The 243,793-nt window shown below is 42.8% G+C and overlaps 18 protein-coding genes and 1 long non-coding RNA gene across 36 annotated transcripts in view; 11 read left to right on the top strand and 8 right to left on the bottom strand.

Moving 5' to 3' along the window:
• The first annotated feature begins 1,383 nt into the window (after positions 1-1,383).
• ephb2a (eph receptor B2a) lies at positions 1,384-25,732 on the top strand. 2 transcript variants are annotated; one of them, XM_062459506.1, is made up of 16 exons: positions 1,384-1,539; positions 10,580-10,644; positions 11,168-11,852; positions 19,824-19,979; positions 20,844-21,179; positions 21,733-21,857; positions 21,990-22,152; positions 22,274-22,382; positions 22,559-22,623; positions 22,732-22,854; positions 23,038-23,285; positions 23,433-23,648; positions 23,737-23,886; positions 24,115-24,308; positions 24,492-24,647; positions 24,783-25,732. In XM_062459506.1, the coding sequence occupies exons 1-16, from the start codon at positions 1,440-1,442 to the stop codon at positions 24,889-24,891; spliced, it is 3,000 nt and encodes a 999-aa protein (XP_062315490.1). In that variant the 5' UTR covers positions 1,384-1,439; the 3' UTR covers positions 24,892-25,732. The 2 variants fall into 2 exon arrangements, with proteins under 2 accessions (XP_062315490.1, XP_062315489.1); XM_062459505.1 differs by having other exon boundaries at positions 22,729-22,854.
• Positions 25,733-31,662: 5,930 nt separating this feature from the next.
• Positions 31,663-39,173, top strand: lrrc38a (leucine rich repeat containing 38a). The gene is made up of 2 exons (XM_062459633.1): positions 31,663-32,565; positions 37,140-39,173. Exons 1-2 carry the CDS (start codon positions 31,938-31,940, stop codon positions 37,385-37,387), a joined length of 876 nt encoding a protein of 291 aa, XP_062315617.1. The 5' UTR covers positions 31,663-31,937; the 3' UTR covers positions 37,388-39,173.
• On the bottom strand, positions 37,243-43,142 carry LOC134019116 (uncharacterized). Its single transcript, XR_009929975.1, has 3 exons — positions 42,926-43,142; positions 37,762-37,891; positions 37,243-37,383 (listed from the first exon to the last, which is right to left on the bottom strand). It is a non-coding gene; the product is annotated as an uncharacterized LOC134019116 (long non-coding RNA).
• A 155-nt stretch (positions 43,143-43,297) lies between these two features.
• On the top strand, positions 43,298-75,878 carry vps13d (vacuolar protein sorting 13 homolog D). Of its 4 annotated transcripts, none has more exons than XM_062459467.1 (70): positions 43,298-43,419; positions 44,399-44,619; positions 44,813-44,890; positions 45,145-45,335; positions 45,435-45,515; positions 45,635-45,751; positions 45,843-45,947; positions 46,071-46,241; positions 46,398-46,498; positions 46,643-46,811; positions 46,933-47,034; positions 47,255-47,447; positions 47,595-47,774; positions 47,971-48,101; positions 48,262-48,322; positions 48,415-48,588; positions 48,792-48,922; positions 49,054-49,186; positions 49,285-51,564; positions 51,680-51,834; positions 51,961-53,055; positions 53,196-53,286; positions 53,392-53,518; positions 53,624-53,804; positions 54,560-54,742; positions 55,547-55,748; positions 55,940-56,156; positions 56,371-56,542; positions 56,743-56,858; positions 56,989-57,207; positions 57,310-57,584; positions 57,705-57,838; positions 57,939-58,094; positions 58,177-58,378; positions 58,505-58,579; positions 58,674-58,877; positions 58,983-59,072; positions 59,155-59,295; positions 59,488-59,613; positions 59,920-59,994; positions 60,989-61,094; positions 61,224-61,376; positions 61,457-61,592; positions 61,742-61,789; positions 61,870-62,020; positions 62,115-62,331; positions 62,467-62,714; positions 62,824-63,015; positions 63,159-63,285; positions 63,476-63,618; positions 63,738-63,868; positions 63,959-64,134; positions 64,255-64,378; positions 64,498-64,733; positions 64,840-64,942; positions 65,067-65,224; positions 65,335-65,443; positions 65,622-65,804; positions 66,001-66,105; positions 66,192-66,341; positions 66,455-66,604; positions 66,757-66,853; positions 66,941-67,089; positions 67,418-67,552; positions 67,627-67,794; positions 70,395-70,527; positions 70,967-71,162; positions 73,512-73,643; positions 73,997-74,237; positions 74,383-75,878. In XM_062459467.1, exons 2-70 carry the CDS (start codon positions 44,523-44,525, stop codon positions 74,512-74,514), a joined length of 13,260 nt encoding a protein of 4,419 aa, XP_062315451.1. In that variant the 5' UTR covers positions 43,298-43,419; positions 44,399-44,522; the 3' UTR covers positions 74,515-75,878. The 4 variants fall into 4 exon arrangements, with proteins under 4 accessions (XP_062315451.1, XP_062315450.1, XP_062315453.1 ...); XM_062459466.1 differs by having other exon boundaries at positions 47,592-47,774; XM_062459469.1 differs by lacking the exon at positions 59,920-59,994.
• A 1,450-nt stretch (positions 75,879-77,328) lies between these two features.
• dhrs3a (dehydrogenase/reductase (SDR family) member 3a) lies at positions 77,329-81,290 on the bottom strand. Its single transcript, XM_062459629.1, has 6 exons — positions 80,653-81,290; positions 79,218-79,361; positions 78,738-78,857; positions 78,368-78,606; positions 77,979-78,104; positions 77,329-77,889 (listed from the first exon to the last, which is right to left on the bottom strand). The coding sequence occupies exons 1-6, from the start codon at positions 80,845-80,847 to the stop codon at positions 77,805-77,807; spliced, it is 909 nt and encodes a 302-aa protein (XP_062315613.1). The 5' UTR covers positions 80,848-81,290; the 3' UTR covers positions 77,329-77,804.
• Positions 81,291-81,717: 427 nt separating this feature from the next.
• LOC134019024 (uncharacterized) lies at positions 81,718-85,070 on the top strand. Of its 2 annotated transcripts, XM_062459507.1 has the most exons (4): positions 81,718-81,988; positions 82,076-82,101; positions 82,200-84,811; positions 85,012-85,070. In XM_062459507.1, the coding sequence occupies exons 1-3, from the start codon at positions 81,797-81,799 to the stop codon at positions 84,808-84,810; spliced, it is 2,829 nt and encodes a 942-aa protein (XP_062315491.1). In that variant the 5' UTR covers positions 81,718-81,796; the 3' UTR covers position 84,811; positions 85,012-85,070. The 2 variants fall into 2 exon arrangements, with proteins under 2 accessions (XP_062315491.1, XP_062315492.1); XM_062459508.1 differs by lacking the exon at positions 85,012-85,070 and having other exon boundaries at positions 82,200-84,828.
• Positions 85,071-85,292: 222 nt separating this feature from the next.
• igsf21b (immunoglobin superfamily, member 21b) lies at positions 85,293-92,988 on the bottom strand. Its single transcript, XM_062459561.1, has 10 exons — positions 92,635-92,988; positions 90,275-90,387; positions 89,509-89,630; positions 89,293-89,411; positions 89,023-89,138; positions 88,428-88,932; positions 87,305-87,405; positions 86,326-86,518; positions 86,211-86,249; positions 85,293-86,109 (listed from the first exon to the last, which is right to left on the bottom strand). Exons 1-10 carry the CDS (start codon positions 92,807-92,809, stop codon positions 86,027-86,029), a joined length of 1,566 nt encoding a protein of 521 aa, XP_062315545.1. The 5' UTR covers positions 92,810-92,988; the 3' UTR covers positions 85,293-86,026.
• Positions 92,989-93,271: 283 nt separating this feature from the next.
• Positions 93,272-115,877, bottom strand: arhgef10lb (Rho guanine nucleotide exchange factor (GEF) 10-like b). 2 transcript variants are annotated; one of them, XM_062459479.1, is made up of 30 exons: positions 115,571-115,877; positions 113,250-113,315; positions 110,302-110,607; positions 110,146-110,173; positions 109,608-109,681; positions 108,704-108,772; positions 107,413-107,643; positions 107,176-107,309; positions 106,285-106,398; positions 106,003-106,111; positions 105,777-105,880; positions 105,595-105,672; positions 105,190-105,369; positions 104,917-105,033; positions 104,696-104,788; positions 104,146-104,316; positions 103,899-104,044; positions 103,764-103,802; positions 103,084-103,259; positions 101,776-101,891; positions 101,444-101,571; positions 100,414-100,514; positions 100,151-100,269; positions 96,911-96,997; positions 96,495-96,712; positions 96,093-96,250; positions 95,861-96,003; positions 95,075-95,246; positions 94,799-94,921; positions 93,272-94,698 (listed from the first exon to the last, which is right to left on the bottom strand). In XM_062459479.1, the coding sequence occupies exons 2-30, from the start codon at positions 113,284-113,286 to the stop codon at positions 94,094-94,096; spliced, it is 4,176 nt and encodes a 1,391-aa protein (XP_062315463.1). In that variant the 5' UTR covers positions 113,287-113,315; positions 115,571-115,877; the 3' UTR covers positions 93,272-94,093. The 2 variants fall into 2 exon arrangements, with proteins under 2 accessions (XP_062315463.1, XP_062315464.1); XM_062459480.1 differs by lacking the exons at positions 103,764-103,802; positions 108,704-108,772 and adding an exon at positions 109,332-109,403.
• Positions 115,878-116,438: 561 nt separating this feature from the next.
• On the top strand, positions 116,439-122,860 carry rcc2 (regulator of chromosome condensation 2). Of its 4 annotated transcripts, none has more exons than XM_062459568.1 (13): positions 116,439-116,598; positions 117,745-117,960; positions 118,138-118,231; positions 119,449-119,592; positions 119,701-119,832; positions 119,919-120,007; positions 120,094-120,208; positions 120,309-120,475; positions 120,780-120,960; positions 121,041-121,146; positions 121,272-121,344; positions 121,446-121,523; positions 121,632-122,860. In XM_062459568.1, exons 2-13 carry the CDS (start codon positions 117,757-117,759, stop codon positions 121,734-121,736), a joined length of 1,488 nt encoding a protein of 495 aa, XP_062315552.1. In that variant the 5' UTR covers positions 116,439-116,598; positions 117,745-117,756; the 3' UTR covers positions 121,737-122,860. The 4 variants fall into 4 exon arrangements, with proteins under 4 accessions (XP_062315552.1, XP_062315550.1, XP_062315553.1 ...); XM_062459566.1 differs by lacking the exon at positions 116,439-116,598 and adding an exon at positions 116,734-116,892; XM_062459569.1 differs by lacking the exon at positions 116,439-116,598 and adding an exon at positions 116,739-116,881.
• A 252-nt stretch (positions 122,861-123,112) lies between these two features.
• Positions 123,113-125,062, bottom strand: LOC134019113 (large ribosomal subunit protein eL22). The gene is made up of 4 exons (XM_062459660.1): positions 124,972-125,062; positions 124,250-124,354; positions 123,678-123,802; positions 123,113-123,296 (listed from the first exon to the last, which is right to left on the bottom strand). Exons 1-4 carry the CDS (start codon positions 124,981-124,983, stop codon positions 123,152-123,154), a joined length of 387 nt encoding a protein of 128 aa, XP_062315644.1. The 5' UTR covers positions 124,984-125,062; the 3' UTR covers positions 123,113-123,151.
• A 427-nt stretch (positions 125,063-125,489) lies between these two features.
• Positions 125,490-131,838, top strand: rnf207b (ring finger protein 207b). Of its 2 annotated transcripts, none has more exons than XM_062459538.1 (18): positions 125,490-125,605; positions 125,898-126,088; positions 126,868-127,000; positions 127,092-127,236; positions 127,380-127,461; positions 127,573-127,648; positions 128,003-128,128; positions 128,299-128,345; positions 129,051-129,123; positions 129,217-129,285; positions 129,372-129,440; positions 129,555-129,679; positions 129,823-129,955; positions 130,048-130,233; positions 130,309-130,360; positions 130,451-130,568; positions 130,743-130,847; positions 130,934-131,838. In XM_062459538.1, exons 2-18 carry the CDS (start codon positions 125,898-125,900, stop codon positions 131,091-131,093), a joined length of 1,890 nt encoding a protein of 629 aa, XP_062315522.1. In that variant the 5' UTR covers positions 125,490-125,605; the 3' UTR covers positions 131,094-131,838. The 2 variants fall into 2 exon arrangements, with proteins under 2 accessions (XP_062315522.1, XP_062315521.1); XM_062459537.1 differs by having other exon boundaries at positions 129,778-129,955; positions 130,934-131,836.
• icmt (isoprenylcysteine carboxyl methyltransferase) lies at positions 131,819-135,655 on the bottom strand. The gene is made up of 6 exons (XM_062459632.1): positions 135,410-135,655; positions 134,922-135,010; positions 134,564-134,733; positions 133,946-134,163; positions 132,113-133,683; positions 131,819-131,905 (listed from the first exon to the last, which is right to left on the bottom strand). Exons 1-5 carry the CDS (start codon positions 135,626-135,628, stop codon positions 133,501-133,503), a joined length of 879 nt encoding a protein of 292 aa, XP_062315616.1. The 5' UTR covers positions 135,629-135,655; the 3' UTR covers positions 131,819-131,905; positions 132,113-133,500.
• Positions 135,656-136,920: 1,265 nt separating this feature from the next.
• abtb1 (ankyrin repeat and BTB (POZ) domain containing 1) lies at positions 136,921-141,324 on the top strand. The gene is made up of 12 exons (XM_062459581.1): positions 136,921-137,152; positions 137,575-137,637; positions 137,790-137,845; positions 137,989-138,133; positions 138,300-138,459; positions 138,657-138,702; positions 138,812-138,928; positions 139,021-139,133; positions 139,458-139,556; positions 139,653-139,820; positions 139,949-140,149; positions 140,322-141,324. The coding sequence occupies exons 1-12, from the start codon at positions 137,097-137,099 to the stop codon at positions 140,526-140,528; spliced, it is 1,431 nt and encodes a 476-aa protein (XP_062315565.1). The 5' UTR covers positions 136,921-137,096; the 3' UTR covers positions 140,529-141,324.
• Positions 141,325-149,148: 7,824 nt separating this feature from the next.
• LOC134019044 (sodium- and chloride-dependent taurine transporter-like) lies at positions 149,149-179,092 on the top strand. Of its 2 annotated transcripts, none has more exons than XM_062459541.1 (14): positions 149,149-149,304; positions 154,219-154,448; positions 154,595-154,729; positions 156,540-156,774; positions 157,499-157,631; positions 171,775-171,909; positions 172,216-172,319; positions 172,461-172,585; positions 173,903-174,015; positions 175,207-175,344; positions 175,921-176,023; positions 176,597-176,697; positions 176,833-177,003; positions 177,334-179,092. In XM_062459541.1, the coding sequence occupies exons 2-14, from the start codon at positions 154,220-154,222 to the stop codon at positions 177,487-177,489; spliced, it is 1,878 nt and encodes a 625-aa protein (XP_062315525.1). In that variant the 5' UTR covers positions 149,149-149,304; position 154,219; the 3' UTR covers positions 177,490-179,092. The 2 variants fall into 2 exon arrangements, with proteins under 2 accessions (XP_062315525.1, XP_062315524.1); XM_062459540.1 differs by lacking the exon at positions 149,149-149,304 and adding an exon at positions 152,290-152,444.
• Positions 179,093-180,372: 1,280 nt separating this feature from the next.
• On the bottom strand, positions 180,373-209,435 carry LOC134019022 (glutamate receptor-interacting protein 2-like). 4 transcript variants are annotated; one of them, XM_062459501.1, is made up of 24 exons: positions 209,036-209,435; positions 198,600-198,680; positions 197,701-197,836; positions 196,281-196,426; positions 196,075-196,161; positions 195,901-195,976; positions 195,056-195,201; positions 193,877-194,024; positions 193,602-193,771; positions 190,974-191,102; positions 190,445-190,570; positions 189,996-190,182; positions 188,238-188,383; positions 188,063-188,143; positions 186,855-186,921; positions 186,256-186,401; positions 185,847-185,991; positions 185,445-185,575; positions 185,061-185,240; positions 184,788-184,947; positions 183,983-184,097; positions 183,498-183,698; positions 182,882-183,028; positions 180,373-182,774 (listed from the first exon to the last, which is right to left on the bottom strand). In XM_062459501.1, the coding sequence occupies exons 1-24, from the start codon at positions 209,205-209,207 to the stop codon at positions 182,583-182,585; spliced, it is 3,315 nt and encodes a 1,104-aa protein (XP_062315485.1). In that variant the 5' UTR covers positions 209,208-209,435; the 3' UTR covers positions 180,373-182,582. The 4 variants fall into 4 exon arrangements, with proteins under 4 accessions (XP_062315485.1, XP_062315484.1, XP_062315487.1 ...); XM_062459500.1 differs by having other exon boundaries at positions 190,445-190,612; positions 209,036-209,433; XM_062459503.1 differs by lacking the exon at positions 209,036-209,435 and adding an exon at positions 201,443-202,029 and having other exon boundaries at positions 190,445-190,612.
• A 579-nt stretch (positions 209,436-210,014) lies between these two features.
• Positions 210,015-212,012, bottom strand: rpl32 (ribosomal protein L32). Its single transcript, XM_062459659.1, has 4 exons — positions 211,860-212,012; positions 211,085-211,185; positions 210,736-210,917; positions 210,015-210,186 (listed from the first exon to the last, which is right to left on the bottom strand). The coding sequence occupies exons 2-4, from the start codon at positions 211,178-211,180 to the stop codon at positions 210,057-210,059; spliced, it is 408 nt and encodes a 135-aa protein (XP_062315643.1). The 5' UTR covers positions 211,181-211,185; positions 211,860-212,012; the 3' UTR covers positions 210,015-210,056.
• Positions 212,013-212,546: 534 nt separating this feature from the next.
• On the top strand, positions 212,547-216,991 carry ssuh2rs1 (ssu-2 homolog, related sequence 1). 3 transcript variants are annotated; one of them, XM_062459608.1, is made up of 13 exons: positions 212,547-212,892; positions 213,016-213,077; positions 213,688-213,786; positions 214,094-214,169; positions 214,365-214,494; positions 214,800-214,860; positions 214,999-215,087; positions 215,236-215,298; positions 215,418-215,500; positions 215,622-215,714; positions 215,784-215,889; positions 216,102-216,209; positions 216,325-216,991. In XM_062459608.1, exons 1-13 carry the CDS (start codon positions 212,870-212,872, stop codon positions 216,463-216,465), a joined length of 1,134 nt encoding a protein of 377 aa, XP_062315592.1. In that variant the 5' UTR covers positions 212,547-212,869; the 3' UTR covers positions 216,466-216,991. The 3 variants fall into 3 exon arrangements, with proteins under 3 accessions (XP_062315592.1, XP_062315591.1, XP_062315593.1); XM_062459607.1 differs by having other exon boundaries at positions 212,558-212,892; positions 214,999-215,120; XM_062459609.1 differs by lacking the exons at positions 212,547-212,892; positions 213,016-213,077 and adding an exon at positions 213,255-213,498 and having other exon boundaries at positions 214,999-215,120.
• A 418-nt stretch (positions 216,992-217,409) lies between these two features.
• On the top strand, positions 217,410-229,135 carry LOC134019014 (DDB1- and CUL4-associated factor 1-like). Of its 2 annotated transcripts, none has more exons than XM_062459478.1 (25): positions 217,410-217,598; positions 218,258-218,378; positions 218,579-218,655; positions 218,736-218,809; positions 218,944-219,057; positions 219,141-219,278; positions 219,425-220,036; positions 220,420-220,521; positions 220,647-220,805; positions 220,942-221,121; positions 221,198-221,407; positions 221,539-221,708; positions 221,867-221,994; positions 222,101-222,336; positions 222,471-223,540; positions 223,717-223,915; positions 224,045-224,127; positions 225,180-225,264; positions 225,365-225,598; positions 225,787-225,880; positions 226,387-226,491; positions 226,604-226,677; positions 226,829-226,921; positions 227,018-227,270; positions 227,649-229,135. In XM_062459478.1, exons 2-25 carry the CDS (start codon positions 218,266-218,268, stop codon positions 227,702-227,704), a joined length of 4,659 nt encoding a protein of 1,552 aa, XP_062315462.1. In that variant the 5' UTR covers positions 217,410-217,598; positions 218,258-218,265; the 3' UTR covers positions 227,705-229,135. The 2 variants fall into 2 exon arrangements, with proteins under 2 accessions (XP_062315462.1, XP_062315461.1); XM_062459477.1 differs by having other exon boundaries at positions 227,646-229,135.
• Positions 229,136-230,809: 1,674 nt separating this feature from the next.
• LOC134019011 (dedicator of cytokinesis protein 3-like) overlaps positions 230,810-243,793 on the top strand; it is a 32,196-nt gene continuing 19,212 nt past the window's right edge. Inside the window, exons 1-7 of the mRNA XM_062459472.1 lie at positions 230,810-231,216; positions 237,285-237,368; positions 237,670-237,710; positions 239,217-239,272; positions 240,649-240,745; positions 242,406-242,554; positions 243,436-243,520. Of these exons, the coding sequence (XP_062315456.1) occupies positions 231,180-231,216; positions 237,285-237,368; positions 237,670-237,710; positions 239,217-239,272; positions 240,649-240,745; positions 242,406-242,554; positions 243,436-243,520 (549 nt within the window). The 5' untranslated portion in view covers positions 230,810-231,179. The remainder of the gene's footprint in view (positions 231,217-237,284; positions 237,369-237,669; positions 237,711-239,216; positions 239,273-240,648; positions 240,746-242,405; positions 242,555-243,435; positions 243,521-243,793) is intronic.

The following is a 243,793-nucleotide window of genomic DNA, read 5'->3' as shown; positions in this document are numbered from 1 at the left end:
GAGTTACACGTTTTTCTTTTGAAGCAGCTCCATTGAATATCCATGGGTATCGTTTTAATAAGCCCAGATAACAATCACTGAAGGTGTTGTAATCCACATCTGAGGTGAACAATGGAGACTAAACGGAATGGTGGTTCAGTTTACTGTGACAAGTCCAGTTTGGGCTTTTGACAATGGGCCACTTTTTCCTTAACACCCACATGATTATCCTCATATTCTGTCTGTCTGCATAACAATGTTAAAGTACTGAAAGGTTTAATCACAGCAATATTATCATAGATTTACAGAAATAGACATGTTTCCAAAGATAAATGTAACTTTTTGTGCTTTTACTTTTGTGAATTGCAAAAACCTTTAAGTCATTAGTTTAAACATGGTGAGCATATATTGAAATAATGAAACTGTCATCATATTTACTTTATTTCAGCTTCTTTTTCTGTTCATTTTAGTAGAAATACACAGCATATCATGTAGTTTCAACTGTCTTCTCAGGGTGGCACTATTGGTCGACTGATAAGGATAACAGCAAACACACAGTGTAGATGGATGTTTGGGCTCTAAAATAAATATAATACCTACAACATTTTTGTATTTGTATTACTAGATACATTCAAAATATATTACTAACGTGGCATCAGTAAATTGTACAAACCCAGTGATGTAGATGCCACAAGCTTGTATTCTGAGCACAACGATGCAACTTGTGCAAGGACTATATTCTGTCTATATATGATAAAGTCATCTAAGTGTCAAATTGACCTCACCTACCCATTGACTGTTCCTAATTTGAATATTTTGGGAAAAACCTCACAAAATCGCTCATGCAATCTAAACATATGCACTGCTATTGTAACCATACTAGTCATAAGTCATTATAAACTCTAAGAGGAATGTAAAGATGTGACTAAATCATTTAACTATAATTACATTGTTTTTGCGGATTCTGTTTACATGGGAGGATGTAGGTGTAGGCCTGCAGTTGGCTGTTGGATGGATGATGTTTTTGTCAAATTCCTTCATGTTCATTCAAGTCAACTGTAATTTCAAGATATAGCAACTGGTTGTAGTAGATGCAATGTGCAGAGGGTAGCAGCGTGTCTAGTGAAAAGTCGTACACAATGTACAAGGTTTGAAGCCACATAGGACTAGACAATACGATGAAAGTGTGAGTTGTGACTTAACAAATAATTTTTATATAGACATGGATGTTAGGTTTCCATATTCGAACCTTATTTTCCCACACGTAGTAAAGTAAAGACAATATGACATATGGGCATACGTTATTCTCCCCTTAAGAGGCTTCCCCTTTGGTTTCGCCCAAAATTGGCTAAGATCCGTGTTCTCTCAGCATAACCGATTCATTCTATTGGTTGGGAACACTTGCGCTTCCATCCATAGATGAATTCGCTGTCAATGGCCCGCTGGTGGACGTGTTTTCTATGAATGCATTGGCTTTTTATAGTCAAATGCCAAAGATTTTAGTTGTTATGGATTTCTTATATTTTTTATGGATATTGCCAACGGTGTGGGCTGTCGAAGGTAAGATAATACGCATTTTATATGCATAATTAAAACGTGCATGAGCAACTGTCAGTGTGAAAATGCGTTCAGCAAGACCATTAATTATGCAGTAGCCTACAAATTCCTTATAGTACATGAAGCGATAACGTAAATATATTGTAACTGTTGTCATGGGACGATGGTGAATGCAGTTAGTTGATTTTTTGGCTGAATTTGTGTGGTTGTTACTGTCACATAGGCGCCGTTGATTGGATATCAATTACCTATGAAAATGCTTGCTAGCTTCGTAAAACAATAAATCAATGTTTTTATTTCCAAAAGATAAAACGGCTTCAATTACCTAACTTCAACAATTTTCAGTGTGAGCTGCCTGTGTGTGGTCCTCATCTTGTGTCTGGATTTTGCATGAACTGTGTGATATAGACAGAAAACTGATGGAAATCTTTCTAGATATCAATCCTGGTATGGAAATATATTGTCCTAGGTGAGGTTGGAACGTGCCTGATATGTACTTAACTTGATTGTATCAAATTTAAACAATACAATGGGAACATACAAGTGCAAATTGAACACTTGTCATGCACTTATCACGTATCATGGAATACTAACAATTGTAACAAAGCCATTTTGACATCACTTTAATTGCTTTCTTGTGCCTTGTGTAACATATCTTCATCATTTAGTCTTTTTTTTTTAGCAGACGCTCTTATCAATTTGATCTCTCTCTCTGTCTCTCTTTCTGTCTGTCTCTCTCTCTCTGTCACTCACTCTCTGTTTCTCTCTCACACTCTCTTTCTCTTTCTCTCTCTCTCACTCTTTCTCTCTGTCACTATTTTCACGTCTGTTTCTTTCCATCTCTCTTTTTCAGACACACACCTGTTGAGGTACAGCCCATTGTAGTGTAATTATAATACAGTAAAGTGACTACTATAATTATTATACAATTATTATACTAATATGTCTTGCCAAACATTGTATTGGCCCAATTCTTTAGACGTCAGTCATGTTAAGTATCTAACGGTTCTGTTGCCAATTTCATCCATAAAACACCACAAGACATGCTTCAACGTATTCACTATTTTACATCTTCTCTTTTACTTTTGATTTAATGAAATATGGACCAGTTGTGGGCAAACACAACTAACCCATGATCGCATTTAATGGAAATTCCACAGATCTGTTAAAAGCATGGACAGACTTTTTAGATTGAAAAGATGATTTAGTCCTGCAGTTTGTTTGGCCTGTCCTGAGGATTTTCAGGAGTTAAGAGTAAACTACTTAAGTAGAGTTTAGTTGGTGTGGAGAACCTCAAGGGATTACATTAAACTTGCACCACTATTGCGTAACTTAATTTCTGCAGTTGGATTTCCATCTAGATTTTGCCTAATATTAGGACATTTGCTCATCCTAAATAAGAATACAATTCACTACACTCATTGATCTGTAGTAGGAACTGGATGAAAGTACATCATGTGTTTAACAAAGATCTGATGGAGAACTTGTAGTAAGACAAAAAATAAGGTCTTATTATACAAGTTTTGTGATATTACTTTTCTTTTGTTACATATCTTGTGACACAATATTTCTCACAACAGTGATACATTAATTGTTATTGGGGTCACAATTACAGTATGTCTCTAGCATATGTTACTGTATAGTTCTATAGTTCTATTGTGCACTGACTATCAAATGTAATTCTATTGGGGTAAGAGCTCATTGATCAGGCAAAGTGGTTAAATTAGTTTGGCATGGTCTGCGCTTGAAACAAATAGTGCGTTTCCCCAATTGTAATCAATGACATTGTTCCAGTGACTGTTCCCATATCCTAGATAAAGTTGAATGTTAGTTATCAGCATGTGACTCTCTCTGTCTTTACTATTGGCTATGAAACCAATGAAACTTGTCACTACTATTACTGTGTGGTTTACTATTGCACATGCCCGTATGTGAGGAGACCATACCACCATACCACACCAGCAGAGTGGGACCACATTTTCTTGCATCTCATCAGTTAACCCAAATACGTGGAGTTGTGGTGCTGGTTATCACGTGATGTCTGTCTGTCAGCTCTGGGCCTCATCATGTGACGTCTGCCTGGTCTGGTTTCTGCCTCCTGTCCCCTTCCCTCCCGTCCCTCTGGATCAGGACTGAGACCTCCCCCTAGCTCAGCCGCCATGTTCCCTAGCCCTTTATGTAAGCCGGCAGACCTGACCGATTTCAGCCACGTCAGAAGCCATTGACTCAGCTCTGGCCTGCATAGTCAGGAAAATCACATCTCTTTCTCTCTCTCTCTCTCTCTCTCTCTCTCTCTCTCTCTCTCTCTCTCTCTCTCTCTCTCTCTCTCTCTCTCTCTCTCTCTCTCTCTCTCTCTCTAACTCTCTCTCTTTCTTGTTTCTTGTTCTTCTATCTCTCCTACTTTCTCTCTCTTTCACTCTGTTCTTTTTTCTTTATTCCCGCCCTTACAAACATGGCTTCTTTTTTTGATCTAAAAGAATGGCTTTAGTAAAGAGGTTGGGTATTTGGTCAGATGTGGGAAGTACTGAGGCCTGTGAATAATGGCAGATGTAAATGTTTGCCACATAATTGCAATGTCTTGTACCTGTCTCTCTGGTTCCCTCTCATTCACGGTGCACTGTGCTTGCTTTTATGTTACATTTGTTCTCTTCTTTTAGCCGTGTTCACTGGCATAGAAACAGTCCTGTGACAGTGATATCTGCTCATTTCCCAAAGCATGGCTGTGGACAGACTATCATTGGGCTTTTAGTCCTGTGGAGCTTTTGTCTGAAAGCTAATGCTAACCCGCTAACCATGGCCAAGCTAAAATAAGGTTAACACATTGCGGTTGACAAGAAAACAATGTAAAAGTAATACTGTGTTTGAGAAAAAACCTGCGGGCCTCAGTACCCTTTGCAGACAGTTTTTCTTGTTAAAATAAATATTCTTAGTCAATCCATTTCAGTGTTATTCTCTTCAATGCACAACCCCTTTCCCCTGTGGGAGCAGTGACAGGACATATCAACCATCAAAACAGCAAGTTAGATATTTCTGTGTTGCCCTATGGTGGTTTACAAAACACTAAGACACTTTGAAACAAAAAACAAAAACAAAATCTCAAACAACAAAATTAAAATGTATACTCCATCCTCAGAATCATGTGATAGATTTGTAAAAGGAAGATACATTTTGGAACTGTCTGGACATTCATGAACTAAGATATTGGATTCTGTTATAACAGACACATATGAGCATAACAGCACCATTTAAAAGGTTTTTAGCCCTTTTGCATATATATTTTACACCAGTACATGTATTATGTTCCTCATATTTAGTTGCAGGGCGTAACAATGTCTTAAATACAGACATTAATGCTCATTCAAAGACTAAGATTACAAATCCATTATAATCCAATACATTATAACTGGACATGGAGTTGATAAATAGGATCATGAGTCAAAGTCTTCTCACTGATTATTCAAGGACAAATACTATCTGTTGTGTTCATGTAGCTGGGGACACTAGACAGACAGATATAATCTGTTTATAATTTCTGTCTTTACTTTTTCTCTTCATCTCAGCACAGGATAGGCCAACTGTTGGACAAGTGGCGGGGAATGTCAGTGGCCAAATGTTCTTATAAAATAAAAAAAAGTTTTCACAGCTAGCGAGTGAGACACATGTGATATGTTGGGCTTAAAGTCCCTCACATACAAAATGACAAGTGTACTGCACAGGCACTGCTCCATATTTAATGAGTTCAATACTGTTGACATGGTGACATTTCAGAGCTTTGAGCGTCATCAGTCATGTTTTCCAACCCCTCCGTCGTGTTACAGGTCTTGTGAGTGACAGAACTGGAGCATTAAAAAATCAATGAGTACCAATTATTCTATTCATTCAAACACATTTTGTGTGAATTTTTACTTTTTTGTCACTGTTTGAGTGTGTGTGTGTGTCTGTGTGCACATATGCGATGTGTATATGGCTGTCTTGAATTGTGCGTTTGTGTGTGTATTTTGTGTTTGACCACCTGTATCAGAGTCTCATCAAATAACAACTATAGGATCTTCTGAATGTGTTTTGTGTCTATATAATGTAGGATATTTTCATTCATCAGAAAGGTTTTGGGTCAAAAGAAAAATTGGGAGTGGAATATCTTTCCAGATGGCTGAGCGGTTAAGGAATCGGGCTACTAATCAGAAGGTTGCCGGTTCGATTCCTGGCTGTGAAAAATGATGTTGTGTCCTTGGGCAAGGCACTTCACCTTACTTGCCTCCGGGGAATGTCCCTGTACTTACTGTAAGTTGCTCTGGATAGGAGCGTCTGATAAATGACTAAATATATTTCCTAATGTAAAATCAAGGCAACTTGATGGTTTATTCAGCAATGCAGCAGTTGATACAGGAAGACAGAAAAAGCTAGACACTCCCCTAAAATCTTGCACATTATATAGTCAAATATGAGGAAGTTCTCCCTACCTTCATAATGTTATTTACCCAATATTTCTCTAATTCGTTACTATTTACTCATGATTCGTCATATGTACTAGTTCCCTTATCTCTAATGTCAGCTGGACCCCATCTCTATGTTCCCTTTTCTCCCCAACCCTAGTTGACCCTAGTTCACCCCTTCTATTAAGGAGAATCAACCCTTGTCTCTGGCTTCTACTCTAAGGATCTTAATTCTGTTTTCAGGGTTCGTCTTCTAAACTAGAACGTTCCCCCCCGTTCTTCCCCATTATTCTGTGCCAACGGAATTTGTTGTTTTCAACTCATGACGCCTTTCAATGAGATTAGTCAGGGACATGATACCACCAGACAGACAATATAATTCAAACCTCGGCCTTCTCCCCTACTTCTGGACAGCCCTACATATTAGCCAATATGACCTATAATCAATCAATTTTACGCTACAACAACAATAATCATAAATCTCTTGTAAGAGTTGAAAAAGTGTGATACACAATCCAAGTATGGAGTAAGCCATTGTTGTTGTATCAGCAGAACTGCAATTTATGGTGTTTTTTTTATTTATTGTGAGAGTGAGAGGTAAGTAGTGATTCTTCAAAAATAATTATGTTTTTAAGCTATCATGATGTTAATTTGATAAGATTGCATGCACATTTGAGAGAAATAGCACCAAATCAAACAAAACATACAATAGCCAACTTCATTATTTATATAAACAAAATAATTTCATTTTGTTTTTTACATTTCTAAACACAAAACCAAATGTACAAAGTAAAAAAAAAAGAAATCTGTTTTAGTTACTTAAATAAATGTGACACGAGTCAGAGTGATAGGAACATCTAGTTAGTAGTCTACCTTTGTTTTCTTTCCCGAGTGTTACAAACTCTCAACACTTTAACTCCACACATATTAATAATCGAAAGCAAATCCACATCACTAGTGCCCTCCTCCTCCTTCCCCACAGAAGTATAGATGTTCAAGCTTCTGCCAAAAATAACATAAGGACCATTTAGGATTGTATGTCAGGGACAGATTCTGCTTTCAGAATATGTTTTTCAAATGATAATACTAACCAAATAGTTTAATTCTCTCTAATCTCAGTGTATAGTTCACACCCTCAGCTCAGAAACTGCTGGGAGCATTTCCCGCTGTTAAAAAGAGGTCTTGTGGGTGTGTACAATTAGGGATATGCTAATATAAAATGAACAATAAAGTATCTGGTCTCCCTGATACTGTAGAATGGTTGCCAGTTGCCACAGAGTGTGTTTATCTGAGACTTTGGGAAGGCTGGGAGGTCTGGGAGACTTCTCAACTTCAGCGTGTCATGGTGAATCAAAGCTATGCTGTGAATTAATTAACAAACCATGAATAATTCAACATGGCTCTAAAGCTATCCATGAGAGTTATCATAGTTCCTTTTAAGAAAACAGACAATGAGTAAAAATGCTGTTTTTAAATGCAGTCTTTGCATTTAGTTTCTGCCATTACCTGTCAAGTTTCTTGAAATGCAGCAATGATGCAACAGTATGGGGTGATACATTGTTACAGTGGTACACAACTGGGTGTTGTACATACAATAAAGTATTTTTTGATTGCTTCAACTTGTGCAGGGCAACATATGTTTCACTTTTAACATCAGAATAGTACTGCACACAACAGTCTTGTGCCACAAATATCTTAGTTATCCAAAAATACCATGCGTCTAAATGAAATACTTGCAACAGCTTCAGTATATCTGTTTTGCTGCTACAATATAAAGAGCTTTAAACACAAGGCCAAACAAACAGAAATATATCAAATGTGGGTCTTAGAGATGTTCAGCGGCACAGTGACATAAAACCAAGTGAAGCCCTACGATGTTTCCCCCTGGGTTTAATCCAGTGTGGCGTACAGAGCGTGGCGCAGCCTACAAGGATTATGTGTGCTGGACTTAGTTGCCCCACTCTTCTCCTCGTTGCCCTACTTTTCATTGAAATATGGAAAGAAAGAGAGAGAGCTCTATATATTGCAGGAATGCAGGGACAGATGGAGCAAGCGGGTTTGCGAGGGGGGAGTTGGGAGAGAGAGAGAAGGAGAAAAAGAGAAACTTTATTTTATCTCTATATGCATGAATAATTATTTTGGTTACAGAATTGATCATAGATTGCGGACGGTTGATCTATAATGGACTTGATTGTGGATTGACGGATTAGTGTTTGTTATTTTAGAAAGCACCCATGTGTAGAAAGCAATTCAACAACCCAGCTAAAAAACGCTTCCACAGAAGCACAGACGGCTGCAATTTGCAACAAAGTATGTTGACCATAAAATCATCAAATATATAGTTACAGTTTCAGATATATTTCCTAAAATTAAGGTGTTAATTGAAATGTAATTCTGTGGTAAACTGGATTTTTCAGATTGTGTCAATGACAGTATTTGCTGCTGTTGTGCTACATTACTTGTCATTTGTGTGTGCACATTTTAGCAACATGTTGTGCACGCTGTCATGCTTACACAGAAACTGAATTGTTGTGAGGAACGTCTAGTCACAGAACAGGATGACACACCAATGTACCACCCCCTCTAAGCTCACCCTGTCCCTGTTTACTTTTTAGTGCCACATTAATTTATGTTTCTCGAGTCTGTAGGTAGAATTGGATTTGTAGATCCTGAACAAAAAACATTTTTGTACAGGATTACAGTTTTGCTCATCAAAGCCATCCTGATCACAAATGTCAACATACATCCCCCAAAGTTGAATACTGTATGGCGCAACCACCATCGTTCAACCGACAGATGTTAATGAATTAAGGTTCATTGAGTCTTACTTAAGACATCATCAGATATACCTGTACTGTCTTTTGACTCTACACAAGACTCACAAAGGCACATAGACCCACATATACCCTCCTCCTTCTCCTCCTCCCTCCAAATCTAACTCCCACCCATACCCACTCCCTTCCTAACCCTCTTGGCTCAGTCCATGGGAATTGGTCGCGGGTCAGTGCACACGGCCTCTTTATTCCCGTTTAGCGGCGGCTCTGACACCTGGCTCGCCGCTCCCTCCCTGCTCCTCATTAATCGCTACTGATACTAACAGGAACTGAGCACCCGGAAAAATGTCCGATTTGGAAGCAACAGTGGTTGCTCGTGTTCAGGGTTGATTTGGGATGCCGGTGGTGTTTTGTGTAAACTTGACTAAAGAATGCCCTTGTGTTATGAGTCTAGAGTAATCACTGTTAACTTATGTTGCAAGCTTGCAGTAGGTTTGCAAAGTTTCTTGAAAAAAATACAATGAAATGCCACAGAATGCCACATTTGTTTGTTGAAAGTCAGTGTAACCCTTCAGTATGCATGATTGTCCAGTATAGTTCTTCTGTGTCCTTTTGTTTGTCTCTCATGGCTCAGCTGGTGATGATGATCAATAGGCCTGTTTTGGTAATGGACACAGACAAGAACATGAGCACATTGGCCCTTTCAGTACCTGGCTCATTCAGTTCATGGTTCATTTTGATCTGTAATTGGACCGCCTTTCTTTTGAATGAAGGCCACGACCGGTGACATGACCGGTAATAAGAAAGAGTTGTGAAAATATATGTATGGATGATTGCTCATCCTCACCAAACATGAGTCCTCCAGGTCCCAAACACTCTGGACAGTTTCTTCCAACCCAGTGTTATGTAGAAATCACATTAGTTTACTTTTTGTATCCATTCAGATATAATAAGTAAACAGTGTGTTTCTTTCGACATTTATGTGGCATTCCGTTGTTTTTGACGCATTTTGGTAACTATGGTTGTGTTGTACCAGTTTTGGTTTATCCCACTCCTTTATTCTCTGCCACCAAGTATGACCATCTTTTTAGTATGTCCCACTCAGCAGCACTGTCCAGATAGCAGCCTGTGAATAATTTAAAATGTGTCAGGATACACTAGTGGAGCAGGGCAACACTCATCTACTTGCCCTCCCTCCTCTGGTGGGACTGGCCACAGAGATTATGGGCTTTGTGTCTGTATGTGTGTTGGTGTGGGCTTGTAAGTATAGGTGTGTGGATACAGACATTGAGTGAATATGGATCAGTGACAATGTGTAGGCGTATTACAGAGAAAGAGAGAGAGAGAGAGAGAGAGAGAAGAGAAAGAGCAGATGTCGCAATCTATTGTTGAACCTACCGTAGCTGTAGTGTGTGCTACTGTGTGGTCCTCCGAGCTAATGGCAGCACACCAGCAATATAATGATCTAATATCTGTCTTTGGTAATCCCCTCTATGGCCATGAACACTGTGCAAACCCAGCACTGCTCAGGAGTATGGTCCCCCATGAGAGACATAATTGTCCCCTCTGTAAAATATGACATATAAAGGTAGTGCTTCCTTGGCACATTTTATCATCTCACTGTATTTCTCAGTCCACTCATTGGACCATATCTTACTTGTGAAAACATGCACAAGAATATTCTCCAGGATTATGAATATTTACAGAAAGATGCATATATGCTATGATTATCAAAAAAGTGATCATATTCAAATTTCAAAGTGATCACATTTTGTGTTTTACAGATATTGTATGTTTCTATTGGAATAGTCCATTAAAATCTTTGTTTTTCTGCAGAAATCCTCATGGACTCCACCACAGCCACAGCAGAGCTGGGTTGGACCATTTACCCATCACAAGGGGTGAGTACATCAAATTAATTGTTATATTTATGCTCCGTTTGAGGTAAATATAGGCAACAGGATCAAATCTAAATGCTTGTTTGGCTGTATTTAAAGTACAATCATCTGACCCATCTGTCCTCCTTGACAACCAATGGCTCAAAGGCTCCAAAAGGCCACCCTCCTGTTCTTTTCAGAGTACAAATCTCTTTGTGACTACAATATGGTAAAACAGGAATTAAATAAATATATATTTTTAGGGGAATTTATCTAGTAAAGGTAGATGGAAAGGCCTTACCACTCAGTGGTTGGAGCGGTAGGAGGAATTGTCGTGTCATGGTTCGATGAATAATTCACAAAGTCTGTGGTGTCAGAAAGATTGTCACAGAGAGAAATTATGTCAACGCTGTGAGTAGAGTGGGATTTCTTGGCGATGTTACCACTTAATGTTCTGACTGCCAGCTTTTCAAGCCAATAAGGAGAACCAAGAACATAGAAAAGCATTTAGCTTCAGGGGCTTACCTTTACCCATTCTCTCCCACAGTGGGAGGAGGTGAGCGGCTACGATGAGAACATGAACACCATCCGCACTTACCAGGTGTGCAACGTCTTCGACATCAATCAGAACAACTGGGTCAGGACCAAGTACATCCGTCGACGAGGGGCACAGCGCATCCATGTCCAGATGAAGTTCTCAGTGCGGGATTGCAGCTCCATCCCAAATGTCCCCGGCTCCTGCAAGGAGACCTTTAACCTCTACTACTACGAGTCAGACTCAGACACAGCCAACAAGGTGTCCCCGGCCTGGATGGAGAACCCCTGGATTAAGGTGGACACCATTGCGGCTGACGAGTCGTTCTCCCAGGTGGACCTGGGCGGGCGGGTGATGAAGATAAACACGGAGGTGCGGAGCTTTGGCCCTGTTTCACGGCACGGCTTCTACCTGGCCTTCCAGGACTACGGCGCCTGCATGTCGCTCATCGCTGTGCGCGTCTTCTACAGAAAGTGCCCCCGTGTGGTCCAGAACGGTGCCGTCTTCTCAGAGACGCTCTCAGGGGCAGAGAGCACCTCCCTGGTGGCGGCAAGGGGGGTGTGTGTGCCCAATGGGGAGGAGGTGGATGTGCCCATTAAGCTGTACTGTAATGGGGACGGAGAGTGGATGGTGCCTATCGGAAGATGCATGTGTAAAGCCGGGTTTGAGGCGGTGGAGAATGGCACAGTCTGCAGAGGTAAGACTCGCTGCTGACCTGGTGTTGACCATTGATGCCAAATTACATTATCAAAGGTGGGAACATCAACCAGACGTTATTAAGTTATGGGTTGCTGAAGACCTAGTAAGCAATCCTGTGGATATTTACCCTTGGGGTTTTCTTGGGGTCTAACGGTCATAGAAGCATATGGTTTAGAATGATTTGTGGGCTCACGTTTGTTGTTATTCTTGGCAAATATGCAAGTTTTACTAAACATTGTAGAGGGCTGAGAAAATCAGCAGCTGTGAGAGTTGGTATGAGGAAAGGAAACAATTGGTGTTGTGTCTAAGTTCTAAGAGACCCCAGCGATTATGAAAAGGCTTTAAAGAAGTGATTTATCTTTCATCTTTGTCAGTGTGGAGAGAAGAACCCCCCCCCCCCCCCAAAAAAAAAAACGCACACACATCAGCTGTGCCCACATGCATGCATACCCACACACATTAATGCATGCACACATGCACTCACACACACGTCAGCCAAGTTGTCAAGAACAGAGAGACTAAGTGACAAGGTGTTTTCCATTCTGTCCTGGAGGGAAGGGAGGGTTTTTGGCAGCATTTGCCCCTGTGCTGCTGACAGAATCTCAATGACCATCTGGGAGAGCTGATGGATGGAGATATCCTCAGCCCATAGGTAATATCCTTGGCCTGTGCTCTGTGTGTGTGGAATTGTGTGTGTGTGCTTGTGTGTGTGTTTGTGCACTCAGTGTGTTGTACCTTGTACATATCCCCTAAAAGTAATCCTGGGTAGTTTTTTGCCTTAATGGCAGTGATAACTGACTAATTATGATCATGTAAAGGTTCATTCCATGTAGATGGGGGTATCCTGGGTACTTTCTCTCAACAATTGTATTAGAAATGTTAAGCTCAGCTAATAAGGCCTTGTGCAACCTTTTCTAACAGTATGCACACCGTGCTGGTTCCTCTCTGAACGGACAAGCCCTGAAATAGCCCAGCTGTTCAAAAGTACTATCACAGAGCCTAAACTGCCCCCAGAATACGAAACGTGACTGCCCCTGTGTCATCGCATTTGCTTCAGTCCTTTCTGAAGTCATTATATCGGAAGACATCTTGATTATGATTTGACATGACATGCTTCTTAAGACAACTGCTGGAGCACAGTGACTTCATACCACCAGGCACCTTCTTACTCATCTAGACTGCTATATATAACCTATAAGGTACTCATATATTAATAAACTGTACTCTCTGGTTTATGTAAGGCCTGTTAAAAGCCAGAATGTCATGTATTCCGGGAAAGACCTTATTAGGGTGCATATTCAGTGTTGCTCAGTTCCAAGTCCCTTAGGCAATAATGTGGCAAAAACTCAGCCACAGCTCCACCGTTTAAGCAAGATGCTCTCATGATGCCAAGATCGCTCAACTCACTTCTCTGTGTTGTGAGAATGAGGCCCATACCAGCCCCCAAAACAGAAGAAAGGGGCCTAATTAACGCTAGGATGAGGTACCTTTAGTACAAACAATGATTCAGCAGACATATGGACATATTCAAATAGGAAATGATGAGAAGTATTGACACGCTTACATTTACATTTATTCATTTAGCAGATACTTTTATCCAAAGCTACTTCCAAGAGAGAGCTTTACAAAAGTGCATAGGTCAATGATCATAAACAACGAGATAGCCCCAAAAACATTGCAGGTATCCAAAACATGAAGCATACATTGTGAAAAGCAAATAAGTGCCAGTAGGAAGAACCATAAGAGCATGTAGTTTAACAAATTACAAATTAAACAACTTGAACCTCAAAAAGTGCAAGAGTGTACCTGTAGGAAAGCAAGCAACAATAATATAATTTACAGCAAGTACAAGTTGTTAAATCAGTTAAAAACTATCCAACAAGTGCAACATTGGATACAACAAATCTTTCTTAAGTACCGTTGTACTCCCGGAACAAGTCTTTAGCCTTTTCTTGAATGTGGGGAGACAGTCAGTGTCTCTGATGGAGGTGGGGAGATGATTCCACCATTGGGGGGCCAGACAGGAGAAGAGCTTGGGTTGGGAGCGGGCGATAGTCATAGTATTGGGTTTCTTTTAATGACTTGGAGACACTTGATTTGTCTTGTCGAATTAGCAGGTTTATGGCTTTCTTGATGTTTCACTGGCTCTATAGTTCTGGGCCAGCAAAATCAAACCCACCCAGCTAAAATACAACTGTGTTAACCTTGCTATGTTGGAAATGAATTGCTTCTTATAGGTCAGGGACTCCAAAGAAATGGTTTGGGTCAACTTTGATCTTATCCCTGACAATGTAAGGTGCTGCCAAAGTAGATGTTGTTCTCCGGGAGAGAGTGGAAAAGGCAGAAAAATGACAGAATCTGTCAGAGGGAGAGACAACTGCCTCACTTGCTGTCCTACAGTGGTTTAATCAACACAAAACAATGATGATGCTGACTACAGTATACTCTTGAAATGTATTAGACTCGAGTCTTTTTGGCAAGGTAATCTGAAAATGACTGAAAATTGACATTGAATAAAAAATGCATGTGGCGAAGTACTACTGTACTTGAGCCAGTAAACTAAAAGATTCTGAAAAACAGGTCACGATGAGATTAGACATGCATTACTGCAACATGAACAGCAACACACTATTTACCCCCCTATCACCTCAAACTGACAGATGGTCCTATGGACTACATTGTAGGGCATCATAACTGTAACTGTACAGGAACATTAACTGCAAAGCTTTTCTCAGTCAAGAACACATGGGTACCATGCTTGACGCTAGTTAACAGACCCTGGAATGATTTAAATCCAGGCTGATTTTAGTCTGTATTGTGTTATTTATAACTGACAAAAACAGGCTTAATTTGGTCAACACCTTATTTCTAACTGCAGCGATGAAGCGATGACGCGAGTTAATCCCAGCTGTCTACAAAGGTTTGAGACTCATACTATATGCAGTATAATTGTTAATTCAAGTAGAAATAATATGCTTAGAGAATTTATCTAGGATGTACGTAAGTACCTCTTTGTACACTCTTGCCTAGCATTGCTCTGCATGGATTGTCCATGCGCTATCAGCGGACAAACTGACTCAATTGTATCCCTGAGAAATGAACAGCATACTTATATGTCACCCCACTGTCCTACGAAACTGTCCATCTATCCATCTAGTTGTGAGATCTACACGGCCATATGTCCTGAAGTTCTACCAGGATTGTTTTCTGAATGTGCAATCAGACTAGAAGAAATCCTCTTTCCACCCTTTTTCCTGGTCAGATCACAAGCTCAGGGAAACAGCCGGCCCTAATCTCCACAATTCACTGTATGCTGATTTCAAAGAACAGGCTCAAAAAGGACACAGAATGAGTACAGTGTTCTGTTCTCCTGTTACACTTTTTGTAATATAATTGCTTGAGAATTAGGCAGTGCTCTGTCTTTGATGGACAATCCTGCTCTTTACCAGATACTGCACCAAACTCAGGTGTTGTTTATAATTTGACCTTTGCTATATGTCCAGTTTGTTTAAGCCTCAGGTAAGGGCAAAGTAAAATGTCACCTCATATGAATAGTATCAGGGGCGTAGCCACGTGGTGGCCAGGGGGGGCCACGGCCACCATTGGTCAAAGAATGGCCACCCTGCCGGCCCCCCCCAACCTCACAAAAAAAAAGAAAAGATTTTTATTTATTTTTTTAAACCCTCCTGAACAGAAACGGTATAAAGCTGAAATAAATGCATTAGTATTTTTTTTATGAAGTCGTCTTATATTGTCATTTGTCACTTACGCTAAAAGCCCCATATTCGCAACATGTTGGGCCACGCCGCCATCAACAGCGCAAGACACAAACCAACGTACCTGCATTCTGACAGCGCTTCAATGGAGACTAGCAGCTAACCACTTGATACCGTTAGAAAACTACTGCTCTGAGTGATGCAGTGTGTGAGTTTTAAAATAGTAGTTTTTGACAATCAAGTGCCACCCCAAATAAAAGACTGGCCAGAGCTGGCCCCCCCAGAAATAATGTCCTGGCTACGCCCCTGAATAGTATGGAACCTCATGTTGAGTCATTCTTTATTTTGTTTTTATGGGAAAATATATAAATGACTTATGTTTAATGTTAAAGTGATAAAGTGAAAAGTAAAAGGATTTAAGAATGTATTTGCTTACTTTGGAAGGATGCCATTTTGTAGACACAATGCTTAGTACATATTGCATTTTCCTATTTTGCAATGGTATATAAGAGCACATATTGTAGCATGAAAATACACTAGTTAGTTCTATTCAGTCTATCTTCCATTTATTTTTCATGGCGCCCCCGGTCTAGATTTCAGAATGGCCTTTCTGATAGGGTGGAGAGAACTGTAATCCCTGCTGATTGGTGGCTGTCCACACATTGTTGTTGGGGCTTGCCCCTCCTTTGACAGGGTGCAGGTGTCCTGTTGTCATCACCAACAGCCTCATTGATCAAAGACCCCTGGTGGGAGTTGAGTCTCAGCGTCCAGGCCCCCAGGATTCAGACAGAGAAAAAGGTCTCTGGAGCTCTTTTCAACAGTCGCTACCTGTCTGACTCCCTTTCTCTCTCACTGTCACTTTTCCATTTCTCTCTCTCTCTCTCTCTCTCTCTCTCTCTCTCTCTCTCTCTCTCTCTCTCTCTCTCTCTCTCTCTCTCTCTCTCTCCCTCCCTCCCTCCCTCTCTCTCTCTCTCTCTCTCTCTCTCTCTCTCTCTCTCTCACACACACACACACACACTGTTGCTCTGTATCTCTCTCCCTTCCTCCCAGCTCTCAGTTTTCCTTACAGCCAGATGAGAGAAGCAGAGTACTGCATCAAAAGCAGACTAAGAAGGATAATGGGGAAGATCCACATCCTCCCTCTCGTAGCTCTCTGCTCTCTCTCGACATTCAGTCCACATGAGAGCAGTGGTTATTTGCGGTTGACCTCTTCATTTTTTTGTGAGCTATGTGCACAATGCTTATGCTCTTTCACCCGACAGTTGACAATGAGCAGTGTTGATTCTGTGTGCTGATTAATTCAGCTAGCAGAGAATGCACACAAGCAGAGGTGGGAATTCTCCTTGTCACTGTCAATGATGGTGTGCTACAGTAACTGCTGACACACACAACCTGAGTGCTCTCTCTCTCTTTCCATCTCCTCTCACTCTCTATTTCTCTCTTTTTTATCTTTCTCTCTCTTCTTTTCACACTAACACCCATACACTGACTCACAAACACTTTCGTAACACTTTTGTGTCCAACACCCTGGAGGCAGAGGGACAAAAAGATTCATATATACAATATATCATGGACAGTTCACAGTACACAGGGATAAATTACTAAAGCGGCAGTAACAAGACAGATGGCAATGACAATGAATGATTTCTTCTTAGTTTATAAAATGACAGTCCAAGGGGAATGAGAATGGTCATGAAGATACAGTATGTTTGATACATTTTCCATCTGTTGTTTACTGAGCTGAAATATACTTTATGTTGTACTAATTATTTACTGAAATATGATGAAGCCCCTCAGTTGTGATATGGAAAAACATTATTGCAATTCAACATAAAGGTTTTCGTAGGTGGCAAGATATTTGAAGTTACGTAACACCCTTGTGTGGTTTAGATGGAGTTGTCATATTTTTACACCTCCTCCCCACACTGAGCTAAACCTTTTTCCTGGATATCAGTTTATGGATCCCTCGCCTCATTTCACAATCACTCAAGTTGCTGTATAATCATTGAGTTGCTTCTAAATATCCCATTACAGTAACTTGTTCTCTTTTAGAACAGAGAGAAACTGAGAAGAACTTATTTCAGGTTGAGTCAGACAAGAACTACAGTGTACCAAGGAACAGCCTTCTGAGGTTTGTGTATCAGTCTCTGGAGAATACTTCCAAGAGAATCCAAGAGAATCCAATTCCCTTCTGAATCCACACTCTCTCATGCCATAAACGAGAGTGTTGATAAGATCTGGCAGAATTAAGGTTCAGGTCTTATATGATGTATAGAAAATGTTCCCACATACAGGAAATACTAACAAAACTTATTGGGCCACCAAAATGTTCCTGTTTTCCCATACATACTGTCATTAACCTCTGTCCTACCAAAGCACCCTGCTTGAAAATGAGTTACGACAGCTTTCCTTAATGTAGACCACACACCTTTCTGCCCAACAGGCCAAGATTACTGAATATACAGTATGTGTATGTGTGTATGTGTGTGTGTGTGTGTGTGTGTGTGTGTGTGTGTGTTTGTATGTTTGTTTTCCCAATGAGTTCTGGCTCGGTCTTTGTTGACTGACAGAAAGTTTCTGAACCAGCCATTCAAACACAAGCTCAGGGAATGCCCCAGGCAACACGTTGTCAATGACAACACGTCACTATGACAGTTCCCACAGTGTAGCCTGACTGCTAATACAATGCCAGCTTCTCTGTTTGCCCATATGGACATGTCTGGCACACTCACACACATACAAAAACACAAACACACAAGCTTACACACATACACACACACACACTCTGGCAACCTCTCCATCATATCTACATTATTCATGAACGTACATTAGGATATTCTTTACTGCCTGCAGTGGGAGCCTAGTATTACAGATGGCATACATTTCTGAACACAAGACAGGCTGACCCACTTCAGTTCCAAGCGGTAATGGTACACATATAGTAGAGTTTACACACCAGTTATTGATCTGTGGTATGGATCTCCAAGCCTGACATCAGTCATTATATATTGTCAGCAGACTGGGAATTTGATCCAGGGTGATGCACCTTTATTTCTGGATATGCAGGAAAATGTATACTCCTGGATATTTACTAGACAAAAATGGACCCTATTTTATTTATTAATCCAACTGCTATTCATAACACTCCTAATGATGCTGCTGGTGGGTTTTTCTCTGGTGAGACTGAAGGCCATACATAACATGCACAGTTGTCCCCTGCTCTGTCACTGACCCATATTATTCTGCTGTCAGGTCCTTCTCTCTCCCCTCTCGCTCATCATGTCTCCTCAGCCACCAGTGGGTGTTCCTCTGATGCCTCCACCCGCAGACTCAGCCTTTTTTTTTTACCCTATTGGCTGTCCTGCCTGACTGGCATTCTTAAGTGGCCTACTGTGACTAGGATGCATAGCTAAAAACACATTTTGATTAAACTTGGGCCACTTGAAAAATAACAACATGATTAGAATATCCAAAAAATAACACTCAATGTTGTCTGCTGTGCCAAGCAAAGAGATGATTATCAAACAATCTGTACAGTATCTCCCAAAGCCTGTGGCAATTTTAACCTCAACTCATCCCTGATTTAAACACCCATTCCAAACAGGAAGGGTTAGGGTTAGAGTCAGTACAAGGTTAATATGAATATTGCTAGAACCATTGTGCTATACAGCCATACTTTGTCCTGTCAATCACAGGGAATCAGATGATATGGTCAGCTGCCCATAATAGTACCATAAGAACTTGGTAATAACTCATTGTTTTTAATCAATGTAATGGCACTGGGACTGTTGAAAATAATATACAACTTTCAAAAACAAAGAAAGGAACCAAATACTAATATATATTGTAAAGGGCACAGGGAAACTGCAATAGTAATTATTGTGTCCTGTACAACCTTTTAATCTCCCATATTCCCAGAGGTTCAAATGTACCATGAAACCCAAAACTGAACTGTGAGCCCTGGCTTCCTGTCTTGTCTTTAATGAACCATATAAAAAGAGACATCCTGAGACTAATATTTCTGTGTATTTCAAGACCAATCTTTTATAATATGTCTGGGGAATTTATGTTGGATGTATGAATTTACAGTGTATCCCTCTCCAGCATAATAGGTTCATTCATACAGTTCCCTGAACTGTTCCCCCATGTTTTTCTCTCTCACCTCCTCCCACTAACCTCCACTATTTCTCTGCCTCCTTGCTTGTTTTTCTTCTCTTTTTCTCTCTTTCTCCTCCCACCCTTCTCTACTGCAGCATGTGTGTCTGGGTTCTTCAAGCCAGCACAGGGAGACCACAAGTGTCTTCAGTGTCCCATCAACAGTCGCACCACCAACGAGGGAGCCACCAACTGTGTGTGCCGCAATGGCTACTACCGCACCGACTCCGACCCGCCCCAGATGCCCTGCACCAGTACGTACTGGATGACACTACCACCACACTACCTCCTAGATGGCATACCAACCCAGGGTTCAGGCTGAGACTTATCCTTCTGTACCACACAGGACTGATATGTAGCCATTGGAGCAGGCAAGCTGCTCAAATGTCCTCTTCCCTCTCCTTTTGATCATTTTGTAGATGAATGCATTTTTGTGCATAATGCAATGCGCATTAAGATGGAGCTGCAAATGCATATCAAAAACCTTTTCAGCCCACTCTTTTACAAACTCTCCTTTCATCATTAATTTCACATCAGAATCTGCCCACGTGATGAGGACTTCAACGTGCATGGCGCCTGAGGGCATGCCAGGAGTTTATGTTTCATCCTGGCATGAGGTGGCCGTCCTTTGTCACCACCTCTGAGGGCTAGTGGAATGCGTCCTCCATTGGTGTAACAAGTCTGAAAGGACCCTGGAGAAAAATAGCTGGAGAGATTTGCATAAGTCTGTCCCTTGTGAGGCAGTGCAGCTGTTTAGAATGTAAAAACAGAACCACAATGGGGTGTTGGCTCACACCGGGAGCTCTGTGATGAAAAAGCTGAAATGAGCATGCATGGATAGCCTTTGTGTCTCACGTCTAACTGGACTGTTGAAGCATACTGCTCTTTTCACTGCCTTTCCCATTCTTGAGGTGTTGATCTGAAGCGTAATGGCAATGAATTAAATCGATTCACATGACACTCATGAATTCAGTGTCCTATGATTAGATGCTACAGTATTTAAAATGTACTTTGATTATTTTCAATCCAATTGCCTTGTTTAAACGCATTATGACAGTGGTATCTATTCTTCCGAAATATGAATTTTCCAACCCCCACCCTGACCCTACCCTACACAGCCATACCCTCCGCACCCCAGAGCGTCATCTCCATGGTGAACGAGACTTCCTTGAGGCTGGAGTGGAGCACTCCGCGTGAGGCTGGCGGCCGGGACGACGTGGTCTATAACATCATCTGCAAGAGCTGCGGCGGCGGGCGGGGCGGGTGCACGCGCTGCGGAGACAACGTACAGTTTGGGCCTCGTCAGCTGGGACTGACCGAGACGCGCGTGCACATCAGCGACCTGCTGGCACACACGCAGTACACCTTTGAGATCCAGGCCGTCAACGGGGTGTCAGACCAGAGCCCCTACTCACCACAGTACTCCTCAGTCAACATCACCACCAACCAAGCTGGTACTGAACCAACTGTCGCCTCTCTGTGCTCAATGAGACTGTTTCTAATTATATTACTGACTCATGATTTATGACTTATTGATAAATGCTTGACTCGTTTCAAAGACCTTTCCATCTCTTCAAGATGTTGAAAGGGTTGAAATGAACGTGCTCATTGCACGGAGCCCGTATGTATTGTAGAGCTCCTGCTGTGATTCTTTTCTCTGCTGCACTACCTGTCTGTCTCAGTTAGCATCTGAGTTGAAACTAAGGAAGGAACCTCTGGTTCCCATGAGCCTCAGTTCACTCTCTGGATCTGGGACCCGTTCAAATGTCACACCAGGCAGCAATTACATGTATAATAAGAAGCGCAAATGTTGCATAAACATGTGCTCATTAGGGCCTCATTAGGACCTCATTACGAAGGCACTCTCGTGCATCTGTCTCTCCTTCTCTATCTCTCCGCTCTTGATTTCCCTCCCACTCTCCTCTCTTTGTCTTTTTTCCATCTTCATTGGTCTTTTCTCTGATTCCTTCTCTACATCACACTCTCTTTATTGTCTCCCACCCCCAGCACCATCCGCTGTGTCCATCATGCACCAGGTCAGCCGGACACCTGACAGCATCACCCTGTCCTGGTCCCAGCCTGACCAGCCCAATGGCCTCATCCTTGACTATGAGCTGCAGTACTATGAAAAGGTACCTCAACTCAAACCTAAGATTGTACTTCTGTTTGGCTCCATTTACCATTATGTTATCTCCAAATGGTACGTTATGGTATTCAAACCACTGGAGCATTCAGAGGTCCTGTACACTTTGGTGTTGTTGTAGAGTCAGGCAGAGTGGAACTCCTCTGTAGTCAGGAGTCAGACCAACACGGCCATCATCCGCAGTCTGAAGGCCGGGGCCATCTACGTGTTCCAGGTGCGGGCTCGTACCGTGGCCGGGTTTGGACGTTTCAGCGGAAAGATGTATTTTCAGACTATGACTGAAGGTATCCCACTATCGCCCATCTTCACAAAGAAGGAAAAATCAAATTTCTGATGTCAACTGAGCAATGACATATGTCAAGTAGGTTGTTTTAAGATCACTGAAGGATTTGTTTGTATTTGCAGAGGAATATAAGTCCAGCATACAGGAGAAACTGCCGCTCATCATTGGTTCAGCTGCTGCGGGTGTCGTCTTCATCATCGCTATTGTTGTGGTAGTAATCGTTTGCAATCGGTGAGCCAATCCCTTGGTCATGTAGGCCTACCACAAGAAATTCCTACTTTTACAATGCAATTCAATACCAAAAGTCTTAATATTATAGTGATTGTGTTTTCCCTACTATTATACTGCGTTTTTTGTGTAATGAAGGTCTTAACACTGTTTTTTTTCTTCTTCTTTCCTCTTAACAGAAGAACTGTGGAGAGACCAGAGTCTGAGTATACGGACAAGTTGCAGCAATACACCAGTGGGCATAGTGAGTAACTTATTGTCAGTTTTGATCATTTACCAAGCCAAGATTTTTCTGTGTATGACCCCACATCTTACTCTGTCTATATAACATCTATCTTTCCCTCTTGAGAAGTGTCCCCTGGAATGAAAATCTACATTGACCCATTTACGTATGAGGACCCCAATGAGGCAGTCAGAGAGTTTGCCAAGGAGATAGATAGCTCGTGTGTGAAGATTGAGCAAGTCATCGGTGCAGGTAAATTATATTTTGTTATGTGGCATACACTGAATAAATAAAAATACATTCAAATGTTGATGGCAGGACAAGCAGACAGGGGAGGATAATGCATTCATAGTGTGGGGGTCTGTATCTCTGGTCTGAGCTCGTATTAATCCCAGCTAACCATAAGCCTGAACAATACTCATCCGACCCCTCTAGGAGAGTTTGGGGAGGTGTGCAGTGGGAACCTTCGACTCCCTGGGAAGAGAGAGATCCTGGTGGCCATTAAGACCCTCAAAGCCGGCTATACTGAGAGACAGAGGCGAGACTTCCTTTCTGAGGCGGCAATTATGGGCCAGTTTGACCACCCCAACATAATCCACCTGGAGGGCGTGGTCACCAAGAGCAATCCTGTCATGATCATCACTGAGTTCATGGAGAACGGATCTCTGGATTCATTCCTCAGGGTAATAATAGGCCAACACTGGAGATTCCTAATTTCCATTTTTTTGGTTCGAGAAGTTAGGATCGAGAGAAAAATCGCATACAAATCTCAGTCACCAGAGGAAAAAACAACAACAATAGTGTTTCTTTCTCTTTCTAATGCATTGTAGCAAAACGATGGCCAGTTCACGGTGATCCAGCTGGTTGGAATGCTGCGTGGAATCGCCTCAGGCATGAAGTACCTGTGTGACATGAACTACGTCCATCGCGACCTGGCAGCACGCAACATCCTGGTCAACAGCAACCTGGTGTGCAAGGTGTCTGACTTTGGTTTGTCTCGTTTTCTTGAGGACGACACTTCAGACCCCACCTATACTAGCGCCCTGGTGAGTGTGTTTCCTCAGGTCAATGGTAGTCTCAGTCAACACAAGTTTGGTAGTGGATATGTAATCTCAGTTTTCTTTTTCTTGTCAGGGAGGAAAGATCCCCATCCGATGGACAGCTCCTGAAGCTATACAGTACAGGAAATTCACTTCCTCCAGTGATGGGTGGAGCTATGGAATTGTGATGTGGGAAGTGATGTCTTATGGAGAGAGGCCATACTGGGATATGAGTAATCAAGATGTAAGCATGCACTGCAAGCCAGTAACATGGATCATTTGAGCCAAATGCAAAAAACTACAAATTCTTCTTCTTTTTTCTTCTTCTCATTTGTCTTTTTCTTTGTCTCCTTTTTACACTTCTTCTCAGAGAGTGAGAGATAAAGTAAAGTAATTGTGGATCAAATTGGTGTAAAATGAAAAAGTTTGGAAATGTTGATGTTTTTATTGTGTCTGTTTCTTTTGCACACAGGTGATCAACGCCATAGAACAGGACTATCGGTTACCGCCCCCTATGGACTGCCCTAGTGCATTGCACCAGCTCATGCTGGACTGCTGGCAGAAGGATCGCAACAATCGTCCCAAATTCAGCCAGATTGTCAACACCTTGGACAAGATGATCCGTAACCCCAACAGTCTGAAGGCCATGACACCTCTCTCATCAAGGTACTGCAGACTGTAACCCCACCTCAGCCCACTCTCAGATGACCTCCTTTCCTAGTCTCTGTCAGTTCACATCCCCTTGTCTAAGATGAGAAAATGGAATGGAGGAAAGAATTAATTAACATTAAATTGACACCTATTTATGTTCAGTTTGTTTTCTCACTGGCCATTTGTGATATTCTCCAGTGTTCACCTACCTCTGCTGGACCGCAGCACGCCAGACTTTGCATCCTTCAGCACCGTGGACGAATGGCTGGATGCCATCAAGATGGGCCAGTACAAGGACAACTTTGCCAATGCAGAGTTCACAAGCTTTGACGTGGTCTCCCAAATGACCATGGAGTAAGTTGCCCTCCATACAGTAGGCATCCGTATTGCCGGCATCCTCATTGATATACAGTACACCTACTCACAAACATTGCTCGGACCATCTTGCCTGTGTCATTGCATCATGTACTGATTGTACTTTCTCTACAGGGACATTCTTAGAATTGGGGTGACGCTTGCTGGACACCAGAAGAAGATCCTGAACAGCGTTCAGTCCATGAGGGCCCAGATGAACCAGATAACCTCTATAGAGGTCTGACCTTAAATATGGGGAGGACATCAAGGCAGGACCCCTATCCCCAGGTCTCGGTCCCAGCCTGGTCTCTGTCTCAGACTGTGAGCCCCACTAACCCCCACACCTCACCCAACTCACACCCTCTGCCAGACTGGACAGTTCAGTTGGTAGCTGTGTTCAGTTACTCACTGTGCTCTATGATAGTTGGAAGAAAACCACAGCCCTCACATCCTCTGTCCAGTCTGCTCTGTTTCATGTTCAGTTAGAACTGCAGCAGTCCCTGTGTGCAGTCAACAGCGGTCCTGAGTCTACAACCGTGTCAAGTCTGACTTCAGTCTCTCTGTGTATTTTTTCTGAAGATGCAGTCTTTATTAACTAGTATGACTTCGTTTATGTATGTTGTATATTATTTATGTTGACTCCCAGGTGGAAATTAAGCAGAGAACCTGCCCTTTAAAAGGGCCTTTAATGAAAAGTGTTGGGATCCTGCCTAGTGGGACCTCCACATCATTCTCTACCATCCAGCTATGATATTATTCAGCAGACCTGACCAGTATTCTCAAATGGAGCGAACGATTTGTGGGTAGGCAATATGAACAAGTGAAAGAACTGTGTAGTTCCATGGTCTTGCACGCTGTGACATGGTCTGTAACAAGGGTTATGAGCTGGAAAAACAGAAGCTCCTCAAATGGCTCATCTTCGGACCATCCAGCCTGGCCCAGGAGAACTGACTGACCCTGTGAATAACATCCCGATTACACTGCGAAAAAGGTGTAATGAATAGTTCTGTTTCCTACACTTCCCATTTCTCTTTCTCTCTCTCTCTCTCTCTCTCTCTCTCTCTCTCTCTCTCTCTCTCTCTCTCTCTCTCTCTCTCTCTCTCTCTCGCTCTCTCTCTCTCTCTCTCTCTCTCTCTCTCTCTCTCTCTCTCTCTCTGTCTAAAAAAACAACAACTTTTTATAACCGAAGCACTCTTTCAACATTCTGAAACAACAACATGTAAATCAAATGAACCATGCATGTCATTTTTCTTGTACATATCAGATGCATTTGACGTTCTGTTTTTGTCACACCAATACTCTGCAGCAGTTGAATGCTGTTAGCTTCTTTAAACAACAAACTGTTAACATTTACATGCAATTTGTGTCATTGCGGATGTGACTGACTCAGTTGCAATGTGTTTTTAGTTTGCCATACTTTTTAGAAATGCTTTATTCTATAGTCTCTTAAATTAAAGAAACATAGTAACACATCTATACCATCTATTCCATAATTACAGTACCATGAACATTTAAGTAGTTCATGATTTAAGCATATTATTTCTCTAATTGCAGCATAGTGTCAAGTAAATACATACACATGAAAGTGATTGCCACAAAGGCATTTTAGAGTTGATCCTAAGTAGTTGCTATGTACTGTATGATAGGATTGTAAAATATTTGTTTGTATGTTTACCTTGAATGATTAAGTAAGATGTGTACTTCCTCAAAACATTTTGATTTATATTTCCCATGGTTCTCTCTACTACTGTATGTTTTGAGGATTTATGAACAGTTTTGGTCATTTTATGAAAAAAGCACCTTTATGGTTCAAAATGGCCACATTTCGGTATGAGGCCAGGTGTATTGTAATTGCCAATATGGCAGCTCACCACAAGAAGTGGGAAATTAGTCTAAAGGGAGCCTGGTTTTAGAAGACTCCACTGATATACTATTCCCACATGTATACATATTTGTTTTCTTTTTAAATATTTTGAGATAATGTTTTGGGATTTTTATACTGTACTGCTATGACAACTATTTACCTTTGACAATAGATTTGTGAATTTCCACTCAATCTAATAAAAGTCATGCACGGGGGATATTGTCAGAAAAGCAAAGAAGCACATGGTAATGAATCATCCCAGAGACAATTATGCTGATTGTTTTGCAAGTGATGACATTAGAAAAACATCTTATTTTGTTTTTTTGTTTTTTTACATGTAAACACTTTTGTATAGGAACATACAATACCTACAATATGGTATATATAGGCATACCTCTTCCTTATTGTGCCAGCACAGGTCACGACACGTTTACACATTAATACTCCATACTGTACTGTATTTGAGGTTCAGGGATCAGCATGAAAACTTTTTAAACAGTTTTTAACAAGTGTTGTTATAAGCAGCCAAAAATCTGTGGGATCCTTAAGTGCTGCAGTGCCTGCACACTTCCAATGTGTCTCAGCACTTCACCATTAGCCATTTGCCACAAGTCATTGATATTTTTCTATTGGTATAATTAAGGGTATCCATTAGAATCATATCTCCACTTCATATTACTATCATACTACCAATGTTATTGAAGTGTTGTACAACAGCATATTTAGCCACACTTTTATAAACATTCCAACCCAGACATACAGTAGTACAATATGATCTAGACACAGTACATTATGATCTGACTAGACAGCTCAATGATCAATATCTAGGTCAAGCCTCTGTTTCGATCTTACTTCCTGGCTTCCACGTGTGACTAATTCATAATTATGATAAGATACAATACTTCTATAGAGCTGTTGTTTTAAAGTGCTTCCAAATACCAGTTGTACCATTTTTTGTGTCCTCATATGAATTTTGTTCTAGACATCTTTGTCAAACTAACTACAATGTAAAGCATAGAGTGAAATCCAGTCTTGAACATACAAAAGAGTGATGGAGCCCCCTAATTTTTGACAATGCATTGCATACCTGTAGCAAATTCATTCATGTTTGCTTAATGTTTAGTAAAATATGAACATCATATGTGTGTCAATAGAAACACACTCCTTATCATGAACATATTTTGGTAAGACAAACAAAAGCATTTGACAAAGACTGACATAACACAGCATCTAAGTCTTTTAAAACGCAAAGGAGGCTGTGTGAAGGAAGTTCACACCGTTTCAAAGTTGAGTGATGGAAATACATTTTTGTTTTTGCTGCTGCTGTCATCTCAGAAGTCAGTCATCTCTGTATGGCTGTCAGTAAACAAAGTAAACCAAAATGGATGCCCCCACCAGACCTCAAGTCAACATTATTGTTCCCTCTCCATGTACAGTATTCATGCACATTTTTTGTATTTGTTTCAATGTATAAAATAACTCTTACACTGTGCACTGTACTTATATCCTTCCATATGGTGATCCCAAGTTAGAACTGCACTATTGCTGTATCTGTTTACCTTTAAACAATATTCTGTCCACACTCGCACTGTCATCCCGCTCCAGTTGTCCCTAAAACACATTGGGCCTTTCACACCTCTCCTCTCAGTCCCTGCCACTGTGATTGCAATTTGAACCTTTATCTCTGTTTCTGTATAAATGTACAAATGACTGTATCCCTGTGAATGATGTAATGATTTTAATTATTTGTAATACTGTTATTGGTCTATTTTGTAGAAAAAAAAGACAAAAAAAGAAAAAACTACAACAAACTGGGGCCTCGTAGGGACTGTCCTAAATAAACAAAAAGATTGGTTACATTCAGTCTCTGAGCCATGTAACTTTGTCAAAATGCACCTTTCATCACTGGGACATTTACCTTTGTGTCTCACCTAGGAATTGCTTTGGCTCTTACAAAGAGCTTTTCGCCAGTAGTGATGCCCTGGTAGGTATAAGAGATGCTTTTTGAGGTGGAACTCTGTCAGAATGACTCCTGATGCGGCTTGCGTATGTGTGTTTGTGTTTTTCTATATGTGCATTATTGTTTTTTTGTTGAGCTTTGTTAAAGTAACATTTATGTTACTTTGACATTAAAGTAACATTTATGTTACTTTAACAATAAATAAAGCATTTATATTTCAATGAGGTAACCAAAAACAATAGTATCTAGGCTAGATCAATAATTTCTCCTATCAATCTGACTATCAAGGAGTGTGAAGGTACAAGCTCTCTCATTTTGCAACATATTTACCTTCGCAGACGTCATCATCTCCATAACCTTCCTGTGGCTGCCTATGACTTATGGTTAAAATATGTTACCGTTACCATTTACCTAGCTATGGAAGATGTTCTCTAACTGCTGAAACTGTGGCTTCCTCTACTTAAGTTTAGCCCATCAATGAATTGATAAAATATTTTTTGAATTTCACCTAACATGAAAGTACTGTCATTATCGACACTGAACACAAGGGGGAAATAGAGACCACATCAAGGTACATGGCCATCACTGTTTGCAAATGTGACCTGAATAATGTAATGTTTTCGGAAGACATTTCAGAATTGTAAGCTTGGCTGTGGCTATGGCCACATATTTATCAAATACAGATTTGTGTAGCATGTATGTCCCTTGTCTGATAGTTCTGTGTCATTAAAAGCTTCATGACTGCAGTGACATTATTCAGTAGAAAAACTAAGATATACAGTATTCAACACTTGATACATTTATCAAAAAAGGGTGGGTTTTAGATGTAGTGTTGTACAGTTAGTCTTCATTGTCTATCAAATCTTGACATCAAAATCCTGCAATGTCCAATAGCTGTCAGAATCTTTTTCCATTAGATTAGCGACTTTTCTCATTTGTGTAAACTTTTGAAGAAAGATGTTGTTCATGCCTTATAATCTGGGTAAGGGGGCTTCCGTGTCCACCTGCTACCCTCATTTGACACATCGCCCTTTACAGCCCTCCTTCTAAATGTTGTCTGCATCCATCTGCACTTATCTTTCTTATGTGTATGTTTGTCTGGTTTTGTGTGTGTGTATGTCTGGTGTGTGTGTGTCCTAGCTGCCATATCCATGAAACACAATGGTGGGAAGAAATGGAACAGACTGGTCTGTTACCATCTGTTTTAGCTGTGAATTGTACTATGAGCCTAACCTTTTGTACTTTTCACTGGTGCAAATAGTATTTACCTTTTTGCAACATTAACACTGTAGACTCACACCACAGACATGCAGGTTGATTCAAATTGCTGTTAGCCTTGTTCCAGTTTTGCCATTGGCAAGTGTGTGTTGTTTGGAGGATACAAACATTTGTGGACCTCTCCACCTCCCCCTATATCCTCTCACTCAAGACCCCCACATCAACAAACAGAGACACACACACAAGCACACAAACGGTTCATCTCAGGTTTCCTTCCACTATAAATCCCGTTGGATAACTGAGTGTATGTGTAACCTTGCACAGTGGCATCACCCCTCCTGTCCCTGTGCTTGAATGACACCCTAACCTGGCACACCACCAGCAGGCATGCTGGGAATGCAGGACAGACTCACACCTGCTGAAGCACAATTTAGAGAGTGACAGTTGGGCCTCAGAGTTTTGGATGTTTGGGACACTATGAGGCCATTGCAAAAGTGAGGTGGCATTTTCGAAAGTGAGTTGGAGCCATTTGCAGCTTTCCTGTACCCAGTGGCTTTTCCATAGCACCCGACCACCTCCCTGCACCCTGCATCTGCCTGTTTACCCACAGTGGAAAACACCAGGCAGCAAATGACATTCATCATTTATTTACATATAAACTTCAGCTGTGGGATTTAACATTTGCCGGTTCCTCCTCTCAGTCAGTTGTGCCCACAGGGAATCCCTACACCGACCTATTAATAAAAACAATATTTTCATTTTTGTTTCAAGAAATGATATTGATATATATATATATATATATTGCTGTGTTGACTTTTAGCTTTTTGTAGTCCTTGTGTTTATAAAAAGCAAAGGGTCATGAGAATAGCCAATTCTCTGTTTTAGGAAAAACATCTTCATAAATCTTTTTCAAATAAATGAAACTTTCATTCAGCATACTCAAAAATTGCATAAATACTGACGTAAATACTAAGGTGTCAATGTGACATTATAGCTACCTAACCTCGCAAAACTGGCAACGGTTATCAAATGGCACAAATACAACATACAAAAAAATATACTTAAAAATATAAGTTAATGCATTTGCACTGTATCTAGACAAATAACATATTTTATGCACACAATCTTGTGCACATGATATTTCACCAATCATTGGAATCTGCTCCAAAGATCCCCACATTGTTTGTGTTATTCGATGTCAGTCATTCAGCCTGTTGCTCATCAGAAGAAGATAGCACAAGACAATTGAATCACCTCATCGTGGTAAGCTGTCAAGGGAGGGTTTTCTCAACATGACACTTTAAGGACATTTGTTCATGGTGGATGTTTAGAGCCTGTTGTCATGGCAACAGAACAGTGATAGGACACCCCCCCCCCACACGTCCCTATCCACCAAACATGAAATCATGCAACGAAAAGGGAAAGGGAGGGAAGAGATGCTCACGATTCCCGAGGATCACAGCCCATATGACCACACCTCCTCCCAGGATCCTCTGACATCATCATATCACATGTGGTCTGGGAATATAACGTGGGATTTGGTGAACGACACATTTCTCTGACACCCTGCAGCGTGAAAAGCACAGAGAGGCGCACAGACAACTGTCCACGCTGTCAGTATTGTTTTCCCATTGGAAACCTTGCGGGGTAGTCTTCTGGGTCACGCACACAGTCGGCCTCCCTCATTAACTGTCTAACACAGGGTTAATGAGGCACACAGGATTGACCCTGCAAGTCTACACCCCCTGCTTCCCCGCACACTACTTCTTACTGTGTCCCCCTCCCTCCCTGTGTCTCTTGTTCTCTGGTCTCTATTTACCCCTGTGTTAATCCCCCCCTCCGCCTTTCTACCCCCCCCCCCACAGACACACACACACACTCTTTCTCACTCGCATCGCTCCCTCTCTGTTTTACTCCTCCCCTTATTCTCTCAAAGCCAGCAGGCTGCTATTCTAGCCAGACTGCATGCTACATGATCTCCTGGAAAACGCCGTTCCGTGTCTCTCTCGCCGCTCGATGGCTGGCCTTTTGTAGATTACACTCCAAGAGAAAGAAAGATGCCAGCGCTAGGACATTGACTCCTCTCTTTCATCCTTACCTTCCCCTTCCCCTTCCTTGATTTCCCCTTCCCTTCATCTTACCCAACGTCCCCATCCTCACTTCTTTCTGGACCTGCTTACCAGTCTTCTTTTCCCTCTTCCCTACCTAAACAAACCCACTCTCCCTTTCAGCTCCCCTCCCCTTGACAATGTTACCATGCATTAACTGGCTTCAGCCTTTCCTTGCCTTGCTGTCCTCCACCTTGCTCACGCGGGGCCAATACTGCCCTTCCAGCTGCCTGTGTCCGGACCACCACACAGTGGACTGCACCGGCCAAAGTCTCACCCGCCTCCCGGATTCCATTCCCTTGGACGTGCGGCGCCTCTTGCTCTCCGACAACTGGATTCCCTGGATCCCCTCTGACTTCCTGGTTCTGTACAGTGACCTGGTCTACCTGGACCTAAGGAACAACTCCCTGAACAGGCTGGAGCCTGGAACACTCAGCACCTCCTCCAGACTGGTCTTCCTGGACCTGGGCAGCAACAACCTGACAGAGATCCCCTCAGGAACCTTTGGGGAGTCTCGAAACCTCATCAAACTTCGCCTGGGCAATAACCCCTACCTGACCATGGTGGGCACGGATGCCTTCGAGGGCCTGACCTCACTGAGGGAGCTGGAGCTGGAGAGAAACGGCCTTGCAGGCCTCGACGTGGGGGTCCTGGAGCGCCTGCCCTCCCTGCGGTTACTACGCCTGGAGGGCAACCCCTGGATCTGCAACTGTCACTTTGCCAAACTCTTTGTGTGGCTGACGGAGAACCAGAACAAGCTTCCAAAGGGTGAGCTAAGCTGCTTAGAGTGTGTGTTTACAATTTTTATGCCATGCTACAGTATGACATAGAAAATAACTCTTTTGTGCTAATGCCAACAACTAACTTGTTTCTGATGCAATGTCACAAAGATTGGGTCATTTGTGAGACTAAAATACGTCATGTATAACTTTCAAATGTCATAATTATAAAAACATACTGAGCAAAAACAAAACAACATTTAGATATAGTAACAACGTCATTGCTAAGGTCAAATGCAATGTGTTCTTTATAGAAATTCAGAACTTCAAAGAAGGTATCTCATACAGTTTGATGTCAGTATTTTGTACACAAAAAAAGAATCATCCCAGTGTTGTAAAATCTACCCAAATCCATCTGTCCACATTTGCTTTTGTATGAATAATGAATGAAACATATGGTTATGAATGTCCTCTGAATGTAAATGTGTTGTCCCTTACATGATATGTGCAGGTCTAATTTTTGGATTCCCGACTACTGCCTGCTAAAGTCCATCCATCCAATCTAAAACAAAGTAGTGCAAGACATAGGCTTATAATTTTGGATGTCGGATTCAAATGTTGCATGAATAAATACAAATGTCTATAGGACATATTAGAATAGATTGCAATGATTCCCAGGCAAAATCAAAGTCACAACAGGACACATATAAATACTTTTTGTTAACAAAATAACCAGGTGGCATTACACAGGAACACTTAACCTGGAAAATAAGAATTTGATGCATGTTTTTTATGTGAGTCTACACTGTGTTACTGTCGTAACACAGGAATCTGTCAGCATTGGTTACCACTTCTTACTTGGGTATGTACATTAGATGACAGAATATGTAATATGTTCTCATGGTCCAAAGCTCACTTCATATTACATCTGTGCGATGGCACAGTGGTAAGCATGGCCTGAAAATATATCATGTCTAACTCAACTGTTTAACCATGAACTCTTCCAAACAACTTTTCTGCACCTTCATACAAAGAAGGGTCTCCATACTGTATGAATGTTTTAACTGGGCTTTTCTGACTTTTTATTTTTTTGTTTGTTTTGTATCACTGAATTTTTCATTATTTTATTCATGCTACATCACATTGCCTTGTAACTAAAGCAATTAAAGCAACAGGCAACTCTAAAGCTCTAGCTCTCTGACAAGCTCCAGATTTCCCTGTGTACTCGACATCTCACGTAAGCGCTTGTCGGAAACTTCAGTAACTGTGGAACCAGAGGGGTTATAGTGACAGTTTTCATAGACACTTTATACTCAGTGCATGCTGCATACAATAGTTCCCTAATGTATGCAATCTGAGAAGGTTAAGGAAATCAGTCCTCAGTACATTGGAAACAGATCACATTTCCAACAGAACTCTTGACACTTCACGTTGAGTTAATCTGTGTGTAACAAGCCTTGGTGTACTTTAAAAACAAAATGTCAGCTGTGGTATATCATATCATGATATTTATTTGCTGTTTGCTTGGAGTGAATGGAGAGTTGTATGAGAAACATGTAGGTTATGAAGTATCAGCAAAGTCCACTTTAAGGACAAAACGAGTCTTCTTGTGCTGCATGTGTTTCAGTCCCCTGCCTTCGAGTACAATAGCATCCCTTTACTGCTATCCTCACATCATATCCACAGTATGTGTACAAGTGTACAAGTCTCCACTAAAGCTCAACGACACACAGGCAGACCTACTCTTCTAATTTCGTACCTTGGGGGACAGACTAGATACATGCTATGATAATCTTGTCATTCTATTGAGGCAGCAGACTGGAGATGGATGTTCTTGTGAGCTGCACACAGGGGAGAATATAGATATTTAATAGCGTAACAGTAATGGAGTTGATGGTTCCATTTCTAAGCATCTCAATCAATAGCTATTAATTACTGGAGAAAGAGTTTTGTCTTTCAGACCGAGAAGAATATTAAGAAGCTTTCAACCCTCTTATTAGGATTTTCTGAATGCGATATTGTGTCTAAAAGTCTTTTTGGCATTTTAAGGATTGTTTAGTGATTTAATTGATCAACTGAATGTGAATGAATGATACTGTAGCTATGTTTCCTCTCAGTTGAGAAGAAAAAACTAACTTTCTTTGTCATCCAGTAGGGGGTTAGACCTGGGTGGATTGCTACTTGCATACACTGTGAAATACTTTGGTGTGCAACATTTGTCTAACCTACAATAATGTGAATAAAATCCTGAATGCTATGGATGACTGTACTTGACCCAGGTCTGAATGAGGTTATGCGTGAAGTATCTGACGAATATTGCGGTAGGCTGGAGTACAAAATGTGAAACCACAAATGAATATTCCAGTTGAACGATCTCTCTGTGGGTGTTTCTAGATGATGGATTGACCTACTACACACAATATATGATTGTAGGAATAGAGAAAAAGAAAACTGTTTCATTAGATCTTTCTGTAATTTTACATTTACATTTAGCAGACGCTCTTATCCAGAGCGACTTACAGTAAGTACAGGGACATTCCCCCCAAGGCAAGTAGGGTGAAGTGCCTTGCCCAAGGACACAACGTCATTTTGGCACGGCCGGGAATCGAACTGGCAACCTTCTGATTACAAGCCCGCTTCCCTCACCGCTCAGCCACCTGAATCCATTTTACAATAGTGTATAAGATAAGCAAGCGTCAATCATATAAAGAGGTCACCATGTACTCCTGTCACCAGTGGTGTTGGGTCAAGGATGAACATCCAGCATGTATTATTCACTGCTACTCTACATCTGATACCGAGGACAGCATGCCAGTGACACAGTCTAGACTGTTACCTCACAGTTAAAAGACACCATGCCCTATTTGAAGTAAACACACACAAAGGGGCACTAACACAAAAAACATAGAGATTCACACCAGAGATTCACACCAAAGATTCAAAACACGGTTTGAACAGACGTACTCGAGAGCAGACATAATTTATCCAGTTTTTGAGGGAATGCCACTTAATAAATTATTCTGTTGCAACGTGTATCAGATAGAACTCCTTGCTGATTTAATTTCCCCATCCATTTTGTATTCTGGGTCCCACCACACTCAGAGAGGAGTGTGTTCGTCTGTGCGTGTGTCTGGATGAGCTTGTTGTGCATCAAGGAAGTCCACGTGACTCGAATATCACAGAGTGATGAGGTCACTAAGTCCCTTTGCATTTGGAAAACCCCTTCTGGTCTAACTGTGACTCAGTGCTACACATGCACGCGTAAATTCTTATACGCACATGCAAGCACACACGCACACAAGTGAACACACACAGAGACACACACAGATATATACAGGGTCGGAGTTGATAATAATATCTACTGACTACTGCTGGACAAAGCTACAAAACAGGCAGGCTAAAACAGCCTAAAACAGCATTTACTCTTCCTTCATGATCACAGGAGGAAAAATATGGGCTGTGGATGATTTCAGTTGGATTGAAGTATCCCAAATCTGACAGCAATGAAATAATACTCCTAAATATGATCTTCATCTTCTCACCCATGAGATTTCAGCTTTCCAATATCATATCGAACTATTCCCTTTGTCTTACTTCACTGTGTTGTTCAAGGACAAAATTGTGAGGATTCCCTTTACCATGGTTATGTAATGAGAAAAGTTTGTAATATTCTGTACAAATGGCAGAATATAATGAAAAGTGGTTTCATATGAATATATTAACAAAATAATTTAATTTTGCAGTTCAAACCTTAAACAGTCCTGTAATTTTCTCATAATGTAATATTTGACCTCCAAACAGATATTCTAACAAGTGTAAAAGTGATTATTTTGAGTGAATGCTATGCTAGCAGTGGCATCTGTCTGTAATGTACTTTTACCAGAGGGATGTTCCCCTTTGTCTATTGTCATCTGGTGTCTGGTCTGGTCACCCCTGGTTGGTTGGAGCAGATTAGGCCAACATTCTGTGAAAAGCCCCAAAGCAGATAGATAGTGAACATTTTTACAAATGTGTTTTCCTGTCACAAAAGGGGCAGACATTTTTTTGGGAGAGGATGTGAATCCTCATATTATTGTGAAATTATATAATAGGAATTATGTGTTTGACAGGTGTCCCATGATGCCTCTTTAAATCACACAACATCATCTACAAAACTGGGGAATGCAGGCACTAAAGACATGTATTTATATGTCTGTTAAAGACAACCATAAATTCCTTTGGTTATGATGCACTCAGACAACCATCTTCAATCCAGGACGTAAAAAGTTTAACACCTGACAATTCACAACAGATTTTATTCAAAACTAGCAGCTTTTCAGTCTTAAATCATTGAACATGCGGGAATGATTAGACTAATGGAACAGGTGTTAGAAAATACAACTCTAACAGCATTGGACATAAATCGTATTGGGTTGTCAAACATCAGAGAGCTAAATATATATATATATATATTAGATTTGTATGCACAACTACATTATGTTTACATTTGAAATATGTTGTCTCCTATTTCTGGTTATTACAATAACTAGGATATACCTAGCATTGATGTGATGATACTGGTACATCTATACGCATAATGGAAACGATACTAGCAAATAATGGTATGACATCCTGTTCTGTTAGGTATGGACGGAATGGAGTGCTCTCTTCCATTGGACGGACAACGGGTGTCTTTAAGCCTGCTCTCAGAGGAAAGTTTCCGGGAGTGCCGGGGTATCCTCACCCTCACAGACTACCTCATTGTCATCTTTTCCGGTATTTCAGTTTCTGTGGCAGCCATCATGGCCAGCTTCTTCCTAGCCTCCACAGTCCACTGCTTCCAGCGTCTCAGCAAGGGTGGCAAAGCAGATGAAGAAGAAGGGAATGACTGAAGGAAGGAACAATCAAATGTCTAAGGACATTGTGTAGTGTCACAAATGACAACACACTACTACTAACTAACTTCTAAGAAGGCCTGTATGGAGGAAACCTGAGAAACAGGAGAGCAAGGCCTAGAAAGAGAGGTAGGTGGGGTCAACACAGAACAGGATATTGGAATTGGCAGAAAAAGTAGCCAGAGCCAAAAGTCCCATGTGAAATCCTGTACTCCTGTACACAATGATGACAGCAACCGGCACACCATGAAGGAGAGATTGGCTGATGCCATATTACGATAAATTAGGTTAGAAAAATCTGAATGATGGTAAGGTGTTGTGATAACTGCTACATTAACTGAGTACATTTCATTTGTTGACTGCAGCCTTACTTCTCAAACCGACTCATTATATTTTGAGTTTCCACTTTGCACCTGTCCTTAATGGTATTTTCACCAGTGGTAGTCTGGGCTGTGATTCAATTATCAAATGCGATATGTCCATACCCTCCATAGACGTTACCTGGTGATACAGTATAAGCAAAAGTATGTGGGTTAGGTGGGAGGTGTGGACAGAGGAAAATAATTTTGAGGAAAGAGTTCAAATAACTGCACAGGAAATATATTTAAACTTATTATAGGGAAAATGAAAACACACACATGCACACACACACATGAACACACACACATGCAGAAACACAGTTTTGATCTCAACAAAGATAACTGGGTGACAATTGGTTGACACTTAAAAAGAGTTAATGCTTTACAGTACTGGTATTGTAAGTTGTTGAGCACTGATCTTCATGTTTACCAAAGATGTGTAAAGGTGACATAGTTATTGATCTCTGTACACTGATGGGACTGTTTGTTGAAACTTATATTGTAAAAGGATTTCACTCACATGAAAGCAACTGTGGAAGTTGATATAACTGGCTTCATTACATAGTTTTTGAAGCCCAATGTATTCTTGTTGAGAAAATGTGTAGCTTATAGGACTGTATACTGTGTAAAACTAAAGCTGCTAAAATAAGACACAGATTTGGTCTTGAGAACGCTATATTAGGAGTAGATATAACTTCTAAGTGGACCAATGCTTTTCCCTGTTTCATCTTAAATCACATATTGTTTTTTAATTAAAACATAAAATGTTCAAGAAATGCCATTAACCATTGTCCTCATTAATTTGGGGGATTTCACATAGTAACAGTAACGGCACATCTGATGTGAACATTGAGATACTGTAATTATGCTTATGCTTAACAGTAGTTAATTTAAAATACGCAACATCTTTATCGCCCCAGGATTATTAAGCCTTACAGGCCTCCTCCGTATGTCTGCCTTTAATCCCACTGAAGACTGGAATTGTTATCAGAGACGCTTACTTATGTTGTGGTCAGTTTGGTTTCTCCCCAGTGATACGAGAAGGATGATTCCAGATTGTAAAGGAGAAACTTCACCTCAGTGCTGATACTGTAGCAATGACAGAAGGTGATGTCAGATCTATTGTAGGTCAATGTGTATGTTGTTTTCATTGGTAAAGTGTACATGGTTATTAATCCATAAAAGCACTAAACCGTCATAGTGTCTGTAAAACTGTTTGAAGACATAGACTCCAAAAGGCTGTTTAAATGTTGTGTACTCAAATGTCAGTGATATTTGGGAACCCATTCATCTTGAAACATCCCCCCCCAAAACATTTAGAAGGGCTTTTTTTCAATTTACTAATACCTTATGAAGAGGTGAATCATCAACCACGTGTAAGAGGAATTGAAGGAGGATGTATGTCATACATTAAACAATTGTGCTTAGAATTTTTTTGAAATGGTTTCATTTATTTCTGATATGTTGTTAAAAAAACTAAACAACTTCCACACAGTATACTGTATTCAGATATTGACATACTATACTGTAGATGTTATATAAAAACAAAAGCAACTTGTAACTTACGTTAACTGATTATGGTGTGCCGTTGTTATGTATTAGTACTGTGACATGATTATCAATTTCACATGTGGTTTTATAATTTTAGTAGACGGTTCAACATTGTACTAAGCCTCTTCTATTAACCAGAACCAGAACTAACCATAAATGTACAATGCCCTTCATACTGAATAACTGCCTTCACAATTGAAACCTTTACTAATTTCTCAAGCCATGAATGTGCATTTGGACCTGGCAGTGCACTGTGACAGGCACTGTCGCTGTTCCCATTGGAACCCATATGTGACAAATAGAGTGCCCTTAACGCTTGATAAAGTCGGCTTCTTCGGTCGAGTAATCAGAGGTCCCACTATGCTACAGCTGGGATTCACATCACATGCAAGAGTCCAGCGAGGTGAGGATGCAAGCAGAACGTTAAAGAGGAGTATAGGCCACAGCAACACATGTTTTTAGGACTAGCTGTTATTTGTCACCGGGTAACTGGTTTGTTTACCAGGATACTGAAATAAAATATGCACTGACTACATAGTTTATATGGACATTTATGTTTTCTTTTATGAAACGTTACTGCAAATAGTGTTTACCATGCAGCATTTCTAAACAATGTGGCAGGTCGTCCAGTTTAGCTCACTGCAATATTTTGCACTATATAACAGTCTTTTTGTGTTAAAGTCTAATATATGCTATTCTCTGGATTTGTGTGGTAATACCATGAAAAAGTGCCTTGTGTGTACAACGTGATGTAATGTTTCTCTGTGGCAGAGGTGAATGTTGAAATGCTGAAAAACTGCACTATATTGCATGTTTTGAAGTGACTGGACAACTCGTGGTTGTACCCTTAGGGTGCAGACACACAAGCAGAAATCATGGAAAAGCAGATGAGTGTGATGTGGCTCAAATTAACCACAGACAGAAATGTGAATTAAGGAAGCGTGTACCATATTGCTGTCTCCTCAAACATTGTGCCAGATGAGCCTGAAAACAGGATGGAAAGAAGATGGGATGAGAGGAGGGGGAAATGAAAAGCAGAAAATAAGGATATTCCCGGATCCAGCGAATTTCTGTTGTCGCCATGGTTACATACCCTGGGGCCTTTTGGAAGCAGGCTCCATCACTGAAGAAGAGCTTTCAGATTTGCTACGTCACTGCTCTCTCTTGCTCTCATTCCCCCCTCCTTTGCAGCCTATTTCCTTCTCCTTCTCTCTCCCTCACCCTTTTTATTTCACTCCCTAAATTCCCCATTTTCTCTCAAACTCTGGCTCGCTCACATTCTACCACATTCCTCTCACAGCTCCTCTCCCTCCCTTATTACCAATCTCTCTGGGATTGCTTCAGATTACTGCCCAAAATATGATCTAATCCAGTCACAAGAAGCCCCTGAATTACAATTAGAATACCAAGATTACCTAAAACAACATCCAAACCTACTGATGCAACAACTTATTTTGAGACTTTTCTATGTCGCAACCATACCTTAAATAATCTAGTAGTCACCAGATGGTTTGACTTGTCCTTCCAGGTGTAATCACAAAGCCCTGGGTAAATTAAAACAGATATAGCGCAGAATGGCACAATCATAGGACAAACATAAACCACAATGTTGGTTTCCATGGCTGTCCTGGCAATGATAGGATCCAACCTTCTTGGATCCAAACCATGTCCCCTGTACATCTAACATTATGTGCAAACTACATTCATATAATGTTAGATGATGCTTAATGTCATAGACTGTATCTACTGTATATGTTAGATTTTACCATTGACTTCATTCAAGAGCCAGCCTCCACTGTGTTATCAAGACGTGCAACCCAAAGGAAATTCATACCCTTAGTTCACAACCTACATGATCTTCTTTCCTACACTTGATTCCTGTTTCAGTAACTGATGCTCCTCAGTGTACACTCTAGCCCACTTAAAGACTGTGATTACAACAGGTTGTGTAAAGTCTCGCTAGCGGGTGTGTTGAGAGGAAGCTGTTATCAGCTGCAAGAGATCTGGATGTCCAGGGCTTAAGGCTTCTGTCACACTGAGCTATAGTAAGTGGGTCAAATGTGCCAAACATACAACATAATACACTGAATGAAATATGTATAACACACACTGTCATGAACTCATGAAAATCATCTTATATCAAGAAATCAGGGACGACGGGATTTGTGTGTGTGTAAGAGTGACGGCAATCATTTCATATCAGAGCCAAGTTGAGGGTGAATGGGGCGTACCCATCTGCCCCTGGCCCAAGTGCCATGTCCAGCTGTGGTTGGTAGCAGATCTGGGAGCTGGAACAGATGGCCCTCTTTGCCACTGTGCACCTAACTTGGATTATGTGGGTGGGTGGCACTGGACCAGCCTACAGGGTGGGGGTGGGGTTCATGGGAGTAGTAGTGTGATGGGAGATTCACATCTGTCGGGATTATTGTTTCTGTGGGGGAGGGTATGGGACTGGGGGTGTAGGAATAGATTCATTGTATGTTACATATTCTGTAATATTAACAGTACAGAAGATTTGATGGTTGGATGTACAGTGAGTATACACCAAGTATGAGTGTAAGGGTTTACTGTGTGTCTGTGAATGTGCAATAAAGTACTCTACAGTGTGTGTGTGTGTGTGTGTGTGTGTGTGTGTGTGTGTGTGTGTGTGTGTGTGTGTGTGTGTGTGTGTGTGTCTGTGTGTTTCTGTTTGTTTGTGCAACGAAGCCCTTTGTGCATCATGGTTGGGTGTGGTCTGGACGATTAGATTTGTGGGGTGTGGATGGATTAGTGTTCTCAGTACATTTAGAAGATCTGATGAACTATTGGGATCAGGCCAGACGAGTAATTACACATGGCGCTTTGAAACACACTGTGTGATTAGAGAAGACGGTCATTAATATATGGTCTCAGAAGAGATACATGGATAGAAAAGATGGAGAGCGACAGGGAATCTAATGGAAGGTGTTAGTACTCAATGAAAAGCCTCACAACTCTATAACTGCTGCAGAATTTCAGATGGCCCACCTTCAACGTCACACGATCCTAAACATGTTTTTGTTATTTTTGTTTTGTAACTGCCTTGTATTAGATGAATTTTGTAGTTGAGGAAAGACAATGTAAAGTGGTGAAGATATTTTGACAATACATGAATTGAATATCATGTGGAATATACTACTTAATATCTATAAATACCCACAACCCCCTGCCATGTTCACTCGGTCGCCTTGCTGACTCATTAGTAAGCTACAGCCTAGGCAAACACACACCCACTCCAAATTCTACTTTGAACATACCCAAGTCTTCTTACATTGACACCATCAAACCCATCTGCTGTATTCATCATTGCATTGCCGTTTACAATAGATAGAGGTTAAGTTACTGTTAAATCTGGCAGGTTCTGTCACAACATGAGGCCAATTTACAGGTCCAAGTATGCAGTATACAATCTGACCTATCGTAGACAGGAAATATTATTGAAAAATAACTTTTAAGGCATGCCATAAATGTTAAGGTGTTTAGTGAATAAGAAGGTAGAATTTTGTTAATTTCATTGTGAGGAGTAAAATGTAGTTACACATTTTTGGACCTTGAAACTATTTAAACAAACTTTTCCCAACTACATAACCGTACAGTATATGCCTACCGTATTCCTCGTCTCTTTGCTAGTTTTCCTTCAGGAGATTTCTTGATCACTGTGGTTGTCCAAAAAACTACCAGACAAATGCGCCTCACTGCGGTGTAATCGCACAGTAGATTAATTTACAATACACCCTAATCATGCTTAACAGTTAGATGTTTATCACTGTAAATAAAAAAGAAATAAACTAAACAAAAAAGAAATATCAGCAACCTCCAGTATCTACAGCGATAACCCCAAACGTTAACTAAAGGGAGAAATGTACTATTAAAATAAATAAGTTTGGCTTCCGAACAGTAGATGTCCTCGTCTGCTCGCGAATCATGCCACAGAAATGGTTTTGTTTTTGTCACGTGACAGGAAAACACTCGTTGGAAGTTCTGAGGTACGAGGAAGTGCACGCCTCTGTTATTTTCTACGCTCGCGACACTGACATGTAACTATGGGAGAAGTATGACTGGAGAATAAATTAGCATCATGGATATCGGCACAAGTACCAAGTGAGCCAGCCTTTCTGCTGCAATTATTCGTTTTCTTTAGCTTGCTTGGCTGGAACTGTCAAATCGATTGTTGTTTGTGTGACTCTTCACTAGCAAAGTAGCTAGTCTAGGTAGTGCGTGCAATCTTCCAAGCAAGCTAACCAGCTAGCATAACAACAACCTTGTCCTCAACCCAGGATTCTTTCCTAGCAAGCTAACAAAGTGGTGTTTGTGCCAGCTGAGTTGTCACTACTTTGTCTTCACTATTGACGCTAGTTAATTCAGAAAACCTGTTCTGGTTTAGATTGCTAGTTGCTAGGTTGAACGCCATTGTCTCCCTGCCCGCGCATGCAGCAATACCTGCGTTGACATTGCAGGCTTGTACTAGTAGCAGCGCTTTGATAGGTATCTGGCTAAACTAACCTTCCTAAATTGACAGTCAGCAAACATTCACATAATAGTAATCGTTTGTTTAAAAAGAAGAGAAGCCAGAGCTAAACTAAGCCAGTTGTAGCGTTACAGATCTTGTGTTGTGTCAGATTAGAGATGAATTACATAGCAGTGAACAAGCTTGCTAACTAGCTAACCTATCGACATCAAGAAGCTGCCAAAAAGTCAAAGATAACGTTAGACATCTTGCGCTTTATGATTTGTTTTGTTAGGTAAAGCGTTTGAATAGAAGCTTCAGCTTGTAGATAGTTACAGTTAATTCGAATTTCGGCATTGGGTTTGGTCTGGTGGTGTCTAGTGTCAGGCTGAAGTTATACCAGTTAGCTGTCAGTTTTGTTGAGTGTCTGTAAAACAGTGAAGGATGCATGTGTTATACTGTAAGGTAACTAAGATTCACGTTGGAAGTGCACACAAATAATGAGGAATGTACACTGAATACAGTACAACTGGAATCCTAACCGGTTTCGCTGGATTGTTTTGGTACAGTGAGAATAAGTTACTCTTGATTTTGATTGTTGATTTTCTTGTTTGTTTTGTGTCATTTTTCTAGGCATACTTTTTAATCGTGTTGAGGCTTTCATTGGAAGACTCAAGATCCTTTCATCCAATTATCCCTCCCACACCTTCCCTGCTGAGCCCCAACGCCCCCCATTTCCCCTCCCCGAGCCCTCAGAATGTTGGAGGGACTTGTTGCCTGGGTTCTCAACACATACCTAGGAAGATATGTCAGCAACCTAAATACCGACCAGCTTTCCATCGCCTTATTGAAAGGTACTTTGCGCTTGTCAGTGTATCCTGTGTGCATTTTTGCTGAATGCATGCCAGTCTGTATGTGTGTACTGAGGACTACCTCATGCAGTCTAATGACTTAATCTGTCGATTACACCTAAACAATGGACTGTGTATGCCCTCTATGTGTAATTGTTTCTGCTTGCAGAGTTCATATTCCCTATTTTTTCCACAGGGGCGGTGGAGCTGGAAAACCTCCCCCTGAGAAAAGATGCCCTTAGAGAGTTTGATCTACCCTTTGAGGTCAAAGCTGGTGAGGAAGTGCTAATGACTCATTTTTTAACCAGATGTATCTCCAGCCTTATGACTTGTGAAGTTGGGCTACTAGCACTGTTTTAGATCTATAAAAAAAAGTTATTTCCTGTTCGGTGACCAGTATGTAAAGGTGTATTAAAAAATATCTCTAGCATGCGTTTTAAGGTTGTCATCATTACTCTGGTGTCTATTTTTGATGTATAGAATATTTCAGGTGTTTGTAAATCAAACCTCTTTCTTGTTCTCCAATAGGCTTTATTGGGAAGATCACACTCCAGATCCCCTTCTACCGACCCCACAGTGACCCCTGGGTCATCTCAATGTCCCAGCTCAATCTGATCATCGGCCCTGCACTCCCCCAGGAGTACGATGAAGAGAAGGAGCGGGAGGAGGAGAGGGAGCGCAAGAAACTATTGCTAAAAGCCCTAGAAGACAAATGGAAGGTAAGAGAAAGGGTTTTATTTATTTTGAAAGGATGATGGAATGGAATCCTGATTATTTGATAGCATGCATGCTGATTTCCTGCCTGATGTCTCTCGCAGAGTGAGTGTGAGCAAAGAGGAGAGTCGTACTGGTACTCAGTCACTGCCTCTGTGGTCACCAGGATAGTAGAAAACATTGAGGTAAACAGTCAGATGTCTTAGGATCACAACATAATTTAAAAACAATTATGGTTGGCTACCCTGTTGCGTATATAGAATCACATATTTTGCCTGTGTTTGTTTTGTTGTTGTTGTTTTAGCTGAAGATACAAGGTGTCCACTTACGATTTGAGGACAACTTCTCTAATCCAGAAAAGCCCTTTTGCTTTGGTGTTTGTATTAACAATGTGTCTGCTCAAAACTCATCCAAAGAACCGGTAAGTTACCAAGCCTAAGACATTGCCAACAGCTGAGATATTGGGCTCTGAAGCTAATGTTGAATCAATGTCAATATATTTTGGTTCCTAGACTCAGAAACTGTTACGTCAAAAGCAGCTGGAGATTGAAGAATTCAGTGTCTACTGGGACACCGAGTCTAGCATGTTGGGAGCCCTCCCTACTAGTGAAATTCAGGTAACAGATAACAACACTGTTTAGTTTGATTGATTAAAATAATTCCCATGTTATAACCAAATGCTTTGGTCTTCTTTTCTCATGACAAATAACAGTTGTTTTTATCCTTGTGGGACTTTCTAGGAGGCCATGACTAAATGCATGCAGAGCCGGGAGCACCAGTATATCTTTGAGCCTGTGTGTGCCTCAGTGCTGCTGCGGAGGAATGCCTCCAAGGAGCCTCTGAGGTCTCGCCACACGCCTCGCATCGAGGGCCAGGTCCAGCTAGAGCCTCTGTCCCTACGTCTTTCACAGGTAATACTCTAGTCTCTCCGTAAGCCCGTCTTCTTTTGACCCTGGCCTCATACCTGTCACACGTATTAGTACCTTTCCACTGCCTTTAAGCAGTCCAAGGAGCGGTCCAGCAGTCCAACTCATCCAGATATTGGTAATTTGTTTGGGTACTTTCAGGTCCAGTATCAGCAGATCATGGCCTTCCTCAAAGAGCTGGACCGCAGGGAGAGGGAGATGCTTTTTCGCAAGTGGAGACCCAAAGTTCCAGTCTCCGGAAAGTAGGTTTGATCTCTTTGTATTATATCTTTGCATAAGTCCACTATGCTTACTTGACTATATGGTTTTTGTATTTGTTTCTCTATGCCGGTGTATGTGCATTCAGGTTCGTGTTTTTTGCATTTGTGTGTGTGTGCTGTGTTTAGCTGCAGACAGTGGTGGACATTTGCAATCCATGCCAACCTGAGTGAGATCAGGGAGCTCAGGCGGAGGAGGAACTGGGACTTTGCCCTGCAGCGTGCGCGGGATGCACAAGTCTACACCAACCTCTACTTCCAGAGACTAAAGGGGGCGCCCCTTGACCCACATGAAGAGGTTAAAACCACTCATATTTATATTTCTCAAACCTTTCAGAATTCTACACATAAACAGTATAAGGCATACAATTAACATGGGTTGAATATTGAAATGTTTGGGTCGTTTCCTTTTTATCCAGTGTGAGTTGGATAGAGTGGAAGAGGAGCAGACTTTGGAGGAGTTGCAGAGTCTAAGAGGAGTAGTTCATGACTGCTTCCGCAAGCAGGAGGAGATCGCAGAGGCAAGCTAAGATTATTACACTGATAGAGCTTAACTGGAATTAACTGAACTGTCATCAAGGTCTTGGCGCCCCCATGGAGAGAAATGCCCTGCTTTTTTCAGAATATATCTAATACTTGACTGGTTTAAGGCTTTGGTTACCGGTACAAATTATGGTTCTATGTAATTACGATTTAGCATTTTCAAATTGATCTGATATACTCCTTCTTATCGCATCGCAGAATGTACGAGAACCCATCTCTGACCCCCCACCCTGCTCTCCCACTGGCTCAGTTCCTAAGAGTGGGAGCTCAGGGATGATCCAGTACCTGCAGTCATGGTTCCCTGGTTGGGGAGGTTGGTACGGAGACACGCAGGGCCCAGAGAGGGGCTCTGATGAGCTTTTACCAGGCCCCGCCACATGGGACATCCTTGGTGGGTACTGTGATCCAGAAGACTATATTTCTATTCAAGAATAGAATAAATGTATCAAACCTAACCATACCTTACTACACACTGCATAATAATAATAATAATAATGCACACAATAACAGCATGTCCTTCTATTACCCTAACCAGCAGATACAGAGGACCTATTTGATCCCCTTGAAGACTCCCAGACACTGAACACCTTCACCAGGAGGGACCACCTGTTTGCCCGGCTGGAGTTCCTGCTGGAGAAAGGTTCAGTCACACTGTTCCACCAGGACAGGAGGGCAGGCACGCTCCAGGAGAGTGGAGTCATCCAGCTGGAGTTCTCTGGTAGGCCTGCTCTGTGGTAATTTGGACAGAAATTAAATAGGCAGTGTTGACTGGCAAAACATCCTCTGTGATGCAATACACAATAGTGTGGAAATTAATTGAGCTTTGGGTTCTTTTTTGTTCTGCTTAGGCCATTCACACAGCTTTTTTATTTGCCATGCTTGTTCTGAATTGGAGTGTATTGATTCTTTCTCAGGGGTCAAAGTGGGAGTGGAATCTCTGCCTCGCTCAGAGACCTCTCTGTTCTCTGTTAAGCTGGGTGGGCTGTTCCTGAGAGACCTCACCACCCAGGGCTCTATCTTTCCTGTGCTAGTTTCCCCCAAACCGGTGAGTAACAACAGATCTGCCAAGGCTCACACAGTTGGAGCCAGTGAATAAAGCAGTTCAGTGGACATACTGTGTTACAGATGAATCAAAGATGAATGTAAAGATTTGTCATGCTGTAGCTAAATGTGCAAAAGCTAATATGGTTTAACCCCTCTTACAGAACAGAGTTGCCATAAATCAACCTTTTGGGCAGCCCTACAGTGCAGATACAAACAGCTCAGGTATAGAATATACTGTAGCAGTTTATGTAAATATATGAATAGCCCTGAGTTGAGCTCCAATCAATGTAATTGTAATTTGTGTTGCATTTTAGGCCCTGAATCATCAGCACCTCCTGTGTTTGAAATGATCTATGAGCGCAACCCTGCGAGAAGTTCTTTTGAGAGGAGACTGGATGTGAAAACCAGCCCACTCAACATAATCTATAACCCCCAAGCCATCAAGAAAGTGACTGATTTCTTCTACAAAGGAAGGGTCCATACTTCAGGTAAGATGCATCTAAAGCATTGCAACAGCACAGTGTATTGCCATCATGCATTCATATCATAAACTGGAAGCTGGTGACTGGTGTTATGTATTGTCGGGCAATGTACATGTCTGATCCTTTGGAGCAGAGCAGCTTAAGGAGAATTTAAATAGAATATAAAGAACATTTTATAACATGTCATGTTCATCCTGTGTGTTCTTCAGGCTTTGGGTACCAGTCTGAGCTGGAGCTGAAGGTAGCAGAAGCGGCCAGGAGGCAGTACAACAAGCTGAAAATGCAGACCAAGGCAGAGATCAGACAAACTATCGACCAGCTGCTGGTTGGAGAGTTCATTGTAAGATTGAATTAAATGGGAATACTCACAGAATCATTTGATTGATCTACTTTTAACTAATATCAGAAACATACAAAAAATGTCTTTAGTGCTAAATGCTAGTGCTAAAAGTATTTCATGTGTCACGATAGGAGAATAGTAAGCGCTGGACCATGAAGCTGGACATCTGTGCACCCCAAGTTATATTTCCTGATGACTTTCAATCCGAGGACCCCATGCTAGTTGTGGTTGATCTGGGCCGCATTCTTCTCACTAACTCTCAAGGTAAATTAGCTTATCATCCTCAAGGCTTGTCTGAGATAGTTTTTCTTTTTTGCATTTGCTGAAAGGTATAAACCTGTTCCCTGTTCTGCTTTCTAAAGAGGACACAAAAGCCAAGTCCAAGATCTCTCAGCCAGAGGGAGAGGAGCTGAGTGACGAAGAGTACCAGACTCCACTGGCCACACCTCCAGAGTCTCCAGCCCCTGAATTTGAGACCATGTCCAAAGACCACACTAAGAGCCATGAACTCCCCAGCTTTAAGTCCCCTGAGGGCGCTCAGGCCTTCTGCAGAAACCTGTATGAAAAGTATTCCCTATCTTTCAAAGACTTGCAGATCATGGTAGGTCGATACAAAGACAACTGGAAGCACCTCCAGGAGAGTGAAGTTGGGCCCACTCATGTGGTAGAGAAGTTCAATGTGCTGTTGCAGCTGGAGCAGAGGCTGCGTTACACCTCGGATCCCCAGCTCCCCGGGGCTGTCCTCTCAGGCACTCTACCAGACCTGAAGGTACACATCAACCTGGAGAAGATGACTGCACTCAGGAGCTGCCTAGCCCGGCTTAGCACTCCTGCAGATGGAGAGGAAATCGAGGGAAAAGGCCAGAGTGTCAAATCCCCAGACCCCTTGACACTGCGCCATGAGAAGATCTTTCAAAGAGAAGACAGCCAGTGGAAACTCCAGGGCTCAGCTAAAAACCTGACCCAGAGTGTTATGACCCTGGAGCAGCACACACGAGAAGTCCTGGTGGAGTCTCGGCTCCTCCTGGCCGAGTTCAACATTAATTACATGCAGCTGGGCGTGGAGAGCAACGGACGCTACATCTCAGTCCTTAAGGTCTTTGGCACCAATGCCCACTTTGTGAAGCGGCCTTATGATGCTGAGGTTTCTCTAACTGTTCATGGACTCTTGCTGGTGGACACGTTACAGACCTATGGCTCTGACTTTGACCTCTTGGTGGCCTCTCACAAACACCTCAGCTTTGATGTGCCCACAGGCAGCCTCCGTCAAAGCCAACCTTCCTCCCCCACCTCGCCTCAGGGAAGATCCCCTGAGCACCCATCCTTTCATCGTGGCTCATCCTCTGGGATGCTCTTTGACAAAATCTCTCCCTTCAGCTCCTTCCTCAGGGACCAGGAAGCCCTAATCAGGCTGGAGTACCAGTTTGTCAGTTCTGACTGCCCTTCCATGAACTTGGACAGCTCGCTCCAAGTAACCACCCTGCAGGTCAACAACCTGGACATCATCCTCAACCCAGAAACCATGGTGGAGCTATTGAAGTTCTTACAGCAGTCTTTCCCAAAGGAGGAATCTACCTGGACTCCATCAACTCAGCAGCCCTCTCCATTACCTTCAGGTGAGGACCAGGATGAGACCTTCCAGTCCACCTACGATCAGAACAAAGAGCTAACGGTGGAGATCCATCGGCTCAACCTACTACTCCTTCGTACCGTGGCCACAGGGACTGTCCTTGGCAGGGAAAAGAAAGGTATAAAGATAGCTACTGCCAGCATTAATGGCACCAAGGTCAATGTGTCCATGGGCAGCCGTCTGGATGTTAATGGTTCGCTAGGGTCCATGCAGCTGGTTGACCTTACTCAGGAAGGAGGGAGGAGTCAGTTTGTGGTCAGCATTGGGAATGTAGAGGAAGATTCTTCAGTTGGAGGGGTAGCCTTCTTTGCAGGTGCTGGAAGTTCCCCTTCGGAGGCCTTGAACTTTCGCCTCATGGAGAAGTCTCAAGGAGAGTGCTCTTTACAGCTTCAGATGGCATCCTTACACTACAACCATTCTGCCAAGTTCCTGAAAGAGCTCAGTCTGTCTGCCAATGAGGTGGAGGACAACTTCAGATCTATGCTGAAAACAGCTGCTACTAAAGTGTCCACAGTGCTGGCCACCAAGACTGCAGAATACAGTGGGATGGTTTCTCTTTTTGAGACGCCCTCCAGGAGATCTCGGACTCAGAGCCAAAGTGGACCTAACTGGACCTATCCCTTTGAGGATGAGGAGGATCTCACTATACAGGAGGAAGAACCCACTTTAGACTCATTCATGGTGAAACTGACCCTGAACGTCAGCATTGACTCACCTGTCGTATCCATCCCTCGTAAACCTGGTCACCCCGAACTTCTGGTTGGTCATTTAGGAAGTATAACCATACAGAACTTTGTGACTGGGCAGGAGTCTCAAGGTGAGAGGTTACAGGTGTTGGTAAAGGATATTCGACTCTACTCACTCAATACAAGTCACCTTGTTTTACGAAAGCCAACCAGAAATGACAGCAGTGCTGGCTCCAGCATGTCCCCTTCCCATAATAGCAATGCTAATCAGGAGGAGCCACAGTTTACCCGCCATGACTTCTTTGAATCTCTAAGCCGTGGAAAAGGTGAGAGTTAATTATTTGATGAATGAGTTGACTGCAGGATGAGTGACCACTTTTGTGTCCAGGTACATAGTTTGTAATAATTTAAGTCATTACTTGTTTCCATTTTCTCACACAGCCTTTCATATTCTGAAAGACACAACTATTCAGTTTACCTTGGAGAAAGTCTCTATCGATGAGGAAGATACCCAGTTCCCCTTTTTAACTACGGAGGAACCTTATCAAAGTACAGGACTACTCAGAGTTGAAGGCAAATTTGTTAACCCAGTTCAGGTATGACAATACTATATCAATGTTTTTCTGTGATTGATAATGATGTCCATTGTAACCAATTGACCCTTTCAATGTGAGTAGAATGGTATCACTTGATGATACAGTATTTTACTTTGTTTTACACAGGTGTTCCTGGCCAAGCCTGTGTACGAGCAGGTGTTACAGACCTTGGACAACCTCTCTCTCATTGAAGAACATCGAGTGACTCCCAGTCAGCCTCCCACCCCGCCACCCCCCACCCCTTCCTCCACCAAACCCCACCGCTTTCCAGACCCCCAGGGAGGACTCTTTGCCCGGGACCCACCCCACATTAGCCTCTCCTATTCCTCCTTGTCAAACTCGCTCTCAGCTCCCAAGCCCTTGCAGGCCCACAGCCCCCCATTCCAGCCACCTTCCTTCACTCAGGTGCACGCCACCTTTCGGGTGGCAGAACTTCAGGTGCAGCTCAGTGCTGACCTCACCCAGGGCTCTCAGGGACTTGTCAGCTTACGCTTCCAAGACCTGGAAGGTGACTTCACTAAGGATCACCCCCATTCCCTGTCTGTCCAGCTGACATTGCGCTCCCTGCAGATGGAGGACCTCCTGGAACAGAACCCAGAGTCCAAGTACAAACATCTGATGATATCCCGTGGTGCCCCAAAGCCCTCCACATTTAGCCCTAAGGAGTATCTGTCTCAGAGCTGCCCCTCTTCCTCCAATGCCTTGTACCCAGAAATGCCCCGCTCCCTGCCTGCTCACATGGAGGAGGCTCAGAATGTCTTCCAGCTCTACCAGAGGCATCCCAGTACCCCGTCTGCCAGCAGCCGCAAGAGCAAGAAAGACCCTGCCTGCCCCAGCACTCCTCCACCATCCCCCACAAGACAAAGCCCTTCCCCACAACCCACCCCAGACTTTGATGACTCACTGGTGCACATCAATGTGCTACTGGTGGACAGACGGCATCCAGAGTTCAAGACCCGCTATGGCAGCATTGGGCGAAGTGTGGATGTTGACTTTAACTGCCTAGACGTGCTGATCACGCTGCAGACCTGGGTGGTCATTCTGGACTTCTTTGGCATCGGCTCCACTGCCAACAACCACGCGGTCAAGGTGCCCACCATGTCCCCCCAGCCCATGCCAGGGCATCCTCTGTACCAACCTGGACCACATGACTTGGGAGACATGTACCCAGACATTGTGGAAGAGGAGGTGGAGGTGGTCAATACCAAACTCGATCTAAAGGTACTTCAGTAGTAATATCCTGCTTCTTCGGAATTTTGGGGTTTTATTTTGTATAATTGTGAATTCAAAATGGTGATTGAGCTGACCCCAGTGTCTGTCATTAAAAATCATTGAATGTTCTAACTCTGTTTCACTCTTAGGTACATTCCCTGTCTCTTGTTCTAAACAAGAAGACCAACGAACTTGCTAAAGCGAGTGTGTCCAAACTATCAGCTCACCTAGAAATGCTTGGTTAGTATCCAAAATGTTGTGTGTCTCAATATTTGCAGGAACAACAGAGGTTTGGTGAAGCCAAAAAACGTGTTTGTAATGTCAAACCAATGTCCTGTATTTTAGAGGGTGACCTGGGGTTGCAGGGGAGTCTGGGTAGCTTGTCTCTGAGTGACCTGACCCCACATGGTGACCTCTACAGGGAGCGCTTCACCACAAGAGGTGGAGAGGCTCTCGTTTTTAACATCCACAAGTATGTTACCCCGGGACCACATCAATTACTCGTATCTTTAATACATAATATTTCAGATGGGCCTGTATTTCTACCAGTCTGTTGACGCTACTGTTGTCTGTCTAGGTATGGACAGCCTGATCCCGACCTGGAGAGGGAATGTGACATCAAGGTGTCCTTACAGATGGCCTCTGTCCAGTATGTCCACACACAGCGCTTCCAGGCAGAGGTGGTGGCCTTTATCCAGCACTTCACCCAGCTGCAGGACGTCCTTGGCAGGCAGAGGGCGGCAATGGAGGGCCAGGCTGTAGGTTTGGCCCTTGGGTCATCTATTCTTCTTGTCTAGCTCTAGTGGTGGTTTTAATATTAATACTGTAACCATGCTATCTCCAACATTCAATCTTACAAAGCTTCTGAACAAAACAAGTGTCACACAAAATGGGATAGATTTAACAGTGACCTTTGCCAGTCAACACTGTGTTATATACATAATATACGTTTAAAAAATAAAAATAAAATTCTATATTTAAGTATTAAATAATTTGTTGGGGCTTTGTCCCTCTAATATGTTCTGTGCTGGGCCAGTTGGTTCCATGGGTGGCCTGGCTAGGAAACTGTCACCTTTAATCTCCCTCACACTGACTTAAGGCTTGGTGACCATCTTTATTGTGTTGTGGCTGGACACTGAAGCCCATTTCTGGGCGACCTGCCACTTAAATCCCAGCCCCATACAGGTCACTGACTAGGCGGATATCACGTTCACAACTTCAATTTGCTCTTAGTTCCAATTTCCCTTGTTGGTAATACCAACATAATTCTTTAAGAGTCCAAGCACTACAAAAATATGATTTACATGCATGTCTCCTGTCCTTTTTAACCTTTATTCAAACCATGTCAGCCTTTTCAATCTTTCTCTAGCCTTCAGGAGCAGCAGCAAAGATCAGTCTGTAGCCTAACTTCATTAGAGAGGGCTAAAAATAGACAACCCCCTCATTTCCTCGTCTGTCCACCCATATCGTCCAACCTCACCCCCTCTGCCTCCAATGTGCGCCTGCCTCACAGGTCCGTGAGCGGCCCCAGAGAGCGTCCCGTGTGCTGCTGGACATCGAGGCGGGCGCCCCTGTGCTTCTAATCCCTGAGAGCTCCCGCTCACCACGCCTCATCGTGGCCAACCTGGGCCAGCTGCGCGTGCGCAACTCCTTCCTGCCTGCAGGCACCCATGGTACCTTCTCACTCAGAGACAAGGTAGAGAAACTTACCATGGCACATGCTTTTTTCCCATCTCTGGTGAGTTCTGCTTGCATGAAGCGCAACTTTGTTTTCGTTAGAATCCCACTGCCCTGACATGACCTAACATGGTTCTATTTATGAAGCATTTTATATCAAGGAAGAATGATAACAGCATCTCTGCTTCAGTTGAGTTATTTTTATATATTATATGTCAAAGATGAAGTGCTTCATGAATATACAAGGTGTCCAGAGATTTAACTTGAGCATGAGTTGGTTATGCAAGCAGATCCATAACTAAGAAATGTGTAATCTTTGTTTGAAGTTTTGTCTGTGACAGTTTTTGCTAGACACATTAGGATGGTAATATGTTATTTATATAAAATTGATTGTTGTATTGTGTTTGTCAAGAATTTGATATTGCATGCAAATGCTTACAAGGATCCCTCCCATTACAAGGTACTCTGGCATGTATTTGATGTGAAGCTTGGTTTGGTGTGTTTATTGGATTATTTCTTGATGAACTGCAAACCCTCAATCTCCAGGCCTATATTGTTCTTCCATGCCTACTGTTTCCCTGAGCACCTGCTGAATGGCCCTACATTTTACATTTGACATCTTAGTAAAGGCTGTCCAAAGTAATTGTCAGTCAGTGATGGGGGAAACACTTCCTATATTGCTGTGATTTGTATGCTTTGTTAATACATTAAAGAAAAAATAATACAAGGAGGTTAATTGTAGAGAATTTTACTGTTTTGTGAACTTTTTTTTTTTTTTACGTCATCAAACATATCACTAACGATTTAACATTTGTGACTGAAGGACCGTGTGAGCAGCGCCCAGCCACAGAGCTCAGCAGCCAAGAGCAGTGAGGAGGAGCCTGCTGAGAAGACTAAAGCCCCCGGCCCCTCCGCCTCCTCCGGCCCCTCCGCCTCCTCCACCACATCCTCAGGGTTCACCCTGGACCGGCCCCAGCCCCCTGCTGCTGGGAGGATCCCTGAGGAGGACACGTCCCTCTACCTGGGTGAGTTTGTTACAGTGAACACTTAATCAGTGCCATCTCCACACCAGGCAGTTCAAATGACTGCAACCACCGCCTGTGCTGTCAAGAACCCTATATATCATGTTATATAACCTGATTGTTTTATATAAAAAAACAATTATATAGATATAGGGTTGAATAGATCCTAATATTCTTCCTGTGTGTAAATGCAGTGGAGGACCATGTGTGCCTGCTGGACTGTATAGCCCTGGACCTGCAGGAGATGGACATCTTTGCTGCGGAGCGTCTGCCCTGCCAGCCGTGGGACAGTGCTGGGAAGCAGCCGGACTCTGACCTGGTCTTCCCATCTTACTCTGTGCGGCGCACCGGAGACAACCTACTCAAGGAGCGCTGCCGCCTGAAGCTCAAGGTGGAGCGCAACCTAGACAAGTAAGGCTAGGTCTGCATGTACCTCTCACTTCTGGAATAACTGGACCCAACTGGAGATGGGCATCTGTGTCAAGCAGAAACCGGGCGTGCTGGAATAACTGGATCAACCTGGTTGAATTTCATTGTCGTTATGCACATTTGTCTGAAGGTACCTGAGGGGTGATCTTCACACGTAACACATTCTTTATCCTAAATATTTTCTACGTGCCACCAGGGAGCTAAGTCACGCCGTGCCAGACATGTCCATTCACGGCAGCCTGTCGTCCGTCCACTGCTCCCTGGACCTGGAGCGCTACCAGCTGATCAGAGGGCTCCTGGATAACAACCTGGGGGAACCTGTAGAGGAGTTCCTCCGCCCATACAACCTGCAGGACCCCAGCAGCTATGTGAGAACACAGCCAGTCACGCACAAGCAGCCATCCCCTCATCCGCAAAACACTGTCACATTTAAATGGTACATTAATAACAAGTGGCTGCCTTCCACTCAGGGTAGAGCGATATTGAATTGAAAGATATTGAATTCTGAATTATGATTCTATTCTAAAAAGAGTAGTTCTGAAAGAGCTTTTTTTTTGCTTGGTTGCAGACGGTGTTGAGTGGTGATGTGTACACCAGCCTGTCTCTCCTTGTTGACATGATGAATGTCAGTCTGGAGCTGTTCGACAAGCCGAACGCTAGCGCCCAGAAATGCTCACTAGCCAGGTGGGTTTTCGGCCTCTTATTTCGTGTTTGTGTTGTCGCCTGAAGACACATGCAAATGATACTATTGAGGCAGGGCTTCTCAGGCATTTTCCGTCTCCCCTTTGAAACGAATTCCTCCCTCCCTCAAAAGGTTTGACTTCATGAAATCCAAGCTGCTGTTTGAGAGTTTCTCAAACGGGTCCAAGTCTGTCAACCTGGTGTCTCACTCCCTGTTGGCATACGACACTCGCTACACTGGAGCTAACACGGGCGCGGGCACCAGGACCAAGCACAATGTCTTTGACTGCATCCTCCAGCCTTCAAAGACAGGCACCAACCGGGCATCACTGCAGCTTGAGCTGCATTACAGGTACATGTCAGTTCACTTCAGTGAAATGGAATGTTGGTAACTATGGGTGGGTTTTTCATCAGACACTTATACTGAATCCTTTTCCCCCTGTTCCTACATCAGATCCACACGGGACTCCTCCTGTTTCACCGTGGTGCTCAACAACTTGAGGGTCTTCCTCATTTTTGATTGGCTCCAGCTGGTACGTGACTTCCTGCGGATGCCCGCGGAGGATGGGGCAGGCGCCCCGCCCCGCCAGCGCTGGCCCAGCGGCAACAGCGACCCCGGTACCGCCGGGGCAGTCATGCCCAAGACGGTGAAGAGTGGGGTGGTTACCAAGAGGTCCACAGTGACGGTCACCCAGGACCGCTACCTAGAGGTCAAGGTCAACGTGACAGGTGAGAGAAGACATACTGGACCGGACTAGATACACTACATTCAAACTCATTGATACAACCAGAACACCATGAATGCTTGGATGTGAACTGAAATCTGTCTAAACGTTATCTTCCCCTCAGGCACAGAGTTTGTGGTGGTAGAGGACTCGTCTTGTCTGGACACCAGTGCCATCATTCTGAAGGGCACCACCGTTCTCACGTATAAGCCTCGTCTTCTGGACCGCCCCTTCTCTGGCAGCCTGGCCGGCATCGAGGTGACCACTTCAGTAATGTTCATGTGCAGTCAAATGTTTTTTTTTTCGAGTTTAAAGCTGTTTCTAACGTGACCTTCAATTCTCTCTCCTCCCACCCCAGGTGTTCTCCTGTTGTTTGGGCAGCGAGCAGGAGACAGCCCTGTCCATCATCGACCCTGTCAACATCCAGGTGGAGCTGTGTGGAAGCCCCACCTACCAGAGCAGCTCCGGCCTGCTGGACGCCTTCAACATGGAGGACTTCCCCCCTCTGCTGGAGGTGGGCTCTCAAACTGCTGACATTCCGAGATAGAAACAATTCTTATGGCCGAATCCCAACCTGTCTGTTTATATCCTCACAGATCCAGTTCCCTGCTCTGGACATCCGTCTGTCTTACAATGACGTCCAGCTCTTCCTGGCTATCGCCAAATCCATCCCTACCTCGGGCGCTCCCGAGCCCAGCGATGCTGCAGACGGTGCCTATGCAGGCACCTCAGTGGCCAGCCTGGAGCCCACCAGCAGCCTGAAGGACAGCTTCAGACACAAGACTGAGGCTCTGCTAGGTGGGCACTTCAGTTTGGGGATTTTGCATGTCGATGCGATTAATCTAAATCGTTTGAAGTCTTGATCTTAAAATATTTGATTGGACAAATGTAACCAGAGGAACGGGCGTTTTCCTCTGTCTTTAGAGGGCCAGCTGACACGGTTGCAGGATCTAGGCTTCAGGAAGGATGACTGCAAGAGAGCCCTTGTCCACTGCAAAGGTAAGGCAAACCTTAATGGCGTCTAATGCCAGTACAGGTGCCACTCCATAACGTACCGCCAAAAAGATTGAATGAAACCTTGCGGCACCATCAGGCCAGCTGGACCAGGCTGCCACCTGGCTGCTGGAGAATGCAGAGACCATGGCGGGTCACCCCAGGGCCAGGACAGACTCAGACTCTGCCAGCCACTCTTCCACCCCTCTCTCTGGGGTCGAGGTCAAAGCAGAGAGCGTGTGTATCTGCTTCATCGACGACTGTCTGGACTGTGACATCCCTCTGGCTGAGGTGACCTTCTCACGTGAGTCTTGTGATCCTTTTTTTGTTGTTGAACTAGCCAGTCCTTAAATCTTGTCATTTTTTGAGAGGTCAAAGGTTATGCGTCCTCTTTTTTCTGCCACGGCAGGGTTGTATGTGCTTCAGCGGATCGGCTCCACCCAGGAGGGCAACGCCAGCTTCACTCTGTCCGGAGACTACTACAACAGAGAACTCTCTGGTGAGGCAGGCCTCACGTCGCTGTGATGAAGCACGGGCCTTGTTAAAGCTGTGGGACAGTAATATTGGTGTTGTCATGTCAGGTTGGGAGCCCTTCATCGAGCCGTGGCCCTGCTTCATCAACTGGCAGCAGCAGGCCGCTGGCCGCCTTCACCCGCCACGCCTCAAGATGGCCGTCCGAGCCAAGCAGAGGCTGGACATCAACATCACCTCCGTCCTCTTGGGTACGTAGTCAGAGTCCTGCTCTAATCTGGCAGGGTTCACTAGGAATTTATGTCTGTTTGATTAGCTTCATCCGCTGCCTAAATCCACTCATTACCCCACTAATCCCTTTTGATACTGCATAGATCATACTAGGCTGTTGGTTTAATTGTCTACATATTTCCCCCTGCTGCCACTGTCTCCTGGCTCTACAGAGCAGTACAGCACCACCAAGAGTTCCTGGTTGGCAGACTACTGTAAGGAGGAAGAGCAGGCTCCGCAGAGCTCTGCAGCCCTGCCTTGGATGGGCTCCTCAGTCGACCCCCCCTGCTTCGCACAAAGTGAGTCACAACTACACACCCACACACACACACACATTCCTGAAGTAGCTAATAATACTGCATTAGCATGGAATGTGCACAATTGTGTTTTAGATTCCAAGATTTAGTAATACTGAACTTGCTTGAACTACAAACACTTTGTCAGCTGTGTTGTAAAAAAAAAAACAACCTCAACTAATATCTTGCTTTTGATAACCGGGTCCTAAGCCTCACAGAGGTCATGGTCACATGACTCCAGATCCCTAACCCTCTTGTCTGAGCCCTGCATGTCTTTCCCCTGTTATAACTGTCTCTTTCTGCTGTCAGGTGTCCCTCTTTCCCACCTTAGAACTAGGAGCACTGCCAGCTTGACCTGCCTTGAGCAGCAGATCCACACCAGAGGTACAGTTCTGTTCACAGCTCAGAGACTCAGAGACTCAGAGACTCAGAGACTCAGAGACTCAGAGACTCAGTGACTCAGAGACTCAGACACTCAGAGACTCAGAGACTCAGAGACTCGGAGACAGGCCAGCAAGCTGCCCTTCCTGACCAGCTAGACCAGTCATCCTGTTGTTTGGTGTTAGTTGCTACAATTCAGTTAAACCTCCTGTGCGATATCAATGCAGTGCCGGGTATGCTGCCCTGATGCTGGCTGCATGAGAACACACAAACACACACAGTAGAAGTGCTGCCTTGCAGGTTTGATTGAATTAGGGCTGTAGTCTTGGGAGGTCAGATTATAAGGTTACCCTTAGTGATAAGACTCCTTTTTTTATCTTTCTCTCTGTTTCTCTCATGCCCTTTCCTTTATTTCCAGTTTGTGTGATGGGTCTTTTGTTTACTCATGCCTGAATGACCTTTGAAAGAGCATGGCCTGTTTCTTCATCATTCGTGTTGTCATTGCATGAACTCTTACCTTGTAAGGAAATGCATTGTGGGAACGGTGTTGCACACATTTGACCATGTCACCAACTTGGTGAAAGGTTGTCTACATCAATGTACCTGCTGAGTAAGACATCGTTACGACAGCATTTGTGTGCATTTGTTATCATGTGTAATATGACATTATTTCTTGAGTAATTCATGTTCTGTTTTTAGGACTTCATTGATACTTGTGTTTAATCTGTTGCTGTTTTACAGTTTGGGACATTGCATTTGACATATAATAAATGTACCTTATTCATTTAAGATGGCCATCATGTGCTTGTCTATTTTATATACATATATGGATATAGACGGTATCAATATATGACTATATAATAATAGTAATCATATTACTATTTTTCTGCAACAAAAAAAAAGAAGATTAATTAAAAGAGATTCTTGTCATTAGTTTGAGTCATTGGGGGTTAATAAAAGACATGTTGTTGACTGTCCATGCTTCTGCCTCGTCCAGCGGACGTGAAGCTGTCCAAGCGCAGGCAGCCCTTCGTGCCCTACGCCCTGCGGAACCTCACAGGATGTACCATGTGGTTCGCCACGCTCACCACCACCCCCACCAGGTAACATCATCCTCACCTTACTGAAAACACATTTTTTGGAGTATATCGTGTCCTAGTTCATGAGCTGAGGAGTGTGGTGTTATTGCTCTCCCCCTGGATCACCTGTGTGTCATCTCCTCCCTGACACAGGGTGGCGCTGTCTCACAGTGGCAGTGCAGACTCCATCTCAGACGTGCACGGGCCAGGAACAGACGACACCCACAACGTCAGCCAGTGGCGAGAGGTGCTGCCAGGGGAGGAGATCCCCTTTGAGTTTGAGGCCCGCGAAAAACTCAGGCACAGGTACAGCATGGGCCAGCAGGTGTTCATGTGTCGACACAGGGGTGTGTGTCTGTGTGTCTAAGCCACTTCTGCCTCTGCAGACACACTCATGAGCTGAAGCTGCATCAGTTGCTGGTGCGTGTTGGTGGCTGGGAGCAGGTCAAACCCGTGTCTGTGGATAAAGTTGGAGTGTTCTTCCGCTATGCAGCGCCAGATCGCAACAATCCCTCTAACACTGTAAGTTTGACACACGAGTGTGCTTGGCTCACAACTCATTTCTCAAGAACAGATGTGTTGCTCGTGATGATTGGATGATGTTGGAAGATAGTTTTTATAGCATCGAAGTACTATAATAATGCTGTATTTACACTGTTCTCATTGGCTAGGTTGGAAGCCCTATCAGCAGGACCAACATCATACACCCACATGTCTATGTAAGTCATCTGAACAGTTGGTGCCACTGACAACATTCCTTTCGGTTGCTGCATGTGTGTAAATCCCCTCCCTTTTGTAGTTCTCTGCCCTGCCGCCTGTCAGAGTGGTGTTCTCCATCACCATGGAGGGCAGCGCCAGGAAAGTGATCACTGTCCGCTCTGCCCTCATGGTCAAGAACCGCCTGGAGGTGCCCATGGAGGTCCGTCTGGACAGCCCCTCCGCCCCAGACAGTGAGTTTGTCACTGAAACTCTACATTACATACTTCAGAGATTGTTCGTTTATCGGAAGAAAGTGACAAAGCCAAACCTGTCTTCCATCTCCAGAACCGGTAGTGCTGCCCCCCATCCTTCCAGGCGAGGCCCTGGCAGTGCCCCTGCACCTGACCTCCTGGAGGCTGCAGGCCCGGCCCAAAGGCCTGGGCCTCTTCTTCTGTAAGGTGCCCATCCACTGGACCAGTGTGGAGAGGCCCGGGGAAATCAACAGCAGCAAGAGAGAGTGCCATTCCGCAGACTTTGAGGACCACCTCAAACGCAGCTTCAGGTAAACACGAGCAGCGAATTGCCATGTTTTTGGGGTCCAGTACAGGAAGGGACCAGAGGTGTGTCTCAGTAATGTTCATCTGTTTACAAATACACCGTTAATTTCCGCCCTCTCCCCGTATCTGGCTGGTCCCAGGTTTTGTGTGGTGATCAAGAAAGAGAACTACCCGGACCAGCAGCCTGCTAAGACCGTGTCAGGCAGTGCCAAGCAGATCTACCGCCAGCCTGGCCACACCATCTACCTGCTGCCCACCTTGGTACTGGCCAACCTGATGCCCTGCGACCTCAACTACTACATCAAGGGCACGTCCATCAAGGGCTCTCTGAAACCTGGCAAGGAGGCCGTGCTGCATGCTGCAGACACCTCCCAGAACATGGAGCTAGGTCAGAACCAGCCTCCTCTGTAACTCGCTTCTGGAGGATACAGTAATGGGGCCCTGATGAATGATGTTTTGAAGTTTTCACCTAGACGGTGTCATTGCTGTCCTTTCAGGAGTGTTGCTGGAGAACTTTCCGGTGTGTAAGGAGCTTCTGATTCCTCCCGGCACGCAGAACTACGTGGTGCGGATGCGGCTGTACGACGCCAACAAGCGTCTGCTGTGCCTCACCATTCGCATCATCCTACGGGCACAGGGCGCTCTCAAGATCCTCATCTCCTCCCCCTACTGGCTCATCAACAAGACCGGTAAACTCATCCTCACCCGACATCAGTGTAGGGTCAACAGTTCAGTTTTAACACGTAAAATTATTGATTCGTTTAGTTTATCCATTCATTAATTAGGAGTTCTCTCATGAAAAAGACAAATCCCAATGTGTTTGCCCCCTCAGGCTTGCCGTTGATATTCCGCCAGGACAACGGGAAAACAGATGCCGCTGGCCAGTTTGAGGAGCATGAGTTGGCACGGAGCCTCAGCCCACTTCTGTTCTGTTACACTGACAAGGAGCAGCCGGCCATGTAAGACAACGGCTCATGTGGTGGTTCCAACTCTCGACCTATCCCTTACTCTCTTTAGTATGTCAAGCTTTCAGTTAGACTGAGTGGATTACATATTCATTGAGGCCTTCTAGTACTTCCAGATCTCAAGCATTTAGCTTTTCATTGCCCATTGCTCCATCAGTATATTCTTCTCTGCCTCGCCCTCCAGGTGCACGATGCGGATTGGTAAGGGCATCCATCCAGACGGGGTTCCTGGTTGGTGTCAGGGCTTTTCTCTGGACGGAGGTAGTGGAGTCAGAGCGGTGAAGGTCATCCAGCATGGGAACAGGCCAGGACTCATCTACAACATAGGTATGATGCTTTAGTGGAACTATACTACTGAAATGAAACTGAACTGCAGAGATAAAAGATAGTTAAAAACTCTAGCATCACATACTTTCATTTGTAGCTACTGTTTCTGTACACCACAGGCATCAACGTCCGCAAAGGGAAGGGCCGCTACAGAGACACCCACATCGTGACCTTTGCCCCCCGTTACCTGTTGGACAACCGCTCTACGCACAAACTGGCCTTCTCACAGAGAGAGTTTGCAAGGGGAAAGGTGAGACCAGAGGCATTACAGAGTATGACACGATTTAGTCTTAAATTGGCTCTTGGTTTGTAACTCCTGCTGGACCCTTGTGCCTGCCAGGGCACAGCCAACCCTGAGGGCTACATCTCCACCCTGCCGGGCTCCAGCGTGGTCTTCCACTGGCCCAGGAACGACTACGACCAGCTGCTGTGCGTCCGCCTCATGGACACGCCCGACTGCACCTGGTCTGGAGGGTTCGAGGTCAACAAGCCCAAGTCCTTCCATGTCAACATGAGGTAAGCCTAGAATGTGGATCAACTTAAGAAGATCACTCTTCCACACCGAAAGATATTGTCAGTTCTTAAAGATGCTCGGTCTACCAGCTGAAGTGCCTCTGTGTCTTTTCCTCCTGACAGGGACACACTGGGGAACTGTTTCTTCCTGCGGGCTGAAATCACACTGAAAGGCGCCACCTATCAGATCTCCTTCAGCGACACCGACCAACTTCCTCCCCCGTTCAGGATCGACAACATATCAGAGGTAGAAATACACTGCCTCCAAGGATCAATCCATCCTGCTGTCCATTTATGACCCAAAAATGTGGAAAGAACTGACTTCACGTGTGGATACTGTATTAAACATGACTGGTTCTTTGGCAGGTGCCCATCCAGTTCTGGCAGCATGGGGTGGTTGACATCCGTCTGCACACCGAGGTGAAGGCAGGTTCCATGTTGGACTTTGCCTGTGATGAGCCCACTCTGCCCCCCTACCTCACCCTCATTGTTAAGGGGGCAGGCTCCTCGGAGGTCACTGCCGATATGAACTTCTTCCGGGAGTACAACAAGCTCTACTACGAGAACTTCATCTACATCGCTGCTACACACACCTTCTCCCAGTACGCTTTTCCTGAACATGCTCCTCTCTTGGCCCTGACTCATTTAGCAGTATTCTGGTGCTCCGCTGAGATGTTTGGCTGAGTGTGATGTGCTGTTCTCCTGCAGAGACGCTGGGAAGAGGCCTGTGGGGAAGAAGCGCCTGGTGAGCTGTGCTGAGCTGGTGCTGGATGTGGAGCCCAAGACCCAGCGAGTCATCCTCAAGAAAAAGGTCTAACTGCTCTCTAAAATGTGCCTGGAAGTCTCCCACTGTACAAGTTATCCACTAGAAACACACAGTCGAAACCAGTTCCTTACAACGTTCTCCTTGCCAATGTTCCCGTTCTCTGCCTTAGGAGCCAGGGAAGCGGTCCCAGTTGTGGAGGATGACCGGCACAGGGATGCTGTGCCACGAAGGCTCCTCCCCTCCCCAGAGCAAGCCTGCCCAGCCCCGCCCCCTGGACTCGTCCCTGGTGCTGGACATTGCTGGACTGGCAGCCGTCACTGACAACAGGTCAGTTTGCCCGCCTCTTGACTTCACCCCGAAACAGAGCAGTAATTGTACGTATATAATAATCCACACTGTGTAAATGCTTCATGTTTTGACTCTGCTTGTCCCTCCAGCTTTGAGCCGTTGATGCTGAGGAGGCCAGACCCACGTCGCAGCACCACCCAGACATGGCACTTCAGCTCCAGCATGCTGACCTGTGGCCTCCCCCGGCTGGTGGTTCAGGTGAAGATCTTCCAGTGCCCACTCTTAACATACCCCTCTGATAATCTCATTTGCTTCTCATTTCCTCAATTTGGCGTTGTCTAAGGAAGATTTACTGCTGACTCTGATGGCATGTCTTGGCTCGATTATTGATTGCCTCTAACTGCTTTCCCATGTTTGTTCTGATACCTTCTTCAAGGCTAAGGGTGGTGTGGAGGGACTATTTGATGGGGCGGAGGTGGTCCTGGGGCCAGATTCAGCTCAGAACCAGGTCCTGATGGAGCCAGGTCCTGAGCAGCAGTTCATCAACCAGAAGATGAGACCAGGTTCTGGGGTCCTCTCTGTCCAGGTGCTGCCTGACGGACCCACACGAGTTCTGCAGGTTAGAGACTCCTCCTGCCACTGCACATCCAAACACCGTTTAGATTTCAGCTGGTGTAATATGCTTCATGCATTATAATCTACTCAATTTGATTTGAGGAGACTTGGGATTGGAGGTGACTAAATAATGCATGCTTATTTGAATACTAAATGACCTAGTTTGAGTCTGCTGACTGGGTGTGTGGTGCTGTGTCTAGATCAGTGACTTTAACCAGAGGCGGATGAACCGAACCTCCCCAAGCACTGAGGAAGACCAGAATAAAGACCCCGTTCAGAAGAAGGACCCTGAGCAGGAGCTAGAGGTTCAGCTCCTAGTCACATCAGAACACAACATGTATAACAGAACCGTGTGTGTTGGTGTACTGAGCCGTCTCCGTCTGGCCTCCAGGTGTTGGTGAACCTGGAGGAGGGCGTGGGTCTGTCCCTGGTCAACAAGCTGCCGGAGGAGCTGGTGTTCACCACTCTGTCGGGCATCGACATCCACTTCACCCGCACGGCCACCAACGAGGTCCTGGAGCTCAGCGTTCAGAACATCCAGGTGATGACCCACAAGGCTTTTATCATCGTCCATCAAGCCCTTCATAAACCCTCCTCAGCATCAAGTTAGCTTTCCACACACCGTTGTGAAAGTGGGTCCTCTCCCTCTCCCAGGTGGATAACCAGCTCCTGGGCACCACTCAGCCGGTGATGCTGTGTGTGAGCCCTGGCTCCAGTGAGAGCAGCATTGTTGATACTGGCTCCGCCCTGCAGATCAACTCAGTCAAGGTTCCTAGCAATCTCATGCTAACCGACCTCTTCAAGGTGAGGCCCTCTTGCAAATTCCATTCTTAAACCGATGGGCAAGTTAAAGTAAACGTGGTGGCGTACGAAACGAGAGGATTTGCTGTCACACTTCCTGCATTACGGTTGAGAGGAAGACGTGAGACTGAGGTAACGCCCTGGTATTTCCACAGCACCTGATGGTCACTGCCCGCCGCTTCACCGTCATCATCGAGGAGAAACTCCTGCTCAAACTGCTGAGCTTCTTCGGTTATGGACACACAGAAGCAGGTGGGTGGATGCCTGTTCCTTCCCCAGGCAGCTTCACGCATGGTTGATTTTGGAGAGGTTTCACCAAAGTGTTGTTTGTTGGCTCAGAGCTTGAGAAGCTGGACGAGAACCTGTATGAGCGGGTCAGCGAGGAGGCGGGAGCTCCTAAGCGATACTACTTTGAGAACCTGAAGATCAGCCTTCCTCAGGTCAAGCTGAGCGTGTTCACCTCACACAAGCTCCCCCCAGACCTCAAGGTAACATACCGCTGTCATAAATGGATATTAGGTACTAAAACTGAACCAGGCAGTAGGCTCTGTTGGTTTTATGTCATTGCAATGCTATAGATACTGAGATGCATAAAAACTTGTTGGACAATAACAAGGAATAGTGTTGAAAGCAACAATCATTTTTTTGTATTACTCCTTCTCTACTCATGGGGGTGCTATATACCTTTTGTCTTATATCTAGTGTGTCAGAAATGCTCAAACTGAAACGTGGATTGATTTAGCTTTTGAAGTAACAAATTGATTAGTCAGTCAGTGACAGAGAGCCAATGGAATTCTCATTATGCTTCACACTCAGGCTCTCAAAAGCACCCTGGGAATTCCACTCATCCGCTTTGAGGACGCCGTCATCAACATGTATCCCTTCACACGCGTGCACCCCTACGAGACCCAGGAAATCATCCTCAATGACATCCTCAAGCACTTCCGGGAGGTGAGGGGCCCACCCTTACATCTACCTGCTGTCTGAATGGCGGCCTCACCTAACCCCCTCCTTCCTGTGTGTAGGAGCTGATCAGCCAGGCGGCTCAGATCCTGGGCTCCGTGGACTTCCTCGGTAACCCCATGGGGCTCCTTAACGACGTCAGCGAGGGCGTGTCTGAGCTCATCAAGTATGGCAACGTGGGCGGTCTCATCCGCAACGTCACCCACGGCGTGTCCAACTCTGCAGCTAAGGTACGGTCATGGACATGCCTTCCTTTCTCTGAGGTTGACCCGCAGCTTGTTGACCATGTGTTTCTTATTCCCCCTTCTTTTCAATCGTGGGTTAGACCCCCTTGTTGGCCTTTAGTTTGATTTTCACTATTATACAAACAACTGTAAATTAGGCTTGCAATTTTATTTTGGTATTTTTTCACGAGGAATTCACACAATTTCAGTTGCAAATGTCACCGCTCTGTAGTCTTACTAAGTTGACAACTATGTATTGGTTTTAAGAGTAAGTAGTGTTGGCAATATTGTTATTTTGTACTTGTTTCCCTGTTCATCAGTCTATAGCCCAGCCCAGCCCAACCCAGTCCTCTTCTCTCTCTCTCCGGGCCCCATAGCCAGCTCCCAGCATGCTGCTGGAGAAATCCCCCAGACGCCATGACTCCCCGCCTTTTTGTAACAGCCAGATTATTGTCAGGGCTCTCTCCTTTTCTAACTCTCTCCTCTTGTTTCTTTCCTTCCCTCTCTCTGTGGCTTGTCCTCCCTCTCTCACACTTTCCCTCTCTCATGTCTCACATTGTTTCTCTCTCTTAAAGGGTCTCCCTCTTTCTTACTCTCTCGCCCTTTTTCTCTCTCCCCCTCTTCCCTCTCACTCCCCCCCCCCTCTCTCTCTCTCTCTAAGTCCCCGGTCTCTTTGTCCTCTTTTGCTGCACACAATTTACTCGCATTTGTGCTGTGGCATTGATGTCATGAGTGTGAGACAGCCAGTCGACCGGGTCACACAGCCCCAGCCCTAGCTCTTGACCGGCCAATTGCCCCCACACCCACCACTCACCCGGGCCAGGTTTCAGCTGCAAGGCCCTGCCTGCTGTTAGTGGTGACAAACAGAATCGCTTAGTTATCCAGTCTCCTGCTGCAGAACTGAGAGTGTCGTGCAATTCAGCTCTTCTTTGACGAAAATGTGGGCTTTCTTCATTTTAAGTATTCTCATTGGTTTACTATGTATAAGTGAAAGAAGACTGCTGTGCCTGTCTGTAGTCCTTATGAACTTGTCAGCCACAGGTGGATTGGATCCTTCATTTTCAGGTTATTTTATGTTTTGGGGGAAAACGTTGTTTTCCTTCATACCTACCCGCTAAGCCTGGTGAGCAGAAACAAAATACAAGCCCCTGCTGCATTGGCAGTCCCTGCCAAAACATTAAACTGACTCATAAAAATTCCATTCAACAGTATCCAATGGAAAAAAGTTATTTAAAAAATGTTTTTAAAGCAGTGAGTGTTTAATAGTGAATTAAGAACCGAATGCTAACTTCCAACAGTTCTACAAAAAGTATGGTAAGTTATTTGTATGACTTGGTTGACAGTGAATTTAATTTAGTTGGATTCCGGATTGCCTTTGTTTTTATACCCTGGTGCCGTTTGCCATTGGCACTGGTTCTTCGTCTGCATTTCAGGTTGATGTTTATTATCTTTTCACATGCCTTCTGGGAGATTCGCTCTTTTTTATGGCTTGGTCTGTTCAGCTCGTTCCCTAGTACAGGTTAAAGACCCATAGTGACAGAGAACTCCCGGAATATGACCTCCCCTTCCCAAAAAGACTATAGATGAGGCATTGACGAGAAAGATTAGTGGTAGGCTACATTTTGTTTAGCATTTTAGTTGAGAGGTAAAATGAGAATATCTGGATGTCTATAATCTCAGAGTTCCAATGATGCTTTGTTAACGTCATTCAATTACTTTGGTGTGTTTGTCTGTGTGTATCATGTTGCAGCTGGTTACTACATTTGAATCACCTTTGAATCGTTGCCTTGTTCTTGGCTGGGTTTAGTTTCACCTTCACCCGCTTCATTAGTGATACTATGGTCTCATTTTTTCACACACCCCTCACTCTCACACTGTGTGTGTGTGTGTGCGTGCTGGAAGGGGAGACATAAACTTGAAAGCATTCTCATCTCCCTCCTCCTACCCCTGGGAGAGGTCTGGTAAGTGTATTGGTTTAGTTTCACAAAGGGTGGAGTGGGGGAGTAGGAGGAGGAGAGGTTTGGTGCTGGCCTTCCGATGAACTCGCCGGGGACTTTGCTGGGCAGGGTCATCCCAAGTTCATGCCTGGCGCTGGCTCGCAGAGCGAGTTAGTGAGCGTGGCGGAGGCCCAGAGTGTGTTTACACAGAGCCTAACCTCCCAGTGCCTGTAACACAAACCCACTTCCAGAAGGCACCTGCTGAGGATTGGAGAGCAGGGGAGGAGGAGAGCGAGGGAGGAGGAAGAAGGGGGGGGGAGGAGGAAGAGGAAGGGAGGAGAAGGGGAGGAGGTAGGAGGGGGAAAGGAGTCTGGATCTTTGTTTGTTAGGGAATGAGCATTTCTCGAGCGTCTTTGACTGAGACAAATGATACCCAATCCATCATTCCAGTTAAAAGCCCACACCAGCCAAAGCTGATTGCCCTGTGTTAGGGAGCAAGTGGTCAGAGTAGTTACTACCTCCAGTATTATAGTATGACAGGATATAGACCAAAGAGACAGTAGCCTACAGTCATCTGGAATACATTCAAATGTGTTGAAGGTTCAGCAAAAACAGGGAAAACACTAAATAAGTTGTCTAACTGTAAATATCCCCTCTGGTCTCCCTCAGTTTGCTGGAACCCTGTCAGACGGGCTGGGAAAGACCATGGACAACCGGCACCAGAGTGAACGAGAGTACATCCGTTACCATGGTGCTACCAGCGGGGAACACCTGGTGGCGGGGATTCACGGCCTGGCTCACGGTAAGAACAGGATCACATCTGCACGAGTACAAGATTCTAGATTCTATACAGTGAAATTGAAATAGTGATTCCCCAAAGCCATACTGTCCCTCTGGATGTTAGATGGAATCATGTTAGGCTTTGTCATGTCTCAACGAAGATTGGATATACAGTAGATGTAAAGAGATAGGAGAACATCAGGTACTGTGGACTGTGATAGGAATATCCCGGTACATTTGCAGTATGTCATCCTATCTAAACCACCAGTCACGTCATTGAGCATATTACCACACAATGCTTATGCAAGTCGGGGATTATCATTGGTTGATCTTTAACATTGTAGTCTGCTCCACACTTAGGCAGCATTACATTATTACTCTTTAATCCTAGTCACCCCAGATTACAAATCTGTCCTTGGCTCACCAGGGATTTTACCCAGTTGTTGTATTGTTTGGTGCAGGTATCATCGGCGGTCTGACCAGTGTCATCACATCCACGGTGGAGGGGGTGAAGACTGAGGGCGGGGTCAGCGGTTTCTTCTCAGGCCTGGGCAAAGGACTGGTCGGCACGGTAACCAAACCAGTGGCGGGAGCGCTGGACTTTGCCTCAGAGACGGCACAGACGGTTCGTGACATGGCCAGCCTCAGTAACCACAGGTTCGTGTGACCCGCTACGTCCAAGCATGTCTCTCGCCCCGCCATCTCTGAAGTCTGTGACGATACTCAGGAGGACTGAGAGAGTCAGGAAGCTGTCCCACACACTCACCAACATCTTCAGTCGTGGGTTTGAAGGGCTGGTTCCAGGCTGCAGGCTGATATCTGTTGGCACTACTGATGCTAAAAGGAGAATAGCTCCCAACCCCCACCGTGATCAACACAAACCCTGTCAACACTAGGTTCAGTCTTCAGTACACATCTGTGTAGGTTTGCATCAGAACATGTGATTACGTTGGAACAGGGAAGCACGTCGGAGGGCTTGAATAAGTCGTTTCAAATATGTGCCCGTCTCCATGCGTCTTCCTTGTTGGCGTGTGTGTGGGCTTGCATTCACATGTCTGATGTGAACACTGAGAATGGGAAGGGACCTGATGAACTGTTTTCCTTTGAGAGAGGCCTTTTGAGGGAGCGAGGGGAGGGTGGGAGGAGGTTGAAGCGTGCCTGCCACAGTGTGTCCGTCAGTTCAGCCAAAGTTCACCCCCAAAGAATATTCCAGCATCATGGGGCAAAGCGGACACTCAGACCATGCAAACTTGCAGACATGCACACATACACAATCATGTTGTGTGTGTGTGTGTGTGTGTGTATATATATTAAATGCGATGTAGTGTAATGTGTGATAACTGGACTTTGTAAGCAAATTGTGTGATGAGCGAGTAAGCAAAGCTATGCCCTCTGATCATACAGATCACATCTTCAAGAGCACAGTCGGTAAACAAACAACAAGTCAAAGAGATACAGCCTGTCCATACTCCCCTGCCCTGCCCGTGAACTGGCCCTCCCTTCTTTCACCCAACCCTTCAGCCACACACACACACACACACACACACCTCCCCATCCCTGAGCTCTGGCAGAATTCCAGAGCCAGCTCAGTTACAATCCCCAAACAAAGCAGGAGTGAAGTCTTGCTCCCTCCCCTCCTCATTCCTCACACACACCACCAGCAGCTCTTGCTGGAACGCGGAGCTGCAAGAAGCCCAGGGCTGTGGTGGGTGCTGGAGGTAGATGTGGGAGCAGGCAGTGCAGGGGAACAGGGCCATGGCAGAGGCAGTATGAACTGTTTGTTTGTGCTGGGCTGCTGACAGCAGCCTGGCTCTCCTCCAGGCCCCTGAGTGTGACCCAGCAGTGAACCCTGCAGACTAAGCAGGTCTCCTGTGCTGGCCAGCCGCTCGCTCAGCGCTCCTCACATGCTGGAGTCAGTCAGCAGCCAGTGGAGCTGGACGCCCTGCTGGGAATCACACTCATGTGGATTTTTTCGACACTTATTCACCTGCGCCTCTCTGCCCCTCACCCCCATGTACTATCCCCATGTCTGACTCCCCCCCCCCCCCCCCCTCCCAGTATCCATTCAGCCATGGCCTGGCCTACCTGATGGAATTCGCACAGATATTTGGATGTGGCGGATAGTGGCGCCTGACCACCCCCTCTCACATCCAGCCACCCAGCCACAAAGTCTAGCCCTCTACAAATGCCCCATCCAACCAACACATGCCCTGTCTCATGGCTCCCAGCCTGCCCACACACTCAGTCCAGCCACCTCTGTCTGCAGCACACCTCCAGCTGCAGACAGCCTGGAACCTGTCTCTCCTGGAAGAGAAGTCCACCCCCGGCAGCAGAGAGAAGCAGATCAGAGTCTGACTCGGCCAGCACACAGACCTGTCTGTGTCAATCCAGCAGAGCCCATCAAGCCTCAATCAGAAGGCAGCTCTGCACCCACCCACGCCCCAGACCAGATTCAAGCCAGATGTGTGAATTCTAGCCGGGCAGGTCTGATGTTAGTGTGTAGGACATGAAAGAAGGGGTTCTGGAGGAATAGATAGTGGGACCTAGAATACCAAGTCAAAGAATGAGAAATGATGAATGAAATGAAGAGAAATGAAAGGGAGAGTGTCAGGCAGCTGAGAACAGAGATGGAAGAAAGAGGAAGATACAGAATACTGAAAGGGCTATGGAGCTGGTGAAGGAGAGAGAGAATGACAAATGTAGAGTTTGGAGGGGTGGACTTTCTAGTGTTTCTTTTCAGTGTTTCCTCTAGGATTTTTTTTAGCAGTGGGGGCAGGTCTGTCCGATTTCCCCCCCCCCCCCCCCCCCCAGTTAAACCACACAATATTTTTTGTTCGGTGGTTTTAAGCATACAGAAGAAGTTTTGCTTCTGTGCTTAACGTCTGGTTGAATCAGCCTGTATCGAATTAGACTGCTGTGTTCAGTGGAATTAATGTTCTAGCAGTTTTAAGCTGATGTGTGTATTTAATACGTGTCTCCTCTGTGTGTGTGTGTGTGTGTCTCCAGGCTCAGTGTCCAGCGTGTCAGGAAGCCCCGCTGCTGTAAGGGACCCCAGGGCCTGCTCCCTCGCTTCTCCCCCAGCCAGGCTGATGGCCAGGAGCAGCTCTTCCACCTCACTGACAACATCCACTCAGAGTTGTGAGTCACACCTCTCTCGCTTCACTTTCTTCTTGTACAAGTCAGCTCCCACTCCCATAAATCCAGGCATGCTGGATCCCCTGTCTCCGGCCCCGACCTCTGACCTGAGAGGTGATGATTAGTCAGCCCCAGGCAGCCTCTCTCTCCTGGCTGAACTTTCCTGCCTGTCTTGAGTGAGACTGTCAGGCCAGAGACTGAAAAGCGATTTTCCTTTCGGGCACTTTTGATCATAAAAGTTTTTTTGTTCGAAATATCGTTTTTAGCACCTATTATTTTTAGCACCTAGTAAGTGGACACAATTCTCACAGTATTGCTCAAATAATTCCTTGTCCCTTTCCTCCCACCCTCCTCAGCTTCATCGCAGTGGAGCCCATAGACTCCTACTGTGTGCTCATCTCCTCCAAGGTGGTGTACTTCTTGAAACCTGGTGACTTTGTAGACCGTGAAGCCATCTTCCTGGAGGTCAAGTACGATGACCTCTACCACTGTCTGGTCTCCAAGGACCATGGAAAGGTGTATGTGCAGCTCACCAAGAAGGCGGAGGGCACTAGCAGTGGGGTGGCCATCCCAGGCCCCTCCCACCAGAAGCCTATGGTAAGACCCCCCATCCCCCCCAATGTACCAGTGGACAGTGAGCAGACAGTATATACTGTGTCGTTGTTCTGATTATAATATGGTATGTTTCTTTGTGATTGTAGTAATCTAACAGTATGTCTTTAAGGATGGTTTTCCTCCACAGGTTCATGTAAAGAGTGAGAATCTTGCTGTGAAAATCTCTCAAGAAATCAACTATGCCAAGAGCCTTTACTACGAACAGCAGCTCATGCTGCCTCCCAACGAGGACGAAGACTGCTTGCTATTAGAGTCCTAACCAGACCTTAACTAGCCATGAAGGTGGACTTGTCAGGATATAGTTTGAGGATATCTGCACTTACTACTTGCTTTTGATACCCCTAAGGAGGGATATATTGCCCAATCCTCATCCTCAAAGCCACAAATAAAAGTTGTCCACTTCTTGTTAGGCAGACAAGTGGACACAGCAGACTCTGTAAGCAGGTGTCTGAGTGCTTTTGGTGAGGTCGCAGATTAGTTTGAGTAACTTTTGGGGTCAGGATTGAGCACCCGTGCACTTGGTAGAAGAACATAGTGTGAGGGTTTGATATCCCAAGAAGCACATTTAAATAACAATACATATGCAAACGTGTTTTAATGCATTCTGTACATTTACAAGATTATGACAGATTATTTTGTTTTACAAAGATGTTTATAAAACGATCAATATACGTTGATGTAGATATACACATCCCAAGTAGTGTTAAATATGTTTGTTAATAGACACTTATGTACATATATAGCTACATACCAATATAACACTATCCAACTATGTACATATCAGTTGTGAAGTATGAAAAAGAGAAGAAAAAATAGATACTGAGGTTGATGTGAAATGCTGTACAAAACTGCCTTTAAAAATGTCTTTATATTGTGTATAAAAGTATTTTTCCTGGTTGAAGACACTGAATTAATTGCACTGACACTGGGGTGGGCTAAGCAGACATCCCTTGTCCCCTACCCACCCCGATCACAGTAACGCGACCATGGGAGATGCCACTCTTATCTTTAGCCTTTTACAATCATGGACCTCACTCTGGAATCACTCTACTTTTTATTTAATGACTTTTTTTACCAGTGTCCTTTTTAACAAATTTGCACCAGAGAGCTACCGGATTGGTGGTTGGTATGCTTCCTTGAACCAGACCTGGTCCAATAGCTTTTGATTTCAGTCAAATACTTCTTGCTGGTTTGATTTGTTTTTGTTGTGCAATATTCCATTGCTCCATTGGTTGATCAAACCAAAGTATTTAATCAAAATCATATTTGGATCTAGGTCTGCTCTAAAGATAGGAATTTGACTGTGATGGAATGGAGCCTAATATCCCAAAGCTAGTCACATTTGGGAAACATGAGCATTTACCTTGTGAAAGAGTACAAAATTAATTATCTATTGCCTAAAATAAAGCACCACAACTGCAATACTAATTTATGTGTGTGTGCTAACTCTATCCATCTTTATCTAGCGCTATCGCTGCTGGTGTACAAACTCCTGCCTTCCTCATCAATCTTCTGGAGTGGCAGACCAGACTAGGCATGGGGTCTCCCCCCTACTGGAGGGCTACGCCTGCCCTCGTTAGTTCCCCCAGACCTCCTGCTCTGCATTCTGATGGATGAATCACTGTGTAAACAAGTCTGAGGACCCATTAATTATGATAACTTAATGTATTACCATGACCAAAGAATTGTTAGGCAAGTTTCTATAGATGGGTCATCATCTTCTGACGTTGGCGTACAATCACCACAGGATTTATTTTCTTTTAATGGGAGCTGAATTTGTAAGTGACTTTGTCAGTAAAATACATTTGACAAACCACTATAAGCCTTTATCAAAGCGTCAAATAAGATGGGATATTTGGCTGGGAAACACACCCGTATCCTGCTTCCTCTAGATTGCTTCTTGATGCAGTTGTAGCAAAGCCAGCTCAGTTTGCCAGGGGTTTTGGTAGATCTTAAATGATTAATAAGACCCAGGCTCTGATGTCAGCCACAAGCTTTGCAAGTAAAGGAAGACAATTACCAAAAGCTAGGACTTCTAAATAAATGTAATGTTATGCGACACATTTTTTAATTAAAATCTAGTTTTCTCAGAGCATAATTAGTCACCATTGGTTTTCCTTGCATGGAATGGTATGCCATGCATGGTCTATAGATGGGTTATACTCACTTTGCTTTATAAGAGAAACAGGGCAGTGGAAAAAAAAAAGCTTTGTAAAACGGTGTCACCTAGGGCTCATCTTCTGGCATTAGTTAATAAAAAAACAACTGTCAGGGGGCTAGAATCCTCACCTAGCCAGTGAACCACTTTTGAGGCATCTTCACTTAACCTTAAATCAAATACAGATCTGTTTCCATCGAGAATTAAAGGAATGCATATCATATTATGGGTATGATTCAAAGATACAGTGAAATTCAGTCTATCAAATATGGAGTACAGGTAAAAGGCTCATAAAGGTCTCATAGGCCAGAGCCAAATCAACTATTTTGATTTGGCTTTGGCTACTTGTATCACACCTGCAACAGGCCTCAGCACCTTAGAAGCTGCCCTGGGGGAGCAGCTACCAGGGTCAGTTAGTTTCTGCCCCCCATCTCCTCCACCTGATTCTCCAGTCATGGATCTGGAGCCCAAGTTGGCCACAGGGTGAAGAGTTCAGCTCTGGGGGAGTCGTCAGTCCACTACCTCCGTAAACCCAGCTGCTATTTGGCTAACCTCACTCTGAACTCACCCCCTGAGATTTGAGCTGTCTTCTCCAACACACGCACTGCCTCTTTCCCTTACTCCTATAATTACTCCTATCTTACAAAAGAGAAGATTCACAAACATTTGTTTTTTTGTTTGAAGGCTTTTACGATTCTGTGTTTGTACTCTGAATCACCTTATTACAAGGTCTGTCCCTGTCTTAAAACTACATGTATTTAGCTCCCAATTGAGATATTTCTTTGGTATGCTTTCCTATGGAGTGTTATGACAACCTTAACAAAACCAACAATGAGCTAAGTACTGGCTGGGTAACAGTGCAGGAATGTTGGCCATGAGATGACTGAAAGCCTTGGCAAGGCATGAACCAGCACACACAGACTGGGCACCCCACTAAGTTTCCACACAAAAGACAATCAGTATTACATACTGTCTTTATTTCAGTCGGTGTCAATGGTATTCATCAATTTACAAAGCTAATCCTAAACCTGGTAGAATAGCGAATATGTTTGTCACCTAGCAGCTCTGATCACCAGTTCAAGCTGTATAAGATGACACAAACCCCAAATGTTGACCTTTAGAAGAACCAGTTTCAGATACTATGATTGTGTACTTGTCAGTCAACACTGCACCAAGTGAGAATTTTTCAGTTTAAGATTTGTCATTTTCATAGTTCATTACTTCTCAGTTGCGTTAGCAATGCTCCAACTCCAATGGTGGGCTGCAGGATTGTTGCTACTAGTTTCTGAGCTGCACATGTTGGTGTGCTTACTTGAACCGCTTTTGCCTTGGCACCTTTGCATATTAAATTAGATTGCATTTAATTCAATATGACATGAGTGCAGTGATTCTTATGTCCGTCCTTTGAAGGTGTCCATACAGGTGTAGCATCCTGAGAAGCGCTGAATCTCCTCCAGAGCTACCTCAGGCAGGAAGCTGAAAGAGGAAGGAGAAGTCTAAGGTTGGAATTACACCGAAACAGAGAACACCATGACTCTAAGGAACAAACTGTATCCTGTAACAACCTCTTGAGAATGACTAGCGCCCTCATTGTCCAAGGAAGGTAGACGAATGCTGTGTTGGTCCTGACTGCCTCCACAGTCCTCTGAGCCACCAGTTCAGGATTCAGAGGGGGGAAGAGATGAGGAAACCTGTTGAATGAAACAATACTGTCAATGCCTAACAACGGCTCTAAGTCAGGCTGAGGGAACATCTTAACATATTTGTAATTTTAAAAATCATGTCTGCTATAAGGTTATGCCTGTGTTTGGGTCTTGTAATATTAAATACCAACAAACTCCTGTGGTCTTTTTTTTTTTACAGAAGGACTAGTAGGGAGTCCATAAGCACTAATGGTCATCAGAAATAACGAGATAGAGAGACAGGGATGAATAGCCTCAAGCAAAACACCCACCGTACTTTCATGCCCTGGAACATATCTGTGTTGGTGTGGAAAGGGAGTATGGTGGTGGAGGCCACCCCAGGACAGTCTAGCAGGCCCAGGGTCAGGCTCTCCATGTAGGCCAGGGAAGAGGCCTTAGATGTGCAGTAGTCTATGGCTCCTGGGATAGAGGCCAGGGACAGGATGGAGTTGATACAGACCACGTGGCCATGGCATAGTTCCAGCATACGGGGCAAGAAGGCCTTGGTAGTCTGAAGAAGTGGAGGAGAAGAGAGTGAGATTGCAGACAGAGCAAAAGCATTGTGTGAGGGACAGAGTCTGACATGACCATCTGCACATGTGATTACTGAATACAAAGTACAAATCAATATTTGCCATTTACCCAGAACTGGCCCAGTGTGTTGATGTGCTGGCTTTTCATCAGAGCATTGTCGTCACTGTCCATTAGACTCTTCCCATGAACCACTGCTGCATTGTTTACCAGAATAGTGACATCACCCACCTATATTAAGCAAGATGCATTTTATTTTGGATCAGTGAAATGTGCATTACAACTTCTTAGTCTCAAGTTGCTTGCTGCAACTCTTTTTTTATTTAGGTATTTTTGGGAATTGCTGATATGGAATCCATGATTGTAACAAAAACCTGATCCACTTCATTGTTTAGTTTTGAAGTGAAAGATAACGTTTAGAATTATTATTTTTTTTCATTATAAATGAAGCTGATAGACAGGTTAAAAAGTATATTATACTGTGATATATTATACTTACATTATGGCTCTTTAAAGAGCTCTTATGTAGTTTGGATAAGTAATTAAAAGTTAATTTGAATAAAATAATCTGGTGATATCAGGCTGTTTTACCTTCTCTCGGACCACCTTGGCCTGTTTATACACCTCCTCGCGATTGGCTACATCACACAGGAAGTAATGGCATTCAGTTCCTGTAAGTGTGATCTCCTGGCAGGTGTCTTTCAGACATTTTTCAGTGCGGCCCCAGAGGATCACCTGACAAGACAGATAAGGGACAAGGGTCAACTGTTAAGTTTATTATATTATTACACATAAGTGAGATGGGAACCGAGATATATAGACACATAGAGCAATGGTATTATTTTGTATTTGAAAGAAAGACAAATTGTGTATGTGTGAGTGTGTGTGCATGTGTGTGTAAGGAAGTCTGGCCAGTGGCCAGCCTTCCAGGGTTATTAGTGCAAAGGGGCTTCTACAGAGACTGATCCAGTGCTCTGGATTCCCATCTCTAACTGCAAATCAAAGAGCCCATTTCTGAGGGGGGATCAGATCTCAAGCCAAAACCTCCTCCTGCAGGTCATCATACGGCTCACCATGTCAGACAATCTCAAACAGATGGTTGAGATGTTAACGTAACAGAACGAGTGCACCTTTTCCTAGTTTAAATTTTACTATAGGAGCTGTGTGACATAAATCATTTCCTATCTACTGCTGTCTGAAAGCGCTAATCCTTAATTATCCCACAAAGCAGCAAGCATTTAAAGAAAAAGTAGTGATACCCACTGAGCAGTTTCCTCTGGAGAGGAGTGCTCAGATGAGATCATCGCAACAGAAAAATTAAGAATGAAGTATGAAAAAAGATGGTTGACCAGCCTCTGAACCACACTCTGACAACCGATTTTCAAGGTGTAGCCTTCACATGATGTGTGAGGAGAAAGTGAAAGAGGGAGAAAGAGAGAGACTACAGGCTACAGCATTGCACTCTGTATTTTTCTTCACAACAATAAAAATATTACAAATATTTTCAAATTTGAATAAAACATTTCCCCTTTCACTATACCCTCCAAGTGAACTTTCTTAAATGTACCCAGAGGAGCAGGAGTCAGCAGGTTAAAAAGTCACACATCATTGTAACAGCAGAGCCTCCCCGCCCAGCCTGTCAACACTCCATTGTTGAGCTTTGTCAAAGCGCAGGGACTAAGGAAACACCTGCATGCGTGCCTTACTTAGGCTACAAAGCAATGGGGAAACTAATACTCAACGCCAGGTTAAGAGTTCACTGGAAGCTCAGTGGAAGTTTCTGGTTATCTGCCACATGCCAAGTTTCTTCGGTCAGTCTTCCAGCTCACACTTTCAATACAAAACCATATAGGCTACAGTATAGGTTGCAGTATTGTTACATTTTAGTAGTTATCTTTCAAGAACATGTCTGAAATAAAATGCTATTTTGTTGCATTATATGCTAAAGTGGCAGTCAGGAATGTGACAGCTGCCTCATTGATTGCGAGTTTTGTTCACTGAATTGACGCTACCAGGCAGTGCGTACCTTTTTACAACCCTGTCCAGCAAACTCCTTAGCCAGATGCCGTCCTATGCCCCTTCCACCGCCGGTTATCAGCACCACCTCGCCCTGAAGGTCTTTCCGTCTGGTTGGTAGCAACAATCCAAAAGTGGCTTTTAATATGCAGAATATCATGTGAAATGGGAAAAAAAACGCGTGTGCAAATTGTTGTATATCCATTTAGTAGGCTAGATATATGTGGATAAATATATAAGATTCCTCCAAGAAAATGTAGTTGAGTGAACAGATATCAGAACAGCTTTGAGCTCATCCAGGTTTCTTGAGTGTTTGGGTTATCAAAACACCAACATCTCATAGATTCAGTCCTATATGCTGGGCACAACCCTTATTGCTTAAAGGACATAACAAGCAACTGGTCGTGGGCTGTGCACCCGGGGACCGCAGAAGCGCTGCACCCTCTCTGCTAGGACTCCTTTCAAAGAAATACTTCTGTGAAACTGAAGAGACGACCGTCCTTGCAGATTAATGATGAAAATGAAGAGTATATCCTTAATCGATAGGCTAATGATTATTCCTCTCTATCAACCACACACACAGTTAGACTTCACTCAGTGACTGTCTGATCACTTCGGTGCCTTCATGCATTCGACTGCAAGTGCTCCTATTTGATTCTGCATGTGGGAGTGAATGAAAGGGGGGGGGGTTTATAGTCCACTTATTTTGACAGACAGTTTAAATGTTGTTGAACAGGCAAACCCTCCGACTAAAGTAGTTAGTGCTAATGCGCTTTATTTTTCCTACATGAAAAGCGATGATGATATTGGTTAATAGGCTATTATTAACTTAATTTATAATAAATGTGTAACATGAAAGTATAGCTTATAACCCACATGTATATCCTACATTTAGTCTATGTAGCCTATTTTACTAAAACAAATAATTCCGTTAAATTAAGATTATTTGCTATTTGGTTTAACTGCAAAGCTTATTTTCTCTTTTGTGACATCACTATACCTGACAGCCACAACCGTGAGCAGCGCCAGGGTAGACTACTTGGAATACTTGCACTATGACGCAATAGTTAATTAATTGTGAATTGAGTACATAAAATAGTAAAAAAAAATAACAAACCTTAGAGTGGCGTTTACCATTCGAAATGTAGCGGAGCATGGGGCTTTTTGCCACAATGTTCTCCACTGCAAAGAAATACTTAAACGATAGAGGGAATGTGCCTCCTCGGTTTCCTTTCCTGGACCTTGATGTGGGACCTCTCCGCTATGGTGTTGTGTGTCTACTCGTCCTAATTCTGTTACAGTTGTGGTCTCTGCATCTCCACCGAAAACGTCGAAAGCAGGCAGAGGTTAGCGAAATCTTATATTTTTATAAATTCATTATATATGTAGTATATTGGAATGATAATGCCCCCTTTGTTTCCTTAACCAACCAGGATGAAGGCTATGAAGAAATTGATTTGTAAGTGTACAATTCTTTAAATGTATCGTAGTGTATGTGTGTTTGTGTCCATGTTTTAGCAAAGTCATCACTGACATAACATGGTTTTATCACAATAGGGACCTGTTGAACGATGCTACATCTCACACCGTCACCTTGTACAGTAGCTGTGTGGACTGTTTGGAAGAACTGCTAGAGATGTACTTGTTGGACCAAGAGGAGAACGAACAGGAATATTCAGATACTCTCGTTAAATGTGGCTCATTCTATAGCCGAGATGAAGGCAGCTCAAGCTGCTGCTGCACATACGTTAACCCTGATACCTGCTCTGACAATGAAAGTGATTCATGTTATTCCCAACATGTCCAGGGCCCATGTAACTGCAAGCAACACAAGTCCATCCACTTGTGTAACAACAGTGCTGGACGATGCCTTGACGTTCAAATGGACTCTAAGGAATCAAACACTGACAGTGAATCCATCATTGACACCTTTACCTCACTGCCATCCCTCAGTTCCTTAAAGTCCAGCCAAACCTCTCCTGTATCTGTAAAGTCCAGATTGAGGGAAACGGATCACATCCCACATGAGGTTTTCTATAGTAAGCAAGTCTCCACTGACAAACTGACTAATGATATGGGCATCTCCAAGGTGAACCAGCCACTCTCCCATTTGATTGACGGGGACCAGAGTATGAAGAGGAGTCTCAGGCGGACCTTCATTCGCAGGCTGTGGAGACGTGCCATACTGATGGTGCGGATCATTAACATGTTACTCCCCAATAGATTGAAACGTGAGACAAAGCAGCGAAGGCCTGATGGTGATGTCACTCTCCACACAGAAAGGCAGGCTCAGCTAGTGTCTGACAGTGCAACAGGGCCAGACCAAGTAGACAGCTTTATAATCAGTTTTCAAAGTAAACGTGTCATGTTTGAACCTAAAGTGATCCTCACAGCTCCTGAAATGACTCTCGGAAAAATTCCAAGAAATTACATTACTCATAAGTCATGGTGTCCGAAGATTCCGACACAGGAAAGGAAAGTACCTTCAAATGTCATATTCAGGTCTGTTTTGATGTGTCCCCTTCCTACTAAAGGTCTTGCCAATGAATCTGAACCCCCAAAGTCAAGGTCATTTGTAGTCTACCAGCTAGGTAAGAAGGTAGCAGATCTCCTTGAGATGACTGTCAGGCAAAATCACCTGCAGCAGCTTCTAGGAGTGTGTACTCTATACTCTGACTCTCTGGCAAAGCTGGAAGTTGAAAAGGTCTTATTGGTTTCACGGCCATCTTTTCTACTGTCTTTCCGAGGTGTAAATACACCATTCATCCCCCAGGAACACAGAGACAAACTGGAGTCTCATGTCAAACTTAAAGTCATACAGCACCGCTGGGGTCTTCCTAAGCTTGTTTCTCGCTCAGCTAGAGGCTTTATGGCGCAAGCCCCCAGGTTAAAACAAGTTGACAAGATCCACAATAGAAGAAATAGTGTAGAGAATAACTCACAAATAGATCATCTGTCTCAAGTTGCTGACCAACTGTCTGACCAACTGAATAAGAGTAAAAGCAGTGACCAAGCAACTTCAACATCCACAGAAGAAACCAAGAAAATATTTTTGCCTGAAATGACAAGAGATATGGCTATTGATTCTTTTAACGAGGGACAATCATGTAAGTTTGACAAATTGAAAGACGCAATCTGTCATGATTTGATGAAAGAGCAATGTACTACTAGTATAAAGATGAACCCTGAAACCCCTTTAAAGAGGAACTACTTGGAGATTACGTTAGCTTCCCCCAAGAGTAATGTTAAGAATGTGATAGAAGTGCTTGATTCTATCTCCAGAGTGAAACACATTCCATTCATGAAGAAGGAAACTCTTGACCTAATTGAGATTAACTTGAAACAAAAACATCTGGAAAATCTATTGGGACCACATACCCTCTTTCATAAATCCATGGATTTAATCAAACCTGAAGCATCTCTACTAGAAACTCTACAAGAAACACCATTGCCATCCTCAAAGGTACAGTTAGTCAGCTCTGAGACACATTTTCCCAGTAAAGAGATCAGAGACAAGCTAGAGTTTCACATCAAATGCAAGAAGATCCAGCAACTCGTGGGCTTGTCTCAGGTAGTCCAAAAGTCTACGAATGCAGTCTTATCTAAGGAGTGCAAGACAGACCTTAGCAAGGCTGTCCTTATGCCACAGTATGAGATCAAAGTTATGACACGTAACTTAGCGTTTCTGACTGATGCCCAGAAAGAAGCCTTAGAGAAAAATGTGAGGGAAAAGAAGGCTCACAAGTCCTGGGGTTACTCAAAACAAGTGCTGCAGTCTCTAAGAGCCTTTGAGCTGCCTAGAGGTGTCGCTAAAGACCTGAGGAAGAGATGTCAACCTTGTGCCGAACCCCAACCCTTTTCAAGGGTTTCAAAGGAGGCCCCCACTGAGATCATCAACCTTCATAACTCCAGTTCATTAGATGAATTCAACCACCCAGAAGCAAGTGATGGCAAGACCAACCAGAACAACTCAAACAGTTTCTCCAGTTTGACCACTGATTTGAATGAGAAACCAGGATGTTGGAAAGCTTCTTTTGGCCCTGTTATTCAAAGTTGCTTAGTTTCAGACTCCATCCTTGACAATAGGGCATCCCTACCTCTACCACCAGACGGATGGTTTGAAATGGCAGCTAACTATGTCCACCATCCAGGGCTGAAAGAAGAGTGAAGTGAATGGATGCCTATTCATTAGTGTGAGTTCTAATTTGAAAGTTTGTGAGTTCAAATTTGAAAGTTGTGAACATTTAGAATACTGTGCACACAACCCTCATACCTAAGTAGATGGCAGATAGATGGTAGTGTATCCGTGTCAAGGTATTTTCAGAGCAGTAATTTTGATGATTATAATGATCTAATTTCCTTTCAACAGAATCCCCACCAGCTGAGTCAAGTCTCATGTTTTGACAAAATACAGATACTCATTTGCATTCAATCCTTGTTTTTTTTCATTTCAAGAAAAGAGTCACTAGAGGGAGACAAACACATTACGGTTCACAGTAAATGTAGCACAGAATGGGGACATTCTCAGATGTTTCATGTCTTCATTGTCATCACTTACTCACTCACTATTTCTTGAAGATTATATCTAAATGTAATCATTCATACAAAAATGAAAGTGACAAATAACATTCCACAACCAAAAGATCAGTTTTATATTCACTTAATTAAATTTTTATTTAAGTTCTTAATGATCCACTATTGCAAAACAAGCAATCTGTGTCCCGATGTTCAAATAGTAGGATGGGAGAGAACATGAGCTGTGGGCCAGCCCACAACATCTCAAAGAATGGAAGAAAATAAAAATACATCTATGACACTTTAGACATAATACTACTGTTCTTATAGTCATCATGAATGTACCACAGTTTGGAATTGGAAAAGTGTTTGTGGGATATTGATTAGAAAGGGGAGGATATATTTTATACCCAGAAAACCTTTTGGTTATCAGGATATCTTAGGATGGACATGCTGTTTATATTTTGGCTTGTGAGGCTGAGTCTTTAGAAGACTTCTGTGAACCGCTAATACTGTGAGCTCATACAATAGTAGGCCAAAAGCCATATAGTTAATCCTTGAGGCAGTATGACAACAGGCTTGCTCAGAATTTTGAATGGATGTTGTACTTTTTAGTCAGACCTGCCTTATGCCGATGGGGTGGAAACATCAGCAGATAGGGATAATACTGAATTCCATATCAAGTCCTAACCACTAGCCCTTAACACTCCTAGATCTGACAAGATCCAGTAGTTACAACAAACAGGTTCCAACTATAATGCTACTTCACCTTCTATTTGGCTGGAAGGAATTCTCTGTGGTGGGCTGAGGCAAGGTGTTGGTTTGGGAATTAAGTATAGGCTGAAAGAGTATGCACATGCAGTTTTCAATCATGTCATCTCCAGTATGAGGCTCAGCAGAAGCAGCAGCATGGTCTTCAGTCCCATCATCGCCTTACAGCATGCAGCATCAGCTGTTGATCAGCACCAACAGAAAGACATATTAAAGCACATGCATTTTTGTTTATTTCATTTATCACGTCTTATTTACAAATTCTTACAGAGAAATGCTTACCAGGAAATGTCTGCTTTCCCTTCTTAAGCCTTGGATTTTCTGTTAAGACAGAGTCAACAGTCACATTTTCAAATATATTTTATGAACCAATAGGAAAATCCCAACATACACTAACCAAAGACAATGAGACGCGTGTGTGTGTCAGTTGAGCCAAGAGGATTCTGGGCCGTGCAGCGGAACATGGAGCCATTGAGCTCGGCCGGTACTCGGTCCAGCACCAGCTGCCTCCCATCATGCTGTTCTCTCCCGTCCAACAGAGGGCCACCCACCTTGGTCCAGGTAAACAGAGGCTCTGGGAACACCTCGTTCTTTAGGGTTCATGTGAAGCAGAATACAAAACATTTCTTTGTATCTGGCATCATAGCTTCAAAGCTCAAGATAACATCCCTTATAAACCCCCCTCTGTGATGCAGTGAGGTAGGTGGTAGGTATTTTCATATATACAGTTGTAAACTTGTATAAGTGAACACAAAGCTTTATATTGTGATTTTCTACAGGTGTGTAATGCTTTGTTACTTCATCTTTGCCTTCAGCGTTGACTGTTAAAGGTAGAGTTTGTATATTAAAATGCTCCCATCAGTGGTAACTAAATATAGTTCTATAGAGACATCTGGTGGATAACCATTAACACTGTTGGTTTGGTTACAGAGCGTTCGAACATTTGACGTGTTAATCCAGCAGATTCCTTAGATAAGGACTTAGGACTTAGATAAGCTTGGATAAAACAAGATCATATTTCCATCCAAGCAACTGCTTGAATACATAAACCTTTTAACATGTATAGATCCATGCTTCATACTTAACATTTACTGTAGATTGCAAAAATAAAGTGGAACATGAATATTTGAACACTAAACTAGTAAATTCAGAGTTAAATTAGTTTGATAGTCAATCATGGAAGCAAACAATTTTTAATAAAGGAAAATCCTATTGTGAAGTGTCTTCAAAAGGTTTTAAAATCATTTTCCTATGGCTCCTTGGTGGCTCACAGGCCTTACTGCAGAAAGCTTAGGTAACTGTTGTCAAAATGTTACTGGATTTAAATGGTTTATACAATTAGCAATGAATTCATAAAAGGTATGCTTTGCACTTACCCCAGATGATCCTACCTGGAATCCCTGCACTGTGATTCGGACAGTGTCTCCTACCTTGGCCCTACTGGGGCTCATTGACAGTTTAGGGCCCCTAGGGGCCGCTACAGGAAAAAAAAGAATCATGCTTGTTTTATTGTTCTTAATAATATGTATATTTGATTTGACCATAGTCTCTGTGGGCATTTTTGTTTGTTGACAACTTCTATAGTCATGTTCTATGTCTATGTCATGTATTACACTAAAAGCTTTTAGTTTCAGAATTAATGAATAAATCTCTACAATATCTCATAATCCAGTCATATTTACTGAAGTGAGGTTTATGTTATAATAGTCATGCTTGGCTTGCTTTCAGCATACTTGTGTGTAGGTGTGCCTTCTTATGGGATTACTCAGTAATAGCTATTCTGTATGCATGTGAATGTCTGGGCTGCTGTGGGAATTCTAAACCAAGTCAGACTAATAGCGTGTCAAAACACACCTCCATTACGTGACTCACCAGTCACAAGCACACATTGTCTTATGTGGACTAGGCTTAAACGAATGAGTAAACCTGAATAGTGATGAGGTCTGCAAAGGTTTAGTAATGCTTTATGTAGGCGTTTGTTCCATATTAGTGATGGTAGTGGCTCTGAGATAACTATTAGGCTGCAAACCAGGCATGTCCTGTGTCGTGGGGAGTTAAAAAGTGAAGGTGATACTTTTCTTAGGGGAAGTTGTTTAATGATGTTACTATTATGGTGCAGTCTTTGAACAATATAAAGCTTTTGAAAAGTGCAAAAAAACAAATAGATGTTATTTTACTGAATGTGGTTGTTGACTCTATATATTCTATAGGCAATGTACTGTATAATTGCCTGCTCTGCCTCTTCATATAAAAGAGTGTGTGTGATGAATGTACTGTAAGTTTGTTCTTTTGTACCAGATATTTTATTCAATGTGTGCAACTGTGGTGTCTGACTTATGGCAGTTACATAAAGTACTCTGTTTAGTGTGAGTTGAAACATTCAAAGTATGCACGAGCACAATTCGATTTTTCGAGAAATGGTGCTGTGCCAGGGCAGGAGACTAGTGATTGCCACATCCAACAGCCCAACATATAGAACATTTAATAGAGATAACTCACCCAGAGTAACCTCCGCCTGCATGGGCATGGATAGGGCTGGGTGTTTAACCTCACAGCTGAACAGAGCATCATTGTCTAGCTGGGGGTTGAGGCTCCAGGTCAGCAGGGCACGCACCTCCATGGTACCATCACTGGAGGCCCGCTGCCGGTGCTGGAAGTAGTACAGGGGGTCTGTGCTTTGGACCCAGCGTGGGAACTCCCGACTCACCACTGTTTCTGGGATTACTTCAGTGAAGGGATTAGAGTTTGAGTCAGCACCAGGAGCACTGGGTTCTTTCCCTGGTTCCCCGACCCCAGGGCTGTCCTGATCCAGGCGCTCAGGTTTACCCTCCTCCAGCAGGGAGAGGGATTTCTTAAGCTTGGTGTCATCCAGATCTCGGCTGACGATGGGCCGCGACCCCCGGAGCCCTGCCAGGCCCCTGCTCTGGCTCTGGCCACCCTCTATGGAGAACGACTGGGCTGAGGGGACCACCTCGATCAACTCCCCGTCCCGTTTGAAGTATACCTGATAGAGGAGACAAGAAACATTGAAAGTCTGTGATATACACAAAGCATATTAAGGTTAGAGACAAACTGGAGACTGTGCCTTACTCACCACAGGCGCTGGCTTCCCCCCAGTTACGATGCACACCAGAGTGAAATTCTGGGCTTCATAGCGACTAAATGGCGCTAGACTGTCTGCAGCCACTACAGAGATGGACTTGGGAGGTACTATGACGGAAAAGCACATGAAGATTTACATTAACACTCTATAATCAAGCCATTTAATTAATTTACTGACTCTTTTGTCTTCCATTGATTTAAGGACAAACAACAACACAAAAACCTGTTTCAGTCCATCAAAATAATTTCTCTTGACTCTTACCCATGACGGGGAGCATGATACTCCCAGATGCTAGGACGACCTTGTCACTGGACGCTCTGTCATAGATCCCCACGTGACACTCATAGGGCCCATCATCCTGCATCTGGACCTCTGGTAGCCTACCAGCACACACATACATTTATGGATTTAATTAAAAAAGGTTTACATTGAAATTACTTTGTTGTGCATCGTTGGGTGGCAAGTGAAACAGCTTACCGGACAGTTGACTGGTACACCAAGTCCTCTCGTTTGCGGTTATCTTCCATGTGGGAGAAGTTGGTGTTGTACATGGCATCGTAGGTGAAAATCTTCTGCTTGGCACCACCACCATCTATCACCTGCAAAGCATTACTCAGTTACTCATTATAACTTGCATAACAACTCTAGTATGTATGTTCCATAAACAATTAATGCAACCAATATTTTGTTATTCCTAAAGCCAGAGTATTAAATGTTTTGCCAAAACGTCTAGTTTTAAGATTTTGATCAGTTATGTATGGCACGTGGGCTTTTTCGAAATGATTTTATAGAGGGTGAAAACTGGATTTGAGGTGCATCACTATGAACACTCACAGTGGGGAGTGCAGTTAATGAGAGCTTGAACTGAGCCAATTTCTAAAAGCTAGAATAGAACAACCTTTCTGTGGACAGTAATATTTCTCTTCGCCTCTGAGTAAGGCTTTGATCCAAGTGACAGGGTTTTAATTGAAGTGTCAAAAAACACTGCAAACTGTCAAGAGATTTCCAGAATTAAAAAAAAAACACTAGATATGGGCTGTTAACTAACTTTTGGTAAATATTTGTTATATTATAGTCAAGAATTACACAACTCGAAGCACATTCAATTAACTGTTGGATTTTCTCAGTAGACATAATCTTGTCCATAAGATCATGAAACATGAATAAATACCCATAAAGAAATGTGACGTATCATGCTACTTCATGGACATGTGCTGTCAACATGTCAAGATAAACTTCTCACCCGAAACCACACAATCTCTCGCAGGTTGCCATCCGTCCTGAAATTGCACTTGAGTGTTACTGTGTCTCCAATGACTACGGGAGGGAGGGGCTCAATGGTGACGGTTAAATAACCTGTTTTACAAAAACAAAACACAATCAGGAAGCACTCATATTTAACACATTGTTTATTCTATGTGAAACAATCTAAAATTGTATCGGAAGAACTGTATTTCAACTAGTGAAATCCCACCAATAACTTATAACATTCGATTTTCATTTTTTCTGCTATTTAAACACTTTTTGTGCTAATGCAACAGTTGGATCTAAACATCTACACAACCAAACCATTTAAATGACCTCTACAAGGGATAGAAAATACCCAGCCTCTGCAAATCAGGGACAAAATTAAGCCTGTTTCCTCTACCTAGCTCTCCAGCTCTTAAAGCAATAATCTCTCTCATGCACAGCCATGAATACTTTCCATCAGAGCATTAATAGTAAACTATTTAAATATATACATTGTGACCGACAGAATCTAAAAATACTTCACTGAAGATAAATATATAGTATTATCTAAAGCAACAAGCTGTAGTCATGCTAATGCTTGTAGGATCATGTACCTATACATAAAGACATTTTGGCCCCGTTGGTCTTCAGGTTACTCAGTGTAATGGGCTAGGAAAGATCCCAGTACATGGTCCTCTGGGAGACAGTAGGCCTGCACCACCTCCGCAACATTGGCTTCTACATCCTGACGTCACCCACCAGATTATTTTTTCTCCATGTTTTCCCCTAATCCTCCCAGCTTTTCATCCACAGACCCAGAGATTCACAACTGCCTTCTGCTCCTCTTAATACATAGGGGGACAGAGCTACAGTACATTGGCTTGAGCGATTGGGAGAGGAAGAAGACATAGTGCTACTCCTTGATGCCCTAACTGAAAAAAATGATGCACGGTTGTACAAGCAAAATACATTTCAAATAAGAATGCTGGTGAATGTATTCAAGAACTATATCACCTGTGTCCTTGTGCCTTATAACATACAGTTGCAATTCTTAGAAAAGTACATATGTATCAGTATGGTGTCATTCCATTCAGATATTTCTTCCTTTAGATAAGTCTGAGCCATTGCTGTTTTTGAATTGTGGGCTTTGACTCACAGACAACAACATAATGCCTGCTTAACCCTCAAACCAAAGATAAGGATACCCAGATCAACGCCAACCAGTGGCTTGAAAGGAGTAGTCCTTCATTATGGTCACTTATGAAGATACGAAGCCTGTCAACACCAGAGATGGTCTCCATTGTAAAACTAGGGGCTTGCCTCATTTTAATGCTCCACTTTGATCACAAAGCTTGACAGGCTCCACTATTCAGGGCAGGCATATTGAGGGACAACTCTCAGACAGAGCTGTATCTAGCAGATGATTGACAGTGAAAGCCTCTATGTAGCCAAAGTAATGTCATCATAACTATTGCTCTGCCTCAATGAATAGAAGTATAGCTGGATTGTACTGTCGATGTGTGACAGAGGCATTCTCAAGGCTTGTGATTCTTGTGAGCATGGACTGAGCATGGACTGAACATGGAAAGTATAAGATTAGGCTGATCATTTCCATCTCTTTCTGTGTCTCTGTCTTCTCTCTCAGTCTCAGTCACACACACACACACGCACACACGTTATACCTATTACTCTCCTGTGATTGGATTGACATATTTTAATGATCATGATCCATCTTTAGGCTCTATATGTTGATGATAATTGCTTCATATAATTTTCTGAATGTTTGTTTTTTTTCCAGTCCAATGGCCTTGGGACAGCAGAATTTAATCATTTTAGTGTTCAGATTACTTTTGCTAAATGGGTCAGAGCCAAACAAAAGAGTTTATCCCCCCAGAATAATCAATCAGCAACCTGGGTTGGATAACTAGGACATCACAGCCCGGAGCACCCAATACCAACATTAATTTTCGATTATATCAAACATGTTTTCCATTAAGAAGCCTTAGATATTAAAATTGTATTTATACGGATTACTGTGGTGGAGAAAGGAGAATGAGAGGATACAAAATCTAGTCTTTCAATCAATTTCTGTCAAAGAAACGTGCTCTACAACACAATGTTAAATGTAAAGATCTGCCGTCTTTTAAGCTGAGTCAACCGCCTCTGCAATCAATTCAAGTTCTAGAAATATGTAAACTAGCCTAGTTCCAAAATAGATCAATAGCCTTTTCCACCAAAGTACACAATTCAAAAGGCCTATCATGATAGAAAAAATAATGTTCACAAGTTCATGCAATAAACTTTTAGCCATGCTGGGAAATTAAATCCATCAAACATACTAAGCTTTCACTTAAACAACAAAATATGACTTACCGACGGCTAAATTTAAGAAATCGGCACACACAAGAAAGCACAGAGAAAAAGCACCACTCATCTTCCGTTGTTTCTTGGTCAAGTTGACTCCATCTGCTACCAGACACCGACGATTTGTCATCCACCTTGCCCGTGGCATAGGTTCGGACTCGAATCCGCATTCCGAAAGCTTCATGCTATATTGGACCGGCCATGTATTTTGAGCTTTCTGATAGATAGATTTCTCTCTCCCATTATTGCATCTAGGAAAACATCGTGTTAGGATTAAACATGGCAACAGATTTGCTTGAAAAAAATATCCTCCTCTTCCTCCCTCAGTCTCCCTTCCTCTCACACCCTGTCTCTCATGCGCTCACTCTCACACTCTCTTGCCCTCACTCTCATTCTGTCTTCGCTCACACAAGAATGTTCACGTCTTAACCTCAACGCAGCATTAACTTTTATACAATTACTTTTTTCAGTTTCTTAATATCTACATGTACCCAAATCATTGTGTGTGCTGACTGGACAAGATGACACCTTTGCATCTTCTAATATAATTTGAAAGTAACAGCATTCTAAGCTATACACACAAAAGAATATGTAAAAGATTTGACAAAGCCTGAGCATTTGTCTTTTCCCATCAAGAAACAAAGAGGTCTATGATGCATTTTATTTTAAAAAGTAAAGTGACACAGTGTCAAATGTACCATCAAACAATTGAACTCTGCAGAGCATGGCTCTATCATTCACAATTTAAAACATTGGCTTTACTTCACATCATAAGGAATAACTGAAAATAAGTTATTTACGGTACCCACAAAACAATAATAGATTTAATTAGTTTTTGGATGCATTGTAAACTTCAGGGTGTACAGTATGACAGATTTGTAGAATTCAGTTTTTCATACATGATACATTACTTTATATGATACATAACTATACAACTATACAGGATAGCCATTAGATCCGTTAAATATACTCCAATAGTGTCTCAACATCATCTGTTTCAAGACAGACGAGACATTTATGAGTGACAACGCAGAAACTGTATTTGTCAAACCCCTCCAGGAGCCAAAAACGGAAAATTCCAATCTGACAGTCACTTCTCAGCCACATCTCCCTGTATCCACGCAATAGATATACAGGGTCATCTTGTTTGAGTCTCTTCAAATCTCATCTGATGGTACCCATCCCCCTCCCCTCGGTGCAGATGTGCTCTGCCATACTGATGCATCATCTGGCTAAAACTGTGCATGTTAAAAGCTCTCAGATGGTCCAATGGGTGGCCTGAGGGACTGAAACATGGCAGACACAGAAGCTGTAGTTACAGGAGTTCACTACTACACTCTGTAACTCCTTAGACACAACTGACCAGCATGGAAATGGACGAAAGTTCCATCCTGGAACACATTTCTTATTGGTTCCTCTCATGCTATGTGCACCTGACGAGGGGGAGGAGATAAACTGCCTTTCTTCTTCATTGGTTAACTACTAATGGGAGTTGCCAAACCATGAGTGTACTTTCCCTTGTGTTACCCCCACTGGCTGTGGTGGATCCTTCGCCCAGACTACGGAAACCTCTTCCTCCCGAGAAGATTGCCACTGAGGTGACCTTCTCCCTCCGCCCCTGTCCTTCCCTGACCCCTCCCACTGGCCTCCCCCGCACCCACACGTCAGGGTCCTCGCTCAGCTCGTAGATTGAGCCATCCTCCGGGCTGTGCTCTGGAGAGTCCAGGACGGGCTCATGGGGACCCTGGTCAGGCTGGGCCGTCAGCAACTTTCCTGGGAGCTGGGAGGTGGAGCGGAGTTGGTACTGGAGCAGCACTCCCCTGGGCTTGGCCTCTCTCCTGGTGGAGCCATCCTGCTGCTGAGACAGGGAGTCCTGGGATAAGTCTTTTTGCTCCGAAGACACGTCCCCTCCTCCTCCGCTTCTCGCTTCGTTTCCTTCTCCAACGCCATTAGTCTGGTCATTTCCTTCATAGACAGAGTCTCGCTTGAGCATGTCAGGTGACAGGGTGCTGGAGGTGGCGACCAGGAAGTCTACTGGGCCACAGTGAGCATTCAGGGAGGTCATCCCTTTACCTGAGGGGACAAAGCATTTTTTGTTATTGTTCATTAGATTCAGTATGCAGTTTATAGATATAGGATTACGCCATGCTCCATGTGAGATTCTTAGTCTGACCTGTAATTTTGGGGATGCCCTCCAGCTTTGGCACAGGCAGGGTGATGATGATGCCCTGCGCAGTGCCCACCCAGAGAAGCCCCTGGCAGATGAGAAGGCTGGTGACCTGGACAGCACCCTGACCTAGAAGACACAGTTAAACTAAATTAGCTCTGAACGTGTGTTGAAGAGACTTAATGTCAAAACATACAAATGCATTGCTATTGAAAGAGCAAGTGGGTCATTCCTGGGGGTTGTCAGCCCTCTTTGACCTTAGCCTAGTTTTAGAACACTTGCCTGGAGTTAGGTGAGAGATGCGTGTGGAGATGTTGATCTCCTGCAGGTGCTCCAGTGTCTCAGTATGGAACAGACGAATGGAGGATCCCTGGGTGAAGGCCATCCATACACCACCGCCAGCCTGTATCATGTGACTCACACTGGCAGTGAGCTCTGGATGCACCTCAAACCTCTGTCAAGGAGAGGATGAGAGCGAGAGGGAAAGAGAGGGGGAATTCAATCTTAATGCCATCAGCATTTTTCTTATTGTACCAGAAGGAAACATCCATTGTCCTAGATGTGTGGATGCAATCTAATAATTTCTCTCTGCACTAGACAGAACCAGATTGCAAACAAGCAGAATCCCAGATAGCTGATCCAGTTCCTGAGAGTCTGGAGATGAAGAGAAGAGAGAGGATGTCCCCCCTCAGGCTATAAAGAGGGGTTGGCTCACCTGTCAGTCATGATCAAAAGAGAGAACTCTGAAGAAGCTCAGGGGCCTGTGCCGTGAGGACACCTCACTTACACCTGATGCTGCACATAACCCCCACTCAGTCTGAACAACAACCACCTTCACCAGGGACATGAACAAGGAGGGCCATGCATCATACTCCGTAATCCTTCTAGTTTGGATGCAGTGCAGCAGCTTCACTAGACTACACCATACTGTTCGCTTGGAGGATGTATTTTCCCACACATCTTTATTGTGTTTTTCTGCTCTCCCTCTGTGTCCTTCCCTACAGTCTACTCTCTCTCCTTTCTATACCTGGCAGGGGATTTAGCAAGTAGTCCAGAGAGCTGACCAACCTGGGTAGTGAGGCTGGCACCCTGGATGACAGTAACCTGGTTGGCACAGCTTGCCCACACTGAGTCCTGCAGGGTCAGAAGAGTACGAACAGGGGCAAGGCCAACAGTAATCAGCCTGTACAACTCAGGGTCCCAAAGACTCTCTGGGAAAACAGAAAAAGGATCCATGTTTAGTGTTTGAGTCTACAAATGTTACCCATAATTTGACCTTAATGTTGGGGACGTGTCTCACCTCCACTCTTTTGTTTGTAAACCAAAACCTTTCCATTGGCCAGCCCAGCGAACAGAAAGGATGCTGAGTGTTTCAGGCACAGGACTGGACAGCCCTCAGAGTTTGCAAGGGTTAGCAGGCATTGGGCAGCTGTGTCCACACTACTATATACCAGGATGCTGGGAAATGGAGTCCATAAGACAGATAGTAATGACTGTACAGCTCATAAAATACAAAACATGTCACTATACCAACAGAATGTGAAAATATTATATCACAGAGGAAGGTTTGGATAAAAAAAATTCTGGAAGAGGCACATAGAAAAAGGCACAATCGAAGCGTGATGATGGTGAATGAATTCCTGAGCATGATTTGTATTCTGAAGACTAGCTTCATCACGCTGTGCTTGTGCAGATGACTCACTTTCCATCCTGCAGACCCACACAGATGGTGTTGCCATTCCTGGCTGTGTTCTCAGCTGCCTTTCCCTGCTCCCCTTCCTCTGGAAGACTGGGCTCTGCCACATACTCCAGACACATGACTGGCGCCCCCAGCTGGATGGATTTCACAGTGCGAGGTGTAGACCGGTTTAAGGAGAAGATCTCTATTTGGCCTTCATTGGAGTTACCTCCACTGGACACCTGCATACCAATATACCCAGGATGTAAGGAGTCAACCAATGTTCGGATAAAGCCATCACATCTGGTCTGAAAGAAGGTCTAAATGTAATTAGTCCTTTTATCTAGTATTCCCTCATCAAGGTTATAGGACTGCTACATCTATAGGAATTGTTGTAGTGTTGGGGGATGTCAAGCAGTTAGAGGCAGTAGAATACGTACCCAGAGGTATCCTTGGGGCAATGATGTGCTAGCAGCAGAGAAGCCAAGCAGGGCAAACTGGACAGGATTGTGAAGGGCAGTGGTCAGCTGCACACAACAAAAAAGAAGTAATAGTTTACACTTAGAACTCCTCGTCACTAATGTTGTTGGCTCTGGCCAACATAGGCTAACTATCATCCAGTTTTCCAGGGCAAGTCAAATACCATATTCCTTAGAGCATGAAGAAACTGTGTTTGACATTCAGATTTTGGCTTCAACAGACAGGGCTGGATAGAACAACATTCATTGTTTTGTCACACCATGCAGAATGGTTGGCTGATCACTGGAATTCTATCTGGTTGTGATTATAAACGTTTGATCAAGCTTGACTGAGTGAGGACTTTGGTGTCAGAGAAATAGAGATCATATTCTTCACACTGCAGAAATGTTAGTTTGAGAGCATTCTATGATGTTGGTTAAAATAAATAATCAAACTGTTCAGTCCCAAAACTGTTTAAGTGGTGAATTTATCTCTGATATCTATTGCTTGCATTATTTATGTGACATGTATATCATTTATGTTTGTACAATACTATTGTTTTTGTGTACAACAGAACTAAAATTCAACATTCAAAAAATACATGAAGAACATGAACTAAATAATCTTCTTGCAGAAGTGATGCTTATTTTATCTTTGTATACGTCCAGACCAAACACCCCAGAGTGGTGTGTGGCCTCCAGATAACTGTCACCTGCAGATTCATTTCCATACAAATAAACAGAACGTATTGTTTTGCCAGATTGGGGTCCTTTGAATTGGAAATGCCATGTGCCACATTTCAGCAACGAAGGGATCTGAAATTCAAATTATTAAGATGAAGGGACATGGCTAAAAATATATATATTAACGCTTTATAGATACAGTAAACAGTAAATAAATCCTTGTCCATATAAACAGTAGATATTAGATTTATGAATTATGCGTTCTACATTCTCATAAAAAGTAAAAGAAAATGGCACAGCTTTGAGTTTTCATCACCTCAAATGAAGATTACCATCCAGTATTTTCTTCACAGCTGTGGATTATCATCAGGACAAAATGGTTTAAGCAAGATAAAAAAAACTTTGATCTAATGCATACATCAAGAGTTTGAAAGTGGAGGAATGAAAGGAGATTAACCTTTAAAGGAAGTGTGATGAGTGGATTGTGAATGGGAACAAAGCTGACAATTCTGTTTTATATTCTGAAAGATAAACACTTGGGGGATGATTGGGGTTGGTTGACAGCTGACAAACCTGCAATTTCAGACTACCCATGTTGTTAACCTTACTTTGCTTTTTTGTGTAGTTGAATGTGTGTGCGTGTGCACACAGACACCGCTCACACACACAAAAAATACCTTGTATAATCCATTTTAATGAGCAAGCTTCTTTTGCCTATCCCCAGGTTCCAGCAGTGCAGTTACTTTATACTCTAACATTCTGTCTATTCTTAATCCTGCCAGGCAAACTGTGTTTTGGCCCAGCATGATAGTGTTCTGGAGGGAACATAACTTCTTCAGGGAACTTATTCTTTTATTTCCTCACTAACATTTTACTAAAAGACAACTTTGTTTTTGCATTTTTACACACACACACACACACACACACACACACACACACACACACACACACACACACACACAGACACACATCTTCAAATGAATGGTTAGGTGACAGGGTATTTTTGTAGGTAAAAGGGAATAGTTCAGGTTGGATCTAAGGCCTTGCATCATTGAAACTCACAGTGAAATGGGTCTCCATTGTTGCAATGTATCAAAACTGATGAAAGGTGTCAACACAAGAGATCAAGACACGAGGCATCCATGGCTTGTTCATCACTACCATACAAAATCAACCAAAATGACCTCACATCCAATCACAAAGACATTTGGCACAGGAACTAACATTGTAAATACCCTGCTACTGGCAAAGAAAATGTATACACATCTGTTGGATGATTTTCAAGACTGACATCCCTTCAAATATTTAGCATTCAGCATACTCTTTTCTTCCCTGCAGTCTACAGATAATTCAGTAACTCCAGATTGCTATCACATGACGTGACATAAAAGACATGCCAACTCGGATGAACCCATTTCTGTCAATCACTCAGCAAGTCACTTACTGACATCAATAGACAGCAATTGCAGAATTACATTTTCTGGCTGTTATCTGATTTGTCTTTATCCAAGTTAAGATACCTATTTTCTCCAATAAAAAGCATAATTTGAGTAATAGTTGTGGTGGCTTGCCTTAGTTGGGGGCTCTATCATGGAATAGCAGGAGAGGAAGTCTCATTTGTTATATTCAAAACGATTGCATTACATAAAATACATTACAGTCTCTAAATGGTCCAAAATAGAAGACACTTTTTTTTACTCTAGAACCCAGGGAGCTTTACATACATTCTGGAAGCCTGACAGGAAAGTTTACTTGGTGAATGAAGTAGGTCTTGTGAGTAATATACTGTAGTAGGATACACTGGTTTTCTATTCTTGGCTACCTCTTGTCTCATCTAAAAACATACAACCTGTACGGTTTATAATTAATTTCCTTTCCAATTTCTATGATAAATACTGGTTCAACTCAAATCCAGATCACGGAAACTTTTATTAGCTTGGGATAACCAGACACCCAGACACATGTACTACACACATGCACACACTGTTTATTCACACCACAAGACAGACAGTGCTCCCTTCAGGTGAGCCAGAACTGCTGCTAGTCATGTGACTGTAGGATTTAATTTCCTTTATCAAACAGCGTCCTCAATCTCATCTGGCAGTTATGCCCACCCCTGAGCCTCACTCCTTCGAATCACAGGACAGACTGCCATTGAAATAACTTGGGTTAGAGTCAACTTCTAATCATAGCACACAACACACAAAAGATCCACAGTGACTTTGTTGACTGCCAATTCAATCTTGTTCTTATCCTCCTGTGGATTTAATCAAAGCCTGAGCATCCAGTGTATCCTTTGTCCCTATTCCGAAGTAAATCCAGAACCGAATAAGCCACCCCAAAGAAAACCTTTCACGTGACACATTACAATCTCATTCCTGTTGTCTCTGTTCGACCATAGTGGAGGCTTTCACACATCATTGAGGCATATTCACATCAAAAACATATAAAATACAGTTTTTACATTACACTTTTTAGTCTTTTCCTACTATGCATGCCATAATTCCACTCATGCCTACCATAGTAGTTGCTACTCACTTTTTGGTTATCCTTGGCAGAGAAAATAGGCATCCGGTAGGCAAGCAGCGGGCACCAGAGTGGAGGTTTGGTCTTCCCATCATCCTCTGTACAGACCCAGCCTGGTGTGTTCTCCTCCCCTGTGGACACAGACACATGGTCACCTTCTCTGAAATTTCTCATCTCAGAAAGATGCCTTTCAAGAAGCTGTCTTATGACGCTCTGGTTTGTAATGATCTCTTCATCAACACAACACAACAGTGAAATGTAGACTGATTTCTCACTCTGGGCTATCTTGGATAGGTGCAGTCGGTTCACCCAAGATATTTTGCTGAGGGGGCTGGGGGTATTGAAGACCACCATGAAACTGACCGGACGTCCAGATCTGAAGATCAAAACACACATTAATATATAGGCATGCATTTACACAAACACACACATACTCAGTGAGCAAAAAAAACACATGTGCAGTGTAAGCTAATTCCAGAGTACCCAGCATGTTATTTTCAACAGCGGGTAAGAGAGAGATATAAGACTTCTGCAATAACGTGAGGAGGATGGAGCCACTGGAAAGTCTCTTCAATTATGTAGTTCAATTTAAAATTCTGCCAATATTAGTATTTCTTTACGACATTCCCTGCAGCTTTAAAAACCAAACTAAGAGTGGTTCACAAGATAGGAAGGAGTGGGTGGGAATGTTAAGAAGAGATATATGTGGGTAAACTAGCCCCTGCCATGCCCAAGCCTCTGCCCTGACCAGGCTTGATGACTTGTCACCACGTCTACACATTAGCATGCTAATACTTGCATGCCTCAGAGCTTTGTTGACACTAAACTTTAATTGCTTGAGTAAATACCCAGCAGGGGAGAAATGCAACTGATAACTTTGTTATGTCTTCAATACACAATTTTGCTATTAGATTTGTTGGCTATGGATCTGTTATGCAGAGTTAGTCTAAAGGGCACTGTGATTACAATATAAGCCATGTTGAGGTAGACCACAGCCCAATGAATCCCATCCCCAGGTTGGCGACAAAGGGAACCAGGCCCTGCCACCCACTCCTTCCAAGCTGCCCTGCCATCTGTTCCTTCAAACTCATCTGACCCACAGCGAGTCCTTGAGATCAGCCTCTGGGCTTACAACAATGTCTACATACACACACAGACACACACTTACACATACACACACACACACAGTCCGTGTTAGGATGTTTCACTGAAAACCACTACTACTCATTGGTCCAATAACTTATGTACAGGGTTATACAGTCCAGCCAAGACTCTTAAACCCCAGCTGACCCTCTGGGCACTCACTTGTCTGGCTTGCCTGGCACTGACAGCCGCAGGCGGCACTTGTTGGCACACTGGATCTCCTCCTCTTTGATACGGATAAGTCTCTGGAGAGCCAAACACCAGTCCTGGCCCACTGTTGTGTTCAGGTTCTGGAGGGAGAAAAAGAAAGGAAAGAAGGGATTGGAAAAGGAGGGGAAAATAATGGGTAGATCAAGCGAAGGAGGAGGCAGTGATTCATACTCCATGTACTTGTGGACAAATTATGTTGTGGATGTATATAATCTTAGACACAAATGAACTTTTACTGTGTGAGGAGAGATCCTGTGAGGGTCTGGAGAGGGCTGTGAACATACCTGGTATTCCCCATGTAGAGTCCCCACCATTAGTGTGACCTGTTCCACCACATCCAGGTCATGCTGCAGCTCCTCCAGGTCCTGGTACAACCTCGGAGGACCCAGGATCAGTTTACCTGGAACACACATGTTGGTATCTTCATCATCATCGTACATCATACATCCCGTCCCTCAGTAACAGCAAATGTATCCAAAACATTTTCTTTGGAAGATCTTCATCAGAGTATTCCCATTTATATTCAACAAATTATGCTGTTTGAAACATTGTCTCTGTTGCGGTATGTATGTATGGTACTAGAAAACTGTTTTCTAGATGTAATGGTTTTTCATATACAGTTACAGACCATCAAGTTAAAGCTCTCCACTAGAACGGTTTGATTTGTCATTCTTACAAGGATTTTTATTTTATTTTTATAATGCTTAGATGTTTATGCCTATGCAGTGAGAAACACAGGGGAGAACAGCTGAAATATTCCACAAAGCCAATATGCTGCCTCTTTTAACTTTCAATTAGGGCATTGAGGCCCTGGAGATTTTGAAATGAGTCCGTTCTTTTCAAGCTGTGGAATATGGGTAGGGATTTGGACAAAGGCCCAGAGAGACACAATCTCAGTCTAACCAGATTTCTTTCGACAGCTTGGTATGAGTTGACAAAATGTGTGTGTAGGAGTGTTTTTCTGTGTATGTGTGCTCCAACAGATTTTTGACTGGTGTTTGTTTGACTAACTGAGGTAGCTGTTATTGGTGAATTAAAATCTACGTTTTTCTTAACCAGTTGGTTTGTTTGACTCTAGGTACCTGAATGTAGTTGAATAACTGTATCTGCCATTGTATTTCTCAAGAGCTTGGAGCCAAAGGGGTGGAAGTGCGTTCAGATAAGATTTTACAGGTGAGCCTTAACCAATTTTGCCCACAGACCCACATTACTGTTATGCCTTTCAGTTTTTGTCAATACAACCTATGGGTCATCATTTCAGCTGTGTCCTTTTGGTATTGAAAAGACCTCGCTGAGAGCTTTCATTTGACCTGTAATACTCATATTCGCCCAACATGTCACTGAAACCCCTTTGGCTCCAAGCCCTGGTTTTGTTCATGTCAGTGTATCAGAAAATCAATAATATCGATTTTTCCTTAAAAGTCAGTTTCTTTGTTCCCTTGGCAATTACATTATTCAATGACTTTGTAAAAGTCAGCAGGCATTTTACTTGAGATGGGATGAAATGACAGCCACAAATGAGGTCACTGTAGGATTTTTGTGAACCATAAAAACTGAAAGCAGCCTGGTGAGCCACATGGTGAGTTCTTTACCTGGAACACTTGACACAGAGTTGAGTCGTTTCCCTCCACCATGCTGTACAGGGACGTCCTTGCTCTGGACACTCTCCTGTCCCGCCTCCACCACCTGCACCTGCATCAGGAGAGCGCTCCACTTCACACTGTACTTAGGACCAATGGGAACCAGGCTGCTGATATCAGGGGGACCCCTAGTGGACCAAACACAGTTTTACGTTAACAATCCGCAAGACCCATTCTGAAATGGGATCACCTATCAGTGATGAGTTAATTTTCTTTCATCCTGTTTGTTACTGGTTTAAGAAACTGAAGTTTCCAACAAAAATTATGAAACACTCGAAACTTTGAATAATACATGTTTGTGTGCAATATGTGCAATTTCTCTAAATGGGCCAGGATTCTTAGAATCAACATAAACATTTCCTCCAGGGAGAATTCTGTCATTAGGATTCTTCTGATCAGATAAATTCCTCTCTAAACAGAGGACCCCTGCTGATTCTGGGGCACATTACTATTCATACATTCTCATGATAATGCATGAGGGGCATCCTGATCCAGTTTCTTAGAAGATTCATTGGGAGCAAAGATGGGAAGTTGAATTTAATAGGGTGGAATCAGAAAGAGGTCCTTTCTTCAGGTCTTTGATCTTAAAGCAAGTTTGGCATTTGAACGGGCAAACTTGTGATAAACATTACCTTTGCTCATCAAAGATGTTATCAATGCCACACTCAGATCTACAGCAGGTGGACAGGACAAAAGCAAAAGGTCTCTCACAGATTCTGACTAAGGTTTCTGATGCTACAGCAGATGACAGCTGAGGGCAGACTCACTTAACGTTGACGTTGCCACAAATTAGCATGTCATTGAGAAGGAAGACTTTGCGCTCCTTAGACTTGAGGACCTGTCCTTTCTCCCCGTACACCGTCTCAATGAGCACCTCACACTGTACCAGCTGCCTCTGGTCTGAGTTCAACAGCTGAAGAGGGAGAGGGGAGGGGGTGAAGATACAGAAGAAAAAGTGAATATGACCAGATAGGGGAGAAGGGACAGAGGGGTCTATATGTTTATATATGTCACCTTGCTGAGGTTCCTGTCTCCAATGCTGCGGGCCAGCTGCTGAATCTCCACCACCTGGTCGGCCATGCGTTTCTGCTCGTTGAGCTTCTCAGCAAGAGTCTCCAGCTCCGTGAGGGCTAGTTGCAGGGGCAGGCGGTCGGGGTGGGCTGGTGGAGTGTTTTTCAGCATGTCCTGAGAGGTGTATTTGGGGTTGAGAGAGGCAGAGTGGCATGTATTACTACACACTTATAAAGTACTTATTTTAAGAACAATTGTGTCCTATCAGTTACAGATAACATTTCCTTTTCCAAAACAGACAGAAACGTATTCAAACATCACGTCTCACTTCCTCCTGCCGGAAACACACAGAAACTTTCTGTGGAACATTCCACCTCTTACAGCTAATAAGATACACTCATGAGTTTCTACCTGGCCACACTTGACAAAGTATCGACTTTCAGAACATTGTCTTTCTTTGTTCCTTTTTTTCAATGAATCAGAAATGGTTTACCCATTAGGCAAACTGTAATCAGTTGATTTACACAAACAAGCTTTGGTGCTCACAGCTTACCTGTAGCAGAAGGATGAACTGAGGGAAGCGCTGTATTGGTTTCACCATCAGGCCATAGAGAGTGATTCTGTCAGGGCTGGATGCCTGTTTCTTCTGTTAGGGTCAAAAAGAATGATCAGACTTAAGAACAATCTGCCTACATGCTGCATAGGCCTAAATACTTGTTCATCTGGCAAAAACACAATGGTTGCATAATAATCCTATAGATTGGAATAGCTCACCTTGAGAAACTCCAGGAATGCTGGTTTGGAGATGCAGGCTTTCTTAATAAGTGCCATGGCATTGGTAAAGTTGTTGACATAGTCGCTGTACACATCTAGTACCATTGACTTAGAAAACTATGGAGAAAACAAAGGACCAATTATAACTTTCTCACCTGAAAATCCAGTTTCACAATATAGACCTAATGTCAGATCAGAGATTACTTGACATGACTGCACATTTTGGGACAGGCCACTGAACATTTCTACAGAAGATCTATCTGTTGGACTGACCGAGGCAACAAAGAGGTCTCCTATCTTCTCACTGTCCTCCCACTCGGCCACGCGGGACGCCAGGGCGATCTGGAACATGGAGTGGCATTGCAGGATCTCCCGGAGACGGTAAAATATGGGAGGGACCTTCTTTGGATTTAGGATCCGGACCTCTGGCTCCAACAAAGGCTTCTGGTACTCCTATGAAAACAGATTGATATCAGGTTCAATTCCCAAATCCCCCTGCTTCCTCACAGAAGCTAACAATATATGGAGGCTGTATTGATTATATTGGTACAATGATATTCTTGGCATCAAACAGTTGCACCCTACTATCTTGACACACATACATTTCTTGTAAATTAGGCCGTACAAAACAATGACTTAAAAATTCCATCAACATGTAAATCCCAAATGTTTATTCACCTGTAGGATTCTCCTGAGAGAGTCTACGTAGCTCCTCTCACTTTGAATAATGGAACTGAGGATGTGGCGTCTCACAATCTAGACCAAGACAGAGACGGTGTCATGGTGAGCACTCCCAGGAAAACAGAATAAATTCTGCAGAGTTAAAAGGTCAATAATGAGGTTCCAAAAACTACACACACCTGTTGGGTGGTAAGACCCTCAGGCATAGGGCTCAACTGTGGAGGTGGGTGCTTTACTTCAGATACAGTGACATCTAGGTAACCAGCATCATCATCACTGTCTCCTGCAGAGTGAAATCAATCAATCACTCAATCTAAGTGAACCGAAACTGGATTGAATGCACGCTTTGCTTCCAAACATTGGTTTGATAAGCTGGTATTTTTTCAAATATTATAGGTTACTCACCGCTGGTATCTTTTTTCTGTAGGAAAGAGACTTTGCGCATCATGGCTAATTTTGTCTTTTCTAGTCCGCCCTTGGTGCCATTTCTGGCTGCTTTCATAAGTTTCTGGACCTACAAGAGAACACAAGGGAACAGAGTGTGAGGAAATGTTAATAAACATGTAGAAGACACAGAGAGGAAGAAGAAAACAGAAGACAAGGGACAAAGTGTCTTTGATTGATGTCAAAAAAAGAACAGCCTGTCATTCGGCGAATGCCTGTGTGTGTCCTCTGATGTCCCTGTACCTTGATGTCACAGCTCTGTTTGATGTGTGTGACATCACGAGACCCTAAGCGCACAGCCAGGTCACGCTTGGTCTTGACACAGCGCTCCTTTAGTCCACGCAGTTCGGGAGACAGCTAGGGTAGGCATTGCCATGCCAAAGGTAAACACCACAAAGAATCGGACAGTTCCGCAGATCAGCAGGACAGATGCATGGAAGGATTAAAAAGGAAAAGAAGCAGAGAATCAGGGCAGAAGCAGGTGAAATAATCATCAAATGGTATCCTCATAAAGTCCATTCCAAGAACTGAAGAGAAAAAATCAATAAAGATTTTACCTATGGTTCAATTCTTGGATGAAAACCCATTGGCAACTAAATGCAGTTTCGTGTTTAAACACTTCTCCCTTTTGGATTACAAATATATTGCTTCCTCTGGATCCTAACTCATAAAAAAGCTACAAAACATCAATAACAATATCATTCAAAACTGAGTAAAACCTCACTTAAAAAGACAAAAACAAGATCTTGTCACACAAAACTCATAATCCTGTCTCTTAGGAACATCCAATCTCTCCAAGATAGGCTAAGCAGCAAGAAAAGCAGTAGAGTCAGTAGGCTGGTACGTGGACTGGCAGGCCAGGGAAGACCCAGAGAGGAAGAGAAAGGAACCAAGTAGAGACTGCTGACAGAGCAAAGAGCTAATTTAACCGACAAAACACCCATCGCTCACTTCCTCAAACCAGGCAGTGCATGAAGACTGCACAGATGTGGACTGTCCCTCAGGGGACAGAGGTATTTTTTCAACAATGATGCAGTTTACTTGTAAATGTAAGTTTGTGCCAAGTTTGTGCCCAGATTACAGCACCATCTTGTGGCGAAGACTAATTTTAGATTTGAGTAAAAGGAGCCTTACCTTACTGCTACTGCGGACTGGGGGTTTGGTCTCACTGTCTGATAGCTCATCATAGCTCTCAAACTCACTGGAGCTCCAGCCATTGTTGCTGCCATGACGGTCTGTAGGCCTCTGGATATCCTCATAGATGTCATCTGGAATCCAAGAGGGCAAAAAGAAAATGCCACACTTAACTCTTACACTCACACACTCATTCACTGTACACATTAAATCAGGATGATAATTCCAGGCCCTTACCTTCTATAGGAGAGAGTAGGCTCTCACAGGGAACATCGTCATAGATGACCTCTGGGCTGGTCATCTGGTCAGAACTGGCCACATCGTCTGTGCCAACCATTCCCTCTGGACAGTGCAGAGCATCAGGACTAGACACCATGTCTGGACTGCATGCGTTGTCAGGACTGGAGACATTCTGAAAACTGTCTGCATCACCCTGACTCCCAGCATCAAATTTGGAAGAAGTCTTTCCTAGAAGATAACCAACCCAAATTAAAGTTGGAAAACATCTAAAGCTGAGGTCATCAACTCAATACTTGTTTCATGCATAACGTAGGGCTTTTTGCATGCTTATGCTTAACACAAAAGGTAGAGAAACAAAAACACAAACATTCAAGCATTGGAAGAACAGCATGTAAAGAGTCTGTGGTTTCTGTCCACTGCAATGAATCTGATTCTACAGCAGAAAATGAAGAAGAAATTTGTGCTGAACTACATCAGGCTATGTTGCCACTCTGAGGCTATATAGCCAGACTCTGCTGGGGAGGTTACAGCTGTTTATTGCTGAGCGTGGGTTTCTGTCTCGTCATCATAAAGGACATCTCAGAGGGAGAAACTGTTTACGCCAGCATCTGACCCAGATGGATGTGTGTAGCAATGTGTATGTAGCAGTGTGTGTGTGTGTGTGTGTACGTCTCTCTAAATCAGTTATTTCGGTCGCGTCAACAAGAAGGGGGCAGGCAGCTCCGTGATGGCCTCCCTACCCCCACCAAACGGGGTTGCATCAAATGGGCTTTGTGTCTCAAGGGCATGAGAAAACCTGATTCCTGGTACACACAGTATGTCTGCTCTGTCTCTGATGAATAAGGTTCATGGCCTTGTCGATATAGCACGGTCAATAATTACTCTCCTGTTACCACAGTGAAGGTGAATCGATACACACCGAAACTACTCTCTCTGCCCCTGTAGAACAGCAAAACTTGTTTTATCGCTGTAACTTTGCTCTATTCACAGGTACAGTTTTTGTTTCTATCTTCACTACATTAGTTTGGATTTTTTTTTAATATATAAATGGTTAGGGATATCGTTTTGGGGCTCATATTTAGAATATAAATTAATAAAGGTTGCTATTGCCTTCTAATCTTTTGCAACTACTGATAATAAAGATAATATAGAGGTGTGTGGGTTTACTTGCTACACAAATATATATACATTTGCACTGGGACTGAGTAAAGGAGACTAGGGCGGAAGTGGCTATAGACTGGGGACCAAATACAGACTACCTAAGACTAGTCTAGAGGAGTTAGTGTACCTTTATGCAGTCGCAGAGTGAGCTCTGAAACCACAGTGAACCATTCCTTGGCTTGATATGGTGCCTGAACTGAACAAATAAACATGTTCTGCTGTGAGGATAGAATTGACACCACGCACATGCGGCTTGATTCATCCTTAACTCCCACGCTCACTGAGATCACACGTGCACATTGCCCGTGGTGATAGACGAATCTGCTCAAATGTAGCTCATTTATGGATGAGTGACAGTGATTTTTAGTCATTTAAAACAGCACAGACTTATTTGATACCTTAATCTGGTTGATCCATGCATAATTTGTCATCAATTTGAATTAGATTTTTGGGGCTGAGATTTGCCCTGAATTTGATTAGCACAATCTGTGACTAGCAAGACTCCAAAAGAAGCCATGATTGTGCTAACTTATTCCAGAAACAACCCTGGTCCAGCCAGTCCCTAGTTGAGGGATATTTCTATTAGAACTGAAATAACCAGATTGGTTTAAGGCTTAATCTTGTCATGTTATAGTTGAACTAGATTATTGAATTTCTCAGAAGTAGTTTCTATGGGTTTGATTCTGGACCAGACCATTGTGGTTGTTCAGGAAGGTGAGTATGTGACCCCACCACCTTTGACGATGACAACAGACCTGCATGAGCACCTAAGCGGTCAGCCTTTTTTAAAACAGGTGTGTAGAGGTACTCAGTCCCAGAACTCGAACCTAAAGAATGCCATTGACAGAGACCAGGCTTTATACAGTAGGAAGGAGTATTACATACTGTTTTAATACTACTGAGAACAAGAGCAGGTTTTTGAACATTAGTAGTTGAAAAACATATTAGAAAGTAATCATTACGAGAACCAGTAAGTAGTGCATGTGTAAGGCACAATGAGCCTCTGGAGTAAGAGACTGCACCTTCTTTACCTTCATACGTGCTGCTTCCCTTCCAGGAGCTGTCTGACCCCCCGATCACTCCCAGCTCAGAGGAGATTGATCGTCTGAAACATTGACAAACACTAGTTCATGAAACGTGCACTCCTATTAATCTCTCTTCATGTTCACTTTGATATCATTAATGTTTCTAGATGGTGCAACCCAGTTACCATATAAACATATTGCATCTGCCATCAACCACACATTTGTTTACATAAAGAGACCCTGCTGCCTCATTGTGAGTATAAACAGGGATTATGGATGGAATGATGAGATCATCTAGGAAACACCAGACCATTACAATGCACAACAGTGTTTCTGGTTTTGTAATTCAACAGCATACACAACAGTGACAAGACGATCCTGGTAGTAAATGATCAACTATCCTCTACCTGTATATGAGAACATGCACTACTGTTTAACTAATGCTGTCATCCTCTGAAACAAAGTTCATGAGCCTTTATGGAATTCCAGCACCAGTTAAAAGCTCAAATAAAAGTCCTTACAATTAAAAGCTAAAATATCCTACCCTTCAGGAGATTCTCTGACCACCATATCTGTAGGGAGAAAAACACACCAATTTGTAAATTAATCAATTTTAAGGAATTAAAACAAACACAATCATAAGCAGCAGGGTCAACATTACAGTCAAATTATGTCTAACATCTAGCAACATGTGTCTCACCTAAGCCTTTAGAATGATAGAGTGGCTGAATGCTAGGGTCCTCGTGTCCAGTACAGGGACATCCATTTGTTCTATTGTGTGTGTTTACTGGGTCTTCAGAGGAAGCAGGATCCATTGTATTCCTTTTGAAAGTTTTGTTCTGGTAGGAGCATGAGTTTAGTGCAGATCCCAGCACAGCGGCGCCAAAACCCTTTGTCTTTCCAACGTCCACTGTTGTACAACCTTCCTCATCACTGTCATCAAACTCAAAACTCTCTCCTTGCTCCTCTTCATCCTCCAGATGAAGTGCAGCATTGGTTATGGACACTGAAAAAAACAAATTCATATTCATATATATATGAAATCCCTCAGTGTATTCTAAGTGACTCTCTTAATGAGGAAACATAGCCATGACCCCATGTGTTGTTAGTGCTTCTGTGCATCCCCAAATACAAACATGACAGTATCCTTCCCAGCTTTTTTGAAAATCCTGTTAAACATGACATAAACATTTCCCAACAAGCTGTTCTGAATGTATATATTTAGAAATACTGTGTATATCAAAACTTTTTACATTTCCTGTGTGCCATCCGGGCTCATCACCGATAAATTATCAATGACGAGTGATATCAAAGGGAGATACTGTATGACACTGCACTTGTTTGAATTTCATTATTATGATATCCTGTATGACAGATTCAGTACACATAACACACTCAAGAGCCACACAAAGAAAAGGAAGACAGAGAACGTAGCATTATTCATCCCATGCATTTCCGTACAGTAAGTAGCTCGAGGTCAACCATTTTTCCTGGTTTCATTTATGAAAATGAATGAGCAGACAAAGGAGAGGCTATGAGTAACTAGGTGTGTCTCTTCAAAGACTCTGTAAGAGCTGTCTTAGCTGTCAAAGCATGGTGGAAAATATACTGTTTCTAGACACGCCAAGACAGTAGTGCAAGGTCAATACTGTTCAAAACATGTGACTGGCTCAGCAAGAAAATGAACCGGTCAGTCTTATGGGACAGAAGATAGTGAAGACTGGGGAGTAAGAAGGAAACAATTATGTCAGAGACGTGGCATGAATTAATAGTCAAACTCCAGTGCTTGTAGAACATTTACATTTATGCATTTAACAGACGCTTTTATCCAAAGCGACTTCCACGAGAGAGCTCTACAAAAGTGCATAGGTCACTGATCATAACATGATCATAACAACGAGATAGCCCCAACATTGCGAGCAGCCAAAACATGAAGCATTCATTGTGAAAAAACAAAAAAGTGCCAAAGGGAAGAACCATAAGAGCATGCAGTTAAACAAGTCACAATTAAACAACATGAAACTCAAAAAGGGCAAGAGTGTACCTGTAAAAAAACAATCAACAGTAAAATATTTCACATTGAGTACAAGAATTTAAATCCGTTACAACTAACCAACAAGAGCAACAAGTCTCTCAATAAGAGTCATTGTGATCCTGGAGGAAACTAACATCAGGTCCAGCCAAGCATCCCTAAGTGCCGTTGTACTCCCGGAACAAGTGCGTATTGAGCCTTTTCTTGAAGGTTGGGAGATCCAGGGCAAGAAGCACTAAGAATATGTGTATCATATTTTCAGTAAAGTAGGATTTTTGGTTGTTGCATTGGAAAATTAGAACCTTCTTGAACACCTTAAATAACAGAAGGGGAAGACTTGAGGGTAAACACACCTCTGCAATGATAGAAACAGATTAAGTGGCATCTTGCTACAGTGATTAAGGGGAACAGTTAAAAGGGAGGATTAAGCTCTAACATACAGTAGGTGAGCATATGGCTTACAAGTAACCAGGCCTGGATTTGCCCTGGATCTACCCAAGACTCTTAGCTCTTATATTTCAGCATCTGACAGCAATAACACATTTACAACTCTGAATTAGTGACATATAAATCATGCAGCTCTTGTTCTGCAGATTCTACACTGGGTCAATGACTCTATGTTGCTGTGATTTTGTGCTCCATAAACACAGTGTGACACCATGTCTTTAAAATCATTAAAGCTGAAGGTACAGTTGACGGTTTGTGCAAACATTTTCTTTCTCCTTTTTCATGCAATTTGAGGCATTAAATCAAACAGTGAACATAATGAGCCATTCAAAGGCTACCATTTTCCTACAGTACAAACGCTCTCTCCTTCCAGTCTTGCATCAAGGGACTTCTTTTTTCAGAGGTTTGCATGTTTCTAGGTAGCTAAGTGAGCAGGCACAAGTCAAACTGCTTCCATGTTTGATAGATGGATTTGTGTCAAGGGCATCTAAGGCACATATGGTCCAGTGGTATCAAGGTGCTTGTGATGCAGCATATGGTCAGTAGGCTAAGGCCCCCATAGGATGCTCTCCCTTTCCCCAGCCCAGGGGGATTAGAAAGAGTTTAACCTGCTGGCTGTGAGTTATCTGAGTCAAATCACAGCACTGTCTGGGACTGTGTTTATCTCTGGATAGAAGGTTTCAGAGAAGGCTGACATACTTGGTGCTTTACAGACGAGACAGAGAGATAGAGTACTATCAACGGTTGGATGATTGTGCAGATTCCTGGGATGGCTTAGACTGCTGTGTCACACTGCTACTGTGACTTTATAAGTTCCTGGTCAGATGGAGAAGTCGTTGTCACCATATTCATAATCACTGTTAAGATCACTTTGCTTACAAATAACCTTTCCTAAGAGCACACAGAGAGACTGTTTCCAAAAAAAGCTGTATTTTGATTTGACAGAACATCACATAGCAACAGTGACACCATTTATTTATACAAACAATGACCACACTGAGGTGGAGTACGTTTATTCCATTACATAGTAGAGACACTCTGCCAGCATGAAGATTCCGCAAGATCAATTCTGTTGCAACAATGCAAAACACAATGAAACAGTTCTAAGCACCCTTTTTTACTGGCCCTTCTCTTTGATAGACATATTCAGAGAGCCGCTTCAATCTCACCTGAGGTTTGAGGGATAAGTGGGTGTGGTGACGCCATGTTGATCCTCTGTGATCACATCAGTCTCTCTGAAAAAAGAGAGCCCTAAGATAAGAAAAACAATAACTGATGAACACATTACAGTGTACAATATTTAATTTCAATGATCAAAATGTATATTGTTTTGCTTGGCAGAGTGTGATGTCTAAGTGAAGCACTTATGTAACATTCTGGGTAAATTGTACAGTGACAACTCCATAGGCTCTTGTTGTAGCATGTCAGTGACTAAACACTCACTTGACCTGAAATACCATGGACTCTTCAGTAGAAAACCCACAATCAAAGTAAAAAAAACAAAAACAAAACAGGTTTAGGGTGTATGGAACACTGACAAATGACGCAGACACCTGTAACAAAGCGTGCAAGAGGAAAGTGTGTGTGTGAGAGAAAGAGAGCAAGATGGAGAGAGAGAGAGAGAGAGAGAGAGAGAGAGAGAGAGAGAGAGAGAGAGAGAGAGAGAGAGAGAGAGAGAGAGAGAGAGAGAGAGAGAGAGAGAGAGAGAGAGAGAGAGAGATGTTTGTACCATATCCTGCATGAGTGTCACATTCCTCACATATATGCAGCAGATCCAGACATGTGGTTTCAGACTGACTTTTCATTTGCAAATCGGGCAAGGTAAACAGAGTGGGCCAATCAAGGACTAGGCTTCCAAAATACGGATTATATAAAGGAATATCTGAATATCTGAATGATGGGACTGCTGATTACCCAGTTATGTGCACATGTTTAAAAGACTCATTCATAATAGCCCACAAAGAGAGTTGGAAGTACACAGAAGTGCTTCATTGCTCTTTGAGGGGGCATCATCTTTGCTTTAACATTGTATCAAGAAGAAGGGGAAAGGGGTGTGTGTCAGTGTGTGTATGGTGGGCGTCATACTAGATGAATAATTCAGAAAGCTATGGAGAGCAGCGGCCCCAGATGCTGTGGGCTGGGTGCATCAATGGACAATAGAGAAGCACTGTAATCTACAGTGAAAACAACAGATAGATTGTTTGAGCCAAGGGAACCCCTGTCTGTGCATTACTACCAGACAAACCTGTATACAACACTCCATCAGCATAGCTTGAAAAGTAACATAGGCTACACTAAAGTAGAGTATGTATGCATCCATGTGTCGCTTGCTTTATCTGTTGTGGAAGTTGATTTGCATTGACCATAGTCACTGTTTGTAGTAGCAAGCCAAAACATAAATTCAAACGCCTGTTTCATCGGTTTTGGATTAGATTGGCATGTCCCAAAATACTATTTCACTGATGATACATAATTGGCTTGTCAGTGTTCTCGCAGTCACAAGTTTTTTATTACCACAATTGAAAAAAGCATGATAAGCATTATGGCAAGATAAGCATTTTCAAACTATGTTGAGAAACGTACAGTATTTTAATTGTTCTGGCTGTTGTTCAGAACTTCATCTAGCATGGGGTAAGGATCAGGGTCTACATAGGGTCAGGACATTTCTAGGGTAAACAGCATTTGTAGAATGACCCAGTCAACCTCCATGGCTAAAAGAAGACATGAGGGTTTTCAAGCGGCCATCGTCATGGAGATGGCCAAGCTTGCTGTATAAATAGTGCAGCTCTTGGACACGAAAAAAATGTCTGGGACATCTGCCTGTCCACACATTTAGGCCCCCAGTGTGCTTTCGCCTACTCCTTTCTCATGACAACATCCTCCCAGACAAATCATTAAATATAACATTATTCAGCAAATATTAATCTACTATCTATCTACTCATTGCCACAGTAAAATAAATAACTGTCCAGGTAGTCATGTTTCTTGATTGAACAATAGCATGTGACAGACCAAATGTGATCAATGCACATCAATAAATATTGTCCTATAAGCAGGTGTGTCTGTGAATACATTAAGCCATAAGTATGCTATTATATCATGGTCTATCCCCCAAAATATATATATTAATTTAAACTAACTGAATATTCCAATAGGGTTTTATGTTTGCCTACAAATTGATGTAATATTTAATGTGTACAGTAGATGAACAGTTACAGTACAACATATGTATTTATATGTATGTCTATGTATTCTTCTCATTCCTTTAACAGAATATTTATAGAATATGTATAATTCATTACACAATAATATGATCCCCTCATCTTCACTTTCCCTCTTCAGACACTAATCAAAGCCTCCAAGACTCCTATCAAAAACTGATCAAGGACAAATCCATCCTGTCACCTCTACAAAACCACCCATTCCCTTTTTGTTGCAAGATTGGTGTTCGGAGAAAGACGGACAGGAATTTCAAACAATGAGCTCTCACCTCCAGGTCCTGGGTAGACAGCCACCACTTTATGCACGTCTGCCTTCAATCTGTTAATCCCAGGCACTGTCTATACTGGTAGTTAACACAGCCGGTTTGTCCAGGGTGCACCCATTGCTGATCAGCTCACTCTAAACCCAGGGTGTCCATGAACATGTCTCAATCTGTTCCCTCCCAACTACATATTCTTTTCCGTTGTTCCTCTCAAACAATAGTGTAGCCCAGTGCTCTAAACACACACAAAGGCTGTCACTAATTCCTGCTATACGAAAACTTCTCTGTCTAGGTTTGTTAACGCTGTCTCCTCCCTCTCTTCTTTCTCCCTCTCACTCCCTGCAGTGCATCAGCACAGCCTACACGAAAGGCGCAATGCTCATAATCCACACCAGCCAATCCTAGATCACAGGGCTACTTCCACCAATCAGAGCTGTGTGAATCCTGAAGGTTTACATTTATCTGGGATAACGGGGAAAGAAATTTAAAAAAGGAACCCACAAAAAGGAACCCACTGACAAACCATAATTACAAATCAGAATACATTTTATGGCATCTAATATTTTCAAAACAAATGTCCATCCAAATCATTGCAACACCTATTAGGTGTGTTATTAGTGGCTAATAATAGTGGCACAATCTTAAAACAATAGCCTACAATAACGTAGGGCATGGAGTGAATCTAATTGCGTCCAAATGCACTTACTGAGTTTAGGCTAGCAAAGGGCGATTACATCTCAACTAGCTTGTTTTCACAGCAGGGCTTCGGACAAAGCGAACTCAAATTTCATCCCAGGCACAAGAGGGCGATATATTAAGTTTGTTTGTTGTACTTAAAGAGACGCAAAAGCCCTTCTGTTGTAGTTTTCTTTAGTTTCTGTTTTGTAGTTGGTTCATTATTTAGGATTTACGTTACCGCTCTTCACAATCATGTAAAATCGTCAGACCATTTAAACAAAATACAGAGAGTGGTGTTGTGAAACAGGCACCTAACTCAGGCTTTCGGAACCAACCCGGACTTACATCCACCGCAGGTAAAATACAAATTTACAAAGTTTTTTGCTGTTGCATTTTGATAGCTGCTGTATTTACTTTATCAGGGTTAAATCTAGACGCAGGTGTATATTTGTTAGTTGAAACTTCAGCCATATTTGTTTGTCTAACGTAGCTGTAACAGGGGTCTCATTAATGTAAGGAGGCAGAACCCACGTGGTTTGATCGAGGAGACTGCAGATTCTTTTGTTCCAAATCAATCAAAAAACGAGGAAGACGGACAGGCACGAGAGGAGCTGCAGAATCAGGAAATCGTTTTGCGAGGTCACTAATTAGTAAGCTAAAATATTTAGGAAATCGTTAACTGTCGAGGGTTAATCCGCAAAGGGGGGTATTTATACTTCATTTTAAACCTCCCAGCACAGTTTGAGAAAGATAAAAAAAGTTTTTCATCGGTACATTGTAGCCAAGGTTTGCGTCTTTTGTTTAGAAACCAGTTGTGTTAGCTAGCTAGCATTCCCGTTACTGTAGTTGATTAATACATGTATATCTAGCTAACGCTTCCCAATTAATCATTTGGGGGGTGTAACGCGTTATTCCTTTGAAATTGTATGTTGTACTTACTATGTCAACTAGCTATCTTTAAGACCCAATAATCGTGTTGGCATTTTCCAAATTAGCCAGTTAGCTAGCTGCTGTCGATGTTGCTGGTAAACGATATCCACAGTTGCCCAATACAACAAAGAAACAAGCTAGCTAGCGGTATTACTAGCGTAGATGGATGTGATACTGATTTGTAGCTAGCTTGTTGTAACTGCCATTTTTGCTCGACAAACACATTTATCCTCTGACTAGTTTGATGATTTGTTAATGTTACCTAGATAACTTCATTTGCTAGATATTATTTTGCCTTACATTGCTAATGTAGACAGCTTGCACTATGTATCTCGCTACAAGTTTGGTGGCGTTCCGACCTTATTCATAGAAACTTTAAGTTGATTGTTCATTTTTGTGAGTGAAGAAAGGCCTTCCTGATAACAAACCCAATATATTGATGCACTGTTAATGTTTTTATTACCTACCTTCCTTATTTGTGACAAAGAACTCTAGAAACTATGATTTGAATGAGAATGGCTAAAGACATTTGCTTATGTGTTAATTTTTTTATTTTTTATTTTTTTAGTCAGACCTCTACCAAAATGCCACGGAAGAAGGTGACAGAGGTCTCTGGTAATGGTGGACTGAAGAGGAAGAGAGGAGGGGGCAAAAGAAAAGAGAGAGATTTCAGCAGTGATGATGAGTTTGATGATTTTGAGCAGGAGAATAATAAGAAACCTGGCAAGCCTGCCACCAAGTCAGGCCTTCAGCCAGTAACTGTAGCTGATGACATTAAGGAAAAAATAGTAAGTGTCCTGAGAGTAATTCTATGATTGAAGAAAGGGTACCGGTAGTTGCCCTGCTCTGCATGGTTTATATATGGGCATTGCATATGCAAAGTATTTTATCACTAGTACATCAGATATATGACATTGAAATTGCCGCAGGTCTATAATGACAGCAACATTGTGTTATTTTTATAGAAACTTGAGTGTCCCAAAGTCAAAGGCCAACTTCTAATTTTCGGGGCCACCAACTGGGATCTGATTGGAAGGAAGGAGGTGCCAAAACAACAAGGTATGACCTTGTCCTTTCTCTGAACACCCCCTCATACACAGACACTTTGTATACAGGCATTGTTGATGCGATTCAATTGACTTGATCTAGAGTGGTGAGATTCAGTTTACAGTTCCTCTTTTTGCCAATGGACTAGGAGGGGTGCTTTAGACTGTTTGTGGATACGTAGTCTGTGATCAGACTGAATCAGTGTTAAATCGTTCACTTACAGGGCCTCCCTTCCTGTCTAGAGTTATATTATCTGTAGTTATTTGGTTCCTAAAATACAGTCTCCTTTCTCACTTTACTAGACTTGTGTTTTGTTAGACAATGTTATCAACGACTAGAAGGGCACATTTCAAATAGTATTTCAGTGGTTTGTGCCAAGTTAGGGTCTTCCATTTTTACCAGACAGTGCAACAAAATCTCAACTACAGTACTACATAATTCTGATAATGGGACTGTGCAACAATTATTAAAATAACATTTCAAATTCAACATAATTTGATTGTTTAGGGCGTAAATGCATTCCAGACTTGAAAATATGACTGAATTCTGTGTGTTGCTGACCTCAGTGATTGGGAAAACAAATTATACCAGTGCAATTATATTGCTGTTACATGTTGACTGTTTAAACACCTTTTGCTTTTTAGTTGATTCTTTTCTGAGGCTCATCCTGGCACATCTTGAGCCTAATAATTTACACTCCTTGTTTGTAGGTTCTATAGATTTTAGCCCATGAGAGCACAGCCCTGGCGATTAAAACCCATGCCTTCTAATGTAATGTCTATTCAAATGTATGCATGTCTAATCCCACCCCCTGCTGGGATTCCTTTCATGCCTCAGGGTATGGCAAGGCCATAGAGACTGGCTACATGGACACTCAGTGATAGGCTGGGGTAGTGTTGAGACTGGGGGTTGGGAGCACTGGTAGAAGCAGCAGCTGCGTAGATATGTTTTGTTCACAAAAACCATCTCTCTTCTGTATGGGCTGCAGTCTTAATGTTGGGACACTACACTTCTGTGTCAGTGTTTTGCCCATATAAATTGATTTCAACTAAGCGGCATAGATTTGTCTTATAAGACCGACTAGTTGGCGTACTGTCAGCGCCAGATATCCAAGCATCTTTATGAATAGATGATCAACAAGGCTTGCATTATTTATACTCCACTTAGTGATCAATTGTTGACTTCACAGTTGTATTGAAGTGTGCTTATTTTTCCTGTGTGCCTGTCAGCGGCGTATAGGAACCTAGGCCAGAACTTGTGGGGCCCACACCGCTATGGCTGTCTAAATGACGTGCAGGTCAGCTGCGTGGTGTCTGGGCCCTGCGCTGCCCACAGCCTCCTCATCACCACTGAGGGCAAGCTTTGGAGCTGGGGTGAGGACAAACGTCACTGCAGTCCCTAGCAAAGTTCAATTTGAGACCATTTACCCATTGATTGCATCTTATGTGCTCGCTGAGTATCTTCTATTTGGTTCTTCTCAGGGCGTAATGAGAAGGGTCAGCTGGGTCATGGGGACACAAAGCGCCTGGAGGCCCCGAAGCTGATCGAGGCCCTGGGAGAAGAGGTGGTGGTGGCTGCCGCCTGCGGACGGAACCACACCATGGCATTGACAGGTTGGCATTGACATGAGATTGTATCCTGGGCCTTAGTCTTTATCTCAGGGCTGAAACCTCTGATTAACCCCATCTGTTTTCCTCAGAAAATGGTATTGCATACTCATTTGGAGAGAACAAACTGGGCCAGCTTGGCCAGGGAAACCAGACGGATGCAGTCCTCAGCCCAGCAACAGTAAGCTATACCAGCATCTTCTACACATTCGTACAAATGAACAATGGCCTTTTTAAGGCTCTAAGCTCCTCCCTGTCCTCTCTTAGATCCAGTATAATGGACAGCCCCTGGTCAAGGTGGCGTGTGGAGCAGAGTTCAGCATGGTGGTGGACTGCAAAGGGAACCTCTACTCATTTGGTTGCCCAGAATATGGCCAGCTAGGTATGTTCTATCAAGCTAGGACGTCTCACTTTCTCAAAATACCTTCCGGCCACCCCACATCTGAGTGTTACAAATGTTCAACTTGTCTACCCCTTCAAAGGACACAACTCTGATGGGAAGTTCATTGCTCGCGCCCAGCGCATTGAGTTTGACTGTGAGCTTATCCCACGTCGTGTCGCAATCTTCATTGAAAAGACCAAGGACGGTCAGGTGATGCCAGTGACCAACGTGGTGGTGCGAGATGTAGCTTGTGGAGGGAATCACACGGTAAGGAAGTCATTTTTAGTCCCTTATTGAGCCTTCATGTGAAATTATAATTTTGAAATTTGTCAATGTAGAACAGAAGTCCAATATCACCTACTAAGCTGAGAGTATATGTATGGGAAGACTAATTTGTCTGTCCACCTCCATTTTGAATAATCACTGCAAAATGTAAGACATTGCTCTGTTTAATTAATGAGCTTCCAGATGGCAGCATCTGCGCTCTAGTTCTTAATGTAGGTTGGCAGATCAACCTACGTTGCTTTCCCTTGGAAGTCGGAAGACTATTGACTGTGAATGTTATGTGCAGCTGGTGCTAGATTCCCAGAAGAGAGTGTTCTCCTGGGGCTTTGGTGGCTACGGCCGCTTGGGACACACTGAGCAGAAGGACGAGATGGTGCCAAGACTGGTAAAGCTCTTTGACTTCCCTGGACGTGGGGCTTCCCAAATCTACACTGGCTACCAGTGCTCCTTTGCAGTCAATGAAATGGGTAAGGGGGTCATTCAAACACGCTCCACATATCTTCACATGCCGTGGCGTTGTTGGCTGACGTAGACATTTTGCATGCAGGAGGACTGTTTTTCTGGGGGGTCACAAATACTTCAAGGGAGTCAACGATGTACCCCAAGTCTGTACAGGACCTATGTGGCTGGAAGATCCGCAATCTGGCGTGTGGGTAAGTGATGGTGCTACCACTACTTTGTGACCACTCGTGGCTCATAACAGGGATACAAACTAAAACTGTACTTGCTTAGGGGTGCCACAAAGCAGTTTGAATGAATGCACGTTCTGTTATTTTAGGAAGAGCAGTATTATAATTGCTGCAGATGAGAGTACCATCAGCTGGGGTCCATCTCCCACTTTTGGTGAACTGGTAGGTTTTCTGCACTTGTAATCCCTATTACAAAATCTTTCAGTCCCAAATGTGTATTTCTGTGTATCAGCAATACATTTTGACCAGTTTGTCTCTTGCAGGGATATGGAGACAATAAACCCAAGTCTTCCACCACTGCCCAAGAGGTGAAAACCATGGATGGGATTTACGCTGAACAGGTATGCAACAGCTACTTGGAGAATATTTTATGAAACTAAGACTCTTACATATCGGACATGCACAACACATCTTATCCTATTTTGAGCATGGTTTATAATGGGTTTCAGGTGGTGATGGGTTATGCCCACTCCCTGGTCATTGCCAGACAGGACAGCCAGCAGGAACAGGAGAAACTCAAGAAGCTTCCAGAGTACAATCCCCGCACACTCTGATAAGGCACCAGCTCATGACCTCTCACCTTTTTTATTTGTTTCCACTTCTGAGAGGCTTCTGATGCTAAACAGAATGCATCTGGCTTCTTGGTCACCTGTGTATGTCATGATGGGATAGTACTGGGATGTTTGGGGAATGGGGGAGGTTATGACAAGTCATGAGTATACACTGCACATGCCTCAAATGGTGTCTACACTGTTTTGGAAGGTTAATCTGAGAAAGCTCAACAGACTGAGATGCACTGACAGCTCATCTGCATTGATGGTGCTTGTTCAGCTCTCAGAATGGTCATCCCACAGCTGAGGGAGTCTGCTGCAGATTCTACCAAGCACTTACTACTTCCCACAGTGCTACCCCCCCCCCCCCTTCTTGGATTCCCCATGGAGGTCTGTTGACGCATTCACTCCATTTACATGCTTGTACCTTTTTTTCTCATGTTCTCTCCCTCACAATAATGGGTGCTACATCAACAGTCAGTCCCACTCTGGGGCAAGTCATTTCCTAGTTAGGGATGCCTCAAAGACCAACACTCCATATCTGTGCCTTTTTTAAAAAAATTCAGGATATGGAATTTATATTTCTTTTTGTTCCCAAAGACCAATGTTAGATTTGTTGGTCTTTGTTAATAAGGTCGGTGGCAGTATTAAATGTGTCTGGTGGGTATGTACTGTCAGAAAGACACAATCAGGATTGGAGACTATTTGGCAAGTCAATAGGCTCCACTTGTTGAATTCTGTTACATTCCTTAAATTTTGTTTAGTTTAAATCAGGTTCACATGTTACTTATTGGCCACAATGTGCTAGATTTGATTCTTGCCTTTTTGTCAGTGTCATTAGATTAACTTGAAGGACTTGTTAAATGCAGTTATACAATTCAGATTTGGCACTAGGCAGGAATTAAATGTAGCAGATTGAGGATTTAAATGTTGCACCTCTGGTGGTCATAAATTGCTCAACAGGGTATGAAAGTGTATACCCTGGTTTTAAAGATTTTTTCTAAAATTTGGCCAATCTGTATTGCATTAATTTGGTATTGTGGTGTGTCTCAGGGTCAAAAACCCCACTTGTTTTAAATTTCAAAACCTTTTTCATGAAAATGATAAATAAAGTCATGTAAATTGGTGATTGTCTGTTCATTCTTATTTCCACATTCATGTAAAAGTCTAGGTTTTAAAAACGAGCCTGATATTTCTCAGATTATTTTTTTTACCATAACAAAAAAAATTGCATGAAGATGCACCTATATCAATTCTGTTGTATTTGCTAAAAACATTTAAATCATGCAACTTGTGCACAAGGTCAAGTGGCAAACATTATCATTTCATAAACCCGGAGAAAATTGAAAATATCACCATTAAATGCCAAAATACAAAAGTAGTATTATTGTGAATTTAATTGAATGTACAAAACAAGTTTAATCCTCATCTTCCTCCTCCTCTTCATCCTGGTTAATCTGGAAGTAACGGAGTTCGTAACTCTCCTTAGTGTTGGCAACAACACGCAGCCAGTCACGAAGGTTGTTCTTCTTCAGATACTTCTTTGTCAGATACTTCAGGTATCTGTCAAGGAACAACAAATGACTGTCAGATGGGTCCTAGACTTATTCCTGTCATCTCAGTGGTACTATAAATCAATTTGCCAAAGAAAGACAATACACAAGACAGGGCAGTCAAAACTTCGAATCCAGACAAAAGGATGGATACTACTGTATCTAACACTCCAAATGTTGATTTGTAGTAGTGGTTCGGTGTACATTAATATTTTCTGGTTAAAGTTCAAAAAGAAAAATCGAGGACCCATTGAAACCCACAGGTGGTACAGCTATATTAATGAAGGAAACAATCAAAAGGGTCTATGGGCAGCCCCATGTTCATTTATTGTCTTAATGTATTGAGTGGGGAAATCAATACACTGATGCATAATAACAAATATTACATTACCTCTTGGAGAAAGGAACCTCAGATGAAACTGTGATCTTGCTCTTGCTCCTGTCAATGGACACCACACCTCCACCGAGATTTCCAGCTTTTCCATTCACCTTGATGCGCTCCTGAAGAAACTGTTCCTGTAGAGAACAATCCAAATATTTACAGTAGATTCAGCATTGTGAAGCCACATCAAGAAAGCGCTATCCTATCACAATTTGATTTCCTTATGTTACTATTCAGCGGTTAGGGAATCAGGAAGCTATTAAACAGAAGGTTGCCGGTTCAATTCATAGCCGTGCCACATGACGTTGTGTCCTTGGGCAAGGCACTTCACCCTACTTGCCTCGGGGGAATGTCCATGTACTTACTGTACATCGCTCTGGATAAGAGAGTCTGTTAAAGGACTAAATGTAAGACTTCACCATCAAGGATAATGTCAATAGCCTTCATCACACCCAGATAAACTAGGAATGGTCTAGTCTAGTATCACATTGCACACACATTTCAGTTTTCTAAACCAGACTTGTCAAAATAACTAATTTGTAGTAAGTACAAAACACTTCTAGAATATTAGAATTACTGACGAAGTTGGCTGCGTCCATGATGCCATCTTCAACAGGGTGGGTGCAGTCCAATGTGAATTTCAGAACCTGCTTCTTCTTCTTGCCACCTTTGGTGGTCTGCTTCTTCTGAAATTCAAATATTCATCTGAAATCTACTGTTGCAAGACATGTTGATTATGGTCGACATACTGATGTATGGCCGCGGAACAGTTTGCGCATTTAAGTGCCAGCACTCCAGATGGTCTACCCACTTCCTTACTGCTACTACTCGACTAGCGTTACAAGCAGGTATACACACATGTAGCTAACTTGAGTTAGCTACCTTGAATTAGCTACCGTTAGCCAGAAAGTCAGCTAACCTGGCGGATCAAGACGAAGATTTCTCATCAGTTAATTAAAGATCCGAATAATGCTTTTGTTACTCATCAACACGCTATCGAAGTAAACCCTAACTAACTAACAAAATATAATACCCGGCATATGAACCCACTTGCAAACAATTCCAAGAGACACAACGTGGTGGACTCCAGCTAGCTAGGTAGCACTAGCAAGGGCCAAAATATTGGAGGCCTCGCTTGGCAGATTATTATAGCCAACTAAAATGTCCACAATGGTAATTGATAAAACTTGAAGTATTGGTATAAAAGTGCGGACTTTACGGTTCTGCCTCCGACTAGTCATGTTCGTGTATGTACACTAAAACTAATATTGAGGGATTATTTATAGCAAGCGATTTGACTCACCACGGGAGCCATGGCGAAGAATTTTGCAGAAAGGAAGAACCCGGTGTGCGCGTGCGTTACATTTTGGTTGGTCAAATACAGATATAATCGATGCAATCCTCGTACCGGTGATCGATTCTATATTGCCCTTGTTTTGGATTGTGCTCTTAACAAAGGTGACATTTTTTATTTATTTTTTACTTTACATTGTATGTATCGGTCATACATTCCAAAATGGTAGATTTGTTAAATAATTACACTAAATCAGCTGAAATTCACATTGTTATAAATTAACACATTTGTGTATTAATTATTGTAGGGTGTAGATTATTAGTTAATAGTAATTTGATCATTCAGTTTAGCCTACTGATGGACAAAAATAATTGGTCTGTTTCTGCAGTGTCTCAGAGGGTGCCTGTGGGATTAGAGAGGTGGAAAGTATTTTGGTCACTTGTTGACAGATGAGAGGTGTAGCCTCTTTTGTCATTTGCTTACTGTTCTATGGACACACTTTCGTTCATACCCCCACCACACTGTAATAACTGCTGGGTACTGCCATGGCTGCGCTTTGACGTCAGGGAAGTACTCCATCCCCTCAGTGACCCTCTGCATATCTGTCATTCCTGCTTGGGACAGAAGACAGGACGGTTGCAAGGTAAAGGACCAGGTTTACTTGTATAATTTTTTCGTAACAAAACTGTTTATTTTGTTGAAGGGACGTTTACGATACCCTTTTTATAACAAAGAAGTAATATGCTGGTTTGTGTTACAGATTTATATGGAAAGGTTCAAGTACCATGTTTATTATCTGTATCCACAGTATAGCACTGTTCATGAATCAAATAGCTGTTTGTATGGCCTAAACAGTAACCTGCTGCTTACCTATAATAAGAAGCTTCTCATAATGTATCTGATGTTATCCATTTCTGAGGGATGCTGTATTTCAGATGTCTGGAGGAATCTTCTGCCCTTTGGAAAACTTATATGATCCGGACAGTGCCAATTGCCACCCCTTGGTGTGCCACTTGTGCCATGAGCAATACGAACACCCCTGTCTTCTTGACTGTTACCACACCTTCTGTGCCAGCTGTCTGCGAGGCAGGGCTGTGGAGGGACGCCTCAGTTGTCCTCTCTGTGGGTAAGTCAAATAGGTCCAAAGTAAAAAGTAAAGTTATATGGGTATAGGAGGTTTGCATGAATGAAGCATCATCTGAGGATGATTTATGTCTGTAAAATACTGTAATTACTTTGGCAATTTGAAGTATCATGTTCAATACTATCAATGTAAAGAATTTCCTATGATTTATCTGAGTTTTTGTTGACATTGTTAACATTGTGATTCTGTGTTTAATACAACACAAAGTGATGGTCGGGGTTTAGCTCCTGGCAAACTCGCTCTGCATGACTGGGATTTTAATAGACTTTTAATGTCAAAACTTTAGGTTTTAATATGTTTATTACAGGTTTGAATTAGTTATGCTTGAGAACCTGCCTGTGTCTTCTGTGTTGACCTGAGCAGATGATATTGTTGTATGGGTCAGAGAACTATGTATATTCCCCATACAAGCACAGTGGTGATCAGTGACTTGTTTCAGTAAGTAAATACGTTTTTATTTAATGGCTGCCATGGATTCTATACATGTGCTTTCTTAGAGCACATAAATTACCTATTTATTTATATTTATTTAATTAGCAGTGTGTGTTGCTATTTTTGTCAGTGACATCAAACAGTGTGATGCTATTTGTGGCCATGTTACCATGGATGGGGAAATACTTGGTAATTGGAGTGGATAGTAGATGTAAAGCTGAGAACAATGGCACAATAGCTGCACAACAGCTGCAAAGCAATATCCTTCTCTATATAAGGACATCCATTGTTCATCAGAAATGAAAATTATAATGTTTTTTCTTGTACAGGCAACAGTCCAGTGTAAAAGGCTTTACTGCTTTGCCTCCGGAGGACCGTCTTTTGAAGTTCCTGGTGGATAACTCTACGGATTGTGAGGAGACTGTTCAGTGTTCCAACTGTGACCTGGAGTGCAAAAAACAGGTGTTGACATACATTTATGCAATGTTTCTGTCTAAGGGATTCGACTTTTCAAATCTGTAACACCGATCTTATATATATTTTGTGTTGACAGGATGTGGATACCATGTATTATTGCAACACTTGTAGCCAACCGCTATGTGGAGAATGTAAGGAAAGCACCCACAAAGCCAAGATGTTCTCCCGTCATGAGATTGTATCCCTGGCCAAGCGCACAAAGGAGGCCCACAAAAAGTGCTGTGAGTATAAACTCCCGTCATCTTATTCACAAATATCTTGTTTCGAAAAAAGTAGATGGATTATGTTACAAAGCTTCTTACTTACAGTTCTGTTCTCCAGAAAGTGTAATTCTACATTGTGAATTGTATCTTTCTTCCAATAGCCCTCCATGAGGAACTGTACATTATGTTTTCCACAGAGAAGAAGTCAATGTTATGCATCAACTGTTTCAGAGACATGCAAGTGTATGTGGATACATTCGTGTGTAACTTTTTTTCTATTTACTAGTGCGTATGTACAGCATCTAGTGTCCATACATTCATGTTTCTATATGTGTGTGTCGGTCTTCCATAAAGGGAAAGCAGGGCACACTGCATTGATATTGAAACAGCATATATGCAAGGCTGTGAAAAACTGGACCAGGCCGTCCTAGTAAGTGTACCCTTTAATGCAAAGTTATCATTTGTAACCCACTTTCTTAACTTGTGGAATTAGGTCAATTCAATTTCAGCATGATCAGCCCCGGTATCTCACCAGATAAGTGCACGTGCCATGTAGGCTGAGGCCTTACCACTGAGGCCTTACCGCGGGTCCTGGGTTCGAATCTGGCCTTGGCCCTTTGCTACATGTCTTCCCCCCTCTTTCTCCATGCCTTTCCTATCATACTTAACTTCCAATAAAGCATGGAAATGCCAACAAACATTCTGCTTGATCCAACAAGTGTTTGCATCAACCTTGGCCAGACTGCAGCGCAATGTCCTCATATTGAAAACCTGTTTGTTACAGGCGGTGAAGGAACTGCAAACCTCAGCCAGGGAGGCCATTGTTCTGCTCAAGGCAATGATAGGAGAGGTCCGTGCCAATGTGGAAGAGGAGGAAAATGCCATAAGTACTCTTTTTAACAACATGCAGGTGTGAAACCAGTGCTTGTTTTGATGAATGCACATAACTGAAAATGAACCCTGGTTCATTTACATTTAGAAGACGCTTTGTTTTATAACTCACTTATACCACAAGATGTCACTCTTTTTAACCTTTCTAAAAGTGTGTGGATGATTTTTAATACTGATTTCTATTTTAAGGAAAAATTGGCAGAGAGAAAGAAAATCCTCCTGAAAGCAGCACAAAGGTAAGAATAAATAGATTCCATAACAGCAATAGTAATCTGGCATAGAATATCATGACATGGAGCGGAATACAGTTACATTAATAAATATACTTTTATATATCTATATACAATAAAAGACATAGAGAAATATACAACGATATGAATTCTAACAATATTACTTTAAACATCCTGAAACTATTTTGGATGTTCCAGACAATCATTGTTCGAATTAAACGAGAGCACCCGTCATTAGTCATTCCATGGTTGCCATTTGCAATGATAAATTACTGCAACCTAATGTTCTCTCGAAGCAGGAAGTAAAGCCCGATAGTACAGTATGACATCGATACAGGGCAGCTTGTGCCTGCCTGTCTCCCATGTATCCTGTTACACATTTAAAGATCTTGCCATTTTAGCAGTGTATCCTTACTCCCCATTCCATACAAGATATGTCTGGCCAAAGGCCAGAATTGATCAAGAATACAGATAAAAGCCAAATCAATTATCATGTGTCAGATGCTATTTTTGTGAAGACTGCATGGCTCTACATTCGAAACCAGTATCAAATGTGCTCAGCAATTACTAGCATGGCAGAGGCTATACAAAAGGCATGGATGTAGATCAAATGAGAATACAAATATGTTTGTCATTCTATGTGGCATACAGTATGCCAGCTGTCTGGAAAGTAAAATCCATGCAATTCAAACTCTTCACTGTTTTTAACAGTCAGCATGAGGAGAAAGAAAGAGCTTTTAAAGAACAGCTGTCTCACTTGGCGGCCCTACTACCTACTCTACAGGTAACGTGTCTAAACTGGCTTTGAAAGTGCATCACTGAACATCCAGCATCCAATAATTTTTCACAAACCATTTGTCGTCACTTAAACCTACAGGTTCATCTAGTCACTTGTTCTGCATTCCTAAGTTCAGCCAACAAGTTTGAGTTTCTAGACATGGGTTATGTAAGTGTAGTCCAATGCATACACTGACAGTTTGGATTGCGTATTAGTAATACATGTATTTAACTGACAGATTTGATCATTTCTAGCAACTTATGGAACGTCTCAAAAAGATTGTAAAGCTGCCACACAGACTGAGACCTGCACAAAGTAGCAAGGTACTCAACACTGACTTCGTTACTGAAGAATACAATCATGTATATATGTATGGTGTGTATTTTTACTACTCTCCATACATACTTTGTGCTATGTTATTTTGTCTTCTGGTTTAGATAAACACAGAGTATCGGTCAGAGTTTGCCCGCTGCCTGGAGTCTCTGTTGCTATTAGGCCAAAGACGCTCTGTGTCAATGACTGGTGGTGTGTCTGGTTTGGGGTTAAGCAATGCCAGTGGTCTGTAAGTATCACTATACCTTTTGAAATACGTTTTTAATTCCACCTTGAGATACATGTATAGCTCCAATGAAATCCCTGATGTCCCCCTGGTCCACTCAGCCTGCAATCTTCCCTGTCTGTGGCCTGCCACTCCCCTGCCATCAGTGACATGTCCCTGGGATCCTCAGCAGTAAGGAAGCCTACCGCCCATCGCTACATCAGCACCAAGGTTCTCCTGTCTGAGGGCGGGGACACTCCCTTTACCGATCACTGTTGCAACTATGAGAACAGCTACAAGGTGAGGCCAACTAGACGTCATAGCTATGATCTCATTTAGAATGAGAACAGATGAGATTTTAATTCCTGCTGTGTTTTTATTTCTGTGAGCAGAGGCTACAGACTGTGATCCAACAGCTGAAGGACCAGGTACAGGAAACCCACAGAGATCTGACCAAGCACCACTCACTTATCAGGAAAGACACCATGGCTGAGATCCTGGACCACTCTCTACAGATGGACAGACAGATCTCTGCTGAGTACTCCTCTGTGGAACTCATGAGGGCCATATTTGAGGAGGTAAGATGTTGTGTTTTTATTGTAACCAAGCACACACTGACAAGTCTCATCTCTTATTTCTACTTCCTCATCCAGATCTGGGAAGAAACATATCAGAGGGTTGTGAATGAACAGGAAATATATGAAGGTAAAACTTAACTAATCCTTTTTTATTTTCTTCTAAGCCATAAACCAAACAGGGTTAAATGATCATTATGTGTGTCTGGTCTGATTCCAGCTCAACTTCACGATCTGATGCAACTAAAGCAGGAGAACAGTTACCTGACCACTATTGCTAAGCAAATTGGCCCATACATCAGTTCAATTGCCAAGGTGAAGGAACGACTGGAACCAAGGTATCCAAGCAGCGCAACCTCCGATGAACCACATGGGACCATTACTATGCTTCCTTAGATGTTGTCACTATCTAATAAGATGAGTTAGTCAAGAGACTAATATCTGTTAAACTATGTACTTGTATAACTTTAGTGGAAGTTAGTTCTCTACTCATGATTCCTTTATCATCACAGACTAAAGGGTCCTAAGGAGCTAAAAGATGACCGCACAGAGGCCATGCTGAAGATCTATGAGGACAGTACGATGGCCACAATGGCCACTGATATACAACACAATAGGTAATATACTGTATGTCGACGACAACATCAACAATCCATCATTTTAATGGGACAGTGCATGCAGTAGCTATTATTTACTGCAGCAGAAATGACTTCTCCAACAGGAATGACCTCTCCTTTGTCACTGATGATAACTGCATTATCAGCAACCCATCAGATGAGGCCTTTTTTAAGAACAAGGATTTCTATTGTTCAGGGAAGCAGAACACTATGGAGACTGCCAGTTGGATAGAGATGCCCTTCTAGCACAGCAGAACCATGCAACTAGATAGCTGCACATAACAATTTGTCAAAATTACCTTTCATGTAATATGGTGTCAGAGTATTAGCCTAATTTACGGTAACACTTCTCCTTACGTAAGCATGAATTATGTAACTAAATAAATAGCAACACCGTACAATGTTGTAATAACCTAGAAACTGTTCAATGATTTTACTGTTTTACATTGATCAAATAGGAGTATAGGTTATTACAAAAGTAGAACAAGATGTGGGGAAAGGGGACTCCCATGTGGCAAATAGACAGCTGAAGCTTGTGTTAAAGTACAAATAAAGATCAATGTTAACTTCCCCATAATGGTATAATTATTCCAAAGAACATTATAGTTCTTTGGAATAAACCCAAAGAACTATAATGTACCTAAATTAAAAGACACAGAGAATGACACTGTAAGGAATGGTAGGGTAACAGTGACTTATGAAATATATTGCACTCCACTAAAACACCTTTATCTTCTAAGAAATGTTTTATTTTAATTTTTTGTGTTTATTCATAGAACAGTGTTGCTCAGTACAAGTTTAGTCATGTGAATAAATGCACAGTAACTACTCCAAAACAGACACTATTAGTAATCTGCAGGTACAATTCTCATTTATCTGAAATAAACTTTATGCTGTAGCACTGCAAAACCACAGCCATTATTTTAGGTGCACCATGCTTGGCGCAGCTAACCGTTATATCAGAAGCCAACTAGATGTGCTTTTATATTTATTATAGATGTTCTCAATTATGATTTCATATATCCCACACTTTTCAGTGCTTTTCACAAATAACTGTGCTGGACATACATTCCTTTCATTACATTTACATTTAGTCATTTAGCAGACGCTCTTATCCAGAGCGACTTACAGTGAGTACAGGGACATTCTCCCCGAGGCAAGTAGGGTGAAGTGCCTTGCCCAAGGACACAACGTCAGTTGGCATGACCGGGAATCGAACTGGCAACCTTCGGATTACTAGCCTGATTCCCTCACCGCTCAGCCACCTGACTCCCCCTTTCAAGCACTCACTGTCAGACACACATGCACACACTTTCTGGTCCATACAGTCTGGGCACAAAGTGGAGGGCAGAGGTGAGCTTTCAGCCACACTCAGGTGAACCCGAGTCATGCAGCAGTTCAGGTGTGAGCCAAATTGAGGTGAGTTTGTTGGTATGGAAACAACCTCAGCTCTCTGAACTCAGCCGTAGGAATGCTTCTTTTGGTGTTTTTAATACACAGTGAGTGTAAGGAGACACAAACAAATAAATTCATGAAGGGTCAACATAACTGCTAGATAAACAAGACACTATTGCTGTGGTACGTAAAGAAAAATAACATTTCTATCATTAACATGTTCTGCTACTACAATCCTTCTGCTACAACTGTAGAGATAAAACACATGAGGCAGCAGGGGGAGGAGGGATGGGGGGAGTTTTGTCATTTGTTATTCAACTTAAAGTGCTTTGAGACCTAAGAATGAACCAGAACTGCGTATGTCTATATGTGGATGTTATCAATCATTTATAGTGGACACACTTGATTAATTATCCATTTGTTCCTGCATTTTTTTAAATTTATTTTTTAACAGAAGTCTGTGCTAAAAACATTTTTATAAAAAAACGGAATAGATTGTCAATGTTTGTTTCTGTAATCCACAAACTCAGAACTTCATACATATCAGATCTTATTGATTCCCAAACCACAAAGAAAAAAATGTGTGATTGTGCAGCTGTGTCTGAATATGTAGGCCGTAATTTCATTGTGTATTACTGCACAGACGGAATAAATTGTATGTGTATTTATTGTGAATTACTTAGTGGGGAATATTATGCTGTAAACTGTAAAGCCCAATAGTGAAATCTCTTTAGACACCAGAAGGATGAGCAACACCAGACACTCAACCAGGCTTATTACAGCAATTCTGATTCAGTAACCAAAGCTAAAATCAATGCAGGATCTACTGCATGTACTCAACTGGTCTGGAAGGACAACAGAAAAATGTGCATTTCTATTAGCATCCTGCAATTGCAGATGTCAGAAAATGTCATCAAAAACACAGAACTTCAAATGTCTATTTAGACAAACCAAACAAAAGACAGTACAACAGAAGTGGTGCAATGTGTGGACAAATGTACTTTTTTTTTCTTCTTCTTTTGATCCTGTCCAAACCATATCAAACCATTGCAATTGCTGTGGTAATGGGGGAAAATATTATGAGGGCTCTATTGTCCACCATGACTATAGGTGTCAGGGCCTCCATGAGTTCTATGCCCACAGGGGCGGCCGGGGGGGGGGGGGGGGGGGGGGGGGGTCAAAGCCACACGCTGACCAGGGCTGCCCCTCAGAGTGCCTGACTGCTCGTGTTTATGCGTCCAGGACCCATCTTGTTGACCTAGGATCCGACACGTATGCCTGAGATAAACGGCAGGCCGGTAGACGCCTTCTTCTTGTACTCAAGGTAGTCCTCGCCGAAGAAATGTATGAGAGAGATCTCCTCCTCTTCGATACGTTCACGGAAGAAGCGCCAACTAGCTAGCGTATATCCCGCTATGCAAACTGGATTGCACAACATCACCTGAAACATAAAATTATTGAAAATGTAATTAGTAGTGAACACTGCTTAATAGTTCACTGTTGAATGTTGGGGGGAAAGATTCCATTAGTCTATTTTATGGCATATTATTTAATGGAGGTAGAGAATGACAAGTTCATATAACCAATAGAAGCAGGCTTTTGACGTCCAGCGATAAATCTGAGCTTGACAATGTCATAATGGACAGTTTGTGTGAGATGGTTGGTGGGATGACAAAGCGTATCCATTAGCCTGGTAGCCACACCTGTGTGCCAATGCTCCAATAGAACCAGCCCACGTAGGAGGGGTGTCTGAAAAAGGAATAGACCCCGGTTGTGACCAACACGTGGCTCTGGGCCTTCTCGTTCTGGACTATGTGGTTGAAGTTGGAGCCGGCAGTCAGCATGGCAGACTTGCGCAGGCCCTCCCCACACATCACCATCAGAAGTCCCACCACACTGACCCAGGTATGCTGCTTCAGCTCTGAGAAAGAAGAACATCGATGAACTCAGTGTGAGATTTGCAATAGAAGGATTCTTTCCACTGTAGTGTCAACATGACCTTTCTCTCCACGCCACCAAGAGGATCCATAAGTTCAACATAAACATATTAGTAAATGAGATGAGTGGAGTCTGAATTAGGTCATTAAGTTATAGATGGTTGTTGACATGAAAGAAAATCAAGCACACCGCCTGACTTATGACACAAATGGAAATTCCATACTTTTCTAAGGTCATATTTGCTCAAAATGAAATAAGGAAATTGACATACTTTGCATGCATATACTTGTAGTTGTAAACAACTACATAGACCTAACAAGCACAACTGAAAGCAATGTTTAGTTGATTCATAAAAAAGGAAATTAGTATTGCCCTAAAGTTACCTGGTACAGTCAGCTTCTCTATGGTGAATTCCACCCATGAGGACACAGCAGCCAAGGTGTACTCCACACTGTGGTTGAGCAGGAAGGAGTCCAGGGACAGACTACGAGGGTTAATGATGGCTGTTACCAAGTACTCAGAGTAGTGGAAGAAAGATAGAGAGCACATGTACCTGCAATCATACAAGTGCATTAGTGGAAACTCTCTCAGACACTCTTAGCAGCTCACATTTCCATTGCCTGGAAGTACCAACAATACATCACTGCATTGTTGAGGTATTAATGGCACTGATACATTGTCAGCACTCCAATGCTGATACAATATATATTCTCTCTCTGTGTACATTGTTTATTTACATACCATCCAAAATGTGTCCATGTCGTCTGGGAACAGCTAATTGTCAAGCCACACCCAAATGTAAAACCAAGGAAGCATGCTCTTACAGCAACCTACGGGAACAGGAAGTAAAGTTGCATGTACCAAGCTAAAGAGAGCAGTTGCCCACTAGCAACACACATGTTCGATGTGTGTAGCAGTAAAAAATGAAATAAATCTCTCCCATTATGCGAACCAGGTAGCAACAATTAGGTAGAAAACCAGGATACCTTAACAACAACAGCCTAAGCTAGTCATTTGGTTAACACCTCTATCTTTAGCTCATCATGTTGACAGCTGTCTTTATCCTATTCAAGTAATAGGATTAGCCCTTACTAAGGTACCTAGCTAGCTACGTTATTACGTTAAACTAGTAACCAGCAAGCAATACATGATCGAAGTACTGCACGTTGATGTTTGGAAATGTAGCTTGAAAACTGGTTAATATTTTGCTAGTTAAAATATATGCTTACCTTATAAAGAGGTCCCTTGTATATGATCAGCAAGAGGCCATTGATAACAGCTATGTACACAGAAATTGCTATTTTCCCCCTTGTTTCTGTAAGATAGTCAAATACCCAGTCAAGATGTCCAAAGAATGTTCTGATAAGGGGAATTATAACCACAGCGAGTCCTAAGCTAAAGCTTATAATACTTATTCTTCCCTCTAAAACCAACTTACTGCCTGCCATGTTGAAAATCTTGCAATCTCTAGTGAGTTCTCGCGACCTTTCACAATCCCATGTGATGTTATTGTGGGAGATTTGTATTTTGTAAAGGAGACGCTAGAGAGTGCTGTTGTTCTGCATGTCCTGAAGTTTTAAAGTTCTATCAGAGCCTGTTTAAGGATATATATATTAGACATTCTCTGGTTCTATGATCTGAGCAGCTGCCAGATGTCTCTTCCAATTTTAGCCAATCACCATAGCCACCATAGCCATAACTCGTGTTTGTCAGGTTGCAAACAAATGTAATGGGGTCATTTATTTGTGAATCGCGTTACATTTGTGAATCACCAAATAGTTATGTGAATCGCGTTAGATTTATTTGTGAATCATGAAATACATTTGTTAATCGTGTTACGTTTCTTTGTTTGAATTATGAAACAAATCTAACTCCATTGCTGTTTAGCCACTAGCGTCTGTATTCATCACAATGTAGAGTTGAAGCAATTAAATTGACAGTTAAGTGTAAGATGTCCGCGACACACTTCTACTGGCTCACCGTTAGACTACAGATTGACTAACACACCTACAGTTTGACATGTACACATGAGCCATAACTTGCGTAACATAGTGTCACATGCATGAAATTTAAATGGAAAACAAGGCCTGCCCTGTAATGCACCCCCAATTAAATTTCTGTTCCGTATATCCCAGCATCAAATGATTCTTTCAGGAGTAAGTTTCAGGCATGTAACACTTTCAGAGTTGTCAGAGTTAGCAAGGGGTGCATTTCGTGGCAAGAATGAATACAAACACACGTGAAATGACGCTTGGGGGGGGGGTGCTTTGTATGCAGCAACATTTTGGTTGGCCCCACCAAATCTCACTCCAAGGTTTTTTTGAAAAGTTGGCAGCCATGCATGCCTTTGAACCTATACATTAGTATGAAGAGCCATGTGAAACACTTTGAACTTGCTAAATTCGATGTCATGGAGCGAGAATGTTGGTTCGCGTTCGTTACTATATGGTTTGAATGACGAGTTTTCAGGATTTTGTCTTGAGAATAACATCTGTTATTTACAAAGATAACCGACATTCTTATCTTGAATTCTATAACAAAGAAAGTATAATGTGAGACATCTATGATCCTCTCCGTTTGGTTGCGATATCAAGACGAAATCCTTCACTATGATTCCGAGTTGTTCGCGCAGGCTCCCGCGAAGGGGTGCCTCTCATGGAAGCCATGCATCTAATGGCACAACACCGGAAAAAAAGATTGTTTTGGATCCGCCCTCGTCTAGTCACCTGACTTATTAATAGACGCGTAAACCAACGTCAGCCAAATATCCATGATACTAGCGATTAACACATTAGCTAAACTCACCCTAAAAACGAATAATTGTTTGTTTTGTAAGCCAAGTTAACTCTTTACCTTTCACCTGTCCACTAGACAGGCCGATTCAATGCATTACAGAGATCCTAAAACGTTGCGGAGATGGACGCATACGATTTGTTTACAAGTTGCAGAAAGGGCGACATTTGGAGAGTCAGGTACATTTATGCTTAGTTGGGTTTGAGCTAGCTAGCTAATATTTGTGCCAAATGCATAGCAAGCATTTTGCTTTGTGTTAACTTTTCAAATAAGAATTCTAGCTAGCTGGCTTGCTATGTTTCACAAAAGTATGTTTGTAGCCAGCATGCATACAGTCATGCTAGTTAAGTTCATACCCTAGTTAAGTAGGTCAAGTTTTAAATAAGTCCCATCCTGACTTGCAAAAAATAAATCCAAGTAAGTAATGATTGTACTTTTTATTAGGCAGAGTTATGACATATGATTTGTTTGATCTAATAAGTATCTATTCACTAGATTTCTGCTCACAAACTTTGAGTTATTGTGTATGGCGAGTAAACTTGTTGAGACTAAGGGTTTTCTATGTTTGCAGATATTGTAGTTATTGTTTTTTTTTTTACAGGTACCTTGTTGAACAAAGAGATGTGGAACTCAATGTAAGGGATAAATGGGACAGCACCCCACTGTAAGTATCATTGTCAGAGGATGCATCATCATAAGTCAACTGTCAGCTGCATAGATTGTTAACTTTAGCATAAAGTAAACCTGTTGGGTTACTAACCATTTATGGTTACTAACCTTTAATGTTTGTTTAATTACACCACTCTGATTCCACAGGTACTATGCCTGTCTCTGTGGCCATGAGGAACTAGTCCAGTACATGTTGGCTAATGGTAAGTTGTAAACCTATATTCAAAAGATGGTGCAGTAATAGGCAATGCCAAAAATGTCAAGTTTAAATGAGAGGGTACACGAAAAGGAGAAATAATGGATTGGGCATGCCGCATGTGAAGTTGTTGTCCTTCTTTACATACAGGAGCAAAGTGTGAAGCCAACACGTTTGATGGTGAGAGGTGTATGTATGGCTCTCTGAATGACTCCATACGACGTCTGCTCAAGGAGTACAAGTGTATCACAGCCAAAACCATGCAGCGGGACTATTATGACCACTTTCTAAACATGTAAGGAGTTAAGGGCCCCTTGTTATTTAAAATACTTCTTAAGTCTGTGGTTGGCAGGTTGGCAGTTTTTCCCATCATTCTCAACCCTGATTACTCTCTATTTCTCTTCCTCAATCACTCTCAAATGCACACACACACACATCCCATTCTATATGTCTGTACTCAGGCTGCTGGAGCAAGGTCAGTTCAGTGATGTCACGTTCCTGGTTCATGGTGAGACGTTCCATGCTCACCGCTGTGTGCTCAGTGCCCGCTCGGAGTACTTCTCTGCCATGTTTGAGACCAAATGGAACGGGAAGAACATGATCGCCCTCAAACATCCACTGGTAGGTGTCATGTTACATCAGCCTCCCCTTGAATGGCTTGACTGCGTTTTTTTTAAATCTTTAATAACAGTGTTATCATATAGTATCACTGGTATTATTAATCATTGTATTTACATTGAATTGAAATTGTAATTTTCCATAATAATAATTTTAGCATTGGTATGCTAAAAAGTTTATGTAAATATTGCCTGTTTCAGATTAACCCGGCAGCATTTGGGGCCATCCTGCAATATATTTACACAGGTAAGAATCTACCGAAGGATCTGTAAATCAGCTTTTTTTCAGTTAAATGTTTTCAAACTATATTTGCATTGCCATATTTCTGACACTTTCTTATTATATCCATGTTAAGGACGTATGGATATTGATGTGAGCCATGTTGAGGACTGCAAACGACTGGCCAAGCAGTGCAAAATGGTAGACCTTATTGACGAACTGGAGAGCAAATGCAAACAGGTTTATGGGTTTGGTAAGCCCGTCCCCCCAACTGCTTTTTTTCTGTTAAAGTACCTTTTATAGGCATGTGTGAGGATTTATTTGGTGATTCTCTGGTTCCCATAGTGTCCAATAAGCCTGGAACCTGTGTGAAGGTGCTCACTCTGGAGCCCCAGAACTGCCAGCTTCAGGGGGAAATGGCTCTGCTGGCAGACTGTGCTGTCCCGTCAGAGCTCAGAGTAAGATTGCCATCATGACTGTGACCTTTAATTAGCAATTGTGTGTGCATGATGACAATTAAGCACACACAATCCAAAGTCACTGGAATTGTTTGTTGCATTTGAGGGGAATAATTTAATGAGTTGGCAAACTGTAATTCCCCGGGATAATGTTTTTAAAATGTGTAAACACTTGCATGTGCTTTATTTTCCTATAGTGTAAATAAAACAGCATCCACATATGTTTGAAGTGATGATTTTGTTTGATTTTGAAGTTATTAAATATATTACAAATGTTAAATAGTTTTCTCATTGGAGTATATGGTCCTTGTTTTTTTTCTCCAGGTTGGATTCGGTGAGCTTCCCTTTAACAGAATCGACAACTTCCCTGATTATGCCGACATATGCTTTCGGGTTGAAAGTTTTAATTTCCTGTGTCATAAGGTATGCATTGTGTGCTATTACAAAGGGCACATTGGATATGACACATCATATCATAAACTGATTATTTCCACACCTCACCTACCTGTCTGTGTCTAGGCTTTTTTCTGTGGACGTAGTGACTATTTCAAAGCCTTGCTGGAGGACCACTTCAGTGAGGGAGAAATGATGCAATCCCAGCCCAGCACCCCAGTTCTCACACTCCACAACATCCCCCACAACATCTTTATCTGCCTCCTCTACTACATCTACAGCGATGACACAGATGTTAGTTGGCCTTCACAACCACAAAGCTTTACCTAGATCAGATATTAATTACTGCCTTGTTGCTTTCAGAGTATATTATGCAGAGTATGTCTGATTGTGATGTCCGTCTTCTGTGTGTGTACGTCCAGCTGACTACAGAGAATGTGTATGATGTGCTGTGTGTGGCTGACATGTACCTGCTCCCGGGCCTGAAGCGCCTGTGTGGTAAGACCCTGGCCCAGACACTTTGTGAGGACAACGTAGTGTACATATGGAAAACATCCAGGCTCTTCCGCCTGTCACGTCTGGAGGACCAGTGTACAGAATACATGGCCAAGATCATAGAAAAGGTCAGTGAGTCTTTGTAACCACACTAGAACTTTGCAGAACACCCATGTCATATTTGTCTGAGGCCAGTAGAGACACTGTTTCCACTGTGAATATTTAAAAATGCTGAAATACTTAGGAGAAAGCTGAGTGCAATATTTTCTACCTACCATCTAAACCTCTTCTTTGTCTTAGTTGGTTGAACAGGTCGAGTTTGCTGAGATCATCAAAGAGGATGCTGGGGCGGTAGAGGACAGACACGAGACAGACTCCATCCCTCTGGTGGATGACATCCGCTTCCACATCGCCAGCAACGTCCAGACCTTCAGCGCCATCGAAGAGGCTAACCAGAAACTGGACGCCCTGGAGAGTCTTCTGTCCAGCATCGGGCTGGAGTGCTAAAGGGGAAGGACCTGGTGATTGTGGGGCTTCCAGCAGGCTAAGATGGCTGAAACAGAGATTTATGTGCATTGGATCCCAGTGTGGAAGAAGAAAGGCTTTATTAAGTGTTTTCTATTAAGTGTTGCTTGTATTGTGAAAGGGAGTTACATAGAAATATAATACAAAAGAAATCTTGATAGATAAAACTGCAGATTTGGTAGTTGTAGTATATTTAATATACCAATTTTGCGGAAGTATGTGGAAAACTCTTGCCACAAAAGGCACTTCTGAGGTAGCATCTTATTTAATTAATTTGGCAGAATATGAGTGTCATATCATCAAAAACATTATTTATAGTTTTAAATGCATGCTAATGTTTTTATAAAGTACCCATATAATACACATTGTATAATTTAAAATATATGTATTAAGGTATGCTATATCATAAATACATGTATTCTGTATTGTATGGATAATATATAGCTACATTGCAGAATATCATTTTGATTTAAAATTCAAATAAAGCAGCCTTCCTCTATTGGTTGTAATGTATGAGAAAGCCAATGATAAGTAATTTTTTAAATGTCAAAACGAAAATAATCCACGTGAGAAATGTTCCTTTGCGTTTCAAAAATGTATATGAATGTGCTTAAGTGCTTTCAGAATGAGGATACCCTCAATGAGCTCCTATCTGGAATATCTTAACATAACTTGAGTACACAAAACTGATGTAATTTGTAATCTATACTCAACATGGTTACAGGGTCATCTCTGTTGAGAACAACAGGGAAACCCGGAGGTTTTACCCAAAACAAGAGGTTGTAGACAAGAAGACAAACAAGAATTTAATTTACAGTGTTGCACCTGTGCATACATGATTGATAATTATGACAATCATGATGCAAGTATTATTACATTACATTTAGTCATTTAGCAGACGCTCTTATCCAGAGCGACTTACAGTAAGTACAGGGACATTCCCCCGAGGCAAGTAGGGTGAAGTGCCTTGCCCAAGGACACAACGTCAGTTGGCATGACCGGGAATCGAACTGGCAACCTTCGGATTACTATGAATGTATTTTACATATGTATCTAAACACAAAGTTACCACTGGATAACAGTCATAGATTGTTTGGCTGTAAAGTGAGATGTATCTTATATTCAGTACATAATTTACCCACGTAACTACAGTATTTTTGGATAACAAAAAAAATGAAATACTAACAATTGCAATAGGGTCTAATGGAGGAACCTGAGAAGTACAATTTAATTGGGGTGAGCTAACTGACCCACTGTGTTCCCCATTGTAATGTTAGTGATTTCTGATATCTAAATCCTATACCAACATGGCAGAAGGTGTTTGAGGACTTAGTGGTTTTCTAATGCTTTAATCCTGCATATTGTTACCATTGGTTGTAACAGTGTTATGGAATTCCAATAAACTTAGTAGTGAAATGAAATATAACAATAAAAACAAGTTTATGTTCATTACATCCTAAAGTTTTATTTAAAATTGATTGACATTCATTTGTCCTCTGACATAATGGTGACATAATTGTGACGTTTGCCACATCTGCAGTTTCAGCAGAAACCTCAAGATGGCGCCAGTCCCCCGTTAATATTGAAAGTCTGCTTTTTAAAGTAAATATGTTTGTCAATCAGCAAAAACCATTACATGGACACAGACATTCAGCTTGTTTATGTGCAAATGTAAGACATTACCCTTGTTACCAAGGCTTTCTACTCATGAGAATGAGTCCACGATGGCACACTGCCTGCAGCTCCACCAGTAACTTGTCTCCTTCTCATTTCAGCCGTAGTTTGTCAGGAGCCCACGAAGGTGTGGAGAAGGTCAACAGGAGGTGAAGGATGGTTATTTGTTTAAGGTGGCATAACTCAAGGTTTGTATGTGTGTGTATGTGTGTGTGCATTGGGAGTGCATTATGTTGCCCCACAAAGGCTTCATTCTTATTTCAAAGGAACACAGAGGTATGGCAAAATCTATGTCATCATAATGTTCCAAGGCTTTCTTGGTAGTGTCTGGAACAGAAAAGGCTTAAAGCACAACAGGGAGTAATTTGTGGCCAAGGCTGTGAAAACATGCTGAAGCATATATCAACCTAAACACCAATTCAATCCATCAGAAGATTAAATCCTTGGCTGTGCTCCAAGAGTCTTTAAGGCTTACATGTTCAAAAGACGAGAGTAAACAACACAATTTGTTACGACCCCAGCGAGTTGCTTTTACACATTCTTTATAGTTGTTTCTAAGCAACTTCTTGGTTCTAGGCTCAGAGGTGATGGGAAAGTTCAGTTTGTCGTCTTATAATACGGCGAGACAAGGGAATCTTTATGATGCTTAAGCATACCCTTATTAAAAAATGCTTTTTTATTTAACCCTCGTGCTGCCTTCGGGTCACATGACCCAAAGGTTCATAACGAACCATCGTTGTGTTTACCCAATTTTACCCAATACAAAACCAAATAAAAATAATTTTCTTTTAACCTTCGCAATGTGGGGGGTCTGAGACAGCCCAACGGTTAAAAGAAAATGCTTCACTTTGTTTTTGTATGCGGTAAAGTTGTCGCAATACGACGGTAGGTCACAATGACTGATGGGTCAGAACGACCCGAAGATAACACAAGGGTTAAGAAAATGACCCTACAACTTCACGTACTCAGACTATATACCGCATATTCTCTAAATAGAAATGAATCAAGTGATGGGTGAATACTTTTTTGTGTGTCATTGTGTTATGTCCGATCTGACACTGTTATGTTTTCATTGGAAAGTTACAAGTAATGCATTTTGATGCATTTTTCTGGCATAATAAGAAAGAACCTTGCATATTATTCCTCCACTCCCGAATGCTCTCATTCTCTCCCAGAGTAAAACAATTGCCATGGCAACAGACAGGAAGAGCTGATGGATCAAGAATACCAGACCTCAAAAAATCTCTGCATCATTTTCATGTTTCCCTATTTTATGGATACCACCCAACATAAGATGATGAGACAAAAACAACTCAATTAACAGACCCTGGTTATCCAACCACTCTATATCCAACCATTAATTTACTGATACATAATCATTTGTAACATTGCATTACAAAATAAAAAGAAGACAATTGTCTTGAGAAACCCCATGTTGCAGCTATGACCTCACTAGACAGTCATTGTGTTCTTTAATAACAACTGCATTTTTCTCACAATGGTCATGAATCATGCCCAGTAAGAGCGGGCGCTGACATCTCGACCATTCTCTTAAAGACCATTGTTTACCAGAACAATTTCCTAGTGTTTTGAAGCAAAAATGAAGATCAGCAAAGACAGGGACCAAGCAGAGAGGAAGAGGATTACTCCTACCATACCATAAAAATGATAAATGTCAAATGTTATGAAGGGTAAAATAAAACAACCAGGATTCTGATTCATCACAAGGCTGACTCATTCTCGAGGCCACAGTAACATTCATCTCTCCTTGAGGGACAAAGCAGTAAGGAGACCTTAGTCAATGGGTGGGACAAACAGTTCCTTTAAACTCCTGTTTTATCCCTTGTAACTTTCTGGTTCACTGTAAAAGCCATGGTCTGCTGGAGTTGGATGCAGAAGGTTATCATGTGACATTACATCCATATTCTGCCCCTCCTCATAGGCTGAGAATACACTAGAGTGTGGCTTCGGTTGCATCTACAGTCTTGCTGCCTTCTGAACAGGGCCAAAGACTGTTAGCTAGTGGAAATTTACTACCTCTCCCATTTTCTCATGTCTTCCTTTTCTGTAGTCAACACCACTGTGTGGGAGTAGAGAGACTCTTTGTTTGGTTATAATTCCTCTCTTAACATTCAACCGCAACTGATCCAATGGAGTTAATGTTCCTGAGAACTGACAAATACAATGGACAGTTTTTGTTTTTTTTACATACTAGGCTGTGCCATATCTATCATCTGTCATGTTGTCTGACAAGGGGATCGAACTTGCTCCCATCACCAAATACTGTAAAACAGAGCAACTATGCAGGCTGAAACATGTCTGCAGGACTGTAAATGGATCTATGTGAATATTAATCCTGGCAGGAGATACTCAGACCAGTTGCAGACCAAAAAAACTACAAGTGAGGGTTTAGTAATTCACACAGCAAACAGGTACAAAGACGGCAGGCAGGTTCAGAATCCAAGGACAGGCAAAAGTTCAAAAAACAAATATTGAATCCAAAATGACAGTCTGAACATGAAAATAACAAGTAAAAGCTGATGATAGGTATCACAGAAAAAAGGGTATAAGTAGCTGAGTCAATGGGCAGAGCACAGGTGAATATTCTCATCAACTGAATTACCACAACATATCAAAATAAAGTTCTGACAAGGAAATGCACAAGAGACAAGTAACATCTTAGAGTTAAATAGTGTAAATTATATGTATTTATGAATGGTCCTTTTTCACAGTATACAGCTGACTTGTGACCTAGTCTGAGGGTCTGTGTGCCCGCATGACAGACTGACGGACGGTAGACATGATTCACCAATACTGTCACTGTTAATATCTTAATTTGCTAAGTAGGATTATCACGAGGGAGTGTAATACAGTGCTGTAATGCTCTAAAATGGACCACAGTCAGATCAGCAAACTATCAGTCTCACCCTCACTCTTTTTCTTTTATGTTTTCGATCTTTGTTCCCATTCTTTCTTTCTCTCAGACACACAAACACACTTATCATTGACCTTTACCCTTTATGGCTTATGTCACAGTAATAACTTACCTTTCATGCTCCCTCACAAAACCCTAACATCGTTTTGACCCTCAACCATGCCGCCAATAAGAAGGATGCACATGATTTTGTTATACAATCATTGTCATTTGAGACCCGACGGTCACTGTATTATCCCCTGTGAAGCGCCGGAGATTAAATGTGTATCTGCTGCAACTTTGTTGGACTCAGGCCAGGTATTATGTAAGAAAGGGTAACGTTTAGAATGGTTCACAAAGTTTAGCTATAAGCTTCTGCCAAGAGGATCCAGTTTACAAGATTGGCCTGACAAGAAAGGGGATTTAGTCTCACTGGAGCTGCCCTTGCACATTTTATCTCCTCTCCAATGTCATACCATGACCCATGCCAGGATGAAGATGTGTATGACATTATAGTCCAGTCTTATCTCCAGTATTATCAAGTCTGTTTATTTCTGAGGGCTGCCGTGAGCCTCTTCTTGGCACTGTGGGAGAGTCAGATGCTCACATGATTTAACTCCAGTAATATGGGATTAAACCTTGCATGCTCACTTAAAGCATTAGTCACCAAAACACAGATAAGCAAGTGAAAGTTTGTCCTAGGTAGTGTCAGGGACTTCTCCTGAATAACAGTCAACACACTAAAATGATATGTATGCCCACATGTTTAAGTATTATATCTATGCTATGCTCTTATTTCTGTCCATGTTTTGAGAAAGACAGGGCACAAAACATCCTAACTTGAAGCATGTAAACATGTAGTATACTATGTTTAAACATATACAAGTATTAAAAAGTTAATGTGTGTATGTATTTGTTTGTGATTGTGTGTGATTACTGGTGTGTGTACTCTTCCTGAAGTAAGTCACAAGGTTGACAGGGGCTCAGTAGGAAGACTCATAGAGCGTCTGCATGTGAGAGAGGATTACACTGTCACCATGTGACTGTCCTTAGACCTCCACAAGACTGGGTAAGGACTATCCAGGACAAACATCTGTACATGTAGAACTCTAGGAGAGACAATGATGGTACACTTACATGTGAATTGTGAAAAAAACAGATATTACTGCTTTTTATGCCAACAAAGCCAATGGTGTTAAAACTGTGTAACTGTCACTTTGTTACTAATGTTGTTGTTGACTTGTGGCTTGGAAGTCAACGTCTTTGTTTCCTGTTGCATATTCAGCTACTTTAGATTCAAGTTAGGTTTTAGTCAGTCACAGTGTCTAAAACAGTGCTGTTTTCAGATAACTTCCTGTTTCTTGGCCATTTCCTCTTTAGGAATGAGAAAACAGTGGTTCCTGCTGACAGACCGTATTGTTCATAGGGGAAACCAACACTGTGGACTGGGTAGCTTGACAACAACTGTTACTTTGAAAAAAGTTAGACAGATTTTAAGGCTTGAACAAAGACAGCAATTCTGCATCCTAAACATGCAGCAAGTCTCAGTTTTTATATATCATGTTGAGATACTTTTTATAACTATTAGTGTGAATACTACAATTCTACAGTTGGATTGATATAATAGACAGATACACATATATATATATAATAAATAAATATTACTACTTGCAAATTGAATGCGACTTGAGAATCCAATTGGAAAAACACAAAACATAGCCTAGTATGCAACACGCAAAAGCAGTGCATCTTTTGTGTGTATAATATTAAGCTATCTTTGCATGTTAAACATGATCTCATTCAGTTTACCTTATAGGCACAGAGTATAGAAAACACTGAGCTTGATCACACAAGTAATTTTTGCATTTGGATTTAAGTGAACTGTTCTTTACTGTGGTACCTTAAAAGGGGAGACTAGTCAACATTGTCATACTTCTCAGTTTTGTATGGATTTCTTTGTATCAGAACATCTGTTTACATATTGCTTATTACAGCAAGATCAGGTCATGGAAACTAATGTTTAATACAGTTGTAGGACATTCAATATATATTTCCCTGTAAAACATGTAACTGCTGATACAGTATCGTTATTGCAATGGAATTAATAAAATGCGTTTTTGCAAGGCCGGGGAAAATAGCGTTTGCCCTGGAGGACGATATCAGGGCAGGGAATAAAGTCGTTGATAATATCTGACAACAGCTTTGAAATGTGTACCCTATCCTCGAGTAAAAATATGTCAATTGCATATCTAGTAGGTAAGAGTATCAATAGAAGCATCAGTATAAATGCCAGCATGTTCACTAAACAGTTCAACCAACACTGAGAGATTAACGATTCAAGTAGGCCTATCAAAATGGACGGTGAAAAAGATGCGGTGAACTGAACGGAGCTTGGAAAGCCAGAATAAAATAATGACTCAAGGACCCCACTTTTCTCCCTATAGCCTAGTTCAAATGCATATGTTCATGATGAAGATATAAATAGATCCGATCAGGTCAGTGACAGTGTATTCTTACTCGCGTTTGTTAAATTATAGGCTATAGATAATCCGTAACTTGAATTGAGAAATGTAGGCCTGTAAAACGTTTTTCTTTTTACAAAAATGTTAAAGAATCGATATAAAACATCCATTCAGTGGAGCAAATTATAAAGGCAGTTGTAGTGAAATAAAACTGCATGCAATACAATACAAAAAACATTCATACAGCGTGAAACAAGATAACAAAATGATACTGAGACAGGCATCTCCAACCCTCATCTCCAACTGTGACCTCCCCTCAGATCATGTGGGGCACAAGGTGTGAAGAAGGCCATAACGCTCAATTGTTTCAACAGGAGAGAAGGAATTGTCACGTATGTATGAAGATGCAAAGTCTGGAGACTCATGCATTGGCCACAGAATTAGGCACTTGAGTTGGATTGTTGTTTGTATTGAATTCTTTGAATTGGATCTGAACACCAAACCATACAGAGAAACTTAATCCTGTAAATTGGCCACTTCTAGTGAATGGTTTCGGAGTGTCTTACCAGGCTCTTACTCTTACCAGACTTGAATCCTGAAACACATTAGCCAGCACGCATTTTAATCTGTTTGGGTTAGTTTATCTGTGTTTGGAAGAATTAGGCTACTAAGCAACAAACCAATATGCACTAAACTAAACAAACACTGAAAGCAATCTGTTTTCATTCAATATGACATTCAACAACTACCAATACTACTTTATGCTTTGCAGGCCAGAGGCATCTCCAACCCTCATCTCCAACTGTGACCTCCCCTCAGATCATGTGGGGCACAAGGTGTGAAGAAGGCCATAACGCTCAATTGTTTCAACAGGAGAGAAGGAATTGTCACGTATGTATGAAGATGCAAAGTCTGGAGACTCATGCATTGGCCACAGAATTAGGCACTTGAGTTGGATTGTTGTTTGTATTGAATTCTTTGAATTGGATCTGAACACCAAACCATACAGAGAAACTTAATCCTGTAAATTGGCCACTTCTAGTGAATGGTTTCGGAGTGTCTTACCAGGCTCTTACTCTTACCAGACTTGAATCCTGAAACACATTATGGTGCCAGCACGCATTTTAATCTGTTTGGGTTAGTTTATCTGTGTTTGGAAGAATTAGGCTACTAAGCAACAAACCAATATGCACTAAACTAAACAAACACTGAAAGCAATCTGTTTTCATTCAATATGACATTCAACAACTACCAATACTACTTTATGCTTTGCAGGCCATAGGTTAGCCTACTTAACTGTCTTGTTTACTTTATTGGTTTTAGGAGCTGTCCGTTAGGACGTCTTATTTGTTGATAGTCGTGTAGGCCTGGGGTTGCTAAAGCTCACAATCACTTGTTCATGTTCTTTGCCCTTTTATTCGTGATGTGCGCATGCTCATTGTGCGGAAACTGATGAGGTGAAATGAGGTGAGCAAAAGGAAGAGAGCTCAGAACTGGAAATTAGCGGGAACCTGTCGCTTTAAGAATAAGCTCTCCTGTTGCATGGAGAAGCTGGTGATTTTCCACTCAAACTCATATTAAACACACCCGCTCATAGAAACAAAGGTCATAGTGAAAAGAGCACATTTGATTTCCGATGCAATTTTTTATTGAACATTGAACGCACAAAACAAGGAACAAGACACAGCTAACAAAAAGTATCTGACAGGTAATTTGGCATCTTCTTTACATATCGGAATAGAAAACATGTTAGGCTACTATTTTATGCTGTTTCATATTTAATGTAATTGTCATACATGTAGACATGAAGAACTGCCTGTTTGTATGTCTAAGGTCTAAAAAGCCTATGATTTATTGTGTCCTCATATAAGGTTAGTTTGACAGAAAAGCATCCTAGTCAATTATTATTTGATCGTTTCATACATCCTACACACATTTGATAATGAAGGTATTTTACCTTACCGGCATAAAAATGGAATTTTGAAGGATGCTCATTAAATTTTGGGGGAATTTTCTCTACTCACGTGTATTTTCAGAGTTCCAGTGATAGCCTTTGAATAGATGCTCTTATGGATGTGCTTTATGTTAGACATTGAGTATATGAAAAACAAGGTTGTGACTTTCTTGATGAGAGGCATAGCAAGACACCGTTGTAATGTTTTCTATCATAATTAGGCTGCGTCCGCCTCACGATTCTTCTCTGCCCCACGTGCGTGTTTTTCCTGCCTCGTTCAGTGTGGTATCTATGACACTGAATGGGAACCATTAATCAAGAGAGTTTACGGTCGGCTTAAACACTATGGCCACTTAAAACGTTTATAGTAGCCTTAGAATATGATGTGCATCCTTAACCCACTTATTTTGTCTCCGCCCGACATCAGTGCCAAAGAGACAGCTATAGGGCACGGATGAGGCGTGTCCTTTTTGTAGGCTACCATTGGGGGGCAACCGAGTAGTCCCCATTATTACTGTAAATACCTCTGTCAAATTGGTACGAACTGAAAATGCATGATGAAGATCCATGAAAATCATTTAAGTTATAAAATTTAACTCCATTATTCGGTGTGTTTTGTCCCCATATGTTAAGTTAATAGTAATAACTAGATAGTGACATGTTCCGTGACTATAGACAAACCATGAACACGATGTTGACAGGAGCTGATACTTACATCGACATGACGATTATATGTAAATGGATGGGAGCTTAAGAAGGACGCCTGTGTTAAAGGTCTTTTGATCGTGAACATGTTTTAGTGCACAACGTTTTGATTTTAGACTCACTCTTGATTTAGACTGGGATTTTCATTGCCATGTCCCACTAGTCCGTTAATAGAGCAACTTAAAACATATTCTTGATCCTTTTGTTGATCTGATGAAGGCTCATTGAAACATGCTGAGCATTGACATTTTTGTAATACTTAAAATAAATGCTTTGCTCTTACATTGACACATACTGGCACACTCCTACCTAATTATTGAACTTTATATAATGTGTTATGGTAGTTATAATTATGTTACAGTTGCTGTCACCAGGCAGGCTGCATGTTATGAATTAGAAACATTTCAGAGATATGGTTGAATGACATTCCAAGACAGGCTTCTGAATCCCCAAATCTTTTACGTTACATAATAAAGATCCTACTGTACCATTGTATAACTAAAGAGGGTTGTGTTGGGTGGAATGTGTTGGGTATTGGGACAAGACATTGTGGAAGTAGTCACAAGTCTACCAATCTGAATTCTGCTGAACCATTATGCTTTAGTCATAGTACAAATATGCAGATGAGGCTTTTAGTCCAGTTTTCTACAACCATATGAAGGGATGCAATTCTAAGCTGTTTATATGGAGAGTATCTAAGATACCTTAGATTCAATGCTTCGCCAGTTCATTATTACATCAAATCTGTTGATTGGTTGTATATGCTTTGATTCTTTCTGATGAGTCTACTTTAAGGATTATGATTTTAGATTAAAGATGGTGATTATCCACAACAATTCATTTGTAGGAATGTGATTTAATCGTCTACCCCTTTCAAAGGAAGGTGGCTAGTGCCATGAGTTAAATCTAGTTTGACTTTACGATGCAACTGTATGAAATAAGATCTCTGTCACACTACTTTGCTCTCACTCTGCCTATTTGTAATTCCGCAAGACATATCTCATGGTCATTCACAGTGTACCCTAAATGCCCTCTGTAAAACGCCATCACAACACCCACACCTATACACTGTCAAACATAGGATATATTGTGATGTCATTTAAGAGATGGCATTCGTGTTTGCCGTTGTTTTTTGTGTCTTTTTGTATTCATATAATTTTTTTTATTTTTTTTATATCTTTATTATCAATAATGCCGTCATTATCTCATTCAGATATGCACAGATTTTACATTTATCCCGCCACCCCCCAAATTCCACAGAAAAGGCAAAGGTGTTTTAAATTGAACAAGCACCTCATTTTGGCAAGCATACTTATACAATAAAAAAGTTTTGAGTAGCCTCTACCATGCCAGCCATTGTACATGTGATCTTCTTCTTGAGGATATGGCATTTAAACCGACAGAGGAAAATTACAGGAACATCACCTTATTTGGCATTGTTATACAGTTCCCTGTACCTGGTTTACGTTCCCTAGATAACCTACCACACATCATGCCTGAATCAAGGAACATGATTCCAAATATACCTCAGACAGACATGCAGATGTTTCCCAGTGATTAAGAAGGGATATTTCTGCCTGCAAATAGTTCACATAGAGATGTTTGGAGGTTATAATAAGAACTATGTTGGACATTTCAACACAGTGTGGGACTGACATGGTAATAAAGTGAGGAAACAAATCTGGACCAAGTTACACAATGACGGTCTACGTTCCGTTCTGTTAAGATCATGATTCAAGAGTCATCTCTCGCTTTAATTGCCTTTTGTCTTGATTTCTCTCTCAGTGCTATGCCCCCCCCCCCCTTGTCCTCAGTCCCCAATCCCCCCCCCCCCCTTTATGTTTCTGCCGGTCCGCCTGCCTTGTCGCCTGTTTCAGTAACGTGAATAAGAGGTGCTTGTGACAAATGCAGGGCATGGCACTCAGTCCCAGTCTCTGCCTGTGTGTGTGATTGGGGGGGGGGGGGGGGGGAGTGGAAATTTACAGTCCCTGAGTTAGTGTCTGAGTTGTTTGGTGCTGCAAGGCTTTGCCCAATCTCCACATAGGATTTAATTGTCTTTAGCTGAGGGGCGGGTCATGCTGTCAGCTCCACTTCTTGTGAGCTGTGTTGGCATAAAGGCATTCAGTACAGAGGAATGGTGACAGCTGAGAGAGAAGCAACCTACACATAGTTGCAGCCATGAAGGAAATGTAAGTCATCAATTAGAATTACCTTAACATATTTTAGAAAAAAACAGTGTCTATGCATTATGTTTGTTGAGATTGTTTTGCTTTAAATGAAACGTTTCAGATTTAACCGTGAATCCATATTTCAGGAGTGCTGTAATGAATATCTGAGGAGTATTTGATGTGTGTGAAAATACAATTTGGCTGCATGGATTGTATATTGGATCGTATTATCTCTGAATGAGTTATCATATATACGTGGGCTATATCTGATTATCTGATCAAGCTGAGTGTTTTAGTACTTTGTTGGTATTGATGACAACACAACGTTTTCTTAAAGTCTGGAGTACATCCGTTCAAGGGTGTCTGTCTCAGTCACATGGCAGATCTCAAGGACTGTTTGCATTAGTCTTATCAGCTGGGCAGACAGCCTTCCAGCCCAGAGCAGGTGAAAGCATACAGAGCAAACAAGAGAGAGGGAGCGGGGAACAGAGAATGAAAGAGGAAGAGGAATAGAGTGGGCGAGCGCTAATCCAGTTATGTAATGAGGTTTGAGAGTGAAAAGCAGTTCCAGTTGACTTGTCATGCATAACGGAAATAAAAAGAGAAAACCCCTGAAATGAAAAAGGAAATGATTGAGCAAAAGGAGAACAGAGATAAAGGAGAAAATAGGAGGTACTCAGAGTGACAATGGATTGTTGTTCAAGCATCCGTTTAATGAAAACACATGTAGTTCCCAGTGGCCTCTTTAACAAGCCTCCGCTTCTCTTCGAACCAAAAATCACAGAGTTGTTAAGTGGCCATTGTTAAGCTATAAAAATGGTGTGTGTGTGTTGCTACTTGTTGGCTAACAAATTGTTGTATTTTTACTTCCTGGTGGTTTTTGCATTAATTCTATACTGTAATGGATAGGTAGATTTAAATGACTTAAAGACTTTTAGATTTAAGAAATTAAATAAGGCTAATGATTAGTTTGAAAAGTTTGACAAATGTGAAATTTAGAGCAAGGCAAGAATGGTTAATTATCTGTAGTAGTGCTATTGAAATCTTTTGGAGCCCAAAAGCATAGTTGTACACCTCGTAGACTACTTTGGCTTTGTGAACTGATTGAACAATCCTAAACGTCAGTTTAGAGTGAGTTCTGTTGGAGCCAGCGAGAATACAGGGCAAGCCTTTGATGCCACTCTTGGTTTTCCGAGACCTGCCAACTGTGTTCCTGTCTGATCCGGCTTTCAAAGGAAAGGAAACACTTGCCCACCACTATTATTAACTTCACAATTAATCCGTTTTTTCCTCCTTCCTGTTTTTAGTAACACGAATCATTGAACTTGAATCAGTTGTTGACCAAATGTGTCCAAGTCGGTTTTGAGACTGCTTCTTTACCGCTCTCTATTTACATTCTCTGGACCTCTTTGGTTTCATGCATGGAAAATGGAAACCCAACACAGAACTAACAAACCCTATATTTCTTGGAGAGGCAGTTGACTGTGTAAAGAAAGTATTAGGTATTATCAGATGACAGAGTTGAATGCAGAGTTATGAAGGAATAGTCTGTTCAAAACAATCTCTTCCTTTGTGGATGGGAGCCAGCAGTTCCAATGGCTGTCCTCGTTGTAGCTTCATACTAACACATTGCGGCACATCATCTCTCTAAAGCTCTATCCTATCTCGAACATATCACATATCACTTTCTTTCTGGCTTTCATTATTACTTTCTCTCTTTTTCTTTCTCTGTCTCTCCTCTGCTTTTTATCAATTTATTCTACATATTGTTGTCCCCGCTGTGTCCCCTCTGTAGCATGGCACAGAAAGAGAAGCTCCAATGTCTGAAAGACTTCCATAAGGACACCTTGAAACCGTCACCAGGAAAGAGCCCAGGCACGCGGCCGGAGGACGAGGCGGAGGGCAAGCCACAGCAGAGGGAGAAATGGGATAGCAAGCTGGACTTTGTCCTGTCTGTGGCCGGAGGCTTTGTTGGTTTAGGGAACGTCTGGCGATTCCCATACCTCTGCTATAAGAATGGTGGAGGTAGGCAGTGATACCCAGAAAAATGATGTGACCCCTCATCTCAATAAGGCTTCTGTGTTGGGGCTATTATAAATCAAAGTACCTTTCTCTCCCTCTCTCTGACTCTTTGTCCCTTTCTTCCTCCCTCATCGTCTAACTACACCCAGGTGCTTTTCTCATCCCCTACACCATCTTCCTGTTTGGGGGAGGTCTGCCGGTGTTCTTCCTGGAGGTGGCTCTGGGCCAGTTTACCTCTGAGGGAGGCATCACCTGCTGGGCCAAGCTCTGTCCCATCTTCACTGGTGAGTGGAACTGCACACATACACACGTACACGAATACATACACACATACACAAACCAGATGCAACGATACGCTTCCAGCCAGGATAGCATTTACAAGAACCCACAACAATACAAATACTTCACTTTGGCTTTTTTTTACTTCTCTGACTCAAAACGCCTGAAAGAGGTCCATTATTTACTGCTGTCTGTTGCTAGGCTCTGTGTACAGACATTGTGTTCTGCTGAGGTGTCCCTCTCTGTTTCACTAGGTACTCGAACCACACTTATTTCATTAGCCTGCTCTGTGATGTGTAAAATACATTAGTCAGCCTTGCTAAGGAAGGCTACTGGAACCTAAACAGTAAACACTCCCCACATACCTCCAGGAGAGGAGCTCCATTTGCTGGCTTGGCTTGTCCGTTATTGACTAGTCAAAAGACACACACACAGCAGCGTGCAGCCTTGGATGTGTGAAAAATTGCTGAACTCCATGTTACCATGGCAACAGAGTACAAACGAAGCTCGTTTTTGCAAGTTGCCTAGTGATGAGATATCATGCATCGGGGAGGACACCATGTTTTTCCTAAAATGATGCTAAACCAGGACAGATCCACCTGTTTTGTTTGTCAACACCACCGTAACATGATACTGGACATCACAGGCTGTTATTTTCAGTCCTGGCCACCAGTATTTGATCCTGTAACAGATCTCTATATCTCAGGCACAACTGGCCGAGGGGTATCTTAGGTTGGCACATACAGTCTTGTGTGCTAAGACTGGCCTGCGTAACATGCAGACTAGCAGGTAAAGGAAGAGCTACCGCTGCAAACTAGCAGGAGCCAGGGCGGCTCCAGGAGCTGCTATGATACCCCTGCGGTCACAGCCTGGACATCCTGTGGTCACAGCCTGAACATGAAGAGAGAATAGGTTAGAGAAGACACAGAGGGTGGAACCAGATCTCCAGCAGCTGCCAATAGTCTCTGAAACCATGGCATTACTGAGGCAGCTCCAATCCCACTGCCAGGATGTCTGTGGTGGGGAGACTGAGTCCAATGGCTGCCATTGTCCTTCTCACCCCTCGGGTGGTGTCACAGCCTGAGAGTGCCTGGTCTGCCTCACCCACCACCACCTCACTCACACACACACACACACACACACACACACACACACACACACACACACACTGTATGCACACTGGATTAATTTGTCCAACAGCCTTCCTTTGGAATGTGGGGAGTAAGATGGGGGAGGCAGAGGAAGGGAGATGACGACAGTTTATAAATAGTCCTGAAGAGTGGAAGAGTACAGCAGATTTCTGAATCCAGGCTCTGACCAAAGTTATATCTAAAAATAACATACAAACACTAAGGCCATTATTATAGAAGTTAGCACATCACTTGTAAACTCTCGTTGAAATAGGAGTTATGGATTGTCTGTGTGTTACCATAAATCTCAAGCAGAACACTCTGAGAAGAGTCTGAATCCTGTACAGTGACTCCTACACAGATTCTTAGCCATTTACGGCCTTTATCAGTGTTGTTATTCATTTAGTCATTTAGCAGACGCTAAATGGAGGAGAGTGAAGGTGGCTGGAAGCATCCGGAAGAATTCTCCTATCATGTTGATGTGTCTGTTCCTCGGCAGTATCAATCCAGAGCGACTATTCAAGGAATGATAGTAATGACAGTAGATATTTCCTCTTATTTTCCATCTCAACTTGATTTCAAGTGAATACGTTTAACCATAACTTACAACTTTCAAAGTCATCCTGTTAAATGTGTGTTTAATGAGACACTAATGAGGCTCTCTTTTTCTTCTCTCTGCCACCAGGTATTGGTTATGCCTCTGTTGTGATCGTCTCTCTACTGAACATCTACTACATCGTGATCTTGGCCTGGGGACTCTACTACCTGTTTCAGTGCTTTCAGCCTGAACTCCCATGGGCCAAATGCAATCAACCTTGGAACACAGTAAACTGTGTGGAGGACACAGTCCGCAAGAACAAGACACTCTGGCTGGCTGCCAATATGACCAACTTCACCTCCCCCGTCACTGAGTTCTGGGAGTGAGTACTCACCAACAGCTGGGCTACATCTACAGTAACTGACACATACATATTTCATGCTGTACAGTATACACACTGACCTACACACACACACACACACACACACACAAATACTTTTCTTGTTTGAAGTCTTATGTTTTGACAGGAAATATTTCCGGTAAGATAAGTTAGCTAGCTTATCATTTAAAAGCCTCTGTCTGTCATAAGGTTTTTCAGCTGAGCTTTTTGTATTCACTGCCCTATTTGTGCTATATTTGGATCAAAGTTCCAAATTATTGTTATCTGCTTCTGTGGCAAAAAATACTTCTAGGATGTCAAAATCACTATATTTCAAATCCCAAACTGAATAGACAGTATATTTTATCTTCATATGACAAATCAAGCTGTCCAAATTCATTAAGGTTCAAAATAATGGATGGTAGCCAAACAGTATTTTCCACTTCACAGAAGTAGAAGACAACTTTGTGAAAGGGTCCCTCCACTTTCTGTCCAAGCTGAGAAGATGCACATGCAGAAACAAAACAGAATGGGGGGGGGGGTCTCATCAGAGAGCAATGTCTGTTCAATTTTCACTGACTTCAACTATTGAAACTACAGGGATTGTGAGGCATGTCTTGGCTTCTGTCTAGAATGTTTTAGGGTTGGGTGAAATGTGTGGTATTGGAATATTGTCTTAGATCCAACTTCATACTGTCAATAACCTGCTGTTTCTCCTCTCTTAAAGACGCAATGTTCTGAGCATCTCCTCTGGGATTGAAGATATTGGCCCTGTGAAGTGGGACCTGGCGCTGTGTCTGCTGGCCGTGTGGGTCATCTGCTTCTTCTGCATCTGGAAGGGTGTCAGGTCCACTGGGAAAGTGAGTCCTATAGAAACATGCTCAGAGTCGGTTTGTCGTGTGGGTCTAAAGTAGTTGCTTTCTCTTTTTGTACTCACTGGGCTGTAAGTGATGTAGCCTTGGTGGTTGTTGAAAACGTAGCGGGTGGCACGCAGGTTGATTTGTGTGTTTGATTAAGAGCTGTGAGTTATTGTACTGTATGTTAGGGTTTGGCCAGACTCACTGTCGACAGTCTGACAGTGTACACTGAGATCACTCTCAGCCACAGCCCTCCCTCTGTCTCTGTTTGTGGGACAATGGACCGAGGCCAATACCCGGCTCAGAACCACTTAAGGAAACACAGTGGCTTGTGAGGAAATCGATGGGCCGTCTAGTCAGTGAGCTGTCTAGGAAAACCGTGTTTGTGGTTGTTATTCCTCACTTAAACAAAACCATGAGGTAGCACCTTCAACCATGGCTTGATGACTACAAAGTGGCATATAGTTATCTGTGTGAGAGAGTGTCTTCCTCATCTATGAAGCAGTGCTATCAAAACTGACTCTGCTCATCTTTTAGAGAAAACAATGAAAACTAGAGAGGGTACAATTTCTGGGGAAATTGTAGGGTGTGCTTGCTTGCGTCAGTTGTACAAGGGTCCGTTTTTGAATGACATTTTTACAACTGATATTTCTGTATATTTTATATAAAAATGCATACTTATTATTTATAAAGATTACATAGATTTAAAATTAAAAAAAAATTGCTGCTCATTTACAACTGAAAATACGAGTGAAGTGTAGAATGAAATAGATGTCTTCTCATTTCCCCTGCAAGAGGCAGCCTCATCGTTGAATCAAAACGAATACATTTGGCAGACCGGTGTAAAATTGACCTAATCTCTATGATTTAAACGTCATTTTAAGTTTTTCCCTTCTGGTGATATTTTCAGGCATTTAGCCTACTCGTTGCATTCATTCATTAATAAAGAACCCCCTTTGAAGATTATTCTACGACGTTACCCGGCAGTAGAAGATGGAATCGCGATTCAAACAGTACCATCTGCTAACTGAAAATATGCCCCCCAAAACGTAAATAAGCTTGACATTTATTTAGTGGAAAATCGCTCATTCATAAAAAGCTCACTGGTAGCGATCATTGTCAGTAACAACGCAAAATGCGATATAGCCCTGTGTGGAGAAGCTGCCCCGGTAAATTGTACTACTACGGCACAGTACTAGACTACTGCTGTGTTCGTCTTGGTAGCGATTGCGTTGGTTGAATTGGATTTAACGTTCCGTTGTACGGTTTAAACTGAAATTAATTATTTTCATGAACAGATTGACAACGTTTAGGCTGTGGCAATGAAGTTCAGGTTAGTAGTTAGATAGACTTTTGATTTAAGTAAGGGGAGTGCCGAACATGTTCTGTCGCCGTTTGACTTCCTACAGCTGTGTAGATGTTTTTGTAGTGTCTCGTGTAGGCTACAGCGTTGCAGCACTGGTTTGAAACCACAGGTAATGGTAATTTCACCAACAAATCGTTTAATAATGTCAGAATAAATCCTACAACGAAAATGTATATGTGAGGAATGTTTATTTTAACGATTGAAAACAGATAACGCTACATCATAGACCACTGTAGTATGTGTTGCCCGGGCAACACAGGCTAATGTCATGATGCTAATACTTCAGTGAAATAGTAGACTACTGTTTCCGAAAGTAGATGTACTTCCTTAATAATATCAGCTTATATTGTACATTACACATCACAATTGTGTGTCATATCACAAAGTAAAATTAGTAAATAGTTATCACCTGGCCTCTTTGCTTGTGGCGTTTCTGCAGCTGCCTTGCAGTAAAGCTATAGTTAGCCTAGCTATCTCCCAGAAGTTAACGAGCTGCTAAACTAATATTCTGCTAGAGGTAGTCACGCGAGTTTTCGTGACGTTAGTGACGTAAGTTGCGTCATTGACTGTGGTTAGCAAGTTAGCCACCGTTAGCTTCACTTTTCGACTCAAAAACGTAATTTCTACTTAAACCGTGCAACGGAACGTAAATCCCAATACAAGCAACTCAATCGGTACCAGGACGAAACGTTTGACACCTAGGTTGTCTATGTAGGCCAAATATTGACTGAGTTTTAGGGGGGCAAAAAGAACTAGAAACGGCTGTTCCTGCGAAACAGCAGTGAGAATGCTGAAAACCTGAATGGGGATAGCTGACCATGCTAAAAAAGCTGAAAATAGTGAAAATTTAGTAGAAAGTTATAAGCTGAAGCTTCAAAGCAACCGAAAGGTATTTTTGAAAGGGACTGGAGCAGCATTCCAACAATGATTTGAAAGGATTTACCATTACTTTTAAAGGGAGAATAATTTGCACAAAAACCTTTATATTTTAAAAAGTATAAAAGTGAGAAATGAGAAAATACCCGCAAGCTGAAATGAATTTCAAAAATGTGTGAGTCGCACAAAAGAGGCAGTGTGGAAGCTGAACTGCATCATCTTAACAAAGCTAAGAGCTCAAATAGCCTACAATGTGGGAGAAGCTGAAAGCTGAACTGTTAAACAGAAGAAGAAGTAGGCTAGCTAGTCGTAACAAGAATATTATCGTTTTAACAGATTAAATTATAGTTGGGATAGTATTAGCAGTAGCAGATGTAGCCTATGCGTTTACTCGGCTTTCTTAGTTGGATTCAATGTGTTGATGGAATGAAACATACAGCAGTAGGGCCGATACAGGAAGACACGGCGACACTTTGTTGCAGAAGGATGATGGTGCAAGTTTTGTCCGTGGAGAATACAACGATTAATAAAAAAGAATCATGTAGACGTGTTTATTGAGTAATCGCATAACTAATTACACATGTAAACTGAGTAATCGTATTATTGGCATAAACCGACAATTGCTAGTAATCGTGTTTCTCATGGTCAAGTAAACGTACCAATCACCTGTGTGAGAGACTGAGTGGTGCGTGTCTGTCGTTACGGTGATGGTGCGGCTATGATTGCTAACGCGCTGAGGGCAGAGAATAAGAGAAATGTAGCTAGAATCCACACCTCAAACAAGATAACCTAGACGCAAAACTGTACGTCCAATCCAAAATATAAGGATATTTTCCGAGACCCAAGACTCTGCCGAAACCAGAGATATTCTTTATGTCTGTGCAGTCAGAAATACGACTCTACCTGCAGTTTCAAAAACGTGTTCCTTTTGCTTTCCTGGTGCTTGTTTGTTTGGTTGCCACGGTGATGGCGCAGCTGTGATAGCTAACGAGCTAGGCAGAGAGAAAAACGAACATTTACCTAGCATCCACACCTCAAACAAGTTGACCTAGACGCAAAACTATACGTCCAATCCAAAATATAAGGATATTTTCCGAGACCCAAGACTCTGCCGAAACCAGAGATGTCCTTTATATGTCTGTGCGGTCAGAAATACGACTCTATCGGCAGTTTCAAAATCTTGTTCCTTCTTGCTTTCTCTGACTGATTTTACTCACCTCTCCATTGAAGTTAGTGAGAGAATTTGAAAGGCTGCTCTCGCTTCAAGGCTCATAGCTGAAAATCTGTAAATGTGAGCTCTTTAGTAGTTACATTGGCTGAAAGAGGACACATTTTCCTACATTTTAAGGTATAACTTGTTTCTGTAAGTTAAACTATATGAACGTTAGAGGAATTTGTTTGACAAATTAGTTGAATATCAGAAAAAGAGCAGCAAGCAGAGTGGCACACTCTGCTTGCTGATTCATAAAAATCAAGAAGGAGCAAACATTTTAATGTATTTCAAACTGTCATAATTCAAAATTGGCTGAACATTTGAAAAAGCTGAATCATTTGGGAATAGCTGAATGTCTTGTGAACATTTTAAAGGTTGAATGGTGTCTCTAGCTGAAAGTAAGCTGAAGTAGTTACGTTTGAAAGAGGAGGAAGCTTTTTAATGATTTGAAAGGATTTACCTTTAAGGATTTAATGGGAGAATAATTTGCACAAAAACCTTAATGTCTTAAAAAGTATAAAAGTGAGAAATACCAAAAGTCATAGCCATCATCTCCTGAAGGAGCTGAACGTTTTGATACAAAAGTTGTAGGAATCGGTTAAAGTATGCAGAACGAGTTAAAGGCCAAAAAACGGCGGAAGAACTAAGAAGTTGAAAAACAATAGTGAGAATGCTGAACAGCATTCTCACAACTAGAAAAGGCTGTTCCTGCGAAACAGCAGTGAGAATGCTGAAAACCTGAATGGGGATAGCTGACCATGCTAAAAAAGCTGAAAATAGTGAAAATTTAGTAGAAAGTTATAAGCTGAAGCTTCAAAGCAACCGAAAGGTATTTTTGAAAGGGGCTGGAGCAGCATTCCAACAATGATTTGAAAGGATTTACCATTACTTTTAAAGGGAGAATAATTTGCACAAAAACCTTAATATTTTAAAAAGTATAAAAGTGAGAAATGAGAAAATACCCGCAAGATGAAATGAATTTCAAAAATGTGTGAGTCACACAAAAGAGGCAGTGTGGAAGCTGAACTGCATCATCTTAACAAAGCTAAGAGCTAAAATAGCCTACAATGTGGGAGAAGCTGAAAGCTGAACTGTTAAACAGAAGAAGAAGTAGGCTAGCTAGTCGTAACAAGAATATTATCGTTTTAACAGATTAAATTATAGTTGGGATAGTATTAGCAGTAGCAGATGTAGTCTATGCGTTTACTCGGCTTTCTTAGTTGGATTCAATGTGTTGATGGAATGAAACATACAGCAGTAGGGCCGATACAGGAAGACACGGCGACACTTTGTTGCAGAAGGATGATGGTGCAAGTTTTGTCCGTGGAGCATACAACGATTAATAAAAAGAATCATGTAGACGTGTTTATTGAGTAATCGCATAACTAATTACACATGTAAACGGAGTAATCGTATTATTGGCATAAACCGACAATTGCTAGTAATCGTGTTTCTCATGGTCAAGTAAACGTACCAATCACCTGTGTGAGAGACTGAGTGGTGCGTGTCTGTCGTTACGGTGATGGTGCAGCTATGATTGCTAATGCGCTGAGGGCAGAGAATAAGAGAAATGTAGCTAGAATCCACACCTCAAACAAGATAACCTAGACGCAAAACTGTACGTCCAATCCAAAATATAAGGATATTTTCCGAGACCCAAGACTCTGCCGAAACCAGAGATATTCTTTATGTCTGTGCAGTCAGAAATACGACTCTACCTGCAGTTTCAAAAACGTGTTCCTTTTGCTTTCCTGGTGCTTGTTTGTTTGGTTGCCACGGTGATGGCGCAGCTGTGATAGCTAACGAGCTAGGCAGAGAGAAAAACGAACATTTACCTAGCATCCACACCTCAAACAAGTTGACCTAGACGCAAAACTATACGTCCAATCCAAAATATAAGGATATTTTCCGAGACCCAAGACTCTGCCGAAACCAGAGATGTCCTTTATATGTCTGTGCGGTCAGAAATACGACTCTATCGGCAGTTTCAAAATCTTGTTCCTTCTTGCTTTCTCTGACTGATTTTACTCACCTCTCCATTGAAGTTAGTGAGAGAATTTGAAAGGCTGCTCTCGCTTCAAGGCTCATAGCTGAAAATCTGTAAATGTGAGCTCTTTAGTAGTTACATTGGCTGAAAGAGGACACATTTTCCTACATTTTAAGGTATAACTTGTTTCTGTAAGTTAAACTATATGAACGTTAGAGGAATTTGTTTGACAAATTAGTTGAATATCAGAAAAAGAGCAGATTCATAAAAATCAAGAAGGAGCAAACATTTTAATGTATTTCAAACTGTCATAATTCAAAATTGGCTGAACATTTGAAAAAGCTGAATCATTTGGGAATAGCTGAATGTCTTGTGAACATTTTAAAGGTTGAATGGTGTCTCTAGCTGAAAGTAAGCTGAAGTAGTTACGTTTGAAAGAGGAGGAAGCTTTTTAATGATTTGAAAGGATTTACCTTTAAGGATTTAATGGGAGAATAATTTGCACAAAAACCTTAATGTCTTAAAAAGTATAAAAGTGAGAAATACCAAAAGTCATAGCCATCATCTCCTGAAGGAGCTGAACGTTTTGATACAAAAGTTGTAGGAATCGGTTAAAGTATGCAGAACGAGTTAAAGGCCAAAAAACGGCGGAAGAACTAAGAAGTTGAAAAACAATAGTGAGAATGCTGAACAGCATTCTCACAACTAGAAAAGGCTGTTCCTGCGAAACAGCAGTGAGAATGCTGAAAACCTGAATGGGGATAGCTGACCATGCTAAAAAAGCTGAAAATAGTGAAAATTTAGTAGAAAGTTATAAGCTGAAGCTTCAAAGCAACCGAAAGGTATTTTTGAAAGGGGCTGGAGCAGCATTCCAACAATGATTTGAAAGGATTTACCATTACTTTTAAAGGGAGAATAATTTGCACAAAAACCTTAATATTTTAAAAAGTATAAAAGTGAGAAATGAGAAAATACCCGCAAGATGAAATGAATTTCAAAAATGTGTGAGTCACACAAAAGAGGCAGTGTGGAAGCTGAACTGCATCATCTTAACAAAGCTAAGAGCTAAAATAGCCTACAATGTGGGAGAAGCTGAAAGCTGAACTGTTAAACAGAAGAAGAAGTAGGCTAGCTAGTCGTAACAAGAATATTATCGTTTTAACAGATTAAATTATAGTTGGGATAGTATTAGCAGTAGCAGATGTAGTCTATGCGTTTACTCGGCTTTCTTAGTTGGATTCAATGTGTTGATGGAATGAAACATACAGCAGTAGGGCCGATACAGGAAGACACGGCGACACTTTGTTGCAGAAGGATGATGGTGCAAGTTTTGTCCGTGGAGCATACAACGATTAATAAAAAGAATCATGTAGACGTGTTTATTGAGTAATCGCATAACTAATTACACATGTAAACGGAGTAATCGTATTATTGGCATAAACCGACAATTGCTAGTAATCGTGTTTCTCATGGTCAAGTAAACGTACCAATCACCTGTGTGAGAGACTGAGTGGTGCGTGTCTGTCGTTACGGTGATGGTGCAGCTATGATTGCTAATGCGCTGAGGGCAGAGAATAAGAGAAATGTAGCTAGAATCCACACCTCAAACAAGATAACCTAGACGCAAAACTGTACGTCCAATCCAAAATATAAGGATATTTTCCGAGACCCAAGACTCTGCCGAAACCAGAGATATTCTTTATATATCTGTGCAGTCAGAAATACGACTCTACCTGCAGTTTCAAAAACGTGTTCCTTTTGCTTTCCTGGTGCTTGTTTGTTTGGTTGCCACGGTGATGGCGCAGCTGTGATAGCTAACGAGCTAGGCAGAGAGAAAAACGAACATTTACCTAGCATCCACACCTCAAACAAGTTGACCTAGACGCAAAACTATACGTCCAATCCAAAATATAAGGATATTTTCCGAGACCCAAGACTCTGCCGAAACCAGAGATGTCCTTTATATGTCTGTGCGGTCAGAAATACGACTCTATCGGCAGTTTCAAAATCTTGTTCCTTCTTGCTTTCTCTGACTGATTTTACTCACCTCTCCATTGAAGTTAGTGAGAGAATTTGAAAGGCTGCTCTCGCTTCAAGGCTCATAGCTGAAAATCTGTAAATGTGAGCTCTTTAGTAGTTACATTGGCTGAAAGAGGACAATTTTTCCTACATTTTAAGGTATAACTTGTTTCTGTAAGTTAAACTATATGAACGTTAGAGGAATTTGTTTGACAAATTAGTTGAATATCAGAAAAAGAGCAGCCAGCAGAGTGTGCCACTCTGCTGGCTGCTCATTCATAAAAATCAAGAAGGAGCAAACATTTTAATGTATTTCAAACTGTCATAATTCAAAATTGGCTGAACATTTGAAAAAGCTGAATCATTTGGGAATAGCTGAATGTCCTGTGAACATTTTAAAGGTTGAATGGTGTCTCTAGCTGAAAGTAAGCTGAAGTAGTTACGTTTGAAAGAGGAGGAAGCTTTTTAATGATTTGAAAGGATTTACCATTACTTTTAATGGGAGAATAATTTGCACAAAAACCTTAATGTCTTAAAAAGTATAAAAGTGAGAAATACCAAAAGTCATAGCCATCATCTCCTGAAGGAGCTGAACGTTTTGATACAAAAGTTGTAGGAATCGGTTAAAGTATGCAGAACGAGTTAAAGGCCAAAAAACGGCGGAAGAACTAAGAAGTTGAAAAACAATAGTGAGAATGCTGAACAGCATTCTCACAACTAGAAAAGGCTGTTCCTGCGAAACAGCAGTGAGAATGCTGAAAACCTGAATGGGGATAGCTGACCATGCTAAAAAAGCTGAAAATAGTGAAAATTTAGTAGAAAGTTATAAGCTGAAGCTTCAAAGCAACCGAAAGGTATTTTTGAAAGGGGCTGGAGCAGCATTCCAACAATGATTTGAAAGGATTTACCATTACTTTTAAAGGGAGAATAATTTGCACAAAAACCTTAATATTTTAAAAAGTATAAAAGTGAGAAATGAGAAAATACCCGCAAGATGAAATGAATTTCAAAAATGTGTGAGTCACACAAAAGAGGCAGTGTGGAAGCTGAACTGCATCATCTTAACAAAGCTAAGAGCTAAAATAGCCTACAATGTGGGAGAAGCTGAAAGCTGAACTGTTAAACAGAAGAAGAAGTAGGCTAGCTAGTCGTAACAAGAATATTATCGTTTTAACAGATTAAATTATAGTTGGGATAGTATTAGCAGTAGCAGATGTAGTCTATGCGTTTACTCGGCTTTCTTAGTTGGATTCAATGTGTTGATGGAATGAAACATACAGCAGTAGGGCCGATACAGGAAGACACGGCGACACTTTGTTGCAGAAGGATGATGGTGCAAGTTTTGTCCGTGGAGCATACAACGATTAATAAAAAGAATCATGTAGACGTGTTTATTGAGTAATCGCATAACTAATTACACATGTAAACGGAGTAATCGTATTATTGGCATAAACCGACAATTGCTAGTAATCGTGTTTCTCATGGTCAAGTAAACGTACCAATCACCTGTGTGAGAGACTGAGTGGTGCGTGTCTGTCGTTACGGTGATGGTGCAGCTATGATTGCTAATGCGCTGAGGGCAGAGAATAAGAGAAATGTAGCTAGAATCCACACCTCAAACAAGATAACCTAGACGCAAAACTGTACGTCCAATCCAAAATATAAGGATATTTTCCGAGACCCAAGACTCTGCCGAAACCAGAGATATTCTTTATATATCTGTGCAGTCAGAAATACGACTCTACCTGCAGTTTCAAAAACGTGTTCCTTTTGCTTTCCTGGTGCTTGTTTGTTTGGTTGCCACGGTGATGGCGCAGCTGTGATAGCTAACGAGCTAGGCAGAGAGAAAAACGAACATTTACCTAGCATCCACACCTCAAACAAGTTGACCTAGACGCAAAACTATACGTCCAATCCAAAATATAAGGATATTTTCCGAGACCCAAGACTCTGCCGAAACCAGAGATGTCCTTTATATGTCTGTGCGGTCAGAAATACGACTCTATCGGCAGTTTCAAAATCTTGTTCCTTCTTGCTTTCTCTGACTGATTTTACTCACCTCTCCATTGAAGTTAGTGAGAGAATTTGAAAGGCTGCTCTCGCTTCAAGGCTCATAGCTGAAAATCTGTAAATGTGAGCTCTTTAGTAGTTACATTGGCTGAAAGAGGACAATTTTTCCTACATTTTAAGGTATAACTTGTTTCTGTAAGTTAAACTATATGAACGTTAGAGGAATTTGTTTGACAAATTAGTTGAATATCAGAAAAAGAGCAGCCAGCAGAGTGTGCCACTCTGCTTGCTGCTCATTCATAAAAATCAAGAAGGAGCAAACATTTTAATGTATTTCAAACTGTCATAATTCAAAATTGGCTGAACATTTGAAAAAGCTGAATCATTTGGGAATAGCTGAATGTCCTGTGAACATTTTAAAGGTTGAATGGTGTCTCTAGCTGAAAGTAAGCTGAAGTAGTTACGTTTGAAAGAGGAGGAAGCTTTTTAATGATTTGAAAGGATTTACCATTACTTTTAATGGGAGAATAATTTGCACAAAAACCTTAATGTCTTAAAAAGTATAAAAGTGAGAAATACCAAAAGTCATAGCCATCATCTCCTGAAGGAGCTGAACGTTTTGATACAAAAGTTGTAGGAATCGGTTAAAGTATGCAGAACGAGTTAAAGGCCAAAAAACGGCGGAAGAACTAAGAAGTTGAAAAACAATAGTGAGAATGCTGAACAGCATTCTCACAACTAGAAAAGGCTGTTCCTGCGAAACAGCAGTGAGAATGCTGAAAACCTGAATGGGGATAGCTGACCATGCTAAAAAAGCTGAAAATAGTGAAAATTTAGTAGAAAGTTATAAGCTGAAGCTTCAAAGCAACCGAAAGGTATTTTTGAAAGGGGCTGGAGCAGCATTCCAACAATGATTTGAAAGGATTTACCATTACTTTTAAAGGGAGAATAATTTGCACAAAAACCTTAATATTTTAAAAAGTATAAAAGTGAGAAATGAGAAAATACCCGCAAGATGAAATGAATTTCAAAAATGTGTGAGTCACACAAAAGAGGCAGTGTGGAAGCTGAACTGCATCATCTTAACAAAGCTAAGAGCTAAAATAGCCTACAATGTGGGAGAAGCTGAAAGCTGAACTGTTAAACAGAAGAAGAAGTAGGCTAGCTAGTCGTAACAAGAATATTATCGTTTTAACAGATTAAATTATAGTTGGGATAGTATTAGCAGTAGCAGATGTAGTCTATGCGTTTACTCGGCTTTCTTAGTTGGATTCAATGTGTTGATGGAATGAAACATACAGCAGTAGGGCCGATACAGGAAGACACGGCGACACTTTGTTGCAGAAGGATGATGGTGCAAGTTTTGTCCGTGGAGCATACAACGATTAATAAAAAGAATCATGTAGACGTGTTTATTGAGTAATCGCATAACTAATTACACATGTAAACGGAGTAATCGTATTATTGGCATAAACCGACAATTGCTAGTAATCGTGTTTCTCATGGTCAAGTAAACGTACCAATCACCTGTGTGAGAGACTGAGTGGTGCGTGTCTGTCGTTACGGTGATGGTGCAGCTATGATTGCTGATGCGCTGAGGGCAGAGAATAAGAGAAATGTAGCTAGAATCCACACCTCAAACAAGATAACCTAGACGCAAAACTGTACGTCCAATCCAAAATATAAGGATATTTTCCGAGACCCAAGACTCTGCCGAAACCAGAGATATTCTTTATATATCTGTGCAGTCAGAAATACGACTCTACCTGCAGTTTCAAAAACGTGTTCCTTTTGCTTTCCTGGTGCTTGTTTGTTTGGTTGCCACGGTGATGGCGCAGCTGTGATAGCTAACGAGCTAGGCAGAGAGAAAAACGAACATTTACCTAGCATCCACACCTCAAACAAGTTGACCTAGACGCAAAACTATACGTCCAATCCAAAATATAAGGATATTTTCCGAGACCCAAGACTCTGCCGAAACCAGAGATGTCCTTTATATGTCTGTGCGGTCAGAAATACGACTCTATCGGCAGTTTCAAAATCTTGTTCCTTCTTGCTTTCTCTGACTGATTTTACTCACCTCTCCATTGAAGTTAGTGAGAGAATTTGAAAGGCTGCTCTCGCTTCAAGGCTCATAGCTGAAAATCTGTAAATGTGAGCTCTTTAGTAGTTACATTGGCTGAAAGAGGACAATTTTTCCTACATTTTAAGGTATAACTTGTTTCTGTAAGTTAAACTATATGAACGTTAGAGGAATTTGTTTGACAAATTAGTTGAATATCAGAAAAAGAGCAGCCAGCAGAGTGTGCCACTCTGCTTGCTGCTCATTCATAAAAATCAAGAAGGAGCAAACATTTTAATGTATTTCAAACTGTCATAATTCAAAATTGGCTGAACATTTGAAAAAGCTGAATCATTTGGGAATAGCTGAATGTCCTGTGAACATTTTAAAGGTTGAATGGTGTCTCTAGCTGAAAGTAAGCTGAAGTAGTTACGTTTGAAAGAGGAGGAAGCTTTTTAATGATTTGAAAGGATTTACCATTACTTTTAATGGGAGAATAATTTGCACAAAAACCTTAATGTCTTAAAAAGTATAAAAGTGAGAAATACCAAAAGTCATAGCCATCATCTCCTGAAGGAGCTGAACGTTTTGATACAAAAGTTGTAGGAATCGGTTAAAGTATGCAGAACGAGTTAAAGGCCAAAAAACGGCGGAAGAACTAAGAAGTTGAAAAACAATAGTGAGAATGCTGAACAGCATTCTCACAACTAGAAAAGGCTGTTCCTGCGAAACAGCAGTGAGAATGCTGAAAACCTGAATGGGGATAGCTGACCATGCTAAAAAAGCTGAAAATAGTGAAAATTTAGTAGAAAGTTATAAGCTGAAGCTTCAAAGCAACCGAAAGGTATTTTTGAAAGGGTATAATATATATGTGAGAGAACAAAGGTTGTGCTCTCTCCGAAGGCTTGAGCACACCCAACTAGAGAGGCTACAATTTCTGGGGAAATTGTAGGGTGTGCTTGCTTGCGTCGGTTGCAGGTGGGTCCGTCCTCTAAGTTTTTCCCTTCTAGTGATATTTTCAAGCATTTAGCCTACTCATATTGCATATTTCATTAAGAACACCCTTTGAAACAGCTGCGAACCCCATTTGAAACAAGCTACTGTAACATAGTTGTCACTGGCAGTATGGAATCGCGATTCAAACAGTACTGTACCGTCTGCTTACTGAAAATATGCCCCCCAAAACGTAAATAAGTTTGACATTAATGTAGGGGGAAATGGCTAATTCAAAATAAGTTTGCTAGAGGCAAGCTAGCTGCTGTTGCTCCACAGTTCACTGATTGTTTGAAAGCGCCGGAAATGAGAACGTTTCTTTTGACATAAAGTTTAGCTGTGGCATTGAAGACAGTAGTACTGTCACAGTACTACACTGCCAGTGGGCGAGCCGAGTCTGACTGAGGCTAACGTCAAAACAAGCCGCGGTGTCACTCAAATTCCAAGTTTGACACAAATCACAAAAATATGCTGACCCGCTGGCTATCTTCGCAATCGCCATATCTTTAAAACACTGCCCTCCTTCTGATTTTTGATGTAGAATTGACCCTGGTACAAAATTAAGAAAATACTCATCAGAGATCGACAACAGCTGACGCAGTCGTCAACGGAGGCTGACGGGGCTCTCACGTAGCAAACCAATCAAAGTTTTTACAGCAACCTACATTAAAATCTCACCATCTGGCTGTCTTCACAATAGTCATATCGTCATAACATTGCCCTCCTTCTGTTTTTTGGTGTAGAATTGACCGAACTATAAAATTACGAAAATACTAAACTACTATGAAGCTTGCATGGCTGCCGCCTAGGCAGTCTCACTGGCGACCCGCACTCGCTCAAATTACAAAGACTTTCACGACCTAAATAAAAAATCAGAGATTGCAGTTCCACTCGAAATTGCTTTCTCAACAAAACCCAATGGTTGGTCATTTTGGGGGTTTGGCATTTTTCACTCATAATCCAAGCTCCAATTTGCGTGCTAGAACGTCTCTATCACGTTGTATCCATGCGTCGTTGCTAACGTGTGCTGACGTAGTGACGTAGGCTAGCACTGGACAGAAGACACTTTTTGCCACAAAAACGTTGTAACCTCCTAAACTGTGCAACGGAGTGTAAATAAAAATGCAAGCAACTCAATCGCTACCAAGACAAAACTTTTGACACCTAGGTTGTCTATGTAGTCCAAATATTAACTGAGTTTTAGGGGGGCAAAAATAAATAATAAATATATATGTGAGAGAACAAAGGTTGTGCTCTCGCCGAAGTCTTGAGCACACCCAATAATAATAATATATATGTGAGAGAACAAAGGTTGTGCTCTCGCTGAAGGCTTGAGCACACCCAATAATAATATATATGTGAGAGAACAAAGGTTGTGCCCTTGCCGAAGGCAAAGCACACCCAATGACTCAAACGAGTCTGCTTAAAGCCACTTCTCACCAGTAGTCCCATAAATATATTGGATCCAACTAATCAGATATCCGTGTTTGGTTTCTCACACACAGCAGCGTGGATTTTGGTTGTGATTAACACACAAACAACACTTTCTCAGTATTTGTGGTAAAACCACATTGCACCTGTATTGTTTAAATGTGTCTAATGAGTGTACTTTCTTTTTAGGTGGTGTACATCACAGCTACTTTTCCCTTCGTCATGCTTATTGTGCTGCTGGTGCGAGGAGTTACTTTGCCTGGAGCAGCTGAAGGGATCAAATTCTACCTGTATCCTAACCTGACCCGTCTTCAGGACCCAGAGGTAAGACCCCACACCCCTTAGACTCCTTTGGGGGATTCTCTAATTATTGTCTTTCATGACAAAATATAAAGTACAGACATAAGCACGTTGGGTGCTAATTTAGTTTATTCTTAAAAATGTAACTTAAAGATTTAAGAGTACAATAAAGAGTACAATCAAAATACTCAGTAAATCTAAATAATTTCTTGAAATCCCATTGCCTTCCTATCTAACCCTGTGATGTCACTGAAGAGGGCTATCCACAGGACCTGCAGCCCCCTGTGAAGACTGCAGACTGTCATCATGTTCATGCTGCTTTCTCCTTAGGTTTGGATTGATGCAGGAACCCAGATTTTCTTCTCCTATGCCATCTGCCTGGGGGCTATGACGTCACTGGGGAGCTACAACAAATACAAATACAACTGCTACAGGTGAGGTTCGTTGCCAAAGGCACAGGGGGAGATAGTAGTGAGCAAGTTGTGTCGGAGACGGTTGCGGTAAAAAAAGAGAAAATGGGAACTTCGGTTCCGTCTGTGTAAATTAACAACCTCCATGACATATGTGTGACATAGGGACTGTTTGCTGCTGGGAGGCCTCAACAGCGGTACCAGTTTTGTGTCTGGCTTCGCAATATTTTCCGTCCTGGGCTTCATGGCACAAGAGCAAGGGGTGGACATTGCCGATGTGGCAGAGTCAGGTACGAGGGTGAACGGTGAAAGTAGCAGTGATGGTGGGCACTGCTACTGAACGACAACCAAAATAGACAATGATTGGAATGTAAAACAAAGTAAATGAAACGACACCCAAATTTTAAGGAAGAATCATTTTTTGACGAAGTAGGATATTAGAAACGATAATGCTGAAATGTAGAGGTATCGGCAATTGCACACTCCTTGAATTTCAAAAAGCCTCAAAGAAACAGAATTGTGGCTTTAGTTTGATTTGTGTTCCACTTTGGCTGGGAATAGTCCATTGCTCTGGTTTGAGTGTTGTGTGTTTGAGCTACTGCTGCAAAATCAACTGCTGGTTTAGAGCCACTCTATGGTAGCATTTCCCCTCATGACTGCAGCTGCCCTGTCCATGCTCAAGTTCATTGTCATTCTGTAGCATCAAATCTTATGGTAAGGGGTCATCCATAAGACTGGCTGCAAGTGGATTGATCAAGAACTGCGGGTCAAGAACTGCAAAAAGAAAACAATTGGTGTTCTATTACATTGTGTTTCTTTGGAATTGGGCTGTGTTGAGTCTACAGTAAGCTGTGCTCATTACTAGTGAAGTCCGGACCAAGCAGTGAGTCCTGTTCTGTCTGTTCTGTTTCTCCCCACCTTGATACGCTATGTGGATTTCAATGGAAGATGCATCTTCTTTCAGCATGCTCGCTCTGTCCAGTTAAATCCTTGTTATCGCAGAGAAAATGTGTCCGTGATTTATCAAAATCATGAACAGAGAATCTAGCTGTTCTGTAAATGTTATTTATTTGAAAGATGTGCAAAGTAGTATGTGACCCTTTTGTGTTGCTATATTTTCATGGTTAAATGATAACCGATGACAGATAATAACAGATGACAAATGCTGTGTTGTCTGGATGGATATGTAGATGAGTTTGCTGAGAGGGTATTTGTTTAAATGTCCTTTTAGATCCCTGGTGAATTAGCTAATGCATTTAATGGAACTGTTTTGTCAATATTTGTTGCACCAGTAAACATGTGCAGGATGCTCCAGCAACATCCAAACACTGGAAGGACCTTCTGCTTCCTGTGTTTACACTCTCACCCACCTATCAAGCCCATACATGAGACAAACACATGATAGATACTGTAACCAAACCAACCAGTGGATTAGTTGTAGTCATCCTGTCAGCATCTTCAGGACAATCTTGTAAAGTTATTAAAGTATATTTGATTATTCAAGTTTGCTTCTATTTCCCTCATACCGTCCAAGCTCAAATTAGACGGGTTAGTTAATGATTTTCTCCCCTCCCTCTCCCCCTCCCTCTGTCTTTGCTCCCTGCTAGGTCCAGGCCTGGCCTTCATTGCCTACCCTAAGGCAGTGTCAATGATGCCCCTTCCTACCTTCTGGGCTGTGCTCTTCTTCATCATGCTTCTCCTTCTGGGCCTGGACAGTCAGGTCAGTACACGGGGACGTAGGCAGCTATTGCCACATCAAGTTAGAGAGCCCCCTAACATTCTGGGCAGTGTTTGCCTTGTAGATTCCTCCTGGCTGTGCCACCACTATACAGTCTGTATACTGCACTATGCTGTCAGACCAAGGAGTAAAGCTGATTAACGGCTTGTCCAATCAACAGGATGGTCTCAGGGCTGACAAGTAAAGAAACCCAACCCTTTTTACAAGAGGCAGTATTTTTAACCTCCAGTTTCCAACAGGGTAGTTTCACTACGACTATGTGAGGATTGCTTTGCATTTCACCGAAACATTCAACAACACCGTAAATCACTGTGAAATGCATGATGCATGCATGATGACGGTGTTAGTCAATAGAGCTAAACATTCCAGTCATCCAGATTTGCTTCCTCTAATCTCCATTAGGATTTGATTAAGACAAGATCTGGCAAAGTAGAAAAAGTGTGCACCGGTGGAGTTCTCTCCCTATCATATTACCCACTTCTAAGTGTAATTCTATTCTGTGCTAACTCAGTCCTCTATGAGGCCAATGGCACATCTTAGCCAAGTAGGAGTTGAGGATGATGCTCTGAATTTGAGCCCATGCAAATACTCGTGCAAGCATGGCTATTTCCATTGCAAGTGGGAGGGTGGGTGTATTTCTCGACCGAATAAATTGAATGCAGATTAGTTCTGCTGAATACAGTATTGTTTAATGGTCCGTACATGCATGCCTTTGCAATGAGAAGAGTGTCTGTTGTCAGATGTAGTAAATAATGTGCTTTAAGAGCGTACTGGAAAACAAGGTCCACTTTACTTAACATGAGCAGCATGGCTCGAAAATGTTCTGCTTGCACAATAATAACATTTGGTATTGAATTATTCAGTCCATGCCATTGCATTAAAAAGTTTCAATAAAGTGCCAAAGGTTTTTTTCTAGGAAAAACAGACTTGTTGTTTTTGTAGTTGCAGTCACTGTTGTTTTGCATGGCCCAGCCAACTGGAGACTAGCCTGTGTCCTCAAGTAAAGCCTTGTTCTAAATGTCTCATTATTGCACAACAAAGACAGTAGTCATCTTCTAATTGTTGGTTTAGAGAGGAAAAAATATAAGTGAACAGGGAGAGAGGGAGACTTTGACTTTTGTTGTTCTTTTGACAGGCCATGGACTGATGTTGTTGTTGTTTTTGCCTCCACAGTTTGTTGAAGTGGAAGGACAGATCACCTCTCTTGTGGACCTGTATCCGTCCCTCCTAAGGAAGGGTTACCGACGCGAGATCTTTATAGCTGTTATGTGTTGCATAAGCTATCTTCTGGGACTTACCATGGTAACAAAAGTAAGTTCACAAACAGCAACAGCAATACAATATTCCCTCTTGTGTATCCAGTCATAATCAGTACCATCTCCATAGGAACGAGGGACACCTACAGTCACTGTACCAGATTATACTTGTACTTTAAGTAGTATTAGTAAAAGTATTAGTGGTAAAAGCACTGGAGAAAGTTAAACAGTGAAGAACAGTCTATGTCTTCACTGAAGACATAGTTAGAATTAGAGACTTTAAATAGTCCACATCAAAATACAATATCGCCCCATACTTTTTGCTGTCGTAGTTTGCCAACGAATTAACAATTTTCTGCTATATACTTTACATTTGACATTAGCTATGGAACAAAATGGAGTGCCATTTTCCATGTAGCGGTACACTCTCCTTCAATGATATCTCACCACCTGTTGAACTCTACCACAGTTGGCCGTGTTCCAACATTTTTATGTATCATTCTCCTCTACTTTGTCTTATCCCTTTCTCGTGTCCCCCTCTTTCACTCTCTCATATCTGTCTCTCTCAAATGTCCTTTTTAGCATCTGTGTCAGTCAGAAATACTGATTTATGCTCTTTTCTTCTTCTCAGGGTGGCATGTACGTGTTTCAACTCTTTGACTACTATGCAGCCAGCGGTGTGTGCCTTCTGTGGGTTGCATTCTTTGAATGTATTGCTGTAGCCTGGGTTTATGGTGAGTGAACCTATTCAACTACACAACATGTCTAGATGAAGTTTGGGGAAAGATAATACAAGTCACTATGGTTCCCACGGGACCTTTAGAGTTACTTTAAAAACAACACGTATACCCTTCATGGCGGTAAACAAACGTGTCCTTGTTAGGCCTTCCCCATTCTCTCCACATAAATAGTAAATCACTTAAATTGGCTTTCATGGAAGTCAAATAACAAGGATGGGTACCTCCTCCTCACAATGACCTTTACAATGAAAGGGGAATAGGGACACAATGCTCTGCATGCCATTCACGGAGCACTTATTTTATCACCAATATTACCTGGTAATATTGCTATTAACAAGCACGTTATTTGTGGACAAAACAGTTATGTGAATCGGAATTATACAAAGTGGCGGGCCCAACCTGTCGTATTGGAGATCACCTGTGTCAGGACTATTTTGGTTTTGTTTATGGCATAATACCAAACCTTTTGGAATAACCCTGACACAGAGCAGACACAGAGGCTATAATAGGATCCAATGCTATTGCCTACCCATGTAAGTTTCCATCTTCTGCCTCATTCATTGATAGGCGTTGATAATTTCTATGATGCGATTGAGGATATGATTGGCTACAGACCAAACGCTTGGATGAAATGGAGCTGGACCTTTATCACTCCCATTCTCTGTATGGTGAGTGTTCAACCTCTTTGCCGGTGACAGCTAATAGGCGTCAAAGACAACACACTTCATCGGTCGACAAGTTCTTGTTGTACAACAGTAAACATAAGCATTCTAAACAGCATTGCTTTTTTTTTTGTATCCTAGGGCTGCTTTGTCTTCTCATTGGTAAAGTACAAGCCCCTGACCTACAACAAGGTGTATGAGTACCCAGACTGGTCCATCGGCCTGGGCTGGTGTCTGGCCCTTGCCTCCATGATGTGCATCCCAATGGTGGTGGTCATCAAGATTCTCCAGTCTGACGGACCACTGATTGAGGTAGCGACAGTACCACTACCGCTGCATCACCGCAGCACATTCCTTCTCAATTGGTTAACAAGCTCAACAGCACTGTCCTAAAGTAAACCTATTGTTATGATGACAAACAATATGCTTAAACCAATTCGACCCGGGCATGTGATGTGCAGTAATAGATTTTAAAACCTTGTGACCCACATAAAAAAAACACTGCTGTATTTGAGCACTGTTCTAACATCCTCCTTTCCTACTCCTCCATCCCCAAACGTAATGTATTCTTCTCATTCATCCTTCTTCCCCTCATTTCCTCGTCCCTTCACCCCTCATCCCCCATCTTGTCCAACTCCACAGAGGATCAAGGCGGTGGCCGCCCCTGTGAAAGGAGGAGCCAGTTCTCGCCCCAAAGAGTACAGTCTGAAGGGCAGCGAGCTCACCCAGCCCCTGGACCCCAACGGGAATAACGGCCTGATCAAGCCCACCCACACCGTTGTAGAGACAATGATGTGAGCGCTCTCTGTGAGAGGTATATGATTGACGTGCTTTCTATGTTATTATCATACATTTGCTAACTTTGATAGTGGTAGAACCAGGTTTACATTGTCCTATATATACCCACTAGGAATATTCTGGTTTGGTTTCTATGAAGAGAGTTAAATATATTGTTGTCAGTTTTTTCTTCTCTTTGTAAATTTTTTATTATATTGTTGTTATTACCGTTGTCGCTGTAGTTGCGGTTGATCTCAGTATAGGCAGTATTGTTATATAGAACATGTTGTTCTATGTTTACTACCTTTCTGTTGATTTTGGTGAGATAAGGAGGTGTTTTCTGTTAGGGATAAAACATTTCAGATATCACTTATCACAAATTCAGTAAACAAAATGTTTAACTAATGTGTAAACGTATAGGTAGCAATCTACTAAGATTATGTCTTCACTTTACTGTGGCAGTATCCTTGTCTGAGGTAATTTCTAATTCGTTGTTGTCTTTGTTGTTGTTTGTTGTGGGATGCAACTGAATGTAACTCTGCTTGCTGTGGATGCCAACCACTGCTCTCGGCTGGTGTAGCAGATATCCACACAACCTAGACTGAATGTACAGTGGCAACATGCAGTGTAGACATAGTGAATCTTACATCATCAAGATTACTGCGCAAGGCCCTGCCCACATACTGTACAAATGCATATTCAAGGGAAGACCTGGAGGAAAGGAGGTGGGGGATATGAGGGAGAAAAGGGAAACATTTATGGGTTTTTGTACATTGCTTAAGACTCTCACAGTCAGTCCCAGTGCATTCATTGAAATATATATTTGCACTTTATATGTTGAGTTCCACAGTTATAGTTATAGTGAACCTGCAATTGCATTTGCAACACACATCAGGCGGAAATACATCTAGCTTCTGATGTTTTTTATATTGTTGACTTTGATATCTTGAGCACTACGCACCTATTATCTGCAAATATAACAAAATAATTGCCATTAAACATTCTCTTTCACCATTAGTGAGAACTGTGAGAACCATAACTTAATTCTTTCCTCAACTAAACTTTTTTCCCAAACATTTGAAAGTTGTGTTTTACTGTGGTGTGCAGAACTAAATATCGACTTAATGCCATGTGAAACTACCATCTGACTATAGGTTTTAATGTGTTCCTTTTAGGTAATTGTATTTTAGTATTTTACTTGTTTGTAAATCACGTATGCCTTTTTGTATTAACCATTTTATACTGTTCATAACATGAATACTTTCACTGATGACCTATTTTTTCTGAATTCTATCAGCAATTTCTATTATATATGTTGAACGTCATGAGACTGAATGAAATTTGCAGTGTGCAATGTAGAGAAATGGCCTTTTTTGAAAATGATTTGATACCTATTTGAAAATTAATGAATACAATTGAGAGGTGTGAAACCAACCCAGTATGTACATGAACATCCTGAGTACAAAGCTTTGTAAAAATATAAAAAATTCAAGAGTACAAAAGGAAAGATAAAAATGATTAAAACCAAGTGAACCAAAGTATTTTTGTCAAACATCTGTCCCCTTTGAGATGCACATTGCATTATCTTTTCTTAAATTAAAAATAAAGTCTTTTTCTTTACACATCTTGGTGTGAATTATTCATTTGTTCTGTGAATGGCTTTGAATCTCCCTCAGGCACACTGCTCTGTTTCCATCACAACTAGCTAGACAGACACCGTCCATATAAATAGATTCAGGACAATCTGCTCATTAATATGTGTCACATTTCCATGTTCTCAGAGATGAACATCAAGTGCAGGTTCAGTTTTCCATGTGAAATTGGAGAACATAGAAGTGCTGAGGTGAAGCTGTGTACCTTACTATCTCTACATACTGAAGTGACCAAAAGTCTGATGATATTTAACATTTTATAGGGGATTTGAAGACAGAGAGGGAAGCATTCAGTCACAAGAAGCTCTTTGGAACATAGTTAAATCATGCTGGGATAACATGGGTCATCTGGTTTTGCACAAAGTTGTGGAGTCCATGCACGCTGTCATTGAAGGATAAATGGGTAACATACCAACTTAGATCTCTGAAATCCATATTTTTCTTTCAAAGATTCTCCATTTTACTCAAATTGTTAAACTGATATAATCATTTGTTATGAACTGAATGTAATGAAAATTTCATTTCATTACAAATGCAAAATAGAAGTATCTGCCTAGTTGTTTCAGACTTTTGAACTGTAGGTGTTCCGTAGTAAACAGTCTCTAGAGCTCACACTAGATTCCTGTCTACTGTATTTCACCTCTAAAAGTGACCTTAGAACTAATGTAATCTCTTCAATTGAGTTAATGTTAATGAGTTATGCCTTCTGCCAATGAATGTATTTTTTTTTTATCAATACATTGAATCTAATGTTAGAATGTCAGCTAGATCTACTCATTAGCATTATGCACTGTGATCTAATTACGTCACATTCAACATTGTTTTATTGAGCAAGTGCTTCTAGGAATCTCACCCCAAAAATAAAATACTTTATTTAAATTAAATGTATTCGTCCTGTCCCTCATGCCCCCTCTGACTGTCAGCATTACAACTCATTGACACTTTTAGGAAACCATCTTGGGTGTCTCATCTGCCATCTATCCCTCAGCCGGTGGCAGGTGGAAAGCATGTTGACATCTGTTCCACACAAACATGACAGGATTATTTTCTGTCATCACCAGTAAAGAGTGCAGGGACTGAGGAGAACCTGTTCTGTCTGTCAATTGACATAAAATATAGAGGTGATCCCAGGTTATCAGAAGATCTGACAGTCATGGTCGGTCTATGTGATTAATCCCCAATCGAACATCACCCCCTGCATGGTTCCTCATTGGCTTGGGATACAATAAATGAGTTAGATGAAGGCCAAATAAAAGGGGGAAGGGGACAAAACTTCCTAATGTCTTTATTTGAATAAAAAGCAATAAATACATTTCTTGTATTTGAATACAATTCTGTATACAGTAAATCTCACAAGCCAAGTTTCATTTGAATAGGTTTACTTACCAACTCAAATCCATAGGAGGACATCAGGAGAGATTTTGAACAATGTGACCAAGACACTACATAGGAAACATTCAGCATCACATCTCAAATACAGTAACCACACGTGCATGTCAGACAAACGATAAAAACACTGTACTTGAAACAACTCTAGAAGGGAAATCAAATATCATCAAAATTTACCATTAAAATAAAAATAGGCCTCTTTAAACAACATGCAACATTTTTACAGGAAAGAATATTACAATGTGGTTTTTCCCCAGAGGATTAATAGGCATCTCTCAGCTCTAAATGGGACAGAATGAGTCGGCAATCTCATCGCATCTTTACACCAGCCAATATATGAAATGAAAGAAATAATCGTATTTTCACCGAGGCAGATGGGTAAGCAGGCCAGTCGCGTAACGTCAGCGCTGTATAAAAATACACAATGTCATGATAAAATGGAAAAGCACAGCAAGGTTTCTTTGGGCAAAACAGAGATGTCAATTGTTCAGCACAATAATGTTCTGAAATTCCCTTAATGAACAATGACAGCTTTGAGCTGGGGAGAAATCCTATACATGCACACGCATGGGAGGGAGTTATCTGTGAAGAAAAAAATGAGAAAAGAAACATGTGCAGGGCAGGGGCCTCAGAGGAAGCATGAATAGTTGAAAAGTAAACAATAAAATCATTCATCATTTAAACTGAAAGGTAGTTCACTCCACTTGGGGGGCAACACCAGGGCTGGTAAGCTACAGTGAGCCATTATGATCCAATCCCTTGTGAGACAACTATTTACACAAAACACAGACAATGGAGGTGAAATCAAAACAAGGACATTTCTAACACATTACTGAGGTTGCTGTTGATAAGAAAAGCAAAGTTCATATGTGGACTCGTGACATCATCATCATACTGTGAGTGACATTGGAAAATTATTCTATACACAAAGAAAAGAAGAGATGTGACTTCAGTGCACAAACCTGTCCAACTGCTTTGACAAAGAAAGTGTAAACAAATAATGTAATTTGTGTAAAATAAAAACTGTGAAAGATCTATTAAAAAACATGAACGTTAATAAAAAATAAAAAAAAAACGTACAAAAACGTGATATATACCCAGTATCTCAAGACAGGTGAACAATAAAACGAAAAATATAACCGTATTCAGAATCAATAACCTCTGCAGTACAGTCCAGTGAGACAGTGAGTCAACCCTTCATCAGTATGTGTCCTTCATGTGACGGTCATTTAAAAACAGAAAGGGGGAAAACTTGGACGGGACTCACCAAGTCCATTTTCACAAACATTCTTGACGTCAGGATTGAGGGGTTGGAAGGGTGGGGGATTCTAAAATAGAAATGTTTGTGATACTTGGCAAGAAGCAGAGAGCATTCTATCTATTTAGGGTCTGTGTTCTGTCCCTATGGGTGGCAGCGAAGGGGGCTGGGGTGGCCGGAGGAGAGTGCCAGGAGCCAAAACATGGCTGAAATAATAACCAAGCACTGCATGACCTGAGCCCAGCAACACTCCTCACAATATGAACATGGATATCTGTCTGTGTGTGTGCGTGTGTGTGTGTGTGTGTGTGTGAGAGAGAGACAAGGAACCAGGAACAAATTTCAATGACAAAAATATGTATATATAATGAAAATGTCGCTGCTCTGTCTTTTGCATGCCAGCCTCTTTGGAGGAAGTCCTGTTGCATTTGGAGTTTTTCAAGACAGTGTAGTGTTTGTGTGTGTGTGTGTATTCTCCCAACAGTGTGTGACGTTATGCCTTCCTAGTTATATTATGTTACATGTGGCTTAGCCTTAGCTGTCCCGGAGCCAGGTCTCCATCCCATGAACACGGTGACCGGTACTGGAGATGTGGAAGACATGGGTGCAGCAGCGTGAATGGGAGTGTGTGCCGGACAGTTATATTGTATTTGTACAGTTGTGTATCTTCTCAAGTATGTGGGTGTGATTCAATGCATGTGTGAGTGCATGATGACCACAAATAAAATCATTGCACGCGCATTGCTTAGATTACATGTAGTGTTTCCTGTATTTTCAAAGCGCTATTGGTCCATTGATAAGCCTAGAACCTCGGGTCACAGAGCGTAGCTGTTGGTCCTGTGCTCTGTGAAGCAGAAGAGTGAATCAGAGGGGTACTGGAAGTCCTGAGGGGTCTCTGCCTGTGCCAGCGGGTTCCTGCTGATGACCATGTCGAGGCTGTTGCCTGCTTCAGAGATGAGCGGCACAGTCAGGCAGCAGTCTAAGTCTCGGGTCCTGGCACGGTTCACCTGGGAGGAAGATCAACAAATGAACAAATGTGCTGTTTACATGTGCCACAAATGTAAACAATGGAGCAGCAATTCACAGAAATACATGTGAATGATACCTGATGTACCTGTAGAATGCGGTCATAGGGTTTCAACCCTGCCTGGTCAGCCGGACCATCGGGGCGGATCATGTTGACGTACACACCTTTCTCCAGCAGGCCATCTGAGACGCTGAAGCCAAAGTCTCTGCTGTCCGGATCCTTCTCCAGGGTCATCTGTAATCATAGCACAGTGTCAAATCACCGGACGCACCAGGTTGTTTTGGATTTTAGTTTTTTTCTTTTAGAGATCCTCATCCAGACTATCAAAGGTTGCTTATATGCATTTCCAGAGGTTATTTACTTCCAGAGCCTATTATTCATTCACACCAGGAGCCAGCCAAGTACAGTACAGTGTGATGAGCCCTGTGTTATTAAACTGCAAGTCCTGACTAGCCCAGTGGATCCACTGGGTCCAGTTACACCCCAGTGCTGCGCATGGCATGCTAGGAGAGGGGAGAGAGGGTGAGGCGCTGGGGAAAGAACTTTATTCGACTTAGTCAGTATTTTCAGAGGCTAATTTTGGAACAGTGTTGGTGTTAAAATAGCTTTTGTTTTGCATTACACCCTACTGTTTTTGGATAGGCAATCATTTTGTGTGGATATTGACATTGAATTGTGTTGTAGTATTTCATCAGGCCTAAACCTTGTGAAGTTCCAGTGTTGTGGGGGATGTGATCTCTTGGGGGTCCCCTGGGGTCCTGGGTATTCTGGGTCTGGTCCTGGTGGAGTTGGTCTCTGTGGTATTGACCTCATCCAGTATGGTCTCTCTCTTGATGGAACTAACATGGCTTTGGGACTTGGTCTCTTCCAGATACAGACTTAGCGTACTGCCTGTCATGGATGCCTGAAAGAGGACAGTGTTGTGGCTGAATTAAAGGCAAATTATAATGTGGAGTGCTCTGGCACGCATGCATGCACACACACACACAGCTTGACAACAGGACTGGGCATTGAGCCAATGTCTTTGCTGATCTAAACAGTAGCAGGTGTCTGGCCTGTCAGGTCAGATTTAATAATTGATTACAAAGCTTGACGATTATCATAATGCTTTATCTGGTTTGGTCATTTTGTCTGACATGGTCATTTGAATACATAAGCAGTACACAGCCAGGGGGATATGAACCCTACCTCCAGGTCCCTGAGTATCCCTGATTGGCCACAGGTCTCTAGGTCCTGCAGGGCCTGGCACCAAAAGCTGTCTTCCTGGTTCAGAGTGCCATGGCAACGAGGGGGGCTGACGAATCTATGACAACGCAGGAACCAGAACATGAGAGCAGCCCTGCTGTCTGGGGACCGGTCTGACAGCGTTCTGCTAACGGCGCCATCTTGCAAAGCACCATGGGTGATTCAGGATCTGGACTGCATGATGGAGAGAGCTCCTGTACAAACGTGGCCTTCAGGCCAACATGAGCGGAACACTAATCTCTCTCATCACAAAACGTTGAGAAGTCCTTCAGCACAGACAAAGCCTTCATGCAGTTCCCTTTTATAAAAGTAATGTCACCCCCAAAAAAGCATTTAAGAATTGAAAATATGCAAAAGGAAGACACAAAAGTTCAGGAAAAAAATTTCAAGAGTGAGGTGACAGACAAGGCAGAAGTATCCTTGGGCCCTTTGGGGACTTTTGACGAACGGTTTGATGAAGACATAGAAGCGACAGAGAAAAAGGAGTGTTTATGAGAAACACCAGAGATCTCGTGGGCAGTTAAAGCAGATGAGAGAGAGAATACCTGAGAAAGAGAGGAAAAAGCACAGATAAAAAAAGCACAAAACATAAAGCATAAAAATACTGTTAGACATAAATGAATCACTTGTAAAATAAAGAGAACACACCTGCAAGACACTTTGAAATGGAACAAAGGTCTTTGTTATGCCTAACAAATACATGGGTCAGTGTGTAAGAGATTGGGGCCATTTGGAGCAGCAGACTCACCCGGCAGACTTGTCCCAGTCATCCTCACTGAACCTGCCATCGTAGAGGGTGGCATGGTGGCCTAGGTCTGTGTAAGTGGGGGTGTGGTGGTTCCTGTGCCTGGTGCGTCTCCACTCGTTAGGGTGAAGAGTTAGGTCGGCAGCTCTGTGGAGATAGGTGCCTGTACACACAAGGAACAAGAACTTTAAAATCATCCGAATGAGGACAGATGAGGAGGAGAGCAGGCCTCTGTAGACCACATAGCGTGTCGCCAGGTGTGGAGGTGAGGAGCACCTTGGCTGCCATAGCCGGCGTCGATCCCAGACCCATCCCAGGAGCTCAGGGCTGAGTCCACGCTCGGGATGGTGGCAGAGTACACGCCTGAATGTTTACTGGTCTTCTGGGATTCTGTCAGCTCATCCTCCGTGTCACTTAGAAACCCTGTCTGTTCTGACGACCGCTGACCGTCTGACTCTGACAGGGGTCAAAGGGACAGGAGAAAGGAGACAGGGGAAGGAGGTAGGGTGCAAGAGAGAGGAAACAAGGAGGTGGGGTGGAGGAGAGAGAAGACAAGGAGGCAGGGGACACATGTAAGACGAGAGACCAGAAATAAAGGCCATGGTTTTTGCATCCAGTGTGGGTGGTAACAGACTCCAGCTTTGAAATGAATGAACCTACGTTTCTTGATCTTGAGGGTGACGGTCTCCCCGGCCATCTGTAGGAGGTGGATGGCCTCGCTCAGGGGCTTGCCCTTCAAACTCACCCCATTGATGGCTAGAACACGGTCCCCAATGTGGATGGCTCCCGTTCTGGAGGGACACCAGAGCAGTCATGTGAGGGGGTATGTCAGACTGAGTTGGTCGTCTACATCTTTGTTTGGGCCTACAAGCTATCTGGCTGCCCAGTCTGTTGAGACTGCAACAAAGGAGCTGAATGACAACACCAGTCTGGTATTGTTGATAGTTTATTGGCACGTTTCACAACATAGTGAGGCTCTGAGGGCATGTGATTTCCAAAGACCACTAGAGGTGTCTAGGGATTGTGTGGAATTCATCTAAGCGATGAGTCCTACACTCTCACCTCTCTGCTAGGCCGTTCTTGGAGAGTCCAGAGATGACGATGGGGTCAAAAGGCTCCTCTGTGCCTGAGATGGTGATGCCTAGTGGGCCGTTGTAGCGCTTCAGCTCCACTGTGTAGATGATGGAGCCTGACATCTCCAGCTCATCTGCAAGCAAAAAGAACACACACACATGCGCGAATGTGCACACACAAGTTACATAAGAAGTAAACTGTCTACAGTAGACACATCCAGGTCACATGCTGCACAAGTGCACTGCACTCATATAAAACATGCATAAGCAGATTTGTTACAGGACAAATATAGATGCCATAACAGTCTGCCGGCCCTGGATACAACATCCTTTCAGCAGTGTTTTCTGTGCTAACACTAACACTTGCTTGCCAAGGCTTGGGTATGTACTGTACATACCGGCGTTGTCCTCATCCTTCTGGATGCGAAGTTTGACCATGTCCTCGGCCTGATGCAGAACATGCATGGCGTCCTCCATGCTGCAGTTCTCCAGACGGACGTTATCAATGGCCAGCAGCCTGTCTCCTGGCTCCAGAGTGCCTGTTCTACCAGGGACAGTGGGGGGAGGAGGGCCATTAGAAGGGGCAGGTTGGACAGTTCAGGTTTCATCATCCAGCTGTATAGGGCCATCATGAACAAGTGCATTCAAGTTGTCCCAGTTGTAAAGAGATGGAACACAGCATACTAACAGCATTTATTTATCCCCTAACATGTTAACAGATGTGTGTACTCAAGTGGAATATAAAGAGAAGCACATACATGATAAACACATTCTTTCAATTCCCCCTAGGGATACATCCTTACTGCACACACCAAACCTGCACATACATGTACATGTGACATACCCAACATCAGTCAAATTCTCTTTGAAGACAATATAACTTCCCTACAAATTAGCAGTGCCTATCCATAGCAGTATGGTCTCTGATCACAAGATATTGTTGTTCAAACTGCAAGCTGATTGTATCAGACTAAATCCTGCATGTGATATCCCTTACCTGTGGGCAATGCTTCCTTTCCTGATGTCAGAGATGATAAGGGGCTTCCCAGGTTTCTTACTCGCTGCTAGAAAACAGAGAGACATACTAATAGGTTGCATAGGCATGATAGCTGATCAGTAGAATTTAGGTGAAGTATATATACTAGTATATACTAGTGATACTATAGACAACAAAATCCCCCTCTAAAGCCACAGCCAAACCAAAAACATGATTTGATCTTGTTCCTGATGTTTTGATAATGCATTCCTCGCCACAGTCCAAAGCTGAAGAATCAACTGAATCTGTCTGTTCTCGCTGGCACAACCTTTCTGAAAGTCTGGTCTTTTCTGACCCTGTGTTCCTAACTGTGTTAAAGCCAGAGAGGGCTTGTGGTCAGGGATGGTACGGGATCAGTATTTGTCAAGTTTAAAGTTCAAGGTTATTGACATTTGTAACAAGTACACTGGAAATCTTTGACCCTGCTCCTCTTGACAATTCCTAGAGGCCAAGAATAATCCAAGGTATTACACTATATCAGTGCGTTCACCCATACCAAGGGCATGGCTTCTTTGTGTGGGTTTCTGAATAACTACGATAACATGTAAAGATATAACCTGCTGTAATACAATAGTTGTTTAACTGGTATTCCTAGAGGCATGTAATGCAGTCCCAGTATTACACTGTACCCACCATATAAACAGCCTTTGTGTGTTGAAAAAACGATTTAATAATGCTAATGATATGTAACAATATTTGATCTACCCAATATGTCTTTATAAAAAGAATGTATGCCTGAAACTGATGATTTATCTGATCAGTAAATTGTATAGTTTTTTCTTGCTAACATCTTAGCCCGCAGCTGCCTTAGCTGCAGCTCCAAATGCTTATCACACATTTGGCAGCTTTGGACATGTTTGCAAACTGACTGTTAAAAGTATGTGGATGGCAGGCCTGTCCAAGAGAGGAACCAGGCAGCTGACAAGAGTGTTACTCCATATCAGTTGTCCCTGGCTGCTCAGCTGAGACAGAGCATCTTGTACCCAGAGATATGCATATTAACATTTCTAACGATCATATTGACTTTGACATTTCATTCAAAGTATCAGTCATTTTGCTGGTTCTTCTTATGCAGAGTGAAAATAAATCCTAAAGTTCAAATGGATTTGTCCAAGCTGTTTATTAAGTTAAGATATACTGCTCCCTGCTGTCCGTGTCTGGTAACTCACCACTTATCGTGATCCCCAGTTCCACTCCTCTTCTCTTGGGTAGTTTTACATGGAATGTGCCACTACTGGGAACAACCGATTCTAAAGGAAGAAACAATAACATGAGATTACCTAATTACCAAACATATTCATTCAGTCCTTCCATCTGAGGACACAGGAGGTTAGGTTGTGCTACCTGCGACATCAAACTCTATCTCCAGGGTAACCTTGTTGGTGAGGGCAGCATCTCTCAGCAGCTGATGGGCATCCTCCAGGGTTCCCTCCTCAGTGGGGATGCCGTTGATGGACAGCAGTCTGTCCCCCACCTGCAGAAGACCAATCCTGACAACACACACACAGGATTGAGTTCACACCCATAGGATGAGGATCAAAAGTCATGGCTTTTGTGTTGCATTTCCACAAGCCTGGGTCCCTGTAACAGTTTGAGGTTTATCTTAGCAGACAACAACTGTGTCCACATCTGCAAGGCTGTTCTAAGGTTCCTATCTGTTGTTGGTGTTCAACATGTCACATGAGCTAGAGACATTATCTTTCTGATGAGACGGACTGTCGGCCCGAAAAAGGACGAAGGATGACCTCAAAATTGCCCATATTGGCGCTTACTTTTGGCACAGCAAGCCTGCACGCAGGAAGGTTCACACGCAACGTGCCCAAAGACAAACAGACCCAGCGCTCAGCCCACAGACACACACAGACCCAGTGCTCAGCCCACAGACACACACAGACCCAGCGCTCAGCCCACAGACACACACAGACCCAGCACTCAGCCCACAGACACACACAGACCCAGTGCTCAGCCCACAGACACACAGACCCAGCCCACAGACACACACAGACCCAGGGCTCAGCCAACAGACACACACAGACCCAGCGCTCAGCCCACACACACACAGACCCAGCGCTCAGCCCACAGACACACACAGACCCAGCGCTCAGCCCACAGACACACACAGACCCAGCGCTCAGCCCACAGACACACACAGACCAAGCGCTCAGCCCACAGACACACACAGACCAAGCGCTCAGCCCACAGACACACACAGACCCAGCGCTCAGCCCACAGACACACACAGACCAAGCGCTCAGCCCACAGACACACACAGACCCAGCGCTCAGCCCACAGACACACACAGACCCAGCGCTCAGCCCACAGACACACACAGACCAAGCGCTCAGCCCACAGACACACACAGACCAAGCGCTCAGCGCTCAGCCGACGCATGCTTACCCCCGTAATCGTGAGGGCAAGCACAGCAGCACTGTCAACTAGGATTAATTCACTACTACAGAGCAATTCATTAACCTTGCGTCAATGCTGAGACGAACATTACCGCTGAATGTTCTGCTTGAGTCACTTCTTCCAAACTGCTGTTGGTCTTTAATGGTATCATAACACCCAAGGGACTTGGCCTTGTGTTGTTCCCACAGACGCCATCATTAATCTTACAAGACAAGGGCAGAGACCACACACTGACCTGATTAGGTCTTTATGCTAATTGATTGCAGCGTGTTGCTTTAATCAATAAACAGATATTAAAAGCTTCTAAACTCAGGGCCAGTCACAACATCAGCCACCACCACTGCTGTTTGCTGTGATGGATGCACACCCTCCAGCGAAGCTACAGAAAACCATTCTGATTTACACAAACATTTTATGATGACCTTCGTGTTGAGCCCAGGGATGAGGTACTGGGTACATATGGATCTGCTGGGGATGCAGTGTAAACAACTTACAGTTCTTTACAACACGGTTGTGTTTTGAGACTCCTTTCTCCCACACTACTATTTGCTGCTCTGTATATGACTAAGACTCGGCCATGGGTTCAAGGTGACTCCTTATATAGTATGTATATATATATATATTTACATATATGTGTGTGTGTTTTGTATGTGTGTGCAAGCATTCATGCGTGAGCAGGGCTGAACGGGTCACCTTTCGGCAGGGCTGTCAGGCTCAATGAAGCGGACGACAGGCGGAGCAGACAGGGTCTCGGTGGCAAACACTCCCCCCTGAAGCTGGACCCCGAACCCTGTGAGTGGATCTCCCCTCAGGACGACCTCACTGGTCTCCACGTGAACAACCTGTCCCCCAGGGCCCACTGAGCTGGAAGCTAGTGATACTGAGGGAAGGGAGAGATGAAGGAGTAAAAAAAACACCCACAGAGGCAAGAGGTGGAGAGTGTGACACACAGAGGGAGAGAGAGAAAGAGAAACAGGGAAGAGAATGAGTCACCCATCATGTTAAAGGTCATTCATGTCTCAGTCAGAGATCAGTCGGATCTGTCACAACAACGCTGCAGGAGCGGTGGAGGAGGATGGGAGGCGTGATCTACAGCATTACAAAGCATCATGTGCAGTAAACAGACTCTCTGCTCTACGTACGTGAGCTCTTGTGGTCCTTCTTCCTGTGTCTCCTCTTGCCCGTGGTGCTGCGGGGGCTAGTGGGGGCCACGAGGGGGCCAGAGCAGGGCAGGGTGCTGCTCCCCTGGCTGCTGAAGCCTGAGGTGGCTGTGGAGGAAGGGGAGGGGGAGAAGCCACCACACACCAGAGCTGAAAGGAGACATACTCCAAATATCAACTCGCTGGAAGGGAAAGAGATTAGCGACAGGCAAATGTCCCCTCAACACCAGACACAACACCAACACAATGCACGCACACATGACTGCATGCATGGGGACCCCAGCACATCTAACTTGATAGTCCAGCCGACATTTCATATTTTATATTCAACCACAAAATTCATTTTGTGTAAAAAATAAATAAATCTGTAAATCTGTTCAACCAGTTTTGCAACCTCTTAGGAACCTCTCAAGTGACAACGACAACTTCTTAGAAACAGATTGATGTAACATGCTGAGGATGGCTCCATACAAAATCTCCTGCAGTCCCTCCATCAGGGCGGAGAACTTACATTTGCAGTGGTCCTGCTGGTTGTGTGGGTGGCTGGGACTGCTCCATGTCTTACAGTCTCTGGCATGCTGGGGGTGGCAGAAGTTACTGCTGGGGTCCCAGTGGTGGTGGTTGCTTTTTTGGACTTTCACTGCACAGCCAAAGAGACAAATACAAGCCGGTCAATAGAAAAAACACCCCAATTCCTCTGCTCAATGGTGTGCTAAATTCCAACCATGAAATGTTATCTTAGTTTCCATGTCTAAAATTACACCAGTACACAGAGCCCTCGGGATAATTCCTAGCGGAGTAATTGATATTTAATGTTTTCTTCACGGTACACCAGATTAAATCCTGTGGTGTAATATTTTTTTGTGACCATCTGAAAATCTGTGAGACACGTGTAATTGAATTCATTGAATGGAAAAAGAAGGAGTAGTGAAATCTGTCTGACGAGCTTACTTTTACTACTCAGTTTCAACAAAACTGACTGCAGATTAGAAAACATTGTACAGCGACACTTTCAGGAAGCCAGAAGATAATCAATGAAAAGTCTCTGTGAGGTTTGTTGTTCTATCAGAACTGACATTAGCTTCTCTGATTCTGGGAGGGGTACTGGAGACAGGATGTGACATGGGTCCTGATTGAACTCAGCTGAAAGCTTGATTGGTGACGAGCCTCATGATGAGACATGCCCTTGTTTATCTGATTGGCAGGTCAACATTCCAATTAAAATCACAATTCAACTGAAGTCTTATGTCTTATGTGTGGAAACATTTGAAGATAAAAACCCAGATAAGAAAGCACAAAAAATGTATTTACAGTTTCTCCGTAATTATATTGGTACCTTCACAAACAGAAGGAAATATTTCTAGATATCTCCATGGAACATCCATGAGGGACTATTGAGCTGTAACACACACCTGAATGCTGGGAGGTTTGCAGCTAAACATGAGTCAGTATATGCCATGTTTGACAGTAATCCTTGGTGTCCTCATTAGTGCAGTCCTAATCTCTGACAACACGTTCTCGTGCAGCAGGGATTTTAAAAAGGATACAGTAGCTCTTCTCATGTCTCCTGTATGCAGACACTTGGTGTAGTCCTGAAAGCTGGAAACACACTATACTGTGTGTAATACAACCTCTACCCCCCCCCCTTTTCAAACAGGCACATTCCAATACTGCCAGACCTGTACAGTTTTACACTTATATTAAACTCACCTAATGGAACTGCATTTTCCAACTTTTCGGAAACATTAATATCTAATCCCTTACAAGCCATATCAGGCCTAAATCCCTTGAGCAAATGAGACAAATTGAGTCTTATAATCACGTCTTATCCAGTGGGAATGAACTGTAACTGTGAAATATTCATCTTTTCTAAAGGCACTTTGTACAATCTTTGTTGAACTCTAAATTGGAAGGCCAGGCATATAACTTCATACTTGGGTTTTGTTGTCCTATTTTGTATGCACTGAAGTGTGTGAATAAAAGACAACAGGATAAATGTTTATAACCTTAAACATATTATTGTATGTCGATAGTGAGATCACTTTCTTATTTACCATGACATCTACCAGTGTATGCTGTACAAACTCCTGGGCTAAGCACACTGGCAGTAAAACTAAGACCCCAGTTAAGACTTCAGAATAAAGGCCTCCTGATAAACTTGAAATTAGAGCATGGCAGAGAGGGCTAAGCTGTTGCAAGTACAAAGGAATCAAACCATAGTTCCACAACTCAATGTCACCATCTGATGGTTCTTTGTTCTTTGTATGTTCTCATTTATTGAGAACCCTCCTGATACTGCTGACTCACTAGCATGGAATGCATGGTATGAATGTGATCTCCGATAGCATGGATAGGATGCATTCGTTTGTGTCTGCGTGCGTGTAGCTTGTTAGTCCTGCATGCATAAGAGGCTGAGGCTGTACCCCAGAGCAGAGGGAGCATAGCTGGCAGCCCTCCACATATGCAGGGTGAATCAGATCCGGTAGATGAGGGCTATGGAGGGCAGCAAGCCCCTAGTGACAACAGCTCAGTCCACAGTCACAATACATATGGTGTAATCCATCAAATCTACAGTTTCCTCAGCACACATACAAATAACCGACATTATGTCAACATATGTTTGGTTAACATTACAAGATATTACCTCGCCATAGTTGCCCTATTGCCTACTTTGAATTCACACACAAAGTTGTATGCCCAGAATGTGTCTTAATTCTGTATCCATCTCACCCAAGTTTGCACTCATTCCCTCAGGCAATGAAATGTATTGGGCTGAAGTATAAATTATGCCATTATGACATCTTCTCTGGTGCATTTTAGTACCAACCATGTGTGTTAAGATTCATACAGAGCATTGAATATGTGCACACATGGTGGAGAAGTAGAGACTGAGAACACAGTGCCAGGGTCCAATCCCTGTCATGCCACATTAAAGAAGGCAGGGTTGGCCCCCAAAGGTCGCTTTCCATGTTTCTTCTTCATGTGAACCCTTCCATAGGGTTTCAGGGCCTGACAAAAGTTCAGATGCTTTCAACCAAGAGAATAACCTTTTGGCAGTTTAATCTATTTAAGGAAGTGACATGAAGCTGTACATGGAGGCTTTAAGATGCGTAGGACTGATGCCACCTGCTGGACTGACCTGTGTCCTGGGGCCTGATGGGAAGCCTGCTCTGATTAGCCGGTAGGATCTCCAATTTTACAACGTCACATGTGCTGGACAAAAGCTGAGTGGCTTCCATCAGGGAACAGTGCTCAGTGCTGGTGCCATCAATAGACAGGAGGAGATCACCACCATGTAATGCCCCACACCTGTGAGAGGAGAGAGATGAGACTCACATTTAAACAAAATGGTATCTCATCTCAGACTTTGCCATGGAGAAAAACCTTGTCCGTTTCTTTTCCACCCAGCCTCACCTCTCCACCACGCTGGCAGGCTTGATCTTGTCGATGACAATGACCTGCTTGTTCCTGTAAAGGGAGGTGGTGAGGCTGACGCCAAGACTGGCAGACGGCCCCTTCACTATCTCGACCAGCAGGGGACCAGAGGCCTGCTGCACCGCTTCTGAAACACACACACACACACACACACAGCCAATATGTGAGATACCTGAGAGAGTCAGTGATAGGCTTGGTGTATCCCGTAAAGTAAAGGGGCATTGAGGAACTGCAAATGGAACATTTATGGCACATTTTAAGCCTTAAAAGTTTGTACTTTTCATTCCATTCAAGCAAGGATATAAGGATGTAAACCTGAGCCTTCTTCAACAAACAATTAGCTACAACAAGAAGGACGGCAGCTTGTCTCAGTGGATTTCTTACTGAATGACACAATAAATGGGCTAGAGGCATGATGAAAAAAGCTATGACATACAGAATTGTCAAAGAGAAGGGCGTGTTTGTCTGAGACCCTGTCTGGAACTCATGTCCATCCTTGTCCTACTGTAGAATGTCACCCTGCCCGTGCAGAGCAGGGTCCTGGCTGACAAACCCATGGCTGTCGCTGACTTATAGCTGTCCCGAGGGGCGTGTTTGGATTGCCGGATGAAATAATGCTACGAATTCCCCCCAGTGGCGCAGGGAAAGTCATTTACATGTCTGAGGACAGACTGACATTTGACCCCTCCCAATGCAATCTGTTTGACCTTCTCGTTACCTTAGAGGGTATCACTCTACATGCAAGGAGAGCATCTGTCTTTCTGTCTGCCTATCCATCCCTCAGTCAGCCAGTCCATCAACCACGAACCAGTCCATCTATCTATCTGCCTGTACGTCGAATGGGGCAACAGAGGTGTGTCTTACACCTACTGTAGATACTAGGGTCAATCTTTTTGGGGTAATCTGATACATTTTAAACATAGACCCATACTTAGACAGAGCTGCATTATCATAAACGTCTTTGTTTTTCTCCGATCTGTGCTAGCATCCATCATGTCCGTGCTGATCAGTTTTGGGGATGAATGACCCCGTGTGACGGCTTGAACACTAACATGCACTGAAAAACATTCACTCAGACCCAACAGCCACGTTATCCACCCTCAGAGCTATGTTGCTCTTCTGTATTCTCACATATTCCTAGTACATGTGTGTGCTCACCCATGACGGAGATGTCATACTCAATCAGGAACAGGGCTTCCTGGCCGCATTGCATCAGCATGGTCAGAGCATCAGCATGCTTCTCCCTGTTTAAGGGCATCCCGTCCATACTCAGCACGCGGTCACCCGCCTTCAGAGTGCCCTCTCTGGGGGGAGAGACAGCCAGGTGGGGAGACGGGGTATGGAGGGGGGGGGGGGGGCGGAGGGAGACAGAGAGAGTTAGGGAGAGACGAGGGTTGGACTGTTAAACAGGTAGACGGGCGTGACGAGAGAAGGTTTGGGTTCTTCAGAGCATTCACCTAATCACTAAATAGCTTCCAGTATGGCCCATCCTGAGCAAAAGAAAGGACATTGGAAAAAAATCCTCCAAACATCAAATCTCCCATAATGAAACATTCTCTGTGTTACAGCTGTATGAGTATACTGCTGCCCTCAATTATTCCCAGGGTTAAGTAAGTGCAGTGAAGCTATTCTTATCAAGCTAATCTTTTCGCCTTGAGAGAAGCATTGCCCTTTCCACTATGGATTCAACATTAATTAAGTTATATACAATAGAGTCAGTTCCATGTGATATTTTATTCATGTCTTGAAGCATCATAACATTATTTAAAGCCATCATACATTGCAGGGGACCAAACAGACCCTGAAGACAGCATGCTGATCCTCATGGACAACAAGGCACTGCAGAACTATACTGACTCATGAGAAATTATTCTTGAAAATGGACAACACATACACATACATATTTATTCATACATATGCCGAAGATATGTTTGCAGTCACACACATATATATACACACACACCCACACACATGTACACACTGACTCCTCTGCACTTGTTCACCTGTCAGCAGGGCCCCCAGGCCTGACGCAGGTCACCACCAGAGGACGAGACCTGTGCCAGTCTTCATGGAAGCCTCCTGGAAAGGCAAAACACACACAAACACAGTCAAGTCCAGCTGATGTGGCAAAAAAATGGATATGCTCTGTAATATGGCATGCCTGTCAAAATGCCCACCTCTCATGACAAACCCAAAGCTATTGCCTTCCTTGTGTAAACACACCTCAATGTTCTTGGATATGACACCTGCTGGAGTGTTCTGGACTAAGGGAGAGAAAAACAAGAGACAGACAGAGAAAGGGTGAGAGAGGCCAAAAAACACTATTACAGGTGAAGTGGTGTGAGGTAGGACAGCTGGATTGGTAAAGGAGTCTATCCCGTACCGAAAGGGGGCAGCTCGTACTCCACCTCCAGCACCACCCGCTCCCCAATGTTCTTCAGCAGGCTAATGATCTCATCGTGGCGCAGCTTGGACAGGTTGATGCCATTCACTGACTTGATGTAGTCTCCTACATTCAGCTGGTCACTCCTGCAGAGACAGACACAGCAGGGCTGTATTCCTTGGTGTAGCCTTCATTTTGAACAGGATATCACGTTCAAAGGAATCACACATGTTAGGGTAACAGTGTAAAAAACTTCTATATATATTCCTCTAACGACTTACAGTAAGTACAGGGACATTCCCCCGAGGCAATTAGGGTGAAGTGCCTTGCCTAAGGACACAATGTCATTTAACACGGCCAGGGAATCGAACCGGCAACCTTCTGATTAATAGCCCCATTCCCTAACCGCTCAGCCACCTGACTCCTGTTATGAAGAGACACGTCCAGCAGAGGACAAACAGTAAAGGTTCCAGTGCTGAGATGCTATCTTTCAGAGAGAGATGGAGCTATTTAGTGTCTCGCTCACTCATGCGCTTGTCTGACTCAATGTGGTGCTCATTGGGATGCTAATTAAATACCTCCAGGCTATAACCAGTCTGAGCAAGGATGGAGGACAGAGACACATCATCGTCAGCCAAGCTAACCCTGTCATACAGTCTCACATACACACATTGTCCCTGCTAACCGACCTGCCATCTATGGTAGGGTGATTGAAATCGTTTATTAAGGAAAGCTGTTAAATCAGCATTACCACTACTGTCTTGTCAGGCGATTGAGTTTTATCTTCCAACATTTACCACGTGAGTCAGTGTGTGTGTGTGTGTGTGTGTGTGTGTGTGTGCATGTGTGTGTGTTTGTAGTATTTCCAGTGTGTGTAGTGTGTGAAGGAGAGGGCTACAGTCACATGCTGCTTAGTCATTAAAAAGCGTGATCTCTCCTCTGCATTTTCTCCCTCTTGTTGCTGACGTTGGTACAAAGGATTAGATCTGAATCTTAATTAAGCTATCTTTGATGAAGCAATATTTCAAAAATAGACATATTAAATGATTATGCCTGTTGAGTGAATCGGGCGGCAATTGACCACAGCAGGTACTCTGTAAATTCTCTCACTGGCTCATAGAAAGCGTTATGATAAATAATGTGAAAAGGAAGTAAATGAAGTTTGTGGATTTCATGAGCGGTTGAACATATTCATATACAATTTTGTTCTGAGAAGACTCTTTCACAAACGTGCCCTGGTGAAATATCAGTCCAAGGCAACACATCAGCCAGACTGCAGCTGATTCAATGGAGCGTCGGTGATCCTGCGGTTAAAGCAAGCTGGTGTAACTAGACAACACATGTGTCGAGGAGGGTAACACATCCAGACAGTTTGGTGTGGTTGCCAGGTTATAGCTTTGTCAGCCAGAGAATATCTCACCTGGCAGCTAGCCCTCCTGGCCGCAGGTTAGAGACTCTAGGCTTGCCTTCTTTATCAGACCCCCCGGAGATGGTGAGGCCCAGACTGCTGCCCTCCCTCTTCATGAGGTCCACAGTGGTCACTCCTCGGTACTCCTCTGCTGACACACACAGGTACACACTCAGCACTAACATCTGCCTGACTCTGATCCAGCTGTCTGTTACTACGATCACAGCTAAACTCTACTGTGTTTCCGTCGCTATCTCTCCATCTATCTTTCACACATGCACAGACACGCATGCACAGATATGCAAATGAGTCTTTCTCTGCCCTATCTCCTTCTTTCCTCTCTTATTCTATGGTTAGACTGATGGATTTGAGAGGATGTGGGGATGAGGTCCACCCCATTGTAGCCAAGTAAATGCAGTTGATGGACTGACATTCAGGGCATACAGTTCAAAGAAGGCCATACTGAATACAATAGTGATAACTACAGCTCATATATTGAAATTCCCTTCTCTTCCTGACTTGAATTGGGACTGAATTGAATTGGGAGTTTAGCTGAGAATGGAACCTACAGACATTGTTACACTGTGCTTGATCTCATTCTGTCCCTGGGGACAGCCACATTGTGCTGTGCTGTTAAATCATGTTCAATGACTCCCACTAAGAGATAGTACAAGCTTAGTACCACTGACAGGTATGCCACACAAGCATTTATTTCCCCATATATAAGCATTACAAGATATTCAAAACAGTGCAACATCTATCATCTGACACTAAGCAGACAAGATGGGAAATGTGCAATCATAAAGTGACAATGGATGTGCTTGACTGTCAAGACTATTCTCTTCGCTTGTTTGTTAAACCTCAGCATACAGAGGTTCCGCAGTTCAGCTAGAGATATGGAGACAGCGTACCTGATAGACTGTGTCTCCTGGAGGAGTGGGAGTGCTCAGACCCTCCAGAGTCCTTGCCACCCTTGGAGTAGGGTCCATCATCTGCAGAGACAAAAGGGAACATTTGGTGGCTGGTGTACATGTTTAGAGAGAGAGAGAGAGAGAGAGAGCTTCTACGACTAGTGTGTGAGGAATGTGTGGACCTGAGGCATGAGGCAAGTCAACATTGCCACATTCTCTTTCCACACTTACACAGCTGCCATGGGCGCTGTTAACCCTTTGGCCGTTATAACCCAGCGTGGACACTGGGAGGCAGGTCAACAGTTAGGACAACAACAATCTTCTGCAGGCTCTAAGCTGGCTCAAATAGAACAGATCAAAGGCCCCTTTGAGTCCCTGACAGAAGACACTGAGAAACTCATCTTTTGACAGGAGACATCTGCAGGACCATGATGCATGAACATGGAGGCAGGGGAATGTTCTTGAAGGAACAGACTGTGGCTAATGAACTGCTCAGGCATGTGGAGAGAATCCCCATTTTCTCATTTAGAGCAGCTGCTAGAACCAGGACATATTCTAGCAGTTCCACTGGGATACAATGTTTTTTCCTGCTCCTCAGTGCTAGCAGTTTCTGCCACAGAGCTGGACCCAGCCTTCATGATGGGGAATGTGACTCTGCACTTTCTAATCCTGTACATCCAGGATGACCTTTTCCAGGAAACCCAACCCAGGAAAACCATAAAACTTTGAATTACTACGTTATTGCACAGTCAAGGAATATCCATGTCAGGTTATAGATTAACGTATGTTGATATTCTTTCGTCTTATCCGCTTCCCAGTCTGCGCAGCGCTGACTCACTGGGACTTCTGAGACCACACATCCTGTACAGGACAGCAACATGAGGCTTGACAACCACTAATTGAAAAAACCTTTACAATTGCTATAGCAACATCTGCATGAGCATGCCATGGTTTCATAAAAGATACTGGCACTCTACTTTGCTCATTTCCAGCTATTATAATATTCTAGAGGAATATTTTTTATACTGTATTTATGCATTATTACTGTGTGTGTGCGTGCATGCATGTGTGCGTGTATGAATCAGAAGTCAATCTATTTGGTTTCATGTTTATCATTTAAGCCTTAGCTCAGACCTGTCAGCTAAATTCCCATGGCCATTCTAATATCCAAAACAGAGAATTCCTGAGGTCAGAAAGCCAAAAATGTCCCATTTAAATAGCAAGGACCCACTCAAATGAGTGAATAACAATATCCTATTTCAAAATGGCTTCCTCTTTCTTTCTCCGTTCCTCCATCTGCACTGATGTGAGAGAATTAGACTGGTGAGAGCATAAGCCTGGCAGGCACAGGTTTAGATCTGTTCAGATGAAGATAAAGCCTTTGTCAAACTTGTGCTGGTCTGGAGGGGAGGATAGGCTCGGTTAAATCTGCTCAGTTAGAGGAATATATATTGATAGATTGTTGGCTAGAGTTGGATGATAGATTCACATTTTAAAGTGAGGAAAACAGCAAGCAACAGCAGGACATGCCGAAATATGCACGCTGTGATGATGTGCAACCTTTTATTCACTTCCCTGCACAAATATCTTCTTCAACATCTTCAGGGCATTTACACACACATAGACACATGCACACACACAGACAGACATGAGGGTAGAAGCGTACATAGGCATTCACACGTGCTCAGAATCTCTCTCTATTTCACACACACACACACACAAATGTGACAAATGTAGACACTTAATGATAGGCAGAAGTGTAGTAATCTCACAGCTTCCTCTGGGCCCTCACAGTCCAGCAGCTGTCATTGCATTCAAAAGGCAACATGAGCTCTGGGTCACACAGACCCAACTCACTGCACGTGACTAAACACTACTGTACACTGCCACCCTCCAGCCATCGTCCTCTTGTTCTCCTCCCGTCTTGTTCCCTCCTGCACCTCCTCTACCACCACCATCAGTGGCTCTGACAAAGACAACTAGCATTTAGATAGATTTGATACATCAGCAGACATGAACACTTTTTTGTCTGTAAAAACTCTGAAAGCATTTGCTTATGGGTCTGAAAGAGAGTAAAAATAACCAATTCAACCAAGCCAACAAGACAGTTCATTGCTTTTGCATCAGTCAAAGGGGATACTTGTCAATATTGAACAGCATCTCCAGAAATCTTAGGTAATCCCATTAATGTAATTATCTGCCAATTAAAATGAGGGCACATCCCTATCATAACCAATCAGAATGTAGGTTAAATAAGGGGGCTGCTGTGACAATGGCCATGGAATCACAATTCTATTTTCAGACACAAAACATTATTTATATACTGGGTTTCACCAGACCCAGTTAGCATTGCTCCATGTGTCCCAATTTCAGAGTACAAGCAGGCAGGTATTCACTAGCAAATTAAATGTCATTAAGATCTATTGTACTACTTCACTGCATCAATAGGTACACTGTTACATTGTGTCCGTGTTACATTGGAACACAGAAGAGAGTTCTGTCATTAAAAAAGCATAATAAATGGGCATATAACAGAAATATGTCATAACAGCAACAGGGGAGCAACTCTTCATGAAAGGGGTAAGCAGGGTGACAAGACTGTCAGCTTTGTGTCACAAGCATAGAACAGCGTTAGGTTACTGCTTCTCAGAGGAACAGCATACATTCCTAACAACAAACTTTTAGGACAAACAGTTACAGGTGCTGATGCAGCTACTGACTGCCCACTACAGTTGAACTACCACCGCATAGTGAACAGGACCCTCCCCTCTTAACACAACAGGTACAGTATATGAGCATATCACCTCCTCTGGTGCAGATCAGGGACCAGCAGGGAGTCTTACCGATGCTGTTCTTCGCCTCTCTCCTCAGACCACAGAGCATGGCAGCAGTTTGTCACAGCATCCGACCGGAGGAAGCAGCCTCTCTCTCTACAGCCGGCCAGTGAACTGAGAAGATCCTGGGAGTAGTGCTGGTCCCCAGAGATCTCAAGTCCCACTCACTCCCTCAACGACTCAGAAAACCCAGGAGCACCATTTTCTTCTCTTTCTTGACTTGGTACAATGTCAAGTACATGGTTACCCCACACTGATTGCAGCTCACGATTAAGGAAAGCATATCAGAGTGTTGCCCAAAAACGGATATATTTCCTTACAGTTAGAATATAGGGAAAAAAATTGTATGTAAGGCTATCTTATCTGTTCTTAATTAAGATGTCATACTGACATGCTTGCCTCTTGTAAGATGTCATTCCCCTGAGAGATCAAAGACAGGGAAAGCACATGATCAAATACAGGAATTATCTTCTGTTCTGTTTCCTTTCCTCCCATCTTGCTATGGCTCCTTTTGAGGTATTCCTAGTCGCTCTTCGTATTCTAGAGGATTAATCATCCCCCGTTCACACACTCACACTCGAGCGTACACACAAACCCACTCTCTTCTCTCACATACACTCACCCTTAGTGACACTTTATCTCTCTCTCTCTCTCAGCCAGGGGTGTGTTGGAGCAGTCACACACCCTCCCCTCATGGATGAAGTCACACCTCCTTCACACACATACATTCTCCCTCCCCACACACAGCATACAGACATTCACAGACACACTTAATCCTCAGCAAGACACAGTTATAGGCGATACACTCACACACACTCTAAATTTCCACACTCAACTATCCATACAATTAACACCCCCTGCACATTCATTATCACATGTACACAGTACCCAAGCACACATTTTTTACATAGAGGCATACAATTCAAAGGCATACATCCATGAATGCCTACATCCATGAATCCAGCACTACTGTTACTACTCATTATATCACACCCACAGACAATATTAGTTGCCTGAACACGCACACAAACATGTGTGAACACAAACATGTGTGTGCACAGACACATGCCTATACATGGGTGTCTACTCAAACAGCTCAGTGGCCAGCAAATGTCTGCTTCACTGTCTTTTATCTACAGAAATATCTTATTGCATTTTTCCTTCTATTATTATGTATATTGAAGTGTTTCTCTTTATTAACACCTGTGAAATATTAGGAAACATTTACTAAAAAAGGAACAGTCGCAATAGGAGAAACAAGATGGAAGAGGAATCATGTAGCCATTTGACTGGAAAATAGCATGGAAAACAAAGATCATAGGTTTTCTCCTTCCTCTAATGTGCTGCAGTAGAGCCCAGTGTATCATGTTTCCTTCTCTGGGTAAGAGGGTCCCCCCTGCCCTCTGGCTCCCCTCCACTCAAACACAAAGTAGTGAGCATGTCGGCTGACCGACACAGCCCACACCTGTCCAGCCATTTGTCACCCAAACATAGCTAACATGCCTCTTAAGTCTGTGAGCAAGGAAATTGCTTCACAAATCACACAGGGGGAAAAAACGCAAAAGCTTGCCATGTCACCTCAGTCGGCGCAAATACATATTGATACCCGCATGAAGTAAAACAGTAATCAATTTCCATAAGTCAAATGGATGCTTCCCAATGTGTAGTGCAACTGTCCATCCTTGATCCTTAGAATGAATGTCCAAGACACATCAATTAACTAGAGAGGGTACAATTTCTGGGGAAACTGTAGGGTGTGCTTGCTTGCGTCGGTTGCACAGGGGTCCGTTTTTGAATGACATTTTTACAACTGATATTTCTGTATATTTTATATAAAAATGCATACTTATTATTTATAAAGATTACATAGATTTAAAAGCATTTTTTTTTTGCTGCTCATTTACAACTGAAAATACGAGTGAAGTGTAGAATGAAATAGATGTCTTCTCATTTCCCCTGCAAGAGGCTGCCTCATCGTTGAATCAAAACGAATAAATTTGTCAGACCGGCACTGTTTGCTTTTTAGTGTGTAATGATTCTCTTCACTCTACACTTGCACTGATCCCACACCCATTCCATACACTTCTAATTTACCAACCATTTCTTTGTAAGCACTTTTTATCAAATAAATACATTGTTATCCTTATTACCGTGGCTTGTCACTTCCTGAAGTTCTTATCTAATCTTCCTATGAATCAAGTTATGACAGCATTAAACAAGCCCTGGTTGGCTACACACCTCATGTCGGGCTTATACAGATGTGTGTATTGGCACTGTATTGGATATTCAATTCTTCTGCCTCTTTCCATCTCCCTGGTCCCCCAGCACCAGCAGCTCCCTGTCCCCCTGGTCCTCCCCCAGCACCAAGGGTGTGCCCAGAGGCCAACACCTGTGACATAACCCTGAGACTGCCCATACACACAACCCATGTACAGTTCAAACAGTACATGGAGTCTAGGATAATACAGTCACCCCACCTTTGGGCAGGCATAATGTCACAGCCACAAACGTGACCCGGTTTTTGGTTTTGCCATTGTCGCAAAATGCGATATAGCCCTGTATGGAGAAGCTGCCCCGGTAAATTCTACTACTACTGTACAGTACAGTACTAGACTACTGCTGTGTTCGTCTTGGTAGCGATTGCGTTGGTTGAATTCGATGTAACGTTCCGTTGTACGGTTTAGGCTGAAATTAATTATTTTCATGAACAGATTGACAAAGTTAAGGCTGTGGCAATAAAGTTCAAGTTAGTAGTCAGATAGTTTCACCTATTGAAAGACTTTTGATATAAGTAAGGGGAGTGCCGAACATATTCTGTCGCCGTTTGACTTCCTACAGCTGTGTAGATGTTTTTGTAGTGTGTCTCGCGTAGGCTACAGCGTTGCAGTGAGCAACACTGGTTTGAAACCACAGGTAATGAAAATTTCACCAACAAATCGTTTACTTGTAATGTCATAATAAATACTACAACGAAAATGTATTTGTGAGAAATGTTTATTTTAACGATTGAAAACAGATGCATCATAGACCACTGTAGTGTGTGTTGCCCGGGCAACAGAGGCTAATGTCATGCTAATGCTTCAGTGAAATAGTAGACTACCGTTTCCGAAAGTAGATGTGGGCCTACTTCCTTAATAATATCAGCTAATATTGTACATTTCACAATTGTGTTTCACATCACAAATTAAAATGAGTAAATAGTTATCACCATGGCCTCTTTACTTGTGGCGTTTCTGCAGCTGCCTTGCAGTAAAGCTATAGTTAGCCTAGCTATCCCCCAAGTTAACAGATGCGAAACGAATGTTCTGCTACAGGTAGTCACGCGTGTTTTCGTGACGTTAGTGACGTAAGTAACGTCAGTGACTGTGGCTAGCAAATTAGCCACCGTTAGCTTCACTTTTCGCCACAAAAACTTAACTTCAGCCTAAACAATGCAACGGAACGTAAATAAAAATACAAGCAACTCAATCGCTACCAAGACGAAACTTTTGACACCTAGGTTGTCTATGTAGGCCAAATATTGACAAAGATTTAGGGGGGCAAAAATAAATAATAATAATAAATATATATGTGAGAGAACAAAGGTTGTGCTCTCGCCAAAGGCTTGAGCACACCCAATAAAAAGAATAATAATATATATGTGAGAGAACAAAGGTTGTGCCCTTGCCGAAGGCAAAGCACACCCAATAATAACTAGAAAAGGCTGTTCCTGCGAAACAGCAGTGAGAATGCTGAAAACCTGAATGGGGATAGCTGACCATGCTAAAAAAGCTGAAAATAGTGAAAATTTAGTAGAAAGTTATAAGCTGAAGCTTCAAAGCAACCGAAAGGTATTTTTGAAAGGGGCTGGAGCAGCATTCCAACAATGATTTGAAAGGATTTACCATTACTTTTAAAGGGAGAATAATTTGCACAAAAACCTTAATATTTTAAAAAGTATAAAAGTGAGAAATGAGAAAATACCCGCAAGCTGAAATGAATTTCAAAAATGTGTGAGTCACACAAAAGAGGCAGTGTGGAAGCTGAACTGCATCATCTTAACAAAGCTAAGAGCTCAAATAGCCTACAATGTGGGAGAAGCTGAAAGCTGAACTGTTAAACAGAAGAAGAAGTAGGCTAGCTAGTCGTAACAAGAATATTATCGTTTTAACAGATTAAATTATAGTTGGGATAGTATTAGCAGTAGCAGATGTAGCCTATGAGTTTACTCGGCTTTCTTTGTTGGATTCAATGTGTTGATGGAATGAAACATACAGCAGTAGGGCCGATACAGGAAGACACGGCGACACTTTGTTGCAGAAGGATGATGGTGCAAGTTTTGTCCATGGAGCATACAACGATTAATAAAAAAGAATCATGTAGACGTGTTTATTGAGTAATCGCATAACTAACTAGAAACGGCTGTTCCTGCGAAACAGCAGTGAGAATGCTGAAAACCTGAATGGGGATAGCTGACCATGCTAAAAAAGTTGAAAATAGTGAAAATTTAGTAGAAAGTTATAAGCTGAAGCTTCAAAGCAACCGAAAGGTATTTTTGAAAGGGACTGGAGCAGCATTCCAACAATGATTTGAAAGGATTAACCATTACTTTTAAAGGGAGAATAATTTGCACAAAAACCTTTATATTTTAAAAAGTATAAAAGTGAGAAATGAGAAAATGCCCGCAAGCTGAAATGAATTTCAAAAATGTGTGAGTGACACAAAAGAGGCAGTGTGGAAGCTGAACTGCATCATCTGCATCATCTTAACAAAGCTAAGAGCTAAAATAGCCTACAATGCGGGAGAAGCTGAAAGATGAACTGTTAAACAGAAGAAGTAGGCTAGCTAGTCGGAACAAGAATATTATCGTTTTAACAGCTGAAATTATAGTTGGGATAGTAATAGCAGTAGCAGATGTAGCCTACCATTGAGTGCGTTTACTCGGCTTTCTTAGTAGGATTCAATGTGTTGATGGAATGAAACATACAGCAGTAGAGCCGATACAGGAAGACACGGCGACACTTTGTTGCAGAAGGATGATGGTGCAAGTTTTGTCCGTGGAGCATACAACGATTAATAAAAAAGAATCATGTAGACGCGTTTATTGAGTAATCGCATAACTAATTACACATGTAAACGGAGTAATCGTATTATTGGTATAAACCGACAATTGCTAGTAATCGTGTTTCTCATGGTCAAGTAAACGTACCAATCACCTGTGTGAGAGACTGAGTGGTGCGTGTCTGTCGTTAAGGTGATGGTGCAGCTATGATTGCTAACGCGCTGAGGGCATAGAATAAGAGGAATGTAGCTAGAATCCACACCTCAAACAAGATAACCTAGACGCACAACTGTACGTCCAATCCAAAATATAAGGATATTTTCCGAGACCCAAGACTCTGCCGAAACCAGAGATATTCTTTATATGTCTGTGCAGTCAGAAATACGACTCTACCTGCAGTTTCAAAAACGTGTTCCTTTTGCTTTCCTGGTGCTTGTTTGTTTGGTTGCCACGGTGATGGCGCAGCTGTGATAGCTAACGAGCTAGGCAGAGAGAAAAACGAACATTTACCTAGCATCCACACCTCAAACAAGTTGACCTAGACGCAAAACTATACGTCCAATCCAAAATATAAGGATATTTTCCGAGACCCAAGACTCTGCCGAAACCAGAGATGTCCTTTATATGTCTGTGCGGTCAGAAATACGACTCTATCGGCAGTTTCAAAATCTTGTTCCTTCTTGCTTTCTCTGACTGATTTTACTCACCTCTCCATTGAAGTTAGTGAGAGAATTTGAAAGGCTGCTCTCGCTTCAAGGCTCATAGCTGAAAATCTGTAAATGTGAGCTCTTTAGTAGTTACATTGGCTGAAAGAGGACAATTTTTCCTACATTTTAAGGTATAACTTGTTTCTGTAAGTTAAACTATATGAACGTTAGAGGAATTTGTTTGACAAATTAGTTGAATATCAGAAAAAGAGCAGCCAGCAGAGTGTGCCACTCTGCTTGCTGCTCATTCATAAAAATCAAGAAGGAGCAAACATTTTAATGTATTTCAAACTGTCATAATTCAAAATTGGCTGAACATTTGAAAAAGCTGAATCATTTGGGAATAGCTGAATGTCTTGTGAACATTTTAAAGGTTGAATGGTGTCTCTAGCTGAAAGTAAGCTGAAGTAGTTACGTTTGAAAGAGGAGGAAGCTTTTTAATGATTTGAAAGGATTTACCATTACTTTTAATGGGAGAATAATTTGCACAAAAACCTTAATGTCTTAAAAAGTATAAAAGTAAGAAATACCAAAAGCCATAGCCATCATCTCCTGAAGGAGCTGAACGTTTTGATACAAAAGTTGTAGGAATCGGTTAAAGTATGCAGAACGAGTTAAAGGCCAAAAAACGGCGGAAGAACTGAGAAGTTGAAAAGCAATAGTGAGAATGCTTAACAGCATTCTCACAATAATAAAGAGAAACAGGAAAACAATAGTGAGAATGCTTAACAGCATTCTCACAATAATATATATGTGAGAGAACAAAGGTTGTGCTCTCGCCGAAGGCTTGAGCACACCCAATTATGAACAAACATTCAATCTTTCTCTCCATTGTAGCATGTAGCCTAATTAGTCTACTCTTCCAGTGGACACAGTACTCTTTGGCGTATATAAATTCCTCTGAGAGTTTTGTCCCTAATACCCCATTTACTGTGTGAGTGTGTGGGCTTTCAGAGCGAGACTAATTAATTTCTGACAGTATGAGGAGGAAGGAAAGACAGGGCTGTGTGTTGGTTTGGGAAAAACCCAGGAGACCAGGGCAGAAAAGTAGGGTAACAATATATACTAGTGCTTCTTTAAAACTTAGGGTGCACAATTAACCAAGCAAAACCAAACTTCACAGGTTTCACTATCTGATACTTTTTCCAATTAGCCGGGGAAATGTGCTGCTAAACACAATAGCAATAAAAAAAAATGAAGCAATAAAAAAATGAAGCAATAAAACACTTCTCTCAACAAATCCAGAATGTTCTCACATCATAGTGACAGAAAGTAGGATACATAACCATATACAGTATGAGATGTTTCCCTACATGCAACATAAGGTACTTTCTTAAAGCAGCAGCCATACTGCCACCTCATGGTTACCAGCTGTAATTGCATAAATGCCTAATCCTAACAAACCTGTCAACATGAATCACTGAGTTACACATGAGAGGCAGAAGATATGTGAATATAGAAGTGTTTAAAAATTAGACACCACACTCACATTAAAATATCCAGATATCAGGTAGGTCAAATATAAATGAAAAATCCCACCCACAGCCCTAGTGCAAAGGATTATTTTAAGCATTAAACAGCAGTTTGTTCATATACTGAACATGACTGGATTAAAAGGAAAATGGATAGTATTTTAGACCCAGCACACCCAGCCAGCAAAACTGGCTACATGTGTCTTCACAGTGTTAGTTTCTAAAATGTTTCTTTTCACTATGCTTGTGAAATTATAAACAGCACATCACTGATGGCAGATCAAACAGATACTCTAGTCTACAGGACAGAATGACCATTATGATAAGATTATCAAGCATGCATGACACATCTCGACTGCTTTATCAACCGTAGCATCCTCACCTTTGGTCCTTCCTCTGATGACTCCAAGCCGGCACCTGAGGGAGAAAGAAAACATCCTCCGTCTGCTTCCTGCAGCCCGTGGTCCTTTCCTCCTGGAGTCTGTCTGAGGCAGGGCAAAGGTGAAAGTCTTAGAGTTGCTACATCCCTTTCCAAAAACGACTCTGGTGGCCATGTTCCTTGCCTAGATCTTTTCTTTGTTCCTTTCTCTCGCACAGCCTCAGTCCTGCTGTCCACACAGCTCACACCCTAACTGGAGGTCTTCCAAAGCTGTCAGGTGCATCCAGGTCAGTCTCAACATGATAGAGCATCACAAGTATAAGAGGGAGACAGGTGTAGGGACTTAACTCATCAGCCACACGTATCTCCATAATCACGTCTTTTTCCTCGTTTCGTGTCCGGCACAAAGGAAACAGCTGAATGTATATTTTGCTTTTCTGGCGTCTAATAAGGGCAGATGGAACAGTGCTGATGGCTGCAGAGATGACACAGCTTGCCAGACAGAATGCAATGGAAACTTACTCCCTGGGAAGCTGGCTTAAGGCTACGCAGGGAACTGAAGGCAGTACAAACAATTGGATAGGTAAAAAAAAAAAAATTGAAATCAAACAATCACACAAAACTAACAGAAGACTCATCTCACCTAAACGGGAATACTTCAGTCTTATCAAAATACAAATTAAGTAGTGATGAGTTAAAGTATACGGTACTTTTAGAATTTTTGTAGATGGAAAACACTTAACTAAATTCTAAGTGTTTCGGTTATGACATAAGCAGCCTGGATCACCACAGGGAGCTGGCATGGAAGGTACCACAAACTTAGACCCTCAACATACAAACAAACAATGCTTGTCATGTACACACTGCAACCAGTAGAAAGGAAATACATTTCAACATTCAGAGTGTAATGTTAATTTCCCAACAAAATCACAGGTGACAGAAAGATGCTTTGAAAGTTGATTACAAAAAATACTAGACAAGATTCAAATTTTTAAGTTGTTTTATTGACAATATAATGGCTAGATCACTCGTTCTCCTCGCTGCGGAGCCTGGCGTTGGGGTTGGTGATCTTGATAGCAAGCTGGGCTGCCCTCTCCACAATCAGCTTCCTGTTCTTTGAGGAGACGTTGTGGGCGATCTCTGCACAATGGGTCCTAGGCAGAGACAGGAACATTGTGAAGGTTAGACATGATGCAGGTATAATAAAACACTAGCATTTAAAAGATTGAGTGGTGGACACAGCAGGAATATGGGGTTGAGAAAGAAAGCGCCAATTTAATTTCTAAATGCCAGCACAAAATAAACTTAGGTAAACAACACAGCCGCATTGTCTAGTTTCAGTTCAAAGGAGACAAGAGGGACATGAAGGACCGTTAAGCTTCCAACTGTGGATTGAACCAGGACAATATGATCCTAGGGTCTGACATGTATACAGAGCATTAACTATTGTAATGATGGAAAAGCTTTACTTTGGCCTCAGTCATTCCTCACAATGAATCTGTTCTACTACATCACATCTTGCAGAGACAGTAGCACATAGACCCTCTCAATGTTATAATCCTCCACTCCATTAAGATTACGGAATTTGACATTGGTTTTGACCATCAAACACCACTTTAACAGGTTAGTTGCCAACTATACTCAATGCTTTTTGGTTCTTATCTGATGAAGGTTTACCAAAAAAGGAATAAACAAGAACTTACTTGTTGCTCATCATGAGGACCTCAAGCTCCTTGATGTTGTGCACCAGGAACTTCCTGAAGCCAGAGGGAAGCATGTGCTTGGTCTTCTTGTTGCTGCCATAACCGATGTTGGGCATCAGCATCTGACCCTTGAACCGCCTGCGGACCCTATTGTCAATACCTCTGGGTTTACGCCAGCTTTTCTGGAGGGAAAAGAGCAAGTTTAAGGTTGTAGATTTATTTTCCATCAAATCTGATACATTTTGTATGTCCTAGTTTGCCATTGTCTGGGACTGTATAGAAAGAAAAACTTAGAACAAAGCTACAAGGACTACCAACACTAGAACTTAAGTTTGAGAAGAAAACTTACAGCAATCTTGACATATCGGTCAGACTGATGGCGAATGAACTTCTTCGTCCTCTTTTTAACAATCTTGGGCTTGGTGAGAGGTCTGAGGGCTGCCATGGTGACTGAAAGATGTAATTGGAAGAAAAATATTGGCCACAGGACAAGCAAACAACCTCTATTACTCAAGAAACATGTCCTGATATTGCCAAATAGCTACACATTTTAATCTAGTGGCATCAATTGCATCCTTCCTAAGATGCAGTCAGACTTACAGGACTTTCACATATTTGGAGTACATCACAACACAAGTTATATCAACTATAACGGCACTAGTAGCCCGCTTTCTTTTGCAGGCCGTCTCCTGCATAAGGCTAGCTAACGTTAGCTACGGTACTAACAAGCTATAGTAGACTATTTATTGAGCTAACTAGACTATGTTGCTAAGGTATCGACCGTGACAGTAGATTTGCGGTTCATGTAATATCAGGAAGCCAACTACGTGTTGTCAGATAGGAGTTCATTTCACATTTCAAGGTCCTTCTGACTTGAAAGCAATTTCGTTAGTGAACAGTCTGTGTGTGGTGGTTATAGCTAGACGAGTACGCTCCTCAGGCAATGGCTGAGATGCTTTACATGGCACTCATGGAGTCGATCAAAACAGAGGAGTTTGCCCCAAGAATAACCGATCAAAATGCCCATTTGTAACACATTTCGAGCACAAAACATGACTCTCATATGTTACTTGTTTTGAAAAACCTTCTAAAAAGATAGATGGACATAGATTTAAATCACTCACCCGCCGGTGTGAACTGAAAAGAGACTCAGCTTCAGCGGAAAAGGAAGAAAAGGGCTTCCGGAATTGTTGCAAAGCACTATGGGTACGGCGCTAGAGAATTACAAGAAACAAATCCTTCGTGTAAATATGAATCCGTCTTGAAATATATTCTATATCTGACAAGTGGTGCATTCTAAATGAACAGAAAGTAGGCTACTGTAATAGATGTAAAGTGACGAGTGCAAAAAACACGAGTAAAAAAGAATAATATAAGCTCAGTGAGTGAACGAGATGAGTTATATCAGTGCAGAATTCAGAATCAGAATTGTTTTTTATTCGCCATGAAAGTTTGCACAGACAAGGAATTTACTTTAGCCATCATCGGCGCCATCTAACTTTCAACGTTACAACGTTCCTTGCTCATGGAACCCTCTGGCCTTGGTGCAGAATAAAGAAAATCTTCCTTGTAGGCTATAACCTACATACACTTTACTTCATTCCAGTTCTCATTCTCAGTTAATATTTCATCCTGTCAAAAACTAATCTAGAAGTCGCATGGGATATACAATTGAAAACCTTTGAAAAACCATTTGATACGGTAGGCATATAGGCTATAGGCTGTTTTATGGTTTAAAAAAAAGGGTAGTTCTAACTATATAGGCTACTCGATCCTTTTATGGAAATTGGTTTGAGTTGCTAACCTCTTTAATTATGTTATTGTATTTTAACCTCCTCCCATATCATGCGCAGAGAGCCTCTGTATAGCGGAAATGTTGCGACGAACCTTAACTTTGAGCTGCGTACTAAATTAAGTCTTTAACGTGTTGATAAACTGAGAATTATTATTATTATTTAGGCCTACCTTTTGTTATAGGATACTAATGAAAAAAGCCTACGTCTTAAATAGGAAGCGTTTGGTATCAACTCAACCTGTTGAGATTTTGAACTGTTCTGAGGCTACTCTAACTGAAAATCACATGATCGTAGCGCGTTTTATATCCTAACTTTTTTTTATAAATCTATATGGGAATATGGCGGGCACAGCATCTGTAAGGTGAGTAATCTATTATAACGGAGGTAGCCTATTGTTTTTTCAGTTTGTTTGTTTCATCTTTTTCGTTTACAGTTCCGTTAAGTTTTGGGTTCTAAGATCGGGACTACAACATTTTCTTTACAGTGGTTATGGGGCTTGCGGAATCAGTAATCCTGGATATTTACCAGCAACGGATGGGCCACCAGGTAAACTAACCTATCTAATTTAATCTATAACTGGACCATCAGTCGATTTTTCGTGAATTTAGTTTTTTCTTGCAAATCAAACACATTCCATAAACTATGTTGTTGGGAGTGCAGGCAGGCTCTCAGCAAGCTCTCAGAGATAACGCGTCACACCCGGAAAGTATACGTTTCCGGGTGTGACGCGTTATTTAGCGCAATATAAAGTTTAGCAATAGTAGGATTTGAGCCAAAAAAGCATTTAGTACTACTTAAAACGTGTACTACTTCAATTAACTTTTTTGCACATTTTCAGACGTTTGTAGGCTGGATGTGACTTATGCATATTTAGTGATAGGCTCAGGGTTGTTAATTTGCTGGTTTACACACATCTATCAGTTCAAGTGGTTTTGCTACCAACAATCACATCATATGGAGGGACAAGGTGAGTCACACATATAAGTTACATTTACATGAGGTAGTTATAGGGTAAGTTATATGGTTAACATCCTTTTTATTGAAATATTGTAAGCTGTACAGAAAAAGGAAATGTATTTAAAAGCATGTTGATCACTTTTCATCTGTATTCCTGACAGTGTTTCCAATCCGTAACTGGTTGGTCTTGTTCTTTCAGAATTGTTTGCTCCACCGACCATGCCAAGCCCCAGTGCTCCCCCAGCCAGTATGTTTGACAGTGTGCCTGGTTATGAAGGAACAGTGTCCGGGGGTGGAGGTACAGAATGCAGCCGAATGGCCATTGTTGGCACACAAATGACTGGTAGTCATAAGGGATGATCACCTTTATCCCCTCTTCATGAAATCAAGGCCGTAGCCATGGAGTCAACATTGGGGGACACACATTTTTTAAAATTTATGATAATTTCGGACAGCATGCGTGGTTGCCTGTCGTAGCTTAGCACATTTACATTTTTATATCAAAATTTTGGGGGGACATTTTGACCAGATTTAAAAAAAATTATGATTACAGCCTTGCATGAAACCCTCGAGCATGAATGTGTTTCCCTGCATGTTTACTTAAGGTGGGTTCCTGCCTCCCCCAATGCCCTCCTTCCCAGTTCCTCGGCCTGAGCCCGGACCCTCTCAGCCAGACTGGAAGTAAGAGCCAGACTTGTGTTTTCTAATTGCGTTGGTGACATATAGCCATATAGAATACATGGTTATGTATTCATCTGATCACTGATTAATTTGTTTCCGATCACTGTTTCTTTTTATTTTTATTAATCTACTGTATATAATTGACTAATGATATTTTAGTGCTTATTTTGAACAATTATGTTATGTTCTTCAAAGTATTCCTTCTATCACTGAAGACCAAGCCAGGGAAGCTCTTACCATGTTTGTATCCAGTAAGTGCTGCTACAATTCAGCACCAGTCAAGGATGGTGTGATCACCAACATGGAGGCATTCAACACATATAGGGTAGGAGGGCTCTGTATTACCTCTAAGTCAAAAGTGGTCAAGCAAGTTTTCACTGACAATATTATGGTCACATCAGCTTTAGGCTCTCACATACATGTCTTACAACAATGCTGCAACATGGGCATTATCTAATTCGACTTCAACTAGATACAGGTGTAGCCTGAGCCATTCTACAAGGCGATAGTTTAAATAAATACACTAGATGGCAGCAGAGTTTCAGATATGAAATCATTCGTCAGATCTAGGGCATTACTGATATCCTTGGCTAAAGTTTGTTTTTAGCCTTTTTTCTTTTCTTTTGTAAGTATCGCCTGGAAACCTATACTGAGTCTAGATCGACAGAGTGGAGTCATCAGCCATACAATGGTACTGTAATATACAACTGGGTGTTGGTTTAACTCTGTAATCCAAGTATTCTACAGAACTGTGAAACGTTGATTGATGCATTTTATAATTTAAAAAATAACTTGCTTTCTAAGGGACATTTGAAAATGTACATTTTAGGACAACCAATTGATGCCTACTCCCAACCATCCCCTGGGCCTTGGGAAATTGCTGCGAAAACCCCCAGCTTCTTTCGTGATGAGAAGCAGGTGATCAAGGTTCCTTACACCTCATCTGTGAAGGTATTTGTCAATATAATTGGCTTGACTTATTTTTAAATTTGCAATCATTATGTGAGATACTCAATTATTTGTGTGGTGTGTTGTGCTTACTTGATTACATAAATTCAATCAACAGAACTGTCATGCCTGCGTTGGAATGGGACGAACTCCATGCACAGACTGTGCAGGTGCTGGAAGTGTGAGTGACTACTGCAATATATAACTTTTTAAACATGGATCAAAATAAGTGCAGAAAATATTTAAAATCTAGGACTGGATGCTATGATACCTACACTGTTCCTTTCTTACCATGTTTAGAAAGTCTGCTGGGTGTGCAATGGCTCTGGCCAGCGCCACGGAGAGGACAGATGCCACCATTGCAGTGGGAGGGGAAGGGTGAAGTAAGTATGAGTGACAACCAAAGCATTTAAGTGCTTTCAGAGACAGAATAGTGTGAACAAGTTTCATAATTAATTTTCTGTATTGTTGGCCTTTTTTTGTATTTGTTCTTTGTCATTACAGTTGTAACTTTTGTCATGGGAAAGGGTCAAAGGAATGTAAAAGCTGTCATGGCCGAAGACAGCTTTTGGTGTTCATCAACCTAAATGTGAAATGGTAAGAAGGCAAAAATGGAATTTGTCTGGATCTAGTAGACCTTTGTCTTCAAGTTTGGGATTGTTCCAGGAAAAATAACACTGAAGACTATGTGGTGGAGCAGTCAAGTGGATTGCATGTGGCCAGCCTGAGCGGTGTGTCTGGAAAGGAACTATTCAGGGACACTCAGTATATGGTAAGAAAAATGTGTACTGTATCTGCTTGGTATGGAGCAGGAATAGATAAATGTTTGAAGATTACCTCTGACACTAAATTAATGTAGAATCTTGACCTTATCTTGCACTCCATACGCCATTGTATCGGGGTCACTTGCACTAACATATTGTTTGTACAAATTTTTGCCATTTTTTCTTATAATAACAGTAGGATTCCAACTGTGTTGTGCAGGTGTACCCAGTAATGGGATTCCCAGACCATGGAGTGGTAAATGCTGCAGAGCGCCTAGTCAAGGATCATCAGGTCAGATACTCCCAGACGTCACGGATTTTACAACAGGTGATTTATTTTTTATGATCTTCATTTGTATGTAATAATGTATCTTTGTGTATGAATTTAGCTTCTGATTGAACGGAAATACATCTGTCTCCCCGATCTCTGTCCTCTCCCATAGCGCCAGATCATTGAGTTGATTCCTATCACGAAGGTGACCTACAACTGGAAGGGAAACTCGCACATGTATGTTGTTTATGGGAATGAGTTGAAAGTTAGTGCTGATAACTATCCAGCTACCTGTTGCTGCACTGTAATGTAACAAGCCTCTTTGAAACAGAAGAAAATGGTATACAAAGAACAGTATTTAGTTATATCAGCAGGAAGTAGGGATACACAACCACACATCAGTTCACATGTGTGGTTAGTAACACACCAACAAATTGCCAGTGTTTTATTAATAAAACCGTGTCTAATAATTACCACTACCTGTTGCTGCACAGTTACAAATGGTTTACCAATACAAGTGAAGGATCTATAGAGAACTGCTTTTAGCATATATAACGTATTTCAACCTTACTTTAATCATACCTTGATTCTCTTAGTACTTAATACATCTAATGTATGAATGTTATTGTTATTCACTTACAATTGTTTACATTTTAAAATACACATTGCTATAACTTGCTTTGTGCTTTAGGTAGGTCTATTTAGAATGATTATTCTGATTAAATTCAGAATTAATTCTGTAAATCCCATCAATATGCAAAATGTTTGTGTCTGTATAGCCTACTGCAAAAGTACTTTTCTAATTATTATTCATGTGGTCGTAAATAAATGTAAAATAAGGCAAACTATTTAATTTATTTATTTTATGTTAGAGATTCCGTTTCATTCTTTTTCATTTTTGACCATAATAGTATGGTAATTTGGTTTCTGAACTGTGTAATTGTTATGTGTAGCTATGCACCGGAGTTCAGTGGCGAACCCTTTGCTACATAAAATGACTCATTTTCACAGCATTCATAACGTAAACAAAGCACAAGATTATAACCAAGTGGATACCTCGGTGAACTTTTTACATAATACCAGTAATATATCTTATTGTCTAAAAAGTTATTCATTTAGCAAATCTATGATAATAAACAGCCTAGTCAATGAAAGCGCACCGCAGGAAAACGCGTGATCCCCCCCCCCCAAGAAAACGTCATCAGAATTCGACATTGGTCGCTGAATTTATGACGCGGGGAACGTGTTCGCCATAAACGATAATAAACCGTGAACAAGGCTGTGCTAAAAGTAGTGACAACGAGGGGGCTGTAAAGCCTTTGAGTTTGTATTGTTTTCAACAATACACATATAGTTAGCTTCATTTTTTGTAGGGTTTAGACAGTTATATTGTGTGCAAGGAAATAAACTCGGCAAAAGCTTAGGAAAACTGAACAGAAGAAGAAGGTAAAGTTGCTAGGCTAGTTGCGCTACACTAATAGCTAGCCTGTCAGCCCTAGAAGGCTAACGTTAGCTAGCTATTCAACAAAGCTAGCGCCGTCATTGATCCAATTTAATTGATTCGTCAACTTTAGCTAGTTGTACAGTTTGTCACCCAAAAACTATAACCTCAATTTAGTCAGTATGGCTAGTGTTTGCAGTGTAGTGCAGCGATATGTGATATATGCTAACCTAGCTACGGAACACTGAACGTAGCGATCGTACTGACACATTGACACCAGTCACTATCCGACTACTGCCTTCGCTTATACCTGGCCACAGTAAAGAAGCTAGCTGGTCAGCATGCTATGCCACAGGCCATGTTCCGTACTCAATTACTTAATGGTAGACAACAGTCCAACGTGGACCTGTATGAAACGGAAACGTATGCTGCACAGACTTGCAGGACAAGAGAAGCTGTATCGCGGGTTTTTCAGACTGAGCTATGCATATGACTACATCACCTGTTGACAGTTGAAGTCCCTATGGTGCACTGCAGCTGTGTGTAGAAGAAGTAATGGTATTAGCGGACATATCTGCTTTATATACGCAAGGGATTTACAACTACGTTCTTTGGTCGAGCTGGTGAAATATATTTTCTGTTATCTTATAGTATCTTTTTGTAGGCCGCGCCATGGCGTCAGCATCTGCCAGTGTGGATTCCAAGGCAGAGCTGACTGCTTTGCTGGAACAGTGGGAGAGGGAGCAACAGGGCAGCACACAAGACCTGGTCAATATCCTCACCAAGTGAGTTTGTTACAAGTGATTTTCACATTCTTACCCAGTAAGAGTGTATGAATAAAAATAAGGACGGGAGTAGGTTTGCAGAAAATGCACTGGACACTTGTTTTACAACACACCTTGTTTTGATACAATTCTAGTTGTACCAATGAAAGAGTTGTATAAAGCAGTGCGATACATAGCTTAATGTCGCATTTTATTTTCAGAATCTCAGAATTGGTGGAAAGGGAAACGGAGGAATACCATAAAGCTGATCCGGATCCTTTTGATGACAGGCATCCTGGTATGGCAGGAGAGTTATTTTAACAGCATTATTGACATTGTTGCTAACTAAGTGTCTTAACATCCCCATCTTCTTTTCAGGGAGAGCTGATCCAGAGTGTGTTTTGGGACACCTTCTCAAGATCCTTTTCAAGAATGATGATTTCATGAATGCAGTGAGAAGTTATTGCTGGCTTAGTGAATTGTGTATACATTTCAAATGGATGTAAACATGTTAGGGACATAAACACCATTGCACAGTGCGATGCACACAGTTGATCTGAGTTGCTGGTTTCCTTTGCCTACCTAGCTGGTGAACAGCTATGTGATGACGAGCAGAGAGTTCTCTCTCAACACGTCCGCCTGTCGCCTGCTGCAGAACATCATGCCCGGCCTTGAGACAGCTGTGGTTTTTCAGGAAAAGGTATGCAAAGAAACAGTGTGCAGTTGACAGTGTCACTATGTTGACCAGAATTCTAACAGGATGTGTGTGCCTCTGTGTGACAGGAGGGCATCGTTGAGAGGCTGTTTAAGTGGGCCCAGGAGGCTGAACAGCCCCTAAGGATCTATGCCACAGGCCTTTTAGCAGGAGCCATGGAGAACCAGGACATCGCTGCCAACTACAGGGAGGAGAACTCTGTTCTGGTCAGTGTAGAAATTCTTCTCATTTACCCTCATGCCTCCTGTGTCTTTGAAAGGTAAACAAAGCAACAGAATTTGCTGCGTTGACTCATAGTTGTCTGTATATTTTTTTTTGTCAGAGACTAACCTCTGTCTTTCTGTCTCTCCAGGTGCCTCTGATGTTGCAGCGCCTACGTGAGCTTCAGGACAAGGATGCTGTGAACAGAAGGGAGTTTAAGAGGCCCAGCCCCCGGAAGGCCTTGGGTGAGCCATTGCTTCCTCTGGACGAGGAGACCGTTGACGGTGGTTTTGAGGACGGCCCCTTCACCCTGGGCAGGAACGGGCCCGAAAGGGACGAGAAGGGACCAGACGAGGTCAGATCGGAAAATGTGTTCACCGCCCGCGAGCCTGCGAATGACCTGTCTTTCCACCTTGCCTCTCTTCACAAGACCAGCAGCCGTGCCAACTCCACAGTTAAAACCATGATGAAGCCCGTCTCTGCTCCTAACTCCCTGATGCACTGTGACGTCTCTGACGGAAGGGCAGAGGGGAGCAGTCACCTGAAGAGGAGGGCAGAGAGGGAGAACGGGCGCAAGGCCAAACAGAAGCTGAACTTCTCACTGCCTGAGCCCGAAAGAAACTTTAACGAGCTGTCCAATAGCAGCTGGTCTGAAATGAGTCCATGGGTGATTGGGAACAACTATCACCTTTACCCTCTGACCCCAGAGATAGAGCAGAGGCTCATCCTGCAGTACCTGACTCCCCTGGGGGAGTACCAGGAGGTGAGCAGTCAATCACATGTTTGGAGGTTGATCCTAAGGTGTTAGTGCCACCTCTCAGTTGGTCCCGCTATGCTTTCAAAAGTAATTTTGAATTCCTTACGAGTGCATTTAAAATTCAATGGCTAAAATAACATGGAGTCTTGAGACTGTCTTGCTCTCATGAGTTAAACCTTACCTCTACATGTCAGTGTACTTTTAGTGTTGTAACATGGATATTTAACATTGCCCCAAAAACTTATTTTGGGGCTGTCTTGTGAGCATGAGGACCACAGACACACACTCTAAACAAACTAAAGCTTTAGAACTTATCAGCTAGACAGTTGAACATTTACAGTTTTATCGTGTGCATTTTTATTGACACCCCCACCCTTTTTTCCGTATAGCTCCTGGCTGTGTTCATGCAGATGGGGGCTCGAGAGCTGCTCATGCACTACATGGACCTAAAGCAGACCAATGACGTACAGCTCACCTTCGAGGCTCTCAAGGTACCTTTCCTGCCCACTCGCCTTGACAAGCTCCAAAATGCCTCCAGATTCGGTCATTCATAGCGAGTTTCGTCCTGTGAAAGGCTTTTAATTGGATACTTTTTGGAATCCCTTTCTCCGTCCAGTACCTGGCCTCTCTGCTCCTGCACAAGAAGTTTGCAGCAGAGTTTGTAGCTCATGGGGGGGTTCAGAAGCTGCTGGAGATACCCAGACCATCCATGGCTGCCACGGGGGTGTCTCTCTGTCTCTACTACCTGGCCTACAACCAGGATGCTATGGAGCGGGTACAATACCACACACATCCATTATATACACATCATTCATACATTAAAGCTTAATATATATTATATTTTTTCTAATATAATATAAACAATTGTATGTTGTGTGTCTCCGTGTCCTGTGTTTGTCTGTGCACCCCAGGTGTGCATGCTTCCCCATTCGGTGCTGTCTGATGTGGTGGGCTACACCCTGTGGCTGCTGGAGTGTTCTCACGCGTCAGGCTGCTGCCACGCCACCATGTTCTTCTCCATCTCCTTCTCCTTCCGAGCCGTGCTGGAGCTCTTCGACAGGCAGGACGGCCTCCGTCGCCTCGTCAACCTGGTATGAACTCTCTGGTTGTGTGTGTGTGTGTGGTTGTGTTGTTTTGTCCGTGTGTTCAACCGTTACCCGTTTCCAGATCAGCACGTTAGAGATCCTGAACCCTGAGGACCAGGGGGCTCTGCTGAGCGATGATGCCATCTTCTCCAGCAGGCAGACTGCCAAACACACCTGCATGGCCCTGCGGAGGTACTTCGAAGCCCACCTGGCTATCAAAGTGGAGCAGGTCAAGCAGTCCCTGCAGCGGACTGAAGGGGGCGCTCCCATCCACTCCCAGCCTTACTACAAGGTAGGTGGGGGGAAGCTTATGGGATTGAATTTCCCCCACATTTAGTTCAGTCTTCTTAATAATGTAGCGTTTGACCTCACTGTAGACTGTGTCAGGTCACCACTGATCAGCCCGTTTGCCATGTCCCCCAGGCGTGCAGCTACACCCACGAGCAGGTGGTGGAGATGATGGAGTTCCTGATTGAGTACGGCCCAGTGCGGCTGTACTGGGAGCCAGCAGAGGTCTTCCACAAGCTGTCCTGTGTGCAGCTCCTGCTGCAACTCATCTCCATCGCCTGTGACTGGAGGACCTACTACGGCAGGTAGGGACATGTCCTCTCTCTCTGATCAACCCCTTTGTGTGTGTGTGTGTGTGTGTGTGTGTCTAGGATTAATAAGTTGCGGGATATCTTTCATGGATTTCCTCGCTTGGACTGATACCTTGCATCACAGTATTTCGGATGGATTTTTTCCTCCACAGGAGTGATACAGTGCGCTACGCCCTGGACATCCTGAGCATCCTGACTGTGGTGCCTAAGACCCAGCTGCTGATGGCTGAGTCTGTGTCGGTGCTCTCCGACGAGGGGGGCGCCACAACCTCCATCGTGGGTACGTCCACTGGGCCCGCCACAGGGGGTCCCTCCAGAGACACAGCACAGGGCCTTGGTGTCGCCAGCGGAGAAGCACTAAAGGTCTTGTCCCGGTCTCCCCTCAGGGATGAGCATAGTGCTGTTGGTGGCGGAGGGGGAGGTGTTCGTGAACGACGCTGAGATCCAGAAGTCGGCCCTGCAGGTGGTCACCAACTGTGTGTGCGCCCCTGACAAGCGCATGTCCAGCATCGGCAAGTTCATCTCGGGCACGCCTCGCCGCCGCCTGCCCCAGCAGACCAAGACCAGCGAGAGCGTGCTCACCAAGATGTGGAACGTGGTCCAGTCCAACAACGGCATCAAGGTAGGGGGGGGGGGGGGGGGGGCAGCTCTGGCCCACTGTCAAACCTAGTGAGCCACACACTGCTCAGTTGCTAGTTTAGATTTCTACAGCGATTCGTCAAATCCACTGATGCCCTGGTTTGTGCTGCCACGCAGGTGCTGCTGTCCCTGCTGACGGTGAAGATGCCCATCACAGACGCAGACCAGATCCGGGCCCTGGCCTGCAAGGCGCTGGTGGGCCTGTCTCGCTCCAGCTCCGTCAGGCAGATCATCAGCAAGCTGCCCCTGTTCAGCAGCGGACACATCCAGCAGCTGATGAAGGAGCCCGTGCTGCAGGACAAACGCAGCGAGCACGTCAAGTTCTGCAAGTTTGCCGCCGAGCTCATCGAGCGGGTGTCTGGGAAGCCCCTGCTGATCGGCACGGACGTGTCTCTGGCCTGGCTGCAAAGGGCCAACGTGGTAGCCCAGTCGAGGATATCCTTCCCTGAGAAGGAGCTGCTCCTTTTGATCAGGAACCACCTAGTGGCCAAAGGCCTGAACGACACGGCCACCATCCTGACCAAAGAGGCCGACCTCCCCATGGCTCTTCTGTCCCACCCTTCCTCCAGCACCTTCCCCCCCGTCACTGTCCCTCCTCCCCCTGTTTCCCCCGCCACCGCCCTTCCCCGCACCCCGCGGCTGGCCAATGGGGTTGCGGCACGCCTCGCGAGCCTCGCCTCCCATTCGTCAAGCCCACTGTCGGTCCACCCCCAGCCCCGCCCATCTACATCACAAGCCCTCGTCGCTCCTCCCTTGTGTCCCTCCACGTCCGGCCCTCACCAGAGCAACGGCTCGCCCCTCATCGGGCGGATCGTGTTCACGCGGGAGCGCCCGTCGCCGTGCGGCGTGGTGAGCTGCAAGAAGCCTCGGGTGCTGAGGCAGAAGTCCGACCACGGGGCCTTCAGCCAGAGCCCCGCCATGAAGAAGCAGCTGGACCGACACCTGCCCTCCCCCCCCGCCCTGGACAGCATCATCACCGAGTACCTGAGGGAGCAGCACGCGCGCTGCAAGAACCCGGTGACCACCTGCCCCCCCTTCTCCCTCTTCACCCCGCACCAGTGCCCCGAGCCCAAGCAGAGGCGGCAGGCGCCCACCAACTTCACCTCCCGGAACACGCGCAGGGTTGTTTACCCCAAATACGGAGGGGTGGACGGGGGCTGCTTCGACAGACACCTCATCTTCAGCAGGTGAGGCCCCGAACCGCGCACGTCTGGAACGCTTTCGTGGGCACGGTGGATCTAGGTTGTCTCCTTGCAGGCAGGGCGCCTGTTTCTTTTTTTCCCATCATAAGGGATGAAGAAATCGTCCTAGTTTCCACTTTGGTGATGGGTCCCCACCCCCTCTCGCCCCCTCCTCTCCCCAGGTTCCGGCCCATCTCGGTGTTCAGGGAGGCGGATGAGGACGAGAGTGGCTTCATGTGTTGTGCCTTCTCAGCCCGCGAGCGCTTCCTGATGCTGGGCACGTGCACGGGCCAGCTCAAGCTCTACAACGTGTTCACGGGGCAGGAGGAGGCCAGCTACAGCTGCCACAGCTCGGCCATCACTCACCTGGAGCCGTCCCGGGTCAGTAGGATCAATACCCGGCGCCTCGGGGCCACCTCTCCGGCGCCCCTCTTATTACTGCGGTCGGTGCGTGCCCTTATTGATCTTATTGCCCTTATTGATCTGTTGTTTATCTGGTCTCCTCATTAGGACGGCTCTCTGCTGCTGACGTCGGCGTCGTGGAGTTTCCCTCTGTCTGCGCTGTGGGGCATGAAGTCAGTGTTCATCATGAAGTAAGTGACAGCTCTGACCCCCAGGAGCACAGCTCTGACCCCCAGGAGCACAGCTCTGACCCCCCAGGAGCACATCTCTGACCCCCCAGGGGCACATCTCTGACCCCCCAGGAGCACAGCTCTGACCCCCAGGAGCACAGCTCTGACCCCCCAGGAGCACATCTCTGACCCCCCAGGAGCACAGCTCTGACCCCCCAGGAGCACAGCTCTGACCCCCCAGGAGCACAGCTCTGACCCCCCAGGAGCACATCTCTGACCCCCCAGGAGCACATCTCTGACCCCCAGGAGCACAGCTCTGACCCCCCAGGAGCACAGCTCTGACCCCCCAGGAGCACAGCTCTGACCCCCCAGGAGCACAGCTTTGACCCCCCAGGAGCACAGCTCTGACCCCCAGGAGCACAGCTCTGCCCCTCTTATATAGACACAGAGCCGGAGGACATGTCCCCTCATTCTCCTATAGGAAGATCACCAAGCTGCCAGGCTGACTCAAACAATGTGGAAACTGTGCTTGTGAGCAGTGAGGGTTGTTCAAAACATCCCTGGCCCAAATGATCAGATTTTCACAGAGTAGACTGCTTTGTATAGGGACTGTTCTTGCCTTTTGTGTGGTTTCCTCTTCCCAGTGGTACAGCTGCTCCATGCTATTGGGAGCTGGGAGCGGACATGCTGTTTAATTATGCACTCTTAACTGCCCCGGGGCTGAAATCTTCACTTGATGGAACACAGGCAGTGGCTCATTCCCCCACAGTTTAACCAAACTACACAGGGATTTGGGACTGAGTCAGAGCAGCGTTCTGCTGTCCTCATGTAACTCGTCTGGCAACGTGATTGAAAACATTTTAGCTTTACTTTCATCTGATGGAAGAGAAGGTTTTTCAATTAGCAGTGTTCTGTGGAGTTGACTAGTCCATACTCCATGCTAGCAAACACTAATGCCAAATAATTAATCACAAATGTGTTCAACCCAGCTAGTGTTGTTCTCTAACTCCACCAGCCCTAAGGATTTTAAAGGACCGTCAGAAAATGTATTAAAACATGCTTTTTGCCTCTAGGCATTCCTTCCTAGATGACCATTACGTGGAGTTTAGTAAACTTTCGCAGGACAGAGTCATCGGCACAAAGGAACACATCGCTCACGTAAGTACCCCGGCTCGTCACAGAACCACACATATCAAAACCCCCCACATCGCTTCTATCGATCAGGTCAGTCATCGAAATCTTCCTGTGGCCTTCCTAGATCTACGACATCCAGACAGGCCTGAAGACGCTGACCCTGAACAACCCTGACCTGGCCAACAACTACAAGAGGAACTGCGCCACCTTCAACCCCACAGACGACCTGGTGCTGAACGACGGCGTGCTGTGGGACGTGCGCTCGGCCCAGGCCATCCACAAGTTTGACAAGTTCAACATGAACATCAGCGGGGTGTTTCACCCCAACGGCCTGGAGGTCATCGTCAACACGGAGATTGTATCTTTCATGTCACATTAGTGTGTGTGTGTGGGGGGGGGGGGGGTAAAGATTTTTTGTTTTTACTTCACTTAAAAGCTTGTTTTGCCCCAGGGTTATAAATGTATGTGTTGTGTATTGATGATGTCAGCTTTGGTTTACAGCCATATGAAAGCTAAGAGTGATGTAGTCCTTAACAGTCATGTCAGTGGGACTTGCGGACCTTCCACCTCCTCCACACTGTCCCAGCGCTGGACCAGTGCAGGATCGTCTTTAACAACAACGGCACTGTGATCTATGGAGGTAGGCCTCATCCCTCTTGGGAGAGAACACCGATTTGGAAGCTTTCACATGTTCAGCCCCTGCGTGAGGGAGAGGGCTTCTGTGGGAGAAGTGTGTGTGTGTGTGTGTGCGCGTAATAACGTTTGGCAGCTCCAGTGTGTTTGTGTGTGTCTTGCCGTGCTGGAGGCTGTGTGTCTGTGGGGCCGTGTGGGCAGGGAGAGGTGTGAACAGGGCCTGTAGAGGTGTGCGTTTCATGCCACCAGGTCCTGCTCAACCATATGGGCAGGAGGCTCAGCACTGGGCTGGCACTTGGGGGACCAGCTGGTTCACACAAGCTCACTGTCAGAGCCATGTGTGGGACCGGCTCCACATGAGCAGCCTCCGTCCATGTGCCTGCTCATGTCTGGGTCTGGTCGCTCTTTATGCAACTGGTACCATGTATCTATCTGGCCATCAGTCTCCATCCCTACTGTGACCAGTGGAGGAGTTCTCTGCAGCCTGTTAACACGCGTGTGTGTGTGTTACAGCCATGTTACAGGCCGACGATGAGGATGACATGATGGAGATGCAGATGAAGACTCCCTTTGGCTCCTCTTTCCGGACCTTCAACGCCACAGACTACAAACCCATCGGTGAGGCCAACCCTCACCCAGCCCTAGTTTGAGCCTTAGCAGGTCATAACGCGGTGTGGCGTTCAGTCCCAGGTGGATGAGGTGGTGACTGACCCCCTGTTTGTGTCCACAGCCACCATCGACGTGAAGAGGAATATATTTGACCTGTGCACAGACACGAAAGACTGTTACCTGGCTGTGATTGAGGTGTGTCTCTAGTATCTGATACATGTGTCAATACAACGGTGTCTGTTCTGTCAGTGGTGAACAGAGCCTAAGAGGGCCGGGCGGCTGACATCGTACTGGACCGGTTTTCTGTCTGACCCTTCCCTCCCCCCCTCCCCCCCTCCCCCTTCAGAACCAGGACTCGGTCAACACAGACACTGTGTGCAGGCTGTACGAGGTGGGCCGCCAGAGACTGGCGGAGGAGGAAGAGGATGAGGAAGATCAGGTCAGGCTCTTCACCTCCGCTCACCCCGGCATGAGCCGCATGGCATCTCTCCGCCAGGCCTTCGTCAGCATCCTCTCTCTCTCTTCCTTCCGCCAGGAGGACGACGACCAGGAGGAGGACGACGATGACGACGAGGACGACTCTGACGAGGACCTGGACACGGACCCCCTGATCGCAGAGCTGGAGAACGACAACGGGGGCGAGGAGGACGAGGAGGACGGCAACGACGACTTCTCCCCCTCCGACGACGAGGAGGTGGCTCGTCTACTGGAGGAGGACGACGAGGACGAGGACGACGAGGATGACTCGGACGATAACGAGGAAGATGTGGACCTCGCAGCGGACAACAGTGAGTCTTGGTTTTGCCGACGTTGTCCGCAGTCTCAGACAGACTCGGAGATGTGATGCAGTACACGCAGGGCTGAAGTTCGTCTTATGTTTTGATGATGTTTGATCAGGGCATTTGAAACCAAAAATCACATCTCACCCGAAAGAAAAAAACAATGTTATGTTGTACTAGTGTATTCCAGAGAGAGAGAGAGAGAAAGAAAGATTGACAGAACTGAGAGAAAAGGGGAGAGATGGATGTGGAGAGCGTTCTCACTCTGAGGACATTCGGTTTTTGACTCGGCATTTTTATGCTGACGCAGTGACTTCTGCAGTATTCCCTGCCTGTTCTTTTCAACCCTCTGAACCTCTGTTTGCTTTATGTCTGTCACCCCAGCAGACAGCTCTGACAACTCATACCTTGAGGATGACATCATCCTATCCCTGAATGAGTGAGCTGCTGTCAGGAGCTGGGACAGAGGAGCTGGGACAGCGAGGACTGCGCCCCTGGCACAGCGCTGTGGGGACACGTGTGACACGGTTAGACAGACGGAGGAGAGCACTGCCAGTTCAACTGTTGGAGGCATTAACCCCTGAAGCAGGGGACCTGGGGAGGAGTGGACAGGAGGAGTAAGAGGTGCCAAAGGAGACCTCCTCACAGACCAGAGGGAGGACATCCTGGAAATGTGCAGAGTCCTTGAGGAAGGAAAACCAGATTAGTATATGATATAGTTTTCTATGACATGGTGAGCTTTGTGGGTTTAAAAAAGAAAAAAAGGAAAGGAAATGAAAAAAAAAATCTGTTTATGGCCTAATTTTCCAAGGTTATTTTATATTTTCATCTGACAAAGGAGTTCCACCTTTTGAACCCTTTGACCCCTTTGACTTTCCTCATTTCAGTCCATTTTAGTCCAACTAAAATAGACTGGATTTGTGAGGGATGAGCTGTCTCAGATTCATCTCTGCCTCCTCGCATATGGCCAGACATGGACTGACGTGTGGCGTTAGACACTCTCTGTAGCACGCACACATATGCACACGTTGCCAAGCGTCTAGCCCAGTGGAGCCAAACAGGACACATCCTCAGGGGCACCTCCACTCTACCAACATGTCACCATACAAATGTCCATGACCAAAATGTCACTTACAACGTGCCATCAAGACATATTGCCTCTGTGTTTCACTGTAGTCATAGGAATGGAAGAAATATGGTGCTCTTAAAAAAACTGTACACTCGATAATGAAAGTGTAAAACTGCTGACTTGAAGTGGGCCTATTGTTGGTACATGACATGACAAGGCCTTAAAGGTTGCCTTCCATTATTTAGTTGATTTTCAGTGATGAACAGCGTATTAATTAGGCTTTAATTGATATTGCTTCAGTGGACCTCAGGGCCGTGTTCTGATAGAGAGGAACATAGGCTTTATTTTCCGTTGAGTTGTATACGCATGGTGGGTGTTTTGAAAATTACAGCAAGCCTTTCTTATGCTTCATTTTACGCCACACATTGTGTTTTTTTTTTGGTCTTATCGAGTGCCAGAGACAGAACTTGAAAACTGCATTTGACACAACTGGTGCAGATTACAGTTGGTTTGCAGAGGTGGTTTGTTTTCATGTTGCTGTTGGATACTGATAGGCGGCTTGAGAATCTGTTTGAGGACAGCATGATCATCAAGCCATAACTTCTACAGTATGTGTTCACAACATGGCTTGCCAACATCGTAAACATTTCGTGATTGCTGTAGTTTATGGTTTTTGGATTGTTTGATATCATTTCAATATTTTGCCACCTCTGGTCTCTCTTTCATGTTGAGATAATTAAAAAATGTTGCTGTACAAAATGTATCAAAAGTATTTTTACTATAAATAAAATGAAAAGTCAAAGCTTTTTGTGTGTATGAGTAGTCCTTGAAAATGCCCATTCTTTACACATTCTTCAAACAGCCATCATTCAGTTGCTGTTATTGTAGCATCTCTGCCCACATACATCCAGGAGTTCATGGTTGCATCAGACACACAATATTCAGAAAGCTGTAAATCTCTGGAGGACTTGAAACTTGTTTTTTGGAGTATGACATGAGTACACTGGACATGTTTGTATAGGATTTATTAGAAAGCAGAACTCTGCATGTTCATGGCTAATATATGTATGCATCACATGGTACCTTATTTATAGGGATAATCACAGCTCTGTTGGGTAGTTTCTGAAGGTTATCATCAAATAGGCATGTTGCCTTCCCCAGACAAAATAATAATAGTGCAAAACACTAATATGTAAAGTATTTTGATGAAATCTGATATGGTGAGAGACACTGATGAGTGTATTTGAGCGTGGGAGAATTGGAGTGCTTATGTGAGTGAGTGTGTAGAACACTGGCAAGACTGAGAGGATGGATGTGTTATTCTGTCTGGGTAATAGTGCCAGTGGAGGCGATCATGTTGTCTGTAGAGTGTAGTGGGAGTGTAGGAGACAGATCCTGTGGACATGTAAGGGTGTGTGTCTGTCTACAGTAAGATTGTTATGCTTAAGACAGGCAGAGGGGATTGTGAGAGATATTTTGTTATATAGGTATTGTGTGTGTGTGGGAGAGAGAGGAAAAGGGTGAGAGAAGCAGATTGAAGGGATGTGTGAGTAGATGATTGATGAGAGGACTGGATGGGATTCTTATTACTACCTCCTCTGGCTCTTATTGTCTGCTGGAATGGGGAGTGTGGAAACTGATAGCAGCTTTCACAGTGTTAGGCAACCACAGTGCCCCATGCCTCCTTCTCACAGCCTCTCGCTCTCAGCTCGTGTACTCTGCCATGCCAGCTCAAATACATCAAAGAGAAGGGGCCCTAATTTAAGGGGCCCTGCTTGCTGCTGACAGGTTTCTATTTTGGAAAATTCGCATTAGCTCGAGTTAGCAGGCTGCACAGTTTGTGTCGAGTAGGAATCAAATGTCAACTAAATGTTTACTTTTTTTTTTACTGCAAATGGTAATGATCTAAGAATCATATTTAAATGATAAATAACCTCAGACTCAACCAGCTGTATGTGTTCAAAATCCCACCCACTGTATTCCTTACACCCAGGGCGCGAAGGGCGTCTCGCCCTGGGTGTAATTCAATGTAGAACCGCCACTGGGGCGTCGGGAAAGAATGCCTCTGATGTAAAAAGCCATAGATTTATTGGTCCAGACCCGAGGCCGCAGATTAAATCAAGAGGCACGTTGTCACCGTTTCTAGAAACCTGCCTGGTCGTCTCAACGCACTTGGATTGGATGCATCCGCCATGGCATTGTATCTGGGAGTGCAGTATAGATTTGCAAATACTTGACACATCAGTGTTGACAAATGAGTCATATGAGGACCATGGTGATGGCGCAGTTCATGGTATATTGCAGTTAACTCATATTTTCTGGCACCCCAAGACCAGTTTGGATCGGCAAACGATATTCCGATTGCTAATGACCGCCTATGGGGTTTGACTCAACCTCGCCTCCAACAGCCAATACGGCGTAGGCTATAAGATTATAGTCGATTAAGAACTGACTGGAGCGATAGGCTAATCACCATCTGGAAAATAAATTAATAATTTGTTGAAAAAACTATTCACGGTCCAGTCGAGATGTAGCTGCTGCTGCAATAATAGGCTAGCGTTCGGATATTAGATTACCGTGTGTGTATGTGTGTGTGGTAGGTAGGTGGACACAGACTGCATCAGACTGGAGACACGGCGCGGCGAACACACCGGGAGATAATAGAACAGGATCTCTACATCGGTGGTCCGTTAATACATCGTTTGATAACGATTTATATTAAGACATGTAGTTCGATGCAAGGAACAGGCCGTACATTCACCATAGTTTAAATTTAGCAGCATCTTTCCACAATATCGACAGAATGTGGCTTCATCGTCTGGAGGGAAAATAACCAAAAAAATCCAAATATGTGGATACCGACAGAAGAGGAGAAAATCGGAGTTGGTAAGATCTTTGTGTCGATCATTTGCTCGTTTTCAAAATGTTTTTAATTAGACTGCCACTCGTCTCGGCATGATTTTCATTTGAGTCTGTAGCATAATTAATAATAGGAAGCATACTGTTTTAATCTTTAGCTATGATATATTTTAATATAACCAGACATCTCAATCAGTTTGATTATAACCTATGAAGGTATAGGCTAATAATGGCTGAATACTTCCCAATGATGCCTGAGATGGCAAATCATTGCGTGGGTGATATCCTATTAGTCCTTGCCTCACTGTTACTATTGGCTTTTTAAATAAAAGACAATAACCGAAGGCTATTCCTCTTATTCGTGCTTCATTCTAGGCATTTTTGGATTTTGGTGTTTGAAATGCGTCAGTAGTATTGTAGCCTATGTAGTTAAGTGTTATTTGATTTGAGCATCACATTTGAAAAGGCGATTCATGTTGAAACCACGAGGGGGCAATGAGATTGCGTTCCTCCAACAGGTGTAGACTGTGTTTAGAGTCAGAGCAGCAGGCTATGCGTAACCTACCTGTAGACTAAGAAACATGCTTCAGCTTTAACTGTTGAGTTCTATAAAAAAAGTTTCACGACCACAGCATCACCCCCTTCATCCCCATGAGTATCTTCTGTGGATCGTATACATGCAACCTTTAGCCTATTCGAACCAACGATAAACAGTAGATATTTCTGCGCAATTTTCTAGGCTTTTGAATGAGTCATGTTGAATCTGTTGTGTCTCTCTGTGTGTTGTCACACACGCACACTATCCTTATTGCTTTTTCAATGATGCATTGAATTGTTTCGAAAAGGGTGACGATAGGCACCACATCATGGTGACTACTCTGGCTTCCGAGAAATCGATAACTGTATCCGAGTTCGAGAAAATCCCTACATGTTTGGCAAATGGGAGTGAAGCAACAGTTACACTGCTGTTGGCTACCCCTGCAATCTATCCTTCAGCGTTTTAGCTTACCACTGTCCATGGTGCTGAAGGGATAACATTCAGGTCAACAGGCCCGACCATTAATAATATCAATTGTGCATTATTATGTTCCTTTAGTAGCATAATATCATTCAGTAGACACAATTTGACATTGATTAGTGTGGGCTGTAGTTAAAGTCAGAAGTTGTTATACATGGAAGTGTCGTCCTTGATTGGAAGCATCCTTATATAGCACTGCAATGATCTATATGAAGCTAAAGTTATTTAAAAAACATAGGGTTTTGAAGTATCACACAAGGATAATATATTTATTACCTATCACCTACTGTTGGAACCTCTTATATACCGCTAAGTCCAACCTGACAGCTCCCATTTTGCTGTCCACTGATATATATATTTATAGCCTAATTTTGTCTGTCTTATCTTAATGAGCTCTGACAAACAGAAGAAAAAAAACATTTAGAGCCCACCTCATCCAATCTTAATGCCTTTATAACAATCACACTCTAATTACCGTTTGCTAGGTCTCTTTGTATTGGAAACAAGATAATGAATTGTCACTGGCTTTGTTCTCAAACAGTAGAACAGGTCAGAAGTACCCTTATGTGGTTTGGATATGACTAGATAGGTATTTGTTTAATTACATAACTTAAGGCTTCACTTGGCCCCATTAGAGAGTGCACTGGCCAGCCCTTTGCCCTGCACAGCAATGTGGATGGAACACATGCTACACAGCAGTCCAAGAGGTAATGGTGCAGCATTGAAACTCAATCACTAAAAGGTAAAGGTGAACAGTCTTTTAGTCTGATCATAGCTGTAAGCACCACATATACATCTTATATCTAGCTTTGAGTGGTATTTGAGAGATTAGCATTGTTAAGCATGATTTCTTCCTAGGTTTAACCAATAATACAACCATGGACAGGACACAGACAGCCAGTGTGTGTGCTTGTCTGTAGGTGGGCTGCAAAAGGTAATGGAAGGTACTGAGGGCGTCACTGGCTGGTCAGGTGACCATCATACTGCAGATGGGCTCCATAGTCAGACAGACATGGCACAGTCCTGGAATCAGAACTGACAAAAACCTCCCCTGTTCCCATTTCAGATATCATTAGGTTAGCAAGACCTGAGTGAGTGTGCATTCAGGCCATGTAGAGAAACATGACTCACTGGGCGAAACCCAAAGAGTGTTGTGTAATTTGTAACTTTGCCCTGTAAGGATCTGGGACAGGGTTACTCAAACTGGGGGAGTAGGACCTCTGGGGGCTGCCTGCTCAGTCACAATGCATTACAGAAATCACTAGAGGAACTCGTCTGGGATTTGGCTCATTGTAATCACCTGTTATACCAGTGAGGTTTTTCTCTGGGTCTTAAAGGATTGAGGAATCAATGAGGAACAGGAGTACAGTTTATATTACACTTCCCAGCCAGCATCACCACTATAGCCTCCACAGTGCCCAAATACATGAACAGTCTTTATTGTGATCTTAACAAGATGGAGCCTATACTATCCCTACCTCATGTTGACATTATACTTTTACTACAGATTAAAACTTGTTGCCCAATAGGCCATACTAAGGAATGTTGTTACCATGGTGAGCATAGTGTCTCATAGAGGAAGGATATGGTAGCATTCGCTGTTGTCTGGGAGGGTTTGATGTGTGCTGCCCTTTACACTGCTGTGTGTGTGTGTGTGTCTCGCTGTGGGTCATAGTACAGTACAGTATGTCTCTCTCAGACTCTGCACGTTCCCCTGGTGATGTGTGGCTACAAACCTGTTTTGTTTTGAAAAAAACTAACAAATTAAAACATTGTTGGTGTCAGCATATTTATCAAAATAATCAAAAAAATCTTGCAAATGTGTAATAGCCATAATAATGTGCTTTCTATTTTACACATGCTTTGGCTGACCGTCTTTTATAATTAAACAGGTGCATTGTAAATGTTAAACAAATCTATTTGCATGGCTGATTTAGCCAGAGGTCAGGATGACACGTACTGTAAGCCTAGATTCACTGGAATGAAGGACACATCAGTTTGTGTTTGTGTAAGCAGAGCCAACAATTAGAGAGTAGAGCAAAGACAATACTGCATGATCAAATATAAATTGTTCAAAATTGACCTTTTCTTTCTTATGTTATTACAATCCTAATATGGAGTAACATAACACATGTGATATGAGAGATGCAAACTCACAAAGTAACAGTTTTTCATTTTGTGTGTGTATGTGATTGAGATTGTGGTTTGTTTGTGTGTATAGATGCATGCTTGGCCTCACACACCTGGCCTCGATACCCCTTCTTTTCACACTGTGGGGAGCACAAAACTGCAGGATCTGCCTACTATCATCACATATTGTCATGTGGGCCTGCAGAAAACGCTGTTGTATTGTAAAAATAGCATCAGTGAGGATTTTTACAAAAATAGAGCTGTATCTGTATTCCAAGGTTGGGGAATTAGGGGGCGCATCTTAACAGTTTGCTTTATATTCTTGCGAGCTAATCCATGATTCTACTGTGGTTGAAGGAATTTTCCACTGAAAACACATTCTATTTGAATGTAAGCAACCCTGATTTGTTCTTGCATCTTGATCACATAACAGGCCTTGTAAAAATGTTCAGGCTATAAAATCTAGGCTATGTAGCCTATGCAGAGATCTTTATCTCTCACATTAGGTGGAATTAAATGTGTCCATTTATTCTTTCATTACTCCAAACAGACCCTTGTTTGTGCTGTTGATCTTTACCAAATAACCATTGATGTCTTTGAAGGCTCAAAATGCCTTGGTTTTGCTCATGCTAATCAGACTTACTGCCTGGTCTTACTCATGCCATCATCAGGATCAGTTTGCCACTGGACTGTGGCTGAGCCCCACAGTTAGCATTGTCGTGACAGTCAATCCAAATGGCAGTGCTCTATATAGATGAGGGGCGTTTTGGGACAGCAAAGGCGCAGATCTATAGGGGCTGCAGGCTCTCTGACCAGTGTCACAGCACTGTAATCTCAAGCCTTCACATCTGATAGAGAAGTCTACAGATATACTAGCATGCATGTTGGCATAGACATTAAGTAAACATTCAGTTTGTAAGTTTCAGCTTATTCCCATGGGCAGAGTAGAGGACTGAGAGATGGATGGATCACATTCTCTAAAGATGAGACTGCGGTATTGTCAACAGAGCCTATGCAATTGAACCATCTCTTTAAAATCTGACAGGCCCATCTTCTTCCATGTGAGATCTGTTGAGGAGTTTTCTAATGGTCTGGGGGCAATTTTGCAATTCAAATGAAGTAGAGGACATTAAGGAAGTGGACTCAAGTAGATATTCTTCAGCCTTGGCTGGTAATGGGCCTGAAGCAGTAGAAAAAGATGTCAAGTTCCTCTCTTTCAGTCTATCCATCTTTCTCTCCCTTGAATCTCTGCTCTGTACACTTGATTTAGACCCTTGCACAGGAGAGCATCCATATTCCTGCCATTTTAAAAAGCCCATATCCCTGCAGCAGTTACAGTAAAGAAAGCCCTCCAGTTTGTAGATGATCTGTTGCCATAGTTACCATAGCAGAGGAACCGAGCACTCGTTTCCCACAAACAGGCGCCCAGCATAGCCCCTCCTCCTTCTGTCTCCTCCTCCCCCTCATTGGGTCCCCTGGCTAGTTCATTAGCATAATGACTAACACAGAACTCTCCTCGAAGGGCCACCATTTGTGGGTTTTGGAATCGTCAATGGGGCTCTGTCATCATCAAACAATGTTGTCCTCACTGAGGCTTGTATACATTGCATCTCCTGTGATGTTAAGATCCTACCCCTCTCAGATGACACAAACTACTGATGAGAGAGGAGCTAGAGGCCATGTGACTTAGGTTCCTAACCATTCCATTTGTCTCCGAGGATTAATCACATCCACATCCTTAATCAGAGTTTGAGGCACTGCATCTTTCAGTATACATCATGTTTTACACTTAGAGGTCCTGGTTGAATGTGTGATTCTGCAGAAACAGGCAGCGGCACATTGAGGTTCAACAGGGAACATTTATGCAAATGCAGCAATATGATTGAGGAACATTTACCCCCCCCCCCCCCCCCCCCCTTATTTAGCAGCAGAGTGTGTGTGGTCTATATCTGGAGACAATTAACTTAACATTGCATTAAAATCAGGACTTCTAAAGAATTACGTAATTGGCTATTAAAATGACTCCACACTTCAGGGAGGGTGCTTGTTTACAGTTGGTGAGGCAGTGGCTCCTGTGTGATGCTGTGTTTAGATGTTTGTATGAAACAGCTTATTACAAGCTGTGATAACCAGTCTGGGGCACACCAAAACACATGTTGTGTGAAAACATGACATAGTTGGGGAGTCACCTCATTCATACATGTGAATAGCACAGACAAATAAGAGGCTCATCCTGAACCTAGGCAGCTTAATATTCATGCAATAGTTTACCCATTTACACAACCAGACAAAGCGCTAGGTAGAACTATCTATTTGTTCCTGTCGGGTTCCCCTCCATAAATGAGCAAAAAAAAAAGCTTTTTTTCAGGTCAGACAGGAGTATCTACAGTACTACAAAGTACTAAAGTGCAGGTTTTGCAGGGCTCTCTATGGATGCAATATTTTATTTAGAACCCCAAAGGACATTTACTCCGTTGAGGGCTATCTACTAATGAAATTTGCTTGGCTGGTTGCTAGATTGACACCAAGTTTGCTGAGGCAGAGAGACACACTGGCACCAGGCTGGCCCACCTTGACCCCAGTCCCCCTCTCTAACCTAATAAGGCTCCATTGCAGAATTACTCCCTTCATTTCACCTACTGGAGTCAGGTGGCTGAGCGGTTAGGGAATCGGGCTAGTAACGCTAGTAATCTGAAGGTTGCCAGTTCGATTCACGGCCGTGCCAAATGACGTTGTGTCCTTGGGCAAGGCACTTCACCCTACTTGCCTCGGGGGGAATGTCCCTGTACTTACTGTAAGTCGCTCTGGATAAGAGTGTCTGCTAAATGACTAAATGTAAATGTAAAATGTACTCCTATGGAACTGAGAGGTTGCTTTAATCCCACAATCTGACTCTGAAGCTTTATGGATGACCACCACAACCTGAATCTCTTTTTCCTCTGCGCAGTGATCTGTAACTTCCGGGGGTCAGTGTGTCAGGCCCTGGTCCTGGAGATAGGGGAGACCGTGCAGATACTGGAGAAGAGTGAAGGTAAGAACAGAACGCCGTCTCTACATGGACAGTAAAGTAGATCAGCAGACATCACCATGCATATTGCATACATGCATAGCTCTGAGACATCCAAGAATGTCTTGCAATACAAGATGCCTATGAAGTGTACCAACAGCGAAGGTTAATTGAGGTTGTGCTCTCACAAGAGTAATGCTAGCTTGGACTCAGTCTTAACATTTCACAGCATGACATGTTTAGGAAACCAAAGAGCATGACAACGTAATTCTATGAGGACGTGTATGTGTGAGTTATTTTGATTTACCTTTCTGCTTTCCTTTAGGTTGGTACAGAGGGTTTTCCACCAAAAAGCCTTCCGTAAAGGTAAATAGGTTACCTGTAGAAACGCACTGATCATGTTCATGTATATTCTATTTCTCCGACAGAGTGGTAATGACCTATATGTTTCTTTGCTACCTATATGGATAGGAGAAAGATTTTAGTTGGTGACATTGTTCATTCCAATGACAACAAGGATCATATATTTCCCCATGTATGGTTGCTAAACACAGGAAGCAGTTGTGCCCGAGGTAAAAGGGTGGGACAGGATGTGATCCAAACCATCAGGTGTTTTGCCACTTCTCTCCAGAAAGCCTGCTGCTGTTGTATTGACATGGCGCTCCATGTGATGTGGGCTTGCAGGCACCAGCTGGAGCTCAGCCGACACTGAGCCCCTGGGTCTTACCTAGCATGTCCAGTCCACTGCCTCCCAACAGCCAGAGCACAAACCACCAGAGCTGCTGCCCGCTATCGATCAATACACTGCACTGCAGTAAATAGTTATCATATATTACTTACACATCCACTTCCGATAAAATCGACCGTTCGGTAAAGAACGTTTATTACTGTGCCTAGACACTAGCTTCATGTTCCTTCTCAAAATGTGAGATTGGATCTGTTATACTTGCAACATCTGGGAAGACATGACATCTGGTAACCCCAGCTGTGTTTTCTCACTCTAAGGGCTCATTTGATACACTTCCTCAATCTAAAATGAATAATCTCCATAGATATGCTTTAGGCTAGGACTAGCCTGAATCTGTGTTATCTAAATCAGACTTCGATTTGTTATCCTGCTGTGAACGCAAAGGTCATCAGAATTCAAAGGTTATGAGAATTCAAAGGCCAGATTATTCAAATGTTGAGGTCATGTGGGTACACAGCCAGGTGGGCAGAATGTTCCAGAATGAATCATTAAAACGGTTTAGTCCTGCTTAGATATTGGTCCTCGAGGCATAACAGCCTGCTCCTGCTGCTCTTCTCAGTGATTCACAGACCCTACCAGCAGGCCTCCATTTTGTCATGTGCTCTGTCGGCCGTGCTTTTTCTCCCTCTTCCTCCCCCTGAACTGGGAGAATCAGTTGTGTTCACTGTGACCAATTCATCACATCTGGCAGATCAGAACAAGAAAGGGGAGCTGAAAGGGTGGCACTGCTCTGTCGCTCATGCTCTACTGTGAGCCAAGGGTCAATTGGGGCTGCGAAACGTGACCATGCTCGTGTTTCCTTTTACAGAAAGTATGCATGTATAAGGTGTGTGTGTGGGTGTGTTTATGTATTTCTGTTTGAAACAGAACCACTACAGGAGCCGCAGCTCAATGAAAATGATTACATTTAAGTGGCGTTTATTTGGGCATAATTATTTCTTACTATTTGAATGTGGTGCCGACAATCCCAAAAAACGTTTACTGACAGAAGTGTGTCTGCAGCTAATGGTCCAGCCAAGTGAATTCCACATTGACAGGCTGCTACAGTACCCATAGCACCACACATACTGAATGGGGATTAGCCGCACTGCATTTAACCTCTTTGCACCTTATCTTCCTATTAGGGCATCTTCCCAATCAGCTATGTTCACTTGAAGAAATCCACTGTGACCAACAGAGGGTAAGTCTCATGTCCAATCATCATTGTATATCCAAGTATGTCATCAGCCAACCACAGTATTGGTGTCTTTTAAACCTGTCTTAACCCTTAACCTGGTCCCACCCGCTCCATGTCAGGACACCATTGTATGAGGCAGTATCAGCGTCTCTTGAGCTGCCTCTTCACAACAGATGTGCAGCCAGTGTAGCACAGAGTGGTGTGTGAGGGCCGTGTCAGCAGGGGCATGATGGACACGGAGACTCAGTGTGTTGGAACGGCTGGGAGCATTGACTCATTGAACTCGAATGGAGCTCTCTCTTAGCCGCCACACAGAGCTGCGATTGGGTCATATTCACCGATGGATCATTGACAGCATGCACGCTCGGCCCATTCCTGGCCACCTCATTTCCCTCGTCACTGATCTGTGAGGATCCATACTGAAATAGCATTAGGAGTGCTTATCCAGTGTGGCAGAGAAACGCCCACTTGTGCACATAGACATGCATACTGTTCACACACGGACACACACATACACATACAAATACGTCGACACGCACACGCATGGGTTAGTGGCCGTCACGGCTCCTATGTTGAAGGAACAAAAGCTGTCGGTGCTGCTGAAAGCAGAGAGCAGGGCAAAGACAAAGGCGAGCAGTGGAGCTCTTTATCAGGCTGTGTTCACAGAGATTAAATCTGCGGGTTGGGATCGGTGGCACTGTGAGGATTGGGAGTATACTTCACAGTGTTATGTCAGTCCCCTCCAGTTCAGCTGCCACATAGAGAGAGGCCTCTTCTTGAGCTTTTAAACAATTAAAAGTGCACACTTAGAAATGGGAGTTGTGGTACATCCTCACTCCAGGAGTTGCACTTGGGAAATATGTGTTGCTGTCTACGGGAGGTAATGATCTGCAACACCTACAGTATGGTGGCAGTTTTCCCCAAGCATTACAGCTTTGGAGGATCACTCTAACTGGTTATGTAATCCATGGACTGTCTAATGTATCCTAACCAAAAAGTTTTCTTTGTAATGTAATCCATGATGGAACACCAAAGACCAATGGCAGCCAGCCTGATTGGACGATTGTAAACCAAAAGAGGACAAAGAGACTCAGTTTGTAGCAGAATGCCCGTGTCATCCTCCTTTTTCATATCAGAGGTCTCGCTTTTAGGCTTGTGGCTTTCACTGGCTCGTGGCTTTCACACTCATAGAGTTAGGATAGAGATATTCAAGTGGCCCATCACAGCTCTTTACAGCCAGAGAAAATCTCATTACTGGGTACATTACATGTTTATCATCACTCAGTTGTAATGCCATTATTGAAATAGCTCAAGGCGGCGACCTAAATATCTGCATATATTTATCTGTGTGTACCACGTGTGTGTGTTTCTCACCCTAGACTGTGTGAGACGGTGGTACCCCTGGAGGACCCTATCATCACTGAGACCACCTCCACACTACAGGAATGGGGGGTGCTATGGAAGCAACTCTACGTGGTCAGTAGCACACACACCCTCACGCCTCCCTGGGAAGCACTCTGTCTAGCCACAGTGTGTAGTGGGCTCATGTATGCATATTACTTGGCCGGCTCAGAGATTTCTTAAAAAGCCTGAGCAGAAAGGGGATGGATGCATTACTGTTTTACAGATATGGAATTAAGAGATTTGTTTGAGAGAATTGTTCCTGTGGTCTGCAGTTTTCTTTCACCTCATTCAACAGCTAAAATACCCACGTTGATTTAAAAGACTAAGAAATAGCATGACAGTTAAACACATATATGGGGCAGCTATTTTCCATATATTCCTTTATGGTACGCAACTCAGAATCCCCTTTCCACATGCTCTGACACAATCTACGTAGAACCAAATATAGTCTCTGGCCTTAGATAGTGGTTGCCCTCACAGCTGTCTTCAGCAATTTCACGCTGTGTCAGTTTTCCGTTGCTTTGGATCTTGGCTCTCCATTTTCAGCCCCAGCATCATGTTAAGACCCAGTGCTGCTTACCTCCCTCAGTCAGCATTCCCCCAGAACGTGTTCACCAGGAACCTATAGCAGACCAATAACTTCTGACTGCCAGGGCAGGGGATGTGGTGGTTGGGGGTTGAAGCTGAGGGGAGCTGTTCCAGAGCAACGTGTTTTTACGTAACCTTTCACTGACGACTGCTCATGCTCAGAGCAGCGAATTAGCCGCGGGCATGGCTGTGATGATGTAACTTCCTTTCAAGCACAGCTAATACGGACCACTGATTTAACACTGCTCATTTTGGTAGCCCCCCTCCTCCTCCCCGCATGTGGTAGGGCGTAGTCACCACGGTTACCATCCATAAAAATAGGACGTATCATTGGCTAGATGTTTATAAGGTTTTCCTTGGATGTTTTGCCCTTGAGGCACATTTTAACCAATTAGAATGCATGGTGGTACCTCAGGGAGCAATGGCCTAAGCATAAGTGTGTATCTGTTATAATGTACATAATTAGCCCTACAGAACAGTCCGAGAGGGCTCATCAACTCTGACAAAAATCTTTGTTTTTGAACAGCTACCAGCATTTGAGGACATGTAATGTTTACCCTCATTAAATTTACATGAGCATTGTGGCAGCGCTTAATCTTTGCACTTATGTAAACAAACCTGGGAGGTAATGTGGGCTTGTCATGCTGTCGGAGAGAGAAGAAAATGCCTCAATTAAAAGTGCTGTCCTTGGTGCTGAAAAAAAAGTTTTTTTCCGAGGTATACACACTGCAACAAGCACTGTACTGAGTCAAATCTGTTTTGCACATTCTTTTTGACATTTTGAATAAATGCATAAAGGCGCATGTACTTTGAAAGCTGTTATAGCCCTACCTTTTATAGTGGAGATGTGATTTACCTTTGAGTGCATTAATTATCCAAAGTTCCATTAGTCCTTCGATAGTCTAACAGCTTTACCTTCTACTGGGAAAACACTCCACTTTCAACTGTTACGCACACCAAGTGGGATGAGATTGTGTTAAAACCACTATGGAAACGTAATCCATAATCATAAGTCCATTATCCCTCTCCAATAGAACTTTAATGAATTCCCTAGAAAGACTGTAGCCATACTGTAGTGCCTCTTGGACTGGAGTCATCTCATGCTCTACCATCTGTGGTGCAACTCTTACCTCTGCCCTGACAGAAACACAAGGTGGACCTCTTCCACAAGCTGCGCCACGTGATGAACGAGCTCATCGACCTGCGGCGTCAGCTGATCCAGGGTCACCTGGCGCAGGAGCAGACCCGAGAGATCAAACGGCACATCACCGTCAGACTGGACTGGGGCAACGAGTGAGTTGAAACGGGCTAAGATGGGTGCCCTGACCCTCAGGCCATGACCGTCACATAAGGCATAAGAACAAGAACGAATGGAGTTTACAATTGTTGTATAAAAACGTGATATCGGCGAGATCATTTATAGTACTGTGTCTAAGGTATATAAATTTAGCTATGATGTGATTTTAAGGCCATTGAGCATGTGTGAATCCAAAGCCAATGAATAGCACTACTGTATCCACATGTTCATGCCCTGGAGGACACCCCACATTCTTGGAGCTGCCAGCTTCTTGCTCCATCGAACTAGTCCGGGATCCATTTATATTTACCATGTATGGGGTTTCATCTCATCCAAGGAATAGCATAACCCTTGACATCATAAACGTGCTGCAAAACAGAACTCTGTTCTCGGCCAATCTGCCATGTCAAATAAAGATATTCTAGATAACAGGGTTTACACGTTACAGTCTCGCTGAATATCTCCTTGTCCAAACTGACCTGAGGGCTGCCGGGTTTGATTTGTCTCTTGGTGGCCTTATTGCCTGTAGAAGCAGGGACAGTGGTTCTGCGGTTCCCCCCAGCTCCTCTGGTTAGGGGTGCTAGAGTGTGATAGTGTTCTGACGCAGAACGTAAACGTGTGCACGCGACCGTCACTTCCCATCCTACTAAATGTGGGATGAAGGTCCTCACAAGAGCCACATTTTATTTGAGTCCTGGGCCATCAGCCTGTCAGGCTTCAAATGGGTGTTTGAAATGTCTTCGTCTTGACCGTTTCGTTTGACTTGTGACTGGTGAAAGATTCTGCGTGGGATTTTACTGTTTTTACTTTCAAGAAAAGGTCTGTTAATTAATCTAATTCCTTTTTTCTCTCTCTGTTTTCCTCCTCTCCTCTACAGGCACCTTGGCTTAGACCTGGTTCCCAGGAAAGAGTTTGAAATGGTGGATCCGGATCAGATCAGTGTGTCTGAACTTTACAAAATGGTATAACTCAAAGAGTATTTACATTTGGTTGAAACTTCTGGAAGAGTTTTAGGGTTCTGAATCAGAACGCTAATCAGTATAACTCGTGGTTTCCCTTGGACACCCTGAGCATTAGGAAAACATTGACCTTGTTGTGCATCTGTAGTAATGAGAAAAATAGTTCTCTTTCTCAGAATGGTTTAACATTGGTACTGTGTGGGTGTGATTCTTGAAGATGCACTTCGTATTCACACTGTAAAATATCAGTACGTGAGTGTTTGCACCATGCATGTA

Source organism: Osmerus eperlanus, chromosome 4, assembly GCF_963692335.1.
Source record: "Osmerus eperlanus chromosome 4, fOsmEpe2.1, whole genome shotgun sequence".
Taxonomy (NCBI): Eukaryota; Metazoa; Chordata; class Actinopteri; order Osmeriformes; family Osmeridae; genus Osmerus; species Osmerus eperlanus.
Note: the sequence above shows the minus strand (reverse complement) of the source record. Positions and strands in the feature narration are given on the sequence as shown.

Bases quoted from the DNA above. Each gene is read 5' to 3' on its own strand.
- rpl32 (XM_062459659.1), bottom strand. From the start codon at position 211,180: ATGGCAGCCCTCAGACCTCTCACCAAGCCCAAGATTGTTAAAAAGAGG. The intron at 210,918-211,084 runs GTAAGTTTTCTT...TTTTCCCTCCAG, and splicing joins ACCGATATGTCAAGATTGCT to AAAAGCTGGCGTAAACCCAG. The intron at 210,187-210,735 runs GTAAGTTCTTGT...GTCTCTGCCTAG, and splicing joins GTCCTCATGATGAGCAACAA to GACCCATTGTGCAGAGATCG.
- dhrs3a (XM_062459629.1), bottom strand. From the start codon at position 80,847: ATGGATATACAACAATTTGCACACGCGTTTTTTTTCCCATTTCACATG. The intron at 79,362-80,652 runs GTACGCACTGCC...CTGTCTTGTCAG, and splicing joins CTGGACAGGGTTGTAAAAAG to GTGATCCTCTGGGGCCGCAC. The intron at 77,890-77,978 runs GTTGTTACAGGA...TTCCTCTTTCAG, and splicing joins GCGCTAGTCATTCTCAAGAG to CTTCCTGCCTGAGGTAGCTC.
- abtb1 (XM_062459581.1), top strand. From the start codon at position 137,097: ATGGACGCATACGATTTGTTTACAAGTTGCAGAAAGGGCGACATTTGG. The intron at 137,153-137,574 runs GTACATTTATGC...TTTTTTTTACAG, and splicing joins GGCGACATTTGGAGAGTCAG to GTACCTTGTTGAACAAAGAG. The intron at 138,703-138,811 runs GTAAGAATCTAC...ATCCATGTTAAG, and splicing joins CCTGCAATATATTTACACAG to GACGTATGGATATTGATGTG.
- igsf21b (XM_062459561.1), bottom strand. From the start codon at position 92,809: ATGAAGCTTTCGGAATGCGGATTCGAGTCCGAACCTATGCCACGGGCA. The intron at 90,388-92,634 runs GTAAGTCATATT...TTTGTAAAACAG, and splicing joins TTTCTTAAATTTAGCCGTCG to GTTATTTAACCGTCACCATT. The intron at 86,250-86,325 runs GTTAGTGTATGT...CTGTCTTAACAG, and splicing joins CACGCGTCTCATTGTCTTTG to AAAATCCAAGGCTTAAGAAG.
- ephb2a (XM_062459505.1), top strand. From the start codon at position 1,440: ATGAATGCATTGGCTTTTTATAGTCAAATGCCAAAGATTTTAGTTGTT. The intron at 22,383-22,558 runs GTGAGCCAATCC...TCCTCTTAACAG, and splicing joins GTAGTAATCGTTTGCAATCG to AAGAACTGTGGAGAGACCAG. The intron at 23,649-23,736 runs GTGAGTGTGTTT...TTTTCTTGTCAG, and splicing joins CCACCTATACTAGCGCCCTG to GGAGGAAAGATCCCCATCCG.
- LOC134019113 (XM_062459660.1), bottom strand. The intron at 123,803-124,249 runs GTCAGTAATTCT...TGTTCTCTACAG, and splicing joins TCATGGACGCAGCCAACTTC to GAACAGTTTCTTCAGGAGCG. The intron at 123,297-123,677 runs GTAATGTAATAT...GTTCCTTGACAG, and splicing joins GAGGTTCCTTTCTCCAAGAG to ATACCTGAAGTATCTGACAA.
- rcc2 (XM_062459568.1), top strand. From the start codon at position 117,757: ATGCCACGGAAGAAGGTGACAGAGGTCTCTGGTAATGGTGGACTGAAG. The intron at 119,593-119,700 runs GTGAGGACAAAC...GGTTCTTCTCAG, and splicing joins GGGCAAGCTTTGGAGCTGGG to GGCGTAATGAGAAGGGTCAG. The intron at 120,961-121,040 runs GTAAGGGGGTCA...TTTTGCATGCAG, and splicing joins CTTTGCAGTCAATGAAATGG to GAGGACTGTTTTTCTGGGGG.
- LOC134019044 (XM_062459540.1), top strand. The intron at 172,586-173,902 runs GTACGAGGGTGA...GCTCCCTGCTAG, and splicing joins TGCCGATGTGGCAGAGTCAG to GTCCAGGCCTGGCCTTCATT. The intron at 177,004-177,333 runs GTAGCGACAGTA...CCAACTCCACAG, and splicing joins CTGACGGACCACTGATTGAG to AGGATCAAGGCGGTGGCCGC.
- vps13d (XM_062459466.1), top strand. From the start codon at position 44,523: ATGTTGGAGGGACTTGTTGCCTGGGTTCTCAACACATACCTAGGAAGA. The intron at 63,286-63,475 runs GTAAGACAACGG...CTCGCCCTCCAG, and splicing joins GACAAGGAGCAGCCGGCCAT to GTGCACGATGCGGATTGGTA. The intron at 74,238-74,382 runs GTAAGACCCCCC...TTTCCTCCACAG, and splicing joins CCTCCCACCAGAAGCCTATG to GTTCATGTAAAGAGTGAGAA.
- ssuh2rs1 (XM_062459607.1), top strand. From the start codon at position 212,870: ATGGCGGGCACAGCATCTGTAAG. The intron at 213,078-213,687 runs GTAAACTAACCT...TTGTTCTTTCAG, and splicing joins AGCAACGGATGGGCCACCAG to AATTGTTTGCTCCACCGACC. The intron at 216,210-216,324 runs GTGATTTATTTT...CCTCTCCCATAG, and splicing joins CGTCACGGATTTTACAACAG to CGCCAGATCATTGAGTTGAT.
- arhgef10lb (XM_062459479.1), bottom strand. From the start codon at position 113,286: ATGGCGTCACCACACCCACTTATCCCTCAAACCTCAG. The intron at 105,034-105,189 runs GTCAGTCCAACA...TTTTCTCCATAG, and splicing joins GAGACCTCTTTGTTGCCTCG to TTTTCTAAGTCAATGGTACT. The intron at 96,004-96,092 runs GTGAGACACGTC...CTGTTTTCCCAG, and splicing joins TTACAAACAAAAGAGTGGAG to AGAGTCTTTGGGACCCTGAG.
- LOC134019022 (XM_062459500.1), bottom strand. From the start codon at position 209,207: ATGGCCACCAGAGTCGTTTTTGGAAAGGGATGTAGCAACTCTAAGACT. The intron at 195,202-195,900 runs GTGAACAAGTGC...CTCTCCCCCCAG, and splicing joins CCTGGGGGCCCTGCTGACAG to AGAGGGCACTCTGAAGGCGG. The intron at 193,772-193,876 runs GTGAGGCTGGGT...CTCCTCTCACAG, and splicing joins CCTGCCAGCGTGGTGGAGAG to GTGTGGGGCATTACATGGTG.
- lrrc38a (XM_062459633.1), top strand. From the start codon at position 31,938: ATGTTACCATGCATTAACTGGCTTCAGCCTTTCCTTGCCTTGCTGTCC. The intron at 32,566-37,139 runs GTGAGCTAAGCT...CTGTTCTGTTAG, and splicing joins CCAGAACAAGCTTCCAAAGG to GTATGGACGGAATGGAGTGC.
- rnf207b (XM_062459537.1), top strand. From the start codon at position 125,898: ATGTCTGGAGGAATCTTCTGCCCTTTGGAAAACTTATATGATCCGGAC. The intron at 126,089-126,867 runs GTAAGTCAAATA...TTTCTTGTACAG, and splicing joins CTCAGTTGTCCTCTCTGTGG to GCAACAGTCCAGTGTAAAAG. The intron at 129,956-130,047 runs GTGAGGCCAACT...TTCTGTGAGCAG, and splicing joins ACTATGAGAACAGCTACAAG to AGGCTACAGACTGTGATCCA.
- LOC134019014 (XM_062459477.1), top strand. From the start codon at position 218,266: ATGGCGTCAGCATCTGCCAGTGTGGATTCCAAGGCAGAGCTGACTGCT. The intron at 223,541-223,716 runs GTGAGGCCCCGA...TCCTCTCCCCAG, and splicing joins AGACACCTCATCTTCAGCAG to GTTCCGGCCCATCTCGGTGT. The intron at 225,265-225,364 runs GTAAGTACCCCG...TGGCCTTCCTAG, and splicing joins CAAAGGAACACATCGCTCAC to ATCTACGACATCCAGACAGG.
- icmt (XM_062459632.1), bottom strand. From the start codon at position 135,628: ATGGCAGGCAGTAAGTTGGTTTTAGAGGGAAGAATAAGTATTATAAGC. The intron at 134,734-134,921 runs GTATGTAAATAA...GTATGATTGCAG, and splicing joins ACATGGACACATTTTGGATG to GTACATGTGCTCTCTATCTT. The intron at 134,164-134,563 runs GTAACTTTAGGG...CTTCTTTCTCAG, and splicing joins AGAGAAGCTGACTGTACCAG to AGCTGAAGCAGCATACCTGG.
- LOC134019024 (XM_062459507.1), top strand. From the start codon at position 81,797: ATGGGGCTTTTTGCCACAATGTTCTCCACTGCAAAGAAATACTTAAAC. The intron at 81,989-82,075 runs GTTAGCGAAATC...TTAACCAACCAG, and splicing joins AACGTCGAAAGCAGGCAGAG to GATGAAGGCTATGAAGAAAT. The intron at 82,102-82,199 runs GTAAGTGTACAA...TTATCACAATAG, and splicing joins GGCTATGAAGAAATTGATTT to GGACCTGTTGAACGATGCTA.